The sequence below is a fragment of the Furipterus horrens genome, unplaced genomic scaffold (genome assembly GCF_987537825.1).
Source record: "Furipterus horrens unplaced genomic scaffold, mFurHor1.1.pri manual_scaffold_6, whole genome shotgun sequence".
NCBI classification, from domain to species: Eukaryota; Metazoa; Chordata; class Mammalia; order Chiroptera; family Furipteridae; genus Furipterus; species Furipterus horrens.
Window position 1 is genome coordinate 157,467,508 of NW_028327176.1, and position 288,358 is coordinate 157,755,865.

General features: G+C 37.5%; 1 protein-coding gene, 1 long non-coding RNA gene and 1 other non-coding gene across 3 annotated transcripts; all 3 read right to left on the reverse strand.

Moving 5' to 3' along the window:
• Positions 1 to 21,108: 21,108 nt before the first annotated feature.
• MAN1A1 (mannosidase alpha class 1A member 1) lies at positions 21,109 to 171,135 on the reverse strand. The gene is made up of 13 exons (XM_090279800.1): positions 170,891 to 171,135; positions 169,770 to 170,636; positions 129,958 to 130,054; positions 127,692 to 127,807; positions 118,168 to 118,248; positions 84,946 to 85,040; positions 45,701 to 45,824; positions 43,690 to 43,783; positions 36,605 to 36,720; positions 31,966 to 32,185; positions 31,078 to 31,250; positions 24,240 to 24,355; positions 21,109 to 23,863 (listed from the first exon to the last, which is right to left on the reverse strand). The coding sequence occupies exons 2-13, from the start codon at positions 170,388 to 170,390 to the stop codon at positions 23,737 to 23,739; spliced, it is 1,980 nt and encodes a 659-aa protein (XP_090135926.1). The 5' UTR covers positions 170,391 to 170,636; positions 170,891 to 171,135; the 3' UTR covers positions 21,109 to 23,736.
• Positions 101,415 to 101,542, reverse strand: LOC150007683 (small nucleolar RNA SNORA19). Its single transcript, XR_016512153.1, has one exon. It is a non-coding gene; the product is annotated as a small nucleolar RNA SNORA19 (small nucleolar RNA).
• Positions 143,979 to 145,864, reverse strand: LOC150007684 (uncharacterized). Its single transcript, XR_016511646.1, has 3 exons — positions 145,800 to 145,864; positions 145,560 to 145,707; positions 143,979 to 144,142 (listed from the first exon to the last, which is right to left on the reverse strand). It is a non-coding gene; the product is annotated as an uncharacterized LOC150007684 (long non-coding RNA).
• Positions 171,136 to 288,358: the final 117,223 nt, after the last annotated feature.

Below are 288,358 nucleotides of genomic sequence, written 5' to 3' on the forward strand. Positions count from 1 at the left end.
ATTTCTACTACTTTAGCCTTGTGACCATCTCCAAAATTGCATCATTATCTCAGCCAGGCTTACAATGGTCCCGCTCCCTCTAGGGTAGTCGGGGCAGTCTAGACATTTCACTGACACCCAACGCAGGGTTTTGAAACAGCCAAGATTGATGAGGTCCATTCAGAAGTATGCTCTTTAGGTGGAAAGGGTAAAAGGCAAGTGCATTTTTATGATAGCTTTCAGTCACCCTGAACACCTATTGACCTAACAAACCCCTTGAGTTTATGCCCCTTGTAACCTTCTGAAGAACACTCTGGACTATATGAACTCAAGGGCATGCAGATTCTAATGCAGGCTGCGGCAGTCGGTCACTTTTCTTCTTTCTGCCTAAAATATCTCATTAGAAGAGGAGATAAATATCCTTTAGCTCAGTATGTTGCTTCAGCACTGTGGCCTCCACTGTAGGAAGAAGGACAGCTTACCTTGCCAGTCCAGAGGTGGTCCTTTTCCAGCTAAGACCTATGGGGGCTACAGATTTCAAACAAGGCTGGAAAAAAATTGCCACAAGGCTAAAGACACAGAACTGGTACAGGTCACCAGCTCCACATGCACCAAGGTCATGCCCGTGTAAATCTCTGCAGCTGCTAGCCTGTGGGATAGAAGCTTAGTGTCCTGCATAAGAAGCCGCAGCTGAGAGGACAGGATGGTGCTCAAGCAGGTCATGCAACCCAGAAGAGGGTCAAGAGGCTTAGGATGCCAAAATTTACGATCCCCTGAGAGACAAAAGGAAATCCTTGAAAATCAGGGGGATTGCAGTCATAGGTTGCAAAGCTGCGTATCTCAGCTCTGAGATGAGCGCAGAGCCAAGGAGAGGGCGAGCAGAGGGGTTGAGGGAGGGTGCAGGTAACTGTTAACGCACCCAAGTTCATAGCCAACTAGTTCATTCTGCTACTCGGGCTCTTTTGTTTTGTTTTAGAACAAAAGAAACATTGGGTCAGGAGGTAAATGACAGGCAGGATTAAAGGAGACATTTATTAATCAACAGCATAAACCTTAAATTAGTGATACACACACTTAACTGCAGCCCAAACACTGTGGTTTAAAAACTATGACATGGCCAACAACCGTTGCCAATATATTTTTACAAGGCTGTTAAGTACTGCCAACACTCTCTGATGTTGAGCCAAATTACTCTGGAATATCATGGTACAGAGAACAACACCGTGGTTTTTGTGAAAGACTCAAGATACTAGGGGAACAATAATATAGCTCATGAATATGTTATGGGAGCCAGCCCTCAGGAATGAGGGTCTCACCTCCGTACCTTTGACAGCATATGGACACAGAGTTAGACCTAGTGGTACATTTTATTAGGAAGCAGGGAAGCCAAGACCTGGGTTTTTCTTTTAAAACCCCGAGAATATATCTCATAACTAGAGTTGGGAACTTCTCCTGGCTTAACCTTTGCCTCAGTGTGTGTTGCCATATAAAGTGCCAATGATCTTTTCTAGGAGCAGATCTCAGCAGTGGCTGGAGCCCAGCTTGCAGAAGCCGGGGGCAGGTCTTCTTGCTCTCATTACCGTCAAAGCAGGCCCAGCATCCATCAAATGCTCACTGCATCTGTGGCCAGGCCAGGCCTGCTGCCTGCCTTAACAGATGCCCTCCTGGCCAGGGCTGCTTCCCCCCACTCCTAGTGGCACTTCCTTCCTGCCTTACTGACGTTCCTCTGGATTTCTTGACAGTTAGGCAAATTGTATGATTACTAAGCTCTCAGTGTGTACTTCAGTATCAGGAGATGCACAGGCCTGGGAGTCTGACTAAGACTGAATTGGTAACTAAACCAGAGTGGAGCTGAAAGCCCGCTGAGGGGGGAGATGGATTCCTTACATCTGGCTTTTTCCAGAGGTTCTCTGCCGAGTTGGCTCTCCCTTGCTGTGTATCATGTGATTTCCCATGGCACTGGTGGAGATGGGCAGATGTGTGCTGGGAGAAGACACTGAGTTACTGCGGAACAGCAGCCACATGGACCATCAACAGAAGCCTCTAACACTTGCCATGGAACATGCCGTAACTATTTACTAAATGAAGAAATCAATGATTTCAACCACAGATAAACATCGAGAGAAAGAGGACATTTTTTTAATACTAGGAAGTGTGGGTAACTAGTTTTTTTTCCCCTGGCAGAAGTCAGCCTTCCCACCCCAACCTCGTCCACCCTTTGAAAGAAGGACAATATGGAATATGGACTAGGGATACATTTATCTCTGTTTCCTCCCCTGCAGCTTTCCTGCCATCAAAACTAAGCCGTGACGAGTAGGAAAGAAGGACAGCCATTGCCAGCTGGAGAAATGAGAGGAGAATGCTCTTTTCTTTGTGGGTGGATATAAAAATGAGATGAGAGGGGACAGGAAGTGGAGGGCAAGGGGGCAGCCCCCAGTGTGCTGGTGGCCTTCTGCTGCAGTTAGGTGAGGTGTGGCAACGGCTGGAGGGACATGCTCTGTCCCGTGCTGAGGGCGCCTGGAGCGCTCCTCACTGCCTTCCTCCCCTAACCCAGCTCAGCTCTCTGTCATGAAATGCTGCCTAGGTCACTGTGGTTGGCACCTGAAAATGCAAAATAAAAGAATAAAAATGAATGGCGCCCACAACAGTGCAGTCTGAGCTTGCCATCTGTGAGGTTTCGGAGAGATTTTGCTTCCGACCTCGTCTCCAGAGGCGGCTGACATTATTTTTACAAGCAGAGCTTCCCCTATCCTGGCAGCCTTTTCTGGCTGCCGGAAATAGAGCATTGCGGTCAGGAAGCTTCCCCAGAGGCCTGATCCCCTCAAGAAGAAGTTCTCTGCGGCTGCCCGCTCAGGGGCCCAGGCGGCGTTGGCTCCTCGTGACGCATTGAGCGTGTGACGCGCTGTCTGGAGCGAGCTGTGCAGCTGCCCTTTCATCAGCCGCTTCGGCATGAAACCTTCAATGACCCTGTATTTGCCAACGGCTGATTTCTTCACAGAGAATTCTAAACTTTTCTTCCTTGTTTTCAACACCATCCTTAGTCGGACCCCACCCACCCTGCTTATGCAACTTGTTTTGTCCTCATCCTCAACAACTCACCCTCAGTCTGTTTGCCCTGTTGGCTTGATACGTAAATTCCTCCTTTCATAGAATCTTCCAGGACTGCTGGCTCTCTCCCTTTCTAACCCCTGGTGCTTCGTATCTCGCGTTAATTATGCACTACCTCCCAAAGCTCAGTGTCAGCTCCGTCTCCCCCGACTTATTTAAAAATGCGTTGAGTTCAGAGTCACTGCCTAATTCTTCCCTCTAGAGCCCTGTCTTGGTAAATATAGACAAGGGCGGAGCTTTCTCTGGGGTCTTGGGTCTCCTACCTGGGACTGAGAGCTTTCAGCTGTGACCTGATATGGAACACAGACGCTTCTTGGAAGGGGAGGAGAAACAAGGCACCTGCTGGTTCATGACTAGGAAGAACACTTCCTGGAAGTCAAATACGTACAAGTTGGAACAGCTTCTGGATGACTACCAGCACTCCTTCATTCCTTTACTTCTCTTCTCCCTGCAAGAGAAGATTGGGGCTGAAAAAGAAACCACAGCCTGTGGGCCTGCTGGAAGGAGTTCACACCCCCTCACTATGTTGGCCTCCTCCCTGAGTGGGGAGGTCCTGTGCCAAGGAAAGAGGCATTGGCCATGAGAAATGGTGCTTCTGGAAGCCTGGCTGCAGCAGACACCCATCTAAGCACCTATGCCTCTGAGGTAGAAGGCAAGACTTCTTTCTCTTCATGTCAGCACTTCACTTCCTCTCATTGGCTGTAAGAGAAGTGGGGGAAGCCCCAGCCAGGGCAGGTGCATCTGGCTTCTCCTACCTCCAAGGTGTATGCAGAGGAACAGTCCTTTAGAGGCCCTGGTGCTAAGCATTCCTCTCCGGGAAAGCCCTGACCTGCTCTCTTCTCCTCCTCCACTGTGCCCTCCTCCTTTCCAAGAACCTGCTGGTCCGCACCCACTTCATTCCTTAAAGAAGTAAGTGGGGAACTCTTAAGTGTGCCCAGTAGCACATAACCGGGGGCCCACACGACACTGTGAACAGGACAAGATTCCTCCCCCCGGTTTAGGGTCTGGTCAACCCTGAGGGGTTAGGAGGGCAAGGGGGAACAAGGAAAGGGAAGGAAATGCCCTTGAGAACCAAAGTTCCTCCATCTTAGACTCTTTCCCTTCACCTTAGGTCTCTAAGTCATATAGTCTCCTCCTGCTGCCAGGGACTGGGGTGGCCATGAACTTGGACTGCTGGCTGGTGGAGGAGAGTAGAAGTGGAAGTTACTGGGAAAGTTCAGATTTGTTGGAAAAAATACTTTATTTTAAAATGTTTGTGCTCTGCTACTCTGTTGTAGGGCGCAGCTCCCATTTCCAAGCCCTCATTTTGGGCCTGTTTGTACCAGTGATGCCATCTGTGGCAGAAGAGGTGGAAGCAAAGTCCTCTGAGCTTTGCGGAGGCTCTACTTTGTGCTGTGCTAAGTCCTTCACACCTGTTATCATGTTCTCACAGCTGCTCACAGAGGCATTTTTATATATATCATACCCATGAAAAAATGATGGGTTGAGAGAAGGCGACTTGCCCCTGACAGTGGTGGCCATGCCCTGCTCCTGCCGCCCCCTCTCACACATGACCACACTCGATCCATGCCTGTGGCCTCACTGCTCCTCAGCCTTCCCCGCCCCATCCTCATGCCCCATAACCTCTATAGTTCTTTGCTCCAGCTAGTCCCTAGGCCTGGAACAATCTTCCCCTGGATAACCCAAATAATTCTTTGGCAAATTCTTCACATCCTCTATGTTTTTGCTCTGATCAGTTCTCAGTGAGGTCCACCCTGACCACTTGGTCCTCATACTATAACACGTACAGCAGGGCTCCTACCTCTGGGCCATGGACTGGTCCCAGTCCGGACTTATTAGGAACCAGGCTGCACAGCAGGAGGTGAGCTTGAATGTAATGTGCTAGAATCATCCCCAAACCATCCCCCTCCACCCTTGTCCATGGAAAAATTGTCTTCCACGAAACTGGTCCCTGGAGCGAAAAGGGTTGGGGTCCACTGATGCACAGTATGCACTGTCCTCAGCACTCCTGCTTGTCACACCCTGTTCCACATTTACATTTTCCTGTTGTTCTTATCTTCTAACATTTATGTAAATTCCCTATTTATGAAGTTTTTTCATCTTCTTCTGGAATGCATGCTGCCTAGGAAAAGAGTTTGGTCTGTTTGTCCACTGCTGTCTCCAAAGAACTTGGAATAGTGATTGACGTGTGGTAGGTCTTCATCAATAGCTAAGAAATCAATTTAATGAAAGGTGACCCTCCCCCAATGCAGCAAGAGGCAGAGCTGGATGTGAGCTCTGAAGCTGGTCGTCCTGCTCTCCCACCTCAGAACCCATGGCCTGTGCTGGTGGAGTGCACAGTATTGGATGCTCAGGAGACGCATCATACCACTCCCTTCCAGGAGAGATGCTAGTTATGTGTGTGAACACAAGGCCTTGCCTTATTTTTCCTGGGTGACAGGTTTGCTGGCATCCTGCATGCCGTAATGAGGTGGCACGTTTCTGGTCCCAGAGCACTAAGCTCTAGGGTCCTTGGGAATGTCCTGAATGAATCATCTCTGAAAACAACATAAGCTGTGAGGCCCATGCTGAGTGCTCAAGACATATGTTTGTGATCTCTCCAAGTCAGACACCTGTCAAATCCAGAATTGGCTCCTGGCCCTGCGTGAGGGATCTGCTCTCTAGGAAATGATGGAGGAAAACAGCTGGAGCTTGTAAGGCATAAGCTGGAGGTGCCAGAGCAGGACAGAGCCAGAGAGGTTGTGAAGAGAAGCCCGTGGAGCAGGGACACCAGACCTCACCTTGGTGGCTGCTCTCTGGGTGGAAATTCAGCTGAGCCCCTGAGGGTTGGGTTGCTACAGTGGTTTTGTCATTTTTGTATTTAATTAGGGTCTAAATAGAAACCCAAATTACTGTAACAAAACTGAATAAAGCGAGGGCAGAAATGGGCCAGCTGCGGTCCATAGGCTTTAAGGATGCAAGCATTTCACTGCCCTTTCCGTAATCAGCTCCCTCAGACTAAATCCTCTCCTGAACTCTTATTCACTGGAACATTTTTCTTGTTATGCTTGTGGTTCTGGTTTCTGTTTTGTTTCTCTTGTTTTTGTTCCTGTGATTAGCTGACCTTGTTTATGTTGGCATTAGGCCTATTTTCATCCTAATCTCAATAGCTTGGTAATAGAAAGTTACACAGCATGTGGATTCCAGGTGAAAGGAAAGAGTCATATTTATTCTCCTGTTTACTGGGCACTGTTTGTATTTCTAGGATAGCCCAAAATTAATGTTTTAATGAACACTCCAACTGCTCAGGAATACAATTCTGGGACATATTAACCCAGGCAGAGAGCAGCCACTGAGGCTGGCATTTGGTCAACAACAGCATTTCTTCCCCCCACAAAAGAGAGTAATGGGATTAATTTAGCATTTCCTAGCTTGTGGCATCTATTTTGACATAAATCTCTATACAGAGATTGATTGCATATATAACTGTAAAACAGAGTATTTGGGGAAATGTTATGCTGAGGAAAATCAGAACACAAGCACAAATCTGGTCTTGGCTGATGACAACAGGAAAGCCAATGCATGTTCTCGGGAACAGCGCTTAGAGGGGGTTGGGGGCTAGGTTGCAAAGGTGAAGGGATTAAGCAAAAACAACAACAACAACAACAAAAGACTAAATAAAAACTCCAGACCCCATAGACACAGACAACAATATGGTGATTACCAGAGGGAAAGGGGAGTGAGGGGAGGTAGGAGAGGGAATAGGGAGGATAAACGGTGACAGGAGGAGACTTGATTTGGGGAGGTTCACACACAATACAATATACAGACGGTGCATAATAGAATTGTATTTCTGACGCCTATGTGATTTTATTAACCAATATCATCCCAATTAATTCCATAAAAATTAAAAAAGAGAAAATGAACTTAATGAAAATTAATCACCTCTATATGCCTTCCCATTGCAAGAAGCTAGTATCTGCAGATAATCTCAGTACGTGGAATGAGTACGGCATTGTTTTAGTTAATCCTGGGTGACTTATTTTTGCTCTCAATGGGTATATATTTTTTTCACGAGTTGCTTTGTAATGGAAGGATGTCATAGGATTCAGATTGTCACTTTTTGATCACCTAACAAATAAATACAACAAATCTTTTAATCAGCACCCTGGTGACATGAGAAAATATACATGGCTTTCCAAAGTATATAGCTTACCAGGATGCATTTTGGCTTTGACCTCAGATTGCCTTGTCTAGCAGAAAATATACAGGGTCTCACACACAGTAGAAACTTCCTTTAACACATGTGCATCTCTTCCTTGGCATTCTAGTACAAGCTTCCAAATGAGTCCTGACTTGTGTGGCTCAGCTGGTTGGGTGTTGCCCTGCAAAAGGTCAATCTTGGTCAGGGCAAATGCCTGGGTTGCAGGTTTGGTCCCTAGTTGGGATACATGCAAGAGGCAAGTGATCAATATTTCCTTCTCACATCGATGTTTCTCTCTCTCGCTTTCTCCTTCCCTTACCCTCTCTAAAAATAAATAAATAAAATCTTTATTAAAAAAAAAGCTACCAAATGAATAAAAAGGAGGTTCATCTCTTCACCTTAGATTAACAAGAATCAAAAGGAAAAATGAGTGATTTCAGCAGAGATCTCCTAAATTTTGATAGCTCTGGGGTCAACGGAACTAACTACATTTGTTTACTGTAGTATCTCTCTAAAACAGCAGTTTCAATCTTCTTCTTCGTTTTCTTTTTTTTTTTTTTAGGTCAGAGATTCTCCTCCTCCCCCTTTGAGAATCTGATTAAAGTTTTAGATCCTCACCCCTGAAAAATGCACACACACTTGCAGATCCCATGCATGGACGCCTTGATCAACAATCGCTTACCTGACACCACACCAGGAATTTCTTGTGTTTATGTTCTTGAGTGTGCACTCTGGAAATGTGCCGAAAGTTGCTATTTACACTTAAATATGTGCACATAATACATACACATATTAATGACATTTCTCCATTAGAATGATTAAATGAAATAATATATGTGAAGATATAAAAAGTCAAGTATGGGAGTGTTGATATTATAATGAACTATTATTTGTATTGGCCATTTAAAAATACAGCACTAAAGTTGTTGGTTGATATTGGAGCAAATAATTTGTTCTGTGGAAACTGCTCTAACATGACCTTTCCATTCTCATAATCCAAAATACCTCTTTATTCTTGTTTCATTCTAATTCATTAAAAAAAAAATCACCATGTGCCTACACTCCAATTTTGTAGGATAGGTACTTTTGGTTGCATACTATATGTGAGGCTCTTTGCATTATGTAAAGCTAACAAAAAGACAAACAAACAAATAAAAAAGCCCACTTCTCTGCAGTACTCTGATGGGCTTGCATCTAACTGTAACTCCAACAAAGATCTTGCCAAAAGCAATTCATTTATGAGCTGAATTAGTCATTTTCTTAATTACATTTTAAGTAAGCCGATTACTTTTTTGTTTGACTGATTTCTTGTTATAAACTGATTCTAAACCATTAATGATCATTAATATACTGAATTCCATCTCATATTTCTTGCACCATATCTGGGAAATAACACCAGTCAACACTTCACCTGCTGCAATCACACTCATGTATGATTTGGGAAGTGGATAACCACTCAAGAATAATTTATGAGCTTGCTAATTCTTTTTTTCCCCTTGTGCCTTAAGTGGTAATATACAATTCTGATATAGAGAGCCCTTAGGAGTGTTGTCTAAATGAAATTCTTAAAGTTGGGCAGAAAATAACTTATGAAAGGGAAAACTTTGTGCCAGCATATGGTTTATAGATTGGGAGCGTTTTGCTTAACATTTGGGGAGGAGGAGTAGGAAAGGGAAGGAACTGGGAAATGGAGAAACAGACTTCTGTCTGAGACAAGAGTAGGGAGAGAAAAGACATTTATTTCCCATTTGGAAAAATAACATCTTAGTTCAGTAAAATCAAATTTGAACCAGTGCATTCATGCAAAATCTTCAGTAAAGAAAGACCTCTCAATATACACACATTTGCTGAATGCCTGAAAGAGGGAGTGTCATCTGTTGAGATGGATTGAAAATAAAATTCTGGAAAAAGAACAAAAATTTCATTCATGTTGTCTTGGTCCATTCAGGCTGCTATAACAGAATATCATAGACTGGGTGGCTGATGAATAACAGAAATTTATTCCTCAAAGTTCTGGGGATTGGGAAGTTTAAGATCAAGGTGCTGGCAGATTCAGTTTCTTGTGAAATCCCTCTTTTTGGTTCATAGTCTTTTTCCTGGGTGCTCATGTGGTAAGAGGGGTGAGGAAACTCTTTGGGGTCTCTTTCCTGAGGGCTCCACCCTCATGACATAATCACCTCCCTAAATCCCCACCTCCAAATACCATCATATTGGGGATTAGGTTTCAACATATGAATTTTTTGTGGGGGCACAAACATTTGGTGTATAGCACATACTCATCAGATGCTTATTTTATACTATGAGCTAGAGTCAAGTATTAGTAAGTATCATTATAATATTTCTTATAAAAAGAAAAATATAAGTTACATATTATTTTTCATCCAACCAATTTTGGATTTTACGGTTGCTCCAGTTTGTCCTCATACCTAAAATTTGATCCAACCAATCTCTTAATTGGATATTATGGTTGTTTCGATTTTTGCAAATAACACAGGGTAGCAACAACTAGCTGAAAATAAATTAGCAAAAATGAGAAAAACTCCACTCCCATTTCTGTAAAAACGACAAAAAAGATTAAATTCTGGACCCACAATGTATTGCAGAACAACCTTATTCCACAACAAAATTAACAAACGTCAACAGTCACTGGGGGTATCAACTTCTCATCAAATTAGAGTGCAGACAGGCTTATATTTGTCCAATCTGTAAAGTTAAATTGCTTTCGAGAGGTTGCTTTGGTCTAAATCATTAGTAGAGAGATAGAATGGTAACAAATAACCCAATATAATGTAGTAAGTATACCCACTTAAGCTTATCCAAGGTGCTAACATGGCAAAAAGGAGAAAGACAGGGAAAGGTTCAGAGGTGACATTTGAACTGGGCTGAGAACAGTAGGCTTTGCCATCTAAACCCAGTGAGGAGTACAAAACAAAATGATTAAAAATGCCTTTTCTTTAGTTAAAAAAAAATCACAGGGTTTTGTGCTGGTGAATAGTACTATTAAACAAATAGAGTCAGAATCTTAAAAAAAAAAAAAAAAGTATATGTTCTCTCCCTTGCATGATCATTTAGCTTTCATCATTTTTATGCTCTACTAAGCAGGATATAAAACTAGGCTGATGTATTTAGGCTGGCACATAAAGGCTTAGAAAGTGCTATTATCAGTCTTGTGAAAATTTGGGATTAAAATCAATTGTGATCCAAAGCAATTTGGCCAAAATTTAATCACTGACATCTAAAGAGGACCATTTTGATGGCCACGCCTTCCTCAGGTTTTATTTCAGACCTACCTGTCTTTCTGTTCTCTGACCGCAAGTGCTTCATGGACTCAAAGATTTCCTTCTCTCAAGCTTATTCTTTTACTGACAGCACTTGTCAAACTTTTTGAACTTTCATGGATGGGCAGATGCGGCTTCTCTCTAGCACACTAACTAGTGAGATAAGAAGGCTCAGAAATATGTCTGATATTTTTTACTGCATAGCTGAGAGATGACGCATACATCATTGCAATCAGGGCTCTCTGTCAGTTCAAGCAGCTGGTAGTCTTAAGGCTTATTTTTTCAATAAGAACATCTCAAGCTAATCAGAGGTCCTAAATGACGAATCTAGCTATTGTCACTTTTGCCAGTAACTTACCTGTTTTCTTTGGTAAATATATCCTAAACTCCTCAGCTTGGCCCTGCATCACAGGGAACTATGTTTCCCAGACTCCCTTGCTCTGTTTTTGGTAGTCTTGACCAATGGGAGGCATTTGTAGAAGACTGGAAAATAGGAAACAGAGAAGCCAGGGTATTTCTCCCATTGATTGTGCCTCTAGTTGTGTCTCAAGCAGTAGCTCCACCAGCTTCACGATTCTAGCTCTTGTCGACTATTTCTTCCTTCTTAATCCCAGTTTCTGGGAAGTCCTGCAGTGTAGATCTAGTTCATGCTCTGGGCATTCCTGGTCTCTGGTGACATTAACCCACCTGTGTCTTTCCAGCTCATGCCCCAGATAGTGGCACCCTGCTCTTCAGTAATTTCTGAATTTCCATGAGAATTCATCTTCCCCTTTGGCTTCTCAGCTCTCCTATCACCTAAGTAACTAAGTACCTGTGTTAAATTTCTTCTTTTGGAAACACAATGATTTCTGTTGTCATGGCTGATATACCACCTGTAATAATCACAAAGACAATGACCACAAAATAACACAAAATATTTTTTTTTTTCACAGTGTGATGCCTGTTTCTGAGGCTTCTATCTAGGAATCTTGGTATTTTAACCATCAGAAGCATGAATAAAGGAAGGTTTCCCGGACTTCCCTTTGAGATGTGGGGCACATTAGTAATTTAACTGAAGGTCCCAGAGAAGTTCCTATGTGTACAGGGGAGCAGCCAAATGACCTCTGCCCGGTGGAGTAGTAATTGGCACTTGGTCTTAGATTTCCATCTCAGGAGGAAAAATACAATCTCATTGCCAAGTGGATTTTTTTTTTTTTCTTCTGCTAGCTCTTAATAGAAATATCATGGGCAAAAAAGTAATGTAACATATATGCAGGGTGGACAAGGGATATGTACGTCTCAGTTTTCCCTTTATACTCTTTATTCTAAAATAGAATAAAACATTTATTTTAGAGAGTATTCATGAACCATTTTAAACAAAAACTCTTCTACAATTAATCAATAGATAAAGACTCTTGAGAAGTCTTTGCTCCTGCCTGAACATGCTGAAACTCCTGTTTAAAGAATGAGCTGTGTACATGAGCCAAGAATGCTTTTTGGTTTGGCAGTCTTTATCTGATCTTTGGGAGAGGTTAAAAGCCCAGATATACAATGAGGAAATTCTGAAACTTCTCCTTAATGTAATCATCATTGTGTGAAGGGGACCAGAAAGAAAAAAACAATCTATCCTACACTGTTTTTTAAGCTGCAAAATAAGTCTAAGCTCTTGTTAGCATTCACTATTGCATTTGTCTACCTTTTAATCATGAGTTTGACATACTATATAGTTTTTATCTAGTGTTCAAAGAAATCCTGCATATTGATTCATAATTGTGACAAACGTCACTTTCAAATTTTTCAGGGACTGATTCATTGCTCTGAGATCCTTTGTTTTTCTCCCTCTCTGTTGTGTGCTCATTTATATTAGCACCTCCCCTAGATATTAGAGACAAAAAGATAAAGTGGAGGAAAGAAGATAGGTGGAGGAGGGTGAAAATTCTCATCAGTCATTTTTGTCACCTGTTAGAGTGGTTAAAGAAAGACCCCTTGAGAAAAGTGAGCTGAACTTATTAGAAAGAATATAACAATATAATTAGTAATAGATTTGCTTTAGTCCTAGAATCCCTTGTCCTATTATTAAAGAGGATTGTAAAATGGCTGCGGTCACCATGAGTTTTTTCCTTAATGTCACTGAAAGTGTCCCTTAAGTCTTTTACTGACCAGAAGAAGCCAGCCTCTGGTGTGTGGGCATGCCAGTGAGCAGCCTTTACCTAGGATGGCTAATGGAAACAAACAAACCTCACCCCCAAACAAAAGCAGCCAAACCCCAATGGCACAGAGAGCACGTGACCTAATTTTACCAACAGCCTGGAGCCCAGAAGCAGTTTAAATGGAGGGATACAGCTTGGATCCCTGTGGTTTTCCCTGCGAAAACTGATACATTTTAAACATACTAAAAGATGAGAAAAGTGTCCTATTATTGGTGAGTCTGCTTTTGCAAGTACAGTGATGGCCATTTTCCAATGGAAGTGTATAATTAGGTATCTCACAGTTAAGGTAAGCACTGGATTATCCCCTAAAGATAAAATCTGTATTCAACTTTGCAGTTAAAGGTGCCACTGAGTTAGTAGGGCCTAGCAGGGATTTTGTTCTCTTGCAGGAAAACTTAAAGTAAAAACTGTGTTTATAGTTTTTGAACATGTTTGCTGATACATCGGATAAGGGTTAATATCCAAAATTTATAAAGAACTTATAAAACTCAACACCAAAAAACAATCTATTTAAAAACGGGCAAAGGATCTGAGTAGACACTTCTCCAAAGAGGACACACAGATGGCCAATAGACATATGCAAAGATGCTCAAACGTCACTAGTCATCAGAGAGATGCAAATTAAAACCACAATAAGGTATCATCTCACACCTGTCAAAATGGCTATTATCAATAAATGAACCAATAACAGTGCTGGCAAGGATGTGGAGAAAGGGGAACCCTAGTACATTGTTGGTGGTAATGCAGACTGGTGCAGCCACTGTGGAAAACAGTATAGAGGTACCTCAAAAAATTAAAAATGGAACTGCCTTTTGATCCAGCATTCCACTTCTGGGAATTTATCCAAAGAAACCCGAAACACTAATTTAAAGACTATTAAGCACCCCTATGTACATTGCAGCATTATTTGTAATAACCAAGTTTGGAAGCAGCCCAAGTGTCCATCAGTAAATGAATGGATAAAACAACCATGGAATATATCTTACACAATGGAATACTACATGGCCATAGAAAAACAAGAAAATTTTACCTTTGTGACAGCATGGATGGATCTGGAGAGCATTATGCTAAGTGAAATAAGAGAGTCAGCCAGTTAGAGAAAGACAAATATCATATGATTACTCATACATGGCATCTAATGAACAAACTGAACTAACAAGCAAAATATAGAGTCATAGATAGAGAGCAGGCTGACAGCTCTGGGGGCGGGGGTGTTACGGGGTAAGGGGATGGAGTGAAAAGGAAAAAGGACTCATGGACGTGGACAACAGTGTGGTGACTGTGAGTTGAGGCAGGGGGTATAAGGAGGATAAATGGTAGCAGAAAAAATACAATAAAAATGGATTAAGGAAAAAAATCTTGTATTTATATGAATAAACAAGTCATTGTAGCTTCCTTTTTAAATTTTATTTAGTTGTTTTTGTGTGTGTGTGTGTGTGTATTTGCCTTTTTCCTAGTCTTCAGCTCTCTGAAAACAAGAAGCAAGTCTAACTTGCTCCCTGCTGAATCCTTAGTTCCTAGGATAGTGTCTGGAACATTCTTGGTGCTTAGTAAATATTCGTGGAATGAATGAATGAATGAAAAGAAATAGTGACACTATAATGTAATGCATGTGAATAGGAGTTTGCATAAAGTCCTTAGGAGTTCCAGAAGCAAGAATCAATTGGGGGACCTGAGAAGAAGACAGGTAAATTGAGACTTAAAGAAGAAAGCGCTTCCCAAGAAGAGCAGGAAAAGGCCCGGAGGGGCCATTTCAGGCCAAGTGCAGAAGAGTGAATGGCAGCAAGAGGGTGACATTTCAGGGGAGGAAAGGAGGATCCTGAGTAGTTATGCAGAAGCTAATCTTACACTCCTGTGGGAGAAGGACCAGAAGAAAAGGAAGTGTTACTCTCACAGAATTTGTGTACCCAATGCTGTAGGTACTAAGGGTTTTTTAGGGGTGTGGGATGGGTAGGAGGGGATAGGGGAAGCAGACTCTCAATTAAAATAATCACTTTATGCATTTTTCTTTGGATGTGATTAGTCTCCAGTCACTACAAGTGATTTTCAAACATATAAACTGATTTTGAGAGCGATACTGGCTCTTTCAGAAATTATTTCCACAGTCCTTCCAAGTTCTAAAGTTACTCTAGAATACAAATCTAAAATTTACAAGTTCTTAATTTGCCATCATTGTCTTATTTTCACAGGATGATTTCAATGGATCAATGACACAATTGCTAATAGTGTTCTTACCAGTTGCAACAATCATGCAGATTGATCCTTGTCTTCTCTAAAGGCTAAAAGAAAACCTCTGAACTTCAGTTTAAAGAAAAAAAAACGTGAAAAGGTCTTCAATTGGTGCACAATACAGGTCTGAAGAAAGAGCTGAATATTTCTGTCTTGTCATGTCAGAAAGTAAGTACTAAACTCTGACCTTGGAAGATGAGCAATAACATGTGTTTGAAGCAGTCTGACTGAAGGACACCATCCAAAACCCCCCAGAGTGGTTGGAAGCAGCAAGCAAAGTAATAGTAAACGTGTTGTCATAGCAAAGCAAGCTGGCAGCTTCCCAATGCGGAGGAGAGGGGATTCTTGCACAGGATTAAGAGCTGGATAGAGGGGCTGGAATTTAGGGGTTGAAGGTATGATTCTGCCAAGTAGAGAGCTAAGAACTTTCACATACATTAGCAATTTTAATCCTCAGGAAGTAGATATTACTTGTCTCACTTTATAGATGAGGAAACTAAGGTTTTGATGTCTTGCAATTTGGGTGTGGTGGTCTATAGTCCATGGGTGTTGAATTCCAGGGCTGTGTACTGCTGTTTCCTGCTCCAGCCTAGTGGCTCTCCCTCTAATCACTCCTCTCATATTACAGACGGGGAAACTGAGATGTGAAGACTGGAGTGCTTGTTCCAAATCACACAGGAAGTTGATAATGGAGCTAAGTGTGGATCTCAGATGTCTTGATTTCTTGTGAAGTCTGTCTACCTTTGGTCCAGATTCATCTATACTTTCTACCCCTTATGTACTGCACCAGATAAAGAAAAGAAACTAGAGGGATTTAAATTATTATAATCTTGACGTTCAAAATTGTGTAATTTTGTAGCTCCTGGCTAAGACTATATAAGTCACAGTTATCAGTCTGGCAATAGCAAGCTAGAAGTGTGACTGGCAGTGAAATGTACCTAGGGTTTATTTAACCACTGAGGTTAAAGTGCCATATTGAATGGCAGAGTGGTGATGATATTTTGCACACAAAAGGGAGACCTAGTTTGTTCTCCTTCTGATATTTACTTGAATAAAGGTCACAACAAGCTAAGTGGTCACGTCCATGACATGGTGCCTGCTTTGAGAAGGTGATGTAGTCTCCCATCCTGATTCTAAGCTGTGTTTCTATTTTCCACAAAGAACTCTGATAGAGTTGGAAAGTCAAGAACAAAGTTCCCAAAGATTTTGTGAATTAGGGTCATTTATTTGTTTCCCCTGAATTCAAAACAAAATAAAACAAGACAGAAAATTCTCTAGTGCCGGTCATTTTGGAAAACATGATTTGAAAAGTAGTACATTTTAAGGCCTTGTTTGTAAAATTATGAATTAATATGGGTTCATAGCCTCAGGCCACAACATCCCAGTATGTGGAAAAGTTTGTTATAAATCTATGTATCTATTACTGCTTCCTAAGCTTTCATGGTAATTTGCATACACTGGGGAATTCAATGGATCTGTGACACAAATTTACGTTAATTTATTCAGTTAAGTAATGGCATGTTTTAAGAGGATTCAAAGCAATCATAATAATGGTTAGCCAACAAATCTTTGACAATTAGCATTGCAACAAATGCAAAACACAGGGGAGAAGGGATAGAAATTAAGGTGCTTTTCAGAGGTCACTTCCAAGAATATCTTACACATTTACAAGACACATGGCCAAACTAGGAATTCTTGTATTGTCTGTGCAAGTGATAATCATGTTAAAATTCAATAAGAACATACGGAACGATTTGAGAACTGACTTTAAAAGCAGCTATTGGGAGAAGAAAGCAAATGAGACAGTCACTGAATAAAAAAAAGTGGTGACTGGAGTTAATACTATTGAGGTTGTACAATAAGAATCAAATGTGAATCTGTTTTTAAATGATTTAGGTTATGTGGCTTATTGCTCAGAAATACTTTTGTAAAAAGATGAATCTATATGTCCTGAGATATCCAAATGATGTTTCAAGTTGTGCTTAACTTTGAAATACAAACATAAATACAGAAAAAAGGTGAGTAAGGGTCATGACTTACAAATTAATTCATTATTCCTTCTACTATACTGGGACTTCCACCTGCTTATAACTTAAAATTGTGCTCTCAATTTTAGTATTTCAGGATCCTACCACAATTGCGATTTGTTAAATTTCAGGTATACTCTGAAATTTGCATTTTAAGCAAGACTTACGAAAGGTTCTGATATAGGTGAACTGTAGCCCACACTTTGAGAAATATGGCCTTGGACCAATTTCCAAGGGTGAACTCTGAATTTGCACCTTCATTTTTGTAGTGGTTGGATATACCATGTGCTCTCATATATTGTTCTTTTTCATTAACATAAACCTTACCAAATCCCTGTGTGCGGCTGCATAGAGCCAGGATACAAAACTGTTCCCGACCTTGGGAAAATCCCATTTCCTCATATTTAAAGTAAGAGTTGGACTAAATGCTCTCTAGACTTCTATGTAGTTCTAATACTTTATATGCATATCTGATGCCTGGCAGATACTTCTTGAAGATTATGACTCATGTGTTGGCCAGTATGGAAGGAATAAGCTAGGAAAAACAGAAATCAGTCAAGATTGAATAAGATTCCTTTCTCCACTCTCACATTTCAGCCACAACCTAGGGAGATGGAATGGCAATTAGATATATGAATTGCATGCTTAAATTTAAAAAGATTTATCTTGTTTTCTTAAAATTTTAAGGAATTGTCTACATATATTGTCAGAAATTGGGTGTATCGATTGCCAAGCTGCCATCTCTGTGTGGACGGTTGATGATTATTATAAATAAAAGTTATGTTTAGAATACTTTTTAATAATTTGATCACCAACAGAGTAAACACAACCAACATCATTTGTGTTTCAAATAATTGAAATCAGAAGGTTCTCATTTGAGTAGCTCTATTTTAAATGAAAAACCAATTCTTTTGCTTGACGCTGTAGGCAGTTTAAAAAAAAAATGAGACAAGGACTGTGAGATTAAGTCAGGAAACAATAGTAGGCTCTTCAAATGGTAACACTGATAACTCTCTATATTGGAGAAATTACAGTATACATTTTTGTGGTGTGTATTTTACTTAGGGCCATACATGATGTGATTTTAAAAAATCTGTTTTTCAAGTTAATTTCAGCCACACACACAAATTTAATGTATTTTTAAAATACTTCAGCCAAGATGGAGGCCTAGACAGACAGGTTGCATCTCCCTCCACAACTAAGAAGGAATACAATTCCCTCAAAACTGGAGACAACCAGAAGCTCCAGAAAACTGAGCTGCATGGAAGTCCAGCAAACAAAGATATAAAGAAGAAATACTCATCCAGACAGGTAGGAGGGGTGGAGCCAGGGTGGAGAGGATGCAGTGTGGTGGCAGCAGTGGTAGTGGCAGAAGTGAGAGGCTGGTGGAAAGCGCAGTCACACGTTTTAAAAAGTAGGGAGGGACACCTGGGGAGCATTCCCAGCACCAGACCATACTTCACAGCTCACGGTCCCAGCACCAGGGAAAATCAAGCCTCATTACTTCTGACTGAGCAAACTAGTAGGGGTTGCATCAGAGCCAGAAACTGCTGGTCTCTCAACAGAGTCCGCTTGTTTAAAGGGCCCCCACAGTACTAGAATGTTTGCAGACCCACCCACTCTGGGAACAACGGTCAGGGCAACAGCTAGAGAGGTGCCAGTTCCATACGGAAGTTTGAGAAGTGCCTGGAAAAGGGGTGAGTGCTGAGCAAGTGGCATTGTTACCTCTCCGACCCCTCCCCAACATACAGCGCCACAACGTGGTGAAAAGGGTCACCCTCTACTGATGAATCAATCCCTAAGGCTCTGCCCCTTACAATGTAACAGGTGTGACAGCTCTACCTAAGACACAGAGGCAAACAAACACAGGATGCCTGTCAAGATGAGGAGACAGAGAACTATGGTCCAAAAGAGAGAACAGATCAAGGTTCCAGTGTGAGAACTAAGCAATGAAGAGACAGCCAACCTAACAAATGAGGAGATAGCCAACCTAACAGAAGGAAAATTCAAAATATTGGTGATAAAGATGCTTACAGGCTTGACAGATATGCTTAAGTATGGCAAACGCATAAGGGAAGAAGTGAAGGCTATGCTAAATGAAACGAAGGAAAAGCCACACAAAACCAATGGTGAAAGAAAGGAAACCGGGGTTCAAATCAATGATCTGGTATATAAGGAAGAAAAAAAAGAGTCAACCAGTACAGAATGAGGAAACAAGAATTGAAAAAAATGAGGAGAGGCTTAGGAACCTCTGGGACAACTTTAAGTGTCCCAACATCCAAACCATAGGGGTGCCAGAAGAAGAGGAACAGCAAGAAATTGAAAGTTTATGTGAAAAAATAATGAATGAAAACTTCTCAAATTTTGTGAAGGAAATAGACATACAGAGAGTCCCAAAAAAGCTAGACCCAAAAAGGACCACACCAAGACACATCATAATTAAAATGCCAAAGGTGAAAGATAAAGAGAGAATCTTAAAAGCAACAAGAGAAAAGCAGAGAGTTACCTACAAAGGGGTGCCTATAAGATTCACAGCTGATTTCTCAAAATAAACTTTGCAGGCAAGGGGCTGGCAAGAAGTATTCAAGGTGATGAAAAGCAAGGACTCACAACCAGGATTACTCTATCCAGCAAAGCTATCATTTAGGATGGAAGGGCAGATAAAGTACTTCCCAGACAAGGTGAAGCTAAAGGAGTTCATCATCACCAAGCCATTATTATATGAAATGTCAAAGGGATTTACTTAAGAAAAATATCAAATTTATGAACATTAAAATGACAACAAACTCACAACTATCAGCAACTGAATCTAAAAAATAAAAACAAAATCCAACTAAGCAAACCTGAATAGGAACAGAATCATAGGTATGGGGATCATTTGGAGGGTTATCAGCTGGGAGGGGGAAGAGGGAGAAATGGGGAAATGGTGCAGGGATTAAGAAGCAAAATTGGTTGGTATAAAGTAGACAGGGGAAAGTTAAGAATAATATAGGAAAGAGTGAAGCCAAAGAATTTATATGCACGACCCATGGACATAAACTATGTGGGGTGGGACTGCTGGAGGGAAGGGGGCTACTGGGTAGAGGGGAGCAAAGGGAAGAAAAATGGGACTAAAGTAACAACATAATCAATAAAATATACTTAAGAAAAAACTACTACAAGTAGCAATAAGAGAAATTGTCCTTTCTTATAATTATTTTAAATAATAGTATGTTATGTAATACTGGTACTTAATATTTTAAAAAATGTATAGCTTATTAAAAAACATTTGCAATAGCTGTAGCAAACCCTATGAATCTCATTCATTCACTCACCTGTTCACCAAACATTCACTGTGTGGTACCAAGTGCTAGATGCTGCTTTAACAACTGGAGATGAGGTGGGGGTACCAAATAAAGTAAGTTTTGTTCTCATGAGGCTTAAATTCTAAAGGGTTAGGAAGACAGTAAACAAATAAGGATATTAATATGTAATCTAACAAATGCTAAGCAGAAAACAGTAAGACTAAGAGGCAGAGGGTAACAGGAGATCTCGTATTGATCTGTCAAAACAGCAACTCTGGTAAGGTGCCAGTTGAGCAGACAGCCAAATGAAGTGAGGAATGAGTTTATAAAATCATTGAGGAAAGACAGTTCTGGGCTGTGAGAACAAGAACTGAAATGTCTAAAACATTCTAATAAATAGGACGTGAGTTTGAAAATCCTAGGCTTTTTAAAAAATATTGGAGGTTCTCCTGTAGCTTAAGTTCTCTCTTTTCTTCTAAGCCTCTTTGACTACTCTAATCCTGATGACCTGCTCCCTGAACAGAAGAATTTAACTTGTTATTTAACACAACTAAATGCTGCTCTGTTTTGTTTCGGTGGTCGGGTGAGTCTGTATCCAAGGATTATATGTTGAACATGCTGGATTCTTAATAAAGGTATTTGATTAACCAAAGGTTGTGTATGCAAAATTATTTGCACATTAAAATTTTTAATGGGAAATGTTCTTTGTTAGGAAACTCTGGGCGTGGTATGGAATCACTATTGTGATTTAATATTTTCATTTCTAACTGTACACAGTCATCCCTACATATACAAAAAATTACTTAAAAGGAGAAAAACATAACAAATAAGGAGATATATTAAAAGGCTTTATTCATAAGAGAAATTTTACAAATATAGTTTTTAAAAATTACGTGTCAATCTATTCTGTTTCCCATAACGTTAAAGATTTATATAAAGTTGGAAATGACAGAACGGATTTATGCACAAATCAAAAACAATCATTGTAAAGAATGGGTAATACAGATAAAGGAGTTATGACAACCACTGAGTCCTGTACATTGCCATACAACTTTTATGTGTAATATTAATTATTAATTGCACAAAGTATACCAAAAACATATAAAGAAACAGAAAATTAAGTGCTATTTTAATTATTCACCTTTTAGTGTGAAATTGCTGAAAGCGAATCGCATTGTCTACCTAAGGGCTTCAGTTGTTTAAAATAATTAACACAAAATATAACTCCAATTAAATTACATCAGCATAACATTAATCTCTTATCTTGTTTACCTTTTTGGTGTTTCAGACTTTTATTAAAAAAATTCAAGTTCTAGAACTGAAAAAACTTTATTCTTGTTATGGGCAGATCAACATGTAGTACTATCTTTCTGCCAACTTATATCAGGATACATCATAGTACAGCGTGTAAATAAACCTGATATTAAAATCCTATCTGCTGCAGAAATACATATCAGTTTTGTGCTCTTTCAAATCAAAGTTAAAAGCAAAGAAAATAAATGAACTTAAATTGTTAGTCCAAGGACATTTATGTAATAAATTATAATCTAAATACATATGGCCCAATCTTGCAATAATCTTGTATATTTTGCCTTTGAGTCCTAGGAAAAAAGAACTTTCACTATCCATTCATTTTATAAGGGGAACTGAAGATATGAATGGAAGATATTCTGGGTCTCAAAACACATTAGCATGGCAAAAATGATGTATTAAAGGATATTTCTCACTAATTTTATTAATTAATTTTTGACATTTTTTGTATACCAATGTACAATATTGAAAAAAGAACAGCTCACACATAGTGTTTCTTTCAGACAAGGGAAATCTTTTGAAATCCTTTTAAAAGCTGAAATAGCTAAAACAATTAAGTATATAGAGATCCAAGGAAGTAATTGCCTTAAAATATTCAGTTGAACCATATGAAATTGCTGAAATTGGATAGTTTTCAAACTATAAATGCAGCAATTTCATATGCTTCAGCTTAATCCATGGGGTTGCACTGATCTACCTGACCACTTGTAGGTTGAATATGCAGGTGGTTTAAGTCTTTGTACCTCAGAATATACATCATCATATTAGCCCTTTCATGGGGGATATATATATATATATATAATGATCCAATATGATAAGAAAACACAAGGTATCACCAAATCTATCAAATTTATTCTTGGGAAAACCACTCATATGTCAAAACAATGCTTAGAAGAGCCATGTAATTATTTTGATCTGCTATAGGATTGTGGGGGACAGGGAGCATCCCAATTCCTATATATTCCTTCTAACCTGGGATATCTATGTTGAATTTAACCAGACAAAATAGACTATATTCTTATTTGATCTAAAAGTTTATTAGATTTTCCTCAATTAATCATGAATAGATACAGTGGTAAAGCTTCTTTCAGAGTTAAATCCTGCTTTCATAAACTGAAATGAAATAATTTACTACATTCGAGGAAGGGACCTTTTCAAATCTGAAAAATCTGATCCACATGTAATACTTTCTTTACTTCAAGAAAAAAAAGTTGAAATGCAAATTAAAAACCATATGAAATATTCACACTCTCTTAAGAGAGACCCAATTCTTCATATATTCAGTAAAAAGCAAAAGCTAACACAAGAAGAGTGATACTATTTCCCTTTACAAAATATAATTCAGTAATAACAGTAAATCTGCAAAACTTGAAAGCTCACTTTACTGTGTGATGGTGAATGGAAGAAATTAACCACACATGATCCAGAAATGACACAGGACACTTAAAATAAAATTTGAGAACTAATTCACAAAATAGTAAACACTAATATAATTCACCAACAAAAATATATTGTGGTTCCAATGAAATGAGGTCAGTATGAGATGATCCTTTTGGGATGATGTTCTATTTTGAATTAAAATGTGAGTGAAGTATTTTAGAAGACATTCTATCAAATAATGATAGACCCGCATAAAAAGGCTGTCACAGTTATAAGATCTGTCTCTGGCGAATTGACAAACGATATTAACATAATATTGAAAAGAAAAAAGCTTTTTTAATATTTAATTTATATTTATGGCTTTTTGCAACATGGCAAAACATTACAGCTTAAAGCAGACATCATCTCCTCATAGAGGAGGATAAAGTTTTGCAGTCAAATCAAAATTGTAATTAAGAGGTCACTAGTATACCATTCTCTCCAGTTTAATAAAAATGATACCATACCTTCATGAACTCCAGAGATAATAGATTACATATAATAAAAAAATCTGTGACCTGATTGAATAATAAAGGATACGATAAGAAATTGGAGTCCATCTAAGCCTATGATAATAAACATAAAAAGACTGCAAAAACAATTTTAGAACTTAGAATAATCACAGTCCTATATAGTCATAAAAATTCATTGTGTGCCTGAATACCAGAAAAGGAACTATTAAGGTATGCAGTGACAGGAATGGAGCAGAGTAAAATGTAAAATGTCTTTTTATTTTTCATTGACTCCAACTTCTTTTTTATTTGTACGGAGTATAGGGAGAAGATGTGCCTCGGTATTGAAGATCCAATGTTCCAGTGGAAGTAGATCGTCATCAGAAAATATTAAGTATAAATATCTAGAGAGAGAAACATGAGTAGATTAGGCAGTAAAACCAGAAAGATACAGCAAAAACCACATCAATGTCTCCATTCATATTACAGAGAACCATGGACAATAGTCAAGTACAGAAAAACGCTGAGGAAATATACTTATTAATGCAGGGTGCAGAAGCTACTCTGCGCTTTGTTACTAGTGTATGGGAATGTTAAAGCAGACCCAAGTTATCAGACTTACATGATGACTGAAAACAAGCATGTGATTATTGCCACGCATGTAGAATGGCATTCGGAGGCAGTCATACTTGATAGTGTTTGAATGCGTTCATGATAATGACATCTACAAAGATCTGTCCACCTCCCTCAGCTGCATACTTTTAGAATTTTTTTACTTACTTTAGTGTCTCTGCTAAGAAGAAACTCTGCTGCACATCATCGTAACTGTCATGTTTGAGGTAAACATCCCTGAGGCCTGAATAGCCTCCGTTCACCCTGCAGTGATTTTCCAGGGCCTAAACATAAAGAGGGAAAAAATGGTCACAAGTCAGTCAACTGATTATCATTAATTTTTATTATTAGACTGTCAGATTCAGATAACATAAGGATTCAAATCGAATTGATAGATTTTACCAGTTTTAGGTGGAATGCAAATAAAGTATGAAAAGTTAAAGGATATATGAACAATAAATCTTCTCACCTAGCTGGAAACACTTCTACATTCAGTTTTGCAATAATTTTTGAGTCATTGTTACTACTTCCTCCTATAATTTAGAGCAGGGTTCATCAAACTATGGACCATAGGCTAAATCCTGCCTGCTGTTTATTTTGGTAAAGAAAGTGTTACTGAACCACAGCCATACTCATATGTTTCCATGTTGTCTGTGGCTGCTTCTTTGCTACAACAGCAGTTGAGTAGTTGTATATGACCCCCAAACCTAATTCTCTTTAGCCCTTAAAGGAAACATTTCCTGACCCCTGGTCTCAGAAGATTATTCATATCAAATGGGGTCAGAAACCACTGGCAAAGGAAGTGTGATGGACCAAAACCAGCTGGTACTATAATCAGAACATCTCATTGCTTAAAAATTGATTGTGGAGCACTAATTAGTGATATGGGTGACAGACATATAAGAAGAAAATGAAAGGCAGTGAGAAGAATGTGGCTGGTATCTATTTCTAAAATACATTTTCCTTTTCTTTAGCCTGGGATTGAAGAAGAGGGGATGAATCTACAGAGAAAGGACTCTACATTCCTGTAAATTGTCTGACTATAATGAGTATTTGAAAAAGAGATGGATTAGGTAGCACGGGAATACATTTTTAGGTGATAACCTAAAATACCTTGCCTTCTACACTGCTGCCAGTAAGTTGACTGGTTTTTGTATTTTGAAATTACCTTGGCTGCTTTGCTAGTTACCAGGCCTATTCATCTATGAAAAAGTTATTTCTTCCTCACCACATCCTATTAACCCTATTAACCATGTGGTCACATAAAAATTGTCACCTGAAATCTGGTTCTAATTTATATAATGTGGACCACAAAAATAAACTTTAAGACTACAAAACCTTATATTTCTAATGAAATAAAGAAAATATAGAAAACATTAACAAAATAGTTATTCTTAGGTTCTCATGCCATGTGAAATTTTTCGGTTTACTCTTATGAATCATAACCCTGCCCCTTTTTTATGTGCATAATTGTATTCTCCAACTTAGCCCAACTACCAAAAAGATGGAGAACAAAGACCTTGCCATATTAGTTGATAAAAACCTTTATTGGTTAGAAAAGAAGTTTTGGAGGAAAATATGTCTCTTAGTAAGCAGAGCCCAGCAAAGGGAGAAGGCAAATCCTGTGACAGGGACACAGCGCTGAGTGTTCAGCTTCCATCTGCAGATACTGATAATGGGGAAATTGATTTTGCACACTAGGGCTGGAGGGCAGAAGGAACAGAGCTCAGGGCCACAAGGTGAAGCATTTAATTACCTGGTTAAAGAAAATCTAACTGGCAGGCTACATGAATAAAGAAAATGTCTCACGATTTGGTACTATTTAAAAGCCCCCAAGGAAAATAATATCAACTTATAAAGAAAAAAGAGCTTTGATTATATTCTTAGTTGCAGACAATGAGCCAAGTGCAGGAGCGCCTACAGAAAGGAACTTCCAGGTCCAATTATTTTTCTCCTTCCTTCTTTTTTTGATCCAAGTTCATTTTGATAAAAAAAATCGAATACCAGATACATTGGAGTAGGTTGAAATTATTTGTGAAGAAAAAAAAAAGAGAGAAATTTAGAAGAAATAGGAAAGTTTATCATGATGGAACATAATAAAATCTTATTTCCAGACATTTTCTAAAAAATAATTTAACTACAAAACTTTTTCTTGGTTTTCTGCCCTCCTTCCCACAGAAATTTCTATAAGCTTCTTCTGTTATAGAAAAAGAGCTGCTTTGGGGGGTTCGCAATGCCTAAAGTTTTCCCTCCTTTCAGTTCATCCCATTTGTTCTTTTCCTCCCATAGTCCTAATGTGGTGAGCCATGGTTCAGAACACAATCTAGACTTGCTAACTTGGCCTCAGCGGTTTCTGGACCCAGGCAGTGTTCCTTTGGTCAATATGGGGTTGTTGTGACAATAAAACAAGATAAAGATGCAGTTGGCAGAATCCTGGGGTCTGTCAGAGGTGGAGAGAGGCCTAGTCTCTTTTGTTTTCTTCAGGCTTTTGGTAAATAAAAAAATAAAAGGAAAAATGCCGAAGATCAATTTTAAATTTTCAAAAAATGAAAAATCTTCATGTCAAGTCTAAATTTTAAGACTTTAGGTATGTAAAGCTAGGGATAAACAGCCCTCCTGGACCCCCATAATAGGTCCTTGTTTTAAAGAATCTCAACAGTGGAAGGATGTGTCTATATAGCAGAGTCTGATCAGAACATCATTTTACTACAATCTGTTCCTGGGACTTAGCCTCTGGGCATAGAGCTCACCTTGATTTTAGTAAATGCTTACATTGTTTATTATACGTCACTATATGTGACTGAGGTGTGCTAATAGCAAATAATGTTTACAGTGACTGGAGCTCTAAGTAAAACAGGAAAAACAAACCTGACTCCAAGTGGCTATACATTTTTAGGTGCGGGGAGAAAGGTAAAGGAATAGTGGGCAGCATTAGTTAAATCGTAAGTCAGAAAGCATCACTGTGGGAACAGAAAAACATTCTTTTATCTACCAGGTTAAACAGCTGATCCAGGGGCATTTCCAAAGCAGATCCCAGGGAACCATATCATGCTAAAGTTAACTGGTTGATTTTGGTCTGAGCACTAGGCAAAATGGACGTATCAAAGTCTGAAAACAGGGGTTAATCCTGGGGAGAAAGAAGCAGGAACTGGGAAGACAAATCATTCTCTGAGAGTCAGAATGTCCACATGGAAAGGTTAGATTCAGTGAATTAGTGAAAAATGTCTTTACAAATAAAGAAATGAACATCGCTACATAAGGCTTCTCCACAACTGTGGGCCAGTGAAGGAGATGAGACAGGACAGTAAGAAGCTAGGAAGATTCCTTGGCAAATGTAATAGGGAAACTGAGACATATAGCTGAACACACTAGCTGAGCAATTTACAGCCAAATACAAAAGGTCTCTTCTCTGGAGGTAACACCTAGGCCTCAGTTATATTTCAGCTCCAGGCCCAGAAAAGCAGCAAAACCAGGTGAACAAGCCAGGACCAAATGCATTGACTAATGCTCTCCTGCCCCGGCACTGACCAATCAGTAAAGACCACAACCCTAAAAGAACACACCTAGAAAACTGATGAGTGTTCTCCTGAAACCCTCCCCTGAGACCTCCCTTAAGATTCCCTTAGACAAGAAAGAGAAAAATTCTCAAGATAAAGAATCCACCCCGCCTGCTGCTCTCCCCAGAGCCCCAGCCATTCCTTTTCCCTTCTTCCCCCTTAGACCAGTGTCTCCTAAACTCTAAGGCAATGGGTAGCTGGCAGCTTGTCCCAGGCTAATCCCCTGAATCTGCCCCCAAGGGTCCCTTTTCTCTGACTTCACAGTGAGCTAAGGCAGCCCAGCCTAGGCTATCCTGCTGCTTCTAAACTAAGCCCTTCCTTGTTTCACTGCCCCCAGCTTTAATAAATGCATCATCATAGTCACCTGGACTCCTGCTGTGAAATCTTTCCTACATGAAGTCAAGAACCCACATGCTACTGGCTGTGGGTAGGCACACTCAGGGCTGGGCCCCCTGTCTGGTAACACAGACATTATATAATCTACACATAACTAATCTACATTTGTAGACATTATACATTTATACTTATCTGCATATATATGAATGTACATGTATAACTTATAGTATGAGTTTTATTAGAATATTAACTATACATGTTTAATTGGGAGGAATTTCATAAAGTTATTCATGACATTACTGAGAAAAAGCAAAAGAACTATTCAGGTAGATGTTTTTTTTTTATGTTAGATCAGTTCCCACGTGCTCAAACACCTGTGATTAATGGGGTGCTGGTAACCTGCAGAGTAGGTCTCTAGTGCTGTATGCTAGATTATATACCTTCATATCTTGTTTGACACTGTTAAGAAATGTAGTTAAGACACGGAAAGCAAGTTTATCAAGTATATAATTGAAAGAAGGCTGGGAAGGGAGTGCTTCCCAGGAGATGGGAAGATGGCTGACTAATCCCTTATAAACTCTAAGTATGGGTGAAAACAAGCAGGGAACAAAAGAGATGTCTCAACAGTAGTTAGTGAGGTAGTTAACATCATTTGACCATAATGTCAATGTAAGCCAGGGGCTTTGTTAAAAGAACAAGTTGGGCCATAGGCTGTAGGAAACAGTACTCAGAAGAGAGGTTCCTGAGTCACAGGCTCAGCCCTGAAAGAACACAGTTGGAAATCATGTCTTGAGAAGGTGGAGGGAAGGGATGAATGAGGGAAGAAACAGTCAGCAGAAGGCACTGTCTTCAGATAACTGAAAAGTACAAGAGAGAGTGGATTATTTTTTCAGTTGTCCTAGAGCACAGAATACCATAGATTCTGGTTTTAAAAAGAGTAACTTTCTAACACTTTCAGCCGTTAAAAACAACAACAATAACAACATGAATTATGTTATTAGTAACATATTCCTTTTTGCTACAAAGTCCTTCAATTGATGAGGAAAAGCTACCAGCAAAGATATGTAGAGTGTTTTCTTTGACTGGAATCTGGAGAGGGTGATTTTAAAGGTCCTATATGTTTCGTTTGGGTTCTCCTACCAACAGAGCATGAGACAGGGTTGGATGCAGGAAATTTGGGGGGAAGGAGATATTGGGAAGTGGGGAGCATCAAATGGGGAAGGAAAAAGGGCCAGTGAAGTATGTGGAGCAGGATGCAGCTGTGTGCAACAGAGGCTTCCTCCTCCTGAGGAACTGCATGGAACACACCGCAGAATTATTCTTCAGAGGAAGACTGGGAGAGCTATCTATCAACTCCAACATCTCATTGGCTGAGGGCTGCCCCTGAGCCCATGAACTCTCTCCCCCACTTCCTAGACCGTCGCCAACTTCCGGGGAAGAAGCTCTGAGTCACAGCAGCTGAGAAGCACGGGCCCTGGAGGTAATGCTGCCAGCACGTGAGGGCATTGCCCACTGTAGCGGCAGCACAAACACACGCCGAGGGGATGCCGTACAGTGAGAAAAGGTGTTGCCACACCTTCTGAGTCTCTGATTTTTGTGCTTCAGAAAAAGCAAGAGTCCCCAGCACTCCTCCCTTTCTACTATATCTCAGTTCTGGCAGAAGTTACCAGTGGAAAAAACAGGGGAATCCCTGTGTTGTGACAAAGTGAAACAATTTCACCTCCTAGTCTATATTAAATGTTGGCAACAGGTAAAATTCCTAACTCATCAAATCAACCTTATTGCTTCACAAACAAACTCCCCTGAAGAACCAAGCAAATCCAAAGCTTCCTGCCCATATGGCAACAGAGATTTACTTACTTCCCATTTTTGATCAATTCTGCCACACATTTTTCACATTTTAACATCTCTAAAATTGTCACGTCATAATTTAGTTGGTAGTGTTGCACTTTCTAAGTGGTACATAAAATAATGGTGTTTCTTATCGATTATGGTGTTTTAGATAGGATGAAATACATTATTCCTGCTATTTTTAATTTAAACTGATATTTGCAAGATGAATACTAGCCTTTATTCTTTTGCTGGCCTATTGAAAACCAAAATAATTCCCTATCACCAGAACTTTGATGAATTGTAATTTAAATATTTTTCTCAGAGAAAAATATTTAAATAAGTTGAAATTACCATTGACTAAACATAATTAGAAAACTTTGCAAAAAATAAAAAAAAGAGGCCTAAGAATCTCTATTGCTTACAATGACTGACGACTAGTGATAAGACACACTAAATGAATAGGGCAATAAGCTAGATTCATCAATGGCTTCCTAAAATACTAAATTTTACACAAAGGCAATATTCATCTTAGCTTTCCCGAGACACATTACTCCTGATGGACTGTTTTTAAAGACAGCTAACTTTTCTAACAAAGAGTGCTAAAATACAAGAGAGTATAATTAAAGTGTTTGCTTGTTTTTATCCCCTGAATTCCCTCCCACTCCTTTCAGAATCATAGCTCTTAAAATTAGACATTGTTTGGTGCCTATCCCGGAGGGTGCCTCCTCTGCCATCTGGCACACACTAGATTAGTTTAGAAAGATGACACCCCATTTTTGGCAGGAACAGATCCAAGAGGTGACAAAGAACGAAAGCAGCAGACTTAGAGAAACTCAGAGAAAACTTAGACTAGTGGAGGAATATTCTCGCACAAAGTAGTTCTTCTATGGGTTCTTTTAAAAAAACTAAGTAGCTAGTTTAAGTAAAAACATACACTGTATATCATTTCAAAGCCAAAAGCCTAAAAGAAAAAACACACAGTGATTTTTTAAAACAGACAATAGCCAGGGGTGACTCTCCCCAAGTTGCCTACAACCCTTTGAGGAATTAAGTGGCCACTTCATTTTATAACATGCCATTCTAGATATCTCCTTCAATATCAAAGTATTATATTAAGCAAAGCTGAAGTCAGAGATATAGGATGACTTAACTGAAGACACTCAGTCTTGAATGAAAAAAAAGTCTGGGCAAAGCTTTAAAAGTTATAGAAAAGTTGATAGACTGAACATTTTTTTCTGAGACATTTATCTAAAAGAAACATAAGCAACTTAAAATGTCACCTCTACAGCTTCCCAGGCCCATTTCCTGTACTTTGGATCGTGAGTCAGTCGCCACATATACATGTAAGTTTCAACAACCTCTGGCCGTAGGATGTAGTATTTTTCATTTTGCCTTGTAGCAATGGCTTCAACACCGCCATCGAATCTGAAGGCTTCTGGTCCCAGTTTCACATCTAAAGAATAAGCAATAGTTGACAAAGGTTATTGTCCTGGGCAATGCCTAATGCCTACAAGCTAATTGAAACTAAAAAGTACTTTACAACATTCAAGAATGATGCCAAATCATTTTAAGGAATAGTTATAAACATCAGATAGTAAATAATATTCAATATACTTTTAAGATTTAGTCATCTAAAAGAGCCCATTTGGGAAAATGGTAATGATTCTTTATTTTATTTCACCATTTAGTGAGCATCATCAAATACCTTATAAGCTAGCTAGAAAATCAGTGGTTGTGAATGTTAAGTCATTGCTTCATGAAAGGTTTTTTAATCTTTGTGCTTCAAACCCTATTTTTAAAGGAGGAGCCAGACTAAAAATCTATTTCATGGAGACACCGAGAAGATTAATAATAGTTTATACACAAATATACTAAGTTTTGTCTGCAGTGGGACAGAAACTCTTATCCAATGTTACTTAGCTAAAGTAAGGTAAATAAATTAGACTGGCTTAATGTGTTATGGCCTGGATTTCTGTTTCTTGGCAAACTAAGAGTAACTATTTTTGTGTAGAAAAGCCGTGTCTTTTAAAAGGAAAGTATAAATTCCTTTAAGATATTAATCATGATTTGGTACAGTGGATATTCTTTTGAGGGCAGCAACGACAAACTTCCTTACTGAATGAAATGGAAGGATGCAGCAGTAGACTAAATGAAGAACATGTACTCACACGTGCGATTATAAGATTCATGACAGGTACGGGCAATCTCAGCCCCCAGTTGCAGGTAGTGCTGGGTCAGGCCTACAGGAGCATCATCTGCCCCAAGTGCAAACATGCCTCCAGCAAAGCAGGTCAGGTGGCCCATCTTGTGTTCCAGGAGGCCCCCTTTCCACTCTGCAATGTACGTGAGTCCCCTACTAGACTTGCGGATCAAGTGAGTCTCGATTGCCTGAAAATAACATTTGTTTTCAGCATTTGTAATCTTTTTTTTTCAAGTTTACACTAAAAACACCCCAACATAAAAAAAAGAAAAGATAACATATCACTCACAATTTTAATTTCATGTTACAAATCCAATTCAACCTGAAATTTTATGCTATTGCTCTCTGTATTCTTCCTCTACTCTATGCCTTTACTAGTTTGGTGAGTTAAGAGTTAACATTGTTGGGTCAGTCTAGTTAGTTTTGCTTGGTTCCATCATGAAAGACTTCTAGTCCATACACCTAAAAAGCTGTCCCCTTCTCAAAGACAGGCCATTGCTGTAGTAATAGTTGGTTTAGAGCATTTCCATTTTCATAAATGGGAAAACAACACAAAGCACAGGCCCTACATGAATGAAGAACAGCATGGAATCCAGGCTGGTGGTGTTACCCTTTTCCTTTGAAGGCTTAACAAAACAGAGCAGGAAAAGGGCATGTTCTTTGAGTCAGAATGCTTGGCTTCAAATTCCAACTTTGATAAACTTTTTTCTATCTGTGAATTTTGTGAGTAATTTGTTTACTCTATCCCTAAATCTCAGTATTCTTATTCATAAAATGGGAATAGTAGTATCTGCTGAGAAAACTCTGCAACATTTTGTTAATGAAGTGGTCAGGATGTGACTAGCACTTGATAAAGGTCATTTATCACATCATTCATGTCACCATTATGGTAACACTAGAATCACGTCCTCCACTAATAATCCTATTACAAAGGACATTCTTATACAATGGATACATATTTTTTAAAGTATATTTTATTGATTATATTGTTACAATAGTTCCAATTTTTTCCCCTTTGCTCCCCTCTGCCCAGAACCCTCCCTCCCCCAGCAGCATATTTTTTAAAAACAATATAGATCTGTAAATTTGAGAGAAATAATAATGTTTACAAAAATTATTTATAAAATACCTTTTATTTCTGCCCCAGGACTGATATTCTTTTAAAGTAGATAGATAAAATAAAATAGGCCTTATTATTTTAAAAAGCAAAAATGAAGTATGTTTGGAATTACTAATTTTTATATGTATTGTCTATACCTATTACACTATTATCAAAAAAGAGGGGTTTTTAGGACATTTGGGAATAGTAGACACTTATGATAAAACTTGTGATAGAGAAGAATAGATTAAAATGAATACATAAGCAGACAAACTTTCTTTATCTTTATTAGAAGTAAACAAATGAAACCAAGATGGTAAGAAATAAATAAACACATTACTGTGCTCATTAACTATAGTTAAGCTAATTTTATTGATGATCTACTTATTACATTAATATTCCATTTTATTTAATGCAACTGAACATCTTAGCTATTTATACTTCTCATAGCAGAAATTGCAATGAAGACCTTCAAGCAGATACCTGTTCATCACCCAATAAATTATTCTTTCTACAGAGCAAGAGTAATAGCTTTTGAACAGGGATTAGAGAAACATTAGTAGCCTGGTTGGATCCTATATAAAGTACTATATTATTTTTGGCATAATTCTGACGAAGTAGCTACTTCTCAAAGTAACATAAAAAACAAAGTTCCAAGACTTTCAAAGCAACATTTATGAAAAATGTAAATAAATATAGAGAAAGAAAAAGTCTTTAATGGCTCTAAAAAAATATTGTGTCGAATTTACAGAGAACTGATTAGGAAAAAAGGTTATTATATATTTTGTGATTTTATTCTTGTATATTTGAAAAAAAATTAATTCGATGAAGCCTGTAGAATCCCAATCATCTAACATGTACATCAGTTGCCTGGGTACCATTCACTCCAATGGACCTCTGGCAGGGTGTGTGTCCATCACTGTGGATTCTTAGTGTGGTCTCCAGAGAAGGCCATGAGAGCCAACTAAAAGCTCAAGATATTTTATTATTAAAACAGCCAAAGAAAACATATCACTCTGGGATAAATACTTTCAAAAATCCACTTCAAGCTAAAACTGATGAACTATGTATCTCTAGTAACTCAACTGTCCAGAACAATGTAAAGGATCCTCTCCTTGATAATAATGATCCCTGTAAATATAACTAGACAAAAAACTTTGCTATGTAACACAGTTACTTCTCAAAATCAGAAGTTTAAGTGTTTAAGCTTTGCTTTCTAAGTTGAAAACACAGCCGATTGAAAATGTTTTTACTATTATGAGAAACAGGAAACACTTTGACTTCAATTGTTCTTAATGGATTTTCCTGTCAATGGTTTGCCTAAATACAGTATGTTTAAAGCTATGTGGGCACACCTCTCATAGTTCTAGAAACTGAGGGAAAACAATACTTCAAAGAATGTTTTAAAGTTGGTGTTCCTGGAACATCAGGCCTTAGAGGGTCAAGAGCAGAATAATTAAAATGTCTTGCAGTGTAGTAATTAAAAAATGATGTAATGGAAACTATACTGTACGGAGAAGAACTCCCTAGGTTAAAACCTAAACCTCATAGAAGTGAAGAAACATAAACTTGGAAAAGGCCATGTGGACCAAATCTTAGTAAACTTTTGATGTTCATTGTGTTCCTTAATAAAGGCTGTGTTAAATTAAGGCCTATGTTCTAACTAAGGTGTTTTGGTTCCTATATGTGAAATAGCAGAGTTATATCTGCTCTATTAGTGAAGCTCCCTGTTGACATTGAAAGGAAGCCAATGTTATATTTAACCTGGTCACCCAGAACAAAGAGAGTTGCATTTATATTTAAATAAATAAATCAGCCTCTGTCAAAATCAGCCAGACCTCTTCTAGCAAGATCAATTTTAAAACAATGGCTACATTACTGAAATACCAAATTCCCATTTATTTCTTTCTATAAATTATTCTTCTGAATTATAAAAAAAATTAAACAGTTAATAAAAAGGTCAATTTTCTGATGATTTAGCCATAATTTTATATTATTTGTGACACCTTGATAATAATTAATATTAAAACAAACAAACAAACAAACAAAAAACAAAGCAGAGAGTGGCTGCAGGGACTGGAGGGAAGGGGAAACAGGTAGTTGTTCAACAGTTTCTGCGTTGCAAAATGAAAATATAGTAGAGACCTTTTTGCAGCAATGTGAATATAGTTAACTTCTGAACTGTACACTTAAAAACAGTTAAGATGATAAATTTTGCTTTCAATTAAATGATTTTATTTTTTTAATGAAAGTGAAAAATAAAGAAAACAGAAGTAAAAAAAATATATAATATATAAACTACCTTTATCAATCATAGGTGTAACTGATTTTGTTACAAAATTTGTTGTGAAAAATTGGGTACAAGTTCAAGTATTTTATATAAATAATTTTCTTTTTTTATTTTATTTACTTTCAAATTTTATTTTCATTTTTGATTGAGGCTTAATTTATTCTTACACTGGCTACCTCCTATAGACTTTGCTAAATAGTTCCTAACTTATCTTGCTAACTTACTGTCCATAAAAAATATTTACATGTAGTATGGAAATTTTATTCACAAATAAACCCATAGTGGTGAGGAATAGAGCAGGGGTTGACACCAACGTTAGTTTGAATTTTGGTTTCACATTCAACCTCTCTGGAGTTCAGTTGTCTTAGCTATAATACAACTGTAATACAATCTGCAATATAAAGTGAATAATATCTAAACTACTGGGAAGAAACAAACTAATACTTTAGAGTACCTACCTAACACTACCTAGCACACAGTATGCAATTCAACAAGCATTTGTTCCCTCTCATTCATCCTTTATTTTATTTTAATTTTTGATTTAATCTTTATTGTATTTTTTTTCATTACCACTTACTCCCCTTGAATTCCGCCCTTAGCGATCACCACAATGTTGTCCATCTCCATGAATCCTTTTTCCTTTTTGTTCAGTCCCTCCTCCCCTCACCCTCCGAGCTCACTAGCTGTCAGTCCTCTACTTTAAAGGACCTTTGAAAACGATTAATAATTTTTTCTTAAATATTAGTTTGGTTAGTTCAGATTTTTATTTGAGAGTACTGTCCATATAGCTCTGGAGATAAGTTTACTTCAAATGGAGGTAGGCATTACGATTATCTATAATCTTGGGAAATTTAACTTAGTCAATTTTCAGAACATAAATTCAGGAGTTTTCCTTTTCCATAATTTTAATTGATTCTAAGAAGAGAACTCAATTCCACTGAAGAAGAATCCCTTTTCTTTTTCAGATATGTGAGCCTTTTTTTTTTTTTTTAGATATGTAAATCTTTGAGGTTTGAATCATGTAAAAAACTTAACTGCCCTCTCAGAACTAAATACATCAAGTATTATTATAGTTATATTAGTAGATACTTTACCTAACTAAAAATAATTTGTAACCCATTCAGGTAGTATTCCACTTTTTTTTTCATTAAAGCTTGATTAATATGTAAGTTACAAGTTAGAGTTGAGAGGCAAAGGTGATTTAACTATTGGGTTTACCTGAACAGCATCAAAATACATCTTCTTAGCTTCTAGATCTGTCTTGTCAGACATTAACCATGCCTTTAGCAAATATTCATAAAAGCTGTCTCCGAGTCCTCCAACTGATACATGATCTGCAAGAAAGGGAAATGCATTTTAGAGTGATTCAGCCTTTAATTCAAATAATGCAGCAAAATCACGTTAGCAAGCCAGGATGCAAAACCCCATGTCAACTGAGACTCAATGTTACATTTAAATTCCAACAAATCTCCTGTTTTCAGAAAGACATTCTAAAATGAGCAGATGTGCTGTTAACTAATGTGATATACTCTAAATAATTGCCAGGGTAGCTTTGTAAGCATGAAGATAAAAAACATATAATGCCCCCTAATTCCCCAAATCAGGTTCTCTAGTAAACATACCAAAATAAAACATTTCACAGTATATATTCAAATAAATTTTTAATTGCTTTAGCTCTCAGTAACATAAACCATGCCAAAGTTATGAGCATTAGCAAATCTTTTTAAAGAGTGGCTTGCAATATAAAAGAAGAAGCTCTTCAGCTTCTTGTGGTTTGTTATTATGACTATAATTATTAGAGGGGTTTTTTAGTATTCTCAATCTGAAGGGTTAAAATTCTTGGGTGGAGCAGTAAGAAAGAAGAATAGGGCAGAAGTTTTTCTTCCTCATATATCATTTCAACAATCTTTTTCTGCTGCCATTTATTATGCCAGGTCCACTACATACATTACCAACAACCTTACAACTTGTAAGGTAGGTATCCTCATTGAAAGTGAGAAAACTGCCTTGGCTGGCATGGCTCAGTTGGTTGGAGCCTTGTCCCATAACCCAGAGGTTGTGGGTTCGATTTCTGGCAAGGGCATGTGCCTAAGTTGTGGGTTTGATCCCTGCTCCAGGGTCGTGCAAACAAACAATACTTCTCTCTATCCTTTCCTCTCACTCTGGAACCAATTGAAAAAATGTCCTCGGGTAAGGATAAAAAAAAAAGAAAAAAATTTTGAAAAGTGAGAAAACTGACTACAGACTCTAAATGAGATTAAAACCTTGGTAATTGCCATCTGATTTGACCCACACAGATCTCACATTTGGATCTGCTTGAGTGAATACTTTTATTTTTCAAGCATGTTTACCTATGAAAACAGATGTAATCTATTTAAAATATCATTTCTAGAATTCATGGAGAACTTGAGCATTAATAAAGATGCACTTATTTTGGAAAACTGCATTGAGTGGTTACTCGGTAAAAACTGAACAATGCAAAATTCTTCTAAGTCAATCTTAGGACTACACCTATTCAAGCTAGAAGGGCTATATTTTTAAATGGTTAAATATGTGATTTTATCATTAAAGTTCAGAATTACATTGCAGTTTTAATTTTCATGTAAAATTAAGTGTTTTTACAATTGTAGAGCTTGTGCTTAAAATAGCAATTGTTTGAAGTGACCTTTATAGTTTCCTACATAAATCACCACAGAAACCTCTGACATTTAAAAATTAAATAGACTAAGATCTATCTCATCAATAATAAGCCCTGTTGTTATAAACATGATTGCGGGAGACAAATGCAAGGTATACATGGTAAAGCAAATCACTGTCCTGTTCCTGTCAAAATAACAAGGACTGAATGAAGTAATAGGAAATGATGGCCATGGTCCAGACAAATTCCTCAGAGTTAAAGCAATGAGAGTTGAAAAGTAACAGCCAGAAGCACTTCATTCTCTTCCTCTTTAGGTTATGAATCTATAATAAATGAAAGAAGCAAGTTTGGGCATTTGGTGATTTTTAAAAAGGGGGAAAGCATTACGTATTGATACATGTATTTTAATTAATTTTGGTAAGTAGTAGTTCATTTTTTTTCTTTTTTTAATTTCCTACCTATAAAATTTTCATATTTGGAAGGAATCGAAATAAAGGAACATAGAGGAGAAACAAGAGAAAGTCCTTTCAAGATTTCAGCATATCACTCACTAAGATTCTCCCGGGTCTGGATGGCTCTTAGAGTAGAATCCTGTGTAAATAAATATCTTAGTGGATGTAGAACAGAACATGACTGATTTTGGCAGCAGGAAAGGACCACTTATTTCTAGAAAGAACATATGTGCTATTTTCATTCCAAAATGCTCTAAAGGTAATGTGTACTATAGTCACTCAAATATTACGTTCTTTTCTAAAGGGGGTAATTTATAATTTCCTTCCCAATAGAAATAGGTCCCATAAAGGATTTCTGATACTTAAAAGGAGAAAAAACAAAACAAATAGCAAAAGAATCAAGACGAAAAGAATTTCATACTCAATATCTTCATTTTTTAATTTTGTAGACTTCATCTAAATCTAAACTTCTCTCCTCAAAGCAATCCCTCAGTGATGCTGGTGACCTATATGATAATTATTCTGTTTATTAATATGGAGCCTCGTATCTGGACTCAACAGCCACATTATCTTTTTATATTACCAGTGACCAGGACTAGATGCTGCCTCTTAGCCACAACTGAGGAGCAGGGGCAAAAAAGAATAAATAGAACCACTGTTGAAAGCAGAGGCAGAAAGACAGATTGGATACAAAGTGCATGAGTGTTCACAAATTTCAAGTAAGGAAATACCTACTAGATGCAAAATACCGTGTGTTGTTGGGTTAACAAAAACAACTAAGACAAAGTCACTGCCCTCAAAAGTTTTGGATCCCTAGGTTGATGGTTATATATGTAAATTGTTAGGAAAAAGACCTTGACAGGAACATAACCAAAATATTGGACCAGGGGAGGAACCAGGGAGTGAGCAGAGGAGGAGTGGGTGCCAACAAATTCCAAATCGGGTCTTAAAGAAGAAGGCCTCCCAGAAGAAATGGCAATTGAGTTGGGCCTTGGTCGAGTCAGAAGAATGGTAAGAGGGCTGACGAAACAGAAGAAGCCCAGATCTGCACATGGTCAAGTGGGCTTTGATTAAAGAATAAAAATATAAGTGTATCTTCCTTGTGGCTAGAATGCAGGATGGGGCTGGGAGAGGAGAGACCTGGGACTCATCAACACTGTTTGGTTTTCCATCAGGAAACTAAATGTCCCATAAGCAATGCAAATATAAAGGGCTCTTTGTACCAGGAAACATGGCCAAATACATAGTATATTTATGACTCAGAAGGTGAAGCCAGGATGCCCTAGTACAATCGACTCTTTTGTCCCTTTTCATAGTGACTCCTAAGTCCTAAATCACAGGAAGAAAACCATAAATCCTAGAGACTTTTTTAAAAGTTTTGAATCTTTCATGAGAAAGAACTCTAAAACCCATGTCCTTTCAGAAATTCATATCTAGTCATCTTGTCCTTAGAAAGCTACTCAAGTTCTGTTTTATCTCGAATACTCTAGTGGCCCTCAAACTTTTTATAGTCTTAGCAACCCTTTGTATGCTTTTAAAAATGAATTAAGTACCCCCCCCAAAACTTGCTTTTGTAATATTATCAATGTTTACCATACTGGAAATTAAAACAGAATTTAATGTATTTTTATCAATTTCTTCAAAACAACAATATACCCCTTATATAGATTTTTTTTCATAAAACTGTTACATTTCACAAAAGAAAAATAATTGGTGGGAAGAGTGACTCTGTTTTATATTTTTGTAAATCTCTTTAATATTTCCTATAGTAGAAAACAGCTGGATTTTCATATCTGCTGTACATTCAATCTATATTATATATCCTGTCCTAGCTGAAATAGATGAAGAAAATTCAGTCTCACATTTATACAATTGGAAGAGGGAAGAGTGTTTTAACAATCTTTTCAGATTATCATGGATATTTTTCTTTAATACTAAAACAAAACTCTGACAAGTGTATTTTTAAGGGTTAAAGTTTTTAAAAAGTTAACTGCAATGCAGAACTAGAAACCATATCAATACATTTTTGTGCTGTTGCATTAAAAGCCATTGGTCTATCTTGCACTTTGAATGGATCTTTTTCTCATACGTGATTTTGTAAAAGCAAGCATTGGTCATTCGGAAAATACTGCTCCCTGAATTATGCAGATCTTCCAAATGTTGACGCATTTTATTATATGATATAAAAAAACCCCAAATTTGTTAATAGCACCACCAATCTCATCAGAACAGTCTTTAGTGTTGGTTAAAGGCAATGGGCTCATTCATGGTGGCATATACAAATTTCCCAAAATTCAAATTTTCATTTAGAAGTTCAAATTTTATCATTGACACAGATACTGTCAGTTTTCCTTGAAGCAACAGGCTCATTTTAAAGAACACATCTACTGATTATCCAACTCGGAAAAACCATTTGTTTTCAGTTGTTCTTTCAGTGAATCTCGTGACCGTGAGGCAATAGTGACCAGTTCAGCTCACAGATCAGACAGTCGCACAAGTGCCTTTTGATGAGGCAACCCCTACTTTTTACTATGCAGAAGTGTTTTAGCGTACTTTCGATTTAACCACATGGGACATTACAAAGATGTGTATTCAATGGCTGAGATTTGCTAGAATCAGTAATTTATTTTTGCTTCATTAAGAACATTCATAAGCGAAACTGTCTTTTCTTTCCTTTCTTTTTTTGAACCTGCCGTGAAGATTTAGAATGTGAGACTTCCAGCCAAAATGGAAGCGTAGGTAGACATATTTCACCTCCTTGCACAGCCATAAAAAGGATCACAACTAACCTCAAAACAAAAAACAATGAGAACTTCAAGAAAATTTAACTATATGGAAGTCCAACAACTAAGGATTTAAAGAAGAAATATTCATCCAGACAGCCTGTGCCCAACTTGAGATTGGAAACCAGGCCTTTTTCTTGCTGTTTCTTTTTGCTTTCCCCTGCGCCTCGCCCCTCTTTTTACAGTGGGTCTCTCCATCTAGTTTCTGAATTCTTTTTGAATGACAGTCATATGAAAGCATGTTTGATTTAATCGGTGTTGAAATAGCCCTGGAATCCACCTATAAAACCAAGCACTTGGAAACACAGTAGTGGTGTTAACTAAATACAGCTATTGAGACCAGCCGTCTAACTTGTCTATACAAGAACAGTGGGTATGATTGTCACACTAGTTGACATTTTTAACAGAATCAAGGTACAAAGGTCTTAAAACCATGTGGAGGGATGAGGTGATTGTTGGAAAGTGGGGTATGTTACTTTGGACACCTCTCGTGAGAATATTCCTTGTATTGTGTTTATTGTACAAGTTGTCACCGCTGAGATTTAGTTGGAGATTTTTTCCACCATGAGGTTGGGCAGTGCATCGGACTCCCACCATCACACCCCACTGAATTATGGGCAGTCATTGTAGAAAAGACATCCTAGGGAGCCAGGATGGAGAGGCTTCAGAAAAAGGCTGGTCTGAATTCATGGTATAAAATTTCAGTATCATGGTAGTTTGCCAAGTTAATTTCCATTCATAAATGTGAGGTATTTAAAATAAGTTCTTGATCATTTTGCATGGAAAATCGATACTAATGTTAGCCTACAATTTGCAGATTTTGCTTTCTTTTTTTCCCCCATGGCTCTCTCCTGCCCCACGCACCTTCCCCCTCTCCCACAGTCAGTCCCCACCCAGTTGTCCGTGTACATAGTTTTTGCTTTCTTGAAGAAATAAGCTAGGCAGAAGTTCATGTTCAGGTTTTAAGTACTTTTAGAAAAATGAGAAGTGCCTTTTGGGAGATGGGTGACTTTCCAGTTTGTGAACTTGACACCTCTGCCACTTTAGTTTCTAGGCAGATTTCATGTGCCATCTCCCCCCCCCCCACCCCTGCCCCATTCTTTGCATTAATTATAAAATGATTAATGGCAGAGGTGGAATCTAAGTGTCTGTCCATTTTACTTTGCATGTGCAGCCTGTTGTTCCCATTCAGTGTTAGATGCATAACTGGACCTTGGATCAATAAATGTAAATAGAGCTTTTGATCTGTAATGCTTTTATACAAAGTTTTTATTTTGATAATAAAACATTTTGTTTCAAAAAAAAAAAAGATTTAGAATGTGATGATTAGTGCTACTTGGAGCCTCTGTCATGGTTTCACTGAGGCTTTAATAGTTTTACCCACCAACACTTTTGCAACGTAAGTGTACATGTCAACACAGTGGCAGAAAGTCTTAGTATTACTATAAAAACCGCGTTGACCTGGCGGGCCCCTTGAAAGGTCTCAGGGATGTCAAGTGACCTGTATATCACACTTCTGTGAAGTGGCAACTTTGATTATGGTTTAATATATCAATAGCTAGGTTGTCCCTTGCCATCACTAACACACAGATATAGATTTTAGCATTTTTCTACTAAATTATTATGTACTTCTAAAATAACAGTACATCTAAGAATATATGGTATTTAAATATAATGAAAACACTCAGATTAGGATAAAATTTGAAGCCATTATACCACACTTGGCACAGCGAGGCCTCTTACTTAGCATTCTTCACTTGCTCTCAGTTGCTGCTTAATCTATCACTGTTTTTCCAAATCAGCTTGAGAACATTTCTTTCAACTCCTTTGAATCATTATACCCCTGGTAAGACTCTGTAAGGATCTCAAGTGAGGGCTTCTGGCATAATACTTTCTCCTGCCCTGAAAGTAATTCTCCTGGCAAGAAACCTTTATCTGCTGGGCTTAAAATTAAGTAGAGAAAATACCCTGTTTGCTCTTTCAATTTCTCCACCCTTAAAGATTCAGGCTCCTCTCTCATCCTTTAGTCAAGCAGAAAAAAAATGTTATGAAGTAGAATGATATATCTACTCTGTCTGAAACCCTGATGATAGTCATTAAAACAAGGGAACAATTTTCCCTCCTATCCACACGACCAGCTAATATCCCCACACTGTCCTGACTAGATCCTCCCTTTCTGATTAATAGTTTTAAATGTGCTTATATGTCATCATGCTCACAGTTATGCATGAAAAATAAACACTCTAGTTTCCTGGTAACACTTACAGTCTGTCTGATGGCAGACACCTTTCTATTAAAGGAACCATGCGTTCTTTCCCCTTTTCTAACTATTCTCCCAATAGATTGTGCTTTATTATGCTTTTTTTCTTGGTGAGGAGAACAGTGCTGGGTACCATAAAGAGCTAAAACAATGCTAATCATGTTACTTACATTGACCCCACTGTCCACTACTGGGATTCAGATAGTTAGGATAAAGGCCTTGTGGTTTTTCCAGGTTGTTCAGTACTGTTCGGATATTCATTACCTACAACAGAAAATAAAATGTTGCTATTAAAAACCTCAAAAGCAATTTGGTGTCCTTCTTTTCTCTTTCTTGATTATAATTGTCCATGTTAGAAAAAAAAAGTTGTTCTAAATGATGCAGAATTAGAACAAAGATAGTTGCCACTAGCTTACAAAAACAAGAGGCAATAAGTGAACACAGTCACACTGATCTACCATATGTCAGATGCCGTATAAGAGGAACTGGGCATATTTTAGTAGATAAGCAAAGTCCATTCCAGTGGGAGGAGAGATGATAAAAAAAAGAAATGTAATATTTGCAATGTAAGTATTATAATGTGGTAACAAATGCAATGGAAAAAAAAAAACACAAGATGGTAATAGGACAGAAAGCGATGTGAAGCAATGAGGCTGTCCTGTTACTCAGGGTGGTCTGGGGAGGCCGATAGAAGAGTGTTTGAACAGAAATTTTAAGAAATGAAAGAGCAAGCCATGCAGAAAATTGGAGGAAGAGTCACTGGGACAGAGGGGGGAGCAAGTATAAAAGCTATCCAGAAGAGAGTGGGTCTGGAGGACAGGAAGCAAATGGCGAGAGATGCAGGCCATGCGAGTCTATTTTATTCTGAGTGTGATGGGAAGCCATTGAAGACTTGGATTTTTATTGGTGGGACTAGGGTACAAGAGAGGGAGTGGTAGGCAAGAGGCTACTGCCCAGTTCGGTGAGAGATGATGGATGCCTGCACCAGGGTGGCAGCAGAGCGACCAGCATAGAGCCCTTTGGACCTGAAGTTCCCCAGAAAGAGAGGACACAGGTGACCTCAAGAATTTTGGTTTGAGCCACTGGGTAAACTGAGGTGTCAGTTACCAAGACAGTGAAGACTGCAGTAGGAGCAGGTCTGGGGGTTGAGTTGGAGATATTTTAAGCGAGAGCTCAAAATAGAAGTCTGTTAGACTTCTTAGTGAGATGTTGCACAGGTACCTGGATATGGAGTCTGGAGCTCAGGGGACAGGTTGGGGCTGAAATGATCAGTTTGGAATCAACAGCATATAGGTAGCATGCAAACCCATGAATGACATAATGTAGGGAGTGAACATATCAGGCAGAAACCCAGGGTGGAGTTCTGGGGTTTTCTAACATTTAGAAGTTGGGATAATGAGGAGGCTCCCAGAGAGGAGACTGAGAAGCAGCACCAGGGAGGAAGGAGACAGCACCAGGGGTATGTCAGGTGTCTGCTGCCCAGTGCAGAGAATCTCAGGCAGAGGGAGGGGACCAAGCGCGGCAACTGCTGAGAGGACAAGGAAGACGAGGAGTGGGACTGATGAGTGGATCTGGCAACGTGGCGCTCACCGGTCACTGCGAGAGGTGTGGCTGGGAGTAAAGCCCAATGGAAAAGCATTGAAGAAAGTGGGAGACAAAAAGAGAGGGTAACAAACAGGGACAACTCTTCCAAGGGATTTCACTGTAAGGGGGAGTTAAGAAGTGGGGTGAAAGCTTAGGGCAGTGTGGTGCAGTGAGTATGAATTTATCCAAATATCTATATGTTTCTTGAAAATCAGAAATTGATTCAATAGCTACTTTGCATTTCTATAACACCTTGTGTTTAAAAAGTCTTTCACACACTTGGTTCATATGGTCCATACAACATTATGTATTTCTAGATATGGAAAAGATATTCAGAAAGGTAAAGTGACTTGCTAGAGGTGCACAGAATCCGCTGTGTAAGCCAGGCCCTTTTCCACTGCGCTAGAATGGCGCCACAGGAAGACTGTGAGCTTGCTTTGGTTACATGAAATGCTGCACATAACAAAACTTTTTAAAGCGCTGATTAAACTTGGTTGTTCTTTTCCACATCCAATATTATCAAATCTCTCGGCAGAGAATATTATTGCTCACAAGCAATGCTTTGCAATGCAAGGCGTAGTAGGGAAGGAATCTCACCTTTTCAGCAAAGATGGGGTTTCCTGATAAGTGGCTCAGGTGCATAAACTCCAAATGCAGAGTTCCAAATTCGGCCAAAATACTGCTGCCTCCTGAGGCCCAGGGCCAGTTCCTTCCAATCCCACTGAAGAAGAGAAGAGATTGAAGAGTTATTGGTCAGATTAATTCCATTATTTTTCGGCTCTAAATAGTAGAGGTGAAAGAGACAGCTTTTGAATAACGGTTCCTTAGCTAACAGTCCACTCTGGCTATTTAAAAACATCCAGCATTGTTGTCTTTGGCCAGCAATTTCAGGCTTTCACTTCTATTGCCAAGATGAAAATTAGTGTTGACTTAAGTCACAGAGAAGTGACTATGTGCTTGCTATTGATGAACAGATAAATATTTCAGAAGGTACAGGTGCCATATAGAGATGTGCACCATTCCAAGTAGAATATAAAACAAAATCAGAACAAAACATACCCACTATGCCCCAAATCCTACCCAAATAAAGCGTTTCAACATTTTAGTTAATTTCAACCTGAGATTCCATGGATTATAGACGTTCATACTATACACAATTTTTTTTTCTTGGATACTGGATAAATTTCAAAGATTCATTAGTAATATATTCATACCATATCCTTTCCAAACCTTCTATTTACTGAACTTCCTTTCTTATGTTTCCCTTCACAATATTTTACCTATCCTTTGTATATTTCCTGATACATATAATCCATGCTTAAAGACATCAGCAAAATTATGTAATTAAAATTTGAAAGGGGTCAAAGGCAGAAGCTTCAAAACTTATTGCCTCATTTATGGCTCTTCTTGGAGAAATGCTTTTTAAAAAGAGTTAGTCCTCAATACACACATGCATACACACACACAAATACACATAAAGAGGCTACTGAAACATGGTCATACTCTTGGGTACAGTTTATTTCTGGAAAGCCACTTAAAATGTCAAGACATATGTGATAATTCAAATAAAGAATAAAGTCAGTGATTTTCCTGACCAGTAAATTCCCTTGCAGAAATCTAAAAACCCACAATTTGGTTTTAGTTCAGATGTACATTTATTGTATGCCTACTATTTGCCAGGGACTTTGCATGACACTGGGTTACAGGATGGTTATGAAGAATAAATCATTCTTTTCTCAAAGACCTTATAGTGTAATGGGAGAGAAAGATCTAAGCATAAATAATTCCAGCTGAATGTGGTAAATGGCAAGAGAAATGTGTGAGCACCTAGAGCTGGGACATGGAATCCAGTGCGGTGGGGGTCACAGAAGGCTTCTTCAAGGAGGAGAGTCTTGAGTTGATTCTTGGAGGATAAATAAGAAGTCATGCGGGAAAATGTTGAGAGTGGGACTCTGGACATGGAGAGCACGCAGCAGAATTGGAGGCAGCTCCTGATACTCGTGAGTGGAGAGAAGGCTACAGGTTCCACTGAGGCCAATTCTGAGTCTTGTGGACTTCTCACTTTCCTCTCTTGCCAAGGGGATCCCATTTAAATACTGCTCTTGGTGTCCCCTTGGTTGGCTAACCCCTCTGTCTTTTCCCTATGGTACTTTCAGCTCTGGGTAAACCCTCCCAGTTCTACTGTTGCTTCGGCTGCAGGGCTGCCGAGGAAGGCTGAAGAAAAGGAAAACGGTGAGGCGACTGGTACCTGACATCTAAGCTGGCCTCACTCTTACTCCTGATTTCCTTGTAGAGAAAAGTCTAGATTTCATTCTAAAACAATGATTTATAGTAAATCTAATAAAAGGTAAGCAGAGGAGATCTGAAAATCACATATTCATTTATTTTAGAAATGCCTGATATTTATTTAAAGTTCTGAGAATATGAATCAGTTTTTATTTTCATGGCTGTCTTAGATAAAAAGAATATCCAATCATCTCAATAGGATGAACAGCTACTTTCAAATTTTATTGACACATAGCAAATGCATATAGTAATTGGTCATTAATTTGTTGTCATGCTATTATTTTTTATAGTCCAACTATTCCATCACTGACTAATGTCAATAAGCATATTAAGCAACATTATAGATTTCTATGTTCTAGAGAAACTATTAACCACAAAGCTACAATATACAGCAGTGGCAGGACAGGAGGGAGGGATGACTTCATCCTGGAGAGGGAAGAGAAGGGCATGCTGAGGAACCCAGCCCAGTTCCCAGATCTTCAGGGACTGGCTCTTTTCAGTTCAGGGTATTAAGGAGTACAGCGGTACACTCAGATGGGAAACTCAAGCACTGTATGTAGACTAAACTAAAGTTCAAATTACCTTTGTGTCTAGGCATTTGTTTCCTGCTATTAATGTGATAAGTAGAGAGAAAACCAGCAATATACTAAAGTTTTTCAATATGTTTTTACACAATGAATATTTAAAAGGGTTTTACAAATACGCTCTCTCCTTCTTTGCACACATTCATATCAAAAGGAAAACAGCATTATTTTCTATCACTTTAATTATACAGGGAGCAAGAACATTAAAAGCACTGGAAAAGAATATGGCATGCTAACAGAAAGAATGCTGAGTTTAGAATACATGGTATGTTTATATGAAAAGGTGGCTTTGGTTACCATTTTTTCAACCTACAGAATTAATCAGTAAAATTATAAGATTAATAGTTGCATTGGTCAAGGAAGGGTTTCAAGAAATCATCATTATATCTAGATACTAAATCAGGTCATTTGTCTTTTCTTAGGCAATGGTTTAAAGACTTGGAGGCCGGCTGGCAGGAGTGCATGGGGCACAAACTATGGGCCATCACAGCTAAAACGTGTGTGTGTCAGGGGAATGGCTGCCTATTGCACAGCACAAGTGCAATGAGTGAGAACTCACAGAATGAGTTCCAAGATCTTTTTTATCTTTAAATTCTATGAGTTTATTGAGGAATCTGTGTATTTGTAAGGCTCTAATATCTAAAATGATATATGTGAACAGCAGGTGTCTAACACCAAAATGGTGGAGTTCTGATAAAGGGAAAATTAATTCCAGAGAGTTCTGTTCTCCGGTCTGGGCATCAGGGTGCCCTGGGCATGTCATGAGGCGCTTAGGCTTTCTCGACTTCTGGCTCAAAATGAACCTCGCCTGAAGCAGGAGGGGATTTACAATGTCTTTAACTCAGATTGGCTACCACAGTATTTTAGAGGCAGATACGGTGTTCTTTATATATTTTATCTTATTTCACTAATGCTAATACATACTATTTAAACAATATTTTAAAGATAAAATAATACCTTGTATTCAGAACTATTCGTTCCACAAGGCAGGCATGAACTGAAAGAATGTTTAAATATCCCAATTTTGTTACAGTGACTGTATTTTAATCCAAAACCATGAATCAGTATATGCAAATGTATATAAAAAAAGGCAATTAACATGATTCGGGGAGCAGCCAAGTGCCTGTTTTTGTTCAAGGAATCCTGGAACATAACTTCAAACTTTTGTATCATTTTAATTTCATTTCTTTCTGTTTCCTCCAATCTCCAGGTTTTCCATTTTAAATTGAAGTATCATTTAATATATAGTAGACACTTGAACTGTGGGGTTTGACCTGCATGGGTCCACTTATATGCAAATATTTTTCAACAAACACTATACTGTAAATGTATTTTCTCTCCCTTATGATTTTCTTAATAATGTTTTCTTTTTTTAGCTTACTTTAATGTAAGAACGTAGTATATAATACATGAAACATACAAAATATGTGTTAATCAACTGTTTATGTTATCCATAAGGCTTCCAGTCAAAAGAGGGCTATTAGTAATTACAGCTTTAGGGAGTCAAGAGTTACGTGTAGACTTTCTAACGCATGGCGGGGGTTGGCATCCCTAACCTCTGCATTGTTTAAGGTGCAGGTATGTTTCAACTTTCAATTTAATTTAAATTTTCAAGTCTATAAAGGTAATAGTTCTTTGAAAGTAAAACATCAAAGCAAAAATAACTGATTTTGGCAATTGCAATTAGAATCATATCTTTAAAAATTTAAATCACTATGATTCTTTCAAAAATGTGGAATATTATTTTCTTCTTTAGAGACTTAATTTTAATGTAGTTTATTAGCAGTGGCAATTCTTCCTCATCCTACTGAACTCAAAACAAGAAGGTATAATTATTTACAGACCTCATAGCTCTGATAAGCAATAGACATTATATATTTTTCCTTTTCTCTCCTGGGAAGGGCTAATAGCACCAGAGAAAGGAATTATAGTAGTAATGACGCTATTCTACTCAGGGCTGAATCCCATGGGAAAGAAAGCTGCTAACTCTTCTCTAGAAGAGCTTGTAATGGATCAAGTAGCCAGAGAGGGTTGTTTTAAATTGATGGTATTTATCTTCAAAATAATCTTAAATTGAGGTACATAAAGTTATATGTTATAGTTACTGCCCACGTACAATTTGAATCATTAATTAATAGCATAATCAAATGCAACAAAAAATTTACAAAACTGAAACAATTCTAAAAAGTCAGATGATTATATACAAAAAGCAGTAAACAGCTATAAAGTCTTAATTAGTCATGACTTTCAAGTTTACTTTTCCTTGATGCTTGCCATTCTATGCAAAATGGGAAATGGGCCAATAAAATTTTTTCTTGGTGATTCTTGCCTGAATAATTTCTGATTAGCTGGTCAGAAAATAAACTCCCTTCAAGGTCATAGTCCAGAATATAGGTTACTACTTGGGGACAGTGGAGTCAACAAATTTTAGACAAAAAAATACCCCACCTTCTGTATATTATGGTAAAGCCTTATATATGCAAATGGAGAAGGCACACAGGGATATTTATATCAAAAGAGCAGATAATCCAATATTATTCCTTTTAGATTTTAGCACAAATTAGAAAATACTAATTAGAAAGTTTATGAATGGAAAGCTCATTGATTCTGAGATTAACTGATTTCATCTTCACTTGTTACAAATGCCTCCTTCCTGAAAAGGTTCACACAGTGCCATACATACTTTCAGGTTTACAGTCAGAGACCCCCCTAAGAGTTGAACCAATAGTTCCAGACGCTGGTATTCTACAAGTAGTCAGTATTCTACTGTACGTCATCCATAAAAAATTAGACTGGGGAGGACTACTTCCCAAAGTTTTTTTCCCACAGGAAAAAAATGCCTAGGAAAGGGCAGACATTCGATTACATTAATCCATAATCTATAGCTTACTGCTTCTGAACAGTGGATTAAATCTCCAAAGAATTTACCTACTTAAATTTTTTAACAAAGTGCCAAAATAATGTTTTAAAATTAGCCAGAGCTTGCTTCATATTATGTATAGTTATTTTACACAGAATTGAAATGGAATACTTATTATTTTAGTTTGTTCTAACCCTCAATACTGCTGTGCTGTATTTGACTAATGAGGATTGGAGGAGAGGCTAGGAGTTACAAAGACTTAGATGGTGAGAAGCCCTCTTTAATTTCACAAGTAATCTGCTCGTGAGATCCAAAGATGCCTTTAGGTGAGATCTCCTTGCCTACCACTATCAACAGACTGCAATAACTGAATGTAGTTTCTGCCTAGTTGTTAGGCAAACTGGGATAGCCTATTACTAGGTTTGGGGAAAGGCTAGCAGTACTGATGAGAAAGCATTTCTGTGCATTTAAGGTATGTGGGCATGCAAACATTTACTTTATTGAACTTACTAAATCATTCTACATGTTTTTAAAAAATATACAGTATATTTTTCATGAACATTTCCCATGCTAATCAATGTATATCATCATTGTTACTGAGTGCATAGTATCTGAGTGAATAAATTCTAATTTACTTAAACATACCCCTATTCATGGACATAGAGGCTCATTTATTTTTATTTTTTGCCACTCTAAACAATTTAGTGATATATCTAGCTCTTTTTTTAGAAAAGCACACTTCTATTCATAAAAATTGTCTACACAGATACCAGCTGGAAGATGCTAGTTTTAACTGTCTAAACTGATAATAAGGATAGATTTGGCAAAAATGTCCACTGTGCAGAAACTTATTTCTCTTTATAGTGTGGGCCAGTTATATTGCATTAGCCTCTAGAATTCTTGGGATATTGCAAATCCATCGTCTCTAGATCACTGCATCAAGTCTTCTAAAATTTGGGAACGGGGAGCTACAAAGAAGCATTTTTGTCCAGACACTTCTGAAAATATACCTCAAGATGCATAGTAGAGTCCATCTTCAGAAATGGTAACTGACTAATATTAATTTGCCAGATATCCCCTTCCTTTGGTTTCAGGTTTTATACACAATTGTTCATTATTGTAGGAGTTTAACACATATCCTCATTCTAAGACATTACTTAAGATTCAAGACTAAAGTAAAATTGGGATGTTTATTCATCTCTTTGTCTGCCATTCATTCTCTGGGGCTATGAATCATCTATGGATCAAGTTAAGTTAAATTAGTACAGACTCCAGGCTTTTAATTCTCCAAGTTCTGTTCTACAGTCTCTTTCAGGGACCAGAATGTACAGGATTGCTGTCTGCAACTAGAGTCTAAGATCTTTAGGGACAGACTTGTGTTTGATGCACCTGTGTGTGCACCTGTGTGTAAAACAGAGTCTAAGGCAGTGCCAAGGAAGAGAAGTGCTCAATACACATTTCACTTAATAAAATTAAAAAAAAATAATAAAAGGGTTGTGTCATTGGTTTCCACTTGTAATATATCTAGATAATTTAACCTTATATTAGTGTCACTATCTGGCTCTCTTATTCCCATTTTAAGAACAACATCCTTTCTAGGCTGATCATGTTGGCTACTATCACAAACTTGAAGTGGTCTGAAGTTGTGATTTCTAAGACTTAAGATATGATGCAGTGAGAAAAATAAAGACAGGATGATACATTTTGATGAAAGTTAACTTTTATTCAATTTAAAAGACTGTTTTTGTTCTAAATCTTTGTCCTTCCTATTTTTGTGATATCAGGCTTATATTTTTCATTTAAGATGAAATAATGATAGTAGGTAGTTTCTCTTTTTTTGGTGTCTTTCAACATTGGCAACTAAGGCTAGTTTCTCAATAACTGCGGAAATCTGACTTGGTCCATGGAAACTAAAACTCTGGCATCATTGATCTTAAGATGCAGCTGAAACTATTAAGCAATTACTAATGGAAAGAACAGCTCACTATCCACTTTGCCATAACTAAGATAAGTTTCTGGCAAAAATTGTGAGGTATAAAATAATAATGTTAAATTGTTTTGTTTAATAGGTTAAAAGATGAGCACTCTGTGGGTATCTTGCCAAACTCAACAAGTAAGAGTCAGTCAAACAATCATAATTTATTGAGTGCTTACTATGTGCCAGGTACTGTGCAATACAACCATCAAACACTACATGAAATCTGCTGAGTCTTTTTTAATGACCAAGATAGCCTGTTCTGAAATTTTGGCACTTTGGGGTATCAGTTGCAACTCGATTAAATTTTCATTCAGGCACCTGAGTAGAGGTAAAACAGTTTTCTTGAGAACAATGCCTGTTTTTCCTTTGGGCATTCCTTAGAAGTCTTCAGGGAAGAAATCAAGTGGGTCTAATTAACTTTTAATAAAAGAATGTGAACTTTGTCTGACTGGTATATGAAGGACATTGATATTCTATGACAGAGTTTAGCAGATCCTCACTGTAGGCTTTTTTCCAGACATTAAACTACTTGGGAGTAATTGGGAAAGATTCATTCTCTAATGCTTAATAAATCAGTTACCATTATATTTCAGAGTAGGCAATAAATTACTTCTAAGGTAAGATCAGTAAAATAAGTGCTAAATTAAGAAACCTGTAGTGGGATAATGTTGCTAAATGCTAAAAATGCTATTAAAATTCCTAAACAATAAATTAATAGCAACAAAGTTCAAGAAAATAGATGATGTCTAGGTAATCAGGGCCAATGCTTATTGTGTTGTTTAAAGCTGTATTATGTAAATTCAGATATTTCTCTTAACATCTAATGGAAATCTAACCAGTGAAAAGAAACTTAAGATAGTTAATTAAACCACCTTATAATTTAAAATGCTAGCTTTTCTTAGTTTCAAATTTTTACATAAGAAGTATCATGCAAATAAAAATGTGTGTATAGCTTTTGGTTAGAACAAACATATTCAGGATTACTCAGAACAGATGCTGGAGAATAAAGCCATAACGCTGCTTCTTTCTCATTTTCCTGCCTTCTGCCTACAACTTATGGTTTAGAGGCTCTGGAAAACTGTGTTATGAAACAGTGTGGCAACTAAAGTTTTGAAGACATGAAGATTAGAAAAATCATAACAAATGAATGAAGACAATGGAGAATAAAGAATACAGAGAAAGAATACATTATTCAGGAAAACAAAACAATAAAGATAGGCATCCTCAACAGAACATGAACTACTACAATGAAATCACTGTCTATTCTGTTCTGGCCCTCAGTGACAGCCTTACACAGAATATAGTCCATGTAGAGGGCAATCTGTGTATAGTTAGCTACATGCTGCCTTGTGACATCTTCTCTTTTAACTTTCTACATGCTTAAACTCATCTCCTTAACTGGAGATAAGACCTAAATGCAGATATACAATTCTGTTTATTTTCCCACCATCATCTCCTCAAATAGATATCTGCATAGTAGATTCTATAATTTAATAGTTGTTGTATTTATATATGGCAGAAATATATCCATTTCTAACATTACTATAGTGCTTCTTTAAAAAAATACAAGAAATACTCTAAGCAAGGTTTATTACTTACAGTTAAAATATTTTACATGTATTGATGTTTACCGTTAGCTTACATGTTTATATATTTTTAGTAATTAAGATTCTTTATATTATAGGAAAAATTCTGAAAAATGTAACTGAACTCCTAACAAGTTTTATGAAATAAAAATACTCAAAATAGGTAGTTTACATGGCCTCAACTTTTGGTAGCCTCCGAATGCTGATACTAACATTAGAAAGTTAGTTTCTAACTTGAATTTGAATGGTGTGAGTCCACTTATATATGGATTTTTTTCAAGAAATATTGTAAATGTCTTTTCTTTATAATTTTCTTAACATTTCCTTTTTTTCTAGCTTACTTTATTGTAAGAATATAGTATATAATATATAACATACAAAATATGTGTTAATCAACTGTTTATATTATCAGTAGGACTTCCAGTCAACAGTAGGCTATTAGTAGTTAAGTTTTTGGGAGTCAAAAATTACAAACAGATTTTCAACTGTGTGTGTGTGTGTGTGTGTGTGTGTGTAGGTGGGGGGGTAGGTGGCCCTAACACCACTGTTGTTCAAGGGTCAATTGTAGTACGTAAATGGTTGGTAGAACTTTGATAGAAAAACTACCTATCTCCCGGAGAGCTGATTAAGGGGCATATCACATAGGAACCTGTAGGCCAGAGAAAGCATTTGGATTTATTCTCTGTGCAATAGGAAGTCACTCAAGGGTTCTAAACAGAAGGTAATGAGATCTGATTTGCACATTTAAAAGTTCACTTGACACTGAGAGAAGAATTGATTATATGAGGGCAAGACTGGAAGTAAGCTAGCTAACAAGTGTCTGGGCAACAGACATGGTGGTCTGGACTGGGTACCAAGAATAGAGATAGACAGATGTGGAGGAATTCAGGCTATGTCTGGATGTACGAGCTGTCAGGAAGAACTGTATTTGGGGATTAGGGAAGACAGAAATTAAGGATAATTTCCAGTTTTTTTGGCTTTAGCAGCTGGGTGGGTACTGGTGCCAGTTAAGAAGATGGGAAAGACTGAGATAGGAATGGCCACGATAAAGAAAAGTATGAGTTCTGTTTTTAGATTTTGCTCTAATAACCATAATTAACAATTGCAAGGAAAAGACAAATTTGATCATTTTAATTTTCCTTTTTTTAGTTTCTTATAAAGATCAATTTATTAAATTCAAGGAAATTTTTTTTGCAATGGCCTTTCCAAATAATTTTTAAATTATGAAAACAACAGGCATAAGGCAAAAAAAAAAAAAAAATTGCAAACATACAAAGGATTATGGAATGGAAAGGAACTTCCTTATATTCCAGATCCCATTATAATTTCTCAGAGTAAAAACAATCAATAATTTACTGACATTGTTACAGAAACAGGGGAGTCCAAAAACAAACCCCAGAGTTTGCAGCTGGGAGATAGGGAAAAGGAAGCAGCTTTCAGGATGCCCTTGCATGCCTGGGGCTAGTGGCTGGAAACATTGTTGCACAAAGATCTGCTTTACTTCCAAGGCTCAGGAAGATCGGCGGGGTCTTGGACTGTGGGATGGTATGGAAGGAGCCTACAGAGCCTGCGTAAGGTTCTGTGAATGGTGAGAACTGTTTTGCAACATCCACTGCGTCAGAGGACGCAGTCAGGGATAGATAAGCAGCTGTGGACATTCTCTCTCTGGCTCTTAGGGGGCTGGCTCTCTCGGGCGATCTGGGGCTGGCTCTCTCTCTCTGGCCCTGGCTCTGGTGTGCTCCCTCCATGTAGCTTGGAGAAGGGGTCTCCAGGCTCCTTAAAGAAGAAGCTCTCGCCATGTGGTGTTGAAGAGGAGAGGAGATCCATGCAATTTACTGGAAGAAGGCAGTTTACAAGGAGGCTGAGAATCCAGGCGGTCCTGCATTGAGAGCTGGAGGGCACCACAGCACAGAAAGGACCTCCCCAGTCAGAATTGAATGATTGGCAGCTACTGGTAAAGCTGAACTGTGTCTAGGAAGTAGGGCAACGGTGTTTCTGACTTTCCTAAGACTGGCCAGGTCTGGGAGGGGGAGGCAGAACTATGTGCAAATAAACAATTCTTTTTCTTTTCACCAAACTCTGGTATTGAGAGTTATAATTCTGGCGGTGGGCAATCGGGCCCCTAACTAAATAGCCCGTGAATTCTGTTTCAATTAGAGCAACCCAGGGGTTCTGTTACAACATCTCTTTCAAAATTTCTTAGTGCATGATCACTAGACAAAAGTTAAAAAATACAAATGGAAGTATACTATTGTTATATACCATGTTTCATGAAAAAGTAAAGTATCTTGGTGCTCTACTTCATTACAGCTACCTAGTATGCCAGTGTGTCTCAAGCTTTGCTGTTATAAACCATCTTGCAAATTCTCGAGTAGAGTTCCAGGATAAAACACTGCAAATGGAATTTGCAGATCACACATATGTATTTATAATTTAATAAACATCCCCTCTACCCAATTACCTTCTAAAGAGTTTGGCCCCAATACATGCACTCCTTCTAAGTGTGTAAGAATGTTCTAGCTCCTAACTCTGGGCATTTATCAAGTTTTAAAAACTTGGTGAATCTGTTAGGTAAAGAACAAACAAAAACTCTTAATGCTATTTTAATTTGCATTTCTTTACATATGAGCTTCCAATATTCAATGCCAATACACATCTTCTGGGAAGTACATGTTTATGAACTGGTATTGTTGATATATTGGTATTACTTCCTCTCTCCCAGTTCTTTTATTTTTATACCTTTAAAAATTACACAAGTGATGCATACTCATTATTATAAGTGAAACAATATAAAGATGAATTGAGAAAAGCTAATACTGTATCCTCACCCCCTTGGAATTTCTGCCAACTGTCAATCCTAGAAAACAATGCTATCTACCCCCATACATACATAAACATATGGATATATATATTTAGGATTTGTTCTTTTCAATAAAATGGGATTATATATATATTACTTTGCAAAGAACCTGTCTCAGTAGCTTATCACAGACACCTTTCTAGAATAATCTTTTTTAACAACTGTATGATAATATTTCATAAAATGGATACTCACATTTTACTAAACCAATCCTTTATTGATATATGTTTTAATTTTTAAATATAACAATCATGCCATATTAACCACCCATATTTATACTAATGCTTTTAGCAAGAGCTTTTATACATTAAGAAAACTTATTTTTTATCCATCATGTGCTTTGCAATATTTCCCCCCAATTTGTGGCTTATCTTTCAATTTTAGTAATTTGTTTTTTGCTATACTGATTTTTATTTGGTAAAAATTTCCAATTTCCATTTTTTTTCATATATATATATATATATATATATATATATATATATATATATTCTACTTTCTAGCCCTATTTATAAAGTTTCTCCTCACCCAAGATTATGTTTTAAAAATCTTGCAAATATGGGCAAAAACTTCTTTCTTTTAAGTCATATTCAACAGTAAAAAAAAAAAAAAAATCACAGTATTAATGTATATAAATAAGTACACCCAGTCAAGATGGAGATATAGGTAGGCATGCTTCATCTCCTTGTACATCCATAAGAAGGATCACAGCTAACCTCAAAACAAAAAACACCCAGAACTGCCAGAAAATCAAACTGTATAGAAGTCCGACAACCAAGGATTTAAAAAAGCCATATTCATTCAGGCGGAGAGGATGCAGTGTGGTGGTGATGAAGTGGAAGCAGCGGGGAACAGGTGGAATGGGAGGTCCCACATTCATGTGGTGGATAAAAAATTGGGAGGGATACCTTGGGAGCAAGCGATCTTAGCCCCAGGCCAGATCGCACAGCTCAAGGTTCCAGCACTGGGAAAATAAAGCCTCATAACTTCTGGGTGTAAAAACCAGTGGGGGCTGGGTAGAAGAACCTGTCAGTGTTTCAGGAGAGTCCATTTAAAGGGCCCGAACAGTCACAGAAGGTATGCAAATCTATCCATTCTGGGAAGCAGCACCAGGGCAGCAGAGCAGATAAAAGGGCACCAGTCACATACGGGAAGGGGGTGAAGTGACTGGAAATGGGGCAAGCACTGAGCAATTCTTCAGCAGCCGGGCAGCAGCACTTTCCCTTCTCTGACCACTCCCCCAACCACATACAGAACCACAAAGTGGTGAAGCGGGTTGCCCCACCCTGGAAAATACCTAAGGCTCCACCTCATACTATTTTACAGGTGCCCTAAGACACAGAATCGAACAGCTCTACCTAATACACAGAAATAAACTCGGGAAGGCTGCGAAATCGAGGAGACAAAGAAATACGGCCCAAATGAAAGAACAGAACAAAACCCCAGAAAAAGAATGAAATGAAATGGAAACAGTCAACCTATCAGATGCAGAGTTTGAAACACTGGAGATAAGAATGCTCAGAGAACTCATTGAGTATGGCAGATGCATAAGGGAAGAAAGGAAGGCTACAGTAAGTGAAATAAAGAAAAATCCATAGGAAACTACAGTGAAGGGAAGGAAGCTGGGGTTCAAATCAATGATTTGGAACATAAGGAAGAAATATACATTTAACCAGAACAGAATGAAGTAACAAGAATTCAAAAACAACAAACGAACAAAAAATGAAGAGAGAAGACTCTAGGACATCTCCAAATGTACCAACAACTGAATCATAGGGATGCCAGGAGAAGAGAAAGAGCAACAAATTGAAAACTTATTTGAAAAAATAATGAAAGAAAACTTCCCTAATTTGGTGAAGGAAATAGACATGTAAGCCAGGAAGCACAGAGAGCCCCAAACAAGTTGGACACAAAGAGGACCACCCCAAGACACATCATAATTAAAATGCCAAAGGTTAAAGATATATAGAGAATCTTAAAAGCAGCAACAGAAGAGAGTTACCTACAAAGGAGTTCCCATAAGACTATCAGCTGATTTCTTAAAAGAAACCTTGCAGGCAAGAAGGGATTGGCAAGTATTCAAAATGATGAAAAGCAAGGGCCTACAAACAAGTTTACTCTATCCAGCAAAGCTCTCATTTAGAATGGAAGGGCAGATAAGGGGATTCCCATACAAGGTAAAGCTAAAGGAGTTCATCACCGCCAAGCCATTATTACATGAAATATTAAAGAGACACATTTAAGAAAAAGAAGAAGATCAAAACTATGAACAGTAAAATGACAACTAACTCATAAATATGAACAAATGAATCTAAAAAACAAAAAACAAAATCTAAGCAAACAACCAGAACAGGAACAAAATCATAGGTATGGAGGGTTACCAGCTGGGAAGGGGAAGGGGGAGACTGGGGGAAATGGTGCAGGGGCATGTTAAGAATAGCATAGGAAAGGGTGAAGCCAAAGAACTTACAGGCATGAGCCGTGCACATGCACTAAGGGGTGGGGGTGCTGAAGGAAATGGGGATACCAGGCAGAAGGGGGTCAAGGGGGAAAACTGGGACAACTGTTATAGCATAATCAATAAAACATACTTTTTAAAAAAGTATAAAATTTATGTTTTAAAGTACAAATATTTTTGTTTCTCATGACACTTAGCACTTTTTTATAAATTGTATTAGTCTCACCTGTTCAATAGCTTAGTTAATTATAGCTACCAAATATGTATTATAAAGTTAATTTCTCTTAGTATTTCTTTCTCTTTTCAATCTTAATGCAACATTTTACTGAATTCCTTCCTTTAGAGATTTAGTAGTTTCATTAATATTTCTCCATTAATAGAGGAGGAAAAATAAAAATGGAAAACATTTTATCTGGAGAATTTAGACAATGGAGAAGATAAAGGTAAATCAGCAAATAGGCCAGATCATTAAACTTATTTATGCATGTAGGGAATTTTCAGGTGTGACTTTGGGCAAGTCCCTTAAGCTCTCTAAAGCAGCAGTATCTTCATCTTTAATACAAAGTAATACCTGCGAAACCCACGTTATAGGATTTTGGCAGGATCAATTGGGATAATACACATGAAAGTGCTTTGAAACTATAAAGAGTTTTGTCCAGAAAAGTATTTTTATCTTTTGCATTAGCAACTGACATTTAGCTAACCAAAAGAAATCTGTTTTCAGGTTTTATCCTTCAATTTTAGAGATATCTACTCAAAAATAAATTCACCAAATGTTCACTTGGAGATAGAAATTGTAACACAAGTAATAATGAAACAAAGTAAGGTATTCCCAAGATTTAAAAATTTAACAGATTACGACTGTTAGCCAACTTTCTTAAATCAACTTAATTACTATACAACTACCAGATACATAGCACTTTAAGAAATCTTTCATGTCTTGTAAGTCTTCCAGAAAAATTAAGTTATGCTATATTTCCAGTGTTGAAACAGCTGCACGGACCAATGACATATTTTATGAGTTACTCAAAGGACGAAAATCCTGTCCAGTGACCCCTCACCATCACCCCGCGAAGGTAAGAAATCTTCGTCTGTCTTAGACAGATGCAGTCAACTCTTTCTGTTGGGTGGCTAAATAATCAAATATGAATCCTTAATGAATCATCACTTAAAAATCCATCTACTTACGAATATTCATATGCACAGGAAGTTAGTTAAGATTATCCTCTTAAATTATCCCTTGTCAGAAGAGGATTTTTATCACAACATTCATTTTCAGAATGATTTCCAAAAGCCGACCACAGAGATATTTCTTAGGCCCAAAGTACTTTACTTTAGACAATATGTAATGTTTGTATAGGACATTATAATTTTTAGCTGCTGGTCCAACTGAATGAACCAATGGGTTAAACCAATTGAAAGCATAAAGCTTAATTCTAAAGGGTAAATATTTGATAATTCAGGAATTTATTTTTACTTGGCAAGTTTGAAGAGACTTGGTCTAAAAGAATTTTTGAAATTAACCTAATTTTAAAATTTTATTAAAATCACCTTCATATAATGTCTTGTTTGCAAGTAAATGGTTTAAATTTTAATTTCATTGGAACTACCTGCAAATAAATGAAAAAGTGTAACTGATGTTAAAAATAATAGTCCTTCATAGACTTATTGGTAATCCACACTTTAAAAATAGCTGATGGCCCTGGCTGGTGTAGCTCAGTGGATTGAGTGCTGGCCTGAGAACCAAAGGATTGCTGGTTCAATTCCCAGTTCAGGGCATGTGCCTGGGTTGCAGGCCAGGTCCCCAGTTTGGGGCACACAAGAGGCAAACACACACTCATATTTCTCTCCCTTTCTCCTTCCTTTTCTGTCTCTCTAAAATAAATAAATACATAAAATCTTTAAAAAATAAAAATAGCTGATGGATACAGCCTTCAAATGAGGTCATGACAGGTAATTCAATTTATCTTCAGAACCACCATGTAGGTAGCATTCTCTTACTATTTACCAAACAAAACTGGGACCCAGCCAACTTACTCAGTGAAGTTACATGCTTGCCTATGATCTTCAATGCAGTGGTAGGGATGGGGCAGACTTCCACACCAGGACTGACTGTTTCAACAATGTGTGCTCTGCTCTTCACAAACTACAACATGTCATTTTTTATGTTTTTATATATGTTAGGGGTGAATTAGCCAACTACCTCCATCTGGGAGGGCAAAAGGAATTTATTAGCAGGGAAAATTTAAGATATTACCAATCAGTATTTATTTGTTTGAAACAAGATGGTATTTGGAAAGGAAAAAAATAATATATGCAAAACTAACTCATAATATACTTTTTTCTTTAAAACTCGCCAGTGCAAATATGCTGTAAGGAGACAAAAAAGAAATATAATGCTGATATAATAATGCAGCAAAGTTAAACAAGTTGTTTTTTAATGTCCCCAAAACAAATTCTAAATTTTCAGATCAACAACAGTTACTAGATACACAAGCCTGATGCTTTAAAAAAATCTGAAAAGTCTTTAGAACATGAAAAACTTATTTTTCTTTTTTTACGATCCAATTCTTCATGGTACCCTGAAATCATATTCTCTCTCTCATTATTTATTTTTATTAGATATAAAATGTTTCAAGATATCAAAAAGCATAAAAAAGTAAACAGTACATTTTATTTGCAATTCCTGCCCCATCCACTCTTTTCCTCTTTTTTCTCATCCACAGATAATCACTATTGTTTTTTGAATTGCATTCCAAAGATAATTTTTTGCATACATTAACAAAGATGAATAAATATCCACCCGTTTTTACATAAATAGTAGCTGACTAAACACTGTAAAGACATATCTTATTTCATTTCTAAAATATTCAGATACATCTTAAAAACTTAATTTTAATAAAAGTTTCAATTGCACAAAGTAAAACAGAATTTCAATAAACACTTAGATCTACCCATATACCCACCACCTAAATTTAACACTTTTTAATATTTATGTTTATATTAATGCCATATTGGCATCACCTATCTATATGCAAAAATATTAATATTATTTGGGGGAATTATTTCCAAGAAATTACAGCCATCAAGTCATTAAATATTCATAAAATCCCAGCACGGTCCCTCCACCCAGGCCCTGCTGCACTGAAGGGTATGTCCCATGTGCCCCTGTTGGGTTCATCTGCAGTGGCTGAGTATGGGCGAGCTGGGAGAGGCTGGCTGGTGCTTTTGTGGCTTTGTTCTCATTTCAGTAACAGTGACTGTCACGCCTAAGCTGCCTCCCTCACCTCTGTATTACCACCTCTGTCACTAAGATTAGCCACAGCATGCAATTGGGGTAAAGATAGTGTATTCAATAAATGGCATTGGGAAAATTGGACACATATGTGCAAAAAACTAAACTGGACCACTTTATTGCACCACATACAAAAATAAACTCAAAAAAGGTTTAAAGACTTCAATGTAAGACTTGAAACCACAAAAATCTTAGGTAAAAACATAGGCAGTGAAATCCTGAACATTTTTTGTAGCAATATTTTTTTCTGATATAACTTCTCAGACACAGGAAAAAAATAAAAATAAACAAATAGCACTATATCAATCTAAAAAGTTGTTGCACAGCAAAGGTAACCATCAACAAAATGAAAAGACAATCCACTGAATGGGAGAATATATTCACCCATACATCTGACTGGGGATTAATATCCAAAATTTATAAAGAACTAATACAATTCAACAATAAAAACAAACAATCCAATTTAAAAAATGGGCAAAAAACCTTAACAGACACTTAAGCATTCATCATTTCAACATTTTCCTATATGACCACAATATCACAAGGCACCAAACAAATATCATAAACAAAAATTTCCCTAAATCATCTAATGCCAAGTCCTTATTCAAATTTCACCAACTAACTGACCTCAAAATGTGAAGAACCATTATTTGTCACAGAGCTCTTTTGTTTTTTGCTGTTGTACTACTAGCATAAGAGAAATACAAGCTTAAAGTGTTTATTTTTTATTTTGGTTATTGTTTTATTAGTGCCTTTCATCTCTATCAAAAATACTGCCTAAATTTCATTTTGACAGTAGCACAGGAAACTTTCCTCACCACGACTAGCCTTCCACAGTTTGACACACATAAAACTGCCTAAAAATGCTCTCTGTATAAAATCACAGGTGACACTCTGAGTTAGGAATTGGGGAGGAAAAAGACCAGATGCCCTTGTGGGAGGGTTTTCCTTTTCCCTGCCCCAGAATCTCTCAATGTCCTTGTCAGTGTTCTAGCCAGCACCCTCATTTTATTATTCAAAAGGAAGGGAAATTAGGTGTCATGATGCTTGCACAACTCGGCAAATACACTAAAAACCACTGAATTGTACAAGCTAAATGGGTGAATTGCATGATATGTTAAGTATATCTCAATAAAGCAGTTTTTAAAAAGAGGAAAGGGAGAAAATAAATATAAAACATATTCTAAAATATCTTCTGTTTTCTAAAGTGGAATATAAAAATTTTCTATGTATTCTTAGTACTGAAATAAAAACCTAATAATTAAAGTAGAAAAAATGGGTTGGCTTCAGCTCAAGCGGTTACTTCATCATGGCAGTTACTGAAGTAGATAAACTAAAGCCCCTACTCATTCCAGTATTTTGTTTATTTGCTAATATAAGCACATATATGCAGACAGTTTATAAACAGGAAGAAATCAGAAATAATTTTTGCTTTATAAAAGCCAATCAAATAATTCTTTTAGCAAAAAAAAAAAAAAGCCTCATAATAAATGTAAATTTGTGACTTGAAGAGAAGAGAGTAATCCTGTAGGATTACTGACAATTGGCACTAACAACTGGTACAACTATTCTGCAGGGATGTTTAGCAAATATATCAAAACTGTTAATAATATCCACACTGACTAATATAATAATTTAATTTCCAGAAATTCACCCTAAAGAAACAATTATAATTTTATCCTCAAGTGTAAGATTATATCTTCAAATACATATCTTGTACTTTAGAGTACTATTTATACTAGTTGTAAGACTGAAAAGAGCTTGGCTATCTGACAATAAGAGAAAGATGAAAAATTATGGCCTATTTAGAGATCTAATACCGTCGGCAGCCATCCGTCTCGAGAGACGATGGTGTAGCTTCTTAAGAGTCTATCTGCATCGCCGAGAATGGCTGTGCAGTCCGACTCGGGAGTGACGTGGTATCTGTCTCCTCCCGTGTTGAATCGACATCTTGCGATGACGCTGGAGTGTCCTCTCCAGTAAAGCTGAAGCTACAGAGCCTGGGCAGGGTGATATGGAGGGTCTGCTGTTGCCCATGCAGCAGACCCCCACTCTCTTCGCAGCTGAAGGGTCCAAGGGAAAGACGGAGTCAATACAGCTTGGCTTCAGGTGCGCCGCAGGAGTTGCCGGTGATGACTACAACGTCAAACCGCCTTAGGGACTCCGGCTCCGGATATTCTGTCGGGGTTTACTCCCCTAGCCTTTCCCCTGAAGAGGTATGCCGCAAGGCAGCGGAGGTTTTTTGGAGTCAGAGTTTTCCTTCTCTGATGTGCCCTGACTGGAAGATCGAACCAGCGACACTTAGCTCGCAGGCCGACGCTCAATCCACTGAGCCACACCAGCCAGGGAGAGATCTAATAATATTCAGTCATTAAAGATCATGTAAGAAAATGTTTAATAACACAAAGAATTCTTTATAATATATAATATTTTTAAATGTGGGGACTGCTGTCTTTCAGTAACAATATGGAAATTGGTTGGCAAATACTCCTATAGGTAATGATTATAGAATCTGTATTGTGCGCGCACGTGTATAATTTTAAAAACTCAACAAATTGTTGCTTAAAGACACTAGAAAGTGATCAAAAGCAAGCATAAACTAAGTGTTAACCACCGACAGACAGCAACTGCAGTGAGTTAGAATTCAAGTTAGTGCCTTTTCTCCAGATCTCACAAAACTGCAGTCTTTACTTTCGACAGAGCTAACGGTTGGCAGAGCAGCTGAAAATCTAGGGGTGAGGGAAAATTCTGGAAACAAGTGAGCCATCCTGGGATGGGACCAAATATCTGAGTGTAATCTCTAACCCCAATCCCTGGAGAACCACTTAAGATGACATCAGTGGATTACCAGGAAAACAGCTCACAAAAACCAGAGGTGGGGACTGGCTGGAAGAAGGGGGAGGGGTTAGACAAGAACATGTATGCATGACCCATGGACATGAACAACGGTGTGGGGATTGACTGTGGGAGTGGGGACCAGCTGGGGGAAGGGGAGAAAAAGGGGGAACATTGGGACAACTGTAATTGCATGAAAAATTAAAAAAAAAAAAAAGAGGAACATTTATTTGCAAGACAGAACTGTACTAGATGAGATTTGAGAGTGCTGCTTTTTCTGAGTACTCCTGATTCCATGACTAACTCAGGAGACAGAAAGCTAAAGCCTTACTGATTTCATGTGTCAAAAGTACACAGTCCGGTGATGGCCTACCATAAACTTTGCCCAAATCCTGACTGAATGCTAAATTGCACAGGTATATGAAAGATCCCCAGGAGGTAGGTTAAAAATAACAACAGCTGGAAACTGAAAGAACTAGCAGAAATCTCAGCTGTTGTACACTGCCAGGGGAGACAGCATTTATGGTTTGAATCCAGGAGAGTTAGCTGCTTGCTAAACAACAAAATAATTCTCAGAAGCATGTAACATACATCAAGGATTCCAAAATAGATCCATAATAACTAGTTTTTAACCAAAAATTACTAAATATTCAAAGAAACAGGAAAATGTGACATGCTCAGGGAGAGACAGTTAACAAATCGACCCTGAGTGGGTTGAGATGCTGATTTAGAAGACTTCAAAGCAACTAGTTAAATACATTCAAAGAATTAAAGGAAAACTTGTCAAAATATGAACAGAAGAAAGAGTAAATTTGAGTATATCAATAAATCTGATATCTGAACAGAAAATAGATTAAATACAACTGAACAGAGATGTGTGGAGTAATATTTAGAGGTCAAACAGAAGTGTCACTGAAGTTCCAGAAGAAGAGAAGAGAGTGCAATGGAAAAGGACAAGAACTATATGATTTCACTGATATGCAGGATATAAAACAGAAAGCAACAAACAAACAAATAAACTCACAGACACTGAAAAGGTATGATGGTTTACTGGAGGGGAAGGGAGGTAGGAAGAGGAGGTGGAGGGAAAATGGTCAAATGTATATAGACTATAGGTGATGAGCACACAAGCAATAAACACATGATGTATATTATAGAATTGTATGCTTGAAACTTATATAATGTTATTAACCAATGTTACTGCAATACATTTAATTTAAAAACAAAAATATCTATCATTGTTATCTCTTTAAAAATGAAAACTGAGTGATACATAATGGGCTGTTTACACTGGATTCAAATTCTGTAACTAGAAAAAAGCTATACAATTTATTAAAATAATAAGCTTATAGAAGATTAATTTGTTCATTAAGATTATAAGAAAATTCATTACATAGAAATACACCTGTAGTATCTCATGATTCTACTTATTTATTTATTTTTTTTAAGGAAACCAAAATTTTTTAAACTATGTGAAAATACCAGTTGGACTAAAAAAGAAGACAAAAAATTGCCTGATTTTCTAGCTTTCAGTTTAACATATTCAACTGAAAGTTAATGTGGGATACTAAACTTTTCAGATATGGTTCAGAGAGACTCTTGCAATACAGCTTTGTGGTAATTATGTATTGCTTATTCACCAGCATATTTACTACTTAATAACTTAACTGAAGAAAGATTTGCCTTTAGTTCAAGAGCAAAGAATCTGATTAACTTCATTCTAACCCCACTGTTATTTCATGTTATTTACAATGAATCCAAAGTTTTGATCAGTAAGAATGATCATACTCTGAAAATAACATACTGAGGTACGGAGTTAGAGTTTTCTTTAAAATATATTGATAATCTTCAAATATCTTTTAATGGTTCTTTCAACATCTTTTAACTAAAAAACTTGACCCATCTAGACTTGCCTTTCAAACATGCATCATAGAATAAGCCATAAGCACACAAAAGATACTTGTAATTCAACAAAATAAGAGTTTTTGCAACTACACATTTAAAAATTTCTCTCACGAAATCAAATAGCTCAGACTCTTTTAGGAAACAAATTGTTAAAAACTAATTTCTTAGTCACAAGGTTATGAGAAATTGAGAATAAATCTGAAGAACTTTAGAAAACATGGAAATATTAAAATGTTTCTAAAAATGCAAATGGTTTACCTACCCATAGAAGAAAATTAATAGCTTTAGTTTGTGTCAGTCTTATACCTTTAAAAAATGACAAAATACAGAAATGCAAAGTGTGGGCCTTAATATTGGTCCATAGCAGAGTTTCACATATGTAACTTAGTGTAACTCTACTGGTCCCCGTGCTAGTTAACCTCCCAGTGTTCAACACTCTCCCCTGAGTGCAAATACATACGCCTGCTCCTTTTTGATTAAAAAGAAGCATAAACATAAGCAATGACACTAATTTTCTACAATGGATACTTTTTGAGATTAAGAGTTCATATTACTAAACACATGGTATTAATAGCTAAGGTAAATGAACAATAGTAACTTATTTCCAAATATATTTGGGGCAGTAATTTTATTGTAGTAAGTTTATTTACTAAGATGACTACTTTGAAGGACATAAAACAACATTCTTTGGAATCAGCAACTTATGAAAGTGTGTTTTGAAGACAAGAAATGCAGATCAGAAAATGGCAATAGTTGTTTTGGATTAAAGAGGTTCCAGGTAAAAGAAGTTTGGGAAGCAATGTTCTAATACAGCTCTATCCCAGAGATGAGCAGTGCACATTGCACTTTATCCAATTAATTGCTCTGAGAAGTTTACAGGAAGGAAAGCTCTTTAACCCAGTGTTCACATTTACCTACAGAGAGAGCCCTGTTTTCTTTTCATAGATCATTTATTAATTTTTCATAGACATATTCTGTGAAACACAGTTTGGGAAATAAAATCTATAAATTCTGCTATGTTGGCTTAAAAATATATATATATTTCACAAATGTGGGTGAGTTGGAAGGAAGTATTTTTGATTGAGAATCAAGAACACATGCTTACTGTCTATGAGGATAAGTGCTTTAAAATACTAGAGTAGAATGTTTCATCTTTCATGAATGTTGCTCTTGTTTTCTGAGGGCCACTTTCTCTGTCATGTTCTTAATTTATGTAATCCCTTCTTCTCTATTTAAATAAATATAAAATAAAACTGATAAAGATATGCATATACAAGATCTGTCTGAAAAAAGTCCAGCCATTGTTAACATAATGAGAACAGTTTGTGTAACATCCTGGCAGCCAAAGAGAGTGAACTGGAATGTGCATGTGTGAACAATGACTACTTCACTGTACTAGTCAGTGGGAACAGTAGATGCTCTTGAGTGAGCATGTGTATGGTGTGGCCATCACATTCAAAATGAGTCAGTAGAGCAATGAATCTGCATCAAACTTTGCATTAAGCTTGAATATTCCTCTGGGGAAAACTATTCAGATGATTCTAAAGGCGGCAGCTATGGACGACTGGTGATTAGCAGCTTCATCATGACAACATGCCTGCTCATCATGCATCACATCTTGTGCAGACTTTTTTGATGAAACATCAAACCCCCCAGGTGACTCAGCCCCCTACAGCCCAGATTTGGTGCTCTGCGACTTCTGGCTTTTCCTAAAACTAAAATCATCAATGAGATTCAGGAAAATACAATGGGGCAGCTGATAGCGATTGGGAGACCTGTGTGAGGTCCCAACGTGCCTACTTTGAAGAGGGCTGAGGTGTCATTGTCTTATGTATGATATTTCTTTTATCTTCTTCAATAAATGTCTCCATTTTGCATATTACATGGCCGGCCGGATACCTGCACTTGCTGAGTTTAGTTTTTTTATGATGGACTCATCCCTAGTTATAGCAATTTTGAACCTGATGTAATTTACATAATGCACTCTTCTCCAAATTAAATTAACAGGTTCCTTTTTTTCAGTCATTTTTGTCTGTGAAACAAGGGAATAGGATGAAAAAGACCAATTGGTAGTAGTAATGAATAATCACTAAAGAAGAAGATACAAGGAAGTGACATGATGAAATTTCCATTTTAGAAAACACGTTAACAGTGTAGAACTTTGGAAGGTGCCTCGGGAAACTGGCAGAAGGAAGATTAATTAGAGGTTATTGCAACCGCTGAATTAAGTGATGGTGGGGGCCTGAAGGGAACAGAGGGAAAAGAAATAGACAAACAGATTGAAGTGAAACATTATGAATGGAAAACCAGCAAAGGGCTGAGAAAACAAGGGGGTATGTTCAAGAGTACAGAGATAGCTTTAGCTACTTCCTCCTGGGGCAAAGAGAAGAGAATGAGAAGTGATTCAAGTACAAATTTAGAACTTAATAGTAGGTTACCAAGATTTTTTTTTTTTAATATTGAGAAGGTTCATAGAGAAAATCTTCACATCTCTACAGAGTGGGAAGGATGAAGTGTTGATGAGCAGGTTGTGCTCAAGATAGAGAAAGAGGACTGATGCCCTCAAGAGTCAAGACAAGGTGGGAGAGAGGACCAAAAGGCCTCCCTCACTGCACTGAGGGCCTGGCCAATGTAGTAAAGAAAGTATGAGTGGCTGTTCAGAAAAATGCATTCGTTCTTTCTAATTAGCTAAGACTTAGGTGAATAGTTTCAAATTTTGATCACATAAACACAAAGATGAGGAGAAAAGTACAGGTGGTGGGAGAGTCACTAAGATGGCAGGGAAGCAGAAAAACAGGTTCTAACAAGGTAAAGGTTTCTTTTTTCTAGAACAGAAGGTGAAGGGAAGATTTGTACAATTCTAGTTTTTATATCCAAATAAAAAAGATGACATGCACATAATTTCTCATTTTAGCTCTTTCGAGAGGTGATTCGATTTGCTTACATTTATTTTTATCCCTAAACAGTGAAAGTGAGCTTAACAAAAAGGTTGTTTGCATATGTCTAACCCTACAGTTACCAGTAAAAATTTTTCTGGGAGGTATGTGGAATTCAATCAGACCCATGGAAAATTTCTTTAATAATGTGGGGGTGCTTAATGATCAATATAGTAAAAATGCACAAATGCAGTGCTAGCCTATAGTGGCAGAACAATATTAGGGCAGTTTTCTCTTTCCTGTCTTTCTACCATGTATCAGAAAATTTGAAGGCATAAAATTATTTTTCGTTCCAATAGTTTCAAATTATTTTTTCTTTAATTTGAATTACAGAATTGGATATTTATGTTTGTGCCAGACCAGATTAAATCAAATTAATGAAACTTTAAATATATATATATATATGTGTGTGTGTGTGTGTGTGTGTGTGTGTGTGTATTTGGAACACCTTAGTGGACTACAGAGAATGGTAGATGCATAAGGCATCAATATATTAGCTTGTCTGGCTGCCTATAGCTTTTGCATTCATAATTCTTCTTGCTTCCTATATCCTACCCTTTACATACCTTTCCTTTAGTATCGACATGATAATAAACATATTTTGCAGCACTTTTTTAGTTTGAAGAGACCTAGACTTTACTGTCTTTGGAAAAAGTTTAAAAACAAATTTATAATTTTCATACATTATTCTATAGAGCTTAAATTTATAAATTCCAGATTTTGGAACTTCCTTTTCAGATAGTATGAAATCACCACTTTCTTGGTCACAGGCCTCAGAAATACAGATTAGCAAATTCTTTGAATTTATTAAAAATTTTGTATCTCAGAACCAAATATCTTATTCATTTTAAGCTATCATTCTTTCAGTATAGATCGCGACATCTTCAGTCATTATATTGCTTATCAAACCAATATTAAAGATTAATGTCTTCAAGCAGTTCTGACCTATTGCAGAGTAAAACCAATAACTCACCTAAGAAAAGCTCTTGATCTAATTAAAACCTTTTCAGGCACACTTCCACTTTAAAGTGGAGAAACTTAATGCAAATAAAAAAGAATGTGCCACTAGATTATTTAGAGTTATAATATTTAGATCTGGTTAAAACTAATTTAGAACTTCCATTGAAATCAATTTAAAAAGTATTCTCAAGAGTAATCTAAAAAGGATCAAAGTCCACATAATATAATGAGACAATATGCCCATTGTAAACTGCCAAATGATGAGACACTTGTCTGGGCTTGATAAAGGTAAGTGACATTTCGATAGGCATTGTTTGTGGCAGCAGCCTTTGAAGCAGAATGCCAGGCTCTTAATTAGAGTGCAGAAAGAAACTATCAAAGCTGCTATTTCTAAATTTTTTTTTAATCTAAATGTAAGAAAAAAGCTTTATTAAATTAAATATTCAGATATAAACTGCTCCCTTCCCTGGTGCGTATGTGAAAAGTTTCATATAAAAGATGCCCAGAGGTTCTTGTAGAGGTGACAACACAATGAGAGGTCAGCAGTGGGACCTTCACTGGCTGCACAGCTTTTAGAGCCTTCTGATGCAGTCACCTCTCAAGATCTGTGGGGGTTGGTTCCAGGACCCCCTCTTGAATACCAAAACCCAGAGATGCTCAAATCCCTTCTATCAAATGAGGCAGAATTTGCATATAACTGCTACACATTCTCCCATGTACTTCATATCATCTCTAGATTACTTATAATACCTAATGCAGTGTAAATGCTATATAAATACTTGTTACACTGAATTGTCTAGGGAATAATGACAAGAAAAAAAAAGTGTATACATGTTCAGTACATTAGCAACCACTGTAGGTCTAACTACATAGCACATGTCAGAAACAACAGAACATTTTATTTTGTGAATATTTTTGCTCTGAGTTGGTCAAATCCACGAATGAGGAACCCACAGAAATAAAGGGCCGACTATATTGGGGTTTATGAGGAATAGAATGTCATTGATGTGGTTAATTTTAAAATCCAAGACCCATATAGAGGTTAATTACAATACTTTGTAAAGAGATGGAGAGTGATAATGAAAATATTTCGTATTGAAAGGGACTTCCTGATTGTCTTGAGGCAAAGTATTTAATCAAGGGCTGACATTTTACAAGAAGAATGTGTCTCTGCCCTGGCCAGGTGGTTCAGTTGGTTAGAACATGGTCCCATACACCAAAAGGTTGTGGGTTCGATTCCTGTCCGGGCACATACCTAGGTTGTGGGTTTGATCCCTGGTCAGGGCATGTATGGGAGGCAACTGGTCGATGTTTCTCTCTCACATAGATGTTTCTCTCTCTCTCTCTCTCTCTCTCTCTCTCTCTTCCTTCCTCCCTCTCTAAAATCAATAAACATATCCTCAGGTGAGGATTAAAAAAAAAATGTGTCTCTATTTGCTGATGTTTTCTGGGACAAGTGGTTGTCAGGAGTATGCTACCTAACAGGTAATTTAAAAAGAAGGAAAACTAAAGAAGTAGGAAGAAAACACACTTAGTCTATCACTTGAAGATAAAGGTGACAGTTTAACATGAATTTAAAAATCTGAATTTTAAAGAAACTCTAAGGAAAATCATTTGAAATGGGATGTTTATGAAAATATCTGTGAAAGTGGTTTACCTTTAAAACTCATATTTGTCTCAAAGTTGAGAATGAAATTTTGTATTCTGCTTTAAAATCTTTCAAAGGAAGAGTTTTCTGTAAGTGCAAGACCAATGATATTATCAGGAAAGATTTACCTTTTCTAGCAGAATTACAGAAATATCATTTGGGTAATAAAAGAATGGAATTTAAAACAAACATTATGTTTTAAGAAGGTCAGTCAATACAACATTTCTCTCATCAATATACAGGAAATTTCCATCTTTTCCACTTGGACAGAGTTAAAACCAAATTTTGAAATAACACATAACTAGAATTTTGAATCACTCATTATATCACAAGCATTAAACTGAAATTTAAAAAATAATGAATCACATTGTTCTCACTAAAAATATAATTCGTCTTCTCTTAATAAAATATTTTATTTCCTCATCTATATCTTATCCATTTACAATTTTATTTTTTTGAGTGGTTTAAAATGAACATGACATTAAAACAGTGGTACATATATATATCTATATATGTATATATATAGATATATATATATAAAATTTGTAAATGAGAGTATATATTCTGGAGTAAGTGTTCAAAAAAATTTCACTGGTAAAAGAGCAAAAAAGTTTACAATCCAAAGGCTTATTCTTATGGTCCTGATATAACTGTAGGGTGCAAATTCCATTATGCAGCTACAGTAACTGCATGTGAATAAATGTCTGTAAGTGCTGCATTTATACAGTGTTAAATTAATTTTCCTATTGAATTCAAGGACTATAACTTTAAATACCTCATAATTAATAAAATTGTCACAATTTGAGTTCTATTTGCAGTCCTTATTTTAGGGTATTCCAATAATTTAAAAATAACCCCTCTTCAGCTGGGCAGTTTCATTGTGTTCTTCCCTTTGTTGTCCCAGATGATGACAATTACAATGAGGACTCTACGTTACCCTTGTTTGAGGAAGACTATGTGTTATAAACTGAACACATGAAAGGCGTGCTAGAATTACAGATTGTGTATACATATCACACACACACACACACACACACTCAGACACACACAAACACACACACACACACTCTCTCTCTCTCTCTCTTTTCACTTGAAAGTTCATTCTTCCTTGTTAAGGTCTAACTTAAGCAGATTGTGTGGATGCCTACCATGATTTCAGGATCTTGAAATTCCACAGTGATCTACTTTTCTAGGTATAAAGGACCCCCTATTTCTTGAATTTCTAGGTTTTGTCATGTAAAATTGATACTATTAATTCAACTTTAAAAAATGAGAAAACCAAGTCTTAGGAAAAACATATGAACACATTATTTTTATTTATTTATTTAGAGGGGAAGGAAGGAGAAAGAGAGGGAGAGAAACATCCATGTATGTTTGCCTCTCTTGCACCCAGGCACGTGCCCTGACTGGGAATACGAACCAGCAACCCTTTGGTTCGCAGGCCAGCACTCAATCCACTGAGCCACAGAAGCCAGGGCTGATTACATTATTTTTAATAGAGCTATTATATTTAGTAAAACGCGGGATTTTAAACACATAGGTGTATTTTGAAAATTATATAAATTTGCCACACTATTCTTAAAGTAGTCAATGCAGGACTTACATTCCTATTCTTTTTGCTGCCATTTTCTTAAACACAATTAGTAAAGTTACAGGAATTAGCACTGTCAGATATTAAAACCATATGGTAAATATGTAATTCATAATTCATTTGTTTTCCAAAGTCTATTTGCAGAGTGTCAGCTAGGTATAAAAAGGCACTATGCTGATAGTTCTTTGGGACACGACATTCCTTAGCTCTTGGAGGAGAACGGGCATCATCCCAACGGACAAGCACAGAAAAGGAGAGATGAGAAAACACAAGAATATGTAATACGTAGTTTTGTCCAGTGCATATAGAAGATTTCATAAGATCATGTGGTTTAAGGGCTTAGCAAGTAGCTGCAATAACCTTTGAAGGAATGTAATCACATTTCAAAAGAAAGAAACACACACAAAAAATTCAAGCTATTTGCACAATGTACTCACATATAACTATTAACAATGATATTCATCTTAAGATGACTTCTGTAACTTTTATTGTACTCCGAGGGGGTAGCATAGATTTATGCGTAAATTTTGGAAAACTGCTCACTGATAAAGCCATTACAGTAATTGCACTGGGTCTGTTTATTAATTTGTCACAATTAAGTCAATAAGAGCTTTACTAATGTCCTATTACTTGATTGGTTTTGAAAGTGATTATCTTAAGAACTCGACTTAATTGGAAGCCTCTCAATTTACAAGGTACATTAAACTCTCAGTAGCATCTTACAATTATTCAACATATGCAGGTCAATTACCAGTAATCACTGTTTTGTATAAATGTTCCATGAAAACTATAGCATGACATGACAAAGGGGGAAAGTGAGATTTAATTAATAATGCTAAACTCTTAATTGACATTTTCAGGATAAAAGGGCAATGTGAGTATTCACATCATCTTCCTGAAACTGAGTCTACTACTAAAAGTCAAATAAAGAAAAGCTAGCAACTCTCCACCTTACAGATGAAGATAATTTGTCATGATTACTAAATCACCTAATTATACTACTGTACCCATGCCCAGCTGCACATTAATTTTCAGATTAATAATTACAATTAATTCTTACTATTGCTCCATCACTTTTCCAGTAAATAAAAGAAACTATAATCAATTATTGTTCATCCTATTTTTCAAAACAGGTCAATTACAGCCACTGCTGCATAAAGGAAACATGGAGTGGGTTCATGTACCCACTGAGGCTGTGAGGCCTTTAAAAATTATTAGTTGTGGTATAAATATTTTATATTGACCTTCCAATTCCCACTCAAACATTCAATGCTGTTAGTTTAATATTTACAATGAGTAACAATTGTAAGGGCTGAGAAAGTGTCTTGACACTAAGCTGATTTTCAAATACCTATTCAAACAATGTCATAAATCTTTAAATTAAACTTTATTAATTAGATATTTCAAAGGTTTGTCACACTAACAACATGAGCCTGGCCTTGAGAATAATCACAGGAAAACGAACTGTTGTTTCATTAAAAACCTAGGTAAGCAAGTTCCTTGAAAAGATTATTCCACTGCTGACCTGGAAAGGCACTGTAAGAATTTTGTGTTCTGACTTGTCCCTAACCTAAGTTCTGTACACATAATACATTCCAAATCGCCAAGGCTGATTTGCCACCAATTGTGGGAAGAGTGTGAACAAAGCTGAATCTGTAAAACACTAGTTATGTGCTTTCGAAACACTTGAGATGAAAGCCACTTTGAGTTTGCAGCATTCAAATAACTATAATTGTCCTCAAGCAACATTTTCCTGGGGACGTTGTGGGGAAAGCAGTGGCCACAGTTAACAATCCAGGTCCGTGGGTTTTTATACCAAGGCTCTCTATCGACCAAAGACTGAAGTGAGGAAAGGCCCCTTATCAGACTTCCCACATACCTCAAGTCATTTTTAAGGGCTACAAGCAATCCTCTTGGGATAGATTGTCTCTAAATTGGCTACACATTACCTTTGATAAATTTCTGCACTTTGATTACTCATATGCTGCAATTTAGCCTTAAAATGCAGGACCTTATGGAAGTATAGAAAAAAACCTTTTTTTCAGGATCTAACATATGGCTGAGTAAAAGGTCAGCTGGTTTACTCCATTTGCATGTCCATTTTCTGCCACTGCCCCACCAGCAGCACAGGGGAAGTGGTCTGTGGCTGATGGGATTTGGGGAGAAAGAGGGAAGGGTGGAATGGAGACATAATGAGGACTTTTGGAGCCTGTGTTCAAAGACAAGTACGTGTGCTCCTTCATCCAGGGATTAAAAGCAGATACTGACAGCCCCATTTACCTGGTCATTGACTTCAATTATGACTGAATGAATGGGAAGAAAGGGAACAGTTCAGGCACCCTTAGGCCCTTCAAATTCCTACTGCCTCACCATGCATGATGAAGAAACAGCCAAGTATCCCCTGCTCAGAATTGTTTGTCCCTTAAGTCTCAATAGAGGAGGCCTGTACACAAGTCCCATTTAAATTAAGTGCCACCAGCCTTCTTGTCCACTTGCAATAAATAAATGTCTTTAGTTTGGTCAAGCTACTGCATTCCTGGCATGGACGCTGTGATCTGAAGCTTGGCGAGAGAATTAAATGATCCAGGAGAAGCTGAAGTTCCCTTCTCTTTGGGTGGGAGGATAGGGGCTGCTGCTTTTCTTTGGTCCTTTAATGCCCTCAGGTACAGGGACAGGTCACCAGCTACTTATAAGAAAGTCACTTTGCCTGCAGCCACAAGAACGGCTTTATCAAAATGGCTCTCCTTTTAAACAGTTATCCTAAAGTCCTTAATTAAAAATGCCTTTTTCCCTCCTGCTATGTTAAAATGGCACCAAGTGTGCTTTCTAGTCTTACCGGATGAAACAAGAATAATAATAAAGGTAAGGAAGCAAAGGATATTGTACACTCTTTTTGGGTAATCAGTAGCTGGAATTAGCTTATTTCTAGAAGACGCAATGTACTGCTCAGATTTAAGTGAAAATGTTGGGAAAAAGAGTGAGTGACTGATACAAACAACAACCCTCCCCCTTTCCATCCACGTTTGGAGTTGGCTGCCTCCCTAAGCAGGTGTGCGATTTAAGAATCCAAACAGCTCTGATGGCTGGCTCAGTCATTTCTTGTATTATTACAGTTCTCAAAGTGTAGGCCTTGGACCAGCACCCTTAGCCTCTCCTGTCGGCTGGGATCCGGTGTGAAGCACCCATCTGGAGCCCTGCCTCAAACCCCAGGCATCCAAATCTCCATGGGTGGGGTCCAGCAATATGTGTTTTAATAAGCCCCCCAGGCAATTTTCATATAGTCTATAGTTTGAGACCCACAGTTCTACTAAAGCTGGGCATTTTCAACCAATTTTATAATTTTCTGTATTTCAGTAAGTTGACAGTTGATGGGCAGGGAAAAGTTTTTAAAGTTAAGTGAGAGGAGATAGGAAGATATCCTCAGGACATAAATACTAGACATAAAGCAGTGATTCTCAACCGAGCTGAATATTAGAATGCCCTCCCCGAGAAGGCTTATAAAAATGCCAGGACCTTACTCTAAACCAATTGAAACAGATTGGGGGTAAGAAGGCAGCAATGATGTTTTTAAAAAATGCCCAGTTATCTAAAACACTGGGAAAGCAGAGCATCACTGACAGAAAGTAAGTGACCACAGCAGTCAGACCCTTGATGGAAGTAGCACAGCCCAGGAAGTAGGAAATAGAATGTGAAATGTTTATAGCAAAGATACATATCCCTTTCCATATTAAGTCCTAGCTAGCATGCGGGACTTGGGAAAAAAAACCCTTACATTTTATTGTCTTATACTCTTCTTAAATATTATGGTTAAATAGTTCTTATTTCTAGAGGGGGTAATTCAACAATAAATATAATTTTAGAGAGGAAATTGTTTTTACCTTATAGATTAATTTCAAAATAATTTTAAGAATAATAAATGTTTAAACATGAAGCCACAGCTATCCCACATGGACTACATGGAGACATTCTCTCCATATTTCCAGCTGTTTCTACAAACTTCATCTTCTTTCCTAACCTAAGAAAATGGGACTTTGGCTTGAGAATGGATTAGAAGCATTGAGTGGCTTAAAAACTGAAGATTACCACAAAAAGGCATCAGAACCAAGTTAGTTTTAGCCATGTTATTTTATCATATAAAATATTTTATAATGAAAATTTTATAATTTAGAACAAGATCATAAATTAATAATTCCAATTTCATTTACTTCATAGGACTTAGCAATGATTAATCTTCTACATATTTACTCATTAGGTTTCTACAAAAACCTTGAGATCACCAGGTTAGGTACTACTAAAGTTGTTACTTTAGTTTTACTTATAAGAAAACAAACTCATTTACGTGAATTATCCAAGGCCAAGAGCTACATTGACAATGTTAATAAATAGCAGTTTTAACTAGGGTTATAATATTCTAATGTCTAATATTAATAACCATGCATGTCAATATTAAAAACCTTAAAGTATGGTTATTACTGTTTCCAGAAGAGTTTAAGTGGCTGAATAAATTAAAATAGATAAAAGAGGGAAACCCAACGTAAAACATCCAGTCAGAAAAAATTTAAAAAATCAAACAGCTTAGTTTAAAATACTCGGTAAGACTGTAACTTCTTTTTTACTTTTCTAGCTTGTAGAGCTTTGAATGTAACAGATCTGTAACACATGGAATAAAGGATAAAACTGTGAGATGCAGCCCTGGTTTTCTGCTCGGGGTGTATCACTGCTGCAAACACTTTGTAGGGTAACTAAGGGCTATTTTGTCTGTTAGAATATTGGCAAATATTCTACATAACTTTGATCTGCTCACATTCAGAAAATTTGTTCCTTGCTATTTTTTACATTATCCTTATGATGTTAAGGTACAGAACCATATTCTGTAATTCTAAAACATAATACACTTCTTTCAAATCTGAAATCAGATACTTTAAAAAATGGTTAGCAAATTTAATGACTGAGAAATGCATATTTCGACTGTCAAGTAAAAACACAAGGAGATACATGGAAAATATTTTTAAATATTTAAACTAATTAGACTGTCTTTCAGAATTTGTGTCCATTAAAACTAACCAACTATAATTCAATATTTGAGCATTTTACAACACTGAAGTATTAAGAAACCTAATACAGGTGCTACCACCTTTTCTTATGATATGTATACTACATACTTCACACAAGATAATCTTTCACTATTAGAAAACATTAAGCTATGTAGTAGTCTTAATTAAGGCCCTATTTCAGTTAAAGTAAAACAATTTGCAATTTAATTATAATAATACAAACTGCACTGTAAATAATGATATAGCATGAGTTTGCACTGGATAATCAGAATAGTCAGTGAATAAAATTTTATATAGCAGGAAATAAAAACAGGTGAGAGAGTTGTGTCTCATTCATTGCTTTACTAATAAGAGTTAGAATGAAGATCGGTCATCTCCCAGAATATTCCTTGGTGTGTGTAATAAAAGCACACACTGTGGACAGTTCTGCTAACCTAATATAACCACCAGGAAAATGTCAGTTCAAAAAAATCCACAAAGAGAAAACAAGTGATAAAATAGTACATAGCTAAAACTAACTCATTTATCAAGAAAGACAGAATAATTATTAGGAATGCCCAGAAGGTATGCCCTATGATAGAAATGAATAATGAGAATAGTACCTATATTATTGAAAATTAAGAACACACTTTAGAAAACTCAAATCTAGTGGGTTTACTCTATCTAGGTTTGAATTATACATATATATGGAAATGATGAAATACTTGATTTGACAAACCACAGAGGTAATTTTTTTTCTTTGGATTGGAAGAAAAAATGCACTTGGCTTCTTGCTAATAGTAATAACAAGATCAGACATCAAATTTTGACATTTTCACATTAGAGAAATTGAGTTCTATCAAAATCTAATCTGTTAAAAAGGCAATGATTTTCTTTTAGTAGAGGTGTTATGAAAGTACGTTATGCACTTTACTTTACATTCTCACTGTTGTACTGGAGAAGAAAACGTGTTAGCCTAATCAGGTACTACGTACACTTCTTAGGTGTTTGTTCAAATTACCACTTGCTATTAAATCACAATTACGATTAATTTACAACTTAATACAGCAGCGTTTGAATTAAGAATTTATTACAGATATAGCAAAAGAGATAAGTATAAAATACTTTTTTTCTGAACGTATTTTTGGGACAGTTCCTAATGTATAATATGAGTAAATTATTTAGGTCCTCTGCTATTCTCCGTTTGCACAGATACTGAAATCCAATTTGGCTTATTGGTGTTTTGGCTCCAAATGCGTAAACTTCCCCAGTTCAAAGTACTCCTTGCTTTAAATTCAGTACAGTACCTTCTTATTATCTCTTCTTGGCATAGACTATCTTACATTTGTCAATTACATGAGTGAGTGAATAACATAAAAAATATATATATATATAGTGCTTTACCAAGCAGGCTGTAAATACCCCGAGGGAAAGCCCATGTCTGTTTTCTTTTTAAATAAAGTAAAAAGAAGAGAACAATTTCCCTAGGACCTAGCATAAAACCTTCATCAGAGCAGGGACAAGAAAAGGAACAGAAACCAATTATCTTTAGGTAATAACCTGAAGGCTAGAAAGATGTGAACAGATAATACCAAAAAGTTCACATTTTTGTTAGGGTGTTGGCAAAGAGTAGCATCCTTAACTGTTTCAAAATTCAGAGGGAAGAGCAGAACTATATTATAGATGGCATATTCTGTGCCTCTCTGATCCTAATTATTGCCAAGAGTTTCAAAGCCAGTCAACAGTGAATACATAGCTGTTTTAAAAAGCATCTTCAAGCACTTTTTCTTCTTTGGGCACTCCTTCTACAGACACTCTTATTGTGAGAAGATAATTAAGAAAATATGATTGTGCCAGACATATTTTTTTCCTCTCTTCTTTGAAACTTCTACTGGTGACAGCCTTCAAAACACTAGAGAAGAAGCTCCAGCTGTCCCTTATCCCCTGGCCCAACCTGTGAAAATACATGAAACAGCATGTATATCCAGGTTGACATTAACAGTATATCCTGAATTGTAATCGTTGAAGATAAATATGAGATGTTGTTTTCTTCCCCTAGAGGAAATTAAAAGTTTTGCCATCAGCTGTCATATAGTCGCTTAACTTCCTCTAGTTTAACTTGAAAACATCAGAGAATATATAAATGAAATGGCACATTATTTTTCACCATATACAATTTTCCTATAACCTTAGAAATTATACAATAACATCTATGTAAAATACTGTAAATGCAAAATAAGGCATTAAGAAAAAACCTGAATGTCCCAGTTAATGAATTTTCAAGAGCCACAGAATGAAAAATAAAAGAGGATTCAGTATTTGATAGTTTTTAGAAGTATTCCTTTATGTACCAAAAAATATCTCCATTGTACTCTAAGGACAGATTTAACTAAGGAAAAAGCCTCTTGGCTGTTAAAAATAAACACTAAGTAAAGTATGCTTTAAAATAATCCAATTTCTTTTCCTTATTTCAAGAGAGGCCTGAACTAATTAAATGATATTAGCACCATATCATAATTGACTGAATTTTTGCAAAGATGTAGGCCCACATGTCTATTAGTTTTAGTAGGTCTTTACATAATTTCATTGCTTTCCAGGAAGCAATAAGAGCTAGTTCCATGGAATCTTAGATGGTTAGAGTGATCATGCATTCCACTGTTTTAAACCTGGGGTCTTTAGGTCATAGGAGGGCTCCTATGGCATTATTAATTTTTGGAAACTAAAAATATGTGTACTCAGGAATATGCAGTTAATGAGGAGAGGGTCATGTTTCAGCATAATTTCAAAGTGGCTGGTGGACTTGAAAACTTTCACAAAACAGATTAAAGTAGCCTACCTTCTAGTTTACAAATAAGCCTGGAGAGTTGAAATAATTGCTCTAAAGACAAAACCTACACTACCTATAAAATACCTAGAACCAGGTCTCTTGATAATCAATTAGCTCGGTGTACTATTCTGCCCATATCATTTTTCTCAGAGTATAGGTAGGGAAAAATTATGTTAAATGTACATGGTGTTTTTGTAACCAGATCTTACTTCAGGTAACAGAAGTTTCTAGGTCAGAATACTGTCTATAAATACAAAGTCTGAGGATGGGGAAGGTGATAAAAAATGGTCTACATGAGTCAACAAACAAACAAACAAACTCAAATGCCATGCTGCCTCTAAGCTAAGCTCACGCCCACTCCCGCTGTAAGACCCTGCAGCAGCGCATGTTAGGGCTCTCAAGATCACAGAGAAAGCCTTAGGGCTCTTAACAGGAAAAGCAGATCCTGAGATACCATGTTATAAAATAGAAAACTACCTTGATTAACACGGACCAATTGTGTGGACTCTCCCCACCTCACTGCCTCAGCCCCACAGCCCCTGCTCTGACCAACCCCTTCCGCCCCTCCCCCCCACAATTACAGACAGGTACAAGATGATTCAAGGTATACATATATAACATACAAATCAAAGCAATGCATGACATTTAACTGATAATCCTGCCAAACCACTTGTACATCTTCTTGACATTTATAAAACAAGAAAGCTGTTTAATTTATGCCTATGCATCAATGTGTTATAAACATCAGAGCACATATTCTAGCTCTATCATTTATATACGGTATGATGTCAGGCAAATGACTTAATCTGTGACTCAAGTTCCTTATTATTAAAATGGAGATAACGGTATTGACATTTTTGGATTGCTATGAGGATTAAACGTGGTAATATGTATAAAGTGTCTACAGCAAAGCTTCATATTTTGATTTTATAAATAGCTATCATCATTATCATCATCACCAAGAGGCACATCGTCGGCAGCCGTCCATCTCGAGAGACGATGGTGTAGCTTCTTAAGAGTCTATCTGCATCGCCGAGAATGGCTGTGCAGTCCGACTCGGGAGTGACACGGTATCTGTCTCCTCCCGTGTTGAATCGACATCTTGCGATGACGCTGGAGTGTCCTCTCCAGTGAAGCTGAAGCTACAGAGCCTGGCCAGGGTGATATGGAGGGTCTGCTGTTGCCCATGCAGCAGACTCCCCCTCTCTTCGCAGCTGAAGGATCCAAGGGAAAGACGGAGTCAATACAGCTTGGCTTCAGGTGCGCTGCAGGAGTTGCCGGTGTTGACTACAACGTCAAACCGCCTTAGGGACTCCGGCTCCGGATTTTCTGTCGGGGTTTACTCCCTTAGCCTTTCCCCTGAAGAGGTATGCCGCAAGGCAGCGGAGGTTTTTTGGAGTCAGAGTTTTCCTTCTCTGATGTGCCCTGACTGGAAGATCGAACCAGCGACACTTAGCTCGCAGGCCGACGCTCAATCCACTGAGCCAAACCAGCCAGGGGGATATATACATATAATGGAATATTATTTAGACATATGAAGGAGTGCAGTTCTGACACATGCCAAGAGGCACATATACAATTAATTACTTATGGGGAAGAAAGAGTAAAGAAGGAAGCTTAAGATAAAGCTGTTTATTAACAGCATGCTCAAGTTATCCTGAAAATTCAAACTTCCCTGGGAGGATACCAGAAAGTCTTCAGCCCAGGTGTTTCTTGGGGCCACATTCCCATGGACTTGTCAGCCAGGGTTCTCCACCCAAATGGGACAAGGAAGTTGGTTGGACTGGTCATTGGAGCATTCCCCCTCCCTCTTGTAACTGTGGATGGGGCAGCCTCAGGGATGCCCCGTCTCACTGCATGGGAGATCTGATTAGTGGCATGTTCTACCCCTGAAATGCTTTCATGATAATGTTCAAGGTAATGGGATGCTCTTGGAATTTATGGAGACCATTTCACTGATGCAATGACACCATCATAGTGAAAACCTCTCAAATGATGTCTGGCTTGGATGACTCTGTTGGGGCCATGCTTTCCTGTGACAGGAACCCAGTTAAGGCCATGGAACTCTGCAAAATTAATAACTTTCAACACCAGGACAAATGCCAAGACTCCCTATGATGTAAGTGACTGACATCACACAAGTAATTATCCATCCAGTGTCTGTTTTAACTTAAAATATTTTGTCAAAAATGAAGAGGTTTACCTTTTTATATTCAGCAATGCCCAAGGTATTCCAGAGGGTGTATGAAATGCAGGTAGCAATTTTACCCCAAGTTCCACTGCTTTCTTTCGAAATATCTGAAAAGTTAAACAGTTAAGTAAGCTACGGTTGTAAGCAAAACAAAATGTACTATACTACCATCTCACATTTAGCACTTTTCTACTTTAAAATGTTCTATGTATATAAAAAAATTAAGTTTCTTAAATTAAAAGAATTCCCAAATTAATGGAATTACCTAGGAAAGCAGGATGCTCCAAGGGCCATGGTGCTCTGTGGTATTTATTCCAATTCTGTTTGCACATTAGAATCACATAGGGAATTTTAAATAATACTGACATCTGGGTTGCACTCCTAAGACCCTGATTTCTATGGTGTGGGGCTTCCAGATCAGAATATTTTAAAGCATCATGGGCAATGTCAGGTGATTCCAATGTACAAGCCAAGGGAAAATCACTGTTGTTGGCAGATAAGTCTTGGACTGAAAATCAGGAGATCTGGTTCTATTTTCTCTTCAGTTATTTACTAGTGCACAGTGAAAGGAGACCAGAGGGAAGGGGTTTTGGGGGCAGTAAAAGGGAAAATGGACCAAATATACAGTGACAGAAGATGATTTGACTTTAGGTGGTAGGCACCCAATGCAATATACAGATGGTGTATCACAGAAATGTACACTTGAAACCTATATAATTTTATCAACCAATATCACCCCAATAAATTTAATAAAATAATAAAATGAACAACCACAAAAAAAAGAAAAGAAAGAAGTTGTAAAAAGACTTTATTACATAAGGAATCGATATGTCCTCTTAGCCATTTACAATTTTAACTTCCTCTGGTGTTAAGTGTAGGTGATTTGAAAGATACAAAGTTATATTAGGTAGCAATTCTGCCCAGAATTTAGCAGAGAAGATAATATATGCACATCAATGCCTAGAACACAGATCAAGCAAGAGCTGGAGATAAAATGGCCCAGAAGGTCACAGCAGTTCAGTAAGGCTGTGTGGTGGGGACAGTACTTGGGCTAGGGGTTGTGTGCAGCACCTACCGGGGGCTAATGATGCTCGAGACAGGAGGGGGCAGTGGGAAATGCAGGGGGCATCCCCGAAGGCATCAGTCTAAACACAGGTGGAGGCAACTGGCACCTGCACAAGAAACGCAAGAGGCCAGCTTACCTGACCAAGAAAGGGGAATACTGCTGAGTAAGGGCTGGCATAACCAGACAGCACTGGCCTAAATCGTCGAGGGTCATAAAGGTATTCTGTTAAACTGGAGAAGTATTGAAAATTTTTGAGCAGCCAATTCACTTGAGGAAAACCATGCTTTAGGAAGATTAATTAGTTGACTTTCATCCACAGTTTCAGTCCAAAGAAAAGCACTGAGTTAATTTACTCATTGAAGGAAGGACTGCCACAGTTCTGGCAGCTACAGCTGTGGCAGCAGGCAGGAGCCTTGTCCCTTCTCCCTGCCACATTGTGTACCTGAGCATGGGAGCTGGACCTAACATTTTCCTCTTGACGCTTCCTCAAACAAGGGAGATGTGATAAAAGCTGGGGAAGCCATGAAAAGAACGGAGAATACAGCAAAGTCCTCTGCCAGCCAATGGGAAAGCATTCATTGAAGCATTGTCAAAGCAGTTGTGCGTGACTTCTCCAGAGGAAAGGGGTCCAGTCCATGACTCCTGCTCTAAGACCTGTGTCTCCCCACAGACAGATCAGGGTACTTGGGGTCCCACACTGAAGATAATCCAGTAATACCAATGTTGATGCTACTTCAGAAACCCTATTCTTTTGGAATCTTACTCTTATTCAGTAATGAAAGTTAAGAAAGTAGTGTGCTTTATTGTAAAAATCTGATTTACATTCTATTTTGATAAACTAATATTCCTGGAGTTCAGGCATTTGTAGTATATAGAAAGAGCTGAAAAAATAGAGGTACCATGTTTTATCCCACAAATTATTATAACTCTCTTAAAAGTGGACAATTTCCTGTTTCAACAACTACCAGTGTATGGATTGAGAGGAAGAAAAAAAGAAAAAAAAGGCCAAAAGGTATATTCTTCCCCCTCCCTTTCTCTGACTTTAACCTAGAAAATTCCAAGTTTTCTTCTCCTTTTAGGGATTATGGAATTATTGCTCAGCCGTCTCTTGAATTTTTAGTTTCAACTAAACTTTTTAAACTGTTAATTATAGTATTCTGTCACTTACCACAGGTATTATGTTCTAGACCCCCCACAATAGGTGAAAATCCGCAAAGTAGGAATCTTACATTTATTTTAGTATTTACATATATTTTAAGGCTTTATAAACCCTTCCCACACACTTATAAACCATTCCCAGTCCCTTATTAGCCTTTCCCACTCCCTTATTAACCTTTTCCACACTTTTATAAACACTACTTGTGATCTGAAACATATTCTACACTCTTAAACCTATGTAACTTTAACATACATATACAGTACCGCAAAATCCTGTGATAAAGCAAAAAATACGCGATAAATTAAATATAATATTTTAAAAAGTCCCGCGATACAGTGAGCTCGGGATAAGTGAACCGCGATATAGAGAGGGACTACTGTAACTCCTTTTTGAGAAACTTATATGAGATAAAAGTTAAACTATGTAGTTAAAACAGAACCCATGATACTATAATCATATGGCATGTGAGTTAAGGGCTCAGGCTTTAAAAACATTCTTCAAATTGGGTAAGGATAATCTTGGACAAATTGCTTAATCTTCTGTGCCAAAATTTCCTCATTTAAAAGTGGGTAGAGCAATAGCATTTACTATTTTAAAGGTCGCAGAAAGAAATGAATGCATTATTATATTTAAAGAATTTAGGGTACATAACAATCACTCTAAAAGGTTAGTTGTAATTTTTATGGTGATAATGATAATGGTATTTCCCCAAGAAGTTACCCTATTCAGCTGCTTCAAATTCTTTCTTATCTTGGCTTTTACCCAACTGCTGTTTTGGTACCTTCTACTCAGGTTCTGTGTGTGTGCTCTCCCCCATCACACATACTCTTAATCTTAAGCATTCACTCTCAAGAGCTAAGCCCTCAGTTCTCATCGCCTGTTTGCATTCCCACATTCCACTTCCCATTTTAGCTGTCATTCTGTACTATTACTTGTGTGCTCATATCTCAATCTGCATGTCTTGTTGTCTGGCTTCTGACACTTAACTTGTCCAAGATGAAATCAATCATTTAATGTCCCAGGCAAAATTCCGCAGTTCCGTCACTGACACTGACACTGAGTCCCTGGGGCTCGAGAGACCAGGCATTTTGACTTTAGATTTATCGCTTTTCAGTCATTAAGTATCAATGTTAATTTCTCTGAAATGCCTCATATATAGCTCATTCCTTTTCTGTGGTGGTGCATAGTCCGTATTGTTATCCCTGAGTACAATGAAATGGCATGATTAAAAAGAAGGTCCTCCATGCCAATATCCCACTTCCAGGAAATCATATGTAAGCCTGAATCAATTCTTAATGTTTGATTTGTTATCTTCTCCTGAGACATAAAACAGAAGTGTCCTGGAGGAGGAATCCAGATATTTAAAGAAAACATCTTTCGAGCTAACACAGTAAGTATGTAATAAAATTCCAAACGAGCTTGCAAAATTAATATTGTTAAAAGAATAAAGGAGAAATGTCACAAATCTTTCTAAGTGGCAGTTAAGTTTTAACACCTTGGATAATGTGCTGGAAAGCAAATGATCACAAGTACATTAAAGGGTACCGCAGTGCTCCTTCAGATGTGGCGGCAAGACGGAAGCAGTGCTGAACCTGGGCCAGCACTACAGCTTCGGTGAGAAGCCTGGCCCAGTCGCTGAACTTTTCTGGTTCTCAGTTTCCCCAGTAAAATGGGAGAGCAGGGCTCCTAATTTCTACTTTTGATTTGTCACTGATAAAACTAGTATTCAGAAGTCATAGAGCTAGTACTAAAATGAGACTAGCAGAAAAAACAAAATTATGGTCATGTTTTATGGAGATAAGTGTTATCCTGGCGCCTGATTCTTTACTCAGTCGTGGTTTCCAGGGTTTGTTGGTACTTATATTTGGTAGAAAGGATTTTATAAAGTTAAAATGGCAAGATAAAAAATGACAGTTAAGAAAACACAATTCATGCTAATAATAGATTTTTTTTAAAAAAAGACCATGAATAGAGTATTCATGCAATTCACACCAATCAGTTTGAGATGGGCAAACATCTTATGATTCAATGAGAATCTTCAAAAAAATCTGCATTATAGAGATTCTGATTTCATTCACAGTAAAAATAAAAACTAATATAATGTGCCAAAAGAACGGTGGTAAAATATAATGGAATAGCTTCTAAAATAATCTTTCAAGCATGTAACTCACAAATAGGTTTAGATAAAAACATTTATGATCCAAAGTGAAGAATTTCAAAATAACTACACCAAAACTATATCATTTCATTATATTTAAGTAGATCATCACAGTCTTTGATCACTGCTTTAGAAACTTCAGATTTTAGAATCCATCAAATAAAAACATTTGTCTTGTTACTTTATCCTTATAGATAGGATTAGACAAGGCTCTAAAACAAGATGTATGGCTCTCTTTGCTTTTCTAGTCTGCAGATCCCTGAAGAGCTTATGAGAATATTTACATTCCAGAGCGAAGAGTTAGGAAAGAAGAAATGAATAAGAACAGACAGCTCTGGAAAGAACCAGTTTCAGTTCAGGCATGCTACAGTTTGAAGTGCACAATCAACATCAAAGCCTTTCTTCAACTGCTTATGCTGAAAACTTCACTGTTCAAGATCAAATGCTAACTCCCCGTTAGTAAAAGCAGAATTTACCTAGTACTCATTTTTGCTACAAAAAGCATTCAGCACAAGATTTCATAGGTATGATAAATAAAATAACCCGTATATTGTTAGCTGAGTTGATTAACACACATAATATGGGCCAAATTTAATCATTCAACCAATAAATACTGAGCTACTCTGGCTTTTTAGTTGAGAGTGGAACCTCTAACGGTTTAAATATTCAAATAAAGACATGTAAAAATAGTTAATCCAGCAGAAATGTACAGCTGGAAGGGACATCAAAGGTTACATATTTCCATAATTTTGGTACATAGATGAGGAAACTGAAGTTCAGAGAGGCCCTCTTCTACTAGTTAAATACTTTGATGGGGGATGGTTTGATGGCAACTACAGCTAAGTGAATGCCAGATTCAGGCCTTCTCAAATACCTGTCATTCTTTTGACCCAGAGCGACTCTCTTTTGAGTCCCTTGTAAGGGTATGTGCACACATCTTTCCCTTACTGTCTGTTTCTAATCTTCGCACTTTCTCTCTAATTGATTAAAAACAAAACCTGAAGTTTTTAAAATTAAAATAATTACTGGTTATAGTGGTCAAATGGCATTATGAACTTTATTTGTTTTAAGTTTGTTTTAATCAGATGAATACTTTTGTCAATTGTTCTGTTTTTCTTCCCTGTGATTCAATACAATTCAGATTTTAGCCTTTAGGCAATTAGATGAAGAGAGTGTACTTTACTTTCCGGAAAAATTAAAGCACTAAGATCTCCCCAACTTGTTTATTCAAAATATAAAGGATAAGCATGCTAACCTGTCAGTAACCTTGAGTCATAACCAAGAAGAATCAATATAATTGTACCTTAGACTTGAGTTTCTAATTATAATAGTGCAAAATTTAAGAGCAAGAAAAAACTTCTTATAATTTAAAAATCTAGATGAAGGATGCACTACTGAATAGGCATTTTAGACTTAGCTAGTTTTTTAAAAGATATTTATTCTCATGAAAAAATTAACAGCAATTTGATTTTCAAAAAAATGTTTGCTTTTATACTATTCTCTAGTCAAAATGAATATATGTTGATAAATGAATACTGATATCGATTTTTTTCCCCTGAGGGCTCTGATTTCATTTCCAAGTTCCTCAATTGGGAAGATTTTATAAAGTTCAGAGAGCAAGATGAAACATGGGGAGAAATATTGGGGATATTTTCATGTTGTTGTTTAAGGTAGACATTACCAGTATCCGTGTGGGCAGCAAACAATGCTACCTGCTCCTGGAACTTTCCTGTGTTTTCCCTGAGCATAAACCAGAGTCAAGGTGGCCTGGTAATAGACATACTGAACAGGGAATTGGGTGGCCCAAGTTCTAGTTCAGGGCCTTCAACTCACTAGTTCAACAACCATGAAGATGGATCAATTCACTTCTCACTGGTTATGGAACTTTTTTGAGAGATTAGGGGCAAAAATACATAAGTGACAACACCAAGAATTTTATATTGACTGTCTGACATAGGAAATATCTTGAGAAATAATTAAAGTTTATTGTAGAAATAAATGATACAGAGGCGGAAGCTGAGAAACAAATATATAGAATAATAATAGAAAGTTTTATGTCCCTCTTCTAACATGCATTAAATATGAAAATTAAAAATGCACAGAAAAGGAAAGGAAAACCAAAGGCTATAGCTCCTGTGCTTAGTAATACCTAAAGATAATTCTCTTAGATGTTTTAACTCCTAAAGTACCAGCTCAAGAACAGTAAATAACAGCATAATAGTCCAAACTTATATAATACTTAAAGATGGGTTCTTAAGCTGCTCATTTTATCTCAATTTAGGTTTAATAAAAATAGGCAAGTTACCAACATGATGTTTTGAAAAATAACATTTAATATTAGGTAAGTATGCCAAATAGTTTCTTAACAAATATTTCACACCGAAAAGAAAACATCTTTAGGGTCCATAGACATATGAAAGAATGCTCAACACCACTGGCCATCAGAGATGTAAATTAAAACCACAATGAGATACCACCTCACACCAGTCAGAATGGCCATCATCAACAATCAACAAACAACAAGTGCTGGTGAGGATGCAGAGAAAAGGGAACCCTAGTGCACTGCTGGTGGGAATGCAGACTGGTGCAGCCACTGTGGAAAACAGTATGGAATTCCCTCAAAAAACTAAAAATGGAAGTGCCTTTTGATTCAGTGATCCCACTGCTGGGATTATACCCAAAGAATCCAGAAACACCAATTCAAAAGAACCTGTGCACCCCTATGTTCATAGCAGCGCTATTTACAATAGCCAAGTGTTGTTAACAGTCTAAGTGCTCATCAGTAAATGAGTGGATCAAAAAACTGTCATACATTTACATGATGGAATACTACGTAGCCAGAAGAAAGAAGGAACTCCTACCCTTCGTGACAGCATGGATAGAACTGGAGACTATTATACTAAGTGAAATAAACCAGGCGGTGGAAAACAAATACCATATGATCTCACCTATAAGAGGAATCTAATAAACAAAACAAATGAGCAAAATAGAATCAGAAGCATGGAAACAAGGAACAGACTGACAGTGACCAGAGGGGAGGGAGGAGGGGGAGAAGGGAGGGAAGAAAGAGAAGGGTCTAGTCAAGAAACATGTATAAAGGACCCATGGACACGGACAACAGGGTGGGGACTGACTGTGGAAGTGGGGGTGGGGTGAATGGGGTAGGGGAAAGCAACAGGGGAAAATCGGGTTAACTGTAATAGAACAACAACAAAATTTAAAAAAAATCTTTAAATAAACCATAATGTCTGCTAAAGAGATGGAAATTATGAAAGCATGTACCCTATCTGGATGGTATTTGTGAAATCTACCACATAGAGGTTGTTAACATGTGATATCATGGGTTAAAATAGGAACTCTTCTGTTTGTTATTCTGCTTGCAGGTAAACATCACAAATCATTTTAAATATGCAAAACCCAGGCTTGGAAACCTTTGTTCAGTAGAAAGATAAGAGAAAGAAAACAGCCTCATCTATGCAAATATACTGTGATTCCCTGGCATTTTTGTGTTATGAGGCATTCTATGCTAGTAAGTTTTTCCAGATACCAAATCTCACTGCTAAAGAGCATCAAAATATTTATAGTTTAACCTTTTTCTTGGCATCCATTTTAAAAAACATGTTTACCTGTTCTTTTGATTTAGTGAAATGTACAGGGATCCTGTCTTGGTGACTCAGCATCAGCATCGCATGCAGACACTGAGCTGGGGCTGGGAGATCTGGGGCCCAGTCATTAGCTGTCTGGGCTGTATTATCTTGAACATTCACTTAACCCCCTCTGTGCCTCAGTTTCTAGACAGATGAATAAGGAATCATTCTCCCAAACCACAAAATGATTAAAAGTGATTAAATGCACAAGTGCTTTTTAGAGAGCTATAACAATAGTTATCATCATCATTACTCTTTTCTATAAGACAGTAGTACCTTCAGGAATAACTGAAAGATGTTAGAATTTTTGTCCATACACTAAATGGTCCAAAAACTGCTGAGCTTTTATGTCTACATTCTACAGTCCTCCAGTTTCTTTTTGGGATTAGCGATCGGTTCATTACAATGAAGATTACTCACTGTAGAAGTGTATTTGCTTACCTAAGTCACTGAGTAATTTTGTACACAGGGCCTGAAAATAAGTCAAATGTCTCTCCTGAGTCTATCTTTTGGAAAGGAATAAATTTTTAGGAAACTGGCACTTTTTTGTGTCAGATAACTAAATCTGAACTATTAACTCTATAGGTATGAAAAGGCAATATATATTATTTAGCAGTCAGTAATGGTTGCAGATTTACAAAGTAAACTAAATACCCATGTCTACATAGGCTTTGCTTGCTTTTTTGGAAAAAAAATGCAAAATGTAAACTAATCTTTTTTCTTTATTCTATCTAAGTAAATGAAAATCTATCTGGCTGTGCATCAAATCCCATTAAGCTGGTGGCTTTTAATTTTTGCACAACCCTCCTTTATTACATATTATACACTGATACTTCTAAAAGTGCCTTTGGGCACAGAGTTCAAAATTTTATATGTGAGCTGATGGAGGATAATTTTAAATTATTAAATGGTGATGCTGCTGGACAGAAAATTTGGGAGCAGTACAATTGTTCTTATGTTTGTTCCCTCCTTGGAAAGTTGATTAACATCTCAGCATTAGTTTCTTCATCTACAAAGTGAAGAAATATGAGATCTGTCCAGAAAAAGTCCAGCCATTTTTAATATAACAAGAACATTTGCACAACATCTGTGTAACCTGGCAGCCAAGGAGAGTGGACTGGAATGCACACGTGTGAACAATGACGACTTCACCGTACTAGTTATGGGGGTGGTAGACACCATTGAGTAATCATGTGTACTGTGTGGCTGTCATATTCAAAATGACTGAGCGAGGAAAGCACTGAATCTGCATCAGATTTTGCATTAAGCTTGGACATTTCTCTGCAGAAACTAATCGGATGATTCAGAAGGCTGTAGCTATGGGCAACTGGTGACTGGCAGCTTCATCACAACAATGAGCCTGCTCATGCACCACATCTCATGCAGAGTTTTCAGGCATAACATCAAATAACCCAGTTGACTCAGTCCTCTCACTCTTTCAGCCCAGATTTGGTGCCCTATGACTTCTGTTTTTTCCCAATACTAAAATCACTTTTGAAAGGGAAGAGATTTCAGAATGTCAGTAAGATTCAGGAAAATACTATGGGGCAGCTGATGGCAGTTGGGAGAACTGTGTAAGGTCCCAAGGTGCCTGCTTTGAAGGGGACTAATGTATCATTGTTTCTAAGTACAATATTTCCTGTATTTTGTATCTTCTTCAATAAATGTCTCTATTTTTCATATTATATGGGTGGATACCTTCTGGACAGGCCTTGTATACCTTTGCACCTTACAATTTAGAGAAGTTCTTTTTTTAATTCTTTTTTCCACATCCAAATTAAAATAAAAAATGTTCTCATTACACAATGAATATATTCTCATTATAGAAAAATTATAACATTGTGACATAGACAAAAATTATAGAACACCATTAATCCTATACACCCAACACAACTATTAACATCTGAAGTGTCTATCCTTCTAAATGGTATTGATTGTATTTTTTTTTTAGCAAAATGGTATCATTCCACATATACTACGTTATCATGTTCTAAATTATAAATATATCCCAGCAAGTTAACCTACACTAAATACAGCATTCTGTCAGAGGTCAGTCAACATTTTCTGTAAAGGGTCAGACAGCATTTTAGATTTTGAAAACTACATACTCTTTATTTCTCATGTTTTAAAATTTTTTCTCTTATAAATCTTTAATTTGTAAAAACCATTCTTAACTCTGGTAGTACCAAAACAGGCCTCAGGCTGAATTTGGTCAGAATACTGTAGTTCGATTTTCCCTGTTTTATATCAATGGATACATATCTCTAACATCTTTTTGAAACCGCTATATAGTATTCCAGGATATGGATATGCCACAGTTTAGCCAGTCCCTTACTATTTGACTTAGGTTTCCATTATCTTGATATTACAAATAGCAGTAGAATGAACATCCCTGTACGTATTTATATACATGACTATTTCTTCAGGTTAAAAGTTTGAAAGTGGAATTTCTGGTCACAAGGCATTCATCTATTCATTCGCTCATTCACTAATTATAGCTGTAGGGTCAAAACAGCCATAGACAAAATGGGCATGTCTGTAGTTTGAAAACTCCTGGATTATATTAACTTGACTGAAAGCATCTTAAGTACTTTTAATTTAAATTAATAAGTTTAAAAATATTTCATGACAACACTATATTGGTTTTTAATAGGTCAGTTATATTCTTATAGTACCATAAATTATTCAATGAAACAGTGCCTGTATTAATAACAATCACCAGAATATAAAAATGTCACACAACTGAATATTTTTATATTAGAAGAGTTTTGAAAATATAAAATTCAAATAGTTTGAGAGTCACATTCTCTTTAAAATACAAACAATAATAACTAACAGAACACATAACTTATCTTGTTCATTGTGGCCACTCATGAACTATCTGAAGGCTTTTAAAACTATTACACACAGATACACACACTTCAATATACTTTAAACTTTCAAAATTACAAACTTTTAAAAGAAACCCCTTCTATAATTCTAACCTTCTAAAAATGTCAATTCATTTTTCAACAAATATTTATTGAGTGCCTCTGTACTTACTACACGCCAAGTTGCACAAGGCACTTGGAATTTGTAAGTAAACAAGACAACTGTGGTCAATGACTCATAATAACACTTCCTTTTGAAGTATAACAGTGGAGAAACATCCACAGAGTGGTACTTTATGATACACAGGGAAGCATTAAGTATTAACTTCCATTTCTCCTCCAAATATAAAACGAAGATGGACATTAAATATTGTTGTGAGTAGTGCACAAGACAATCAGGCAAATCCTTGACATCATGATGCCTGACCATGTAAAACTGGCAATAGTTTCAGAGATATATAGAAAGACAATTGTCTAGAACTGTAGAGAAAGTTATCATTTAGGTGTATTTGACTATTGTAAATTCAGCTTCAGACGGAGCTGTTAACTAATGCTACTGTGGTTATTAACCATTTTACAATATATAAGTGTATTAAATTGATTATGGCTGCGCTCCCTGAAGTGGGGAGAACCCTGAGATTGTGAAAGAGCCTGTCCCCTGGGAGGCGGGAGGGATCCCTGAGAGGGGCTGGGAAGTGCTGAAGGCAGCTGGGGTTGGAAACCAAATTGGGGCTTGATAGGCTTCTGTATTCCCCGGGGAAAAGTAAACAACTAATGCAGCAGCACAGCTCATGACACCGCTTGCACAGAGCCCGTGCAGGGCCAAAAAGGTCACACAGATATGTAACAAGGTGACACCCAGCCTCTGGCAGAAATGCAATGCCCCCTGCGGCTAGAAAACCCTCCTAACTCGCTTTCTGCTCATGGCGGCGGGAAGAGGGGCACAAACACGGTGTGGGCTGATGCTTATGGTGGACATTGGCCTGAATTGGCTGGGTAATTGAACACCCCCACAGTGCACAGGATTTGAGGGGAAAAGATTTAAAGTGAAGGGCTTGCAGATGCCCTTCTCATTTTGTGTTCCCCTTGTTTGCACAGTCAGGGGCCAGCTCAGGGAGGCTGAGTCTCATCAGCAGGACATGCGCCCTGCCAGTGGAGGGCCCACAAGATGATGGGCCCGGCTTGCAAATCTTGTGTTGCCCTGCTTGCATGGTCAGAAGCAGGCTCTTGGGGTACACACACCTTGTCAGCAGTGGGCTCAGCGGGACACTGCGGCCAGTGCCACACGGCATGCGTCCTGGGCTGTTCCCATTCTCTCAGGAAAGTTTGCTCGCCCCAGGGGTGCAAGTGGCTTAAATACCAGGGCTCAGTGAACTGAGTACTTAGCAAGACCAGCTGCAGTGATCTGACAGTGCTCCCTGGCCCCTGGAGGACCGGAGAGCTGCGGCAAGGCAATGGAGATGCTGGCCTCACAAGTGTGCGCACCAGAAAGAGATCCTGGAGCTGGAGAGATGGAGACTCATCCCTCTATCCATATAGCAGCTTTGGGCCAGAAAGTGGCAGATAAGAATGGGGGTGGGGGTGGGGTGTCCTTGGGCAAGGATTTGGATTTCAGTATTTTTGCGAATAAGAAAGGGGATTTCTGTATTTTGCTGAACAGAATAACTTGAAGTAGGGGGGCCCCTGGCTCCCCCAAATTGGACAACCTGCTAATAAAAACCTTTTCCTTCCCCACCAATTATTGTGTTATGCTTGTGTATGGTGGCAGGTGGCAGAATCCCAATTTTCCCTGTAATAAAATCACCATCAATGTACATCTTATAAGTCAATTATATGTCAATTAAAGCGAAAAAAAACAAAAAAAAAAAAAGTAAGGCTCAAAGTTCTGAGGTAAAGCACAGTGGGAGAAACATCGCAAAGATAAAAGGGAAGGGAAAACCTAAGCGCCCAAACTGGAGTCTACAGTCCAGTCTACAGGCCAGGCAGCGACCTCACAGAAACAAGGTGAAAAGAAATGGAGACAAGTTCTTCTAACATTAAACAAAAGGCAATGCACTGGGTAAAAACTGGAGACAAGGCTGAAAATTTCGTCTGTTAACAAAACAGAATGAGAGTGGAGTATTATCACTTTGTCCCTAATGTTAGTCACTCCAAGGCAGTACCATTGAAGACAAATAACAGAACCATGAGAAGAAGCAACTATCTTTTTTTAAGGGGCTGCGAAAGGGAAATAAAAAACAAAAATCCTGGCACAGTCCAACATGGATCTTGAACTTTGAGGAACTAAGATTTAAAAAAAATTCTTTAAAAATCTTCATTATGTATTAATGATAGAAATTTGTGTCTATGAGAGGGCTCTTCTATTTGCTTTATTTAACTGGAGTTTTCCTTAAAGTAAATGAAGCACCAAATAGCTTACACTGCATTTGATACAATCTTTGTTAGATTTTAGGAAGGAGTTCATAATGATTTCCCATAGAGGAAATGTTTCCCTCAATTCTTGATTTGGTAAATTAGGGTATGGTGATAACCAAATCTGGATGTCGATTTTCGTAGTTCATTTTTTTCAAGAAAGGAATCCTGTTGATTGCATGATACTAGGTCAGTGGTTCTCAAAGCGTGGTTCTTAGATAACCCGTGGCCTCAGCATCACCTGGGAACTTGTAAGAAATATAATTTATCAGGCCTCTATCCAAAATTACAGAATAAGAAACCTTGAGAGTGGGAACCATAAATCTGTTCTGATAAGCTTTCCTGGGGATTCTGATATGCTACAAAGTTTAAGAAGCACTGAATTTCTCAGAAGATGGATATAGGTAATTCAGTAAGAATGGGAAATAAATTGATTAAAAACAATACTTTAATCAAAAATACTTACACCACAGGTATTACACTGTTTCTGCAGTGAATCAAGCAAAAATCTTTAATAATCTTTAAGTTTAGCAAACAGTGCAAGGGGTATTAAGCCATGTGATGCTGAATTTGCAGTTTAACAGCCAACTCTCCATTTGCTTTTGCCTGATATTTAAGAGCAAATGGGACAGCCAATTCCTAAATGAATGGCAGTCATGACTATAATTTCAGTCTTATGTGCTTGCCACTGTGGTTTAGGAGCTTGTTTTACTGTTAAGTCATGTCTCTAAGTCACTTAATAGCGTTAGAATGGAAAGATATGGTCAAATTTATGAGGCCAAGAACGAACCTCCTGTGAGTACTTTATACCACACTGAGAATCTAATTATTGGTTCACAACACAGCATTTATTAGTTTTTTCTCCCTTTATACAGACTCTGTTGAAAATCAGCACACAATGGTATTTAGTTTTAAAGGGCCATTTATATGTAAAGTAGCTCTTGTATCTATTTGTGGTAGTTCACAGGTAAAATAATCCTTCCTGTTTTAGCATAGGACTAATCACAGAAGCCTTAAAATGTTTAAAAATAAAACAATTATTTTTCAACAGAGCTATGCCAATACTATACATTTGGAGTAATGTAATTGACAAACATTTGTAAAATGAAGTAAGGCTTATATGAATACTGGGAAGAAGACATACATAAGACAAGTTTCTTAAGATCAGGACTGAATCATACAATACGTGGCCCTTTGGTTGTCTAAAGCTTGTTCTCTTGTAGAATCATCAGAAAGGTCTCTGGGAAATAATATTTCCTAAGTCTTTGCATGCTAATCAGTTTGCCACTGTGTCCTTTACACTGGAAAGTTGATTTTGCTGGATATAAAATTCTTATTTCTCATTCTTGCTACAGCTGTCAGAATCCCCCTTGAGTTTGTTATTAAAATGAGAAATGGGTTTATAACGGAGAGCACTCCGCATTCAAGTTTTCGGTAAGGAAGGAGCTAAGACTGTGGCTATTCCAAGTAAAGGATCAGTGCACGTTCCCAGTTGTTCCCGTGTCTACAGCAGTTTAGTTGTCTTTGCAGAGCTCCCACACTTCTTAGCATCTCTCTTCCATGGTTTTTCTAGAGAATAAAGCTGTATAACTTTCCTACTTCTTTCCCATTCCCAGGTATTTACATGTCTGGACTACTTAAGTATTGTACAGCACGAAGCATAACTCTACATTTTACCAGAAGGTATCATTGTGTTTACACCCAAAAATGAGTTAATAAGTTTTGAGTTATGAGAAGAAAACTTCTCTCACTACGCTCTTCCTCCAATTTATAACGTCCTATGAACTTGAAAATCAGTGTATCACAGTTTGAGAACACTTGAGTTGGAAGATGTTTAAAATGCATTTATTTCATATCCCATTATTTTCAATTAATGAAAAAAATCCGAAAGTGATAAAATGATTTGCTCAAAGTAATGCAGTGAGTCAACAACCTACCAGGCTCTGAGAAACCAGGATTCCAGATTCTAAGAGCAATTTCTTTCCATCCTACAAGAGTTACTTAAAAAAAAAATTTTTATTGATTGATTTTTAAAGAGAGGGGAAGAAACGGAGAAAGAGAGGAAGGGAAACATCGATGTGCAAGAGAAACGCTGATCAGTTACCTCTCGTATGTGCCCCAACCAGGGGCAGAACCCTCATCCCAGGCATGTGTCCTGACTGGGAATTGAACTGGTAGCTTTTTGCTTTGTGGAACAATGCCCAACCATCTGAGCCACACCAGTCAGTGCCGTGAGAGTTAAGTTCATTAGGCTGATATATCTAATATAATGAATAGCTCAAGTAGCCCCATATTTACAAATGGTTCAAACGGCTCAAAATTTAACAATTTCCCTTAGAAATATAATTTTAAGTAATAAGAGCCTCAGATCATTACGCAAAAGTCTACTCCAATTGTAGGACCTCAGACAAGTAGTATTTTAGGGTGAAGAGAGAATAAAATGATAGAAGACATTGTTGGCCTTTTTATCACATCTACAGAGTCCTCCAAACATTTTTTAAATTGTATTTCAGTAATATAGAAATTTCTAATATCGGTGTACCAATAACCAAGCTCTTTATCAATTCATATCACGTAGTCATATAATCAAATTTGCTTTGGATTTTAGAAAATACAGTAAAATAGTACAGTTTCTAATTACCTTGGGTTTCCACCAAAAAGTGAATCTGTATTTGGATTTGAGAAGGCTCAAGAGTGTCTGGTAGACTGTATGCTTTCCTTTACATAGTCACCTCCTTTATCCCCAAGACAAGGCTTTCTTTTCCCTGGCTCGTTCCTGAACAGCTTTTCTCTTATTTTCTTCTTCCTCAAGCAAGAATGCATTGCTTTTGAAGTTTCTTAAGAGATATTTACTGCTGTAACAAGAGAAAAAAGGGTCTCTGCTATGTCTTCCCTAAGACCTTCTTTTAATTAAATCCTGTAGAGAAAGACAAAGTCACAGATCGTGCCAAGTGCCTCAGTATTCCCATATTTCCTTCTGTGTCAGTAATAAACATAAACTTTATTATTGGGTCTATACACTTATCACAAATAATTCTAGTCTTTTGCCTTTTAAATGGCTGATAATAGAAAATACAAAGAAATTTCCAATGCACGTATTTTTTTTAGAATAGGAAATAATCTACATACTAATTTGTATCACATTTTATTTTATTTTATTTATTTTTTTACTTGTCGGAAGGAGACTGGCAGCATTACTACCAAGTTATACTGTTAATTAACCTTCAACTATTTGTATAGCACATAAGAAATAACACTGCTCACACATACAAGAAAGCAGGTCAATGAAATGTGCACTGTATCACATTTTAGATTCATGTGTGTGTGTGTTCAACAAAAAATATTGTTAGTATTATTAGCCTTTGTCTTTTAAAGCTGCTCTTGATAATACAAACACTAAGTAGCTGGATTTGAGATTGTGCAAGGATTTATGAGCAATCTGTTTACTTAAGCTTTGTTTCAATTCCATTTCCATATAAAATGAGGACAATATTAACATCTAATAGGTGATGCTGTAAATAAACCACCCTCTGAAATGCCAATCTATAAGTTGACTATAAAGAAGGAAATTCAATTATTTCTGAGTAAAGGTCACTTTCTTTATGAAACAAAAGTCAGAAGGAGGCTATATTCTTGTAAGAAAAGTTTAAAAAATTCCAATCTGAATCCTGAGTAAGTCTGGGGGCAAAAGTTTGATAATGATTTTTTTTTCTATGTGTATTCCAATTTTCCTTTGACATTTTTCTGATCATACAATTCTTACTAGTTCACTATGAAAAGTCTGATAAGTATAGAAAAACAAAAAGGCAGGGGGAAAGATTATATACCAACCAGAGGCAAATAAAATTTATATTTAGGAATAGTTTCCTATGTAATTATTCTGTTTTCCATAGCTGAAATTATATTATAAATGAAGTTTTGTACCTTCCTTTATTTATTATATCAATATTTGTCCATGCCATTATATAAATGCAGAAGTATAAGTTTTAATGGCTGCACAATATGCCATCATGTGATCATTCTGTAATCTGCTTCACCACCATTCTCTAATTACTGGATATTTGGGATGTCTCCTTTTATTTACTGAGCCTATAAAATACATCCATTAGCTGCTTTAGGCATAATATGATTAATTTTGAATTATTTGCTTTGAACAGATTCCCTAGTATAGAATAACTGGAGCTGAAAAAAAATGCCTTTATTAAGGATCTTATGTACATAGTACTTAATAGCTTTTCAGAGCAATATTTGAATAAATTTTTTCCTTACTCTCACCAAACTGGGCATTAACATGGTTTTTAGTCTTTGCTAATTTGATAGGGAGAAAAGAGGAGAGAGAGGAGTCAAAGTGTTGGTATTTTACTTTGAGTATTTATGAAGAGAGTAAATGATTGTTCTGCATGTCTGGAGATGGGGGAAAAAGCACCAAACTAAGTAAAACTAGTGGGATGTGCAATACCAGGCAGCGGTGAAATGAGTTTGGCAATATTCGAAAAGTATGGGAACTGCCCATTTATCTGAGGACTAATTAAACTCCATTATTTGAGGTGGCATCTTTTAAATTCCACAATGGGATGGACCCCTATGAAAAACTCATGACAGAATGCTGGGTCACTGGCTCTTACCTTAGTTTACCCTTCGGGGCCCTGGTTTTGAATCTTGTCTTTTGACAGCAGTTAATATGATTGAAAGAAAACATAATATAAATTGTTGGTTCACTGCAAATCTTAAAAACTATGATAAGTAGATATTTAATCATTTTTAATGTTACTTTTATGATATATGACACTATATCTGAGCTTTCGTTCTTCTCTTTGTCTAAATAAATAAAATGTAAAAAGCAAATTGGCAACTGGATTCCAAATTTTTGTTCAGAGTCAGGAGAAATTTATTAAAGTGCTGTCAACATATGGTAGATTTATAAGCTATTTCTAAATCTTTTTGTGGAATTCTCTAATTACATAAAAGCATTCCAATTGCATTGGTAAACCTTCACAATTTATGTCTGTTAATACAGCCAAATAATTTTAGTTTCATTCAAAGTAACAGCGTGATATCATTTTCCTTCATATTTCTTTATTAGAATATATGGTTCAAAATTGAAAATACAATTCTTTTTTTCTAAATTGTGAATATCTATATCACTCAGTGCTCTCAATTACCATTGTCTCCAATATGCCTTATTTACAAAGAAGTTGAATGTATACCTTAATCAATGAAGTGTTACACCAAGATGTAGATATAAATTTTATCAACATTTTGAATTGTACCCAACATTAATTCAGAAAAAAAGGAATTAGTTCAAAATCACATATATGTATACATATATTTACACATGCACACACACACACACAATTACAAGGTTTTTGCCACATGTACTCACTGGAAAATGAGAAGCATTTTATTCCATTGATGAAGAACACAAGGGAATGAGGGAAGAAAAATTGCAGAAGAAGAAAAATGATAATGCTTACAACATAAAGAATTATTTGGAAAAATTCAAGGACCACTTTGAAAAAAGGACATAAATGCAATAAATAAATAATTTCAAATACAACTTGAATAAATATCTGTTACAAACTCACAAGTGTTATAAAGATGTTGGTTTAGTTTTCATACCTTATATATTTTTTGTTGCTCAGAAGTGGAAGATTTCATGGGTTATAGAAGATTGTTGCTAGTTCACTATGAGAGGTTTAGATATTGAACTAATGAATAAGTGAAAAAGAAATATTGTGATCCTAGTCCTGGTAACTTTCGTTTTGGGAATAACATGTGGGCAGGATCATGCAGCAGGCAGAGCAGGGGCTAATCCTAGTTTGGTTGCTTCCTATGTGCTTCAGGAATCAGCTGCCCAGAGTTTCAGTGTATCTACAACAGGGAGGCTACACAACTTCCCCAGTATTGATACTGTATACTTGACGTAAAATAAAGCCTCAGAAAAACGGTCTGATTACCACTATTATCTTCACCACTGCTTTCCTCCTCCGCCTCCTCTTCTACATCCCCAAGGAAAGAGAGAAATCTACTCGGAACACTCAGGTTGCTATATTTACAATGTGAATTTCTCCAAATCTTTAATGGCGTCATTCAGATCCTGGCTCCCATTTGGTTTAAGGTAGTCCAACTCAACTCTCTATCTGTCCCTCCATCACTCTTTATCACATGAGTGTGTTTTATTTTTTTCACAATACTTTACTATCTGAATATAACATGTGAACTTAACATTTTACCTCATTAGCATGTGCATTTGTCTAATCCATTGCTGAATCCTCCAGAGACAAGAACACAGTCTAGCACATAATACATGCTCAAAATAATCATAGATGACACATGTTTGCTGAATAAAGGTGTAAACCATAAGCAACTAAATATGTTAATAATTGATGACAGAGCTTTAAGATCCACTATAACTAATTCTTCAAAGTTAAACTCTGGGTTAGTATTGCGTTGGCCAAAAGTCTGGTTAGTTTTCTCAGTAAAATAAAACACATATTTTTCATTTTCATCAATAACATTATTGATTTGGATATTCTGAGTATGCTCGCTATCTCCCACTATTGGCTTCCGGTGGGTAGAGGCCGGGATCCTGCTAAACATCTTCCAATGCATAAGACAGCCCCACAGAAAAGAACTATTTGGCCAAAATGTCAAGAGTACTAAGAAACTTCGCAAACCACTTTTGACATGTTCAATTAGTCACAGCACCTTCTCCAAATGCTGCACAAATCTTTTTCTGCATTTCAGTTGCATTTTTACCTTCCTTGAAATGATAAAGCACAATGCACTGAAAATGTTGCATATTTTCTTTCATCTTCAATATTAAAATGGCTGCATAAAAATTCACCAATTTTGGTAAGTTTTTAAAAAAATGTATGCTGATATGACAGCTATCACGATACAACCTAACAAAATTGTTTTGAATGAAGTTGAAGACAACTAAGTGCTACTAGAGCCATCCTATGGAATAAGCTAAGTGAACTTTTTTGGCTAACCCAACATAATTGTAAGAGTAGTCATAAAGCATTATATTACATTAAATAGTCATAAAGATAAGACAGCAGAAACACACAAATGCTATAGGTATCTGATGTAACAGTTAAGCCTAAATTAAATATCATAGTAAGTGTATTTTCTACCTGACTAGAGGTAACTTTGTGAGAGAGGACTACAGTAAGAAGCCACTATTTAATAAGTATAATACCAAGTTACATGTAAGAATTGAAACACAGCAGTCAGCAGTGATTTATAAATTAGAGCAGCTGTTGCTAGTATATCAAAAACTTTAAAAATCTGTTAAAATAAGATTAAACAAGTAAATATATTAAACAAAAAGGACTTTGTCACCTTTGTGTTCTATCTCTTCTGCTTATCTGGTCTAACCCTAACCTTCTACCTAAAGGCAAAACAAGTGTTTAGAATAAAGAGCTGAAAAAAATCCTTGTGTTCTATGCCTATACCATTAAAGCTCTTCAACTCCCTCATTTTTCAGGACCCTAGAATTAATCACTATTTGTACTGCTTCTGAAGAATTGGATATTTCAAATTAAAATAAAGATCAGTTATTAAGTTAAAAACAAACATCACCCTCAAGGCTTGGGTTCATGATATCATCAACGTAAAAGCATTTTCAGCTAAATTAGAAAATGAACTGTTTGCTTTCTAATGCAGAATTAATGGTGACATAATTCAGACATATTAGCAGATCTTGCTTGGAGAAACACTTCATAATGCTGCACAAATGAGTTTAGTTACTAGAATGGTTTACCTTAAAATGTGTCAATGAACTATTTTCTGAAATGTTTTAAAGAAAAACAACTTAAAAAATATATGTAGTATAGATCTACATTATAAAAAGGTAACAAAAAAATTATAAATTAAATCTTTAGGACTTACTTTACAAGGCACCTGCTACACACTGAATATTTGGGCCCCCCTCGCCCCAAATTAATGTTAATTCATAATCCTCAAAGTGATATATTTGGAGGTAGGGCCTTGGGAGGTGATTAGGCCATGAGATGGGGCCCTCATAAATGGGATTAGGGCCCTTAAAAAGAGACCCCAGAGAGCTCCCTCACCCCTTCCATCATGAGAGGACACATCAAGAAGCCAGCCAACTGTTACCTAGAAAGTGGGCTCTCACCAGACACTGAATCTTCTGGCACCTTGAACCTGGACTTTTCAGACTCTAGAACACTGAGAAATAAGTGTTTGTTGTGTATAATCCATCCAATCTATGGTAGTTTGTTATAGCAGCTTAAATGGTCTAAGATAGTACCTAATTCCTAAACCATAAAAATTTTAACCAAGAAAATTTGTATAAATCAAATGAGCTACAACAAGTTAAGATTTAATTTTTAAAGGAAATCTAAAACAAATTCATATAATTATGCTCAAATTTACTACATTTATTGTACATAAATTTCACCTAGTTATAATTTAAAATATACAGCTCTGCACAGGTATATTAGTTGCATTAAATCCAACTAATTACCTAATATGCATTTTGTTTACATTTCTAATGCCAACTCTAATCATCTGAACTAATGCCTTAAGGCTCTAGAGTTGTGAATGTTTGTTCAACAATGTTATATTTAAATTTCATACAGCAGAAATATATTTCTCTCTTTTTGTTTAAGAAGCAATCTTTGTTCAATATGTATTTTCACACAAACTGGTAATATTATATAAACAATGCTTATATCTTAGCAATTTAAAAATAAGTTTACTGATGTTCACTATTTTTTTTAAAGACCAATTTTTACATTATACTTTTTTGAATTAAAATGTGTTTTGTAGCCATGCCAATTGACTCTGGTAATCCTTCCTTAACTACTCGGTCTCATGGTACTATCCTGAATTATGAAATCACTCAAAACTGCCCCATTTTAAGATGTCTTATTCATACATCCCACTATAGTCTTAACTTCTTGTCACCTGCTAAATTACTGCTACTGCTCCTACAGTATTCTATTTCAGCTAGGCTTCAGACAATTTGACTAGTGCATTTTCTAACCATCCCTCACTGGCTTTTTTTTAAACTGTCTTATACTCATTTTGAATTCATGGTCCATAATTTCAATAGAATTTTTGCTAATACCTTAAAATCCATGCCTTTCTTTGTCTGTCATACCTGGCTAGCAAAAGCCAACTAAAACCAACCAAGTATTAATGTTGTCAATATGCTTGCATCTGAACTGCTGAGTCCTGCTAGAGAAAAAAACATCATATACCAGGAAGGACTGATGTCACCAACCTAGACACTGTCCATAAGCTTGGCGATGTTTCTTAGTCAACCCTCTCTAGAATGACGATTTTAAGTTATGCACACTCATTTTAAATGTTTGTCCTCTCACTGAGTCTCAGCAGATATCCTTGTCTTCTACCTCTTCATACAGTTAACAGACGCCATGAAGTGGTAATTGTGTAATACTTTTGCAACCAAATTTATGAAGTAACTGATGTGCGTGCCCATCTTTACCTCCACTCTCTCATACTGCAATGGAGGAAAGGCCTCTCCCTAATGCCATCTGACCTCTGAATCCCACCCTCCCCCTCCTTAAAGACCTCCCTTCAGTCAAGCACAACATGGATTCTGTGCTATTACTCTACCACAAGTACTCTCAGTAAAGTCATCTGTGACCTTCATATTGCTATAGCCCCAAGACACTTTTCAGTCCTTACACAACTTGTCCTACAGCAGCCTTTGACATAGCTAAGTACTTACTCATTTTTCAGAATACTATTTTCCCGTCGCTTCTATGATAATCACATTCTACTGATTTTCTTCCTACTTCTGGGACCACCACTTCTAATCTCTTTTTCTAGCGCTTTCTTCTCACAAATGCTCAAAGGTTAAATCCTCTTCTGAGTCTATATATGCTCAAGGCAACTTCATTCCCTTCAATTATCATTTAGTTGTTGAGGACTTCTGAGTTCAGGCCTATGGCATGTATCTCTCTTATGATCCCTAATGTTTAGCTGCTACTTTGATAGCCTGAGCCAGAACGTCCAAGTTTGAAGCCCAGCTCTGCCACTTTGCATGTTCTTAGCTTAACTCTGCGCTGCTGTTTCTTCCTCTATAAAATGAGAATAAAAACAGTATCTATGCCTACTTTATAGGGTTGTTGTGATATCAAATGAATTAATATTTTTTCTTTATTTCTGCAGCATCAAGTGCAGTACCTCAAAGCAGGCATTCAATAAGCATCTGCTGATTCACTAAATGCATGAACTTACCAGATGGTAAATGACCACAATTCTGAGGAATTTTCTACTAGCCCTATGAAATTTTAAATTCCTTGCTATAGATACCTCATGGTGCCCTTCTAAAGGACCCCACAATATGAAAGAAAATACATAGGAATATTCCTGGAAAAATACAACTTCTGTTTAAAACACCCACACAAATCTATAAATCCACATCAGTATGACTCTGGCAACAGAAATGATTTGAAGTGTTGGTTTTAACAGACATTGATAATTATGAAATGATTCGACATTAATCTAAATACAAGCATATTACCTCGTCTCTTTCATTAGGCTTTTGTAAAATGAGAGGCGACTGCCCTAAGAACACTTAAGTCAAAAAGAGAAAGTGGCTAAAGGAAAAGGACCAGTTCCTCAATGTCCGGTCAGCATAGGAGGGTGTGGTCAAAGAGCAACGATTAGCCCCTGCACCAGGCCACCGCAGGGATGTGACACGCATCCCTTCTTTATAGGGCATTTTATGTCCTGCTCATCAACTTTTTACTGTCTGGCTTTTGGAAAGTTAGGGGAGAAGCTCAGAGTAGAAGATATTTCTTTGAGAAGCAGAACTTTGTAGACAAGTGCCTTTAACTTGAAAAGTTAGTGAAGATGTGCATTCCTATCTGAAAGCATGACTCTACTTATTTCCTTGGTTGTAAAGGCTGGAAGCTTTTTCTGAGTTGCTGTTGACTGATTCCAGTTGGGGACCTTGTACATTCCTCTGTTCTTACAAATTCCTGTCTCCTGCTATTCCTGGCAGTTGAGAAGGCTATATAGTTTTAAGAGGCCACTCTGTGGCAGTCATTAACACTGTTCATTAACTTTTGCTACTGGGCATATGGTGCTAACACCAGCCCTTTAAGTTACAGTAGCCATGTGACTTGGTTATGGCCAATGAGATGTGAGCTTTCTGATAGATGCATTAAAACCAGAGTGTGATTTTCCAGATTCTCTTTTTCCACGTCCCTTCGCCTAATCCTCTAAGTGCTGCCTTGGAAAAATGACCCGGATGGCAGCTGCTCCATCAGTCTGGGGTCTGGAGGTAGAATGATGAGAAAAAGAGTTGTGAGTAAACCATATAGTGGGGTGTGCAGGACATATAGTGTGCAGAGCATATTGTCTTCAAAGACCATTTTGAGGTTACCACTTCATCATAACCTAGATGTTGTCTTATGGATACGAATCTGTACTTCAGGTAAGATACTATGCTAAACTAAACGAGTTACAAATATTTGATTAAGAAACAAGTTATTTTTTGACTTTCCCTTTCCTTTAGGCACCAACCACTCTTATTTGGTCTACCATGTTGATCAATCAGATGAGAAGCTAGACCAACTTCTTCCATTTATATATTAGAATGAATAACTTTGGGAGCTGGAACTAATGGCCAACTGTAGAACAGCTTTCATGAATTCCTGAGACAAAGTTCTTATGTTTGATAAAATGTGCTTTTGAAAACAATTAAAATATAGAATAAAGATTTATAACATAGAGAGACATATATAGCAAACCTGAGTTTAGGAGTAGGTATGATATCTGTAATTCACTCTGGGACAAAAAATGTTAATAATTTAATTTGACTTTAATATATATTATTTTAGAATCAATTCCATATGGTCTAGATCCTTTTAAAAGTACAATTTAAACTTCTAATCATAATCAAATATTCAATATGAGACAGTTGTAACTCATTAATCATGGTAATTTAATTACAAGCATAAACAAAATTACCATTCTCTAATATCATGCTTTACTAAATTAAAATTTTTAAATGAAGATATTAGCTATTCATTATATCATATTTTTTTCTTTCATAAAACTCAACAATGGATGCTAAATAGTAAATTAATAAAGTCTGTATAAGGATCAAAACCTTTAAGAAACCATAAGGATAAACACATTAGTCCACAATAACATAAGGAAACAACCAATACCACTTAACATATATAGTCAAAATTGCTTTTTCTAGGAAATTAACATAAATGTGTCAATAAGTAGTTAAGAAAGTTCCAGCTAGACAGCTTCCTCAAATCAGAGCAAACATAGGCTATTGAATCCCTTTAACAATTACCTTTTCTAATTTCTTCTTAGGTTTAAAATGTCAGAAAACGTTCTAACTAATGGTCAATTCTATTTAAAACGTCTACAATAAATGACCTATAATATTTAGTAATGATTGTAATTTAGATATAGTCTCTAGCTCACTGGTTTTCATAACTTTCTCTTGTCACCTTATTACATTCTCTCCCTCCCAGCAATCTACCTTAAGCCTTCAGGGCCAGTTGTTTCTTTATGCTATCAATGTATAGACTTATAAAGTTATTAGAAGAATTTTCTGTTGGAGTTCACAGAAAATGTAATAGAGGGTTAGCCAACAAACGCTAAATATTTTTTTTAGGGCAACGCATACAGTGCTAAACAAAGGGATATAAAAACAGCAGAAACTTAATCCTTATTTTTGAGTTCTACAAATTCTACTGGGAAAAAGGGGCTGAGGAAGTAAGAAGACTCACAGATCCATAAACAAGTAAGTGTATTAGCAGCATGTGCAGAAACAGCAGGAAGTTCCTGACTCCCTCAGGTAGGCATAGTGAAAGATGGCTTGAGCAGGCAGGCAGGGCCTCATAGAGGTGCTATATCTGGGTTGGGAGGAGGTGGACGGAACAGGGTGAATGCCACCTGTAGGTAGAGGGACAGTGTGTATAAAAAGCACACCGATGTGCTTAGGGAATTTTGTAGGGGGAAAGCCCACTGTAGTTAAGAGAGAAAGGTGTGTTAAGGAGAGCAATGAAGGAAACCAGAAACAGCAAGCTGAGATCAGATTTACAAAGGCTATTTAGTTCAAATCAAAAATTGACTTTTAAGGCCATAAAGACCAGTGGAGGTTTAGAGAAGGGCTGTGAGACATGATATCGTTTTATTTAGTGTTAAAGTGGAGAACTAACTGAAGAGGTTAAGATGCTGAAAATATAAAGGTCAGTTCAGATAGACATTTCAAAGTTTGTTTTTTGCTTGTTTATTGTCCTGCCATACCAAAAATAAAACTACTAAAATCACACAAAAATGTATTTTCTTACAGGTCTGTTCAAGTTTCCCAGTGTCTGTTCAAGTTTATGAGAGTTACATTTCCTCACTAACAGATAAGCTCCACAGGGCAGGAGTTGAGGGGATTTTGTTCTTGGGTATATCTCAAGGCAAAGAACAGTGTCCAGCACATGGCGGGAATGCAACCAACATCTACTGAAGAGCGACGTGACTTCTCCCAGGTTGTGACTATGTCTGTGGACACATCTGCATCACTGCACTATCTGACTACGACCATTTCAGCACACCTCCATGCCTGAATTGTTGCAGTGCATACACACACATCTGTGAGTCTTCTTACTGAGAGAGCCACTCAGACTTGCCTTATCAAATGCTTCCTTTGCATACTATAGTGATTTTCAACCTTTTTCATCTCATAGCACATATACTAATTACATCAATTATGCAGCACAACAAGAAACATGTTTTTGCTGATCTGACAAAAAATAGGTATAATTTTGATTCATTCACACTAGATGGCTATTGTTGTGTTGGCTGTTGTCATTTTTAATTTGACAATCTTAAGGGAAAAGAGGCCAGTGCCCCTGACTAAACAGTCAGGTACTGCATGTTTTAAAAATTCTTGTGGCACACCAGTGTGCTGCAGCCTACCAGTTGAAAATCGCTGGCTTAATAAATTAATAATATGGTTCTTCCTGTTGTCAAGTTCTTTTCCAGAAAATTATTCTCAGTAAGAATGTTAATGATGAGGAAGAAGAAAAAGCTTTGTAGTATGTCCAGATATTTTCTCATTTTACAATCTATTTATGCCCTTATTTTTATTTTCCATTCTTCTAGTTATTTTTATATAATTAATAAAATATAGACTTAGTTAATCATATAGTAATTTTTTCATGATGCAGATATTCAGAACCATGTATTCCTCTAAGCACAACTTTGGCTGTTTTCTGAAAAATTTAAAGTGATGCTTATACGTTAACTGTTTGTTAAGTAGTCTATTTTAATATTATACAGGGGTGGACAAAAGTAGGTTCACAGTGGTGAGTATGCAAAACTTAATTAATAAAGCTACTGTAATAATCATAACCTGCATATCTTTTTTCCATAAAAAGAACTGTAAACCTACTTTTTCCTACCTCTATATGTTCATTCCCTTATCTAGTTGTTATTTAGGAAATTATATTAAAATTTTCAGTGGGATTTCACCACTTAAAATATACATATTAAATATTTCCCATGATACATTTTGGTGGCATTGTATATGTATTTTTCTGATAAATTCTCATTGTCTATAGCATATAATAAATATTGGTCAAGAATTTAATTACCTAATTTTTTCTATTTCATTGTGCCATTATTTCAAACCTCCATTTTAATCGAATTGTTCAAATCTGTTATTTTTTTACATGATTTTATTTATTTATTTTTAGAAAGAGGGAAAAGGAGGGAGAAAGGGAGAAAAAACATCTATGTGCAAGAGAAACATTCATTGGTTGCCTCTCCTATGCCCCCAACCAGAGACTGGTCAGCAACCCAAGTATGTGCCCTGACTGGAAATTGGACCAACTACCTTTCGCTCTGTGGAATGATGCCCAGCCCACCAAGCCATGTGCTCAGGGTTGTTATTTCTTCACTGTAAACATTTACTATATTATATTTTGATCTTGGAGTATTGTTATCTTTTTCTTTTCAATTTCTGACATTTTTTTCCCACTTATGCCCTTTGTTTATATCTCTGCTTTCTGTATTCAAATCTTTTTTAGAGATTGTAATTAAACTCCCTTTCCTATATCTGAGAACACAGGATAAATGAGGCCAATTTTTACAATTTTAGGTAGGATTTGGGGAAGGGGTGCTAATGTATTTCTAGTTGATCCAACTAAATTGTTGGATTTTCCTAGCTTATATCATGTAGCTCTATGTTTTGTGAAAATTTAGTATGTAATATTACATGTCAGTTTTTATGTTATCAAATTTTAGTGTTCACAAAAATAGTAAAACTAAATTACTATTACTTCTCTCTCCTTTGCTTTGGTCGTGAGGAAATCTGAAGACAAGTATGGACCATAAGCCTAGTTGCTCTTACCAGCTGTTTGTTAATTTTATCTTTGACTTTAATATTCTCTGACTTTATTCTTTTATATAGTTCTAAGTATATTGTGCATTTTCTGTAAGTCACTTTAAGTTCTTTGCAGAATGAGGCAGGAGATGGATGGTTTTCTAAGAGGTTTATAAACACTTTTATGATCATCGTTACAAAACTCTACAACATCAATGTCCAGGCCCCTAAATACCCCAAATGTCTGAATTCTATTACAAGAAAACAATAGATCTTTCCAGCACTGAACTCATTCTCAATCTTATTTCTCTCTTTCCCACTCCACGACTCCACAATCCCAGCCTCTCCTTACATGTCTTCCCCTTGATGTTCTTAAACTCAGTGGTACCAGCTGCTTCTCTTTCTCAGTAAGTCCTTTGGCAGTCTTTGGTGCTGGTGTGTGGAACAGATTTCTTTTGGTGAACTTGGGGAAAAATTCCTTTTGCTGCTTTCCAAATGAAGACTATCTTGGCAGAGTAAACTGACCTAATGTAAGAATCCATTATGCATGATTCCCTAGTCTAGGTCAGATGTTCTCATTACCTTTTCTCATTGAAAGCTAGTTCTTCAGTCTTTAGTTTCCAGGAGATGGCCTATTGTTCTTCTAGTTCACATACTCAAAACATACTACTCAAAATGTTTCCTTTGAGGGTTAAATACCTTGTTAGGTCTAAATGTTCCATTTTAATTTACAGAATAAAGTAGTTTTTCAAAAACTTCAGGAAAAGTTTATGCAGCATTTCATGAAGTTAGCAATTTCCACAAGTCTCTCTATTTCTGCTGACAAACTTATTTTTCAGAGTAGACTTGCATCTTGTTTTCCTTTGTTTTAGGTTTTGGCTCCCATTTATTTTCCCCACCCTTCCAATAGGGCATCAATTTGCTGTTCAGGTGCTGTTCATACTTCCTTGCCCTTGGCCTTCACAGGATATTGACCTGAAACCCTTTGGAAGACTGCATTTATCATATTCTCCTCTCTTCCATTCCGCAAGGTCCCCAAGGGACCATATGTAAACGAAACTGCCAATTGACTGCTTTCTTCTAGGACTTTGTTTTTTGACAAGGGTATAAAAAAATAGTGCATGCTTACTGATTCTAGGATGTCGCAGAGAGATCGTCAAGACAGAAGGATTGTCAAGACAGAGAGATCGTCAAGACAGAGAGATCCTCTGTGGCAACTTGAGACTGTTAGCTTCAACCTGTTCTTCAGCCTTCTCTCATATTGAGCTAGGGCATTACTATGTCCTGCTGAATTTTTCTTCTGCTCTATATAGTCATGGGTTTCTGCTATAAAAGAATAATGTGGAATATTCATACATGCTATTTTCTACATGTATCATCTTCTCTTGCAATGTCTTATTCTGCATTTGCCAATTTTCGATATCATTTTTGCTTTGGTTACTCTTATTGTTTTCCAAAATTTGTTCTAAACAATATTTATAACTCAGTGTTAGAAGATGTTACATTTAAAAAGAGGGGGATTGTAGCTAAGTAAGTATGAAAAACACAGATATTAATAAAATTTAATTCATTTATTTTTCTCTGCATTCTAAATTTCTAAGAAGGAACACAGGATGTAGCTTTTTCAGATTTATCTTTAGTATGTATACAGGCAGATTTATCCTGTCATATCTAAAGAAACTAGTGGTCTGTAAACATATTTTGGATAAAGATATTCCACATGCTGCTATTTACTGTCTCCAATGAGGACTTAAATTCCCTTGAGCTAATAGAGCAATGCTATTTCTTTTATTTATCTTTAATACTGATCATTTCTATTATAATATTCACCTTATCTCTATCCTGTTTGTAGTGCTTGTGGTTGTGTGCAGCTCATATAGACTAGAAATTTTGTGGCTTGACTTTTTTCCCCAGTGGTATTACAAGACATTTTTATTGAGCTAGGGCGTTTCCGAATATGTCCTAGAAATTGATGTTTACTATAGGTATTTAATGTTTCTATTGTTCTTTTGATAGGCTTAGAGTTTCATTGGTATTCTTGATTGTTGTTCAGTGTTTCTAGTTGTAATTTTCCTGAAACATATAATACAAATCAGTGGTACTTCCTCTTCTATTTTTGCAACAGTATAAATTTAAGATTTTTGAGCTTCTATCGATGGGGGCCTATATACTTCTGATGATGATTTATAAGATGTTCTTAAAATACTCCTGAGTCTCAATGATGAAATTAGAATGTTAAATTATGGTAATTTAGTAGCTCTTCTATGAGATAATTTAGGAAGATAGATTTTCTTAGATTATCATAGTAAATACCTTGATCTTCATAAAAGTGTGTGGTATAGAACTTATAATTTGGACATGTTGGTGTTCTTTTCATTAAATAAATGCTCAATTTTTTTCTTTTGTTATGGAAACAAACCTCAAGCACAGACTTGGAGTAAAATAATTTTTTCTAATCACATTCCTGATAGCTAATTGCCCTGGGTGCATTGGTCAGTGAGAGGCAGTTGTCAGTGATGAGGTAAGTGGGAGGAAGAAGCAGAAGGGATGTTGTAACAGTCTAGAACTAGTCACTTTTCACCTGGCAGTCCCACTTTAGAAAATAAATATTTATTGACTGATTGTAGCTATATCGTTCAAAATACAAGACTACTGAAAACAACCCAACTGTTAAATGTTTAGGGAAAAGTTAGGCAAAAACTATATTAAGAAGATGAATTTTTATGTACTAAAATTAAAATGTATGCCATAGAAATAAAAAAGGATATATAAAAGAAAATATCTTATATGATTTTTAATAATAAAACTAAGGCATAGAAAATCTAGATATAATAAAAAAACATTTCCACAGGGATAAGAACAGAGCAAATACACATACATACACACACACACAAACACACACACACAAGTTTTCAATGGAGGTATTTTTTTAAGTTTTGTTTACTAAGGTTACCTAAGTACTGTGCAGAATTTTAAAAATACCCTTCCAAGGTCTTAGGCAAGTGATTTTATCTATAGGCAAACTGTGGGTATTATATTTATATAAGTATGTAAATACTTATATGTCAATAATAAGCATACATATAGAAACAAATACATGTGCATAAACTTAAAACATTGTTACGTGAAAAGTATCCTAATTAAGCATGATGCATATGTAGAAGAATTACATATACGTGTTTCTCTTTGTATGCTTGATTACCTATTTGAGCCCAGGTATAGAAGGATGCATGCAGTCTTTAGCTCTTAGAAATTGTCTCCTTCCAATGAGGTGATGAAGAAAGTTAAAACCAAGGTCATCCTAAGTCTGCCATGTGGAAAACAATGAGAACACCCAGGCATCAGATACTCAAAGACAAATATTCTAAAAGCAGAAATTTGTTAACTAAAATAACATCAGTTAATTTTAAGTATGACATTTTAAAAGCATGGATTCCCTGGCTTAATGCTTAGAACACTCTAAACCGAACTGAACAAATGAAATTATTTGGGATTGGAAGAAGAGAAGAAGTATAATGTACCGGAGGGTCTCTACCCTGGCTGAGAAGGTAACAAAGTCTAACAGACTTTAAGAAGTAAATAGCACAGATAAACAGGAATTCAGAAGAAAAGCTCTGTGGCAGAATAAAATCTAACGAGAGAAAATGTTGAGATTGCATGGCTGTTTCATTGTGGCTAAGAAAGTACCTGAGAGACAGGACAATGTTACGGCAGCTTTTCTCGTTGAACATTTATTGCTTTGCTTAATCTGTTTGAAGGAGCATAGATACACATGAAATACTACACGAGGTGAGATCCACTCTTCTGCTAGTTAGAATGCTGAGGCTAACACAAATCTGATTCATATGCAATTGAAATACAGGGCTGGTTTTCCGTGATGTCAGCTTTTAACACTGTCAACATTACAGGTGAGGTCCAATGCAACAACTCTCAGTGGACACTTAGGGTACTCATAAAGTTGTCCAAAACCTTTTAAGAAAATCTGTGCTTTTCATGAGAGTGATACAAACATCTGTTTTTAAATAAAATGCAACTACATTAAAAATTCCTGCTTTGCTCTGCGCTGCAGATGATGAATTAAGCCTCACCCCAGGAAGAACTCCAAAGCACTTTACACAGGATACTGGCTGGAAGAACTCCTCTCTGGAAGGCTGAGTACCTCACTAAGCCCTTCAATTCCTTAAATGCTGTAATTTTTATATCTTACTTGCTAAGCTTTCTTCATTTTAAACAGTTTTTTTTATTAATCGAATATTATACTACTGTTAAAATAATTTTTAAAGGAACAAATTCATCCACAAGCCTGCTATATCCCACTATACCTAACATAATGGAGCCAGGCTTTTTTAAAGGCACTGTTTACATTTTCTGACAACATGCTCTGCCAAACATTGCCACTGTGCTCATTTAATTAGTACCTATTATATGACATTCAGTGTATGCTAGAGGCCCATCAAAATATGAATATTCAGTGGATACCCCTAAAGGTATACCACAAAAGCATATTTTACCCTAAAAATGAAACTTTAAGATACTTTGTAAGTCACATCTTTTTGTCACTTTTCATTACCTCTTCTCCAGACAGATAGTAGGCTGAGAGTAGTCCGCCAACGAAGCGTATATTAACTTCAAATACAGAAACTTCAGCATTCTGTGGAGAAAAAGTAAAGGAAGTTTATACATAAATGATAGTACACAACTGAGAAAAAGAACATTGTGATAAAGTGCACTAAATCTTAACATTTTGTTTAAATCATATATGCTTACCCAGAGATTTACATACAAAAGGGAAAAATTCTGTCAAAGTATATAAAGTAATTTTTACTCTTAAAATCACAATATAAAAATATTTGTAAGTTATTTCCTCCCCTCTAATCAATGACAGATATAATGCTCAGTATTCTCTATCTGTGCACATGTGTTAGCACCAGGGCATTCTGTTTTTCTAGTTTGTGTCCTCCTTTCATTCATTTGCTTTTTCTTCCTGAAAGGCCATTCAGACTCATACTTCGGCTGGTAGTTGAACACTATTCTAGCATCCTTCTCATATCATGTTCAAGTAGCAGAGCTAGAATGTAAATCAGATTTTAAGTTGGGGGATTTGGTCCTATGCTGATTCCCAACGTTTCACCGGCAGCCTGGAATGGTCACATCTCTCTGAGAAGAAATTTTATTTTTCCATGAAGGAGATGACAACCATAATACATGATGTACTTTGCTGAAATAGCTCTTATTTATATCAATATCATAACGATTATTTACAATATGCCATATCTTATGCTAATCTCTTTACATGGACTACGTCTTTTAATCCTCACACCAACCCTATAAAATAATTGCTATCCTATGTCCATTTGGCAAATGGAGAACCTGAGATTTATAATGTTTACTGTGACTTTTTAAGGTTAGACAAGTAGTGGAATGAGCATTTGAACTTGAGTACTCAATTCTTGGTTCAGGGCTCTGTTACCTTAACTCTAGTATCACTTCGCATGATAATGTACTAAGTCTCTTTATTACTGATCAGTGTGGCAATAATTGGTAACTACTGTCAATACTTTTATTGTTTTATGACATATGACTATTAAGTGCATTTTTATGCATTCTGTTACTAAATAATTTAGTACAGCTAACTTGTAATAAATGTAAGGTACATTTCAAGCTGGTTTGGCTCAGTGGATTGAGCGTCGGCCTGCGAGCTAAGTGTCGCTGGTTCGATCTTCCAGTCAGGGCACATCAGAGAAGGAAAACTCTGACTCCAAAAAACCTCCGCTGCCTTGCGGCACACCTCTTCAAGGGAAAGGCTAAGGGAGTAAACCCCGACAGAAAATCCGGAGCCGGAGTCCCTAAGGCGGTTTGACGTTGTAGTCAACACCGGCAACTCCTGCGGCGCACCTGAAGCCAAGCTGTATTGACTCCATCTTTCCCTTGGATCCTTCAGCTGCGAAGAGAGGGGGGTCTGCTGCATGGGCAACAGCAGACCCTCCATATCACCCTGGCCAGGCTCTGTAGCTTCAGCTTCACTGGAGAGGACACTCCAGCGTCATCGCAAGATGTCGATTCAACACGGGAGGAGACAGATACTGTGTCACTCCCGAGTCGGACTGCACAGCCATTCTCGGCGGTGCAGATAGACTCTTAAGAAGCTACACCATCGTCTCTCGAGACGGACGGCTGCCGACGATGACATTTCAAGCATGAGTTAGCTTCTTTTCATGTTCTTTGGGACTATTCAGTGATTGTTCACTTCTGCCTAACATCAAATCATTTCCTGATAATCATGGGGGAGAATAGTAAAATTATAATTTGGAGTAAATATCCTGCAGATAAACTTAGTCAAAACCATCCAGATTTTTAAAAATTTAACAAACATTTATTAACCAAGGTTTACATGCCAGGTACTCTCCTAGGTTTTAGGGACATGGCAATAAAGACTGACAAGTTCCTCTAACTCATGGAGTCTACATTGTAGTGGGAGAAAACAGTTACAGGGAAAAAAAGATGCATTTTCATTTAATTCTCACATGATCTCTCAAAAAAGATATAAGGACCTAACAATTACAGCTAAGTAACTGCTTAAGTTAATTTTTTTCAAAACATTTCCTGCAAAAAGATTATGAAAACTATTTAGGAGTAAGAATTACTGGGCCAGAGTTAGGCAAAAATCTCATAAAATACTCTTTGGTGAGTGTTATATAATTTGTAACATGCATCTAATATAATTTTATTAAAAGCACTCTATATAGGTGTGATTTATCTGTGAGGTATATCACTCTCAATGAGTTTTTATGTTAATATTCATAAAAGTTTTCTTATTCCACAAAATTACTGATAAGAAAAAGGAAAGGGAATCCATTGATTTATTTTGGATCACACAGCTGTATTTCTTATGTTTAAGGATAACAATGTGTAATAATAAAAATCTAATGAATCTAAACCCTCAAATTGTATCACTCTCAATTTGTACTTGTGTTTTTCAGTTTTTAACCCTGAGAATATTCCTCCACATTTCTGCCAGCTGAAACATGTTAAGGTGATTTTATATTCTTACTTTGGCTATGGATTCATTAGACATGTATTCTCTCTTCCTCCTGTAATTTTTTTAGATAATCAGCACTTTTATATAGACATCTGATAAGAATTATTGCAAGGTAGAGAACTGAGCCATTTCAAACACCACCAGAAATATGTATTGAGCTACTATATATCAATCACTATTGGGTACAGTTGTTCAACTAGTTATTGATCCAGCCATATACTTTATAACCTAAAATCTATTTATCCTGCTCTAGCTATAAGATATTGAGAGATGACCTTGCAAAGTGCCATGTTCAAGGTCAGGTGATTTGCATTTTGAATTTCATGGATCTAATAATTTCCAAGAAGGAAATCTAGTTATTAGTGAATCCACACTACTTCCCAGTGATTGCTCTGTCCTTGTCTTTAAAAATCTGGCTCAGGAATGTCACTTCACCACGAGCAGCACTCAACAGTCGTCGTATCTTCTTTCTCTTGAAAACTAGAATTACATTTAAATTCTCAATATATAATTTATTTTCTTTTTTTTTAAGTGAAATCTAAATTATTCAGAAACCTTAATTTGAGAGCTCTTTCAACTTTCTGGACTATAATACATTTTAGGTCAAAAGACTGAAATTTAGACACATTAAAAAATCCTTAGATAAAAAGGACTAAGATGACAATTCGCCCACTGTAACAAATTGGTTGGCTATACTGGGGGCAGTAGACTATAAAAACACTACCCTAGAGTCAGAAAGACTTGGGACTGAAGGCTGGTTGGGAGCTAGCTGAATGTGAGATCCCAGGCAAGTCATTTATTCTCTATGAGTCTTGCTTTTCTCATTTGTAAAAGGAACAATGCATTTCTTACAAGGCACTATCTATCAGTCTGTGACTGTAAAGCACTATGCACAATGCCTGGCACAGGTAAAGCACACCATGGAGAGCTGCTGCCATTACCACTGTACAGAGAAGCTCAGCCTACATTACCTTCCAGAGAGGTTACTGGAAGTCAGAAACACTAGAATCATAATATTCTAAATTCTAAAATGCAAACTGATCCATCTCTGACCCTCAGCAGAGTCATTATTTCTCAATGGCTAAAAACCCTCTTTGGAAATCTAGAATCATGTTCCAACTTCCTTTTGGGCTTGATATAATTTATACGACACCTGGATTTTAAAAAGTGAATTTCTACAATATGAGGGTTTTAGGCTATTATTATAAACTTTTGGTTCCAATTTCCATTAAAATAAACTTATTAAATGTAAATGAATATAGTCTTCCTGTTAATATTCGTGCAGTGTCTTTTTTAAGATGTTCTGAAATTTTTCTGGTGACTTACCCTAATGACAGAACTAGGGCCGGGGCAGAGAGGGCAGCATGTAAGTAAGAGGGGAAACCCAAAACAGCCTGTAACACTAAAATCTTGTGTGATTTATCCTAATAATAAATGTGAATTTTGCAGTCTGCTTCACCCATGTTTGCTTTCTAGGAAGATGCCCGGTGTATTCTATGGCTTCTAGTACATGGTCGTATGTGATTTGCGGTTTGAGATGTAGATCCAGACTACCATTTAAATTGCATGCATCTGTTAGTTAATATCAGCATTGATGAGCAAGTAGAAGTCATAAAGTTTTGACTAAAGGCACATTCACAAAAATATCTGGGTTGGAAAAATGACTCCTTCATTTTGACTTCCTTCTATCAATAGCCCTTGAATCAAACAACACACTTAACTAGATTCATATAGAAATGTAATAAAATATATGGCAGGACTAAGTTTATACCTGAAATCAAGAGTTAAGTCATAAAAATCACAGTAAATTAGGTCTTAGTACTAATCTCTCAAATCATCTTAGACGGACAATTTCCACCTTAAGTGCTTATCCCTCTCCCTCTGATTTGCTATACATATATGTAAAGTTAATAAACTGTTAAATATTTCTAAAAGGGGAGAAAGAGTTTAAGTCAATAAATCATTTTGTATATACTCCTCCCCCAATCTTTAACATTATTCTCCATTTCTCTACTAAGAAAGGCTTTCTTCAGATCAACACATCATGAGTTCATGGGCATGAAGACCCTAATCCTGTCTGGGCAAGAGGGATAGTGAATATTTCAAAATATGTTTCAAAACAAGTGCATGAAAGACCAACTTTCTCCCTATAGGCATATTAGCTTTTAAACAACTCAGAAACTTATTAAGCTGTATTTATTTTTTATTTATTGAATTTTGAGAAAGAGAGAGATTTCTTGTTCCACTTATGTATGCATTCATTGGTTGATTGTTTTATGTGCCCTGATCAGGGATCAAACCCGCAACCTTGAAATGACAGGATGACACTGTAACTAACTGAGCTACCCAGCTAGGGTCTAGGTTGTATTTTTTTATATCCAGTTTATTCACCAAAGTTATCTATAAAACAATTTATTTTAATAGATCTCAGTGAATAATATAACAGATTTGGCCATTAGACTACCAAATTTAGGTTTTGGAACTATCCAGCCAGTTTCCTTTTGATTGAGGAACTACAGATGTAAAAGCTTCCTCTAAAGGACAGATATATTGCTTATTTGCATCTTCAAGCCTTATGACAATTATTTAGAATCAAACTTGTACCAGAATTATCTTTAGTTGTTGTCCTATGATTCTATATAGCTTGACAGATCCAACTGATCACATTAAATTGAAAATAGCCTTCTTGGAAAAGAACTCTTATTTTAAAAAATATTCTACTCTGAGTGTTTGATACTAATTCTTAGAGACTTTTTAAAGGTTACCCCCACCCCACCCCATACACACACAAGTAATAATTTTCAGAGACTACTCATTTGCTAGCTATTCTTCCAAACTCCGTTAGCTTTCTACTAAATAACTATAAGCCTGGGTTTCTCAGCCTGTTCCCACATGTGAGATACAAGCAGGCTGCCCCACTACAAACCAATGCAATAATAATGTTTAATACTGACTACGATCTGATGTTAACTCTGCGTAATAACAACTGTCCCATTACAATCCAGTGCAGTAACTGTGCTTAATAATAACTGTCCACTACTAACATACGTTATAACTATGCTCTATTTTACTGAGAAACATGTTGAAAACAACATGAACCTTTTCAAAGACACTGAATAAAGGCAGGTAGCTGCCTACAAGCCTTGCCTATGTTTAGGCTTAGTATACACCTTTATTTATCAATGGTACTTCAAAGTGTGTTTTATTAACATTTTGAGGATTACAAATAATTATAAAACTCATTTGAACAGATTAGATTGCAATATTAAACAGAGACACTTAGTGTAACATATGTCCTAGCAGCTTTTAGTTTCATATTTAAGAAACAGAATAAATCTCTTCAGATGTACCAAGTGTAAGTTCTCTGAGCCTCAGAGATAGGCAAATAACCACCTTTTCTATGTTAACAGGTTGATTTTACCAGACAGTTCAGAAGGGCCCTCAAGTAGCAGTCTGATTTACCACTAATAACTGTCAGAGAGAGCTGCTTGGATTCAAGAGGATGGTAAACTTGGTTATGTGCCTCCCCATTGGGATAGAGCTCTAAGGGAGACCTATTACTCCTTTCTTAAAAAAATTGCTCTATTACAGTTGTCCTAATCCCGCCCCCCCCCCCCATTGCTCTCCTCTACCCCTACCACTCTGCCACCATCCCACCGCTGCCTGAACAGTCAATGCCCACCCACCCTGTTGTCCATGTCCATGGATCCTTTATACATGCTCCTGGACTAGACCCTTCCCCTTGTTTCCCCTGTTACCCTGCCCCGCTTTGGTCACTGTCAGTCTGTTGCTTGTTTCCATGCCTCTGGTTGTTTTGCTCATTTGTTTTATTCATTATGTTCCTGTTATAGGTGAGATCATATGGTATTTGTCTTTCACCACCTGGCTGATTTCACTTAGCATAATATTCTCCAGTTCCATCCATGTTGTCGCAAAAGGTAGGAGTTCCTTCTTTCTGCTGCATATTATTCCACTGCGTAAATGTACCACAGTTTTTTGATCCACTCATTTACTGATGGGCACTTAAGCTGTTTCCATCACTTGGCTATTGTAAACAATGCTCTATGAACATAGGGGTGCATAGGTTCTTTTTTTTTTTTAAGTGTCTTGGAGTTTTTAATATATATATATATATGTATATATTTTTTAACAAGATTACTTTATTTAATTTTAATTTAATTTTATTTATCTGTTTTAAGAGAGAGGGGAAAGGAGAAAGAGAGGGAGAGAAACATCAATGTGCGGTTGCCTCTCACGTGCCCCCAACTGGGGACCTGGCGTGCAACCTAGTCATGTGCCCTGACTGGGAATCGAACCAGTGACACTTGGTTTGCAGGCCAACGCTCAATCCACTGAGCCACAGCAGCCAGGGTCCATAAGTTCTTTTGAATTGGTATTTCAGGATTCTTGGGGTATTCTTTAATGCTGTATACCCTGGACCTAAGCCAAGTACTCATTCAGGCATTTGAGAAAATCCAAAGTCACTTCTTGAGGTCAATTTATAACCTTCAGATAGGGAACCCTACAACTTATTTTCCTGTAATATAGGGTGGCATTCAGACTAGATAAGAAAACAGCCTAGAACTTTAAAACATAGAATCACTTCTGCCAATATCTCTCTTATCTAAAACATATCACGTTCTTTACAATCAAAGACACAGTCCAGGTGCCTGCCAAAAATTATAGTCTCAGTGTGTTGCTAGTTAGTGTCTAGAGCAAGCTAATCATCTTCCTTTGTCATTCTCAACACCTGGCCTCTTATACAGAGATATCACTTAAACTCAATGTAGAACAAAGCTTTTTAAGGATAATTTTAATATAGCTTTGACTTTTACTAAGAGTTGATATAAGAAATTGTTATCTAAAGAAAATTCCTATATGGCCTATAAAATTCATAGTTTTCAATATTTCTCATGTAAGGATCTAGCTAATCAATACTTCCTTAAAGTGATAGTGAAGACAGGAAGCTCAGTACCGAATTTAGAAAAGTCCAAATATGAAACTCTTGATCACTTGTCCTTATGTTAATGAAGATAGGAGTCACCACAAATCCATTCTGAAAGTAGGTTAGGTAAAAACAAGTAGATTAACTGCACTTGAACTCCAGATCAATTTAACCATATAAAAATATGAAACAATACAGCCACTCTTGTCTCTGTCAGCTCATCTTCCAGTTGAGTCTGTCAGGAAGCAGGACAAGATAGCTTGGCTGCTCATTAATTTAATTAATATATATTGAATACCTGTGTAACAATGTACTTAATGAGTTCAGTGATACTAAGATTACATACCTGACCTTGGAAGATTCAAATTCTATACACCTACGTATTTCTCAAATCTTTGCACTTCCTCTCCAATAAAAACGGAGTCATTGAGTTAGGCAGACCTTACTCAAACCACAGCTCTTGCTGCATGATTCTGGGCAGATTAAGCAAATCCTCTTCATCTATAAAAACAGGGAAAATATTTCCCCCCTGTATGGTTATCACAAAGACTAAATAAGATAGCCCATGAAAACAATTACCTAATATGTCTCAGTACTTTTTAAGTAGTGGTTTCCTCTTTTCTTTTTTGCCTTTTGAAGAAAACCAGCCATAACTTTGAAGAAAACCAGCCATAGCCTGGTACATGGACTACTTTTTCTCTTAGACTATATGCTCCAAGAGGGTAAGTATCTGATTCTTAAAAAATATTTAGTAAATAATTAATACATGAATTAATAAATAAGGAATAACCAAGGATGTTTTAGATTATTTGTCTTAGAATTATTTTTTAATTAAAGCCAGGAAATTCATCCACAGGAGTGTATCCTTCGTTTTCTGCCCATACCCAGTATTCAGATACTTGAACTGAATACAAAGCTCCACCTGTGAAGCTCTTGCTCCTTCCAAATCAAAGTTATCAGGAAGTATTAGAAGTGTCCACTATCTTTAATTCTGAACCCTTCCCTTGGTGTACATGGGCATTGAGGTATTTGTTAAGAGTAATAGTACACATACAACATTAAAAAAAAAAAGCATTTAAAATATATACTGACAAAATTTTATAGGTGAGCATATAGTCAACAAAGTTGGAAGCCTTATTTAAGGGAAGTGGTGCAGCTGCTGGTAGATGCATGTCAGGAGTTTGGCTAAGTTACCCCATGGTATTACTGCCTCCGCATCAATTCTCCGCGGCCATGTGGCCTGTGGGCACCTTCAACTGAAATCAGTCCCTCATGCCAGAACATGCCTGGTGGGGTTACAAGAAAATGGAAGTTCCTTATATGACTCCCCAGATACGCCTTGTGATTAGACACCCCCCGCCCCCACCCAGGGCTTTCCCCTTCTGAACCCTTAGAAAAGACCAGTAGAACTTATAAAAACCCCACTATTCTTTATTTGAATTGACTAATATGGAATTAGCCTGGAAACTCCAAAGCACTCTACCCACCCTAATAAAGGAATGTCCGCCAGGTCCAGCCTTTTAGTCTGTCTGTACCCTGCCTTGACCTTCCTGTGTGGCCCCCTGGGGATAGGCCCTGGACTACCTTAGGACTTGTGAGTAATAAACTGTATTTTAATTTCTCTTGTGGTCTTTTGTTAAACTGCAGCTCCCCATCTGGCGCCCTGTGCTCCCCTTCGCAAATGTAATTTAACAAAGTCACAACAGTGCACCTTGGCTTAGTGCAAAAGTCTGAGCGTTAAAGCCACACAGCTGTGTTACATTCACAGCTCAGACTGGGAACTAGCTGTGTGGTCTGGTTAAAGCTCTGAGGCTCAGATTTCAAATCTGTAAAGGTGTGAAAATAATACCTGACTCATAGGGTTATTGTGGGACTTGAATAAGACTATTTGGCCTGTGTAGGTCTCGATAAACATTAATTTCTTTTTTCTTACCTTTAAATTGCAAAAAAACCGAAGACATGTATTTGTGTAGTAAAGGAACACAACTTAAGAGTATAGTATGATACTACTTAAAAGTTGCATAATTTGTTTCTGCTAGGGTACAAGTCAATAATCTGCCCATGTTAAATTAGATTTAAAAATTGAATTGGAAATTTCTGTTTAACTTACCACATTAAAATCTAGATTTTCTTCAACCCATGATTTTGCCTCTTCAAATTCGTCTTTCATTTCCATAATAAAAAGTGTATCCAGAGCATCTACTATTGTTGCTCCTTTAATACTACCTGAAAATACCAAAAAATTTTAATTCAATAAATTACTTTTGACAGATACATACATGTAAATTGACCATACCTTAGAAAGAGAGATGGTAATACTCAATTTATTAGTAAACAGTAATACTGAACACAATCTAAAATTCTCTCAGTGAAGGAAAACTTAAAAACTGTACCAAAGCTGAACTAAAAATTATCACAGGTTATAGATGGATACCCTAATCTTTAAAGATTTTTCTGAGTTGTAGAAAATAAATCTCTTAGAAATTTCATTCGTGATTGCATTCTCTAGCAAGAAAATAGACCTAAAAATAAGAGCAACAAACAAATGAATTTTAATGTAATTATATCAAAGTGTACCTGTGTAAAACTGTTTAAATAGCATTAGTCTTTGAAATTATTTAGTGATAAGCTCAAAGAAACTATTACTCCAAAATGGAATTTGGCTCCCTCTTAAAGCCCTGACTGATCCTAACCTCCCCTTCCACCCACCCGGCCACTCCTGACTCTTGATTTATTTCCTCTCAACTCCCTTGACTTTACATTGCTCTTGAACTTTCTGTCTTCTATAATAATTATTTATATGCATCTCTTTTAGTCTGTAAACTTCCTTAGAATAGAGAAGTCACATCTTGTTCACCTCCAAATTCCATAGTAAGAAACTTAGTAGGTTTTCATTTTTCAGTAATAAATTTAAACACCATCAGTATGACATAGAACCAAATAATCTGTTTGATTATGGCAACTTTACACATAACTGATTTCTTAATGGTACAAGAAAATTTCATAGAGATAAAAGAAAAAATATGACATTTAAAAAGTTACAGTAAACAATGAAAAAATAAAAGCTTCTGAGTCTGCATAAAGTTTCCAAGTTTCTCTCTTCAATTCCTATTGCTCATCACTCATATTAAATGGTGACTGTGTTCTTAAAATACTACTTCAGAAACATCTATAATCCCTTTAACTGCAACTACTCCAGGTTCAGGTTCCCTTCATTTCTAAAATGTGTGACTGTGATAGACCAACCAGCCTTTGTTCCACTCTTCCCAGCTCTCCCTACCTGTTCTTACAAAGAATGCCCTTCCCTCTACCTGAGATCCCACTGGTTCCTCAGAACTTCATACAACTATCTACTGAACCACCTAATGCTGTGATAATTCCGTATTTACACACAAATTTTCTGCAGTGCATCATGAACTCTGCAGACTTGTATTGTACTGGTTAACACCAGTGCTGGCAGCAGAGCCAAACACATGGAAAATCCTAAATGAATGGAAAAGCACGCTGCAGTGACTGGGAGCAATCGGAGCTTAGCCACACCTGGGTAGAAGACCCAGCTCAGCCAGCTAGTAGGTGGCTAACACTTGGCACACAGTGTCAGCTGTTACTGTTCTTTGTTATATGACTGGATACTATTTAACACTTTCAGTTAAAGTATAGAAAGTAATGTTTTCTAGAGTGAATTTGGAAGTGTCAGAATAAGACTCCATTCCCTCCACCTTGTTACTTACAGACAAAACAGTGGGATTAAAAAGGAATCCAGTGCAGGGGAAAGAACACTGGGTAGCCCTGTGACCCAAGGAATCCAACCAACCTTTCTGTTAATATCCACAGTACCAATCACAGAGGGCCAAAGTGGATAAATGGAAGTTCACATAACTAACCTAATCCACCCTCACTTTCTCATCCATGGTGGAAACAGGAGAAACTTAGAGCCAAAGCTGAGAGTCACCGAGATACAGTGAAGATCACCATGGCTGCCTTGGCCAGCTTGTTGATAAAGACACAGCTGTTACCTGATGGGAAGCAGTTAATGTAGCTGACAAAATCCTCCTCTGTTGGGTATCACGTGTATCATGCTAGGATCTAGAAATCATGATGCTGCACCCATATCCATTAGATTAGGATCTCTGGAAGTGTGCCCCAGGTATCAGTATTTTTTAAGGTACGCGGGTGGGTCTAATATGCACCAGTGCTCTGTCTGAAGGACACACTATGCACAGTCCTTGCAGATAACTCCTTCAGGTGTGCAGGTTTCATAGCAACATGGTCTGGAGGGTCTCACACACGTCTCCACCACCCACAAGTTCAGTCAATTAAAGAGAAGTTACTGTCACTTGTATTGTGACAGGTGACACAAAGTATATTCTACTCACCAAACAAACTGCTTGAATGGCCTTCTTTTGATACAGGTTTCAGTTCATTTAATCCCCAGGCATAGCGTTTATAATTATTCCAGGCATGTTTCATCATCTGAGAAAAGAAATGAATGGGATTATAATTTGAATTTAGATGTTTTTGCTATAAAATAGATAATACATTCAAGACCTAAAGGTTAAAATATTAAACCTCATCACTTAGTTAAAAAGATGATTGATTAAAATGGTAACAATGGTATGAATAACATAGAACACGTACATATACACATTGCCCCTTTATGTTTCTTTTTTGAGTCCATTTAATCCTATTTAAGATAACACATCATTTTCAAAAGTCAGTTTTCAGCAAGAGAAGTTTAGCTTACCCCTAAAAGGATGGACCATTGTTACATTTATCTATTTCATGCTCATGACAGATTAAATCTGCAAAGACTCTATATTTAAAATTCATGCTTTTGTAAAGGTTCTCTGTACTTTCATCCTCATGGTATATCACAAACATCCAAGACATATATCCAAGGTTATTGCTTTAAACACTTTGATTTATCTGGACCAAGTCTATCGAGAGAAGTATTTTTAAATATCTGCAGGAAATTCAAAAAATGAAACTTTGTGGTTATATTTAGATTTTGGAAAATTTCAGCTTATTTTAATGTAATCAATCTTTAATAGTACACATATGTGTGCATACCTATTTAACTGAAGACTGATCCTGTATATCCCCAACCTAGACTCCTTATACCAGGAATGTTTTAAAGTCCAAACCTCTCTGTCACCAGTTAGTTGCATAATTTTTTCTTTTATTATTTTTAACAAAATTAATTTGTCTACCTATAATGAAAACCAAATTAATTTCTCCTGGCTGATAGACAAAGTCTTGATCTACTGTGCAAGACATTAACTCTAATAGAAAGTGAATAATTTTTAAGAGGAGAAATTGTTCTAAAAGTCTGCCAAAATAGTTGTATTAACTTGTATAATAGTCGTATAAATTTACAGAATATATATAATTATGTTTGTATACATTTTTTTAAAAGGGGACTCCCCACCTATATAGAACTTACTCATGCCACTATTCCTAATCCATTCACAATAGTAATTAAAATGTAGACATAACCTAAAAATCTTCAAATTAGGCTATTTTAAAATATCTTAAAAGCATCACATAAAGTTATAAATACTATATAAGGGCTATTTATCACTAAAAATCTTCAATAAAAGCAATACAATTTTATGAAAAAAAAAAAAAAAAAGCCTGTAGATGTCCCTTAATATACTAAGTCTTTTTTTAACCAATATGCATATTATCTTCCTACTTCACCATAATTGCTACTAATAATGGCTACCAGAATTTGTATCGCTTATGTTCACTGCAGCATTATTTACGATAGCCAAGACATGGAAACAATGTAGATGTCCACTGACAAATGATTGCATAAAAACGCTGTGATGTATATATATACAATAAAATACTACTCAGCCATAAAAAGATTAAATATTGCCATATGTAACAACATGGGTGGATCTTGAGGGTATTAGGCCAACTGAAAAAAGTCAGACAGAAGAGAATAAAAACATCTGATTTTATTCATGTGGGATATAAAACAAAAAGTACCAAACAAACAAAACAAAGAAAAACAAACTCATAGATACAAACAACAGAATGATGGTTACCAGAGGGGTAGGGTGGGGGAGGGCAAAGTGGGTAAAGGGGGTCAAATGTGTGGTAATGGAAGGAAGCTAGACTTCGGGTGGTAAGCACGCAGATGTTGAACTGTAATGTTGTATACCTAAAACTTATATAAGGCTATTAATCAATGTTACCACAATAAATTTAATTAAAAAAAAAACCCTGTATTATCTGCTGGGAACTCTGATAAATGCTCTGTATTCAATCTTGTACTCAATTCTCATCACAGCCCTGTGTTGCATTAGCAGTTTAGTAGATGAAGAAACGTGGCTTAGAAGTTAAAATGCAAACAACTTTACCCAAAATCATAATAATTCTCTACGGCTGAAGAGCCAGGGTTCATCCCAGTTTGGCCTGACCCCCAAGTCCATGCCATTGCCCAACACAACGCATCATCCCCTTTCAATGAGTAAGCACCAGAATCTTCCTTTAATGAATTAAGACTGTTGATCTTCCAACAATCAATAAAATGCATGATAGTGTTTTTAAGATTTTCTCCTTATAAATTAGTTTTATTGAAAAGTGTAATAGATTTGAGGGTAAAATAACCTGATTTATAATCCCAATCATACCACTGACTGGTCACAACCATGGATGAGTCATAGTTTTTGTGAGAATCTTTTTATTTGAAAAACTGAGATCATAATTTCTCACAGGGTGTGTATATAAGAACTACATGAACACTGCCGTTGTGACTGAACCTAGCACACTGCTTGGTGCATGGTGGGTAATCACATGTTGATTGAATTTTTACTCTCTCCTGAAACCAGTTAAACTCCCATCACAGAAACAAGAAACCAATGAGTCTCTGAAAAAAACTAGGTATATTAAATCCACAAAAACACCTTGAGGTGACATCTGAGTTTAATCTGGTTTTCCTATTAAATGTATTGCATTTGGTAAATTTCCCATTCCTGTAAATTTCCAAAAATACTTTATAAATCCAAGCGCTTTTGGAATACATCTGACCCAAGTCTCAATAGAAGCCAGTGTCGTATACTATTAATGATGCCAAAAGAGCATAAAGCTCCCACGCGGAAGACTGTTGCTCTGTCAAAAATTATTATTTATAAAATGTACCATATCACAGAGCCTATTTGAGTAACCTTTGTAGTATGTATTAACTTTTCTTATCTTCTTTTTCCCCAGGGGAAAATCTGACACTAATTGCTTAGCTTTTTACATTTCTAAAGCTTCTATGACATGTTTCTCAAAATGGGTTCCTCATCTTATGGGATTTCTATGAGTTAAAGAAAAAGAAAACAAGATGGTCAAAATGCCCTGAATGGAGCATTAAAAGTGGTTTCTCCAGGAATCTAATTTCAGTGATTGGTGACCTCTGAACATGGTTTGCCATGTTAAAGCCCAACCTAAGACACAGGGTGTGTGCATGGGTGCACAGAATAACAGTGAGATTGAATTTACAAGCCATATATAAAATCAACTTTGTAACTCAGGTTCATGACTTGTACTGATATCTGAAAACATCAAAATGCTACTAGCTTTTAATTTCACAGTATTAAGCTGCTAACCGGCTAAGGGACCAAGGGAATGCAGGCATTTAATCTCTCCAGACTCAGCGTGTTTGTGAGCTGATAGGACAAGAAGGTCACTTCTAAAATGCAACTACCAACTCAGAAGTCCATGAATAGGATTAATCCCTTCTCTTCACAGCTTCCTTAATTTTGGTTTGTAGTCTTTCATCAATTTAATTAGGGTTGTACAGCTTGACATCCTAAGAAGAAGGATTAAAATAGGCCTAACCTAGATGTTGATTGGGACTTCAAATGCAATACTGAAACCCCTGTGAAGGAAAATAAATTGAAAGCAAGCCAAAATTTTATTTTTTTGCTGAATATTTATATTTGCATTGGTGAAAGGTACAGCTCAGCACGGTATGAGTGGGAATAAGAGAAAATGAAAAAAATTTCATAATAGCAATCCATTATTTTTACCCAGAGAAGTTCAAAGGCATAAAATATTTAAAACAGCATTATTTCTCCTTGACTCTGTGATTATAGAAGATTCTTTGATTAGCATTTTCTTATTTTGCATCAGGACTGAGTAATTACATAACGTCATTTATTGAGGGTGAGCTACACTATAAATAATATAATGCTAAAAAACTAGAAGGGAAGTGTACATTATTCTATCATGCTTATAATCTGATAGCTAATGTATGGAAGCTTAACATTCTTCTTACATACTCATACATGTTTATCTATATCAGAGAACAGGAGAAAACTAATTAAATGTTGTGCTGTTGTACCTAACAGTTTGTTTTCAATACTATGGCCTGACCTAATAAAGGTCATGAGAAACCATGAATAAAGAAAAATATGCTTAAATTTTTCTAGGCATGTGTTAATTTCCTAAATTACTTTTTTGTTGCTAGAAACTACGCTTAGCAAACATTTTTACTGGCTGATGCTTTGATCATATGACCTTAAGTTATTCATGACAGCCACGTTAACCGTTTTTGCCAGGCAGGTTGCCATATGACCCAGCAATTCCACTTCTGGGTATTTATCCAAAAAATATGAAAACATTAGTTCAAAGAGATATATGCACCCACATGTTCATTGCAGCACTATTTACACAAGCCAAGATATTGAAACAACCTAAGTGTCCCCTGATAGATGAATGGATAGAGGATGTGATATATATATAAAATTGAGTAGTACACAGCAATAAAAAAAAATCTTGCCACTTGCTACAACATAGATGGGTTTTGAGAGTATTATGCTAAGTGAAATAAGTCAAATAGAGAAAGAAAAATATGGTATGGTTTCACTTATATATGGAATCTAAAAAAACAAGACAAATGAACTAATAAAAAAAAGAAACACAGATTCACAGAAACAGAGACCACAGAGGTGGTTGCCAGAAGGAATGAGTGAAAAAGGTGAAGGGGCATATAGTCATAATATTGTGATACGTTTCCATGGTGACAAATGATCACTAGAATCAGTAGGATGATCACATTGGTATGAAAATGTTGAATCGCTTTATTTTACACCTGAAACTAATACAATATTGTGTAACAACTATACTTAAATTTTTAAAATCTAGGTTAAAAAAAAGAAATTTCAACTTCAAGAAAAAGCCTCGTAGCTTTCACTGTTCCCTTAAAAAAAAGGCTACAAATTCAAGTCCTATTTACAGCCCCTTCCTGCCAGCTTACACAAAATTTCCACAGTTTACACAGTGTGACCTGGGTCCCTGGCCACAGCTGACTGATTCAGAGCCTGGTGCCTGACCCAAAGGCAGACACCTGAGAGCTGGCTACGAGCACTGCAGGTGTGGTGCTCAGGTGTGATGCTCTCTCCAATGGCCAGACCAACCTAATCATCCACCCTCCCTATTCACAGAGAATCCAGAGGCTACAGCGATGCAGAAGCAGAGAAATATGAAATACACAAAGAGAGAAAACCATAACAAGGAGCTATGAGGCAACTGAAATCATGAGGAGAAACCATGAGAGAAAAGTCAAGGATTGAAAAGTAAGAGGAGACTGGGAGGCAGCCACAGGGAATTATGTTAGGTCTGCAGAGCCGCTGTGGAACTACAAACAATGTTGTTAAATTCTGAAGGTTGATAAATTATCTTAACTCTACTCCATGAAACATGGCTCTTTGCCTGCTGAGACTCTTCACTTTCTTCCCCGTGCGTCCTTAGGGAAAATCTTCTCACTTAATGAGGAGGAATGAATAAGTGCAGGTCACAGCACAGGCAGCTGACAAAATGGGTTCATATCTGAGCTCTGCCATCCCTGACCCTAAGTGGGGCAATTAATCTCTCTGAGCCCACTATCTGCACATCTAAAGTGTAAATAAATAAAAATACCATTCTTATTGATTATGATGATTAAATAAAATAATGCATGTAAAGAGTTTAATATATCACATGACACATAGTAAGTGCTTGATAAATTATAGGCATTATAATTATTTTATTAAAAACTCAAACATGTCTCTGATCTTTGCAATGTGAAAGAGCTTCATACTTTTTCCTAGTAACATATACTATAAATAAGAGGGGCTAATCTACACAAAATCAGGCAAACCTATACAGGACACAAAAACTTGTAAATATATACAACTAGTTGGCATCCAAAGATGGAGGAGGAAAGAATGAAGACCCATTATATAATACAAAGGGTCTTCTCCAGATGTAAGGCAATATGTGTCAACTTTGGTTCTGAAGGTTCATGAATCTTGATTGTGCCAGGTATGCTTGTGTAGCGGGTCTGCCTGAAGGATTTTAGGGCTGATGTAGGGGGAAAAAAAGGTATGCCCTTGAGGGTAAGTAATACACAGCTAGCTTTATTGTGTGGTGCTTTCACAGGGTTGCATGAGAGGGAAAGTCTCTCATAGCATGAGACTGCCCAGAAGATTAAGGAGTGGGGGCCAGCGTCACGAAGGGGAAAGACAAGAAAACTCCCAGAGACATGGGGTTCCAATGTGTAAGTGATGTCACTCAGAGGCATGGTGGAGACTCTGGGTCAGAGGACTCCAAAGTGCAGCAGAAGCTTGGGATCTTATATTCACAAGGCCCTATCTTATCAATGGCCAACCTATGCTGGGTCAAGTTCCATGGGGTATATAAAGCAGACAAGCTCAAAAAGGCAGAAAATCTGCTTGTTCGGGCTATTTTAAAAATAATTGGATGTGTAAAAATTTGAATTTGGTGTCAGCTAGATTTGGAGCTAAAAAGTGAAATGAGCAACCTAGGGGCCAAAGGCCACCTTTGGCTCATTTATGTAACTGCTTGTCATTTGACACTAAAGGGAAGGTCTGCAGTTTAGTGACACTCACATTCCCACTGTGAAGGACAGTGTCAGGTTCAGGGATTCTAGGGTGGTAGGTCAATCTACCTTACTGATTGTTAAAGTGGAAATTGATGGCCTTCTCTCTTAAAATTATACTCACAGTTAATGCTTTGAAAAACACTTATTTTAAAAGCCTGAGAATCATATCCATCAAACTTTGCCTGAAATTTCTTGATTGTCACATAAAGTAACTACTAGAACTTTCAGATGAAATTTCAACACAAAACATTTTTAGAATCATTGTATCATCATTTTTTTAAATTAAATTATTTGGTAGAACTTGCAAATAGAGAAAGGAAAGAAGATCAAAAGTAACGAGGGAATCAGGCCATAGCTTACCCACTTATCTGCTTGGAAAGGATTTTTAGCTCTGTGAACATTAGACAACAATTGAGCCACCACTTCTCATCTGATGCTATCCCACTACCTACATTTCCCTGTGGGAATGAGGACTGAGAGAACCAGCAGGAACACTGGGCCAGGCACAGACCTGGTGCTGAGGATGGCTGTCACAGGTGCTGAGACCTGTCACAGGTCTAATATTTCAAACCCTTAGTTTCCTCATCTTTAAAAAACAATAATCAATGCTAAAAAACATATCACTCTGGTACATGATGCTAATAGTGGGGTTGGATGAGGATGTTTTGGGGCAGAGATATATGGGAACTTTATATTTTCCACTCAATTTTGCTGTGATACTAAAACTGATCTAAAAAATAAAGTCTGAATAAAGAAAAGAATAACATTAACTTCCTCCCAGCATGGTCTGGAAAGCACAGCTGATAATGCGCCCAGCTGGTAGAAAACAGCCAATGAGTGCTCCTGGCCTTCATCCACATCGACTCCTCACTGTCCTGCCAGGTCACAGGAGTTAAACAGAGACAAGGAAGGACAGCCAGAAAGAGGACATGTAACTACACTCTGCGTGGTCAGGGCAATACAGGGAAAAGTAAATGAACAAAATAGGAAAGAGGTCAATGTCACAGAAAGTGACAATGCATTCGCAGGCCCGAAGTCTATCAGAATTACAGCATTTAGCACCCTCTTACTTAGACGTCAAGATGCGACCTAAGACAGTCCTACCACAGCTTTTCACTGAGCAAGGCCTGAGTCCACTGACCTTCTGTCTGTTATCTCCCAGGACAGAGAAAACCACTCCCAGCTATGAAAGTTTCTGATAACAAATTAAAACACTCATTCATGTGCCTTCATCAATTTCTCTCTTTCAAACGCTGAAATATATTGGTTCTCTCTCCCAAGGCAGCTAAGGTGTTCTATTTCCAAGATGCTTTTTCCCCATGTTGCAATGACAACGACTACTTGCTGAATTCCAAATGGTGGCAGGACACGAATTATAAATGAGAATAGAGTAGGATGCCAGATTTAGGAAATAAAAAGATTGCATGGGACATACTTACACTAAAAAAAGTATGTCTGTTTATCTGACATGCAAATTTAACAGAAAGTCCTGCATTTCATCAGGCAACCCTAGGACAGAGGGATAGAACACATTCAATCTCTGCCTCTGCAACCAGGACCAGCTCCCTGGCTTGTGCCCTGCTTTGACTTGGGCTCAAAAGAGAAGGTGAAAAACTCAAGAACCAGACAGAATTGAAGTGACCAGGTCTAGAGCAACTGGAAATGACAAGGAATTTGGCAAAATAAAAGTGAAGGCCCTGCCTAATGAAATTTTAAAAATACTATGAAAAAAATTACAAGCTTGTTTTCAAGGTTATGAACCATGTTTCCCAGGGGTCTAGACAAAGAAAATACTACGCTAGCTAAGGATAAAAAATACATTTGTGAGTCACACAGAGCCCACAGACCAGCGGTCTGTGCTGCAACCCCTGGTTTACAGGCACGTGGGGAGACCTGACTGCTCTGCATTTAGGCCTGTGGCCACGTTGCCTCCCTCCAGCTGGCTTCCACAGCTTGGCCAGCAGCGCCCCGCTCACTCCTGGTGCAGGCTGCCCTCAGCGCCTGCTCTTGGGCTGCCCTGGCCCCGCCATCGGTGCTGTCTCTCTGCCAGAAATGAGTGAGGTCCTGCACACTTGAGATATATACAGCATTATGCATACACTTCTCAGTAATTCTCTTTTTTTCTGGATGAGTGGTAGTTTCACATTTTAGAAAGCATTTGGAATTCTAAATACTCTGTTCTGCAAATGCAACCATAGGCGCTGTAAAGGGGAACGTGACTGAACTGTCAAACACCTACTACAAGGCACTGTGAGAGGAACTTGAAACAACTTATCACACATTTAATCCTTGCACCACGCTTCTGTGGTATCATAAACCCATTTTACCGATGAGGAAGCTGAGGCCCAGCGCAGTGCAGAGGAAGAGCAAGGCTGTGAACTCTTCCTGATTCTTTCCCACTTCATCTCTTAAGAGAGCCCTGACTTTTTTGCTGCCTGCAAACCTTGAAGACAGTCAGCTGCAGCCTCTGAGCTCCATGCACAGACGGCAGCCCCATCTGGGGTCTAAGAAGAAAGGCTGGGCCTGGCACCAAAATGGCACACACTGAATTGGGCTTGTGAGCTGGCTCAAGAACCTCGCAGCACCTCCTTTCCTTGCCTGATCCCACCCTTCAACTTCACAGCCTTCTTCACCTTCCACCTCAACTCTGTCCCTAACTCCTCTCCTCCTGGCCCATGACGCCTCTGTTCTACTCCAGCCCTGCCTGTCACTGGATTTACGGAGAACTGTGAATCCCTCTCCTTCACGACAAGCTTCCGATTGCACCAACATCTGCTCTACCCAGCTGTGATATTTCCTGAGCTTTATCACCACTGCCAGGGATAATGTTGGCCAGTTTTTCTCCACTACTCGACTTCTTTCTTGTCTCTGTGTGTGCAATGGTTTGTTACCAAGTACTTGAGGTTGCCTCTTAACCAGTGAGCAGACAGAAGTGAGTGTGTGTGTGTGTGTTGTGTGTGTGTGTGTGTGTTCTTCAGATTCAGAAATCCTGAATTCTCCCACATACAATTTTAGTATTCTTTTTTTTCAAAGAGCAGGAGATATTTAAAGGTGGAATAATTATTTAATGCCATTGTATGAACCCTACTGGGCCACTACACATTAATTCCCCAGCGAATTAAGAGTGGTTAGCAGGAGCAATCTCTTTGGAAAAAGTGTCAGAATGCCCGATAAAGTCAGTTTTTAAAAATGAGAATTCTAGTTAACTGCTACTTGTAGAGGACATATTGTCCTATTTCTAAGAAGTATCTCATTTTCCTAAGAAAAAGCCAGTTTTTCTAGGTCTAGCTCAGGGAATTGGATCATATGCTACTTAATGGTTTTCTTGCTTTGTGACCAAATTCTGACATTATTTTAGAAAACTTCTGTGCTGTTACCAAATGCAGGAAGGTACAGTGCATTTGGAAAGAAGCACTATTGCTGAGAACATTTTCTTTAAACAGACAAGTGTTGCATTAACTGAGGGTCTATTACTTACAGTTATTTCCTCATCAAAAGTATCTGTCTTGTGGGTTCGTGACTAGGGTCTCTCTATACAGAAGTTGTCACTAGAGTACAAAAGTTCAACCTTGGAGTTTTTGATTTGTTTATTTGGTTGATTTTTAATTGACCTAAAACTGTATTCATCATTTTACCCCTGCTGAGATCTCTGTGGTCAATGGAGGCCTGAAAGTGGTCCCTTGCAGGCCAGATGCCAGCTATTCTTTCTTGAATAGCCCCCAGGCAAAAACTCAGTAGGGCTTTTCTAAACCTGGGATATGTCAGCAGCTACAGATCTTTCCTAGCATCAAGAGAAAATGGTATCCCCGGCCAGGGTACATGAGTCTCCCTTCATTCTGAAAAGAATTTCTTAAAAATTATCCCATAGACAACAAAATACTATCCTCATGGAGTGTCTCATCTCAAAAGATTTTCTTTTTTAGTTTTACTATTTGTAATTAAAAGGTTAAGTCCAAACATCTTTTCACCCATGCATATTGTTTTACAGCTTCAAGTTTTCACTACATTTATCTTTTTTGATTAGTGACAAAATGATTTTTTTTAGAACTGTAATGTGCCCTCTTTAAGGAACTTGTTTATAGCAAGTTCATAAAGACTAATTACTTTTATTTGTTCTTTAATATTCTCCTTTTAAACTTCACAAATACCATAAAATTAGAACTAATGGTAAGTGAAAAAGAATTAGTTTGAGCTTTATAAAAATAAGCAAAAGCCAGCAGAGGATTTACCTTTTTAAATTCTTCTCTCTCTCTTTCTCTCTCTCTCTCTCTCTCTCTCTCTCTCTCAGCAAACCAACTAGCTCTAGAGAGTCAAGTCCTATGTCCTATTTTGCTTCAGTTATCAAGAGCGTCTGTTGCAGGGCATAAGAGTTTCTTTCTTTCTTTTTTTTCTTTTCTGTGTATGTTCTTTAAATAGACTTAATTTTTGGACAGTTTTAGGTTCACAGCAAAACAGATTTTCGTACAAAGTAGAAAGATTTCCCACCTACCCACGGCTGGAACGCAGTACTACCTCTTCCACCATCAATGTCATGTAACACAAGTACATTTGTTACACCAATGAGCCTCCATTGACACCTCATTATCACCCAAAGTCCAAAGTTTATACTAGGATTCACTTTTGTTGTTTTACATACTAGTTGTGATAAATGTATAATGGCTTGTGTCCACCATTATAATATCATACAGAATAATTTCACTGCCCTGAAAATCCTCTGTTTCACTTATTGATCCCCCACCCTCTCCTGACAACCACTGATCTTTTTACTTACTGTCTCCACAGTTTTGCCTTGTCCAGAATGTCATATAGTTGAAATCATAAAGTATGTTGCCCTTTCAGATTGGCTCTTGCACTTAGTTAATATAAATTTATGGCTCTTCCATTCTAAATTTTCATGGCTTGATAGTCGTCTTATTTTTTTAGACTAAATAATATTCCATTGTCTGGATGAACAACAGTTGATTTATTCATTCACCTTCTGAAACATATCTTGGTGCCTTCCAAGTTTTGCCAATGACAAATAAAACTGTTATGAATCAGAGAGTTGCAGTGCACAAGTGCTTCCTTTACCAGAAATTACTATCCTCTTAACTAAAGAATTATGCCTCATAATTTTATGTTATTACTATGTGAAGGCAGAACTCATTAAAAATACATTAGTTATAAAATGTCACATAGGGAAAAGTTTTTTAAACTTCTGAAAGTAACCCTTTTGTATACTGCACATAACAGATTTAGACATTATTTGGGCATAGGAAAAATGAAAAATTTATATAGAAAGGTGGCATTTTAAAAATTACTCATGAAATGTATCATTTATATGTACTGAATACCAAAAATGTTTGATCCTAAGTATAATCTTGGAGTAGCAACTAGTGATTCTAAAAGAATTAAAATCCACAATTGGCGTGTCACAAAAAGGTAGTTAATTATCATTCTTAAAAATTGGAAAAGCCAGTATGTACTGAACACTTTGGTGTCAGGAAATATGTAAAACAGTTACATATTCATTCAGTTCATCAACAACCGCTGCAAAGAACGTAGTTTCCCCAGTGAGATTCCCTTGCACAGATAAAGAAATCAGAAGGATATGTAATTTTCTTAGGGTCCAACTTCTACCATATGAGTGGAGGCTGGCTCTGAATTCCAGCTGACACTGAAGCCTATGATATACTGTCTTCTACACTATTCTGAGCTTAAGCATGCAACCCATGCAGTCTGGGAAACTTGACTTCCAAATAAGCTTCCAAATAGACTGTTAACCCCTGTGTCATTGATATACCTCCTTGTATGTTTCCTATTACCTACTTAATTATTTGGGGGAAATTTAACTTTTAAGTGAGACTTTGGGAAACGTAACATGCAAACTACCTTCCAGTCATTTTTTTTTGAAAACCTTGCTGATACAGAAGGAAAATATTAAATATATTGGTAGATTAAGGGACTGAAATGAAAATGAGAATATCTTTCGCTTCTAGTGCCCTGTGGGATAAAGATATCTTATGTAGACTGAAAAAGAATTTCTCCTTACATGAAGCTTAACATCTAAATTTCCTTACTTTGAAAGATATTTGTTACTCTCTATTCGGGCTTCTTTTAGTGTTAGCTCATAACCTTTATTGCTGGTTTTATAGATGATATTTTATCACCAACAGAACATATTAATAATTTTGTTTTATGGCCATTGAAAAAAACATATTGATCAATATAAATTTACATTTCAATAATACTGTAAATTGTCCCTAAATTAGCAACATCAGATTTCTTGCTAAACACCTGAAAAAAAAAATACAGATATATTGGTTATTTTTCAGTGCTCTTTCTACGATAGTTTCATATAGACTTCTATATTACTAAGGAGAAAAATGATTACCTATACTATATGTGGTAGCATTTTTAAGGCAAGCATTAATATCTAATATGCTTGTATCATTACCATCCTATAAACTAATATTTTCTATGGACCTAAGCTCATCTGAGATGTTCTGGAAGTGATGGCGAATACTTCCTGGGTCTGAAAATGCATTACTCTGACCATGCTGTTAGAGCTGTAAAATATGTTAAAGCCTGAATTATTTTTCAAATGGCAGAAAAAGATAATCATCATTCATTCTACTGTTGCTGGTTGGCAAGTGCCCAGCATTAAATATATGTGAAATTCAGTGACCTGTTAAAGTAGACTGCATTACTCAGTATTAGCTTTGAGTACAATGAGTTCCAATTTTGTTCAGCTATTTTACAGCTTAAAAACCAGGCAAAGACTTCAATAAACTTAAGAATAAAAAAAAAAGATGCCCCATTTATCAGCAGAGGTCAAATTATTTTACTATTCAAAAAAGTCTACACAAAGGTGCAAAACAATAATAAAAATGGGAAGAAATGAATATATAATCTACCTATGGCAAATGCTATAGATTGATACATCCCATACTCAAATCTTCTTTTCCCTTGCTTGCCCCTGAAACAGAAGCTGTAAAAGCCAAAGGTGTGCTTCGCAAGTCTGTCTATAGTTAGAACTGGCTATCTGGCAAAGTCCAGGCCAATGTGCCTTTTGCCAAGGCTGGCCAGCCGCCCTGCTTTTCCTCTTCTTCCCACATTGAAGGAAGGAGCGATGCAGGCAGCTATGCTGTCACAGTGGCTGTTCCACTGCTATAAATGACTGCAAACCCGGGAGAACTTCAGAGGCATCGCCCTGATGAAGGGTATGGTGACAGACTGCCCCCAGTTATGTTTTAAGGTCAAACTAAGGTTATTGTGTTTCTTAACTTATTGACTACCAACCACTAATGTATTAAACCTCTGAGTAGCTATCTTTCAGTTTGTTTTTTAATGAGTCATCAGATCAAAATTGGACTGATAGCATACTCTCAATTTGGGGAAATAGAAAGCTTTTCTCCTTATTATTTCATTGCAGAATGTTGTTTGGTAGCTCAACCTACTCTAAAGGTTTGATCAGAACAGTTGTATAATAATACATAGTATGCTTTATCAATGAATTTATGATAGCCGAGTCCTCTGTTTAAGCTTTAAATGACTGATATATTGCAGGGGTTGAAGGGAAGGGCCCAAAAGATTAAAAAAAGAAGATACATGTAGTCAGGTCTCCTCAATTCACCATTAAACAATGACTTCATGGAATAATGAGTTGTTTTCCTCCACTTTGCTTGAAAAAGGTAGAACATCTGTTCAAAATGGAATAAATTATTCAAGTAAATATGATTATCAAAGAAGATTGTTATACTTTAATTAATATTAAATCTTAAATATTAATTAAGGACTCTTCTGTAACATAATTTATCCACCATGCTGGTAATAATTGATATCGCAATACTTTCATCTCAATTCTTGTTAACTATATCAATTAGGCTAAGCTATCTGAAAAAGGGTCTGATTGATACATGTACCCCTATGTTCACTGCAGCATTATTTACAGTAGTCAAACTATGAAAACAAACCAAGTGTCCATCAATAGATGAGGGATAAAAAAGCTATGGTACATATATACAATGGAATATTAGTCAGCCATAAAGCAACAACAAAATCTTACCATTTGTGATAGCATGGGTGGATGTAGAGAGTATTATGTTAACTGAAATAAGTCAGTCAGAGAAAGACATATACCATATGATTTCACTTATGTGGACTCTAAAGAACAATATAAACAAACAAAACAAATAGATTTACAGATACAAAGAACAAACTGATAGTTGTCAGAAGAGTGGGGGGTTAGGGAACTGAGTGAAAAAGGGAAGAAATTGAGAAGTACAGAATGGTAGTTACAAAACAGTCATGGGGATGTAAAGTACAGCACAGAAAATATAGTCAGTAATATTGTAATAATAATGTATGATGCCTTTTGGGTACTGGAAATATTAGGGAGCATGTTGTAAAATACATAATTGTATAACCATCATGCTGTATAACTAAAACTAATACAAAATAATATTAAATGTAAATTATAATTGAAAAAAATTAAAATAAAAAAGTAAAAAAGGCTCTGGTTAAAAATTATAGCTAGTGTTTTTACTAAATACTGTTCTTTTGGTTAGTAAAATTAACAAAGCTAGTTAAAATGTTTAATTTTTATCTACTTCTTTAGAGCATTATAGCTGAGTTAAAATTTTTCTCAAATGTAAAAATTCTCTCCAACTAATATGTATATATACTTACATGTGAGACAATAAAGATTTTTTCACCTTTATTTTAACTACACCAAATCTTATTTAAAATAGGCAAGTATACTTGTGATCTTCAACTATTACTCTCCATATAAACTGACTCTCTTATATTATTTTCTTCTCACTGTTTGAACAATACTGGAATTCCAGTATTCTATTTGGCCATTGTTCCAAATAGAGAAGTATGACCTTCTACCATTGACAGAAAACACCTTCCCAGCACTGAATATAAAATACTGTTCTTGGCTTAGGACTCACTAACTTGATTTAAAATATCCTTGTTTAAAATGCTTCTCTGAGCCAGAAAAATATTTCTCCTTTTCACAGGGAGCTCTGTCAGGATTTATGAGAGATCTGTCCATTCTTCCTGCTTTCTTGGCCCCATCTTAGAAGGATACCCTCTCAGCAGCTAAATGCTCACCTTTAAACTTGACTGTCAAAGGTCTGAGGTCCTGAAATTTAATAGATCAAATACATGACCTGAAAATGTTTACGCTGAGCAATGGCGAGGATTTGCAGTAGCCTCAGCCCTCCATCACCCTGGCTGACTCCTGTAGAACATGCTGTCACTGAAGGAAGTAGACCAAATCGTTGTCAGCCAGGCAGAGAGCAAATCCCAGAACAGATTCAGTTGGACCCCAATTCCCAACTCCATTGCCACCTGTTCCTCTTTGCCAGGCTGAACTGTTCATTCCTTTCACAAACATCTGCACACTTATGGCTCCATGGCCAATACCACATTCGCTTCCTATCCACAGGGGGCTAAAGTGTGCATAGCTGTTGTCTATGTGATAAGTCTTATCAGCGTTACCAAGTGCTGTAATTCTGCTTCCACTGTGCTTTTTCACCTCAACCGACTTGGACTTCTGGGTACTGAGCCCTGCTCACCTTGGATCCAAGACTATTATATGTCATCCTGGTATTCTCTGAAACCCAGACTTATACCTCAACACTATTCTCAGAACTACTTGGTAGTCACCTCTTGTAAAATAACTGCTTCCCTAGCATAAACGCTATCTAGCCTTTGGGCTCTTGTAGCCAGTTGTTTGAAGCCATCACAATAAAATGTCATTATACACACTGACAGGTGTATTACACTTCCACAAGGCAAGAAGCACAGTCCTGTGATGTTTGCCACTGAACTAATGTTATTTACAAAATATCTTTCTATATAATAATACAAATAAACGCTGGTCACTGTAATTCAAGACCCCCCCCCCCTCAAATTAACTAATTGATGGAGAAACTTAAGCATTTCCCCATATTTCACTGGTAAAGTTGTTTTCTAAAATGTCTTCAGCACAAGGTTCTAAATTATGAAGGAGCAAAAAATTTGGGTAATAGTAATTCAAAATAGAAGGAAAGCCTTAACTAGTTTTCAACGATGTAGCTTGACTTTTGATATGGTGCTCAAGGATGTAACCAAACCACCTTATAGGCAGATAAGGTTCTCCATTCAAACAGCCCAAGGTCACAGGAAAGGAGCTGGACTTTGTCCAAACCCTTGAGAGATGCCAATTATACTTAAGGCTAATCCTTCTTAATCATGAAGTTTGTGGAAAAGTCATTATCACTGTTACACCGCTTCTAAACAGTGTCATAAAAGGAAACTTGAGAAGCTTTACATTAAAAAATGCAATCCTGTTGTAAACTGTTTTCCCCAGTTTCTAGCCCTGATGACAAGGTATGGCAGATAGGGTTTGTATGGAAAACATTTTGTTTGTTCCTTTTAAATAAAGGGCCTGGATGTTTCTCTTTGTGCCTGAAGATTCAAAGTTGTAACATAATGACTCAGAAAGAACAAAGTGGATGTCACCCTCACCCCAATTAATACTTCCCTTTTGGTGATATTTATGTAAGCCAAGAATTTGTTAAGTGCAATAAAAAAGACCTATTTCCATTATAATATGATCACAATCATATATTTCACCAATATTTAGTAACTATACCATGCAATCAATTATTAATTATTTTTAAGCATCTAATTGGTACCCTGCATGCCAGAGTACTGTAGGCTGTTGGTTTGTGCTCCCTGGTTCTCAGTCTCTCCAGGTTGATGAGAGAAGAAAGTATGGGAATGCACCCAGAGTCTTTCCCTCCCAGGATGTCAGCCCTAGCAGCCTCTGTGCCCAGTGGTAATCCAGGTGTTGATGACTAACTGACCAAATCATCAAAGGAACAAATTCTAAAAAAATGAGAATGATATAGAGAGCCTGGGATAGTGTGAGAAAGACAATTCAAATAGCTAAATTGAGAGGGAGGTAACAGAGGTAAGTGGTAGAGAGAAAGAAGTAGTTAAAGAATATTCTAAATATTAGATATGTGTAAGAATGGGATGGGAGGGAGTGAAGACAGCAAACACACAAGCCTTATACAATAGTCAGAAATAATAATGACACAGGTGAAAACTTGTCAGGCCTTTCCAAGCCATGCACTATAATGTAGGTACATTTTAAATAGGTAACTGTAATGGGCAATTATATTGACTATTAAAGTGTTTCAACATATGTAGTAATAGCAAGTTCCCAAACCCAAGTAATTTTTTTCCTAGGCTCTCCAGAAGAAAGCTCACTGGATTAAGAAAATTAGAAATTCCGCTCAATTTTTCATAAGAACAGAGTATTTCTAAAACCTAATTTTGTATTCTAGAGGTTAAGCATACACTTGTGAAATCTATGTTACCTATAAAAATAGACACAGAGTAAAGGTTTTTCCTTTTCAACACTGGAAAATGTTATTTCTTTTTATTTGCTTATAGAACTCAGAGCCCCATGGCTATCAGGCATGAATATTCTCAGTGTTAAAAGTCACTAATGAAACATGAGTATCTTATTTCCAAATAAGTTATTACCGAAACCATAAAAAGCCATTGTTTTAAAGCAGGGTTTCTCAACCCTGTTACTACTAACATTTTGGGTGGTTAATTCTTTGTTGTAGGGGACTGTCGTGTAGGACATTTAGCAGTATCCCTGGCTACTACCCACCAGATACTGTAGCACACACTCCTGTATGTGACAGCCAGTGTCTCCAGACATTGCTAAATGTCTCCTGGGGGACAACATAGACTCAGTTGAAAACCACTGGTTAAAACGAACTGTGCAATTAGAATAATAATCCTAATATTTATAGAGCACTATGCAATAGGCACAATTCGATTTGATCCCCAATAAAAACTCCAAAGTAAGGCTTACGGTAACCCCCACTTTACAGATGAGGAAACTGTGGTACAGAGAGGCTAAGTAACTTGCCCACTGGACACTTAAGTAGCTGAGGAAAGTCAAACCCAAGGAGTATGGCTCCAGAGTTTGGGCTCCTAACTTTGACACTATACCTGCTATGAGATGGGGAGAATAAACACAAATCAGAACTATTTTTTATTCAAGATTTTTAGTAGTTTTATAATATTGGGTACCTTATATATACCCCTATTGAGTTCAAAATACTCATTTGCAAATGAGGAACAATAATGAGATTAAAATAAGATACTTTATCAAAGGCATTCAGTAAGGCCTCAACAGAAGCTCTGAGAATGCAGAATAGAATATTCTTATTTATCCATACTCTTCACATATTAATACATCTTTGGTTTCTCTTTCCCATTTACCTGCATTTAGTAATTACAGTTGGTTATACAAAGGAACGACCATAAAACCTGGCCTCTTTTGGTTTGGGTTACCTCTACCAGTTATCCGTGACATGAAATACATCCTATGTAACATTTCTGGCCTTATCACAAACCACAGCAACTGGCTGTTGAGTAGCTCTTGCTTGTGAAGGACTGCACCTGGCTTCACATACTGCATCATGCACATAGTACCCACATGGTAAGTAGAAATCCCTACCCCACCCCTACCCATGCCAAAGATGTCGACTCCCCAATCCCTGCACCTGTGAATATGTTATTTTACATGGCAAAATGAGAGTTTGCAGGTATAATGAAAATGTAATGAAAGTTGCATGAGGATAATTAAAGTGACCTAAAAATACAGAGATATTCCTGGATTATCCAGGTGGACTCAATCTAGTCACTTTAGCTCTAAAAAGCGAGCCAGTTCTTTATCTGGAGGCAGAAGAGGTGAAGCAGAAGGGGGAGTCACAGCGCTTCATGTGGTGTCGCCAGTGTGAGAATGGAGGGGCAATGTGAAGGGTGTGCAGGCAGCCTTGAGCAGCTGAGAGGCTCCTGGCTCACAGGCAGAAAGGAAATGGGACCTCAGCCCTACAGCTGCAAGGAACTAAATTTTGCCAACAACCTGAATTAACCTCTAAGTGGATTCTCCTCCAGAACCTCCAGGTAAGAACCCAGGCCTGCTGACACCTTGATTTTGGCTTTATGAGACCCAGTACAGAGAAGCCAAATAAGCCCACTTAGACTCTGACCTACAGAACTGTGAGACATTAATCTGTATTGTTTTATGCTGTCTTCATAATAATTTGTTAGAGCAGCGACAGAAAACTAACACAGCACACAACCTCCTTGAGATGAGGAATAACAACAGTAACTCATTCACTGCTATGTTGTGAATTACCAAGTGGCATATGGAGTTTAGAAATCTGGTCTTTCAACCCCCAGACTATTTCCCTAAATAATTAACATCTGCATCAGAGTGGAAGTAAAGGTTTTGCATCCATACACTCAGTGGCACCTAACAGCCATTGAAAGGTAGGCATTACTATCCCCTTTTATAGATGAATGCTCACAGGCACTGTGTACTTACACAGGGCTGAACTGTTAATAAGTGACAAACCATGAGCTCTTTCATCTCTTTGCCTTTGAATACGCTGCCTTTAACAGTAAAAATGTAATAAATATATGATAGAGGATTAATCAAAGCAAGACATAAAAAGCACAGAGAGACAAATTTTTTCTGCTGAAGGAAAAGAGAAACTGGTAAGAATTTGTTGAACCGATGAGATTTTAAGTTGGGTCTTGATGGACAGGTAGGATTTCAAAAGAGAATGTTAAGACCTGCTGTTTTGTAAATTGGAAGTAGAATTCTGGTGTGTGTTTTAATTGGTTACCATTAACATTGAAAGTGTTTGGACTTCATCACATTATGAAGCGGCAATACTGTAGGCTGTTAAATAGTAAACATCTCAGGGGAGGTACCTTTGGTTCTGGTACTCGTATCTTGCAGGCATGTTTGTATCAGAGTTAATAGAACAATCTGAAAATGCTAATGCTGGTAAATTGTAGTTTCAAGAAGGCAGAAGTTTCTAATAGTGACTATAGAGCAGAACCCCAGACAATCTGCTTCTAACAAGTAGTCCTACAACAAAGAAACTTCCAATAAGATAAACGCAGGTGGGTGCAGCAGAGGTAGTGGGAGGCCATTGTGCAGGCAGGAGGCTCTGTGCCGTGACTACACTGCTACTAAAAATCAGTACCCCTTCCCTTGGCCATAGCTGGTTAGACACCTAACTGCAGCTGGGTCAGAATTTCCATTTTGGGAATTTGGAATTGAATTTCTAAGATGCTTTTTAGAACCTTTATTAGTAGTTAAACTCATTGGCCATGTAAACTAGAGGACTGATTCAGAAGAAGCTTGTTTGCAGAGGAGAAAATAAAGCAGGTATATCTACAGACAAAAGATTAAGTAGCTCAAGGTAAAAAACTGGAGGAATAACAGTCCTGGTTCCAGGTGCCTTCCAGATTTGTGAAGTCTTTCTGTACTTCTTGACCTGGATCCATGAGATGCACCTTCTTATCTTTATAATAAATATTCCTCCCCGATTTCTTTAGACGAAACTAAGTGGATTTACATTCTCAGAAACCAATGATACTTGTATCAGGTTTTCAAAAAAAAAAAAACAGAAAAGCACTTAGGACCATGTGTCTTCTCTATGTTCCAAATTTAGGAAAACCCCAAGACTAGGACAATTTACTTATTTGCCTTCTCCAAATATGTCAGTGGTTGAATCCTGCTAAAGAAAAATCAAACAAATGAGCAGATGGAACTATCCTAAACCCATGGCTGCCAGCCCTAAGCGTGTGCTCAGCAGTGTCCAGCAAGCCATCAGTTTCTCTACTCAGTCTTCTGGTTGTCCCTGTCATCTTGCAGCTACCACCCCACCTCTCCAGTCACATCCACTATCGCCTTCTGCAAAGAGCTGTCTCTGTACTTCCTCACCTCCACTGCAAGTGTGGCTTCTCCCAGAATAAGCCATTAAATATGCTCCAGTAGGGGGCCACTTTCTACCTTCTTATTACCAAATCCAAAGGCCAGTTCTCCTTCCTTTGCCTTTCAGCAGCCCGTGATTGCTGACACTCACTCCTTAAAATATTAAGCCTCCAAAAACGCCCCAGGGTGCCACACTCTGCTAGTTTACTCCCTGTGCTTCTGATGGCTCCTGCTCTGTTGTCTCTTATTCTGCACCATCCTTTAAATGTTGATGTTGCTCAGGCCTTAGGCTCTGACTCTTCTAATAGGACAGTGTATCCCTGAGAGAGCTTATTTGTTTCCATGGTTTGATGGTCTTAAGACCAGTACCTTTACTCTAGGCCTCTCTTTGCCCTGCTTAATGTATTATTTCCAACAGCCTACAAGAGGTGCTCTCCTCTTGGACATCTTTCTTATCTAATGCAAAACACCCTGAACTAAACCCATGACACCTCTCCACTCCTCTCTTTCATCTGGGTACCCACCTTCGCCCAGCCCCTTGCGCAAACCAAGAACCCAAGCACCGTTTTTAACTCCATTTCGTCCTTCCCATGCCATGTAAGTACTCATAGGCTCACCACCAAAGGTCTAGTTTCCATTCATTACTGCATACAGTATTTGACTCCCTTTACCCGTTTTATTCCCCTGACTCTTCCACCCCTCCCGTAACCATCATTCTGTTGTGCCTATCTACAAGTCTGTTTTTGTTTTGTTTTGTTTTTTACTCTTTTGTTTTATACTCCACAATTTGCAACAACATGAATGGATCTTTAGGGTATCATGCTAAATGAAATAAGTCAGAGAGAAAAGGACACAAACCCTGTGAGTTCACACTGGCCTTTCACTCTTAAACTCTTTGGATTCCAGAGTGGCAGTTATTACATCTGTCTTGCTTACTCTTATCTCTCCAGTGTCACAGGATGGTACTTCTAAATATTTCTGGAAGGGGTATTGTTGGAAATGTTTCTTAACTTAATTTACTTAAGAAAAAAATAATACTAAGATCATTAAAAAAAACACTTGGATATAAATGATTACTGTATTTCCCCATTTGCATATACTTTAGAGTTACACTATCTGGTATATCATTGCTTACGACCAGTTCCATATGCTTTTGTTGCCACTTCTATATAAAGCATGAGTGTCAAGTCAGTAACAGTGTATTACTTTCATTCACAGAATCTTTTTTGGTAATATATCTCATTATGAATTTAAAATTCATGTTTCATTTGTGATAATATAGTCATCCTTTATGAAATCTCACTTAAAAATTAAATAACTGCAAGACTATCTCCTCTAAGATTTAAAAGTTATATTGGCCCCAAGAATAAGGGGAGAAAAGGAAGTAAATTTATTTTCTTTCAGACTATCTTCTTTCTCTTCATTTTGATTTACACAGCTTTCCAGAACTCCCAATTACTTTCATTAATGCTTAAAGCATTATTTTAGATAATTATACACACACATTGAGCATGTATATATTATATATATATATGTTTCATTAAGGTGTATATACATATATTAATACACAATAATAAATATGTGCTTAATGTTGCATGCAATACAATATTCCCTCACTTATCATGGGTATTATGTTCTAGATGCACCCGCGATAGGTGAAAATCCGCAAAGTAGGAACCTTACATTTATTTTAGTACTTATATATATTTTAAGGCTTTATAAACCCTTCCCACACACTTATAAACCATTCCCAGTCCCTTATTAACCTTTTCCACTCCCTATTAATCTTTTCCACACTTTTATAAACACTACTTATGTTCTTAAACATATTCTACACTCTTAAACCTACGTAACTTTAACGCCATACATATACAGTACTGCAAAATCCCGCAAAATAGCGGAAAATCCGCGATAAATACATAAATATAATATTTTTTAAAATCCCGCGATACAGTGAGGCCGCGATAAATAAACCGTGATATAGAGAGGGACTACTGTACTATTCTTAAGAGAAGCTTTTCCAAACAAAATGATCATGGGTTTTACTTTCAGAATTGTTATAAACAAACACCCCAGCGCATTGTTTGCCACAAGCTGAGATGGAAATAGTGTCAACCTTCAGGCCCCTGCTTCCCTCCTATTTCTCAGGCAAAGGAGAGACTCAGACAGCAGTCTCATTCTTTATAAAGGTAGGGATGAGTCTCAAGAGTGCTAAGGCAGGCGCTTGGTGGGGACTGAAGAGTGTCCACCAGGAGCGAGGGCAGTTGGAGGAAGTGTGACGGAGCCAGACGGACCCACTGTCAAACACCAGTGGAGGTTCCCAGAGTCTCTATACCCTTGGGGCAACGTGCTTCAGCCTTCTGGCCTCAATCTCCTGTGTAAAAATGGGGGGAATCAATGCTAATTTCACAGTGCTCTTCTGAAAATTAAATGAGATTATATATATATAAAGTAGTTAGCATAGTGCCTCACAAGAAGTAAACATGCAACAAATGATATGCTTTACTTATTTTCACACTTTCACCACTCTAGAATTAAAACTGTAGATAAAGGAGAAAAAAATCTATGCTAAGATGAGATTGTAAACATCCAGTTCTTGGTTGCTTTAATTATATTTAGATCAAGCTTAAGAAGACTATTCTCAGAACAAGAAGAATAACATGCATTACATTGGGAGAAAGAAGGGAGCGTATTTTGGAGTATAAATGACATGCTGTAATTTTTATTAAACGTGTGGTCTTAACTGACCACCTCTATTTAACTTAAGAAAAAATTATCAGGGCATAAACCAAATATAACTGCACACCAATAGCTGAAGTTTAAGAGTCAACTAAGAGATAAAAATCTTATTTTAAATAAAGCAAATTCTGTTCTAAAAAATATCTAACTTGGAATCTTGTTATATAATGATGGAAAATTCTGGGGTGCATTATATACAACTTATGCCCACTAATGGGTTCTGTGCCTCTGGGGTTTATGAAAACAGAATAATCCAGAGTGAAGTACAGAGGCAGTGATCTCACCTAGGGGTGCAGGAAGAATCTTCCCTTCCTGTCAGTTTGGTTTACCACCTTCAGATCAGCTCCTGAAAGTGCTACCTACAAAAATCTCCCAGTGTTATGGGAAACCCTGGCAACACTACAGTGATGCATGAGATTTCAAATCAATCAAAGGCATTCCCTTCCTGAGGTAGCTTTTGAGCAATTCCACTGAGAACCAAAGGCCTCCAAATACACTAACCAATCATGTAACCAGACAGCTTTCCCCCTCAGGAATTCTAAAATGTAGCAGCGAGTGTCCAGCGGTCCGGGAAAAGGTGATCTGTCAGTGCCAATGTCTAAGAATTCACCTCTCAAGGTTCCAGGAAGCGAGAGAGCGGCTCAGTCCCTGCTAACCAGAGTCACTTCTTGATTACTAAGTAATCTGACATGTTCGTTCCCACATCTGCTACTCTTCTGCTCTCTACGTTTGTGTCACTGGCGTACCTCTCTCTGGCAGAAAACATGACCAAATGAAAGATGAACAGATAAGGGTAAAAAAAAAAGGGTGACAGAAAAAGATCACTAAATTAAGCTAAGAAAACCTGATGACCTGTGGCATATATGATTATAAAATCCTAACCCTCACGTACCACGTTCAAGTCCAAGTAGAGGATTTAGGTCAAAACTTTTACTAGTCAAGAGTACATGCATCTATAGTAGTTTTCCTAATGAGGAATCTAAAACTGGTTAACTCAGACCTAATAATAGAGTTTGTCAAACCTTTTCTTAGTCCCTAAAGAAACCTCAATTCCTAAATTCTTGTGTCTTTACCTTATAAAAACCTAGAGTGTAATTCTCTAGATCACAGGTGGGTGGAGAACTACAACCACAGAAGCAAATACACGACTTACAGGCATATTCCAATGTATTAAAGAAGCATTAAGGAAGAACTAGTTAAACAGAATCTAACTTTTCCCTACTTCTCCACCTAGTGCAACTGTTTTTAAATCTGCATTTCAGTTTATCTTGGAATATATATCTTAGAATAAGACTCTTTCCTATTTATAAAATTACAGTTGTCTATTTGTTTTCAATCAATCTTAGAAACATTTGACAAGGCATGGGAAATGCAAATAACCTTTGATTTTTATTTTTCCTATTTTCTTTACCATCAGTGGAAAGCAGATTTAAAATTCTGATATGAAAACAATAGATGGGATGGGGGCTAAAGAAGACTAAAAGATACTTGTAGCCAGGGAAGACTATGTCTCCATATTAATCAGTTTTTATTAAATAAATCCTACTTTGAATTCTAACATGAAATAACTTAAAAGTTAAAAATAACACCACAGATCAAAAGCTTTCTATTATTTTAGGATGAATCATAAAAATGTCGTCATTTCTTATGTTAAGACTAAATTCAGCCAAAATGTTCTTCAGAAAGTCTTTAAGAATATAATGTTCCAGTAAAAGTAAACTTTTAGAGCATTAGTTGCTGTTCTGCTTCCAAATCTAATCCTCTAGGCATAAACTACAAAGTTAATAAAAAGCAGATTAAAACCAACCAAGGACAAATTATTAACTGTTTTCCATTTCACTCTTCAATTCTTGTTCTAAATGCATTAGGAATCTCTGCTCCCAACAGTAGTTGAAGCTGCAGCAGCTCTAATATTCAATGGATCTTATCACAAAGGGTGTAGACAGTTCTTAAATGAAAGCACCATATGCCTAATTATTGAGCTAAATTTATACCTGTAGCTATCTATGAATGAAATGTTCTTGGCTCACAAAATATTTCCTTCTATGCCCTTAAGGTATTTCTCCAGATTTCATTCTTCTCTGTTTCTTTCCTTTCTACCAGAGGGGGGAAAAAAACTTGAGTATTTGAGTGATAGCAGGCCAGCCGGGAAGCCATATGTAACTGGGCACTGATGAATGGACACCCTTTCCCTGGTTTTCCTAAGGATGACCATCATGTCTATGAGATAACAATTGAAATAAGGCAAAAAAAAAAAAAAAAAGACTTACTTTCCTGCCACAGGAAGTAGGAATTTTGGCAACAACAACTACAGAAGGTGGTAACAGCAATACAAACTGTTGGTTAACACAGCAATACTGCAGCCAAAACTTCTTTTCTTTCCTGGAAATGACTTCTTGAATCCATTTACTTATGAAACCCCCTTTTCTTAAGAAAAGTCCAAGCTATTGTTTGAATCAATCCTTAGTTGCTAATGCTTTCTATTGAATATGCTACATGCCAGGCATTGTGCTGACAGTCACATACATTTTCTACTTTAATTCTTACAACAACTCTGCAAAAGAGGATTATTAGCTCCGTTTTGCAGATGTGGAAAGGGAGGTTCAAAGGTGTTTCTGGTCGGCCACATTGCCTCACAGTCTGACTAGAATTTTGGTGATATATTTAAATTGTTTTTCATTTTGGTTATATTTAAGAGAAACTGCCTTCCACTTTTAAATTCTGGGCCATGAACTTATGAGACAGGAAAAGGTGTCTCCACACTTTGGGGGTCTGCTTGGAAGATAATACATGCCCATGAAGTTAGCAACACATGGGCCAAAGACAAAGAAATAAATCCTGCGGAAATTTGGAGAAAAGCAAGATCAGTAAAGGCTGGAATGTGATAGAAAGCTTCATAAAGGTCATGGATTTTGAGCAAGTGAGAAGAACACTCCATTTGAGAGGAATCAAGTCAATGAGGCAGAGCCATAAATTAGGTGTGTTTTGGAGACCGTAACTATGCAAGTTAGCTAGAGCAGAGTCTGTCCTAATTGAAGAGAAATGACTCCAGAAGCAGACGGAGACAGACTTGTTAGAAGACTACGAATGTCAGCCTAAGCAGTTGGGACTTTGTTTCGGAGCAATGTTTTTCAAACTCTAGTCACTGGACCAGCGGCATCAGTATCACCTAGGAACATGTTAAAAATGCAAATTCTGCGGCCCACCTGACCTACTGAATCAGAAAGTTTGGGGGCAGAGCCCAACAATCTGTTAACATGCTCTCCAGGTGAGCCTTTGAATAGTTTCTCCATAGGAAATGAAGGCCCACTAAAACCTCTGAGTTGGGCAACAAGAGAGAAATGACGTTTTAAGAAGATTAATCTAATAGCGATCAACAGAATGAATTCGAAAGGGAACATTTGCAAATTCATAAAATCCATAGAGCCTGTACCATGCAAATGTTTCTTAGAAATAGCACTTGTCAGGAGATAACAATATTAAATTAGGAAACAGAAGACCAAGGTTCTTTCTCAAAGTATACCTTATTACAGAGAAACTTTTTATTAAATTCTAATTTCTTTTGCGGAAAGTTCACTAACCCATGATTCTTCCTTTCAGTATGGTACTGTTAGCACTACTTATAACACCATTGTCCCTCAACTTTTGTTGCTATGATAAGAAAAAAACCTTTGAGTGTATTATATATAAAATTGAAATGTAAGAAAAAGAAAGTTCTTATTAAATATTGTCCACAACTCTAGGTAATAATGGACAGAAATGAACGAGGACTTTACTTAAATTAAAATCATACACAGTAGCCCTCCTTATCTACAGTGGATACATTCCAAGACCCCTATGCCAGTGAGTGCCTGAAATTGAAAATATTATCAAACCCCATATACACTATGTTTTTTCCTATACTAATGTATCTAAAGTTTAATTTATAAATCACAGTAAGATTACCTAATAATAAAATAGAACAATTATTTACAATACACTATAATAAAAGTGTACCAGCACTGCTGTACAGGAAAAGTCAAGCTAGTAACCAGGATGGCTACTACATGCCAAATGGGTGGAAAGCATATGAGGGGAGACCCAAAAAATGGAATTTATAAAAAAACTGTGTATTTATTCTTAAACATATTTAAACTTCAGTCACCTTCAAAGTGCTCTCCATTTAATGTTAGGCACCTATTGAGATGTTTTTCCCCTGCACAAAACAGTTTTTGAACTCTTTTTTGATGCCTTTTAGTGCTTCTGCCGTTTTTTTTGTATCACCTCTTCCACAATGGCAAAACGTTTCCCATTAAGGACTTTTTTTTCATCTGGGGATACAAAACAAAAGTTCCTTGGGGCAAAATAAGGTGAATAAGGAGAGTGAGGCATGGGGGTCATGCCGTTTTTGGTCAAAAACTCTGAATACTCAGCAGCATGGTGTGGGCAGGTGCGCTCATAAATCACCCACTGTGAAGTATAAAAACTCAGGTCATCCCTCAAAATACAATGGCTTGTAGGACATGAGGATAGGTAAAAGGGGCTCTAAAGATGAGTGGATACCACTTTTGAATTACGTGATTATATAAAGGTGGGGATTGTCACACTTAACCTGAGTAATTACTCTTAGTATGTTTGTTTTAAAAACCATATTCACTCAACAAGTATTTACCAGGTCATACTATGGACAAGGCCCAGGGCTAGCTGACCTGATAGGTGAACAAGGGGAAAGCTCCTTTTCCAGCTCAACATGGTAGCCCTGAACAGATTCATGGCTATGAAGAGCCAATGTCACAGAAATTCTGTACTCTTGGAGTGAGAGAAAACAGAAGTATGTACTTCCAACCAATGCTACAATTTTATCTTATTACTCCTAGAACACTTAATTAATCATCATTTTTATTCACCCTAACTGCTAGAGCAGGTTTCAACAGTAGTTAATAAATCTTCATTTTTTAATGCTCTTTATATTGTCCCCTCCACTTTTTTTTTTAAAGCTACTGAGTTCATCATACACTCTACGCTAAGTAACCTTTGGGAGGATTAAGTAATGAACACTAACCAAAATATGCCTAATATGGGTGAATGCACACAAAGCATTAGCACATGCCAATTACAAAATATACTTTTTAAAACTACATAAAATTCCTTTTACATTTATTAAGAATGCCTTATAAAATTGCTGACTCAGGCTAATAACTCCTGAAAATGCAATATGAACTGTTTGAGGCATTTATAACTAAGAGATGAAAATCTGTAGTTGCCATGCTACACTGCTAGCTGATTACAAAAATACATGTCTTAGAGAACAGCATCCTAAATACTGCAAAATTACTATTTTCTCAAACCATAATTTATAAAAATAATATAGTACATTTATGTCAATCATTATTTACCATGTTAATGTAGTCTCAAAGCCAAATTTAAAGAGTTCTGATGTGTGGCAGACTTTTATGAACTAACCAAGGTCAGACTATAAATGCATTTTGAAATGTGCAGTTCTTCACTCTCTTAAAAAAGCAGGACTAAAAACAAATTATTAGGAGGAATTAGCAAAAAATCAAATCAAGTAAAATAAAAATTAAGCCCAAACTTCATAAGCAAATCATGCTTTTCTTTTATTCTAAAATAAAATACTTACATAAAAAGCACATTTACCCTATTTAAAAAAGAAAAACTAAAGGCCTCTAACCTATTTACAAAAGATTAGTCTGCCCCTTCAAACATAAAGATGTACAGAGTTATTGCTATGAAGTCTTATGAATGATTTCCTTTTGGCTAATTTTCTTCCTTAAGAATTTAGCTTTGGAAGACTTGCCATTTTCTGGTATCACTAAAATCACTTCTGAGATTCTATCTGGACTATTTTTGATCTTCAACTATAACCTTAAAATAATACAAAACTATCCTGATGAATTCTAAAAAGAGAATGATCCCTCCCCTCCTCTCCAAATCTCCGGAGATGCCACACCTTCCTCAAATATCTGATGCAAAACCAACTATAAGTTAACAATGAAGCTAAGACAATGGAAGCTTAGCCTTCATTAAAAGAGCTATTCCAAGGTGTTTTTAGTGGTTGTCCCTTATTCTGTGGTTCCAGTTACCCTAAGTCAATTGCAGTTCAAAACTTACTAAATGGAAAGTTCCTGAAATAAACAATTCATATTTTTAAATTGTGTGCTCTTCTGAGTAGTGTGATAAAATGATAATATGTCTCACCTGCTCTGACCCTGGTGTGAATCACATCCATTTGTCCAGGGTATGGAGGCTGTACACGCTCTGGAACCCCTTAGACTAACTGTTACAGTACTGCAGTGCTTGTGTTCAAGTAACCCTTATTTTATTTAAAAATGGCCCCAAAGCACAAGAGTAGTTACGCTGGCAATTCAGCTATGCCAAAGAGAAACATACAGATACAGTGTTTTTTTAAGTTAAAAGGTATATATGTCTAGGAAAAAACCATAGTTTAAGTTTGGTACTATTCATGGTTTTAGGCATTCACTGGGGGGGTCTTGAAAGTACCTCCATGAATAAGAAGCAACTACTACGCTTCTATCAATAAAGGCTAGTTTTTATCCCAGGTATCAACCCAGGCAAGAAGCAAATTTTGTTAAGTTTTTTAAAAAATGAAATGCTCTCTATTGCTTTTCACGTCTTCACTTCTTTTGAGACCAGCCATGTTAGAACCAGCTTCTCTGATAACCACGCCCAATAGGCCTCCAAGCTCTGCCTTCTTCCCAGTCCTGCTCCCTTAAAAACTTACTTGTTCTATACAACTCACAATAAGGAAATGCAGCTAGTCAACCAAAATAGGAGAAAACGTTCCTCAGAGGCAAATTACATATGCAAAATACGGTTTCATCACCTATGAAATTAATAAAGATTCAATAGACTACATTCATTATATTATAGGTGGAAGTATAAATTGTTTTGGGAAAGTAATTCCTCAAAATGTACTATGATCCTTTGATCCATTCACTTCCCTTTTAGAAATTTAAAAGGAAGTCCTACTTATGTGGGTGGTGGCAATGAAAAATGAGGTGGAAACTTAATGGACAAACATGTTGTCTCAGCATTTTTTAATAAAAACACAAAACTGAAAATAATTAATTATTCAGGTCCAAGGGAATGGTTAAAAAACTAGGATGCCCCCCCCCCCCATATAGTATACAATTGTACAATGACATTTTAGAAGAAAATGAAAAAAACCTGTATATATAGTGTGGTCACAACTGTAGAAAGAAATAACCTATATGCTGGGGTGGGTGTAGTGTTGCCACTACTTGTGAATGAGTTGATAGAACTATGAAGGATTTTTTTCTTTTTTCTACTCTTGTGTACTTTTAAAATACTCTTTCCTAAGCAAGCATTAGTTTATAATGAAATAACACGATGAAAGATGCCTACTTCTTCTACAAACATATTCTCACCTCTGCTAAGACAGATCTCAAAGTATGACAATTTTTGCTGGGCAATTTCAGTGATACACTTGCAACAGCAGCCTTTAAGAATCAATACTTCAATGGAACGGAGGCCCTGATGGTAAAATTTTGGGGAGCTGGGAATGAGATATTGAAATTGGGCACGCACTCCTCTTCTGCCTTCATCATTCCACAGGGCTGTTCTTTTGCCTTACACCCTGATAAACAGGGAGGAAACGCCCCTTTTCACGTTCAGTAGTCCAGCACATGATCTTACTGAAGAGGAACGAGGGCCCACCAGTCACATCCCAAACCTCAGCTCAGGAAAACTGGACAGGACTACCGCCAGTGTGGGCTATGAGCCCTGGCCTTCTACCTTTTGACTCTCTAGTCCCTGAGGAATCAAGGGTTCCCGACAGGACTTTGAAAAGACCATTCAATGACAAGGATTTGGCAGATATGGAGATTTCAGCTCATGGTCTCTGTGTACACCAATTATTGCCCCGCCATTTCTCATATATGACTGGCCCAGGTGTCTCAACAGCGATTTAGGGTGTAGCGTGCTGTGTTATTACACCACCCCTTGAAGGACTTGGTGCCCTTCAGCAGGTTTTTGGCCCCTCACTTCCAGGCCTCTTCTCACACTAAGATCTGGAGGCAGGGTAATCTAATGGGAGACCCACAGATAAATACATGGAAAACTGCAAGTTTGAAAGTTCATATTATAATGTGGCCTGAATGTCACTGTAACATAAGGATGTAGTGCAAGAGTGATCAGAAAGTGGTGGAGAAAAACAGGGACTGGGCCTTTGATAAGCTTAAGAGCCAGGGAGACAAATGAACTGACAAAAAAGGAAGTGAGGGAGGCATTATAGTTACAAAGGACACCTACTAGTGTTCTTAATTTTATTATCTCTGCTCTGAATTATCTACAGGACTTCTGGGCTCTAAAGCACCTAAAGCAACTGCCAGAGGATCCTGACAGAAAAGAGGACTGCCACTTTTAAATACTCTTAAACCTTAATCTCATTAGGTTTTCTTTGAAGCACCTAAGGATCACAGAAGTCTTTATTAGGACTCAGTGGGGGTGGGGCAGAGCAGCTGCATTCTTCAGAGCAAAGGAATTAGTATTGCTTTCTCAGGTAATACCTTGCCCAGCAAAGATGTTTCATCTCTCCTTAGGATGGTCTCAATGGAGCTTCTGTTGCCAGCCTACCACTCAGGGCTGAGCAGGAGGTGGAGTCAGGCCATTAGAGTGGAGACACCATAGATTTAGCAAGGCCTGGGCACTAGGAGGCAGGTCCCACCTTCATCTCCAGGATCTCACAGCTCATGGGCTCTGTTTCTCATATATAAAGTAAGTACTGGTCTTCAGTCTCTGAGATCCTTCTGGGCCTGAAATCCTAATAAATCCAAATTCAAAGCCCCCCCCCCGCTCCCCCCCCCCAAAAAAGGCCAAAATATTTGAGTTATAAAGTACAATTGATTTATATGACTTTTGACTATCAGGTGACAGACTGAGTGTGAGTATAGAACTGATCATAATCATATAAATTTTTGCCAAGTCTAAAATAATTTTCTTCTCACTTCTTAAAAACATTTCTCCAAAAATGAAACAGGTTAAAATGCACTTTACTCAATCTTTCTCTCTATTCTGGGGACCAATTTCCAAGCTTAAGGAGGTAACTCAAGAACTGTGATTGCTCTGAAAAGATGGCATTCAGTACAAGCACATTAGGCTGTGAGAAAGAGACAAATTAATTCTTTGCATACATTCTAAAGTATAGAAGTTGAAGAAGTATGTAATGTTAAAAACACAAAGATTTTTAGAATTTGTCAGTAGTCTGAGAAAATCAGAGTTGACAGTATCACGATAAAATTATGGCTGTTTGGAAAGGACATCTTGCTCCCTTTAAGCATCAAACTTATTTGAAGTGTTTTTGGTAACTTTTTGAAACTTCATTACCCACATCCGTGATTTATTAAACAGTACACGAAACAATGTAATCTTGGTTTGATGGCTTTAGGTAGTGACTAATCACAGTAACAAAAGCAAGTAGCATTTAATATATACTCACAGCATGCCTGATACCATTCTAGGTGCTTTGTGTGGGGAGTAATTTAACACTTCTGATCCAACAAAACAGGTACTATGATTATCCCCCCTTTTACAAATGACAAAATTGAAGCTCTGAAAGATTTTAAAAGCTGCCTCAAGGTCACAAACTTTGTAAATGAAGGAGGCCAAATTCAGACCCAGGGCATGGGACTTCAGAACCAGCCCTTCTTACCAACCTATTGCTACAAATGGATGGAGCTGGGGAAGGTAAGGGCATCCAGAAAATCTCCAGAACTTATTTGGGTGAAGAACCTATTTGGGTGAAGAGAGAACAGTGTGCTCCTAGAATGAACAGTCTACAGATTGGTGTAATTTTTAAATGTATGGCTACTTTTTAAAAAATATGGTCCTTCAGGTTAACTATCAATTCCTCTGTTACACATAGTGCAGTGCCAAGAGTATGTACAAAGGTGTGGTACACACACACATACACACACAATGGAAAGTTACTCGTGAATAAAAAAAGAATGAAATCTTGCTGTCTGAGACAACATGAATAGACTTAGGGGTATTACCTTAAGTGAAATAAATCAGAGAGGGACAAATACTGAATGAGTTCACTTACATGTAGAATGCAAAAAACAAAACAAATGAACAAAAACAAAACAGCAACAACTCATAGCTACAGAGAACAACCTGATTGTTGCCAGATGGAAGGAGAGGTGAGGAGATGGATGAAAAAGATAGAAGTACAAACTACCAGTTTTAGAAAAGGTCATGGGGATGTGATGTACAGCATAGAGAATACAGCCAATAATATCGTAATACTTGTGCATAGTGACAGATAGGTACTAGACTTACCATGGGGATTACTTCGTTAGGTTTTTAAATGTCTAATCACTATGCTGTACAACTAAAAGTAATATATGTTGTATGTCAACTATAATAAATTAAAAATAAAAGAGCATATACATTAACATGTCCTTTTATATAGTTTGAAAGAGTCTCCACATCGTCACAGCCTTCTTCTCTAGGCAACCTCTCCTTTCTTCTTTTCTCCCACCTTTTTTCCTCACCTCTCATTGTAAAGAATGCCCAACTGGATGATTACAGATGCCTCTGCTTCCTGCACAGATTTTTGTAAAAAAAAAAGTCTATCAAATTTCCTCGGGAACCTTTAGGAAGACAAAATCTTCTAAGTCCTACCACTAGTAAGATTTTTTTAAAAATTACTATAGGTAATATACCTTAACTAATACGAGGACAAGTTTACAATTCTGAAAGATTATATTTTATGTTATTTATACTTACTCTATATTAGGGTCTGCAAATAATTAATATGGACAATCAATGTATGCACTCTGTTGGCATTTTATTTAGGAGGTAAGCTATGACAGGACAGTGAGCAACACTCACCAAGGATAGGGCTTCCATTCTCAACTCAACTCTACCACTAACTGTGTGGCAACATGATTTCCAGAACAATCTTTGGGCCTCAGTGGTCCCCCTACTGTACAATGAACAAGCTGAACTATCTCTAAGGTCTCATCCAAATATAATACTTTATGACTCAAAGCATATATTTACTTTCAAAAATCAGTTACAATTTTTTGTGGCATATTGTTGGTAACAAAAATTAATTTTCAGAGTTTGTGTAAAGGACCTTTAAATAGATTTAGGAATACTGTGTTGGGGGGATGGGGTTAGAGGTAGTTCAATCACATACTTAACACTAAACAAGGCACTAGGCTAGTGACGCTGAGGAAAAAGTCAAGACATAACTTTCCCTGAAGAAAGGATCTCATCCTTAAGCTATTAAAACACTGGTTTCTCCTTCATCATTTTTGTGTACTTACAGGAAAAGCATTTCATAGTATCTACGGAGCTCATAGAATGGCTGCTTCTATTTTGACCAATCATAGCTCACCTTTGAAAAATATACATTTTTATGGTTTTGTAGGTTATAAAGAACTTAAAAGGCTGCAGATTCTCTACTGGGCTATCGGGTATAAGCTGGATCCAGGGCAGTTTTGTCTGCCTGTGTACAGGCATACCTCATTTTACTGCATTTTGCTTTATTATGCTTCACAGATGTTACTTTTTAAAAAAGAAAACAACTGAAGACAAGACCTTTCACCAGAAAAAAAGACTACAACTCACTGTACTGTGATACTCATTTTATTGCCGTGGTCTGGAACCTAACCAGTGACACCTTTAAGGTATGCATGTATATTTAGTCCCCCTCATTCACACAGACCTGTAGGTATTCCTCCCCTTGGACCTTGAGACACATGCTTCAAACTCTCTTAAAGAATTTGTACTACCATAAACTATATAATAATTTAAGGAAAATATGTAAGTTCTCCACTTAATTCTCACAAATTCAGATCTCATACAAAGACACTTATTATGCATATGAAATAGTAGGATAAATTTCTCAAAATGGTTTAGTTTATTAGCTCACTTAAGAAATACAGGTGCATTAACTCAAAAATGCATTGTTTTAACCTCTTTTCGCATCCTGAACTAGGTTCTAAGTCCTAAATATAGCTTATTTATATGAATCTTGTTACCTGATAAGAGGAAGACAGGATACTCCTCTCAGAAAACTATCCGTAGTTTACAGAAAAGTAAGCTGAACATAATTGATTACCCATTAACAATCTTGCTTTCTTATATTAATGTTCGATAGTAAGCATCTACTCCAGCACTTACACTGTTGAAATCTGAATTTATTCATCTATGTGTAGTTAAAGAGAGACACTTAACAAACACTACATGATGCACCTGTTCTGGGAAAAGTCCTAGGAATGGGGAAATCTTGCATTCACCCGTATTCAATGTGTGTGTTTCACAGCAGGGTGAGCAAAACAGACAAGGTAACAACCCAAGGGTATATAGTAAGCTCCTTCAGTGCCAGGTCTTCAAATTGTGGCTTGTATTATTTTCCAAAAATTATTTTCCACACCAGAACTACCCATATATAAAAATAAACTGGAAAGTTAAATTTCAAAATAAAAGTGTATTATTTTAATCTGCCAAGGTAGATTATTTCTATGTCTGATCTTTAATAAAAGGGTTAATTGTCAAGTTAGTATAAATTATAGACTCAAAAACATCAAAAATGTATTTTAACTATCAGCCATCAATATGAAAATTTTCTTTAAACTTATGATTATATCAATATGTCCGTAATAAGAAAACTAAAGCTTGTTTTGAGAAACCCAAATAGGCCAGCAGTGACCCCAGAGTTGCTAGGTCCTAAAGCCTTACCTGATAGACCCCAAGCTGGCTAATCATCCCTCAAACCTCACCACATTTAGGTTGGTGGGGAATTAAAAAAAGCAAGCTTCCTAATTTAAAAAAAGTTGGGGTAGAAGGGGAAATTGACTATTAAAAAAAAAAATTCCATGGTGCTATTTGAACTTTTGTTATTCATTATTCTAACACTGCTTTTAAAGCTAAGAACAACTTGAGTACAATTTTTTAAAGATCGAACTAATGAAAATATGTTATATATATAACATGTTTTATATATGATAAATTTTAGGGAAATTCCAGAGTTAATTTATTCACAAAGTTACCATGGAGGGGTGTCTTAATTTCAATTTAAGTTTTACATCAAGATTTAACATCCAGCAAATAAGTATTGGAAAGCAGTACTTTTTGTGAAGTGGACTAGGTAGCCTCTATTTGAAATTACAGACTGTCTCCTCTAGGCACAAATTTGTTAAAAATTTACCACAGTAGCAGTAATACAAACTGTATTAGCAATATAAAAATATTGCTATCTTTAAAAAAACAATTTATAAAATAAAAGTTTGGCTCAGAAATTATAGTCTAAGCTCTCAAAATATTAGACATGCCTATATCTTTTAATTTTACTATAACACTATTAGTACATTCATGTATGATAGAGAACCCAAAAATATAATGAGAACTATAAAATATAGGTTTGATAAAGAGAAAAACAAGACAAAGATCCATAAAGATCTATTGGTCCATGACAAGGAATCCATGGTGGGGCCTGAAACTGAATCTAAATGTGTAAAATTAAAGTCCCTCTTTTCTCTTTAAAACTGAACATTTTCAGCCCAGTTTTAGAATAGCATGAGTTACTTTTCTTTCTTTTGGTTTATAAAGGAACACATCTGCCTGAACTAATCTAATGAAAAACCATAACCCATTTCTTCCCTTTAGACTCTGACTAAATGCTGAAGCTAATTATGCTGTTTTTTTTTTTTTTTTTTTGAGTTCTCAGAACATCAAATTTAAAGAACATCTTCAGTTCCACCACTTTATGCCAGACTGGACAATTTCAAAACATCTTCTAGGTGCTACAATATTAACACCACATGGACACAGACCACTATATAAATTTCCTTTACATGGTTAATTGAGACCTTTTGATTTAGAGACATAGATAACATGGATCTAATAGGAACAGATATGCATACAGTTAATATGCTGTCCTGAATGGACTGCTATTGTCCCATTGCTTTTGCTCTAAATGCACTTTTAATTACTATTGGTCAGTACCAATAGCTTTTTAACATCCATGCATCTTTAGTATCTAAAGTAATTTCTCTGGACAGTAACTGGCAGCTCATAGGAATTTAGCAGCATGAGACATGTGAATCACACTGCTTCAAACTTAAGGGAAATATAAGCAGATAGAGATTTGGAGTTAATTTACCTAGGGGTTTGGAGGGAATATTTTTAAGGAGGCTGGGATGAAGACAGTAGGGAGATGGTTGGTGAGAAGTAGTTTTTTCCACCTTCCTGGTTTGGAAGCCCTGACAGAATTTGATGGGAAAGGGAACCTGCTAGACAGTTGTCAGGGGGAGTAAAATTCATTCCTCCAAGTTTAGAAGGCTTTTCTACCCCAGGAAGGAACTCAAAGCAGAAAGGCTGATGGGCTATGGAAGGAAGCTATGTGCACAGAGGGGATGAAGGCAAGTGTCAACTGAAAGGGACCCAAATCCACTTGAACTTGCTCAGTTACGGCTTACCAAAATTCATCTGGTCTTATAATAAAGTCACAAATCCTATGACAATCAAGCTGCCTCCATTCTGCAGCCACTGAAGCTAAATATCTCTTCATCACCTCAAAATTCAGTTTACTGTCTGAAAATGGGGGAATCAGGAAGCTTATTCTCCTGATTATCTAACCAAAAGTCGAAACACAATGTTTATTTTCAGAGACTCTGGAATTTAAAAAAAATGACAAAAATATTACTTCCATTCACAATGTAGTTTAGCAATCTGAATCAAGATTTGAGATGAAATGTTTTTAATATGGTTCCTACAGCCCTTGGACTGTGTAAAAATTCAGGCTGGTATAATTTTACATAGGAGAGTAGCTGTGGAAAGAGGAATGTCCACATGCCTGGTGACAGGTAACCAGGAGGAGGTCAGGTTTTAAGTCCTGACTCAGTCAATAAGAGGTTCCAGGGCTCTGGGCTGTTCGACGTTCCTCTTTAAAACGATAGTGTAAAATTATTTAAAGGTCCTCTTTAGCTTTAAGCCAGTCATGATCTAACCACATGTTACCAGTTCCACACAAAAATAACGAGAAAGGAATTATGAAAGACTTATCAAAGTGCATGTTTGTCCTAGATTAAGTCTGTCATCACTGTGCTGCTGTGGAGGCAAACCTGTTGCATCACATGAAATACTTCTTTTCTGACTACACTGGAAATGCCAGAGGCAGTAGGTTTGGCTTTTTCAATTTTAAAAAACTAAACAAGAGTGTGCCCCTATGATAGTAAGTTCTCAAGTTTTACCTTTACGTATAGTCTGTAAGTACACGCAGGATGCCACCTGGCAGAATGGGGCCACAGACTGAACGCTGGGGTGTGCTGGCTTGCTGTCAGAACCTTTTCTTAAGGCTTGATTGATGTTTAGCTTTCACATGCAAGCTTCATTTCAAAGCCACGTCCAAGTCTTATTGTGGCTGTTTGGGACCTTCACCGTCGCTGTTCTCAGGGACAATTAACCGTATCAGCCAGTGAAAGAACAGGTTTGCACACCACCTGCCCATGTATTTAACACCGATCTCGTGTGGCTTGCACTCACCTGAGCATACAAGTTAAAAGCAACGGGATTCCATCTCAGATGGTAACTGGCCACATCTATTATGATACTAAAAAAAGGAAAACGAAAGGGTCTTTGACACTATACCTGGTGCAGGTGGTAAACCTCCATGTGCCCCTTACACCATAATGTTACAGAATTAAGAGTTTCAAAGGTTTGCTGTTTCTCCCTTAAAAAACACAGCGAGTGGGGAGGGATTTCTAGCACGGTGCACTCACCTCTTTGATCTTTGCCCTCTTCTCGCCGATGGCAGCGTCGGCCGGCTCCCCGCCAACCGCCCCGATGGGGGGCACGAAATCCACCGGGGGCAGCCTCCTTAACACGTCCTTGTCACGCAGCTGGTCCTGGGCTACCTTCTCCTTCTCTAGCAGGATGTCTCTTTGGATCTCCTCGGGCAGCTTCTGCAGGGTCTCCTTGGCTTCCCTGAGAGCCCGCTCGTGGTTTTCGCGGATCCTGGCCAAGTTGTCCTCTAGGGCGGCCGCGGGGTCCCCGGGCGCGCCCTCCTCGCCGCGTCGGGCTGGCCCTTCTGCGGCGGAGTCCTCAGCGCGCCCCCCGGGCCCGGGCTTGTGGTCAGCGCCGGACTGCAGGGCGGGGCTGGAGTGGAACAGGACCCCACTGAGCAGCTTGGAGGAGTCGGGCAGGAAGAAGATCGCCCCGAAGCAGAGCGTGATGAAGGCGCTGAACACCAGCAGCAGCACGAACTTCTCCGTCAGGCGGAAGGCGGAGGGGCCTGACCCCTTCCTGCTGCCGCCGCCGCCGCCGAGCCCCCAGCCCAGGCCGCCGCCCAGGCTGCCGCCCGCGGGGCTGCTGAAGAGAGGCAACAGGCCCCCAACCGGCATCGCTCCCGCCGTCGCGGCCGCCGGGCTGCCCGCTGTCCAGTGGCCCTGCGCCCCGCCGCTCAGCAGCCAAACTTCGCCGCCGCCCGGCGTCAGCGGCTGCGGGGCTGGGTCCTGCGCATCCAGGCCGCCCAAACCCCTCGGCTGGTCTGTAGGTATCCCTTGGGCAAACAACTCCCCTCTGGGTCTTCTTCCTGAGGTGCCTCTGCTGGCAAACAAGCAAGCGCGACAGACAGCTGGCTGCAGCCTCTGCGGGGAGAGAAACAGTAAAATGTAATCACGATGATGGCGATAAAAGTTTCCAGCGGGTCTCCGCCCTCCGACCGAGGGGCGAGCCTCCAGGACAGCTCCCCCTGCTCGGAGTTAGGAGTCCGACTCCGGGCACTGTCCTCGAGTCCACTCTTTGGACTTGGGGTGAAGTTTTCGGGTCTCAGGGGGCGGGGTGTCCCGCGCACACCTGGGGCAGGGCAGTGTGCGGGCACCTCCTGGGGAGAGTAGCGCACCTGGGGGCAGGAGGAGAACAGCGTGGGTGGGGGACCCGTCAACTTCGCCCTCTCCCCATCTCGGACTGGGACTAGTTGCCTCTGCTTCCCAGGCGGCGGCTGAGCTTGCAGCCTGACAGCGCTGCAGCGCCGCAGCCCCGCAGCACCGGTCCCCGCTCGGATAGGTGAGCGCGCCGACCCGCGGGCGAACGGGAGGGAGCAGGAAAACACGATGCCCTCTGCCGTTGCCCCGAGAGCACTAACACCACTGCCGGTCTCCTGGCGGTCGGAAACGGGGGCGGTGACGCGACCGGAGAGTGATGGCGCGGCCAGGCCAATCACGCGCCGCTCAGGGTCCCTCGGGGGCAGGGCCGAGGCGGGGTGGGGGCCACGCAGGGCGGGGAGTTTACGGGAAGCGCAGCCTCCAGGCGGCCCGGCAGGGGGTGGGGAGGTCGCTGGTCCCAGAGGCGCTAGGCGGGTTGCTGTGGCGGTGGTGGGGAGGGAGGTCAGACTTGCAGCAGAGGCCCAGGGCGCACGGCGGCGGGAGGGGCTCGAGGTCGAGGAGTTTGTCTTGCGCTGGCATCGGGCCCCGACTTCGGGGTGGTGGTGGTTCTCCAGTTGTCGAGGAGGTTCCTGGGCTGACGCGGGACCTCCCTGTCGCCCCACGGACCTGTGCTGGGCCATGTGCTGTTCTCCCTGAGTGGGTTCCGTGAAGGGCAGGGTCTCCAAGAGAATCACCCAGACACTAGGTCGTAAGGCTTTTTGCCCGAGGCAGGGATTCCATCGATGCCCCGTAGCAGTTAAACCAAAAGTCCCTAGGTGAGGAGCTGTGATCTGGGGGCTTTTCAGCAGCCCGGTCTAACATCATTAGAGACCGAGGGTTTTGTGGTGGCTTAGTATTCTTCACATGCATCCTCTCCCCCTTTAAAAAAAATTGTGTGCCTCCCCCACCCACTCCCACTTTCAAATTCATTTACCTCATAGAAGTTGTCACATTTTCCATTTAAAGAAGACAGTTTTATGTTGCCAGAGCTTCAAGTAATAAATTCGAACACTGTGTTGATAAGTCTTGGATTTGACTACTTCCATGGAAGTAAGGACTTGGTCCAAAAGAGATTGTTTTCAAGGCAGTATTTTCCAAAATGTATCCGTAATTCTCCTGTTGCTCTGCAAATAAAGAGCTATCGGAGAGGAAAAAGTTGACTGACTTCCTATTTCTGGAAACGTGATTTTAGCTCTGTTTCTGCGTGTTGTCTAAAGGAAACAGCTGACACCTTTCAGGAAAGTGCCCAGCATACAGTTGTTTTCAGGTGTTAGACTGTATGAGAAAATATGAAAGTAAATTAATTTAACTATTCATTTTAACCGTCATTATTTGTATATTTGTTATGTGTGAAATGAGTCATACATCCAAAGTTTCTGTTGGTGGAAAATTATTGTTTGATATAACCAACGTTATGGCTTGATTATTTTGATAACTGCTATGAAATTCTATGCCCAGAAGAGTGCAGCATATCCAAGCAGGGTAATAAAGTTTAGAAGGATTGAAAAAGAAAACAATGATTTTTTAAAAAATGATGGAATGAATCATTTGTGTCTCAAACTTGTGGATAGGTTGAGAAGTTTGAATCACTGTGATATAATATTGTCTTCAACAACACCTTCAAAATTGAGTTACCCCTTGAATAGATAGATAACAGATAGTGATTAGGGTTAATTACTCTAAAAATCAATCTCTTTCAGAATAATTTATTATTTTAAGAATGGAATTATTTCTTATAGCCAACAAATATTTAGGAACTTTGATTTAAAATTAATATTACTAAGTACTCCAGGAAAGCAATAAAATCTACTTTAAAAAAGACTATTTATTTTTAGGGAAGGGAAGGGAGAAAGAAAAAGAGGGAGAGAAACATCAATGTGTGTTTTCCTCTTACACTCCTATCCCAGGCATGTGCTCTGACTGGGAATCGAACCCATGACCCTTTGGTTCTCAGGCTGGCGCTCAATCCACTGAGCCATACCACCCAGGGCAAGATCTATTTTTAAGTGCATGTTAAAAGGTGATGAAATTATAAAATTAATTTTATTTCTGGCAGTCTTTAATTATGATACCAAACCAGTCTGAATATTTAAACCACCACCTATAGTGAAAACATTCAAAATTTAACATATGGACTTACAGATGATTTTTTTTCTTAAAAACTTTAAATTTGATTTCAGTGTATTGTGTTTAAGTAGTTAAAAGTGCTGTGTTTATATCTGTTGACCTCTATGAAGCTTATTTTAAGATTGCTTTTTTAAAACCTGTATTTCTTATAAAACAGAGACTTATTATGAGTAAAGCTTGGCTTTAATACTTTGTCAAACAAGAAATTAACATTGGTGGTTGATTAGGGGATATGTATTAAAGGGTGCCAGTCTATATTAGGTAGGATGAGAAATATGTGGGAGCGCTTGTATTTGGGCTAGAGCAAGTTAAAAAAAATTACAGAAGGTATTTAAAGAGACATACCAACTAAATTAATCACAAAAAATCTTTAAAAATAACCATGCAAAGCCCTGTGTATTCATAGAAGAGGGGAGTATAGAATAGTCAATAAATAAAAATGTGCGCTTTGAAGCAAAATCTGACACTTTGCCCTGATTTCAATACCATAAGCACTTCACATTCTACAGTGGGAAGAATGGTACTTTGTATCCTGAGACAAAGCAAAAATAAAACTAATTCTGGTCCTCAAATAATACACCTTGACTATTATCTGTAAATCCAGACTTCCCTACCATACGTACTTGAAGGTCTGTCATGATTTTTTGAATTCGATGATTGTGATAAAGTTGCTGTTTTCTCATTATGAATAGTCAGTCTAATGTAAACTTAGCAACCTTAGTAATTTTGTATGGTTTTTCTGTTTAAATATTTGCTGTATTTTCTTATTTTATCAGCCAGTCCTGAAGTATGACTCCCTTGTACATTTGGCAAGATTGTTTGCCAACTTAATTCTTACTTTTTCCTTTTCCGATCCTTTTCATCTCTGTATCTTTCCTTGACAATTTGTAAATTTTTTTTTTTTTTAGTTTCAAGATAAAGTCTTTAGAATTAAGCAATTTTTTAAAACCTAGTTTAGTTTAGATGTATCCCCCCAAAGTATAAAGAAAATCCCCAATTTATTTGACGCTTGGATTTCTTTGTTTTTAAAATTACATTTAACAAAGGGTAGATTTAACTTTTACATTAACATGCCTAAAATTAAATATAATAATAATTACAAAGAGGGTTACAGAAGGAAAAGTGAGAATATTTTTATAAAAACTGGTGAATGATAGTTTTAGAAACTTTTAAGTTCTCATAATTAAAGTGTGAAATTATTTCTTAGTAGGAAGATTTTAGAAGGTACTAGGTGGAAGTTTATAAAAGAATACATTTGAGAATTTTTATTTTGTGATTTAAAAATAAAAAGTAATCTAATAGAAGCAATGAATTTAGCACATATATGTTAATAATTAACAACTGAAATCCTCTACCAAGTTAGATTTTGGTTAAAATTTTTCTACAGCCAATTTTCTAATTGTCTTCAAGTTCCAGGTAGGTTCGTATTTTTATTAAAAAACAAAACAAAACAAAATGTAATATGCAAAAAAGAGTTCATTTTGAACATTAATCTTGACATTTCAGTACTTCAATGGGCAACTCTGAATTTTATATATATTTATTAAGATGGGAATTAACAAAAGTTTTAAAATAAACTATAATATTTATGATCATATGAGGGGCTATGGTCATATTTCTGGTTCTTTCCTCCCCACGCTCCCAATTTAATTTGAATCTGCCAAAGTAACATTATTTTTTTAGCTCTCCAATCACTTGTGTGTGCACGTTTGTGTGTTGCTATGGGGGCAGCAGGGGTGAGTAAGAGGCCAAATTAATGAGGCCTCTCTATCCTTGTATGCTCCTGTTGAAATATCTGTTTTTATTTTGAACACTCATTTCATAAATATTGGCAATCCCCAACATAAAACCAGTGTGTCCCACAAAGTACTTGTACATTGGCTCTTTGGACCTTTCGGAGTGTTTCTCTCCATAGAAACAAAGTTGTAAGTGGTGCTTTGGGTTGGTTGTCTGTTCTACTAAGATCTAAAACCCTAGGGAAAAATAAAATGTTGGGAAAAGTACTGTTGTAATGCTACTAATCAAAGTAGCATCAAATTAGAAAGTATTTTATTTATTTCAAATGTTGGAGCCTGAGGACTAACAGATTTGTTTGGAAGAAGAGGAGATATAATGATTGTTTCAGAGAGATTCTAAAACAACTTTCAAGGTCAGAAAGATTTTTGGAACTTCTTGGGTATAGTTTCCCCTCACTAAGTATAGCTTTCTTTTGGTTTCAGAGATATCATGAGTCTTACCCTTATGATGTTTTTGTTTTGTTTTGTTTTTATTTGATTAAAAAAGGGACTGAAAGCAATAAGCACAGAGAGAGGTTTTCCTGAGGTAACTGGGCAAGGGTTTGAATGGGAGTAATTTATTGGAGAGGACGTGCATGTCCTTGGCTGTGTGACCATGGGTCATGAGTCGCCTATCTTCTGTATCTCTCATTCTACAACTGTAACATTGCTGTGGCTCTCAGATTAAAGGCTACAACTAATGTGTCTGGTACAATAGGCATTCAAGAAATTTAATTCAATTTCTCCTCTCGTCTGGAAAAGGAATTAATGTCAGAAGTCTTGAAATAACAGTTTCTCTGGGGTTCTTATAAAGAAGAACCAGAAAAGGATGGCAGGGAAAAAATTGGATTAGGTATTCTTCATATGGTTGTCACTTTTCAACTTCTGTTCTCTATTTAAATAATATGTGCTGGAATAAGGATTGGGGGCAACAGCCTCAGCTTTGAGAGGGAAAGAGCCCTACAATATTTCCCTACTTTTTATATAAACTGTACCAAAAGCTTACCAACTAACCTAAAGCCTTGAGAAAATGTGAATGATGGCAAATTTTCAAAGTGAAAAGAAGGATATTATTGCTCAGTGCTTGAAGGATCAGGAAACCAAGGATTAGGGACAGAAAGGCTGGGCAGAGATTGCCAACAATAATCTTTCAGAGCCCTGTGTATAAAATATTTGAATTTTAGGACTTGAGGAGGGTATACCATTTCAACTGGGTGGAAACTAAAAGAAAATCTTTCTATGGCCAAAGACAGATGCAAAATTTTTCTTTAGTTTTTGATTCACTAGGTACATTTTTAAAAAGTTTTTTTAAAAAATATTTTTCTCACCATTCTCTGTCCCATAAAAGATCATATGTTTTTCCAGAAAAACCAAAAAAGCTCAGGAAAAGAAAAATTATGATACATTATTCTACCCAATTGAAAGTTTTTTATGAAATAAAGTGAAATGAAACCACATGTGCTTGTTCCTATTTTGGAGAAACTATCTGCAACTATGACACGACAGCACTTGGCTTCCCGATTTCATTGCAAAATAAATGTGCTGTTTGCACTACATGTGCAGTCTTTCATGTTGTCCTTCAGGGCAGAACTTTGTTTTAGCTCCGGGGCTCTGTACATGGATAGGAATTCACTTGTGATTCTCTGTCCACTGAACTTGTTTTTCAAGTTTAGGCAGAGCATTCTCTTGCAATATATAGATTCATTTAGGAGCTAAGGTAAAAGCAGATCTGTGTTGCAGTTAGTACCTGAATGAATATCTACTGAATGTGTGACTGGTAGTCTATTTTCCTCGGGGGGGTGGGGTGGGGGTGGGATAGGTGGTATAATTAATACAGGTTTTCACTATGAGAATGAAAGGGACATACTGCAATTAACATAGGAAAGAGAAGGGAAGAATTCCAAACCATTGACCCATATATGTATTAGAATTAATGGTCTGGAACTGTCAGGGTCTCATGTAGGATTTCTATAAATAACTGGGCTTAAAACGTGTTGAGTTCGAAATACTTAATCTGGCTCTTAGATTATAAACAGTTTTGAACATCCACTGAGATTATTCGGTACTCCAATTTCTCTGAAATATTAAATGGCCTTACTGCATTCTACTATTTTGATAATATTGTATGTTGAACAGTTACCAATAGGAAATGAAACTATCAGGTGCCTAACAGTGCCATTCATTTTACATTTTTAATATTAAAATCCACATATATCTCTATCAAAAAATTAATTTCAATAATTTTAAAAGTAACCATTATAAACAATTTAGTTTACTTAAGTAATTCTAGAGCTAATTTCTTTTATCCATAGGGTAGAATAAATTATTATAAGAAGAAAGTTAGGAAATGTAAACTTGTGAAACTTTTCAATTAACTAATAGGCTATATGTAAATGTACCACTAAGTACATTTTATAAAGTGCATGAAGGTTCATCATTTATGTCTCCTCGAAAAAAAGTTTTACATTAGCATAACCTGCTGTTGATGTAAAACAGTACAGTTGCTTTGGAAAAGACTCTGGCAGTTTTTTAAAAGGATAAATATAGAGTGACCATATGACCCAATAATTACAGTCCTAGGTTTATACCCAAGAGAAATGAAAATATTTGTACATATAAAGATCTGTATATGACTATTCATAACAGCATTATTCATAATACATAAGAGAATTATTTATAACAGCCTAAGGAGAAAACAACTGATAAAATGCCCATCGACTGGTAAAATGTGATATAACCATACAATGAAATATGATTCAGAAAAAAAAAAAGGAACAAAGTACTGACACAAACTACTACATACAACATTACATACAACAGGGGTGAATCTTGATGATACTGTGTTCACTTGAAGATTCCAGTCACACAAAACCACATATGATATGGTTCCATTCATAGAAATGTGTCAAATAGCTAGATCTATAGGGATATAAGGTATATTAGTGACTGTTTTAGACTCAGGTTCTAGGGGAATGAAGGGTCACCACTAAAGGTTACAAGGTTTCTTTTGGGGGGTGATGAAATGTTTCAAATTGATTGTGGTGATTGTTGCATGGCTCTGTGAATATACTAAAAGCTATTGAATTGTACACTCTAAATGGGTGATTTTTATAGTATGTGAATTATATTTAAATAAAGCTATTGCAGAAAGAACTGGTTTATAAGAATCTTTCTCAGGAACAAAAAGATACCTTATGCAAACAAGATAAAAATAACAAGATGAGGTTGACATTGCACTAAATGGTATTATTAAACATTTAAATCCAAAAAGTATTAAGTAGAGAGTATAAAGTCAAGAAACATTTTCAAGTCCACAGAGGAAAATGCTACAATTTCTCAGCTTGAGAAACGTATTTTTATTGAGTAGTCAGATCAAGGGAATATTTTACAGTTATGAATCATTTCTACACTCTACACTCTATACTCTTTCCTATTAAGTAATACACTCTTTCCTAGTAAGTAAAACATAGACAAGTAATATCATTCATATTTTTTGATATGTGGAAAATTACTATTAAATTAACTGTACCTCACAGCCTAGAGTGACCAAAATGTTTCCAAAACTTAACTTGCTCAGGGTAGGAATCTTAAACTAAGCAAAAAAGATGCAGGGACAGAAGAGCTGAATTAGGAAACAGAAGACCTATATATTTTTTAATTTGTTAATTTGAGAGAGAGAAAGGGAGGGAGGGAGGGAGAAAAAGAGGGGGAAGGAGAGAGGGAAACATTGACTTGTTCCACTTAGCATTCATTGATTGATTCTTGTATTTGTCCTGACCAGGGATCAAACCTACAACTTTGGAGCCTAGGGATGATTCTCTGATCAACTGAGCTACCCCGCCAGGGCCAAAAGACATATTTCAAAAACTAGCTCTGATTTCTGAGGATTATTTAAACACAGCCTCACTTTCTTCTTTTGTAAAATAATGGGGACTCCTAATTGGAAGGATTATTGTGAAAATCAAATTAGATATTATATGTATATCAGGAAATGATCTGCAACCATAAAGTATTATAACAACTACTAATAATTGATAATATTAATCAACATAATAATATTAGCTAATAATAATTATTATTAAGCATTTGGAGAAACTAGCATCAACATTTCAATACAATTATCACTGAGAAAACTAAAGGGATAGTTTTCTTTATTTCTTTCTCTTTTTTATTTATTTCTATTGTTCTATCTGTTTTTCATCTATCTTCAGAAACTTTAACTTAAAAAGTTGAAATATTTGGAAAAATTTACTACTATTTTACTTTTTAAAGAAATCATGAATATTTACTAAAATAAATCAAACTTATAGCAGAACCTATATCCAATTCCTATATGTTCAGTTCATCCTACCAAAATAGAGACCATTATCCCACATATCTTCAATAACTAATCAAAACAAGGACATCCTGAGACAATTTTTACATTTCTGCTTTCATACAGTATGCATGTCCCCATTAAGCTTATGTTTTCCCCTTTTTGACTTTTACTTTTTACACTGTTGTAGTTTTATAATCTTATTACAAATGTAACGCATATTTATTACAGAAAACTTAGGAGGTATGGACCAAAAAAAAGAAGAAAAAATGAGACTTCTAGTCAGGATGGCAGCATAGGTAAACACGGCTCACCCCCTTGCACAACCTCCTCAAAATTAAAACTAAAATACAGAACATCCATCACTCAGAACCATCAGAAATTGAGTTGAATAAAAGTCTGACAAATATGGAATGAAAGAAAACACATCTATCAGACTAGTATGAGGGTCAGAGACATGGAATGGTCTGGTCCCACACCCACATGCAGTGGATAAAAATTCAGGAGTTATGTCTCAGGGGCAAGGAGTCCCAGCCCCATACCATGCGCACCAGCTCAGGGTTCCAGTGCCAGGGAGATAAGTCCCCATAACTTCTGGCTGCAAAAACCAGTGGGGATTGAGTTGGTGGAAGAAAGTTCTGGAGTTCCAAGCAGTTCCTCTTAGAGAACCTACACATAGACTTAATCAGACTTACTCACTCTGAGCTCCAGCACTAGGGTAGCAGCTTTGAATGGCACCAGTGCTACACAGGGGGAAACTGAAGTGTCTGACATCAAGGCAAGCAGAGGTCATTGTCACTTTTCTAAACCCTCCCCCTACAGAGCCACAGAACTGGCAGATGAGTGCCATATTTGAGACTCCATCAACCTGGTTAACACTGTTTGCCCAGAGACTCTGACCCACCTAACTTATGGGCCCACCATAATGGCTGGTCTTGGTTCATCCTGCACAACTTCCTAAATCCTCTCAAACAAGCAACAGCCAGCCTCAGTAAACCTCTAGTCCCTATACCTCTTGCTAAGGGGCTGCAGGCCTGGCACTAGCAGCATCCAGCCTAGATTCACATCTTCACTTCTCCTGGGACTCTCTAAGCCCAACACTAGTAGCAGCCATCTCAGGTTGCTTTATGGCTCAGGTAGGGTGGCCCTGGGAAAAACACAAGTGTAGGCTGACCTTGGCCTGAACCACGTGGGAAACCTCAGAGCCTGCACACCCAGTGGCTAGCTACAGACCATGTTGGAGTACCACCACCCTGCTCCTGCACAGCTGACCCTCCATGGAGGGTGGAGATTGGTGGTCAGTGGTCACAGCCAGTCTTTGCAGCTGACTGGCCTGGGTAAATCTTTCCCATTGATCTGGCAAAAGCAACCAAGTGTCAACTATAAAAGGAGGGTGTACTCAGCCCACACAAAGGGCATATCTTGAATATCTAGCTTTGGTGATAGGTGAGGTTGTGTCACTGGATCCTACAGGACACACCTACGACATTAGGCCACACTACCAAGAAGGGAGTCATAGCATCTCTACCTAATACACAGAAACAAAGAAACACAATGAGGAGACAAGGAAACATGGCCCAAATAAAGGAACAGATCAAAACTCCAGAAAAAGAACTAAACAAATGGAGATAAGCAATCTATCAGAGGCAGAGCTCAAAACACTGGTTAAATGGGTGCTCAGGGAACTTAGTGAGGATCCCAACAGCATAAAAAAGATTCAGCAGAAATGAAGGATACCTTAATTAAAATAAATTAACAATTTACAGGGAAACAACAGTAGAGTAGATGAAGCTGAGGATCAAATCAATGATTTGGAACATAAGGAAGCAAAAACCAACCAATCAGAACAAGAAGAAAAAAGAACCCAAGAAAGTGAAGGTAGTGTAAGCAGCCTCTGGGACAACTTCAAGCATCATAGGGGCACCAGAAGGAAAAGAGAAAGAGCAAGAAACTGGAAATCGATTTTAAAAACTAATGAAAGAAAATTTCCTTATTTTGGTGAAGGAAATAGACATGCAAGTCGAGGAAGCACAGAAAGTCCAAAACAAGATGGATGTAAAGAGGCCCACTCCAAGACACATCATCATTAAAATGCTAAAGGTTAAGGATGAAGAGAGAATCTTAAAAGCTGCAAGAGAAAAGTAGTTACCTACAGGGGAGCCCCCATAAGACTGTCAACTGATTTCTCAAAGAAATTTTGCAGGCTAGAAAGGATTGGCAAAAGATATTCAAAGTCATGAAAAGTAAGGACATATAACCTAGATTGGTCTACCCAGCAAAGCTATCATTTAGAACCAGGGGCAGATAAAGAGCCTCCCAGGCAAGAAAAACCTAGAGATGTTCATCATCACCAAACCATGATTATATGAAATGTTAGAGGGACTTATTGAAGAAAAAGAAGATCAAAACTATGAACAATAAAATGTCAAAAATACATATCTATCAAGAATTGAATATAAAAAACAAACCAAGCCAACAAGAAGAACAGAGACAGAATCATGGATAAGGAGAGCATTTTGATAGTTGCCAGATGGGAGGTGGATATAAGGGAATGGATGAAAAGCTCAGGGGATTAAGAACTACAGATAGGTAGTTATAGAATAGCCATGGTGATGTAAAACACAATATAGGAAGTGGAGTAGCCAAAAAACCCTATGCATGACCCATGGACATGAACAATGGTGTGGGGATTGCTTGAGGGAGTGGGAGGTGTTGTGTAGAGGGGGGGAAAGGTAGAGAATTTGGGAAAACTGTAATAGTATAATCAATAAGATATAATTTGAATAAAGAAAAAAACCAAAACTCTTACAACAATAATGCATTCGTACATATCTTGCAAAGCATCATAGTTGTACTTCAAATGTTTTTCAATGTGTTCAAATAAACATTGTTTCTTGTTTTATTCGCTTCTCCCCTGTGTCACCATTAATAACTTTATTGTGATAACTAATATTTATTTTTAAAATAACCTTGAAGATAAATGAGGATGTGTAATGCTTTTGTTAAACCTCTAAACCTTCTCACTTTTGAACATGGTAACAAATAGGGATGAAAGGGATTTTATCATTGATTTTCTCTTTCTTTTTAAAAATTGTGTTGTTTATGCTATTCCAGTTGTCTCACTCTTTTTCCCCTATGCTTTCCTCCACCCAGCCCACCCCCACTTCTATAATCAACTCCTTCACCTTTGTCCACATCCATGGGTTCTTCATATATGCTCTTTGACTAATCTTTTCACTTTCTTTCAATCAGTCCCCACCTCCCTGCTCTATACTTATAGCTGTCAGTCTGTTCCATGATTCTATTCCTCTGGTTATATTTTGCTCATTTGTTTATTTATTTTGTTCAATAGATTCCTCTTCTAAGTGAGATCATATGGTATTTGTCTTTCACCCACTGGCTTATCTCACTTAGTGAAATAGTCTCCAGTTCCATCCCTGCTGTCACAAAGGGTAGGAGTTCCTTCTTTCCTTCTGCTGTGTAGTATTCCATTGGGTAGATGTGTCACAGTTTTTTTTTTTTTAATGTGTTTTATTGATTATAATATTACATTTGTCCCAATTTCCCTTCCCTCTGCTCCCCTCCACCTTGTGGTCCCCCTCCCTCCAGTTGTCCCCACCTTTTAGACCATGTCCATTAGTTGTGCATATAGTTCTTCTCAACCTCTCTCTGTCTATTCCATTCCCTCCTACCATGATCCTTAATTCCTATATCATCTCCCTCCCTCTCCCCATTCCCCCTCCCTGTTGACCTCCCCCCAATATGTTCCCTGTACCTATAGTTCTTTTTCCACTCTCGTTGCCTGTTTAGTTCGCCTTTGTTTCAATTCCCTAGCTTCTGTTGTTTCTTGTGATGCAGTTTTCATTTTAGATTTCATAGTTTTGATCCTCCTTTTTCTAAACCAGTCCCTTTAACATCTCATATAACAGTGGTTTGGATCTAATGAACTCTTTCAGTTTTATTTTGTCCTGGAAACACTTTCTCTGCCCTTCTATTCTGAATGACAATTTTGCTGGATAGAGTATTCGTGGTTGTAGGTTTTGGATTTTCATTACTTTGAATATTTCTTGCCAGTCCCTTCTTGTCTGCAGGGTCTCCCTTGAGAAGTCAGCTGATAGTCTAATTGGGACCCCTTTGTACATGATTCTTTTCTTCTCTCTTGCTGCTTTTAAGATTCTCTCTTTATCTTTAATTTTTGACATTTTGATTATAATGTGTCTTGGAGTGGTTCTCCCTGGGTCCAGTTTTTTTGGAATTCTCTGTGCTTCCTGGACCTGTAAGTCTATTTCCTTCCCCAAGTTTGGGAAGTTCTCCTTTATTATATTTTCACTCAATTTTTCAAGTTCTAGTTTGTCTTCTTCATTCTCTGGCAAGCCAATGATTCTAATGTTGGGCCTTTTATAGCTGTCCCAGAGGTTTCTGATCCTCTCATCGTTGCTTCCCGTTCCTTCTCTATATTCTGGTTTGTTGAAATGAACTCTGGATTTTTTTCCCTCACAATCTGTCTCGTATGTGGTTTTGTTCCTTTCGTTATGAGTGTTTTTCGCTTCTTTCTCATCTTTTTCCAGATCTTTTGTGAATTCTGTAAGCCACCTGATAACAATGGCCCTGAACTGAGCCTCTGACAGGTTTCTTATTTGTTCATCTGTCAGATTCCTCATCTGTTGCCTGGTGAGTTGTGCCACCGGGATTTCTATAGTTGTCTGCCGCATTTTGACAGATGCGTTTTGTTTTCTTGGGCCGGCTGTAGGGGGCAGTGCCTGTGTACTCATCATGACCCAGCGACCGGCAGCAATCCGCAACCTTTCTCGCTGCGCTGTGGTGCTTTGTCGTCACAACCCAGCGACCGGCGCCTGTCCTCGACCTATTTCGCAGCCCTGTGGCGCTTTCTTTGGGGGCGGGGGTCCAAGATGGATTCACACAGTTATTCCGCTAGGAGACCGGGATCCGTCCTCCCGCCCCCCTGGGTCTCACTGTTCAAGGCGATGTGGTGGCTACTTTCCCCAGCGTTGGGGTCGTGAGCTGCCGGGGTTCGACTGCAGCCGGGATTGTCCTCCCTGCTGCTGTCCCTGGTGCGACCGCAAACAGCACCGCCCCCTTTTGCTCGTCCTACCTGCCCAAAGGGCGCCGCTGGTTTATAACTTCATACGTTGGGCTTCCATGTAGCTTTATTTTCTGGAATTTCTAGTTATCTTTTGTTTTGAAGTAGTTGTATTCCTCTCTAGTTGTAGAGGGAGACCGAGCGTGTCCGTCTAAGCCTCCATCTTGGCCGGAAGTCCCTGTATCACAGTTTTTTAATCCACTCATCTACTGATGGCACTTAAGCTGTTTCTAAATCTTGGTTACTGTAAATAGCGCTGTTATGAACATAGGGGTGCATAAATTCTTTTGAATTGGTGTTTTGGGATTCTTCAGGTATATTCCCAGCAGTGGAATTACTGGGTCAAAATGCAGTTCCACTTTAGTTTTCTGAGGAAATTCCATACTGTTTCCCACAGTGGCTGCACCAGTCTGCATTCCCACCAACAGTGCACTAGGGTTCCCTTTTCTCCACATCCTCGCCAGCACTCGTTGTTTGTTGATTTATTAAATATAGCCATTTTGGCAGGTGTAAGGTGATATCTCATTGTGGTTTGAATTTGCATCTCTCTGATGGCTAGTGATGTTGAGCATTTTTTCACATGTCTATGGGCCATCTGTATATTCTGATTTCCTATTTTTAATCACTACAGTTTTCTCTTCATGCTAACCACTTATTTCTTTACTTTCACTTGATCCTAAATCATTAAACTGTGGTAACTGTTTCTTTTACTACAGAAGCATATTTTTATAAAAATGTGGGAAAATAAAAAAACATTAAAAAAGAACCCAGCTCTTCCCACCACACAGAAATAATCACACTTAATATACTTTTATATCTTCCTTGTCATTAAAAAAATATACATGAAGACAAAAAAGTTTAAACCCATAAATCTAAAGCATCTAAATAAACAAGAGCGATTTCTTTTTCAAAAAATAAAAATTTGACATGGATAGAGAATTATGTGAACTAGTCAAAGAGGACTTTTCTTAGCAAGAGTTCTTCTTTTTTTACATGCTTATTAGAGTCAAATTATACAATCCTATGTGGTTGACTAAAAGATGTAGCTACTCTTCAATTTTGATTATGGTGTGGAAGTTTTTAGTTCAGTTTAAAATGTTTGGTTGTTTTGTTTTGCCTTACCCCTGATATGCTATATGCAGTTAGAAGAAGCTGGCTCATTAGTTTTTATTTGTTTATTTATTTATTTATTTAAAACCCAACAACTAGTGTTAAGGAAAACAGGTCTTTTTTATTTTTATTTTTTTAATAATTTGTTTGTTTATTTTATTTTTTAGAGAGAGGGGAAAGGAGAAAGAAAAGGAGAGAAACATCACTGTGTGGTTGGTTGCCTCTCACTCTTGCCCCCAACTGGGGACCTGACGTGCAACCTAGTCATGTGCCCTGACTGGGAATCGAACCAGCGACACTTGGCTTGTAGGCCGATGCTCAATCCACTGAGCCACAGCAGCCACGAGCTCATTAGTTTTTAACTATCTCTCAAAATAGAATTTGTTGCTGTTAATTTCTCCCTTCAGTGCTACTGGTCTTTTCAAAAGATAAAGGTTTAATTTTGAGCACGGCTCTACAACAGCCTTACATGACCTTTTATTCACCAGTCTTTAACAACAGAGTCCTTTGTCATTTCATAAGTTCCTCACTGTTTATGTATTACCTGTAGCAAAATAAGGGACTTTGAAATCAGAAATACAATGGTAAATTTGCATCAGTTTTGAGATCTAGTTTATAAAAAACTGAACATGATGGAAACAATGTATTGAAATTAGGATATAAAGTAAATGAAACCCATATTATTTTCTATTTAATCTCATTCCCTTCATTTAGTACATGAAGAAGTGATGATGTTAACTGCTTTTGAAATAATTGTGTGTGTGTGTGTATCTCAAAGATGTTTTGGCCAAAACTTAATTTCTAGCTCCTAAAATTATCTCAGTATTCTCCTTTAAAAAGAAAGAATTTTTTTCACCAGCCCTCCACCCTCAAACTGCATAGATTCTGGGGTTCATAATTTCAATAAATGTTTTGCCAATATACTAAGCCCTTTGTCCCTATGTCTTCTTGTCGCACCTCTCTGGCAAAACCTCAGTTTTGGGAAAATACAACCATCTACTTTTTTAGTGTCTGTACTCGGGCAACAAGGTCTTGTTAGAAAAAGTACAGTAAGACAGATTGATTCTACCAGGACTCATATCCAACCTCAAATGAACCTTGTCTCTGCACAGCAAGCCTCCTGTGTCTATTTGGTCAATTTTCTTTTCCACTCTACACAAAAATTTTTGTCCTCCAATACTTTCTCTAGCCCAGTAATTCTCAACCAGGGGCAATCTTGCTCTCCTCCTCCCACACCCAGCCCCTAGGGCACATTTGATAATGTCTGAAGACAGATTTGGTAGTAACACAGAGCTGGGAGGTGGGGTGGGGAGGAAGGATTGCAACTGACATCTAGTAGGTAAAGGCCAGGAATGCGGTTCAACATCCTACAAAGCACAGGACAATACCACACAAAATAGAATTATCTGGTCTAATAGGTCAATAATGATAAGATTGAGAAACCTGACTCTAGCACCTTTGTGCTTGGCAGATGCCTTTCTTTCTTTATAGAGAAAATAGCAGCCACTACAAACACAAAATACATATTTCTGCACAGAGTCCCCCATCTTATAGCAACAGAGGGGCTATACCCTTCTCCTGGCTGAGGTTAACCTCACTACCTGTGCTTTAGACTTCAAAGCCTCTCACTTTCTCCATAAAATTATACTTTTTATTATTCATTTTCTCTGTATTTTTAATCTTACCTTCTAGGTTCTTTCTTTTGGTTTTCAACACAATAATATTTCTTCAATTAAAAGATCCCCCCCGCCCCCCCCCCCCCCCCCCCCCGCCAAAACTCTCTCCTTACCCTCCAGGTATTACCTGTACTCTCTTTACAGTCATATTTTTCCAAATAAGACATGAGCTGTCTGCAATTCCTCACCTCCCACTCATTGTTTAACCTACTCTAGTCTGGCTTCTGGTCTCCTCACTCCATTAAAACAGCTCTAAAGGAGGTTGCCCATGCCCTCCACATCATAAATTCTGGAGATAATTTTAAACCTTCATTTAACTTCACCTTTCAGTAGCATTCAATAATTCTATTACTTATTGCTTTCTACAACCAGTCTTCCCTTGATTTCTGAGACACAATAGTCTCTTGGTTTTAAACACATCTAATCGATTCTTTTTTTTTTCTGGATTATTCATCCTTTTCTTGACCTTTAAATGTAGGCATTTCCTCAAGGTTCAGTGCTGGGACCTCACTTCTTCTTGACGTTTACTTTTTTCCTAACTAATGTCATTCAGATTCATTGTTTCATATATATTAAATGTATATATTAAATGTATGTATTAAATGCTTATATGTGTGTGTATATATATGGTATTTTTAAATTAATATTTCTGGTCCAGACCTCTCAGAGTTTTAGTTCTATATATCAACTTACCTGATTTTCTTCTTCTTTTCCTTCTCCTTCTCTTTCTCCTTCTTCCTCTTCCTCTTCCTCTTCTTTTTCTTCTTCTTCTTCTTCTTCTTCCTCTTTAGGTCTCAAGACATGTCAATTTTAATACATCTCCAACTGACATCTGCCTCATTTCTTAGACCCTCCTCATTCCAGAATTCCCCTTTTAATTTGGGGGGACTCCCCAATCTTGGTGAGAGGAAATTCCCAACCTTCTGCTATTAAATCCTGGTCCTCATTGTCCCTGACATCAAGGCATCCAGTTCATAACACAGGATCAAGGGTTTTCCACTTGCTTCTTTACCTCTTTAGTAACTTATTTAAAGGCAAAGATATGTTCAGCATTCATTCCAAGGTTAGATGGCAGTAATGGTATTATGCTGCGGTTGTTTTGATGTTCTGGCCAGATTGTTGCTCCTAAAAGATGCTTATGGTCCTCTGTGGTTCTAAGACCTGCTGAATGACCTCAGTTCTTATCTACTATCCAAGCCTGCTCAGTCAGAAAAGTAGAGTTTGCTTCTGGGGACAGGGGTGCTTATTTGGAAGGGTCTTTCTTACGCCCTCATCCAAATTCTTTTGGTACATGCTTTATAAACTCTTATTTTCATGTCAGAACTGACTAGATTGACAACAAAACATGGCAACCCAGAAAGAATTCATGTTGGAAATGAGAAAAGTCTGGTTTTGGCTTTCATTTTGCTAGAGCTGAAAGGCTCTGTTAGCCCAATCATTGAAAATTCTTAGGTTTTAGTTCATTTAGGTATTTAAATTTAACAATCTCTTCAAGATTTCTAATGTGATCAAATGCATTTTTATCCATGGTCACTGAACTGGTTGAATCCTTCACTGTTGGTGGCAACATAGTCCCTGAGATCTTTTGGGCACTTGAGTTCAGGTAACCAAAGATAATAATTTAATTACCTTTTTGGTTGTTGTATGCCATGAACTTTTAGATTATTCTTCTATAATGTTAAGGAGGGACTTATTAGAAGGGTAGTGTTCATGAAATAAATATATGACTGCTATTCCTTGAAATGAAGTGGTTATGCTTATAGAGGGAACTAGAATTATTTGCATACTTGTACCCAGAGTTAGAACCCAGAAAGCCCCAGGGCATCAATTATAAAAGTAAAACCTGGGAGGAGAAGGCTAAGATGTCAATAGATTATAGGACTATACCAATGTACATCATTAGTCGTCGTCGTCGTCGGCAGCCGTCCGTCTCGAGAGACGATGGTGTAGCTTCTTAAGAGTCTATCTGCACCGCCGAGAATGGCTGTGCAGTCCGACTCGGGAGTGACATGGTATCTGTCTCCTCCCGTGTTGAATCGACATCTTGTGATGACGCTGAAGCTACAGAGCCTGGGCAGGGTAATATGGAGGGTCTGCTGTTGACCATGCAGCAGACCCCCCCTCTCTTCGCAGCTGAAGGGTCCAAGGGAAAGACGGAGTCGATACAGCTTGGGTTCAGGTGCGCCGCAGGAGTTGCCGGTGTTGACTACAACGTCAAACCGCCTTAGGGACTCCGGCTCCGGATTTTCTGTCGGGATTTACTCCCTTAGCCTTTCCCCTGAAGAGGTATGCCGCAAGGCAGCGGAGGTTTTTTGGAGTCAGAGTTTTCCTTCTCTGATGTGACCTGACTGGAAGATCGAACCAGCGACACTTAGCTCGCAGGCCGACGCTCAATCCACTGAGCTAAACCAGCCAGGGCAATCATTAGTAGAGAATCTATATAAACAATCTATATAAACATAGAATTTTAGGATATATGACCAAAGATGGAGAAATGTAATTTTAGATTAGATGAGTATATTAATATAGGTTTATATCAGAGATTCCTAATGCCATGTGATGGTAAGAAGCTGGGCTGGTTAACACTAACCTAGACTTACAAATGAACTTGAGATGTCAGAAATGTTCTAGAATAATAATGTAGAGAAATAATGTAGAATAATGTAGAGAAAATATTGGGAAATTGGTGTGACCGGTTTTGACCAACCATTCCATAAATGTATTCCTCCAGCTGGTTCAGGAGATATTCCATTCACTCAGATTTTAAGACATACATTGTGATTGAAGCTCTGGAATATTACAAAAGGGGTGTAATGGTTGTTGTCTGGATGCTGTGGGAAACACTGAAACAGAAATGAGTTTCCTGATTTCAGTATGAATAGTGAGCCCCTAAGGTGGTAGAAGGCGGGTAGATCAGATCACTCACCACTGGAAGAATGGTGAGCCTGGCTACTATAATGGTAGCAGGGTATGGAACAGGCTGATTATAGGAATCTTTGCCAGTGACTAATGGATCATGGAATCCTTGAGTTTGAAATAGAAAAACAGTCCATTAATGTCATTTTATTAGTCTAGCCCAAAACTACAGGTCTGGTGAGGAGTTTTCTCCACACTCTCTACTAGGGTGTAATACATGTGGCTTGTTAGTGGTGGTAAAGTCTAAAATTTATCCTGTAGGCTACAGAATATATACCACAATGAAACCAGAGGATGGAGGGGCATTACCTGGAGTTTGTGGACTTTAGACAACACAGAGTAACTGATGAGATTTGGGATTGTCTTTATTTGTGGTACAAGGAATGTATACGTGATTAAGGAGGAACAATTTTGGTGGGGGGGCTATAATTTTGGAAAGAAAGGTAGTGAATGTTGGTGTGCCAGAAGTGTGGACTGTGGTGTACATTTTAAAATTTTATTTCTGTCTACCATTTAACTATATTCCTATTTGGGGCATTCCTCAGTGAATATTGTCTTGGAAAGCAGAAGTGCCCCACCTCCTACATTGATATTGAAGGTGTCAGTTCTTTTCTTTCCCTGCTCTTTAAAGACAAGGTTTGGGCATATGGCCAAACCAAATAGACACTGCTACCTTGGACTGTGCATTTGAATATGGAGCACATAAATGATGATAGGATGAGGATTCATCTTCGGTAGCACAGTGGCATAATTCCTGTAGAGTCAGAGGTGTTTGACTGATAGTTTGTTCCAAAAGACTTTGCATGCTCCCTCTTCTTGGGTGTGCAGACCCGCTGTGATTTCTGCTTGGTTTCCAGGCCTTGTTTCAGCATAGCTCTTTGGTTTGGTGAGATCTTGATAACGTTTCTCCTCCATATTTTTGCACTAGCTAGAGTTCATTTGTATTACTTGCACGTGTTGTTTGTATCCTAATAGAAACAGAATTTAAATGCTAATGCTCTTTTCTTCATAATCCTCGTCCTCTTCTAATATCTCCCATCTCAGTGAATGGCACCAATATTTATTGACTTGAACAAGCCAAAAGCCCAGGGTACATCCTTGACAATCCCTCGCTCTCAATCCCACATCTCATCCATCACTAAATTCTATTGATTTTCTTTCCCTCCTAAATATCCCTTGACTCTGTCCACTTCTCTCTAGCTCTACCAACATTAACATTAACACCCTAATCCAAGTCATCATCATATCTCACCTGGACTATAACAACCTTTTTGGTCTATCTGTACATTTTTTTCTCTTCTAATCTGTTCTTTTCTAAGTGTAAAATTTGGTCCTGTTATATATAGCCCAGTTATATCCTCTCTCTTTTAGTCACCTGGAAAATTGCCTACTGCTTCCTACCTCCTGGCCTCTGCATATGCTGTTCCCTTTCTCTGAAACTCTCTTCTTCCCCTATTACCATTCTCAGGGTTAACTCCTACTCATCCTTCACATCTTCTGTCATATATCTTTTCTTCATGATTGCTCTCTGATCCTGTCTGCTGAGTCTGCTATAACAAAATGCCACAGACTGAGTGGGTTAAATACAGACATTTATTTCTTGTAGTTCTGGAGCCTGGGAAACGCAAGATCAAGATGCCAGCTGATTGGTTTCTTGGTGAGAGCTCTCTTCCTGGCTTTCAGACAGCTAACTTTTTATTGCATAGACAGGGAATGGGGGAGGAGGGTAGCTATCTTCCTCTTTTTATAAGACCACCCTGCCCATGTAATCTCATTTAATCTGAGTTACCGCCTAAAAACCCTATATCAAAATAGTTACATTGAGGGTTAGGACTTCAACAGACAAATTCATACAAACACAATTTATTCTGCCTCTGGTTCTCCAAAATCCATAATGCATGCAAAACATATTTATTTCATCCCAACAGCCCCAAAGTCTTAACTCACTTCAGCATCAGCTCTAAAGTCTAAAGTCTGATGTCTCATAAAAATATCATTTAAAGCAGATATGGGTGAAACTGGAGGCATAATTCCTCTCTGGCTGTGAACCTGTGAAACCGATGCACCATGAAAATGTCTATCCTCTGCCTGTCCCATCATTATATTTTGGATGCACATAGTTTGTCTGGGTGGACTAGTGTTTGAGAATTTGCATTTTTAACTTTGAGAGTCACTACTAAAGGCTATGAACGTGCTTCTTAAACTTTAAGGTAAACATGAATCCCTGCTCATCTTGTTGACTGTGGATTCTGATTCTGTAGGTCCAGGTGAGGTTGGGGAGTTTGTGATTCAAACAAACTCTCAGGTGAGTAGAAAACTGATTCCAAGTCAGTTGCACCTGTATTGTCTGGTAGCTTGTTAGAAACGCAAAATTTCCATCTGACCTCGATCCTTCCAAATCTGAATCCACATTTGGCAATGCATTTTAACATGATTCCTATTGATTACTATTTGGGAAGCACTGTTCTAGTTGTTTTGAATCATCAGGAAATTTAGGGTAACAGCCATGGAGGATATTATACATTCAAGTAGCAGAAAACTTATGGATAGAGAATTTGTTCATGAGAGATCATCTTTACGTGGACAGTCCATTCACTTAATACTTTTATAGTTTATAAGCCACTTCAAAAAATATATTACATTTTTTATCTTGGCAGAAAAATTGTCATATATGTAGAACAAGTATTCCTATGTCCATTTTATAGCTGAGAAACTAAAAATTCATATAGATAAATAACTTATTTAAGGCCACACAGCTAACACATGACAGATCTTCAATTTGAACCAGGTCCAGTGTTGTTGTTGTTGTTTCATTAAATTGCACTTCCAGATTCTTTTAATATATATATTTTTTTAAAAAGCTGGTTTGGAAATTGTATTAACTGAGAAGGAATTGGTTTTTCCAATCAAATTGTTTCGTGTGATTTGTCAGACTGCCCCTTCTAATATTCAAAAAAATAGCCTTCACCCTGACTATCATCACTATACTCTCTCTAAGATGTTCTTTTCTCTATATTTTACTTTTTGACATTTGGAACATGGCTGAAGGTCAAGAAATAAAGGGACCTCTGTGCAGCCAAGAGGGAAATAAAAAGATCAAAATGCTAAAGCTTGTGAAATTTACCCAGAGGTAAATAGCCTCTTAGGTAGAAAAGCTCCTGACCCCTTCTCCCAGGGTTGGAATGGTCTGGAAATAATCCTAGAAGTATGGAAATTTTTGTCAGTCTTCCTCCCCCACTGAAAGCTAAAGCTTATAAAAAACAGCATTTGGAAGAAAAGGAATTCTGGTCATAGAGAGATACAATGAAGTAAAAAAAAAAAAATTGACCTTTTGTAATAGAAAAGAGACAGTAGTCAAAGAAGAGGAATAACGAGGATGGAGGAGGGAGGAGGGAAGGAGAGGTGAGGAAGAGGAGAGGGAGGGGAGGAGGAGGAGGAAAGAGAACACAGAAGGCTCAGTAATCCACAATCCTATTCACCGGAGTAGATCATGCAGTTATCATTGCTCTACACTAGAGTGAAATTTCATTTTAAAATAAAGATCATTGTACATCATCTAAGAAAAGGTTAAGTTATATTTAGAGTACTTTATTTAAGAAAGCAATAAAATATGCAATACAATTCAAGAAGATTTCCATAAAGAGGTTTAAGTGAGCAAATCTTCAATGTTTCAGAGTGACACATCCTCTAAGGATTCCTGATGGATGAGATTTATTATCTTTCTTTTGTCTCCCTTTCTATTGTAGTGGTTTAGAGTACGGGAAAGACGCTTGCATTTCACTTACCTAAATTCAACTGTATGTATACAGGCCAAAAAAAAAGAAAAGAAAAGAAAAAGGAAAGAAAATATTATGCAGCCATTCCACTCAGCGAGCACATATGTTGGCATGAGCTTGGGATGGAAGAGAGGTCTTTGCTGTCACTTTAGTCTCAGTCACTCTTAGGGCTCTCACAGTGCCAGCATCTTTCTTTGTGATTATAGTATTTGAAGGCACTTATTATTATAATTTTTTGAGCCCCATTACTAAGTAAATATTTTATCTGTTGAACTGAGAAAACATTAAACTCTTCAAATGCTGGAGTAAAAAAGAAAAGAAGTGTATTATACTTACTGTGCTGGTTTCCAGTGTTTAGTGTCAAAAAACAAAAAACAAACCAAGAAAAAGCCCCCAAACCCTAATCTAGACTTAGTAAGGAGAGACTTTATTTGAAAGGATTCTGCAAGGTGGGAGAAGGGCAAGCAATTCAAGAGTGAGGCCAACAAGTTCATTTTTCTTTTATGGAGGGGAAGAAACAAGGCTGGGAAGAACTGGGTGGGGAGCAGGGGGATGAGAGAGTGGCACAATCTGATAGGAGTTCAGAGAAGGTTTGACCCAGAGACCAGGCTCTTCCAGGAGGGCCGCGTGCTGGCTCAGGCTGAGGATGACCAAGTTCAGGAACCTGGGGCAAGGAGGGGAGCTTAACCAAAACTTGGGTGAGAAGTGTTTTGTCCACATTAATCAGTGGGGATGAGCAGTTCAGCTAATTATTTTTGTAGCAAATAATGGGAATTTGGAGGGTCTGTTTCTGTTCTCATCCAAGGGAACTAGGGTGGCATCCCTAATTCTTATCTAAGTCATACAGGAAGGGGTTGTTCTTCACAGTGAGTCATTCCTGGAGCACAAAAGGGTAAAGGGGCTTCTTAACTTGGCTGTTTTCCAGGAACTCAGAGCACAATTAATTCATTGTTGTCAATAGCATATAAATATTACTGCATATACTGAATGTCAAGAGGTAATTTAAGAAGTTTCCAACAGTAATTTAAACTCTATACCACAATTGGTTGGCAACTGCAGAATCTAACTATTGCTTAAGATGACTTTACTATGGTTATTATAAGCACCTATGTAAGTTGGAAATTGCAGTCCCTAGTATTTCAAAATCTTTGAAGGAATGAAATCTTATATATCTAGATAAAGTATAAAGTCATGTCATTTCCTCAAAGAAGCTTCTCTTAACTCAGATTAATTTTAGTTTAGGGGCTGTTACTTGCTTTTCTTTCTCCTTCTTAATACTCATCACATTTGTTCATGTGCTTAATACTTCTCTTTCATAATAGGTTGCATGTTCAATGGGGAAAGGGACTTTGCCTGTGTTGTTGACCACTATGTTCCAGCATCTTGTCTATAATAGATGCTCAATACACACTTGTTGGATAAATGAAAGATGTTCCTATTATTCTCTCACTGTAAACTGAGGAAATCATAAAATTATTCTTGTTTCTAAAAACGTTGCTCTACCCTATGTCTTCCATTGTCTATGGTGTGACCAGCCATTCCTTATACTTTGGGTTTGTAAAATGTGAAAAGAGTGTTTTCAAAATCATTTGATAATATTCTGCCTAAGAGAGGTAAGTCTATGTGCATGTAATACCATTACTTATTAGTCAACAATACCAGATACTTCTTAATGCTTAGTGTATATTAAATGCATTATATAAATTATTTTTTAATCTTGAGAATAATCTTATTATTAAACTCTGGATTAAATAAGGATGGTTTTATACAGTTTATATATAAAGATTAAAGTAGTGAAAATATTAACTTTTGTTCTAATCATGAATGTTCCTGGAACATAGATAAAAACTGAACTCCAATGTAAAGTTGGTATCTTTATTTCTTGCCATTATTCTGCACAAGACTCTGAAATATATAAATTATGAAAACATAGTGTGGTAAAAACAATTTCTGAAAGGTAATTCTTGCTTATAGAGCTCTACCCAAATTCACTACCATAGTAGTTTCTTCTTTGCCTATAAGTATAGATGTTTTTGTGGATGAGAAAATATAAAATATATTATAAAACTGTTTACATTAGATAGAATTTATATAGCATAAATTCACCTCTAAGCTATAGAAAATGATGACTAAAAACGGCATAATCCAAAACTATTAAGTACACATTAGAGACTAACAAGGTAATTCAAAGTAAGATCCCTTTATCCTAGCAGGGACCAGAATACAGAAGAGATGTGTGGAGATGCTGTGTGCAGACCTTGGTGCTGTGCTCTCTGGCTGGGTCCAATAGTCCAGGCTTCTGGTCATCCCTTAATTCCTAGTAGGTTGAATGGATAAAATAATTGAACAAGCCACTCAGAGATGGACTAGGTGACCAGATTCTATTCACTTCCACATCCTTTGGTCTCTAAAATCTGTTTGAACTGGTTGGGTTTTGATGGTGGGGGTAATGATGGGGAGGCAGCTTCTTACATCTTCAAAGGAAGTTTGGCACTTGATCCTTCTCTCCCTTTCTAATGCGTTTGCATATTTAATAAATGTGGGAGTTTGGGGAAAATGAAGGACAATTAAGAAGAAAAAAGCCTTTTTTTGCCCTTTGTTCTTTATCCTCTATTGCCCTGAAGTGGAACTTTAATTACAGCTTTGAAATTAAAAGCTAGTTTATTTAGGCTAATAGAAAAGAAACTGCAAATCCAAGATTGCCAAACTTGCGTATTATTCTTGAATTCTTTTCATAATCCAGGCTACTCTGGATCTTCTTTTTCAGAATTTGTTTGATATACAATAATAATGGTTATCAGAATTAACTCTGGTAATTATGAAAAGGTGATTTTCCTTCTAAGCCATTTCTGTGTGCCAGCCACCACTGTTCTGGGCACTGGAGACACATGGGTGAACAAAACAAAGTTCTTGTCTCCATGGAGCTTAATTCTAATGATGAAGACAAGAGATAATCAATAAAAACATAACAATTTCAAGTAACAATAAATACTCTAAAAAAATAAAGCATGAGAAATGAAGTGTGTATGTGTGTGTTCTGATAAGGTGATGTTGGAGGAGAGATTTCCATGATATAAGAGAGGAGGACATGTGATCATTTGGGAATGAGCTGTCCAGGCAAAGTACAAAAGCTTTAAGGTGAGTGTGTAAATGGCAGAAAGTGTGACAGTGAGAGGAGAAATTAAGTCAGAAAAGTAGCCTGGAACCAGGTCATGTAGACTCTAGCAGGTCATGAGTTAAGATTTCGGTGTGATGGGAATCCATTGAAGAGTTTTCTGTGTAAGAGTGACATGACCAGTTTTACATTTGTAAAGAAAGTCTTTCTCAGGGTAAAAAAAGAAGAAAATTTAAAAAAAGAAACAGATCAGATAGAAATCTGGACCTACATAGAGGAATTAAGAGTACTAGAAATGAACACTATGTGGCTACATATAAAGTATTTTATTTTCTTTATATATAAATATCTTGAAAAGATAATTATTTATTTACAGAAAAGATAACAGTAATATGTTGTGGAATTTATAACATATATAGAAGCAAAATAATAGCACAAAGACAGGGAGAGTGAACATGAAAACACTGATATGGTAATTACACTATTTGTAAAGTGGCAACATGTTACTGAAGGTAAATTGATAATTTAAAGATGCATACTTTAAAACACAAACAACCACTAAAGTAACAAAACAAAGTATCAACAATTTTCTAATGTTGATTGAAATTTTTAAGACCATGTTATATGACCAAAATAAAATTAAGCTACAAAATTCTAATAAAAAGATTACCTGTCAAAAAAGAATATGTAGCTAGGGAAGTAAAGAATGTATTTCTAGATAACTTATATATCAGGAAAAATCAGAGGAAAATTAGAAAATATATAAAATTGAATGATAACAGAAACACTGTCTAACAAACCTTATGAAAAGTAGCTAAGGCATTATTAGAGGAAAATACATAGCCTTAAATGCTTTTATTAGAAAGGCTGAAAGTAACTGAGTTGTGCAATCATCTTAAGATGACATTAGAGAAGGAAGAACTAACTAAACCTCAGTAAAGTACAAAGAAATACATAATAAAAATGAGAGCAGAAATTAGTGAAATAACAAACAGAATTAAACAGAAAGGATCAACAAAGATAAAAATTCAAACTTTTTTAGATTAATAAAATTAATAAACTTTTGGCAAACATAATCAGAAACAATGGAAAAAAGACAAATAATATTGGAACTGAAAGAGGACATAACTTCAGAGTTTGCAGATATTAAAAGGTTAAGAGGCTATTATGAACAACTTTATTCCAACATATCAAAAACTTAAAAGAAATGAACACATTCATATACAAAAATGTCATCTAACAAAGTGACTCAAGTGGATATAGAAAACCTGAATATCCTGTGCCCATTAAAACTGGGGTTGGTTCACTATGGTGCATGGGCTAAATCTGGTCTGTGGTCAGTTTTGCACAGCCTGCAAGCTAAGAATTGTTTTTACATTTTTAAAGGCTGTAAAAATAAATAAATAAACAAGAAGAACATGTGATGGAGACTGTACATGGCCCATAAAGTCTAAAATGTTTATTATCTAGCCCTTTGCAGAAAAAGGTTGCTGACTCTTGCATTAAAGTAATTGAACCACTATTTTGAAATCTCTCAAATGAAATTCCAGACTTATATAATACTGAAGATGATTTCTACCAAACATTTGAAGAACATTTCAATATTACACAAATTATTCTAGACTGTAGAGAAAGAACATTACCCAACTCATTCTAGAAATTGGTATAACCTTGATAGCAAAGTGTAACAAAGAAAGAGAACAGTCACAGGACATTTTCACTTATGTACACAGATGGAAAAACCTTAGAAATAATATTAGTAAATAAAATCAGCAATGTGTAAAATGTATTTTATACATACACACATTACCCCCCCCTCCCCCCATATATCAGAGAAAGCACATCTTGAACCCTTTCCCTTGGCTGGGTCAAGAGAGCCCATGTGCACTAGAGTAAGACTGCTTTTCTCAAGTCTAAGGTTGAAGAGGACAGCCCAGGTCCCCATCACTCTCTCTTCTAAAGTTATAGCTTCACATCACTCACTATCTCCCTAGAGCTCATCAGAAGCTGATGATTACAATTTCATTATGCCTGCTCTCACCTTCTATGCTAGTTTCACAGGAAACCCATTATTCTCAGGTCATGCTCCTCTCTAGTCCTTTCACCCAATACATCTGAATGTTCTGCTCTTCTCCTGTCTCACCTCTCCTCAACGTCTAAACTTTCCACCAGGCCTTCTGGAAGTAACATTCAATCATTAGCAAAACTTTTATTCTCAACCTTTTTGTCAGAATGCTTTCTTCACTTTCTCACCTTAGTGAAAACCTGGCTCTCTGCAGAAGACATTGTATCCCAGCCAGCCGTTAGTGGTGGTGGTTTTTTCCTTTCAATATATTTTCCTGCTCCCAGAAATGGGCCTTGAAACATATTGCTGGTGTTCTGAGTCATTCTTCCTTTCTCCTCCTTCCCTGCCCCCCTTTCTCCCAGCCAAACACCATCAAAGCTTCGAATTTCAAATGACGAGCCTATTCAATCCCTTCTTTTTGCAGTCATTTCCTCAGACCTGGGGCTTTACCCTTGATCCTTAAAATTTTGACTCCTGACTTTCTTTTACTTTCTCCAACCTCATTCTTATCTTAGTTGTGGGAGATTTTAATACTCACGTAAGTAATTCCTTTAAGAGCTCACTTCTTCAGTTTCTAGAACTCTCTTTTAATGATAATGTTCTTTATTCTACCTTAGCCACTCACTCTGTATAGCATGCACTAGACCTGTTCAATATCACTGTTAAAACTACCCAGATTCTCAGTTTCCAGCATCTCCATTTCTTATCACAATTTATCTCTTGACAGCTCTCTTCCTAGAGTACTCTTATAAGAGTATCTATGCAATGTCTAGAATAATGCCTGGCAAATTGAGAGTAAAGTGTGTACTTGTGAAATGAATGAATAACCATTTGCCTTTATCCCAGGAATGAAAAGTTTGTCTAAAAATATTAATTCAATTTACAACATTTACAGACTAGAGGAGAAAAGCTATGTGATAATTTCTATAGGTATAGAAAAAGAATGTGATAAAATCAACACCCATTTATAATTTGATAAAACCAAAACCTTCTCTTAGCATACGAGCAATAGAAAGGAGTTTTCTCAATCTCATAAATAATGCCAGTTTAAAAAAAAAAAAACACAACTAAATAGAAAAAACATTATAATTAACAGTAAAATCTTAAATGTTTTCCTTTTGATATTGGGGATAAATATGCCCTCTGTCTTGACTTCTATTCATTATAACTATGGAGGACCTAAATGGTAAAAAAATCAAGAAAAAAACTGCAGTATTACAACAAAGAAACCAAACTGTCATTCTCAAAAGAATTAATTGCAAAGGAAATCCAAAAGAACCTACTAAAAATGTATTAGACTTAATGCATTTATTTAACAAGTTTCTAGATCTAAACATCAGTATATTGTATAAATATTAACTGAAGTTCTATACAACAAGAAAAATATTTGGAGGGTGAAATTTTTAAAATGATGTCAGCAACAATATAATCATCATCCATTATAGAGGAATAAATATAATTGTATATGGTCATCACTACCATAGAGAAAATTATAAAACTTTAATTAACATTATAAGGAAGACCTAAATAAATAAGAGACATATCATATTCATGAATTAGAAAACTTAATATTTTAAAGATGTCAGTTCTTCCCTAATTGATCTGTGGATTCAATGACAGTTCAACAAAGTTCTGAGTAAGGTTTCTGTTTGGAGTTGGGAGAAGTTGTTGCAAATGTGAAAAGCTGACTCTAAATTTTATGTAAAGGCTAAGAATGGCCAATGGAAACTTAGATATGAAGACCATGAAGGGTATTTTTTTCTTTAATATCCAGATTATATTATGAAGCTGTAGTTATGAATCCAGTGAAGTATTGGTTCAGTGACAAATATTATAACTGGTATAGAACAAAAGACCTAGAAATAAACTAGGCATACAAGGACATCTGATTTTTGATATAGGTTTTATTAAATGTAAGGAGGAGAAGAATTATCTTTTCAATAAACTGTATGAAAATAATTATCAGTGTAGAAAAAAATGAAATTGGAATCTTATTATCCAACACAAAAATCAGTTCTAGGTGCAGTATAGATTTAAATGTGAGAGGCAACATTTTAAACTTTTGAAAGAATAAATTTGAGAATATCTTTATAAACCAGGGTTGGGAAGAATTTCTAAAGAAGATGTAAAAGCACAAAACTAATGGAAAATACTGAAAATAATAAAAGACAACTAAAGAACTGGGAAAAGTTCAACAAAGAAATTTGAGGGGAATGCAATTCAGTCCATCACAGTCCCTGAGGAAAACCAAGTTGCCTGCGTGGCTGGAGTGGAGTGAGGGTGAAGAGAGCATTAAGAGATGAGGTCAGAGAGATGCGGGCCAGATGGTTTAGGGCTAATAAGTCATTGCAAGGACTTTGGATTTACCTGTGGAAGTAATGAGGAGTGGAGGATTGACATGATCTGAATTATATTTTAACAGTAAAAATTTAGTTGCTAAGTAGACTGTGGGAGAAAGAGATGAAAATAGCGTGACCAGCTCAGAAGCTATTACAATAATAGGGCTGGGAGGCAGTGATGGCATGGATCGGGGGGAGAACGGTGTTGGTGGTGATTAATGGTCAGATTCTGGGTGTCTATTAGAGCCTGAGTCACCAGGATTTGCTGAAGTATGGTATGGGGGTGTATAAGAAAGAAAAAGATATAAAAAACGACTCCAAATTTTGTGGCAAAGCAATTAGAAAGATGGCATTGCCGTTAACTAAAATGGAAAGAATATCGTCGTCGTCGGCAGCCATCCGTCTCGAGAGACGATGGTGTAGCTTCTTAAGAGTCTATCTGCACCGCCGAGAATGGTTGTGCAGTCCGACTCAGGAGTGACACGGTATCTGTCTCCTCCCGTGTTGAATCGACATCTTGCGATGACGCTGGAGTGTCCTCTCCAGTGAAGCTGAAGCTACAGAGCCTGGGCAGGGTGATATGGAGGGTCTGCTGTTGCCCATGCAGCAGACCCCCCCTCTCTTCGCAGCTGAAGGGTCCAAGGGAAAGACGGAGTCAATACAGCTTGGCTTCAGGTGCGCCGCAGGAGTTGCCGGTGTTGACTACAACGTCGAACCGCCTTAGGGACTCCGGCTCCGGATTTTCTGTCGGGGTTTACTCCCTTAGCCTTTCCCCTGAAGAGGTATGCCGCAAGGCAGCGGAGGTTTTTTGGAGTCAGAGTTTTCCTCTCTGGGAAAGAATATAGTGAAAAGGATTTCGGGGGGAAATTGGGAGTCGACTCCCACTGTTGGGACTCACTCCTAATCTCCTTTTCTGCCAGGTGGAGCTCCTGTGGCAGTCTCGGAGGCCGAACAGCCTGGAGGGACCATCTCCTCAGTACTCAGAAATATTAAACAGGAAACCAAGGAGATTGGAATGGTGTCTGGTGTCTTATGTCATGGGGATCTGCAAATCTTGTGAGTATTTGAAAACCAACTATAACACGATGAGCTATAAGAGGAGAGAGCCCCTACAGATACGCTTCTGATAAACTTATTTCTCAGACTATCTAAAGAAAAGAATAGATATGAAAGCTATGTAGATTTATTCACTGTATACTTTAATATGTTAGTTTTACTCTACATTCTTACTGCTCTTATAAAACTGCATGTGTTTTTTATCAGTAGTAAACCTGGTCCCTAGAATATGAAAACAAATTGGAAATTTCCTCTTTCATAGGAAAAATAAAAATGAAGACCTATATTTCTGGAATGATTATTTTAGTGTAATTAAGTTCAGATTGGAAAATTGTAGATATATATGAAAGGTTTTAAATTTAAATAAACATAAAAAGATTTCATTATGTTGCACAAAACATTTAGTAAACCCACTTTCTTTGCTTTGTCTAGTTTACCTTCCCTGAAAATTGGGTAAAATTTTAGTTGAGCCAGCTGGTTGTTTAGCAAACTTGCTAAAGACTTGACTGGCAGCTTGAGTTTTTCTGACTTATTTTATTTGTTCTTCTTTAAGACATGAGACAAGACCTGCCACCTTTCCCCTGTAGAGAGGACAAATACAATAGAAAGAGGACAGTTTTTCATGTAAACTACTTGCACAATAAGATTTCTGAAACACATCAACAAAACACCAAGTCTGAGCCATGTTTTTGTTGGGGATGCATAATTTGAAGCTGGGCTGGGGATAAAACCTCCTGCTTCTGAAGCCAGGTTTGAAGAAGATTATTCTTTTAAGCTAAACTTCCAGTGGTGACCCTTGTTCCTGGGTCCATAAAGAGATGGGACAAAAGCCTTTTCCATGCTCAAGGCCATCTCAAGTTGTAAGGTCATCAATTACAAATGAAAAAATAGGATGACTATATTGGAGAGAAGAATTGACTTCGGTGTATTCTCCGATGCTCCCCTTCCGATCTACTGTGTGGCCTTGGCTAGGCCATTCCTGGGCCTTTGTGCAGAATTGGGATAACGTGTAAAAGAGGAGAGCAGAAGTGACGTAGATTTGTCTGATTTAAATTGGAAAGAACATACAGTTTCTTCAGGATGAAAAAAAAAAAAGATTCAGGAAAGGAAGAAAGGAAGGAAGAGAGAAGAGAGATTCAATAAGGGCTGATTTTGAAGGAAATATTCTGGGGATTTCCAGAATAGAGATGAAGAGGAGAGCTTTTCATGCTATAGGAAAGAAACATTGAGAGAAAAAATGGGGTGAGGGCCGATTTGAAGTTTTGCTGTACATTATAAATGTAATGACTCAGGACTCTTTGAGAGACTATAGTAAAGGTTTTAATTCTCCTCTGTTTTTGATGAATCTTTTGAATGGGATACTTTCAGGAGGTGGGGTAAAAAATGCCCTAACTTTTGTGCAGCTATAATCACTATTCCTGCCCTGAGTGTGTTTGAGACACCCACCTTCAAGGGAATTGATAAATGTACCTGTTTGCTCTGATTATCCCCAGTAGGGAAAAGGTAGGAGAGAGAGGGAGCCTTTTCTTCCTCTCTTTTTCTGCACTGTGAGCTCTGTCTTTATCATGTTCTTGATTCCTGAATATAGCATACAGGCATACGTATTATGTTTTTTCTTAATTAACATGACTAATGAGATGTTTCTTTTATTTTTTAAATTTTTTATTGAATGTATTAGGTGGCATTGGTTAATAAAATTTTATAGGTTTCAGATGTACAATTCTATAATACTCCATCTGTTTATTGTATTAAGTGTGTTCACCACCCAAAGTCAATTCTTCTTGTCAGAGAAATAGATTCCACTCTGAAGAGGAGGCACATTTTAAGAGGCAGGAAGTGAGAAATGCTTGGGAATGAGAAGCCTATTCGGACTCCTGCCTTATGTCTTTCCCCTCTTTTGACTCTGAGGTTAGTGGGAATAAAGGTTAAACATAGAAAGATGATGATGTATGAGAGGCTGGCCTTTCCTCTCCTTGGGAGTTTTCTGCACCTCTCCACTTGCCCTGGGTCCATCCCTTTGCTCACATTGTCTGTCACTTGTCCTTATTCATTGCCTTCCCATTCCTACACAGTCTCATTACTTTTTTTTTTCTTCATATTTCCTGTACCTGAAGCTCACATGCACTTTATTTTTATTTTTATTTTTTTTTGCTTCCTGATATTCATCAAGATCAATATGCATCAAGATTTGGTGTGTGCCATTAGAAAATGGAGAGAACAGAGAGGCTGATTCCAAATACTACCTCTTCAGTTTCTACTTTCAGCACATCTGGGGACCCACATGTCCTGCTTCTCACTGAGCTAAGAGCTTATACATTCAAAGAGACAGGACTGGGTGCTATAAGTACCTGCCCAACTATTGCTCATTATGAGACATCTTATTGCAGGCAATGTCTTTTGATTTGTCCAAGAGCTGATAGGACAATGGATTGATCTGAAAGTACCATCCATAGGCCATCAGTGACCTTGAGTGGGCCTGGCAAGAGAACTCTGCCCAGAAGGAATGTTCTTCTGGCTTGTGTCTGGCTAGCCAATGCAGTGTCTCTTTCTGAGAATTTAAAGGTAGGTTACCAGGGTAGGTAGAAGTGGTTTGGAACACACTTGCATCCACAAAAGAGGAAAAATAAGTCACAAGGTAGGGGAGGCTAAACAGGAAAAGAGAGAAAGTCATAAATCAGAGGGAAAAAAGCTGTAGAAGCACAGACAGAGAGGGAAGCTGGTAGAAGCACTGGAAATACTAGAGGACAGAGCAGGGGCACTCGCTTTTAGGTGGTCAGCTTCTTCGCCATCTTGGAGACCTGGCACTGTGGCTGTTGAAATTGAAGCAACCAGAATAGACATCTCCTTCCCTTGAAATTTGAAAAAACCTAATTCATACATTATTTACTTTAACCTCAATAATTTTCAAAAATCTTTATTATTGCCATTTTATTAATGAAGAGACAGAAGTTCAGAAAAATTACATGAACACGGTCTTGTGAAAACCCCAAATACACTTGCTTTTAATGGAATACTTCTAATGAATAATTTGGTAATGTCAGGTTTTTGAAGCCTATTTTCAAGTAGAATAACATGAGATTTTTCTACTGTAATTCCCTTTTCTGTCCACATTTCAATATAATGTTAATGCTTTATTCTCTCCTATCTGCCACACTCTCTTTTTGTCTCATTAACTTGTATTATATACAGGCTGTTTCAACCATGTACTGTTTGATGTCAATATTTTAAAGACTTGCCTCAATTAACCCAAGTCAGGATATTTTATTTTAACACAACTTGCAGAATGAAATAATCTGGAAATTATCAATCAGGACTATACCTGGTTTGAATTAATTAACAGTGTAACTTGTGACCTAGAAAACTTAATTCCCCTATTAGGACCTAAGAGCATGATACAGTCTGTAGAGCCCATTTGTTTTAATTTGTCCACTTATAATTCTTGAGGTTTTTTTTTTTGAACTCAGAACATTAGAAAAAAAAAATTACTTGAGAATTCATTGCAATGTGTATAACAAAAAATGCCTTATTTATACTATTACCTCCTCAAGGTAGGACATATCTTTATCTATCTATCTAGCTGTCTATCTATCTATCTATCTATCTATCTATCTATCTATCTATCTATCTATCTGTCATCTATCTATCCAACAGCTATCAGCTATTCATCTATCTATCTTCCTATTCTTAGGACTCAAGGTCAATTCTGAGTTCTGCCAGGGCCCTCTTTGTATTTCTCTGATTCTCACTCCTCACCATTGATATACAATTTTAGTTTTCCTAATGGTTTTTCCTTCATGTTTGGTTTAGTATGATGGCTTGCCAACTTGCCTCAATAAATTCTCTACTGCCAGTGCTACTATGTTTTGTTTAGAGCACTTGGGCTCTGTGTTGCATTCCCTGTGCTGGGCTTGCTTTCTCTCATGCTCATTTTGTGCTGAGTTATGTATCCTAAGTACACACATTTTTTTGTAGCCTCCTGAACTCAGAAAGCATGGCTGAGGCCCCCTTGGCTCAATTGCCAGACGCCACCATTTTAGCTCAGACTCTTGCTGTGTTCTAATGTGACCTTTGTGTCCATTAATTCACATGGACTCTCTTCTTGCCTTGGAGAGAGGGCTGTTATCCTGTGCCTGAGTCTGAATGGGGAGAAAATGCCTCCAGGCAGAATGCCTCAGGAAAGACAGTCCTTGAGGAAATACAGACATCCTGGTTCACAGTCATTTTCTGCCTTCTGTCCCTTTCCATATGTGGCTTAGAGGATTTAAAACCACCTGGGGCTCATGCCAGGACTATAGAGATTTTTGTTCTTCAAATCTTTTCTCTTTACACTTTACAGTGGCCTCATGGATAAGATAGAACTGCAGAAGAGCTATCAAAGAGGAAAATGAAAATAAACAGATTTGTGCCTGATGGAGCTATTGACATTTGGCTCTTTTTTGAATTTTTCCAAAAACAGAATTTAAAAAGGCATTGTTCCATTCTAAAAGAAGGTCCTCAGGCACCAGTTCTCCAGGATTTCTGAGAAAGGGAAGCTAACTCGGGCTGTCTCTTGGTTGGATTCATGTCTGTTTTTGGCCCAATGTGGGTAGGTTCTATTTGAGTCTCTTAAGGGTTCTGGAGACATTTAAGGCTGCCTGGCTTCAACTTTACTTGGAACAATGTTTCTAAATGCCCCAGCAGGGCTGGTTTCATAGGCATGTAGCCTACGTTGTCATATAGGAGCCCACATTTAGAAGGGCCTCACTGTCAGTTTAACACTGCTGTTGCCATGTTGAAATTATTATTTTGAAACAAGAGGCCCACATTTTCATTTTGCACGGGGCTCCCACAGGTTATTAGCTAATCCTGCTCCCCAGATAGTTTGCCTCAGAATCACCTGGTGTGTGCATGTAAATCAGATTCCTACTGTATCAGACACTCTAAGACTGACTCCTGAATCAGCATTTTAACAAATATCCAATTAGTTCTTTCACAAAGTTTGCAAAGTGAGAAAACCACTGGCATAGAAATGCAAGATATCGTATTCTTGGGCAGTTTTGCTTGTTAAAAGATTTAAAATAGAATTCTTGGCTGTTATTTCAAGCAGGGGGAAACATAACTAAAAATGTTTTATGTAAAATATACTAGGTGGTTTTGTGTTATCACCAAGTTAAATATTTGAGAATATGCCTAAAAAATATTAATTTAAGAATTCTCATGTTCTTTGTACATTTTGGCATTATTTATTATTTTATTTATATTAGTCTTCCATTAGGTCAGAGTAATGCATCTCCTATCTATTAATTAATCAGACATGCTAAAAGGGAGTAGTATTGTTCTAAAAATAGTTCCAATTTCCTCTAGTTCCCTCAACACCCTGACAAATCAGAGAAGATGGAGTCTTCAGACATCTTGTAGGTTTTTGAGAAGTGCTAGTTGGCAGTCTTGTAGGTGAATACATATATTTAGTTTTTATTCCAAACTAATTCAAAGACAGGAAATGGCATCAGCCTCCCAGACGACTTCATCAACAGATATCAACCTGGATCTGGAAGCAAGGCCCTGGGTCAAGGGCGACTGGGGATCAAGGGTATCTTCTCATGAATCTTTTTTGGGAGCTATGGACATGAAGATAATTAGTATCAGTTTCGCTAAGATTGTAGCATTAAATATTTAATCTAGGCTAAATCACCATTGAGCCATTAGAAGCAAACAGCATGGCATTGCAGTGTACAGAACACAATTTTAACCAGCCCTCTAGTGAAGACAAAGTCTACCTGACACCAGAAAGCCCTAGACTCATCTAATTGCAGCACTGTTTGATGTCTAGGCATGAAATCTCATTCTTTCTAACATTTTCTAACACGTAATAATATTAAACGCTTGATGGTCAATGGATGTTTTGACTGATTTTCTATGTATTTTAAAAATAAAATTTATGTGTTTTTTTCTTCTTAAGAAAATAAAAAATAATCATGGTAGAAAATTTTGGAAATGATGTTATGTATTGTTAGAAAAATATTTTGATGACTTTTGAAATTTCATTTTACTGAATCTATTCTACTTCATACTTAGAACTATTTATAGTATACAGGATGGGGCAAAAGTAGGTTTATAGTTGTTTGTATGGGAAATAACACAATAATTAATAAATAATAATACAAAGATAAACTGTGTTTTGCATCCCCACAACTGTAAACATGCTTTCACGCACCCTGTATTGCTGTTATCTTGGATTCAAACATATGAATAAGAGTTTTGGGAAGTTAATTAGCAATACTATTAATTCAAACATTTACTGTTTTTCTCTCATTGTGTGTGTTTAGATTTAAAATTAAAGTCTTTTGGGATGGAGTTTATTATTAATATTTTTTTAATAAACTTTTTTTAACCTGAACTTTCTACTAATTTTTGATAAGTTCTTTAGAAAAGAATGAGAAAATATATATGCATAAGTCAGATCTTAAAGATAAACAGCATAAATGATTTCCTGGGAGCCTCTTCTCATCTTTCCGTGTTTGCCTCTTGATTCATCTGCCTCCAAGCTCTGGGTGGTGGCAGCCTTTCAGTCCTGCTGCCCGTAATCAGCCCTGTAATGCAAGTGTCATCTGAATCTTTCCCAGAATGGCATTCAGGCATCTGCTGTGCCAGGATTAAAGGCCAGAGAAACAAACTGAACTGTACTAATTGCCTTGACTGCTAAAGCGAGTCAAACAACTGGGCTAGGGCCTTAAAAGAGTCAAACAAACACAACCTCACAAATATCTGGGATGTTCTTTTTATTTTTGATGTTCTTGCCCAGTTAAATAGTGAACATGGTTTGTTTGTGTATAGTTATTCATTGTTTTGTTTGGGCCTTTTCTCTATAAAATATCTGTCTGCTTGTTAAAGAATAAATGCAGACCCTGGTCAGGAAGTTCAGAAGGTCAGAGAATTTTCCTGATATACTGTGTTTGTGGGGTTGATGATACTCCAAGGTTCTGGGTTCAATCCCCAGTCAGGGAACATACAAGAAGCAACCAATGAATGCATAAATAAGTCAAACAACAAATAAATCTCTCTCTCTTTCTCTCTAAAATAAATAAAAATTAAGAAAATAATAAATGCAATGTTCTGTGTTTTATAAACAGATTTTATGTAGTTTATAATTATTTGGTTGAAAAAGATAAACACTAGCAGGATTTCAAAGAGATATTTGTGTATCCAGGTTCATAGTGGTATTATTTATAATAGCCAAGAGGTGGAAAGTAACTAAATGTCCATGAAGGGATGAATGAATAAAGAAAATGTGGTATATGCATGCAATCAAATGTTTTAAGCCTTAAGAAAGAAAAAAGTCATTTCACGTATTACAACATGGATGAACCTTGAGGACATTATTCTAAGTGAAATAAGCCAGTCACAAAAAGACAGATAATGTCTGATTCCATTGACATGAGATAACTAGCCAAACTCAAAGAAAGAGAGTAGATCGGTGATTGCCAGGCATTTGGGGTAGGGGGAGGAATGGGGAATTGTTTATAGGTACAGAATTTTAGTTTTACAAAATGAAAAAGTTCTACAGATCTGTTGCACAATTTGAATGTACTTAACACTGCTGAACTATACACTTAATGGTAAATTTTTAATGTTTATTATTCTTACCACAATTAAACATAACAAATTTAGAAAGTAAACACTGTACGATGGCTGATTAGCTTAATTAGTTAGAGCAGACAATGAGGTTTAACACTAATCTTAAACTTAATTTTAATCCAAAACTGAACATTAATTGTCTTTCTTTGAGCCAGTTAACTTTTCCTTTCTTCTAAGTTCTGATACTACCTGAATTACCTTGGCCAGGTGTTTTCTGAATGTTTGCCCAATGTTTGATGACATTGCTACTGGGCAGAGCATTTAAATGGTTTGTCTTTACAAGAGCTTTATAAACATAAAGGATAGAACATGTGCTAAATTCTTTACAATCAGTGTGATATAATGGTCCCAAAGCACAACTCTTTGATCTTCTTAAGTTTAAAGGTTGAGAAGAGAAAGAACAAATAAACTCCCTTTTTCATTTTTGCTTTCAAATTTTTTAAATGGTTGTTTCATTACATTTATAGTAATAAAATCTAGGTAGTAGAAAGGGAATTTTAATTGAAATTAACTATTCTGTTTAAACTGTGCATTAGTATTTAATAAGTAAAACTCATCAACAGGTTGCCCATCTTATAATTATAAATTTATTTTCTGTTATCAGACACTGCACTATAATCAGGAGATTATATATGTAGGTTTGCTGTTCACCAATTTAGTACAATTCTTGTAAACACTAGAAAGAGGCACTGGGTTAAGTGTTTAAAAGTTTTTACCAATGACTAATTCTTGACTGTTGTAAAGTGAAAATGGTTTAAAATCAAGCTAATGTAGTCCAGTTACAGAAGTGCTTTGGAGGGATAGTACCAAAGTCAAGATTATAGATCTAATGGCACTCTTTACTTGGCACAGCTAAATTATTTTGTACCAGTATTACTCTAATTGCCTGATCTTTTTTCATTCTTAGTAGCCATTTGTCCTTTATAGGAAAGAAACAGATTATAGAAAGCAAATTTATTACTTTGAGAAATGTCCAGCTCAATCTTTGTAGGGATATAAATGTATAGTTCATTTCATTTACGTTCTCAATGAATTATTAAGAGACTCCCACCAAAAGTTTTTGCTCAGATTTAGAACATTATTTTTGGCTTAGGACTGTGTCCGCACAGGAATTAAACTATTAACCATATATGAAATTCAGGTTTTTTTTCCTCCCCTTAAAATCTCACTCATGTAGCATATTTCAATTACCACAGTTACATAACACCAATCTGTAACCTAAGCTAAACTATTGCTGTGTCTAAATCATTGTGTCATTTATTTTTACTCTTCCCTTTCAGATAATTAAAAATGCAATTAAAGTGGAATTAAAACAAAGTGACAGGATAAGGAAAAAAATTACAAGTGAAAGTTTATTATAACATAGTTTTTTTGTTAAGGATTTAGGTACACTGTGGCTACATTGTATTTTCTTCATGTAAAAACTAAATTTATACAGTTTTTCTATTAAAATATTCTTAGGCCTGTCTCACACCACTGGTATTAGAAAGGAATTCCATCATCTTGGGAAAAAAAATAGGATGTATGATAAATGTAAACATGAGGCAAATATATTGGGACAATAATTTTTTATGGTTGTTACAACAGTGTTTCAATTTGCCTAATAGAAAGCATATTGCTGATTGTGTGGAATATTCTTACAGTGCTTGTGCCACTTATTGGCAGGGAACAAGGATTCAAATGAAATTAAGAAACAAAGTTAGGGGAGTAAAAATATAGTTTTTAACTCTTTCATTTTGACAGAAGTTTTTAATGGTGAAATTATTATTATTTTTCTATTAAGTTATTTACCAATAAGCGAACAAGCACATCTATAAATATATTAAGCTTTTTCAGACCTTTAAAATTCTTCCTGAGGTCTCTGGGTTTCCCCATAGCTTTCAGTGGATGATTTTATCTCCTAAACCACAGAAAATCTGTCAGGCACCAACTTCCTCAACTTCCTATTTTGTTCTCCTCCCCCTTCTGCTGAGATAGCTCCTTCCAGACCAGAATGTAAGTTACTCCCTCCTACTGTCAGAAATTTAATCTTCATTTGTTCCGTTGATCACATTCCTCTTTGTGTAGTTGAGTATCTTGTACTGATGATTCTTCCCTTGCTCCTGTATCTTTGTCCTGTCAGGATTTCCTCCTCAGCACATGAACCCACTGAAGTCTCTATCAAGCAAAGCAAAGGAAAAACAAGCACATTCACAAACCCACACCCCCACAAACCCCGCCATGGACTCTCCAGTATCCTTTATCTACTGTCATTTTTTTCTAACTCATTTATAGCTGAAATTCTTCCCAGAAACTTGATGTCTTCACCTCTTAAGATCTCATCTTTGTTGCCAAATTCACTGCAATCCACTCTCATCATTCAACTAAAATTTCTCTTTCTGAACCATCAGGGGCCTGCTGGCTAAATGCAACACTTCTTCATCTTTTTCCTACTATATCTCTCCTCAATGTTCAGTATTATTATCCAGTTTGTCAATGAAATATTCTCACTCTTATTATACCAATCTTGCATGGCTTTCAATGATATGTGATTGACATCCTTCTTCCTCTACCTCTCCTTAGGTATTCCTTAGTAGTCTGTGCTCAGACCTTTCACTTCTTAATTGACACACTTTCTATGAAAGGCCTTTTTCCTTTTCTGGCTTCAATTATGACCTGCATGCTGATGAACCTCAGACCCACATTACATTCCCAGATTTCTCTCCTGGACTTTTGCCCTTGACTGTGTCACAAGAACCTCAAAGGAACTTGGTCAAACTGGAATGTCTGCTGAATCTGATTTTCTTCTGTGCGTTGTTTTCTTCAGTAAACGAGCAGATATCCAGTTATCCAAGATAAACTCATACACAATCTAAGTTTCAACTTTTTCCTTCTTATCATGTCTAATTAGTGGCAGAGTTTTCTCAACTTGACTTCCTTGGTATCTTCTGAATCCTTTCCCTTTGTCACTGGTTGGATTTTGACCATTGTTATCCCTAGATAACAGCCACCATACTCTTTGTAAGTCCGGCCCTGATGTAATAAAACCCATTCTTCACCTTAAAATACAGTACATTTTAAACAAACAAGTCAGATCATGCCATTCTCAGTTTAATACCTTTCATAGTTCTTTCATGTCTTCAGAAATAAAGAAGAATTTTATTTGGCCCCTTTCTGACTCTCCAAACTCTTTTCTTGATATACTCTGCCATTTATTTCTTGCTGTCTTCACCCCCTTAGTTTGGAAAGAGCCAAGTCTTCATCTGCCTATGTATATTTGAAAATCCTATTACTGCTGTTTGGTACATCTTTCCTGTTCCTTTTGTACCAATGTATCCTTCAGAAATCAGCTCCTCAAAGAAACTTCTCAGTAGTTCAATTGTCTGCCTTGTGAGTACATTTGAAAGCCTGTGCTTAGCCGATAGAACCTTTTCATTTATATTGAAATTATTTTCCTCTTCAAACTCCTAGAGGTCAAGGGACCTTTATCTCTGATTTCTCAGTGTCTGAAAACATAAAAACTGATATAGAGTTGGTGCTCAATAAGTAGAAAAGGAATGAGTAAAGATGAAAAGAAAATTAGCTCTTTTCTTAGAGCCATAAAAAAAAAAAACCTCTGAGGTTCTGTTCTATCTTGAACTGAGGTTTGAGAGGGCCACTCAATTTCATTATCTAGAAAATAGAATCAATTGTGATGATGATTTCTAGTTCTCTTTCTGATAGGTTTTGACAGTAGAATTTCCTAGTATAGAATTTTTAGGTCCAGGATATACTTTAGAAGTTAGGGCTGTGTCTACTAGCCAGACATATTTCAACTATGTATATGTGTATCAATACTATAAAAGACAAGATGCAAGATCCTCAGATAATTACATATGAAGCAATTTTGCTTATTAAAGTATTTTCAGTTGTGTAATGTGCATAAAAGTTGATTTACTGTAATGTATCTTTTTCTAAGATATTCTTTTAGTGAAATTAGCATTTCCCAGGCTTTATTTAACCTGCAATGTTACGACACAATGTAACCTGTATATGCTCTCCATTAACAAAGAACAAAATAAGCATGCTTGTAACTATATAGTTTCAAAATCCAAAAAATGAACATACTCTTTTATTATTATATGTTTTCTAAAATTCTTTACTAAATTTATCGAGCACAAACAAGTTTCCATTGCCATTTTAATGTTGTCTCTGCCTTGTAAAATGTAGTGCTTGAAAAGTAAACCAATTCAGTAACCCAAATGTTTTGTCTACTTAATCTAAGATAATGGGTTTGATTTTTGCCTCTATTACCTGGATTTGTGAGTAAATCAGTCAGTAATTTTGATCTATATTATTAGAGGCCTAAAAATATATTGCTGGGTGCTACAGTTGTATGCATTCATATATCTGTTCTTTAGACATTATTAGAACTCTGTGGAATGGCAAAAAATTCTTATAAATCAAAATACATTTGAAAAACAGATAAAATGATATTTTTAATGATGCTTTAATCCCCAAAGTCAAAAGTGAACAAGTAACAAAAATATAAACAACCAAACATGTACAAATCCTTCTAAAATCCACAACCCAAATATTTCTCTTGCTTCTGAGAATTTAAATCTGTAAGCTTGTCTTACCTGATCATGCAGCCTCATATCAGTTTCCTTTCACAAAGAATATTGTGTGTGTGTGTGTGTGTGTGTGTGTGTATAGTATGGAAAATAATACAATAAGTAATAATATAAGAATAAACTCCTTGTTTCATGTACTCATAACTTTAAACTTAATTTTGCCACACCCTATATATATGTACACAAACAGGTCTTATCAATCAATGAAGAGCCCTGCTCTCACTCTCCCGTGTCCTCTCACCTCTGTTTTTCCTCTTACCTCAGCTGAACTTTCAAGATTCATCTTCTGTAAGCCAGTTTGGGGAGACATCCTCTCGTTATTTGGATGTAATACTCTGTTAGAAAGTTGCCAAAGTACGAGTGCCTTGTGACCCAATGTTTAAAAGAGATTTTAGGGCAATCAGCACTTAAATCCCTGGAGATGAGACTAGAAACAATTCATCTTGCCTGTTGTCTCTTTTATGAGTTATGTATCAATAAATTCTTGAACAAGAAGTTGGGCTCTTCGGTTAGTGTTTGAGGTAAAACCAGACTTACTCTTGAAAATCCTTTAAATTATCCATACAAAATTGCTTACATGGTTTTTGAGGGTACAATTCTCTACAGCAATTATCTGAGAACCACTGAGGTAGACTAAAGGAAGGAACATATGAGGAGGGACCCCTAAAAAACCTCGGAATTATCTTCTGGAAGATGGGCCCCTTGTAGTATAGGCCCCCTCCACTAGGTGAGTGTTCTAGGAACCCACCTGTATCAGTGCACCAGCTGATGTTGTGAAAAGCTGCATTTGGCTTCAGTGAATTTTTTTTTGAAGACTCTTTTAACACATTTGCACATTTCATGATGGGTGATTTACAATCACATTTGCCCCTACCACACTGTTTTCAGCGGTTTTTAACCAAAAACAGCATGAGCCCCGGTGCCCCACCATCCCTATTCACCAGATCTCTCCCTGAGCAACTTTTTTGTTTGTTTGTTTGTTTTCCCAGGTGAAAAAAGTCCTCAAAGGGAAATATTTTAACAACGTGGAAGAGATGAAACAAAAAATAGCAGAAGCACTAAAAGGCCTCAAAATCGATGAGTTCAAAAACTGTTTTGAGTAGGGGAAATAATGTCTCATTAGGTGTATTGTGTCAAATGGAGAGTACTTTAAAATTGAATGAAGTTTAAACATGTAAGAATAAATATACAATTTTTAAATAAGTAAAAGCTGGTTTTTTTGCCCCCTCCCCCCTTCATATAGTAAACACTCAAAACATGTTTGCTGGGTTCAAGGCTAAATCTTGCTTGGTCACATTAACACATACACTGTTCTTTGAAAGCGGGCCACCTGTTTCCTGTTTTTCTTAGTTGCTTTTCCTCGTGGACGGCTGTCATTTTTATGGGCTTTGGTTTCATTACCCTAAAGTGGAGTCTCAGCTTCCCAAGGGTTAAGACCTGAAGTCAGCCCATCAGATGTGTGCACACACACATGCGTGTGTGAGGAGGTTCTGTGGGACTCTCAGCCCCATCCCCACTCCCCTGTACGTTTCTCTTCCAGCCTGACTCCCTCCATTACCCTCACTCTTGCTCCAGGCTCTAAAACTCCTCTTTCTTGGGTAGCAAAGTCTCCTACGTTCTTAGCTTTTTTTTCTCTGACTCCTTCCTCTGGTTCTTTTCCTTGCCTGAAGCTAGCTAGATGCTCTCAACCAGGATTTTATTTTTATTTGATTTGTGTGTTTGTTTCATGTTTCATGTTCTTCAAGGCCAGACTTGGGTCAGTGTCCTTGCTTCTCACACTGCTGTTGGAGCACTATTTCTTCTCACTAAGGCTCCATTCCTCTGAGCCTAATCCTTTTCTTCTCACCTAACAATATCAGTTAACATTTACTGAACACTTCTACTGAGCCAGGCAGTATGCTCGTCGCTCTGCACAGATTATTTCACTGAACACACACAATAACTCCGTAGGGTAGAAACTATCATTATTATATCATTATGAGCTTTATAGAGGCCAAGAAACTTATTCACATCTGTATACATAGATATAAGTGCCTAACTCATTGTATTATTGTGAGGTATAAACATATATGAAGTGCTCAGTAAATACCATGGCAGTGTTTGCTGATATTTTTGTTGTCCAGGGAGGCTCTGTGTGATGTGAAGAAGCTAGGGTTCAAACCCTGGTGGTCTGACTCTAGAACATATTCCTAATCACTGTGCATGGCCAGGTGACATTCTACTGACCACTTTTCTTTCAGTAATAATATCTGGGCTCATTGCTTTTGAAGCCAATTCTGCCTCAGTTCCCCTAAGCTTTCTATTAGTGCATGGAGTGGCTCATTCTCCACCTATATTTATGGAACTCCTTCTTTTTCCTTCTTCACATTCCCTCAGCCATTCACTGCCACAGCTTATCCTGCATCCTTCACTACCTCGGGAGTCACTAACTAACTCTCAGCTCAGTCTTTCACCACAGCCTACTGCCGCTTTGGTAGTACATCCTTACTGAGACACCTATCCCATAATTACCATCACCACTTAATTATCTACCAACTATCGTCCACTTGTCTTTTTTCCCAGCTTAGATTTTAGGGTTCAAATCATAATCATGTCTTTGTATAGAATCTCAATTCCCTTATTCACATCTCTGCCTCTCACACACACTTGGAGAACTTTAATACTGCTTGACCTTCTTTGTACTTACATCTGAACAATTGTGTGTGGTTCGAGAAAAACCAGTAACCAGGCTGCTTGATTTTTTCATTAGATAAATTAATCATCATATTTAAGTACCTTAAGTTGGCAATCGACACTGTATGACAGTTTAGTGTTTCCCTAACAAACTTAACCCCTCTCAAGATAATTATTTTACACTTTCTCCCCTCACTTTCCATTTTGCACACTTTATCTTAGCACTCACTCTCACTGTTGACCTTGTTTCTCACTTTGTTAAGAAAATAGAGGCAATGAGATAGGAACCCCTTCAGCTTCTCATTGTCAGACCCATAAAACCAGCCCCAAATCAGTCCCTTCCTTTTTTCTCTTCTTGTTAATACAGAGGGAGTATCCCTTTTCTTGTCAAAGACCAGCCTCCGCACAGGTTCTGGATCTGATTCATTACTGGTTTTGTTAGAACGTTCCTTCTTCTCTTTTCTGCAAGTGTAACTCTCCCTCTCAGCAATGTTCCAGGAAGGAACTCCCCTGCAGTTCCTTATATCCTTTCCATTTTGAGGAAACTTCATTGTCAAATGAACCATTATCTGCAATCTCTGTCTCTATTTCCTTACCCCTCCTCCTACTTGGCATCTATATCACTTCTCCAACGAAACTGTTTTTGTTAAGTCACCAGTGAACTCCATGCAGACAAACCCAATGGGTGCTATCTTATCAGTTGATTCACTCGCAAGACAGCTCCCTTTTTCATTCAGATTCATCTCTTTGGAAAGACCTTCTCTGATGACTCTAGCAGTAATAGTCCTTCCCTTCCCCCATAATGGTGCCATTACATCACTCTCCTTTATTTTCCTCATATCACTTATCTTAATTTATCTTGTGCATTTATTTGTTCATTTGTTGACTGTGCCTCCTGCAGCCACTTAGAACAGTGCCTGGCACATCACGGAAGCTCAATAAGTATTTGTTGAGTGACAGACACAATACTATACTTAGAATCCGCTCTCCCCTCCAACAACGAAGCTTTTGTTAAGTGGATGAAGTTTGTCAGCCTGGCTCTCTCTCGTATTAGTATAGCTGTCTAGTCCCTCCATCAAGGAGACTTCCTGGTGGGCTGCCCTCATTCTCGGACAGGTCTGGGCCTCCTATAGGACCAGCCTTATTTTCAGTTTACGTTTCCCATCTTTCTGCCCCTCCTTTTCTTCCCACTCATCCATACCATTCTGGTCACACACTTCTAGTCTTTTCTTTTTCTAGATGAACCTCAGTTTCAAAATCTCCTTCTTAAGTGCTAAGTATAGGTAGCTGTGTCGGTGGTGATTGGTGGCATCTCTGAGCCATTTTGGGAATGTCACAGTCTTTCACTTGCTCCATAAGTCTGGAAAATTTCCCCGTTTGGGGCCAGGTGGCTAAGTTCCAGATCTTGTCTCCAGTTTTCTGAAGTCTTAAGTATCTGGGTCACAGTTATTTGCAGACTCGACTTTTGTCATCTAGCCACTAAACTATTGTGGTCATCTAGTGAAGCAGACTGATAATGAAAAGTAGAATAAGTGTTCCCACATGAATCTCAACCTTTCTGTTTTTCTAGGGTGGATTTGGCCATTCTGACAGGACAGATTAGCGACATGGCTAAAAAAGAATATCCCATTTTTAAAAATCACCACTATCAGTCAGAATGTTATCCTTCATTCTCCTATTATTAAACAAACATGAAAACAAAGCCCACAAAGGTATTATTGGGAAACATTTTGAATTCTAATTTTCTTATGTGTTCTCTTTGGGTGGTCATAAATGTTTTTTAACCATGATTTTATAGTAATACAAATATTGCCATATTCACATAGACATAACATCTATTTGAGAACTAAACTCAGCATGTGTGTGTGTTAGAAACCCAATACTCCAAAAGACCAGGATGGGTAATCAAGTGCCAGTGGCTATGAAATTTCAGCCTCTACTCTGCCCATGCCCAATAGAGACATGGTGATCATTTAATTAACCATCCAAAGTTGGGTACTATCAATAAGTACGCTAGGATAACATGAGTAAACTGGGGCTGTCCTGAGAAAATGTGAACATATAAGTCATTCCAACCATAAGTTCTTCTGATAACTATGGACCAGTGCAGTCTCCTGCAGGCCAAACAGAGGCTCTATCCCCTGCAGCTGGAACTCATCAGTGCCCTTGGCCCTCAGGCTTAATGGTGTATAGAAGGCATCATTAGTCAAAAAGTAGGGACTTATTTGTTACAAGGGCATTTTGCTAATCTCACAAGTTTGTGATAACACAGACCATATCCTTTATGATATTTTCCACCCCACCTCTCACAAAATAAAGCAAGCCCTCAATAAATTACTTTAAGAAGGAACTAAGATAGAAGCTTGAGTGAACTAACTTCCCTGTCCCAGCTCAACCATGGTTTAATTCAACCAGTCTACTATGGCAAGTAAAATCAAGTCCTTTATAGAGAGAATCTTGTTTGCAATGTAGTTTCTAGAAGAAAAATATAAATGTGTGTGTATGTGTATATGTGTGTGTGTGTGTATTAGGCATGAGGGTGTGACTGGAAAAATAGAATAGAAAAGAATTGAGATTGGAATTAGAGCTAAAATTTTCTTCTCTCTCCTTTAAACTGTAAACATAGTTTTCTTACTGATGACCAAACCCCCTGATAAGGAACACATTGTTCCCCATATTTCTGCACTGGCTGTACTGAAATTCGAAGTTTTAATAACCTTGGTACCTGCCACTCACGTCTTAACTCATGGTGTGAGCCTCCTGCCTTCCAATACTCCTATGCAGTGGCTACCATTAAGGTTACTGATGATGTTCCTGTGGACAGTGATCTTCATCCCTGGCTCTCAGCCTCATCACTAGTCACTTACCCTGGGTGACCTCCTTTAAACCAATGTCCTTTATTTACCACTTATGTATTGATGGTTTGCAAATCTGTACTCAAAGTCCTGACTTCTTTCTCAACCCCCATATCCATGTAACCCAATTGCTGATAAGATAGCTCTACCTGGATATCTTACTGCACTTCAAATTCAACATGTCCCAAATCAAATTCATTATCTTGGCCTAAGATTCTGATTTTACTCTAGTATTCTGTATTTCAGAAACTGGCACCACTATTCAGGTAATCTCCCAACCCAGAAGCCTGAGTACCCTCTGAATTCTGTTCTTTTTTTCTGTATCTACCTTCAATTTGTCTTGTTAATCCTATTTCCTAAATACCTTTGCATCCCTCTATTGCCCTCGGTTCTCATTGTCACTGCCTTCCCATGCCCTTTCTCCTTGGTATTGCTTCAATAGCTTCTGAACTGTCCTCTGCCTCCAGTCTTACTCATTCTCATTCTCCACACTGTTGCCACAGTGATCTTTCTAGAAGGCAACTCTTATGATGTCATGCCCCTGCTTTTAAAATCCTTGAATGAGCTCCCATATTCTTCAGAATAAAGATCAGGCATTTTTGTTTAATGCAGAATGCCCTTCATGGCTGGTCTCCTGACCATGCTATGAAAGAAGTGCCTCATTCCCTTCCACCCTTCCCATTTATGGCACCCTCCTTTCTCCCATCCTCAACTATATGCAAGTTCTCTCTCCACATGCTGTTCTCTCTACCTGGAACACCTTTCCTCCCCTTCCCCTGTCAAGCTCCAGCTTGAGAATTGTATCAGGGGTCATGTTCTATAGAAATCTCTCCTGATCTCATCCTCCCCCATTATCAACCAATCTAATTTTTTATGCTGTGATTGCAATCTTGTAACAGAACCTCTGGGCTGCTCTGATTGAAACAGAACCCACAGGCTGTTTAGGTAGGGGCCAGATTGCCCACCGCCAGAATTATAACTCTCAGTACTAGAGTTTAGTGAAAAGAAAAAGAACTGTTTATTTAACAGTTAAATAGATTTAGATTATTTGCGGATTTCTGCTGTTGAATCTTATGTTCTTTAAAATACCCACAAACACATAGCTCTACCTCCCCCTACCAAACCAGGCCAGCCTTAGAAAAGTCAGAAACACCACTTTCCTACTTCCCAGGCACAGTTCAGCTTTACTAGTAGCTGCCAATCACTCAAATCTGATTGGGGAGGTCCTTTCCATGCTGTGGTGCCCACCAGCTCTCAATGCAGAACCGCCTGGATTCTCAGCCTCCTTGTAAACTGCCTTCTTCCTGCAAACCGCATGGATCTCCTCTCCTTCTCAAAACTGCATGGCGAGAGCCTCTTAAAGCAGCCTGGAGAGCCCTCTCAAAACCGCACGGAGAATTCAGCTTCTTTAATCTGAATGGAGAAGGCCCCTTCACCAAGCCGCATGGAGGGGGTGCAAGGGAGAGAGTGAGCGAGAGCGAGCGAGAGAGAGAGAGAGAGAGAGAGAGAGAGCGAGAGAGCGAGAGACTGAGCTAAAATGTCCACAGCTGCTTATATATCCCTGACTGCGCCCTCTGACGCAGTGGGTGTTGCAACCCGTTCTGACCATTCACAGAACCCTATGCAGGCTCTGTAGGCTCCTTCTGTACCATCCCACAGTTCAAGACTCCTCCCATCTTCTTGGGCCTTGGAAGTATCAAAGCCATTTTGCATAACAAAGACACTAGCAACTAGCCCCAGGCATGCAAAGGCATCCTGAAAGCTGCTTCCTTTTCCCCATCTCCCAGCCACAAACTCTGGGGTTTGCTTTTGGACTCCCCTGTTTCTGTAACAATCTCACTAAAACACAGGCCTGAATGGATGGCCATGCCAACTCTGCACTGAGATGGCTCAAAAGATCTAAAGACCTTTGGGTGGGGTGTAGAATTTTTTATAGGAAGCCCCTCTACATACATTTACAAAAACAATTGAATCATCAATGTTTGGAAACTCTATACTGTGGAAGGTGGTAGATATAATATATCCTGGAATACTTTCAAAGGAGGAGTTGCCAGTTACCTGACAGTCATAGAGAGTTTTTAGTAGTTTGCTCAAGAAACACCTTGTTTACTAAAAGAACTTCCCCCTAAAACTGCGAAGGTGTTAAGTAACTACAGGAACAATTTGTTAGATGGAATTATTAAATATAACTAATTGAAGCAGGGAATAGCTGCCAAAATAACAATTTTACCTTCAGAATTATTGATCGTAATCTATTCTTTCTATTGCCCTGGCTGGTTTAGCTCAGTGGATGGAGCGTCGGCCTGCGAGCTAAGTGTCGCTGGTTCGATCTTCCAGTCAGGGTACATCAGAGAAGGAAAACTCTGACACCAAAAAACCTCCGCTGCCTTGCGGCATACCTCTTCAGGGGAAAGGCTAAGGGAGTAAACCCCGACAGAAAATCCGGAGCCGGAGTCCCTAAGGCAGTTTGATGTTGTAGTCAACACCGGAAACTCCTGCGGCGCACCTGAAGCCAAGCTGTATCGACTCCGTCTTTCCCTTGGATCCTTCAGCTGCGAAGAGAGGGGGGGTCTGCTGCATGGGCAACAGCAGACCCTCCGTATTACCCTGCCCAGGCTCTGTAGCTTCAGCTTCACGGGAGAGGACACTCCAGCGTCATCGCAAGATGTCGATTCAACACGGGAGGAGACAGATACCGTGTCACTCCTGAGTCGGACTGCACAGCCATTCTCGGAGGTGCAGATAGACTCTTAAGAAGCTACACCATCGTCTCTCGAGACGAACGGCTGCCGACGAATCTATTCTTTCTAACAATCATCAGACAGCTAAACCAACTGTCTATTTCTGCTGTTAGTTAGTGACTATAAAACCATGTCATCAATGTATAAGAGCGATATTTCCCTTTCTTTCTATAGCTAGAGAATGTGCTTTCAAATCTCCCTAAAGTTTTTTTAAAATTTCATTCTAATACAATTTCCAAATAGTTTAAATTATGGTTTGATTTTTTTAGGGAGATTTCTACAGATCGCAAGTCCGGTGGTTGGGTTAAAGATAAGGTTTTGTGTAAGATCTACCAGCTTGGGGACATAGACTTAACCTATCATTGCTCCTGGTCTGCAGTTAAAGGCCAAGGGCAGTCAACAACCTTTTATTTCATACCAAAACATCTGCTTGTGTGACTGATACTGAGTTACGCTTTTCTCTTGACAAACGTCTTCACAAGATTATAAGAGAAAGAATGCTAAATATTATAAACTCTACTCATGCTCTGTGAGCCTAAAAATTAGAATTGAATATTAGAGTTATATGGAGTGTCTATCAACAAATGTGGCTATAGTTCTGCATTAGTAAAGAATTGCTTATTTTTACAAATGAGATAAATAATATATCATAGTCAGCCAGACAATATCACCCTTAGACTTAATAAAGACCAATCTGCAAGTTGTCGGAAGTTGGAAACCATCAGTGAAAATGAATAAATCTAAATATTAAATATTAATAATAGAACAGAAAAAATGTCTCCATGGTGCAGGGTGGGAATCTAGATTTCTGCAATCTTTATCAGATCCACACCAGAGATAAATTTGTCCCTAAGTACACCTAAATGTTTCATGTTTAATTAAAATAATAAATGCCAAAAAGTTACCAAAGATTATTTAATTATAAAAATTATTATCAAAGAACACTTAATAGAACATTTAATAGAACATGTTGGTGAAAAAGCTTAACAAAAGCATATGTAGTATGATCTTAAATTTAAAAAAAATGCACACTGAAGAGGTATTCACAAAGATCATTTATTTGTTTGTTTATTTTGAAGAGTTAAAGTATGGGTAAATGACCAAAACTATTTGACCATGTTTCAAACTTCATCTGCAGAGGTATGGTAAGCAGATGCAGGCAAACCTGTGCTGTAGATCACCAAGGATGGGTGCATAAATGAACCTTCTGAGAATCTTCTCTAGTGTGCAATATCAATTTCTGGTTTGGGCTGTTTTTAAAGTGGAGTTTTCTACATGAGTTGACACAGCTAATCCTAGAAGAATGGCACGGGGTGACAGGCTCCCTCTGCCACACTGACCCTGGCAGAGCGTGGTACTCTGTGGATAATCGGGCTGCACAGAGCAGTTTTCAACTGTACTGCAATTGTTTATCTGAATTCTCCACTGTCCAGTTATGCTCATGATTTCTCAATAACTACATGCCCAGAGAAGCACAGGGCTCTGGCTGTCACAGGGAAGCCCCCAGGCAGAAACGTGTGCCACTTCTGCGGAACAAAGGGCACTAGGATTGGTTTGGGGAGATGAAGTGATTTTGCTGTCATAGCATATGTGGGCATGTAGGGGGAAGGGTGGCCACCCCTGAAGTTGCTGTGGGCATGGGTGTACATGCACCAGTGCGTCTGTGTGTTTGTGCTTGTGGGTGAGCTCATGGGGATAAAGAAGGTGCAGGTGGTTTGGTCTGTAGGATCAGAGGGCTTGAGCAGAGGGGGTGACATGGCTCACCATGGTCCTGTTTAAAAAGGGATAGAAAAAGGCAGACGCTTTTGTTTCTGATGGTGGGGGCAGATGTTGGGCTTATCTGAGTCTCTTTGTGCTTCCAGAAATCAGGCAGCACAGGGAGCAGAACTGGCTCAGGGCGGAGTCCTGATAGTACTGAGTGAAGGACTGAGGCAGTGTGCGTGTGTGTGAGTGTGTGTCCAGCTTCTACTGTAAGAATCCCTTGCTAAGAAGCCTGAAGTAGGATATCTACTAGAAAGTATAGTTCAATATCCTTTTTAGATAAGCATGAGAAGAAAAACCTGTGAAGAAGACATCAGCTGGCAGAGAGCTCCTTTCCTCTGCTGATCCATCAGACCTGGTTGAAAGCGATCTCCACAGTTCAGTATTTATGGCACTTTGGGCTGCAGCTTTGAAGCTTTGCCTCATCTCAGCTATTCATAGTGGAACTGGTTTTTATAAGGAAAAAATTATTCTTGAGGTCAGTACTTTCCTTTTTGTTCTCTAAGATTTCTTGAAAAGACTCAAGAAGGTTAAACAGCTGCTACATGACCAAACAGTGAAAGGAACAATACTGTTTAGAGTAAATAAAGGAGACTTTATGAAAGCACTGTGATGCATGTACAGTGGTTTCTGCATGAACCAAATTGTATGCTTTCAAAACATAATTGATATTCTTATGTGGGATGATGGCTTGGTTCCCGTGAGTGCACTGAATGGACTAGTGCCAGCCTGTAAGAGATAATGATTAAATCAAAAGAAATGACACCAGCAGAGGAGTACAAATAATCCATATTAAAATACCAGCACAAACTTGAGTTTGGAAATTATTTATAACCTTGAAATTCAAAAGGAATTGCCAGGGTGCCCACATGAGCACATACAGATGATTTATCTCAGCATCTAATGAAAACTTGGCTTTTCACTGGTTTAGGAAAATGGTAACACTTAGGTGGAATTGTATATCTCTGTTAGGAAGATTATGATGATTTTCCTGGTCTTGAAAATAGTGTGAATAAACAGTATGAATAAAAAAAGAGCAACTCATAAATGGAGGCCCCCTTTTTTTCCTTTCACTTTTTCTTAGCATATATTTTTTAAAAGTAACTATTTTAGAATGGAAAAAGGATACAATTTATTGATAGACTTTGTCACAGAAGAATCTTTCTTTTTGAGTTTACGGTCCCTTTGGGAAGAAATGCAAAACTCTTTTAGCTCTTAAAAAGCATTGGAGTGTGATGGTAGAGCCTGAATAAAGTCCTGTTTTTAGTTAGGGAGGGTGTTCCATATGTCCCTGGCATACCACGGGAAGAAAAAAATGTACAAATACTTCTATGACATTGGGCTGTCTTTCTCTAAATGTTTTTATTCTACTGTCAGTGGTATGAAGGAAAAAAAGAACACCCCTGTAACTCATCAAAATCACATTTCTCTGTTTCATTTCAAGTACAAGTTTTGTTCCAGAGACATAGTTAAAGTGGAGAATAGGACAAAATATGTTTTATGTTCCCATTCATCTTTAAAATAGCCTCACGACGCTGTTAACTTGAGACCGGACAATTACTTGGCACATAACCCATGCAGACACCAACCTTGACAGAATTTAAAGGGAATGCATCTCCAAGGGTGAGGTGCTCTTGAACAATTTACCAGAAGCATTAGGTACAAGTGCACTCTTTTTCTACACCCCATGCATGCCAACGTTCTTGCCTGCCCATTTTTTATGCATTGTAAATGGTTTTGTTTGTTTCCTGTTTCCTGTTTTAGGTTCACCTTATCCCTTCCTCATGACTCACATCAGTTAAGCAGCTATGGGCATATGCCACATATGTGTCATTCAGGTACTCTCAGAGCATTTTTCTTATTTTTTTAAGAAGGTGCATATTTGACACTAACAATGACCTACATAATTCTTCAAATGTCATAAACCCTATAGAAAAAGAACCTTTACTTAGCTCACTTTTCTGCTCTTGGCAAACAAAGCACATTCTCTGAGCATGAATTACTGATATAAAGAACAGCATTTATTTCAGCCCAAAGCTGGGCCTTACCATATGCCCAAGTAGTAGCTGTCGTGAATCCTTAAGGGACCTGATAGAAACATCTTTCTCAACACACACACACACACACACACTTTAAGTGCTTATGTTATTATGTCAGCATGTAAAGAACTGGGAGTATGAGCCTGAAAATTTCCTAACAAGCAAGATAACCTTTAGTCCCCTCCCCCAACCTCCTAAGAGAGCACACCTGGATCACATGCCCTTTTCCTGTAGCATTGTGTCAGGGGACACTTTGAAGGCTCAGTCTCCTTAACTCATTGTCTTGGCCTTGTCTATTCTCATTCTTTTAGATAGACTTTCAGCTTCAGATTCTTTTTTTTTTCTATCTGCGCTTGGTCATGGTGCTTTAGAGCTCCCCTTGCTTTCCAGCATGTCTACATGTGTATTGTGATTTATAGAAAGAAATATATATTTGGTCTTCATCCCCATTCCCATCACATATCTCCTAAAACTCTTGGAATTTTCTAAGTGTAGAAAGTGATCCAGGTGCATTTTGTTATGTTAATGAAGTGTCTTTCAGAAGGCCCTTAGGTAGCCTTAGAATAGAAGCTGGTTGCCAGTGGAACCAATCATGTTGATTAGAGGGTTGGAACTTCCAGTACCTCCCTCTAGCCCCCCAGGAAGGGGAGAGGGACTGGAGATTGAATTCCATCACCAATAGCCCATGATTTAATTATGTCTCCATAAAGAAGCCTCCAGAAAAAGCTCAAAATACCAGGTTCAGAGAGCTTGCGGGCTGGTGAATGAGTGGAGATGCAAGGGGAGCGATGCACTGGGAGAATTGTTGGGGGTTCTGTGCCCTTTCTCCATGCTTTGCCCTATGGGTCTCTTCCTCTGGCTGTTTCTGAGTTATATCACAAGGGGACAGTTTTTAATATAATTCCTGTTGAGTTTGATTTTTCAGCAGTTTTAGACTTAAATAGGCATGCTGATTTCAAAATTGCAGTTAGTTTTCTTCTATCATGTCAAGTTTTTTCTCTACAGCTTATCTTAATGTGACCACTTTAGGCTGGATCAAGCCTGGATCAAAGGAAGCACTAGTGCTCTCCTATTGGCTGACAGCAAACCTCCCTTGAGTGGGGGGGGATGCGGGACAACTCTGGAGACCAGCGGCAGGTTCATACTTGTCTAGACTATTCAGTTACACATGAGACAGTGTGGTGAGAGGTTGTTTGCTGCTCTATATAGTGAATCATATTCTGAAGCGTAGTCCATGTTCTTTTCTGTATACAAGGAGTTATCAGAATTTATTTATTTACATACGTACTTCCTTTTCTTCAGATCATGTCTGCCTCTACTATTTCTTGTTGTAAGGGCCTAAACAACCCTGATTTGTTTTGTTCTGTCTGTGACAGTTTCACCATTTCCAAAGGACAAACATCAGCTCATTTGTAAGGCAAGCCTATTTTGCATATTTTAAAGTATGATCAATATAAGTCTTGGGCTCCTTACAAGGTGTGCAAGCAGTATGTCAAGAGTTTATGGATGTGGACGAAGGGAACACGGGATAAATTGCCATTTGGTATACCTATGGTTTGGCGAGAGCCCAGAGATTGTTCAAGTGACTGTTACTTTTATATAGTGAAAACGTCAAGATATAACAAGAAAAATAAATGTAAAATAGAGTATCCCAGTCTATCATCAGCTATACACCCAGTGCCTCATTCAGCTGAAATCCCAATGCCAGTTTTTATTGAACTACCCGCTTTTGAAAAATAGGAGTATGGTGAAGAACTAAGTGACAGCAACGATGAAGATTTTGAAATTGAAGATGACTCAGTTCGTAAGGGATTTGATCAGCATAATTTGGCACAAGATTTGGGACTATCCAAAAAAGCTTCAGAACTCCTAGTATCAAGACTGCATGAAAAAAACTTACTTGAAAAAGGAGCAAAGGCATCCTACTTTCGATCAAGAGAAAGTGCATTTCTGCAGTACTTTTGAAGTGATGGTGGCTTTGTGTATTGCCATAACATACATGGTTTAATGGAGGAATTTGGAATTCCTATCTATAATGCAACTGAATGGTGACTGTTCATCAATAGCTCAAAGCGGAGCTTGAAATGTGTCCTCCTCCACAATGGCACTTTATTTGGTCCCAGTTGGCCATTCAGTTTTTTTTTTTTTTTTTTGTGAAGAATATGAAGTCATAAAGAGAGTCATTGCTCTGTTGCAATATCACAAGCACAACTGGATCATCTTGTGTTGACCTTCAAATGGTCTGCTTCCTTCTTGGTTAGCAACGCAGATACACCAAATATCTTTGTTTTCTGTGTTTGTGGGACAGCAGCACTCATTGGGTGGAGTCGAATTGGCCTCCAAGATCTGACCTCAAACGTGTTGATCCAAACATTCTACATGAGCCACTTGTTGACAGAAAGAACATTATATTCCCACCTCTGCACATAAAACTGGGCCTCATGAAGCAACTTGTTAAAGCTTTGCCAACTGAAGGAGACTGTTTCAAGTGTCTCATTTTGGCATTTCCTAGTCTGTCACTTGAAAAGATAAAATACCTTAATATGTTTGTTTGGTAGCAGAACTTTACTACTTGTACACAATGTTACATACAGTAACAATATATAGCCTTTATATGAATAAAATAAATAAACAGTATATTCAGGTACTTTTAAAAAATTTTCCTTTGTATGTATATTTTCTATGGTTCTGGGGACAAAGGAAGGGTATCCTGTACCTTAAAAAGTTGATGTGATAGAGAGAAACTAGGTCATTTTTCGATTCAGATGCCAAAAGTTAGTCAAAAACAAGTATCAGTTCTAACTGAACAAAAATTATGTTCTTAGTGTATTCTTTTATAATAAATTGGTACTCTGGTAATAAGTAAAATATTTCTCTAAGTTCTATGAGGCAACTAATCAAATTTGAGGCAATTAATCAAACCGAAGGGGGGCGATTGTTGGAACCCCTCCCTGATCCATATTTGTTAGGTCAGAAGCACAGGCAACCAGCTAGACTTGCATTTGACATCTGAAGGGAAGGCCATCTTGTAGGAGTGAGCCTTTAACATCTGGAGTCTGATGCTGTCTGCAGGTAGTGTCCAAATTGAGTTTAATTGTAGGACTCTCAGCTAGTATCCAAGAATTGCTTGGTGGTGTGACAAAGCCCACCACATACTGGAATTGGTGTCAGAATCAATACCATATCTAACATGATTGCTCTCCTTCGATCATATGTCCTGCATTCATGGATAACCTTCACCTTTGCTTAGCATCAGGGTTTATTTGTATTTGCTCCTCACTCAGTAGCATGCTAATTGCCTACTCCCATAACCAGCCCCAGCCCCAGGGGTTACCAATAAGGGAAAGGTAGTTGGTAGAGAAAATAAAATGTTTTTACTCTTCTCTCCTTTGTTCCAATTGTGGCCATGAGTGTCTGTGTGCTAAGTGTAGAATTCTGGCATTTTGTGGGTACCTGGAAAGAAAGAAATTTAGAGAGAGGAGGTTTCTTACTCATTTACTTAGGATCCATTTTAAGTTATCTTTCCTTTCACTCTATAAAGTGGAACATTTCAAAATGATTTCCATGCATTTAGCTTTTGTTATCACCCACTCAAATGCAGCCTCTGTGGCTTGTGTGTCTCAGTGACAATTTGAGAATGATTGAACCAAGGTGCAGTTCCCCATTTTCTGCCTTTCATGATCTTTCCTGTGCTTGGCTTTCTCAACATCAAGGACATGGCTACCAGATTATCATCCCCAAAGCAAGCCAACATCAGGAGGGAACCTCAGAAAAGATTGTCCATCCATGGGAAATGAGTTCTTGAGCACTCACCCTTTGCCATACCTTCTGGTGGTTTACTCAGTGACTACCTTCTGTGCTTGGCTGAGGGGCAGAGGAGGATGGAGGTCAGGATGAGGCAAACCAGCACAGAAGGTGTTCAACGTTCCTACAAAAGTGAGGTTCAAAGAGTCACAACATTTGAAAGTTACAGAGTTGAATGTTTGTATTCTATTGCTGTAAAGATTATCAAATGAAAACATCTTGCTCTGCAGTGGCAGTGTTATGATAAACAGAAATCTTTTTAACCCCTTGGGCAGACTTCCACATAAGTGATGAAAGTGGGGTTATTACTCTGATAGGAATTGTAGCTTGGAATCGGAGAATTGTTAAATGATTATACAGTTCAAATAAGTATGAAATAATTCATTTTTGTAACACACAAATTTTTAAAAAGCTACTGTAATTCGTCGTCGGCAGCCGTCCATCTCGAGAGACGATGGTGTAGCTTCTTAAGAGTCTATCTGCACCGCCGAGAATGGTTGTGCAGTCCGACTTGGGAGTGACACGGTATCTGTCTCCCCCCGTGTTGAATCAACATCTTGCGATGACGCTGGAGTGTCCTCTCCAGTGAAACTGAAGCTACAGAGCCTGGGCAGGGTGATATGGAGGGTCTGCTGTTGCCCATGCAGCAGACCCCCCCTCTCTTCGCAGCTGAAGGGTCCAAGGGAAAGACGGAGTCAATACAGCTTGGCTTCAGGTGCGCCGCAGGAGTTGCCGGTGTTAACTACAACGTCAAACCGCCTTAGGGACTCCGGCTCCGGATTTTCTGTCGGGGTTTACTCCCTTAGCCTTTCCCCTGAAGAGGTATGCCGCAAGGCAGCGGAGGTTTTTTGGAGTCAGAGTTTTCCTTCTCTGATGTGACCTGACTGGAAGATCGAACCAGCGACACTTAGCTCGCAGGCCGACGCTCAATCCACTGAGCCAAACCAGCCAGGGCAGCTACTGTAATTAATGCTTTTCTAAAGGCTACCACTAATAACAATTTTAAGCCCACGTGAACACATATTTAATAGGATTATCTGAGGTTTCAGATTAGTTTTGTTTAGGAAAAATCTTTCAAAAAGTAATTGTCTGAAGTGTGTAGTTGATTTATACTTATATAAAACATAGGTTCGGTATTTTTACCATAGTATCTTTGCTGGAAACATCTTTGTCACAAGTATTTGTGCCGTAAATATTTTCACCACATAACTATTTGGCTGTAAGGCAATTTTGTTGGAAAAAAAAAGATAAAACAACTGGTTGACAGTTGGATTTCTTTTGTTTGATTGGTTTCTCTATTCACAAAGTTCTCAGTTGCTTTCATTTTTAAATTATACATAAATCTTAGCTAGCCTTCATAATGGTCTATAGAATAACAAGTAGATGTGATGGTAGCCTTAGACTAGTTAGTGTTTCTTCCAGAGGAGGACGATTTGCCGCAGAGTTGGTTTCTTATTTTGATACATGCTACATTAGGAGGGGAAAGAGAAGCCAAGGAGCCCCTTTGCAGGTACAGAGTTGAACACCCATTTCCTGTGGAAGGAAAACAAGTGCTTAGGTATAATCCACAACACATGATCTGTTATTTGTGCAGTATTGCCATGAATCTACACACATTAAAAAAAAAGTCTTTTAAATTGTTAATTTTTTCATGTTTTATTTTGTCCCTTTTAATGTCCCCCTTTTTTGTCATAATCATATCTTTTTATGGAAAAATTGTCTTGTGGCCAGTTAGAGGGCAAAAATGCTTGTGGCAAAGATGTCTTTAACAAAGATGCTACAGGAAAAGTACCTAGAACCCTTTCCCTTATCTCTTGATGTAGGAGTTGTTCAGCAGTATTGAAACTGTAAGAGGACTATTAATTGATGTAACTCTGACAGAGGATAGACCCTAGCCAAATAGTTGATTCAACACTGCAAGATAATCTCCACTTTGGCTTTGGCCCTTTAAATCAGTTCTAATTGCTGTGTACTAAAACTATGCTGGTTTATTTTTTTAAAAGTTGAAAATACTGGTATTTGATTGGTTTACTATTAATTTCTTGAGCACTTACTATATGCCATTGTATGTACCAGGCCCCAGGGATGGAGCAGTGAACAAACAGATGAGATGCAGCATTCATGAACCTATAAAACAACACAACTAGATGAAGCGAGCCTGGATCAAACAAATCCTACTGGGTTGCTCAAGCTATTTTTGTACTTTTTTTTTTTTTAATGAACTCTTGGCTGCATAGTTAAATGTTGGCTTCCACCATCTGGGAAGCATCTCATATTTTATGTTTTGTACACTCCCCTGCAGGCATTTGGGGTCTTTACTTACCTCATCACCTCTAATTTTGCTTTCCCCTTGATTTCTGCCTTTCCCATTGCTTCAGGCTAGAACTTAATGCTGGTGACCTTGGCCCTGAGATAGCTGCGCATTTTCACCTCCCATGCCCTGGCAGCTAGAGAGACCAAGAAGTGTCTGTGGTCTCCTTGGTGGTGTCGCCTGCACAGTGATGGCTTTTGTGATCAGTCTGCTTGGGAGTACTGTGGATCTGTTTCTACTTCTATGATCTCAAGTGGGAATTAGATGGAAACATTTTGGTAGGCCGTTGCTGAAAACCCATCATGACAGATTTTCAAATATGAGACAACGAGGACAATAAATTGGAAGAAGAACATCCAATAATACTTGATTTGCCCTCCTGACAGTTTGATTTCTTAGAAGTGAAAAGGGGAACTGCTTCTCTGGACCTAATTCTGATGAATAAGGGAAGATTAATTGCTGAAGTGGAAGTGACTACACTATAATATATGTCATAGCCAGGGGAAGAAACCTGACTTCTAGGGAGAGGTAGATTTTTCAAAAACCATAATCCCCAACCCTGAGATTCTAGAAGGGACCAAAAAGGCATAAGTGGCTATCAAGAAAGGAGAAGAAGAAGAAGAAAAAAAAAAATCTGGCAGTTCTATAAGAAATAGTTCTTAGTCTTATAATGGATAAGTTAAGTTGCCTAAAGAAATAGGGTGGTCTCAGGGGTGAGTGCATATTTTGAAAGAATGTTCTCTAGGCACAACAACTTGCAGAATACTGATTCCATTCTTGGAATCTGAAGTGACTGTAGGTAAGGGGCAGTTGTTTTATCACAGCCTTGTCTTTCCTTCTCACCTTTGTTGCATTTCCCTTGTTTGTTTTCTAATCTTTTCTCTGGCTTTTAACCTCCTTTTGCCTATAAAATCACCTATGTGTTTAAATATCTCTCATTCCTATAATTTCTTCTTGGAGTTTCTCTTAGATTTTAACCTACACTTACATAGGTTCTCCTTCTCCCTCAAGGTCCTGGTGTATTCCTAATCCTATACTCTCACGTCCCTGCTCTGCCCCCCCCACGCCCCTCCCCCCGCTATAATGACCAAGGAGCTTCCACAAAAAGACTACCTCCAGTTAGAATGGGGAGTAAAAAATGCAAAATATTTAACCTCCACCGCCTCCAGTCCCAGTTTTTTTTTTTCCCCACACTAGTAGCAGAATGAAAATCAGGAGATAAATTCAAGAGTGCATTCATTCATTTAACAAAGTACACAGGGATTAGAGGCCCTTTAAGTAGCATCTCAAGTGTTTGTTTACAGATCATTAAATACTTAACTTTGTAAGAAACTAAAAGCTGAAATGTTCCAAACCACTGCTGATTAAATACCAATCTGGAATTAAGATAAGGTAATTCTAAAATTAAAATGACAACAAATTTGAAATGTTCATATTATCAGATAAGAAGCTAAAATACTTGACTGCCTGGTTCAACAGGCGACACCTGGCCAGCCCAGGGCTTGCCTTTCCTGGTTACTGAGATCTTATGCTCAAAATCTGTGTCCTTCTGATGCCTGTGCTGCTTGTACTACTTGGACCTCCTCAGGGTAGAGGACACCTGCTCTATTCTCAGCCTGGCTCCCTACCTACCCCCTTTCATCTCTTCACCTTGCTCTTCTTTGGCCAGGATACAAAAGATTGAAGGCTGGGCTCATTGCCAACAATGATTATTCCTAAAGTGGCTAAAAATGTGGAATATAATCAGCAAGTCTAAATGTTGTCATGATAAAAATGCTAAAGATGATAGAAAAGTACACTGGAAATTATATTTTTGAACTAAAGAATTAGGAAGGGGTAAAGACTTGATGAAGTAGGGATGGGTGGTGTAATGCTAAATGCCCAAGAGAATAAAACTCCTCAACTTTGATTTCATATCTCTTTTTTCTATCAATGAGAATGATCTTCAAACTAAAAACGGAAGAACAAGTATAGTTAAAAATGTACAGAAACCCCAGGTAAGCAGTAGTGAGAAAACACTTAACTGCTGAAAGGTATCCAAGTCTCTGGGTAAACCAAATTGTAGCAGAATTAAAGTGCTCACTGGTTGATTTTGAAACTATTCTTCGTAATTTTGGAGGATTTATAAAGAGAAGTATCCATAATCTGGAATGGGTAAGTATTCTAATTATTAATAAGGGGAAAAAGTGCATTTCAGGCACTAAAGACTGGTGAATTTAAAGTGAAGCTTCAGAAGTGATCTCTCCAACTAATAGTGTGTATTTAGAAAGTAATTAATTTCCTTTTTCCTATGAGCATTTTAAATTTCTTTTTTATGAAAGTCACTAGATACTGTGACAATTCACTTTGTTGATTTATGCATTCAGTAAATACATACATCATTAAGTGTTTAACTGGCTCTGAGGCCAGTGAATCAGAGTCAAACCTCAAGAGCTCCCAGTCTATCTGGGAACATAAAGAATTGAGAAGGAGGAAGAGATCTGGAGAAGCATAGTGAGTTTGGTCTTTGGGTTGTGTTGACTTTGAGGGGCCATGGATCTTCTGAGTTGGGATATCTAGCTGTCATTTGGAGATGTTTGGAGTTCCAGAGAGCTCTTGGCTGGGAAGGTGGGTAGGTGGTAGGTAAAGCTGCTGTCATGGGTGAGAAGAAACAAAGGTCAATCATGGAGAGCAGTGAGGGGAGGATCCAGGTAAAGAGACTGAGACAGAATTAGCAGGAAGGCAGGAGCAGCATCATGAAAAGTAGCTATGACAAACCAAGTGAGAATGTCATAAGCAAAGGAGGCAGAGATTAGAAAAATGAGACCTAAAGAGTCCACTGAATTTGATCATTATTGATCTTAGCAAGGCCAGTGTAGTGGTGTTGAGGATAGAAGCCAACTGTGGCAACCGAAGGATTTATGAGATGTAAGACTGTGGAGACCAGAGAACTGAGATTTTTATGTGCTTGGCTGTGAAGGTTGAAGTGCGATATGGGGTAGAGGAACGGACTTTTGTTTTTATATAATGATAGAGATATAGGATTTTTCTAATAGTTTAAGCAAATACATAGTGCTTCCATTTACTGAATAGTTAGACATTGTGCTTAGTTAACATTTTACCTATATTATCTTAAATACGACAATAAATAAGGTAATCCTCATTACCACGAACAGAGGTGGGTACTATCATTCCCAGTTTATAGATTAAAATACTGAAGCTTAGGGATACTCAGCTATGTGATGTCAATACACATATAGGAAGGGAAACAGCAGGGATCTGAACTCAAATTTCCCTGGCTGTTGTGCTCTGCTTAGCATGCATGAGACTCACCTGGAGGGGTGATTAAAATATAGATTGCTGGGCTTTATCTAGCCCCCTAATTTTTGATTCACTAGATCTGGTGGAGGGCCTTAGAATGTGGGTGTCTAACCAGTTCCCAGGTAGTGCTGATGCTATTGGTCCAAGAGCAACATGTTAGAATCACTGAAATTTGTTAGAAATGCAAATGCTTAGTCTCCAGCAATCTGTGATTACACAAGCCTTCCAGGAGTTTCTGAGACATGCTAAAGGTTTGAGAATCACTATGCAAGGCTAAGGAAGAAGCTGGTGAAAAGGAGAAGGTGGAAACAGAGAGGAAAAATAATGCATTGAAAGGCCTAGGGGAGATTAGAGGTGCTGCAATTCATGGCCCAGGTGGAGGCAGGACCTTGGCAGAAAGAGTGACATAACTTGGAGGGGAGAGGAGGCGGGGGAGGAGGTGAGCATATGTGCAGAGGTAGTTGACTGTGTGACAGGGGAGTGGAGAGTGGGAAATTGAGGGCAGGGCTATGACTTTCAGTGTTTTGCTGGAAGGTGAAGAAATGGGGCTTACTAAGAGTGTCTGAAGTGGCTTTGAAGCTGGCTATCTCCTAGAGGAAGTTCTTAGGGATGTGCCACAGGGCTCTGTCAATCTTTTAATAAATCAGCAGCAAAGCATGGAAGGCACACCCTTCAAATCTGAAGCTGACATGAAGCTGGGAGCAACAACTAATTACCCGGATGACAGTGTCAAGATTCAAAAAGATACTGACAGGCTGGACTGATGGACCAAAAGGAAACAAGATGAAATGTAATAGGTAATAAATAGAACCTCCTGCACTTAAGTTTAAAAACGTATCAACCTCAGCAGCAGAGGGGAAATGTCCAGAACCTTAGGCCAATACAATGTCCCAGGCAGCTCAGTTTTGTACTGTTCTCGTGGCTGTATGGCTCACCTCTTAACTTCTGGTTCCATAGCTAAATTGTTGACTTGTTTCTTATGCCAAATTCTTTCCTTGTAACCCATCTCTGGTGACATGGCTGTCTCTGGTTTGGTCTTTGTGCCTGTGTTCTTGCCTTGGCTTTTCTGCTTTTAAGTTTCTCTGAAATTGGGGTCTGGGTGCACACTGGCCTGAACTCCAGGATTCTAGGATCTGATGCCTGACATTCCTGAGACCCAGTCCTTTTTCCTGAGTCTTGATGTGCTTCCTGTTTGTCATGGCTTATGACTGTTGTTTATCAGACGTGCCTGCAATCCTATTCTTGGTTGACAGTATTTCTGATGTCATTTGCTTGCCTGATACCACTTCTTACAAGTTTCTGCTGCTGGTTGCACCCCAAAACCCACAGGAAATAAGTAACTGTCGAGATCTTTTATGAAGTTTCATTTTGAAGGACTGAGAGATTTCATTTTAATTTTTATACATAATAGTGTACAAAAACAAAATTCTGCACTCACATCACACAGTAAAATGTATGACATACTTCCATATACTTTTTTTTTTTTTTCATTTAAGTTTGGCCATAATCCTGTAGATTAGAAGATACTGTAATCTTCATTTTACAGCTGAGGAAACTGAAGTTCAGAATGGTGAAAGAAATGGCTTAAAGCCATATAGCTTCCAATAGGTAGACCTGGGAAAAAGACCCAGGCCTTCTGTTGCCGGCTACCCCTCACAGCTGCACCTGTTAATAAACTTGTAATGAAAACTTGGGTTTTCTTCCAAGCATTAGCTTTTTAAAAAATTCATATATTGTGATATTGTAAGTAGATAATGGCTCCAGTGTATTAAGAGAAAAAATGGCAAGGATTTGAGAAGAAAATATTAAGTGCAACGTATCAGTTTTTTTCATTATTGAACCCATTAGCAACTGCATCACCACTTAAGCTCTCTAAGTAATTTAAAGAGATAATTGTTAGTTCAGTGTTGAGGCATCATTACCATTTCTACCTGGGCTTCCTTGGTGTCTGAGCTCTCGTTAGTTCATGCTTGAATTTTTCTAACAGTCATTGGCTGGTGCATCTGGTTCCATTCTCTTTCCAGATTTAGTTCATCCTGAACCATACTGTGAGGTGGATCTTTCTGAAATGTTGTTTTTCTTATTGCCACACAGCTAATCAAATATATTTATTGGTTTCCTCTTGCCTAAAACATCAAGTTTAAACTACTTGTGTGGCTTTCAGCATCTTTTCTAATCTGTCCACATTCTACCTGGCAAACCTATTCCTCAGAACAGACCAGTCTCCTCTCTCTATTCTATCCATGCTGCCTACTCCTCATGCTCTCTGAACTCTCCACATCCAATTCACCTCTTCACACATTTTTAGTATCTACCATAGGCAGTGATCTGTGCTCAGCTTTGCATACTTCAGTGAATAATGGAATGCTGTTTGATTTAGCTAGATAAAGCATTTGCTATCCAAACAAGTAACCATAGAGGAAAGCAAAGTTCTTAAGCATAAGCTGAGAAAGTTTCCTTGGAAAGAGCACATATTGGGAGAGTAAAACTAACTTGAATAAAAAAAAATATGACAAAGAACAGGGTATTGTTTGAAAATGTTATAGAGATCATGGAGTCTCTTAATTTTAGGAGGGGACATCAAAGGTCAATTATTTTAAATGAGAAATATAGTATGGTAGAAAGAACGTGGAATTTTGTGTCAAAATCTCATCTCATCTCACCAATTTAACTTGGGTCAATTATTGGCCTTCTCCAAGCCCCATTTCCTTGTCTCTGTATAAGATTCTTACCGATATATATGATAGTTGAGAGGATTAATGAGTGGAGTAAATTACATAAGTGTGTATAATAATTACCACAGAGCATGGGCTTAATAAAGGGAGCTATTATTATATACATGTTAGTTTGAGGTGAGGTTATATGTAGTGCTTGTCTGGGAACTCACATCCTGCACCCTAATCCTGTCCTCTTCTTTAAGAAATACCTGTCCTAAATAAACAACCCAGAAATCTATGCATAAGGCCAATGTTCAGGCCTTCCTTGGGGAGTCCTAAATCCTTCCTCTAAGACATTAAGGTGACCAGAGAAAGAGGCACTTGCCTTAATATGGGCAAATCCTTCACCTCCTAAAGATATGGTCTATTTTATATCCATCATGCCTGTCCTTGGGCCAGCATCATGTGTAATAGCAGGGTGAGCATCTAGCTCCCACAAAGTGCACTGACATTAACTTTTTCCCATAGATTCAAGTTGTATAATATTTCTCTGAATTCAAGAAAGAAAGAAACCAAGGCTTCTTGGGGACAAACTTTAGAAAGCAGGACTTCTAAAGGTCTCTATTTATTTTGGGAGTCTTTGACCTATAGGGTAAACATAATTTCAGGCAACAGGTGTGTGAAAAAAAAGTTAAAACAAATGTTGGGCCCTTTTTCTTTAAGATAGGAGGAAAAAGAAAATTTTAAATTACTTCATTTCTTTAAAAAAAAAAATAGAATGTATGATTTTATCTAACACATAAAAACAATTTAAAAAGTATATCCTAGCCTTTTGAGGAAGAATGAAAGGAAGGAAAGAAGAAAAATTGAAGGGAAAAGAGGGAGAGAGAAAGGATGCGAACGAGATGATTTTCTACCTGGGGAGATGTGTGGAAAGGGGGAGACATGATTAAAGAGGGAGGAGGAAGTGATCTGTGGGAGAAAAAAGGGGAAGGAAAGACCAGAATGTTCTTCTGTTTATTTCATCTTCTGGCTTCACTCCAGCCTCAGAGTGTTACTTGCCTGCATGTAGGCTCTTGTTCAGAACACACTTCTAGATGTGTACAGAAACTGTTTCAGCCCTTTGCTTTCCCAGTGCACAGGCCCTGAGGACACTGTCACCTCTTCTTGGCTCTTCTTCCCTTGCTGTCTTGTACCATCCACTTCCTAGACAATCCAGCCCAACTCCTGGCCTAGTGCCCAGAGAGAGCCCTCTAACACCAAGAGACAGACTCAAGGCATGGCAGCCAGAGGAGAAAGGCGCTAGTTGGGTGTCAGGACCACTGTGCACCCTGAGATAAGAAGACCATTGGATTTGATAAACTTTCTTTAGGGATATTAGGAGATGTCCAGTTAATGCTTAATTTTAGGAAATTTGCGGTAGAGCCGTTGAATGGGCTTGATTTGGTTGTGGTCAAGGGAGGGGTTTCTTAGCCTAATAAACAACAGAGATAGTCTGACTGCTTTATACATGAGCAAAATTAGGTCAGAGGCTGACAAGTAAAGTCCTGGCCAAGCCAAGGAAAGAACCAGGTCTGCATTTCCAGTTCAGTGCAATCTCTTCTATCTCATGCTGCCACCTTGTAGGGGTGAAAGCTGTGTCTTATAATATATTCTCTATAGCATATTTTCTATTTTTTCTTATAGTATATTTTAGTGTGTATGTGTGTGTATATTGGGAGGGGATGGCAGGAGTGAAAAAAAAAAGCACATGACATACATACAAAAAAACATATTTTAACAATGTTATAAAGAGGCATCTAAGCCCCAGATATAGTTGCCCATGCAGTGTAGATGCTCAGAAGATTATTAGTATTTCTTGATTCAGCTTCTCTACCCCAAAATCCTGAGGGAACTGCAAGATCCTTTTTAACTCTAGGAATCTATATTCTACAACTTCAGTCATATTTCCTTCATGCAAGACTGTGGTTTCTTGAGAATGATCTCCTTTAAAGCAATATTTATATTACATCTTAAAAATGTACCACTGGCATTTTAAAGTCCAAAGACAGTTGTAGTCTTGCTGGACCTACCCGTTATATCAACAATGATCACATTCATAATGTAGAAATCATGCTGCACACATGCTTGTTAAAATAATATTCTTGATATGATTGCAGTTTAATTAGCAACATTCTGAATCATATGTTCCTCTGCATTGCACTTAATTTTAAGTTTTTTGATAGTGGTTAAGTGTTCTATCACATGTTATGTTTTATATCTTAGTTATTCTTAACAAACTGTGGTTATACTGGTGTCTTGCAAATGGAATACACAATATTTCAGCTTTCTTCTAACACCAGTTCTAACAAAATCATCAGTTAACTTACTTATGCTTGTAATTAGCACACTTCACATTTTTTTCTTTTAGAACAGAATTATGTTAGTATCTCTAATAGATTTAAAAAGAGTTCCAGTTTAATCTGCTAAAGGCTGTCAAAATTACTTAGAGAAGAAGCTGATTATGTTTCTTCTGCAGACAAACAAGACACCAGGAATGCTAGAGACACAGAAATAGGCTGTGACTACATGACTGCAAATGTTTAAATGAAAATTACATATTAAGCTAATTTCTGATTACCTACATGCTTGCCTGCTTTTGTATAGTATGACATGTAATAGTTTTAAAATGTTAAAAAAACAAACAACAATCCCCAAACTCCCTTCTATTCTGTAGACTGTGAACATCATGAGAACAAGGACTAAATCGTTAATATTTATCAGTGTGACTTCAAAACATTACTTAACATTACTTAACCTTTTTGTGTCTCAGTTTCCTCATCTGTACAATTAGAATAACAGTGTGTACTTCAGAATTGTTGGCGAAGACTAAATGATATAAATTCATAAAGGAAATAGAATGCTGGCACTTGGCATAGGCTTATTATTGGCATACCTGCTGCTATGCCAAATGACAAGAACACAGGAGGTGCTTAATAAATGTTTTTAAATAAGTGTAGATTGTGCCAGACATAGATGGACACACATACAGAGACCCCCCCCCCCAGAAGATCGCTTACATACACATTTACAAATGTACAGTGTTTCTTTATTCTAACACAGAAGATTTATTTTTTCCTATCTACCATCTGGTTTTTAGACCCTAGGAGGATAGAGGCAGAATCAGGAACATTTTACAAATTAACCTTGTAATCTCTTAACCACTCTCAGGGCAAAATAGTCAAAGGGGTAAAGTTACTGGTTGCCCTCCCATCTGCTGGATCTGTGCCCCTCTAAGTCATTCAGTGTTCCTCTAAGGATCATCACTAGAGTGGTAGAGAGCTGGAATTGAAATAAAAATTGCTAGCATTTATTGAGTATACATAATGTGCCAGGCACTATATTGTTTTACCTGTTTTATCTCATTTAACCTTCACACCAAAAACAAAGGGAACTGCTATTACATTGGTCACTTTATAGAAAAGACAGAAATGCAGGGCACCTAACTGACTTGCCCAAGAATGTATAATTAAAAATAGCAATGAATGGTGTCAACCCTCTCTGAGCCACTGAACAGTTTACTGGATATTCCAAATATGGATAGAAGCCCATGACCTTGCACTCAGGAAAGTTAGAATCTCATCTAACTTTTCTCCTTCGGTTTAGGAGTCAGGAGCATGTTATTATATACTAAGGATTAGCTGTGAATACAGTAATGATTATTGTCCCCATTTCACTCAGTGCAGCTAAATGCTTTTGCTCTTGAGATAGAAAATGAGATGAATAAATCCCCAAGGGAGTATTGAATTCAAATACCTTAATTGTGTGTGTGTGTGTGTGTGTGTGTGTGTGTGTGTGTGTGTGTGATTAAAATGCATTCTTATCACAGAAGACAGAGTACCTGAAGTTCAGAGAAATAAAGCAAAACTAGTTTTCTGGTGCTTATGTACAGAAAGAATGTGTTTTACACCATATTCTTAATGATTTAAATTCATTAAAATGTGTTGATATCTACTTTATAACACATCAGATAATCAGTTTGGATAAATGTTGTATATGCACTTGAAAATAAAATGTGTAGTTATATTGGTACATGTTCCACTTACGCCATTTAGGAGTGTCAGAGAAAGAAATGTGATAACAGCCGCAGATGTTGGAGTGATGTGACTGCTGAAATGGGACCACAAGCCAAGGAATGCAGGCAGCCTCTCAAAGCTGCAAAAGGCAAGGAACTGCTTCTCCCCTAGAGCCTCAGAGGAAACACAGCCCTGCTAACACCTCAGTTTGCACCATAAGATTCATTTCAGACTTCTTGTCTCCAGAACAGTAAGATAATAAATTTGTGTTGTTTTCATCCACATTTCTGGTAGTTCGCAACAGCAGCAATAGCAAACTAATACCCTTAATATGTCTTTGTGCATCCTTTTACTTTTAGGCTTTGTGCATCCTTATATCTAAGTTAAGTTTCTTGTAAGAAACAGAGTTGTTTGTTTGTTTTTAAAATATATCTGACAATCTTTTTCTTTGAATTGGAGTTTTTAGATCCTTTTCATTTACTATAGTTAATGTGTACTTAACTTTTTAACTATCATATAGCCATATGTTTTTTATTTATCCCATCTGTTTTGCTCCCCTTCTTTCATTTCTTGCTTTTCATAGGATCTATCCAGTATTTGTTTTATAATTCCACTGTTGTCCTCTGTCGGCTAATTTCAATTCCTAGACCACACTGCTAATTTTTATATTATACCCAGCCTTTCTAGCCATTCTCATCAGAAGCACTCATCTGCCAAATGCTATTTTTTCTTAACAAATTTTAGGATTATTTTTCACAATTTTTCTGTTATGGTAGCATTGTAATTAAGCTTGAAGTCAATAATACAAAGATTTTAAAAAATCCCTAATGTTTGGAAAGAATTCATGGTTCAAAAAGGAAATAACAATGGCAATTAAAAGATGTTTAATTGAACCATGCTAAAAATATGACATTTAAAACTTGTGATCACCTGATATATGACAGTACTGACATAGCAGTGAAGAAAGAAAAAGGATGGTTGTTTCAATAAATGGAATGGCTCAATGAGATCTCCATGTGGAAGAATGAAGCTGACACTTATCTCGTGTCACACACTAACCTAAATCCAGCTGGACTGCATATCTCAGTGTAACAGGTAAAACAATAAAGCTCACAGAAGATAACAGAGGTGAATATATTTATGATTTTAGAGTAGGCATATAATTCTTTAAAAGAACACAAAAAGTGCTAGCCATAAAAAGGAATATTGAAATTCATTAAAATAAATAGCTCCTCAGAAAACACAGTTAAGAGAATGAAAGGTGGACTTCCGGCCAAGATGGAGGCTTAGACGAACATGCTAGGTCTCCCTCTACAACTAGAGAGGAATACAACTACTTCAAAACAAAGGATAACTAGAAATTCCAGAAAATAAAACTACACGGAAGCCCAACATATGAAGTTATAAACCAGCAGTGCCATTTGGGCAGGTAAGAGTTAAAGAGGGCAAAGCTGTTTGCGGAGCGGCGGGGCGGCGAAAAATCCCGGCGGCAGTCAAGCCCCTGGCAGTGAGCGACCCCAGCGCTGGGTAGAGCGGCCACCGCATCGCCCTGAACAGTGAGGCCCAGGGGGGCGGGAGGACGGATCCCGGTCTCCTAGCTGAATAACTGTGTGAATCCATCTTGGACCCCCGCCCCCAAAGAAAGAAAGCACCACAGGGCTGCGAAATAGCTCGCAGACAGGCGCCGGTCGCTGACTTGTGACGCGTACACAGGCACTGCCCCCGACAGCCGGCCCAAGAAAACAAAACGCATCTGTCAAAATGTGGCAGACAACTATAGAAATACCGGTGGCACAGCTCACCAGGCATCAGATAGAGAACCTGACAGATGAACAGATAAGAAACCTGTCAGAGGCTCAGTTCTGGGCCATTGTTATCAGGTGGCTTACAGAATTCACAAAAGAGCAGGAAAAAGATAAGAAAGAAGCGAAAAACTTTCATAACGAAAGGAACAAAACCGCATACGAGACAGATGGTGAGGAAAAAAAATCCAGAGTTCATTTCAACAAACTGGAATATGGAGAAGGAACAAGCAGTCAACCAATGCAGCGAGAGGAAATGGGAAGCAACAATCAGAGGATCAGAAACCTCTGGGACAGCTATAAAAGGCCCAACATAAGAATCATTGGTTTGCCAGAGAGTGAGGAAGATGAACTAGAACTTGAAAAATTGAGTGAAAATATAATAAAGGAGAACTTCCCAGACTTGGGGAAGGGAATAGACCTGCAGGTCCAGGAAGCAAGGAGAGTTCCCAAGAGACTGGACCCAGGGAGAACCACTCCAAGACACATTATAATCAAAATGTCAAAAATTAAAGATAAAGAGAGAATCTTAAAAGCAGCAAGAGAGAAGAAAAGAATTATGTACAAAGGGGTCCCAATTAGACTATCAGCTGACTTCTCAAGGGAAACCCTACAGGCAAGAAGGGACTGGCAAGAAATATTCAAAGTAATGAAAATCCAAAACCTACAACCACGAATACTCTATCCAGCGAAATTGTCATTCAGAATAGAAGGACAGAGAAAGTGTTTCCAGGACAAAATAAAACTGAAAGAGTTCATTAGATCCAAACCACTGTTATATGAGATGTTAAAGGGACTGGTTTAAAAAACAGAAGCTAGGGAGATGAAACAAAGGCAAACTAAATAGGCAACGAGAGTGGAAAAGGAACTGTGGGTACGGGAAGCATATTGGGGGGAGGTCAACAGGGAGGGGGAATGGGGAAAGGGAGGGAGATGATATAGGAATTGGGGATCAAGGTAGGAGGGAATGGAATAGACGGAGAGAGGTTGGGAGGAACTGTATGCACAACTAATGGACATAATCTAAAAGGGGGGGACAACTGGAGGGAGGGGGGCCACCGGGTGGAGGGGAGCAGAGGGAAGGGAAATTGGCACAAATGTAATATTTTAATCAATAAAACACATTAAATCTGAAAAAAAAAAAGAGAATGAAAGGTAAGCCATATATTTGATGAAGAGCTCATATCCTTAGAAAAAGAACTCATAGATTGAAAAAAAATGATTTGGAAGCCCAATTAAAAATGTGCATAGACTTAGCATGCTTTTGAAAAAAGAGGATATCCAAAAGGCAATCAACAATGGACAAATAAAATGTAAAGTATTAGTAAAATGTAATAGTATATAGTGTTGAGAATATAGACATTACTGCTACATACAACAATATAGTTGAATTTCATAAGCATCATGTTGCCTGAAAGGAACCAGACAAAATAAAGCGTAAACTACACGAGGCCATTATGTAAAGTTCAAAAACAGGCCAAAATTATCAATAGTAATTGATGTCAGAGTAGTGGTTTGCTTTGGGGAGCACAAAGCAGAATTCTGAGGAGCTGGTAAAATTCCATTTCTTGACCTGAGTGATAGTTACACATATGTGTTTACTTTGTGAAAACTGAGCTGGACACATGATTTGTCACCTTTTTCTGTGAATATGCTATAATAAGGAGACACTTAAAAAGTAAAATGAAGTGATATAATGCCCAAATGCAAAGCTGAACTTAGATTAGATCCTGACAATATGTTTTGGGAATGATATGAGAAATTTGAATATTGTCTAGACATTACAAGATATTAAAATATTTATTAGTTTTTTGAGGTATAATGGTATATTCTCTAAGGAGAACATTTTAATTTCTATTAGAGGTAAGCTGAAATTATTATGAATAAAATGTCATGATATTGGTAAGGTACTTTCAAATGGTTCAGTAAAACAAATTATGCATATACACATATATGCTTACATATGTGTATACACACAGATAAAGCAAATATAGTAAAATGTCCAAAGATATTAACAATTGTCGAATTTAGGCAGTAGGAATACATATGATCAATGTAACAACTTTTCTGTATTTCAAGAATTGAGGAAAAGTCCTAATGCATTAGTCAGTGTTGGGCTGCAGGGGGCTTGTGGGCATGGAGTCCTGTACAGTGACTATACCCAGACAGAATGATGTGTCATGTTGTTCTGTGTCCTCCCAAACCTGCCAGCTTTACATTACCTGAGTCAAGAGGCAAGGTCCAGGCCAGCCACAGCCTCACTCAGCCACGTGGTTACTTATGCCACCAGATGTCAGGTGGCTCTTGGGGACTTCTTCACTACCTCTCCCTCTTTCTTTCCTTTTCTTCTTGAGTGTGGCTTTCCTTGTCGTTGGTCCCTTCTCATGATCCCAGGTAGTTCAACTTTATTGTTTTGGAACCAGGAAAGGAGAAACAAAGAAATAAACAAATTTATTACCCCGAGACACTGGAGGAGACTGTAATTGAGCAAAATGAAAACATTTCCTCTGTAGTCTGCACCACAGCAAAAGCTGAGCTCCACACCACATGCAAAACACTGTGGGTAAATATTTTCACATTGCCTTGTTAAAGTAAAGAGGAAAGCCATCCAGATGGACTCGATCTGAAGAATGTAAAGTGTGAATGGTCAGATACTCTTTCTGCAACGGAAAGAAAATCCCTTTTACTTATAAAGGGAAGGATGCGGATCACATGGGCTGGGGAGACAGATCCTAGCAGGCAGCCTCTGGAAAGTTAATGGAGTACCACAAGGTGTAAGTAGATGAAACCCTGGCCACCTATAAAAGGAGGGAAGAATTCAGTACTGACATTCTGTATGAACTGTCATGGCTAGAGGTCCCTTCAGCGAGTATGAGATTGCTTATTAATCCTAACTTCCCTATGTACACTATTGAGAAGCACCAATAAAAACAATTTTCCAATAAAAACATTTTGGTGTTTGTCCCTCACTCAGTTTAAAAAATTTCAAGGTGGATTTTGGAACCAGAATGCCTAGGTTGGAAATTCAGACTCCGCTCCTTTTTTATTAATGGTGTGACCTTGGGCAAGTCATGTGCCCACCTGTCTCTCCATTTCCTTATTTATAAAATGAGGATGTTGTTAGTGTGTTCTTCATATCTGGCTTTTAGTGTTACATTGGTTAATATATGTAAAATGCAGCCTGGCACAGACTAAGTGCAATCACTTGTAAACTATGATGATAGTGATGGTGATGATGATGAGGAAGAAGAAGAGGAAGAGGAGGAAGAGCAGCAGGAGGAGAAGGCTTTCATAGGCATTATCTTCCCATCAACAAATTTTTCTTACCTATTTCTTCTTCTGAAACCATCATTTTAGCCTCTAACCACAAATCTAGGAGCCACTGTTCATTTCCTATTTTTTTCTAAAATTTCTTGAATGCAATCAATTAATTAACAAATTCCATTGACTTGACCATTTTATGTTTATCACATTTCTTACCTCATTTCATTATGAAGGCCTTCACTCTAAGTTTGCTTCTTACCTGAATAATCAGCAATGGTCTTACTGTCTCTCTCGATCCCTCCACCCCAGTAGGTCTTCATAATGATATTAGCTTGGGCGATGTCATAACACACTCCAGGCCTTTCAGGGGCTGCCTGTTGCCTGTCAACAGAGCATAAAGTTCTTACTTCAGCATTTGGAAACTTGGGAAATTCTGACCCACATTGCTAGACTTAGTTCCTTTTATTTATCTATATGCACTAAATGCTCTATTTAAACTTGATTTTTCGCAGTTACCTGAACTATTCTCAGTTTCAGATCGTGCTACTTTCAGCAATATGGTCCCAGGCAATTAACAAGAGTGTCAGTTTCCTCTTCTGTAAAATGCAAATACAGTGGTCCCTCTCTATATCGCAGTTCACTTATTGAGGGCTCACTGTACCGTGGGATTTAAAAAATATATTATATTTAATTATTTATCTCAGATTTTTCACTATATCATGGGATTTTGCAGTACTGTATATGTATGTTGTTAAAGTTATATAGGTTTAAGAGTGTAGAATATGTTTAAGAACATAAGTAGTGTTTATAAAAGTGTGGAAAAGGTTAATAAGGGAGTGGGAACGGTTAATAAGGGACTGGGAACAGTTTATAAGTGTGTGGGAAGGGTTTATAAAGCCTTAAAATATATATAAATACTAAAATAAATGTAAGGTTTCTACTTCGCCGATTTTCACCTATCGTGGGGCGGGGGAGTTGTCTAGAACGTAATACCCACGATGGGTGAGGGAATACTGTAATAGACTCTAATTTGGATTGGGGTGAAGATTATAGGAGTTAACTCACATAAAAGACTAAACACAGTGCCTAACATAAAGTGAGTACTCAGTAAACGCCAGTCATGATGATGATGAATACTAGTGTTTACGCTGTTCTTTTATATCACCTTTCTTTACCCCTCTTTCCTTTGACAAAACACTTGCCATCCTTCAAGTCCTAAGTCTTTTCTCAAACCCTGTCTAAGTCTTTTCTTATTCTTTCCACCCAGTTATGAAGAACCCTCATGTGCTCCTCTTTCTTTTGGAACTTATATTCCTCTGCATCCTATCATTATTTTTGTACTTTATAAACCTTTTTCTATTGCCATCCTCACTCAAAAACTAAAACAAAAATTCCCAAAGAGACAGCCCCCTGAAGGTAAAGTTTGCTGCTTTACTTAACTTTGTGGCCCCTGCAATATCCAGCATGATCACATGGAAGATCCTCAGATGCTCCTTTAATTAATAATTGGAGTTTAATTGATAAATTAATTATTCAGCTTAATTAAGTTCAGTTTGCTGGATTACCTGCCATAACTCCCAGAAATCCTACATTTTGAGATGACAGCCATAGAATTAGGTGTTAACAACTTCCTATGGCCCCTAGATCCCATAAGGGACTACTTAGTAGGAAAGCCTCATCATAGGAGACCCATAAAATTGTGGTATCTAAAATTCTTTGGAAAAAGTTTCATATTTTATATTTCCCTGAGTAATCAACATGAGAAACCAGAACTTTGTTGATACTCCTTTACACATACTGGAAGTGATGGAATGATTGCACTATAACTTTTTCAGTGTTTGAGCTGTCAAGTTCTTAGTCTGATCCTATATTTTCCCTTTTTCCCAGCAAGGAACTTGGCTCAAGTTTACTTTTTTTCCCTCTTTTATTCTTCTGCATCCATTTGCTTTACAGTTGGGTGTGTGATGGAGGTGAAAATGCTGGTTCACAACCTCAGAAGTTCCCCAGGTGAAATCTGAACCTAGTCCCTGGTACACAGAGGGCAAGGAGAACCCAAAGAAAGCATACCACTCCTGCTTGGTAGGTGGCATTTCTAACAAGCTAGGAAACTTACATACAAGGCTGAAGTCTTGAACACTGAAAGGTAAGTAGGTCTCCATACCCGCTGGCCAGAATCTTAAAAGGAGTCAAATGGCCACACCTGCTGGCCAGAACGCCACCCCTTGTGAGTGGCTCTTACAATCTTATATACCTCTTTTCTGCAATGTGCCATGATTGGTCAGCAAGGAGTTTCGGTAGCATGGAGGACACTCATGTGGCAGTTATCTGACTGCCTTCAAGGTGGACACCAGAGCAACTATTCAGGCACCTGTCAGAGGAAACAGGTTAAGATAATGATGCCCCAAACAAGTAACATGTTTTCCACTAATAGCCCCATGACCCACACCACTGATTTATTAGACTGGGGGTGGGGGTTGAGCTATGAGGGGCGGAGTGTTGGAGGTGGTCTGCAAGAGGACCTGACTGCTGCTTAACCTGTGAGCTGGATTCAGGCTGTCCGAGGCTCTTCACCCCCTCCCGCCCTTAGAATGTACTTTCTGTCCAGCATTCCCACTAGGGAGCTGTTTTCCAGAATACAGCCTTGACAGAGTAATGTTTTGTTGAGACCATCTGGACAGTAAACGCGACTGAGCCCAGTTAATGCCTCTGTATAAATTTTCAAGATTCTGCTGGGGATATGGGGTTCTGCTCGTCTTGTAGCTCCCAAGGCAAACCTCGTGTGTGAGTTCCCTTGCTTGTTAGAAATGCCACCTTCCAATCTGGAGTGATTTACTTTTCTTCAGTCTGTCCCTGCCCTTTGTGTGTGGGACCAGTTTGAGAACCAACAGGAAAGTGTAAGGAATGAAGTGGATTCCTTCTCACGGGAAAAGTCTCTAAACTACATTCTCTTAACTGCTGCTCCCTTCTGAACAGCCACTTGCACCCTGAAAGGTTTGAGCTGCAGAAAGCTGCCGATTCCAGGCTTCAGATGAAAAGCCACGGCTGCTCCTAAGCCAAAGCAGAAATTGTTGCTGTAGGTGAGTCGTTAAGCTCAGACACTAGGTTCCCTGGAGCATCCTGAGGAAAACCAGACCACTTAGGTAAGGTTTTGAAAAACCAAAAGGTAAGATAATGGAGCACATGTTCGTTTTCAAACGTAGTTTTTAATGACATTCTTTTATATTGGATTGGCCAAAAAGTTCATTTAGATTTTTTTTTGTATGACCCTCTAGTAGCACTTAGTTGTCTTTAACTTCGCTTGGATCAATTTTGTTAGATTATATTGTGACAGCTGTGATATCAGTGTGCATTAAAAAAAAACTTATCAAAATTGGTGAATTTTTGTGCAACCATTTTAATATTGAGGATGGAAGAAAATATGCAACATTTTTGGTGTCTATGCTTTATTATTTCAAGAAAGGTGAAAATGCATCTGAAATGCGAAGAAAGATCTGTGCAGTGTATGGAGAAGGTGCTGTGACTGATTGAATGTGTCAAAAGTGGTTTGCGAAGGTCCTTGGTATTATTGATATTTTGGCCAAATAATTCTTTGCTGTGAGGCTGTGTTATGCATTGGAAGATACTTAGCAGCACCCTAACTTCTACCCACCAGAAGTCCATAGCAGTAAATAGCTAACATACTCAAAATATCCAAGTCAATAAAGTTATTGGTGAAAATGAAAAACGTGTCTTTTATTTTATGGGATGAAACTAACAGACTTTTTGGCCAACCCAATGGATTGTTTATCTAATAATCCACGCCCCATAATCTGGTAAGTGAGGACAAATCTGGTTCAGCCTAAGGAGGTCATTCATCACAGATTCAGGGACTGGTGGTTAGAAAGTCTTCACGTTAGGACCGAGAGATTGCTTATACAGTGTCCACTGCAAAAAGGCCAGATCACAGCACCCCTAACCTGGATCTGCTATACACCCATGATTGAAAGTCTCTGACTTACACAGGTAATGGAATCTCTTTAAAGTTATCTTTCTAACGTATTTTCTTTCTAGACAGCCAAATGCCAGGCTGCTAACAGATGAATAGTTTGTACTTTAAAAGTTTACTGTTTCAGTTAGGACATTCTTGATGGCATTTTATATTCCCTTTGCAGTGCAGCCAGCTGATTCATGCTGTATTCTGAAGGTTATGAGTCTCCATGTGATGTTAAGAACTATATGACTGAACCATTAAAGCGGGAGTGTATAAAATGCAGTGTTGCTCAGTGCAAGTATATGAACCAGAAGTATTTCATTTTATGCCATGGTTCTAACTATATTTGTAGCTTTGGAGCACTGGTAGTTCTTCCAGTTTGTTTCACTTTTGGAGTTATAGCTGTCTCCTCTGTTGAAAAACATAGAGCAAGGTTGTTACCAGATGAGCTCTTTATATTTATTGTATGTGTTTTCAGCTCAGCTTACAGATGTCATTATTTAGTGAATTATTACTATATGTAAGATTTTTTACTAGATGCTTAGAGGGCTACCAAGATGATTCAGGTATAGTTCCTATTCTTTGGAAACTTATGAGTACATTTAGAACTGAAATGCATGATAGAATGTGTTAGAAATCATTAGAAAAGTACAAAGGATTAGGAGGATTTAAAAAAGGAGGGAAAATATATTTGGGAGATCTGGAAAAACTGCATAAACATTATCTTTTGAGATGTGCATTGAAAAACGGGCAAGAATTGAACAGAGGAGAGCTTGTTTGGGGTAAAGGAGATTCAGGAAAAGGGAAAGTCATTGATTTGCCGTACAAACTGGGGCAGTGTGGAGGGCCATTGAAGGACAGTGGGTAGTCAGGGGGCTCCCACTGAAGTCAGGGGGCTGTGCCCTCCTAAGACTCCTGCTCTTTTCTCTGTTACATTGTTGGTAGAGAGTGACTACCCAACCAAAGACTATATTTCACAGATTCTCTTGGAATAGAGACAGAGTGATAGGTTATTTCCAGGTCTCATGTGCCAGTTAAATATTGATTCTGGAGGTGACATTGAAAGTCTTCAAGCATCTGTCAGCTTGGATTCTGAATGACTGAGTGGAACACAATGCTCTGTACTTTCTGTTTCCTATCCCCAGTGAGAACACTCATGTATGTCGGTGAATAAGGAAAAAAACCTCCAATGTGCTTATCCACTGTGATGAGTTTTCTTAAGGATGCTGAGTTTACCTTAACTAATGTGGTAGCTAAGAGCGAAGGGTAGTCCTGGCCCATGCTTAAAAAAAAAAAAATTAAGTATATTTTATTGATTATGCTGTTACAGTTGTTCCAATTTCTTTTCCCTTTGCTCCCCTCTATCCAGTGCTCCCCCTCCCTCCAGCAATCCCACCACCCTTAGTTCATGTCCATGGGTCGTGCATATAAGTTCTTTGGCTTTGCCCTTTCCTGTAGTGTTCTTAATATCCCTGTTTATTTTGCACCCACCTACTAGGCTTCTTAATTCCTACACCATTTCCCTCCTTCTCCTCCCTTCCCCCTCCCAGCTGACACCCCTTTATGTGCTCCCCATACCTATGGTTCTGTTCCCACTCTTGATTGTCTGCTTACTTTGTCTTTATTTTTTAGATTCTGTTGTTGATAGTTGTGAGTTTGTTGTCATTTTAATGTTCATAAATTTTGATCTTCTTTTTCCTAATAAGTCCCTTTAATATTTCATGTAATAAGGGCTTGGTGGTGATGAACTCCTTTAGCTTTACCTAGTCTGGGAAGCACTTTATCTGCCCTTCCATTCTAAATGATAGCTTTGCTGGACAGAATAGTCCTGTTTGTAGGCTCACGATTTTGAGAGACAGCATAACACAGTGGGAACAGCTCCAGGTTAGCAAAGAGGAATTTATTTATTTGTTTATTTATTCATTCATTCATTCATTTTGTATTTACTGAGACTTATATAGCTTGTCAAGTCTTGAGCTAAATGCTGGGAATGCTATGATTAAAAATGCCTACTTCATGGCCTTATTGGGGCTTACAGTGGAGTGTAGTTGAATTAAAAATGAAACAAAACAGTCCGTATTGATCCACTGATATGCCTTGACCAGAAATGTCAGCATCACTCAGATTTTGTAAGAAACACAGAATCTCAGGCCCCACTCCCAAATAAACTGGATCATAATGGACATTTTAACAAGATTCTCAGGTGATTTGGATGTACATTGCAAAGCACTGCTTAAAGGAGTGCGTTAGTAGGGACAGTCACAGGCAATGGGAACCCAAAGGAAGGACAAATTAGTCCAGTCTTAAATGAGATTTTTCCAAAGGCTTCTTTGATTAGATTATGGCTAAGCTGACTTCTGAGCAGCATATTTTAGTCAGAAGAGTTGTGTCAGTTTGGGTAAGCTACTTACTTTCAGCTTTGGTTTCCTTCTCTGCAAAAATAGGGATGCTATTCCAGGTTTCCTTCTCTGCAAAAATAGGGATACTATTCCCAGATTGTTTTGAGGTTCAAATGAGCAGTATGTAAAAGTACTTTGAATACTCTAAGCTGAATACAAGTGGAAAACTTTCACTCTTTCAGCTGTGGTTACAATATAGGAAAAAATGTGTTTTTTTGTATAATAATGCATTTTAAACAGTGTTTAGTAAGAAAAAATTATCCTGTACAGATTCTTTGTTTTGATTACAAGAACTGAAAGAGTATTTCTTTCTCCAACTTACTGCATAAGTATATAACATTTGAAAAACAGGTCTGATATATTCATCAAATAAGATGTACTTTGAGGTCGAAAAGTGCATTTTCCTGGGGTTTGTGAGGTCTGAACTTCAACCATTTTGCCCTGTATAGAGTTTATCCAACACAAACATAATGGGAAGGAACTTTCTACTCACTAAACCAAACATCAATTCCTTGGCAAAAACAGAAAAGTCGAACAGTTTATTTAGAATTAATAGGACTGCAGAAGTCCTATACTTTATAATGGAAAACAAACAAAGAACAATACTTAATTAATGATATTGGCAATCTAGTAATACATTTCTCACACATAACTTCTTCAGCACCAAGTATTGTTAGTTTTTATTAGGTTTCAGAAAGGCTGTAGTTGTGTATGATCTAGTCACACATAGTGACCTGTTCTTTTATGTATCTGCCTTTTTGCATTTATCTATTTATTTATTTACCCACTTCCTATTCCTAGCATTTGGCACAGTGCCCCACACATAGTAGATGCTAAATAAATACTTGTTGAATGAATGTGAGGGTGAGTGAGTATGATTCTGGAAGTATCGAAGAGGAATAAGACAGACACCAACCACATGTATAGATTCTGAGGTACATGAGATGTGAGAGAAGAAATAGATACCCATGAGAAGACCATAGGGGATATGGAGTTCTTGGAGGGCTATGTTTCAGTTAGGGTAGGAGCTGATATTGATGTCAGACCCAGTAGTCTTGCACCTCAAGTTCAAGGGCAGTTTGTATCCCAGAGGTTGCCCAAGAAGAATAAGACATGGTTCCTGGCTTTAGTTAACTTGCTTCAACTAGGAAACTGTACATAACATGCCCCAGGACACCTAGAAAACATTTAGATCTGAGTTTTAGCATTGGGCTGTCGGTCCTAGTCTCTAAAACCAGTCTAGCAGGATCTAAAGTTTTGAGCTCATTACCCTTTGAACATAATCACTGCCCCTCAGTCCTTCCTCCTCTCATGACTGGTATCTGATCGAACAAGCTAAAATTTCATGCCATGAAGAAGGAGTTAAACTGTGACTCTCATTGCAACAAGGATTTCGAGAAGACAGATCAGAGTAGCAGGGAAGAGCAGGGATGGGGATAATGCATGAGACTGACTCAGCCAGTTCTTAAAAGATGGGTAAGGTTATTTCTAGACACTGGGAACAGCACGAGCAAAGATACAATATTAGGGATGAGCATAATATAAACATTATCATATAATACTTTTTGTATGATAAAATTATTTTTATTTTTTCTAGTCCATCTTTTAAAATTAAGTTTATTGAAGTATAATTTACATTCAATAAAACTTACCCTTTTGAGTGTACAGTTCAAGAATTTTGTCAGTATATATAGTCATGTACCCAATATCACAATCAAAATACAGAACAGCATTTTCCAATAGAAATATAATGTAAACTACATATAGAAATTTAAATTTCTAGTATCCACATTAAAAAGTAAGAAGAAAAAGGTGAAATTAATTTTGATAATATAGTTTATTTAACTAAACATATGAAAATATGAAGTTTATCCAGAAAGTATCCATCCATGTAATATGAAAAATAGATACATTTATTGAAGATACAAGAAACATTGTACACAGGATGATAATGCCTCAACCCCCTTCAAAGTAGGCACCTGTGACCTCACACTGTTCTCCCAATTGCCATCAGCTACTCTGTTGTATTTTTCTGAATCTCATTGACAGTCTGAAAGCTCTTCCCTTTCAAAGGTGATTTTAGTTTTGGGAAAAGCCTGAAGTCATGGGGCACAAAATCTGGGCTGTAGGGGGACTGAATCACCTGGTCGATTTGATGTTTTGCCAAAGCACTCTGCATGAGATGTGATACATGGGTTGGTGGGTTACTCTGATGAAGCTGCCAATCACCAGTTGCCCATAGCTGCGGCCTTCTGAGTCATCCAAATAGTTTCTGTAAAGGAATGCTCAAGCTTAATGCAAAATTTGATGCAGATTTGTTGCTCTACATGCTCAGTCATTTGAATGTGATGGCCACACAGTACACATGCTCATTCAAGGGTGTCTACTACCCCCACTGACTAGTACAGTAAAGTCATCATTGTTCACGCATGCACACTCCTGTGCACTCTCCTTCGCTGCCAGGTTACACTGATCTCGCCCAAACCATTCTCGTTATATTAACAATGGTTTGACTTTTTCTGGACAGACCTACTATATCATTTCAACATGTAATCAATATAAAAGTTATGAGATATTTTACATTATTTTTTCACACAAAGTCTTTGAAATCTGATATATCTTTCATACAGCATATCTCAATAAAGACTAGTCACATTTTAAGGGCTTAATAGCCACATGTGTTTAGCAGCTACTGTAATTGATGGTGCAGATATAGAATATTCACCTCATTCCAAACATTCTCTTCTGTTCCTTTGCAGTCAATCTCTTTTCCCCAAACCTGGGCCCTGACAACTACTGATCTGTTTTCTGTCCCTATATGCATTAATCAGGGTTTTCCAGAGAAACAGAACTAAAGGGATGTATGTATGGCTCTCTCTCTCTCTCTACCTCTGTATATTTCAGCCTTTCTATTTCTATCTCTGTCATCTCTGTCTCTCTTAATCTATCTAGAGGGATTTATTTTAAGGAACTACCTCCCATGAGTGTGAGAATGGCAAGTCTGAAATCTATAGGGCAAGCTTGTAGACTGGAGACCAAAAGAAGAGCTGACGTTGCAGCTCATGGCTGACAGTAGTCTAAAGACAGAACTATTCTTTTGGGGGAACTTGAGTCTTCTCTTTTAAGGCCTTAACTGATTGGATCAGGCTTACCCCCATTATGGAGAATGATTTGCTTTATTCAAAGTTTACTGATTTAAATATTAATGACATCTAAAAAATATCTTCACACAATATAATTCAGCAATTCCACTTCTGAGTATATATCCAAAATAACTGAAAGCAGGATCTCAAAGAAATATTTGTGTAGCCATGTTAACAGCACCATTATTCATAACGGCCAAAAGGTGGAAGCAACCCAAGTTGCTGTGTCCATCCACAGATGAATACATCAATAAAATGTGGTATATACATACAACAGCATATCATTCAGCTTTAGAAAGAAAACTGTGACACGTGCTACAACATGGATGAAGCTTGGGGGGTATTAGGATAAATAAAATAAGCCAGTCACAAGATGACAAATTCTGTATGATTCCACTTATATAAGGTACTTAGAGTACTCAAATTCATAGAGGCAGTAAGCAAAAGTGTGGTTGTCAGGCACAGGGGGATGGGTAAAATGGGAAGTTATCATTTAATGGGTATAGAATTTCAATTTTTTAAGATGAAGAGAGTTCTAAAGATGGGTTGCACAACAATATGAATGTACTTAACACTACTGAACACATATACACTTAAAAGTGGTTCAAATAATACGTTCTGTTTGTATATTTTATCACAATTTAAAAAATACCTTCACAGTAATATCTAGATAGGTATTTGATCAAAACCCAGGTACCGTGGCCTGGCCAAGCTGCCACATAAAATTAACCATCACACTATAGTTTTCCCTTTTCTAGAATATTAGATGAATGGAATTATGTGCTGTGTAGCCTTCTGTGACTTGCTTATTCACTTAGCATAATGCTTTTGTGATATATCCATATTGTTGGATGTATCAGGAGTTTGCTCTTCCATTGCATGGATATACTACAATTTTCTTATCCAAATATCAGTTGATGAACATTTGGGTAGTTTCCAGGTTTTGGTTACTATTATTTAGGCCGCTGTGAACAGTTTATGTACAGTACTTTGTTCCTATTATATTCTGAGCAAACATTTAAAACATTGCATCATACAAAATGCTTGTGTCTGCAGGTAACAGAAAGTAGCTGCTTTAAGTCAACATAAAATATAAATTTGTTTTATCTCATTAAAAAAATTCAAAAGAAGAATGGTTTGTAGGGCGATTAATTCAGCTGATAAACATCATCAAAGACCTGGACTCCTCTCTGTTCAGGCTTGCATTTTGTTGTTTTTGTCCTCAATCTAGCTTCATGCCTGCTCACAAGATAGCTGCATCACACCCAGACAGAACCATGTCCAGAGACAGAAGATGGAACTGTCTTTTCCATCATGTTTTTTTCTGAAGGTCAAAGACTCTTGCCCAGCAGTCTCCCAATAGACTGTATCTCACTTTTCAGTGGTTTGAATTGCATCAAATGCCCAGAATTTCATCAAAGGATTAAAGCAACTGATGGTAAGAACAGTGAGACCCTCTTAATTAGCTTAGAGCATTCTGAACTCACTCCCTTGGAATGAGGCTTGGACAATTTTCCCTAAAGGACATGACTGTGTAGAGGAGAGGGTACACCTGAGTGAAGTCAGGGTTTGCCAGGAGTGAGAGTAAACAGGTGTTGGGTAGACAGGGCCCACTGTGGTATCACGTCTGTCCCATGCCAGTTTCACATTGGTTCTAATGTTTCTAACTTATGACTCGTTCCTGAAATACTTTCACATCCATTATTCTATATTTACTAAAAGGTAAACAACAACAAAATGGAGCTCCAATCCCATCCTTACAATAGATAACAGAAAATTATACTTGTTTTACCTTTAAAACTAAATTATTTCAATCATTTACTCAACAATAATCTGCTGGACTCCTATTCTGTGGAAGGCTTTGCAAGGCAAATGAGGGTAAAATTAAGATTCCTGCTCTTATCATGTCACAGCCCAGTTTAGAAGACAAATTAAATGCGATAAGTTAAATAAGCACAGAAGATATAGACAATAGTTCTACATAGCTGTGCAGAGCTGGCACAGGCGGGACGGTGATTAATGGTTAAGTGACAGCAAGTGCCATGGCATTTCAGAGGACAAGGTACCTACAGGTGGAGCAGGCTGACAGAACTTTCCAGAAGATGATGTGTTGTAGATGGATCTTGACGGGTAGAATTTGCAGAGGGAGACAGGGGCAAGGGAGGGCTCCCAGCTGCAGTATCAGAAACTATTCCACAGAGTGATGGAACAGCATACTATCTGCTTGTATCCAGCATGTAAAGCAGACTGTTCAAATATTTTTTTTCATTCATTCATTAGAAAAAAATATTTCATTGCTAATTTTGTTCCAGGCCTTGTTCTCAGCAGAGAGGATACTGCAGGAAACCAAACTGACAAACATTCCTGTCCTCAGAGTGGCTGTATTCTAGTAGAGGAAGATGGACAGCCACATAATAAAGAAAATATATCTTATGTCAAACAGTACAGAGAAAAATTAGGAAAGGGGAGAGGTAGTGTGATGAAGGAGGAGTATCATGATTCTGGGAATGAGTCTAGACCTGGAGGTTCAAACCAGTTTCTCTGACATATGTGCACAGAGATACAGGGCGCAGTGAGACTGGCCCCAGAGGTGCCAAGGCATATGGTGGTGGCAAGGCTGTGCGTGTGTCAGGAGAGAAAAAGGGGAGGACTTGCCAGGAACATGCAGGGACTGAGGCCCTCTCCTTATTCCTGCCAATGGTGAGGGGAGCAGAGGAAGGCTCAGACTTACTCAGAGCTTGTGGAACTTCTACCATCGAGTGGGGGGAGTTGGGAGGGATAGCTTTATTCTTTACCAATAGTATGAGTTCAGGTTGGAAAAATAAGTTCGAGCAGTAGGTTGGAGCCAGGTTGCAGAAGGCCTTAAAAAGCAGGGTAAGGACCCGTGGCTGCTGTGGCTCAGTGGATTGAGCGTTGGCCTGCAAACCAGCTGTAGCTGGTTCGATTCCCAGTCAGGGCACATGACTAGGTTGCACGTCAGGTCCCCAGTTGGGGGTGCGAGTGAGAGACAACCACGCAGTGGTGTTTCTCTCCCTCTCTTTCTCCGTTCCCCTCTCTCTAAAAATAAGTAAATAAAACAAACAAATAAATATTTTTAAAAAATAATTAAAAATAAAGTGACACATTCCAATTAGAAAAAAAGCAGGATAAGATCAGATGTGGTCTTACTGAAGAAAGAAATGGATGAAATTTTGCTTGCTTGGATGTTTGTTTTTCAATGTGATAAAAGCAATATATAGAATGGATTCTCTTAAGTACCACTCAAGTCAAGTATCTCTGAAATTTTTTGAAGTTCCCGATGTGCTCCAAAATAGAAGAACATCTAAAAGAAAGATTAGCAAAAAGTATGGTCTATTTAAAATATCATATGATCTCATGTACTACAGGAAACTAATGAACAAAACCAACAAATGAGCAAAATGAAACCAGAGACATGTAAACAGGGAACAGACTGACAGTGACCAGAGGGGAAGTGGGGAGAGGGAAAAGGGGGTTACGAAGGGGAAGGGTTTAGTCAAGGAACTAATATGAATGATCCATGGGCATGTACAACCAATTGGGGATGGACTGTGGGAGAAGAGGGAGGTGCATGGAGCAGGGGAGAGCAAAGGGGGAAAAAGGGACAACTGTAATAGAAAAACATAAAAATAATAAACAAATAAAAATAAAACAGAAAAGAAAAGTGTTGAAATGTAATAATGTTTTATCAGACAATAATACAATGCAATATAATTGTGCTTCTCATTAGATATTACGAGATTTATGAAAAACTTGTTTAGCTCAAAGTACACTAGTAGGTTTGGTCATGGGACAGTTATTTAAAGTTATGTGACAAGTAACTTTTCTCAATCCTGTCAGTTTATCATTCCATCTGTGTGTGTAACCTCATTTGGGCATAATAACCCTCCACTTGGACTAAACAACTTTTGCCAATTTCCCATTTGCTCATTGTTGGGCTTTTTGTCATTCCGTGGCCTTTGCTGTCAGTGTCTTTTTTGACTTTTATTTGTTTAATGATTTTTGACCAACCCCATTACTGCTGTGACCCTCATATTTTGTCTGTATCCTGGTTTCTTGGTTTTGGCTCCATGCCTGGATCCCTTGACCTGCTGCCATTCACAGTCTGGCAAGACAGATGGCCATGGGCTAATGGCAAGGGCAGTCCATCAGAGCCTTGGCACTGCAGTCATTTAAGACGCATGACAGGCAGTGGAGAGAAAAACATGAGTAGGTAGCATGATGCTTTCTATGGCTCCAGTACAGTGCCAAGTTTTGGTTGAACTGTCGGTTGTTTACCTAAATGAATTACTGTAAATGAGAACTTGGATAAACAGACTTTCCCTTTAGGTCATGTTGCAAATTGTTTTAATTCAGTGCCCACTTGTTATAGGATAGATCTGCACAAAGCTATGTTGGACACTGAAGGGATACAGAGATGACATGGCACTGTTACTGTCCTCAAGGAGTTTACAGTCCAAGTAAGGAGATGCTTTTATAAACAGAAAATTATAATATAAATTAAGATGGGAAAGTCCCATGGCAGAAATCCAAACCAAGCTGCAGAAAGTGTAAGGACAAAGCCATGAACTTGATCAGGTGATGTGTTTGCTGATGCACTTAGGTTATAGTCCTATTTGTGGTATGTGTACTTCTGGGTCTTGAGTACCACACAAACAACAATCAGTTCCTTCTAACTGTTTTTAAATAATTTATCAGACTCATGATTTCAAGAGAGAAAGAAGCATTTACATGCAATTGCCATAATAAAATATTTACCTATTCCATTTATGAAATTCAAAAGAGGGTCATACTTATAAAAGAGGAGGTGAGAGTAAAAAGGTCAAAGATGAAATGATTCATTATGGTAAAACCATGCCATATGTTAATCAACTATTTTAATGTTCAAGGTCAAACAGTATGTAGATTAGTTTGATTATTTCATTATTATAGACCCACTGTATCAAGTTTATTATTCATGTAACCACTTTAGGGTGCAACTTCTCACCTGAAAACAACAACAACAAAAAACACTCCCCAAAATACTTTGAAATTACTGTAAAAATTTTTTCTAAGTGGGGAAATATATTATATCAATTACTTTAAATGCTCCTATTAATATTCCTAATATTTATCTAAAAATAACTGTATTGTACATATAAAACTCATGAAGACAGGCATATGCATGTATATAGAAAAAAACATATCATCCTGCTTCATATTGTTAGCTTCAATATGTATACAAATTAAGGTGTGCAGGACATAGAACTCCATTTTTCTAAAAATGTAATTTCCATTTCAACCTCCTATTTTTCTGGGAAATTGAATCTTCTCAATCTGGGAGTTTTTCCCATATCCCCCAGGGTCATGAATAAAGTGTGGAGGGGGTCTTCTCTCTGTCATGATATTGGAAGGTGGCTTGTCTAGTACTCAATGCCATTTGTCCATTCATAGAGATGTCTGAAAAGATGTCTCATTTCTGTCCTGAATTATCCTAAGTAAAAAGCTCAATTTCTTAAATTACCTCTATGCATTAAATAAAACCCAATTTATGTCTTAAATTATCTCCATGCAGTAAATAATTTGTTATTTTATTGCAGTTCATCCTTTAGTTATCTTAGTAAGTATTTATCCAAGTGGTCTGTATGTGGGTAATATCTCCATGAAACAAAATGAAACTGAGGTAAATACAATCTACATTTCAACTTATTTTTCATTTTACCTAATGGAGAGAATTTAAATCCTCTTTGGAAGTAGGTATGGATATAAATTTAAAAAATAGCCATATGACTGATGAATTTTTAGATTTAATTATTTATAATCTTATTTTCTCCAAAAAGGATTTCAGGAAGCTAACAAATGAATATAGCAATATATCATGATAAACTAAATAGATAAATCGATAAGTTATGGAAAATTGCAGAACTGGATTGCAAATTTAATTCTGATGTTTAAAATTTTTTTTTAAATATTGATTTTTAAGATACAGAGAGATATCAATTTGTTGTTCCTCTTATTTAAGCATTCGTTGGTTGTTTCTTATATGTGTCCTGACCAGGGATTGAACCCACAACTTCAGTGTATTGGAACAATGCTCTAACCCACTGAGCTATCTAGCCAGGACTAATTATGAGTTTTTAGTGGCTAAAGCAAAGAGGAGATTGCAGTCTATTGAAGGATTCGTGTATCATCACAACACTATTCTGAGCTGGCACAGCTTCCCCAACACTGGCACCTTAGAGTGGGAGCTTCTATAAATCTTCATACATGGAACTTTATGATGTTGTGGGCAGTGTCCTCAATGCCATCCCTAAAACCAATCTGATATGATTATGCAAATGGAGTTCAGAAAGGTGATTTCAAAAGGCACCAAAGCAATGTTGTTCAAGTACTGAGTTCTATGATGGTATAGTTTCAACCAGAAACAGTATTTGAAACACCCAAAGGAATGCAAGTGAAGTTGGCATTTAGTTTAACTAAATACTTCCATCCGTGATTGAATGAAAGCTGGGACATACATACAGCTAAAGTATACCCAAGCATAATTTTGGTGTTTAGGGACCCCTCTCCCTCATTAGTTGGAACCCAGTTGTTGATACACTTAGTTCAGCATGAAATACATTTACTGTGTGACCTTTGAATTCAGAGCAGAGCAGTTTTAGAGCTCAGGACAAGCAGAATGAAAAGCAATCTCTTCAACTATGTGATTCGTGACATCGTTTTAAGGCAGTACTATATTCAGCAGGTGCCATCTGGTCCCTGCCTATTTTTATTAGTTATTTTTGTAGCCAGGTGCTGAGCTCCCTTGTTTCTGAGTTTCTGAAAGGGAACTGTAAACATGCAAATGTCACATATGTTAAAAGAAATACATTTAAAAATAGTTATTATTTGCTTCCTGTAAGTTTTGGTGGCCCAAGACAAAGGCCCAGGTGCTCTTGTACACTGTAGTCATATCTTAAGGTAAATTCATTAGGGTTCTGGGAATGTCTCCCATTCAGATCCAATCTCTTGTATCCCAGACACACTGGTCCTTCAGAAACAGGAGAAATAGTCTTTGCTGTCATAATAATCCTTGTGAAATGCCAACATTTGTTTACTTGTCTGATTCTGCATCACTTTGTAAGCTCCCTTAGAGCAGGAAGTATTTATTTGACTTTGATAGTTTTAAATATTTTAATTTTAAAATATTTTAGAGGTTTTTGTAAATACAAGAGAATGTAGAAAACAGTTCTTTGCCATATATTGAATAATCAGCATTAACAAAGGGTTATGTTCTGTAATAATTTTTTCCACTCTTTTGTTGGCATGGCAGAGTGGTGAAGTATAGTTTATATTCAGTAATGTGCCTAGATCTTCAGTGTGTGGAATTTTGACAATTATATTGTATACCTGTTTAACAACCACTCCAAACAAGATATACAACAGTCCCATGAGTCCAAAAAGTTCCCTTAAGTCACTTTTCCATACATGCCCCCACTCAAGAGGCAACCTTTCTGATGTTCTTTCTGATTTTCTTTCACCACAGATTAGCTTTGTCTGCTTTTGTACTTCATATAAATTAAAACACGTGCTGTACATTCCTTTGTGTCCAACTTCTTTCACTCAGCACGATGTTTTCTAAAGTGATCTGTGTTGGTACCTATTACAGTTATTTGTTTCTTTTTATTGATGAATAGTATGTTGTTGCATTTGTTCATCCTTCCGGTTGATGTGACATTTAGATGGTTTCCATTTAAGGCTACTGTGAAAATTCTTGTACAAATCTTCCAGTATATGTTTTTATCTCTCTCTCTCTTTTTTTTTTTTTGGAGGGGGTAATTATTTAGGAGTGGCATTGCTGAGTCAGAAGGTAGGTGTATGTGAAGAGTGCCAAATTACTTTCCAAAGCGACTATAGCATTTTACACTCCCACCAGCATGTGCAGGAGTTCTGGTTGATTCACATCCTCCTTGACATTAGGTATTGTCAATCTTTTGTTTTAGTCATTCTAGAGGTTTTATTTTACATTTTCCTGATGACTAAAGATGTTGAACACTTTTTCATGTGCTTATTGGACACATGGATATCTTCTCATCTGAAGTTTCTATTCAAGATTTTTGTTACTTTTTTTTTTTTTCTGTTTGTCTTTTTATTCCTGGGTTGTAAGAGTTCTTTCTACTCTGTATGTAATCCCTTGTCAGTTATGCATTGGAAATACTTTCCCCCATCTGTGACTTCCCTTTTAATTTTTTTACCTGTCCCAGTTTATAAAGATACTTTTCAATATTTTCTTTTAGAAGACTTAAATTTTAGTTTCTACTTTTAGGCCTGTAATTCTTCTTAAATAAATTTTTGTGTATAGTTTCAGAGAGGCGGTCAGGGTTTTTGTGTTTTCTCTCTCTCATGGATATCTAGTTACCAGAAAACCATTTGTTGAGATTTTCTTTTTCCATTAGAGTTGCCTTGGTGTCTTTGTTGAAAATCAATTGAATGTTTTAACTGTAGTCTATTTCCGAATTCTCCATTCTGTTACATCGATTTACTTGTCTGTCATTAGGCCAGTACCACCGTGTCTTGATTACTGTAGCTTTTGATTAAGTCTTGAGGTTACCTAGTTTAGGTCCTCCAGTTTTTTCTTTTTTGGCTATTGAGGAACATTGTATTTCCAGGTAAATTTTCGAATTGGCTTGCAAGGGTCTATAAGAGTATGCTGGGATTATGATTAGGATTGCATTGAAGCTATAAATTAATTTAGGGAGAATTGACACCTTAACAATATTGATTCTTCCAATCTAATATCATATCTTTTTTTTTACTTAGATCTTTAACAATTTTTACAATATTGTCTTGTCAGTGTAGATATTTCTGATACTATTGTAAATAAAAGCATTTAAATTTTGCTATTCAATTGTTTGCTGCCAATGTATAGAAATACAATGGAATTTTTTATTTTGACCTTGTGTCTTGTGACTTGTCTAAATTCACTTACTGATTCTAGTTGCTTTGTGAATTTCTCAGGATTTTCTACCAGATAATAATTTCATCTGAAAATGCCAATTTTATAAGTCCCCCTCTGAATCCATGCTTTTGTTTCTTTTACTTGCTTTATTGCACAAAAGGTAATATTTTGCTATATTTTCTTCAGGTCTTTTTTAATTTTTTGTCTACTTAGCCCCTTTTGACCTTCCTTGTTCCCATGTCCATGTTACCTTTATGTGCTCTTGTTCTAGCTCTAAAATTCTCTTCATTTTTAAGCTATTCATATCCTCATTTTTCTTTGTGGGTTAGTCATATTCTCATTTACAATCAATTAGCATTTTCAAGTATTCGAGCTGACAAAGCTCAATGAGGCGCCTTTTAATCTGTGACTATAGGAGAAAATTAAAGTACACATTATTTAGAAGGGCTAAACCTCATAGTCAGGAAATAACAAAATTCTAATTGGGTAGTGAATTTTAAAACAGCAAATTTAGTGCAGAATTACCTGAATACGTGAATTACAAATAAATTCAGAAGTTACTATTTAGTACTCAGATGTGTCAGGCTATTTCTAAGGGCACCTTGACATCACCTAATTGTAGAGATTTAAAAGTTCTATAAATTGTAAGTAATTGAGATAATGGTTTCATTTGGTTCATTTAAAACACTAAATTATATAAAATTTTTGTTCCTTGCATCAGATGCTTTCTTATATCACAATTATAAAGAATACCTCTCCATTTTCACTGAAAAATTATAAAATATGATTTTGCATACAACATATAATCATAATTATACATTAAAATTCTTAATTGATTTAATTAATCAATTCATTTATAAGGTGATATATTTTCTAAATTAACTTAGATTTATTATAGAAACAGGATCATTAACTGATAAATTGAAATTGTTTTACCAATATTTAGCTAATGAAACAAATCTCTTTGATGGAAGGAAATACTGATAAAATGCTGAAAATGCATTAATTTTATGACTTTATATATCTATCTACTTATCTATTACAATTTATATTTAAAATAAAATTAATACTACTATAAACATACCAAGACTCAATCTTTTGATACAACTAATTTTATTTCTTAAAGATTAATAGGTGACAATGAAAAATTTGTGATAAGACAAAAATACATTCTACACCTTAATATCTAGTATTGAGGCTTAGTTTTTAATGTATATTGATGATCATAACCTACATGTAAAGCATATAACTTATAGGACAAAAGTTTTCATCATTGATGTCATATTAGAATCATCCATGGTACTACTAAATATCTTGATGTACTACCCTGTGAGACTCAGACCACTTGCTCATATTGGCTTCTCCTCATTCTTATCACTGTCATCCTTATCATTGTATTACTGTGCTATTGCTGCATAACAAATTACCACCAACTTAACGTTTAAAATAACACCCATTTCTTAGACACAGTTCTGTAGATCAAAGTCTAGGTATATTTGATGGCGTTCTCTGCTCAAGTTTCACAGACCAAGATCGGTGTTGTCTGGGCTGGGCTCTTTTCTGGAGGCTCTGGGGAAAAAGATATGCTTCCAGGTTCATTCTCATTGTTAGCAGAATTTAGTTCTTTATGGTCATAGGACTGAGGCCCTGAGCTCTTGCTTCCTACTGGAAGGGGGCTGATCTCACCTCCTAGAGGCTGCTCTAAGGTCTTTTTCATGTGGCTCCCTCCTTTCCTCAAGTCAGAAACGGAGAGCTTTTTATGTACCGAGTCCTCCCTGTGCTTCCGCTCTCACTTCCTCTTCTATGACTGGCTGGAGAAAACTTCCTGTTTTTAGAGGGCTCATCTGGATAATCACTGTTTTAAGGTCAACCAAAAATACACTTAAATATACCTGCAAATCCCATATGCTATATAATGTAGCACCATCATGGGACACTAGGAAGAAGAGATCATGGGGCCCACTTAGAATTCTCCCTACCTCACCTGCCAAACTCCAGACCACATCTCTACCCACTGGCCACTTAAGTAATATTTTCACCCATTCTATCACACTTCTATTGTAATGGGGGGCTCAGAATTGTGCAGAGACAGTTGGTACAGGTTTACCTTCAGGTTCCTTAACTCTATGCTAAAGAAACACAGCTCCAGACCTCATTGTCATCATCAGAAATACTATACATTTGAAATCTGAAATGTGTGTTTTATTCTTGGACAACAACATTCTCCTAATGCCTTTGTTATAACCCATGTTGATGTTACCAGGAGATGTAGCATGAGGGGAAGGGGAAGGAGCTAGCAAAGGGCAGGGTCAGGGATGTGAAGACTGACTTTGTAGGAGGGCTGGAGGGTTTAGATGAGCAGAGAAGTAGTAGGTCATTCACAGTGTACAAGGAGGCAAGACCAGGCATTGATACCTAAGAGTTCTGACTTCATGATGGGTGTTAAAGTTTTTGGTTCTCATGATACTGAAACCTGCGAGGTAGTCATGTTTTGGCACAAGGGTCAGTCTGTATTGAGGTTGGATCCCAAACCAGTAGGTGACAGTACCTAAGGTCCATGTTGGATAAGAGGACTGCCAGAGATAATGTTAGCACTGTAGGCAGTCATCTGGCATCAAGGCAGAGCTCTAATCACAGTTACAAACCTGTTAGAAACCAGGAATTGGGCATAGGACCAGGCAATTGTGGAGGGATTTGGGGGAAAGCTATGGCTGAGCTGAATATGGAGGCTGGGTTGTAGGTAGCAAGATTATTTTAGATCCCATGGACTGGAGAGCTGATGTTTCTAACAACCTTTTGGGCTTGTAGGCCGGGTCCAGGGACTGACTGTGTCAGGCTAGGAGTCATAGAGTCTAAGCTTCTAATTCCTACTACTGGATGAGGCTCAGAAGGCAGGACCAACGTCTTCTGGCTTTCCCAGTCTCACTGAGCTTCTCACTCTGCAGTCTCTTGCCTAGTCCTTTCCTCACGTAGGATTTAGGAGGACGGTCTTGTCTTCTAGGTGGTCCCACAGGGAATCCATGCAGTGTGAGGTCCGGGGGGTTTTCCATCCCATGGTTTCACAAGTTAGAGGTCAGTGAGAGGGTGACAAGTCAGGTCCTGGATGGACAGTGCTGACATCAAAACAGAAAGTGAATCCAAACCTAGGTGCCTGTTGGGAAGGGAGAGCAGAGCAACAGGAGCAGGAACACAGGGTGAAAGGAAGGGGCTCAAAATCTAGGAAAGTTAGGGCAGCAGTGCAATGGGAGACAGACTGGGTGAAACGCAGACCTGAAGCTCAGTTCCTTCCTTCCTTTCTCTCCCCCTTCCTCTTTCTGCCCCTCTCCCTCCCTCTCTCTCCCCTTCTTTCTCTTTTCCTTTCCTTTCCTTTCCTTTCCTTTCCTTTCCTTTCCTTTCCTTTCCTTTCCTTTCCTTTCCTTTTCTTTTTCCTTTCTTCCTCCCTCCCTCCCTCCCTTCTTCCTTCCTTCTTTCCATCCTTCTTTTTGAAAATATTCTAAGCACATTTTAACATGAGCCAGCCAGAGTGGGTGGACATATCTTTCAATTTTACTCTAGTCTACATTACATTCGAATGTAACGTTTACATCACTGTCCTCTAGAATTAGAACAGGTTTTTTTGGGGGGGGGGTGGTACTTAAGGCTAGCATTGATTTAAATTAAAAAAGAAACAATAAATTAGAGCGGAAAAGATCTTGTTCACAGCTAGTGCGGAAACATTATCCTAGCCTTGTATGATTAGGATTTTATCTGTATCTTACTGAAAAGTGATTGGCAGCTAAACAGTAGGCCCAAAGTGCAATTACTGTGGGTGTTATTTGTATGTTGCTTTGTGAATTTATAGTTGAGTTAACCACTGTAAATATACATGGTTTATTTCATTGCAAGGGTGAAATTCCTTTCAGCCCAGCCTGTTCTTGTTCTTACAGAGCTCCAAAGTAAAGGCTCCTCACTCAGCACTGTTGCAGAGAATTGCTTGAGCAGCATGTGCTCAATTGATTGTCTCAGTGGCTCTGCTGATTTCTAGATGAGCACACCCCTTTCTTTAAAGATGACACTCTGGTGATGGCTCTGAACACTCACAAGGATGCTCTATGCCCTTAAGAACATAGCAATGACGTATGGTTACATCATGGTAATGTCCCTTCACACATCCCGCAGGACACACAATGTTCTAATAAGGGTACTAGAGGGTTTGCAGAGCTGGTCAATGGATGTTTATTGAGGGCTTTACTGTTTCCTCTGAGCAAGAATGTGGGAAAACAACAGAGACCCACATATGGCTTGAAGCAAGCAAGCAGCATCAGAGCCCTGCTCCTGCTGGAGGTTTAGTACAGTCATGGCTTAATCTTGCTCACCTGGCCTGAGCAGGTGGGTTGGTGCCAGCACACAAGTCTCCTTCCTGCTTGGCACTCAGCAGTGCTGTCAGAAACATGCCTGTATCATCAATTCCCTAATCATTCCCGAGGGGCTGATGCATTTCTGTAAAAGCCCGATTTACATGGTGTGACTACAAATTAAAAAGACAGATTTTGTTCTGGTTTTGCTGAAATCATTCTGTAGAGACAATGTTTGAAACAAAATTTATCAAATGGTCTGTAGTCTACTTACTCCTAGATATTAATCTTTGCCGACAGTGCTGGGAGGCTCTCTCCCTGGTGAAAAATTCCATTCTTGTGAACTTAGTCCATTCATGTGGAGTCAACCTTATAAGACCATTATTATTGCCTTCTCTTTTTTGAGGGAAAAGAACAAAAAAAGAATAGGCATTGGCAGCCGATTGTTTGGCCCGGTTCATAGAAGGAGAGACAAATGATCTTTTCTTTAAAAATATACAAAGCTCTTCTAAAATAGGACTTCATATTACAGGTTGCGGTTATTAACTTAGGAGGTAATGGGGTCTCTACTTTCTCATGATAAAAGCTTCCCATGTTAACACCACCAACTGGATAATGTCTTGGCACAATGTGCAGAATTTTCTTTGTTATGTAATTAGTGAAAGGCAACTTTCCCTCATGTGTTCCAATTTTGAGGCAAAGTAACTCCATGAGTTCTAAGACTGAGAGCTTGTTTTCTCCTAAGAAATAGTGAGCAAAGCAGTAAAACAGATACTATTTTTAGATTTCGTGTTAATAGCCTGCTTTATTATATGTCACACATACAGTATTCTGAAAATTTTCTTAAAATGTAAACATGAATAAATACTATAATTCTTTACCACCAACCTTAGTATTTCTGGAGAAATGTGTGGTAAATAAAATAGGTTTGGCAGAAAGCTCTTCTGCCTTCATTCTCAATCTTCTTGGCTGTGCACTCACTTCCTATGAATCTATAACATCATCTAAACTGTCCCCTGTTGAAGCAGGAAGATGAGAAAAATGGATGTGACCAAGGAGCTCATACTTCTGGAGATTCTCAAAGCTTCCTGTGCTGGGGGAGGGAAGTGAGTACTGAGGACAGGAAATAAGTCTCTAGCATGGAAAGGGACTGTCAAACCCTTTCCCCTGGCGATCTCAGTCCCTCTGGAGAGTGTGATCTCCCACCACCTCGTGATGCAGATTCTTTCCATCTTCCCTGGATTTGTGGTGTTTCCACATGACCACTTAAGGGACGTTTATTGACTGGTAGGGCCTAGGGATAGTGGCAGATTATTTCCAACCAAAGTGCTCCCCTTGGATTTGTGATGAGAGGGAGAACTGAGGGGCTGTAAGATTTCCATAACAACTGGAATTTCTAAGTACTAAAAGAAGTGTTTTTTAGTTTTTAAAATGTTTACATTTATACTGCAAACCAGGATACACTTATGGAAATATTGATGTGCAAACTTAAAAAAGTATAAAATATAGTTCCGAATGCCTTTTGTGTAGAACATTAGATCTGTGAGATCCAGAAATTGTAGAATAATAAACTCCTATTTTCACTTTTAAAATACGGAAGGCCTATTTCACTCTCTTTGTTATACAGAGTGAATGGGAGGATAAAACATTGAGAATATTATGATGTGTTGTGTTTCTGACTTAAGCTACTGTTTAGAATGCTGATTGTCATTCATATTTTATGTATAGGAAACAATGAGTTTTATAAAATTACTTAGTTTATGAGAGGATTAAGCAGGTTTTGTTTCTATAGTCATAACATGTTCAAATGCATTTGCATCAAATGGGAGATATAATTTCTCTTTGTAATTGAAATTTAAATCTCAGCATAAATATGGCGCTTAGAAAACCATTTTATGGGCCTTTCTTTTATCAAGATTCTGCACACAACGAAGGTTACACAGCTGGAGACAGTTTAGAGACAATTAAGACTTATTGGCTTTTCAGCTGGTGATAAAAGCAGGGTGCTGAGACTCTTGGCATCTTGAAACTGTTACCCAGGTGAATTTCCTTTACAACAGTATGCTTTTCAGTATTCTTAAAAAATTATTTAGCATCGGAGACTCAAGGGGATGATCTCTTGGAATTTAAGCCCACGATCAATGCAAAGTATATATTTGTCTTTAACAGGATTCATACAGGGTGAACCTGGCCATATTTTCAACACTATTACTTCTTTTCTTGAGGAAAATATTGAAGAATGTTAGTTTTTTTTTTCTTTTCTTTTTTTTTACTACCTTCTGTCTCCTATTTCTAACCCCTCTGAAATGGAACCCCACTTCCTATAGATTTTAATACCTATCTCCTTCTCTTCTCCACTGCAGACCATCAAAGAGGCTCCCTGATACAACCACCCTGATAAAAAAATGACTTATATTTATTCCCAGAATACTGTTGATAGGGACAAGGATTTTATGGATGACTTTTACTAAGGAAGAACTTGCAGAATCCATCGATATATTTTTCATCGAAGGGATCTTTCTGCTTGCTCACAAATCAAATCACATAAGGAATACTTACCTAATGAATAAACTTGTCTATATTTTCACAACACCCATGAGGACGTAATCTTTTATAGTTAAACACTTTAAGTTGACAACTGGCTTGATCACGTTTTAGCCAGACCACAAGGGGCCACAACATTCTGGTGTAAACAGATAATGTAAAGCATCAAAGATCTGAATTCCTTTAGTAATGTAACTAGTAGGAACTGTGACTTGACTCATTCTCATTAATGTAAGGCTATTATACAGATAAGGATGAATCTATGTTACAGACATTTGATTTCCAAACTGATTTGTACCCTTATTTGACTTAAATCTCTCTATATTTAAATGTGACAAAATTAATTTCTTGATAAATAGTTAAAAGCAAGTTGAATAGTAAATTAATTTAATGTATCCTATTACACTAGTATTTTGTGTGTATTAACTTTGGGGGAAACATAATGAACTTGTCTTTGATTTTTTGTTTCACACATGGACCAGAGGTGGTGTCACAAATGCTTCCATCCTTGTACTTTGCCTCTGCTTGACATGGTTTTGTTCTCTTTGACAGACATGCAGAGGTAAAAGGTAATGAAATTATTAATTTCTCACTTGACATTTTGAACATTTCAATGCTAAGTTAGGTAAAAGTGTCATAATCCATTTCTATTATATCTACCTACAGAGCTTCAAAGGACTCCTACCAATAGTTTTTTAAGTCAGAAGATTGTAACATGCAACCACCAAGTGAAATTAACTTTAGTAACAGTATTTGACCTTTCTGTAAATACTCAATTTTGTCAAATACTTTTCTTCATGATGATAGTTTGAAAAAAAAATTCATAGTCTTACATTGCTTATGTTAACTGGAAAGATATTATTTTAGTAATAGCTCCACACTAGTCTCTCACATATTGAGCAAATGCTACTCCCTGGGGCTATAATAACCACCAAGCAATAGTGGGTACAAGGAAATGCCAGTCTGCTTTATTGAAATGATATAGGGTGAGAGACAATTGCTTCTTACAAAGGCACCACTGATTAATTGACCTCAGAGAGTTTTGGCTCAGTCATAATAACCTGGCTATTACTGCAGCAATGAAGAGCACTGGGCACGGCAGGGTGGGAAGGGAACAGAACATTCAGATTATGGTGACCCTTGTAGTTTAGCCTAACAGAAATATGATGCTTGCTGCATTTACAAATTTTCTCCTGGCTACATCAAAAATAGACACAGGAGAATTAATTTTTATAATGAATTTTATTTATATCTAAAGTATTATCATTTCAACATGTGGTGCTAGCCCCATGTCCAGTACGCAATGTCTACATGTAGCTAATGGTTATAACGTTGGCCAGCACAGCTCTAGGGACTTTGAATATAAATGGGAATCAATGGGAAGAAAGTGGCTTATTTGAACAGACTGGTGTGGTGGAGTCTTGAGACAAGTATTAAAGCAACTTCAGTTTGTGAGGGTCATTTACTAGTGACAGGGACAATTCATGCTAACCTCACTGAGATTTAATTTCCTTACGCACAAAATAAAAATAGTAAACTCTCTCTACCATAGTACCATGTATAGGTAAGCATATGAAAGCATTAAAAAAATATCTGTAAAAAGCTAAGTAATGAAAGGTACTGTTTTGGGGCTAAAATTGTTCGAGACGAAAGTTATTCTTTGAAGAACCTTGACTGAGGGTGTCATGATGGATCCCATACTGTTTTGTTGCATGGGGCTACTTTCTGCCTCTAGTTCCTGACTCAGGTTTTCCTTTAAACTTCTAGATCAATTCCCATTCCTCCTTTAACATATTTAGTTTAATTATTATTTTTTGAAAAATTATTGTCTAGTTGGTACAACTGTTAGACCGAGTGCCTTATATACATCATCTCATTTAATCCTACAGGCAACTCTACAGGTTTTGCTTTGTTTTCTGGAGGAAGGTGATTTATAAAGAGATAAGGTAACTTGTACAACATCCCATGGGTAGTAACCTGCCATTTGAGTCAGGCCACCTGAATCCAGAGTCCAGTTACTTGTGCATGAGACAGTGCTGCTGCTCATCTTATTTGCTGATGTTGTGTGTTTCTAAGTGTATTGTATGTATATTTTTACTAACCTGTTTATTATGATCTTTCAACATCTTAAAAGAAATGATTCTTTAGGCTGGGGAGTAACTGCCCCTTCTGGGGCCGGCCAATTCTTAGATAACAAGGACTCAGAAGGAGCATGCTTTTGATAATGTAAGCTAACAGATTTAGAGCCTACCCTTCTCTACCAGGCCTATACACCCCAGGAAGCAATATTCCTCTGTCTTAATCATCCCAGGGCCAGTTACGAGGCAACTAGAGAACACCCCTGTAGCTTAGAGTGCACTGAAGTTATTCAAACCAACCAGTCCCGTGCTATTTACCCCATCCTGCCTTGTCTTTCCTGAAGGAACACCAGTGAAGATCATGATGTAAGCATTCCCCTTGCTCCTCCTATCTTTTGCCACCTGACCAAAACCTGCTACTTCCCCTGTGACTCTGTGTGGCATGCAATGACCCCCATCTCTAGTACATGTGAGTGTCATAAACTTTGTTTTTTTGTTACTCTCTTGTGCCCTGTCTTGTGGCTGTACTTGACTGCCATTATCTAAACACAACCATTAACCACAATAGGCTGGCCATAACAGTATTCAAGTGATGATAAACTTTTGAATGAAATTTTATAGTTTTACAACTGTAGGATAACTATAGGGGGACAATAGGAAACTAAGAATGATGAAAATATAAAAATGACTGGAGATTTCCATAATTAAAAATTTTTTTATTATGCTATTACAGCTGTCCCGATTTTTGCCCCTTTGCCCTCCTCCACTCAGTAACCCCAATCCCTCCAGCCATACCCCCCTTAGTTTATCTCCATGGGTCATGCATTTAAGTTCCTTGACTTCTCCATTTCCTATACTATTCTTAACTTTCCCCTGTCTATTTTGTACCTACCAGTTATGCTTCTTGATCCCTGTACCATTTCTCCCCATTCTACTCCTTCTTTCTCCAAGGTGATAACCCTCCAAGTGATCCCCATAACTATGATTCTGTTCCTGTTCTGGTTGTTTGTTTGTTTTTAGATTCAGTTGTTGTTAGTCATGAATTTGTTGTCTTTTTAATGTTCATAGTTTTGATCTTCTTTTTCTTAAATAAGGGCCTTTAACATTTCATGTAATCATGACTTGGTGATGATGAACTCCTTTAGCTTTACTTTGTCTGGGAAGCACTTTATCTGCCCTTCCATTCTAAATGATAGCTTTGCTGGGTAGAATAATCTAGGTTGTAGGTCCTTGCTTTTCATCACTTGGAATTCTTCTTGCCAGTTCTTTCTTGGAGAAATCAGCTGACATTCTTATAGGAATTCCTTTGTAGTTAACTCTCTTCTTTTCTCTTGCTGCTTTTAAGATTCTCTATATTTAACCTTTGGCATTTTAATTATGATGTGTCTTGGTGTGATCCTCTTTGGGTCCAACTTGTTTGAGACTCTGTGCTTCCTAGACGTATGTGTCTATTTCTTTCACCAAATCAGGGAAGTTTTCTTTCATTATTTTTTCAAATAAGTTTTTAACTTCTTGCTCATCTTCTTCTTCTGGTACCCCTATGATTCAAATGTTGGTACATTTGGCGATGTTCCAGAGGCACCTTATACTATCTTTGCTTTTTTGAATTCTTTTCTCTTCTTCCTATTCTGGTTGAATGCTTATTTCTTCTTTATATTTCAAATTGTTGATATGAACACCAGCTTTATTCTCTCCACTGTTGATTCCCTGTAAATTTTTCTTTATTTTATTTAATGTAACCTTTATTTCTTCTGGGGTCTTTTTTATTTTGTTGCCATATACCAATGAGCTCTTTGAGCATCCTTATTACCAGTGTTTTGAACTCTGTACCTGATATGATGGTTATGTTCATTTCATTTTTTTCCCCTGAGGTTTTGTTCTGTTCTTTCATTTGGGCCATGTTTCTTTGTCTCCTCATTTTGAGAGCTTCCCTGTGTTTGTTTCTGTGTATTAGATAGAGCTCTTTGACCCCCCTTAGTAGTATGGCCTATTGTAGAAAAAGCACCTGTAAACTGTGTGGGGCTGAGCCTTAGGTAATCGCCAGGTCAGGGCAACCTGCTTCACTGCTTTGTGGCTCCATGTGGGTGTGTGTGTGAGTGGGGTGAAGGGACAATGCCACTGCCTGGCTTCTGGAGTTTTGATTGGCACTTGCCCTATGTGACAGCTGCCCTTCCAACTGTTGCCCTGGTGCTGAACCCCAAAGTAGTTGAGTCTGCTTATGTTTTGAATCTGTGTGGGCCCTTTAAGTAGAGCCTCCTTAAAATCCGGCAGTTTCTTCTGCTATTTCAACTCCCACTGGTTTTTACAGTCAGAAGTTATAGGGATTTATCTTCCTGGTGCTTGAACCCTGGGCTGTGTGGTCTAGCCTGGGGCTGGGATCTCTGGATCCCAAGGTATCCCTGTCAATTTTTATCCACCACATATGAATGTGGGACCACTCATTCCCCTGCTGCCACCACCTCTCTGTGCCACACTGTGTCTCCTCTCCTCTCTGCCTGACTCCACATCTCCACCCCTCCTACTCATCTGGATGAATGTGGCTTCTTTTGTCGCACTTCCATATAGCTCAATTTTCTGATGATGATGGGTGTTATTTGTTCTGAGGTCTAGTTGTAGTTCTTTCTGTGGTTGCATGAAGAGGAGAAGTGTGTTTACCTACACCTCCATCTTGACCAGAATGGTTCCCACAAGTTTAATGAAGACAACCCTATGGGGAAAGAAGGAAAATACTATGACATTTGAATGGAAAGGGCTTTTGAAACTTTTCCTTAGGGACTGATAAAGTTATAGTAGTAAAAGTTCAGATCTTAGAACTGTGGTGAAATGAGGTTGGTTCTTGAAACGTTCTTGGAAAAAAATCTAATTTGGAAAAAGAATATGCATGTGGATGATAGATGTGAATTTAACACAGGAAAAGTACAAAGTTTTATTTTCTTGTTTTGTCTCAATAGTGTCTATATCCTGGAAATGAATAAACAAGATTTTTTTTAGCACATACTCTTTCTTTAGGGTACTATTGAGCATAGAGATATGACAGAGATATCATAGGCACATGATTTCTTACTGGGGAACTAAAGCATACTGCATGAAAAATCAGATAATGCAAAGAGATGGCATATGATTACTGGCTATCCAGGGGTCAAGCAATACTTCCTACTGGGGTCAGAATGAAGTGAGGGCACTGAGCTGGGAGTGCAAGGATAAGATCTCCACCAAGAGCTCAGGAGGATGAAGGCCAGGGGAATGGCGAAGGAGTTGTTGACTTAATGAGGAAAAGAGAAGGTAGCTCAGATACTTAAGAAGGTATGCAGTTGATGTTCAGGTAATCATTGAAGCATAGTGGGGAGGTGGGAGGAGAGATAACTAATCTGTATTCACTTAAACCTTCATAATTCAGATGACTCCCAAATGCCTCCAAAATGCAGAAGTTTAGAGACCAATGGCCAGACAACAAGACTCATTGAGATGAAACTTTGATTTATCCTGATCTAAAAATTACTCTATAAGAAAGTGTATATTTTAGTTAGATTCAAGAGTAACCTAATTAATTATAAGGAGGATGAAGCTGGATGACCAAGAAGTTCAAGATACAGTACAGCTCAGTTTTCAATCACATGCCTTCTTGTACGGTTCTGAAGGGAAATCTGGAGGATTTTGGAGTCATGTTGGGGCATGATGAAGTCTTACTGGGCTTGGGGCCTTACTAGTCTTCAAGCCTGCATGGCTATAGTGATTTTACTGACTTGGAGGATGTAATTCCCATTGCTGTCCTTGCCAGGTACCTCTCCAATCGCTGTTTTCTGGTTTCTTCCCCATTGATGTGTTAGTTTTAGTGTATACACCTGTCACAAATTGAAGGCTCGGTAAAATATAAGAATTGATTGAGACTGCACATTGTAGATGGGCAAACTTTATTTCACAGGCCCAAGGGGATAATTTACTTGTCATCTCCTCCCTCTCTCTTAAAATAGAGAGCCTCCAACAAATGGTATATAAAGGAAAACAGAGCAAACAGAAGAAGGAAACTTTGCAATTTATTAACTCAAGCATGAAAATACAGAAAATAAGCAGGGATCAACTAACTAGGAAAAGTAAGTCTGAACCTATTTGCATTAAAAAATGGTGTTGCACTAATCTAATGAGCTTTTGGGCAAATGAGGCATGAAACAGTGCCAAAATATAAAGTCAGTAAAATATCCAAATTACTCTTTAATGTCATATGTTTTATCTTATTGAGAGCTGGTAAAGAAAGATTATCCCTAAATCTGCATTACTAAGAAAATAAGTGAAATTTTTTACAAATAATTTATTTTTCTGATAAGTTGTTAATAATGGCAGGTCAAAAACAACTGAAATTCCATAAAAATAAATATGTATACTTAGTTCATAGGAAGGCTTTCACAAAACAATGCATTTTTACTTGTCATTCATTCCCTAGGAAGTTAAGATAATGCTAAAGGAGATAAAACATTATAGTATATATGCACTGTTGCCCTGGCTGGTTTAGCTCAGTGGATTGAGCGTCGGCCTGCGAGCTAAGTGTCGCTGGTTCGATCTTCCAGTCAGGGTACATCAGAGAAGGAAAACTCTGACTCCAAAAAACCTCCGCTGCCTTGCGGCATACCTCTTCTGGGGAAAGGCTAAGGGAGTAAACCCCGACAGAAAATCCGGAGCCGGAGTCCCTAAGGCGGTTTGACGTTGTAGTCAACACTGGCAACTCCTGCGGCGCACCTGAAGCCAAGCTGTATTGACTCCGTCTTTCCCTTGGACCCTTCAGCTGCGAAGAGAGGGGGGGGTCTGCTGCATGGGCAACAGCAGACCCTCCATATCACCCTGCCCAGGCTCTGTAGCTTCAGCTCCACTGGAGAGGACACTCCAGCGTCATCGCAAGATGTCGATTCAACACGGGAGGAGACAGATGCCGTGTCACTCCCGAGTCGGACTGCACAGCCATTCTCGGCGGTGCAGATAGACACTTGAGAAGCTACACCATCGTCTCTCGAGACGGACGGCTGCCGACCTACGACCTACGACCTATATGCACTGTGGGTGCTAGCATAAAATTACTAAGGATTACAATTTAATCCCTTTTAGAGAAAAGAAAATGATATATTAGACATATTCATAAGATTTATTTAGGAAAGAATAAAGATAAGATCTTTACTCTAGAGTTTATTCTAGAATTATTTCATTACATTCTGGATATGCTTGAATACAGTCTTTCCTGTATTTGATTAAAGCTGAGTGGGATTAGTAAAAAGGTTTGGGTTATGTTTTCAGTAGTGAAAAGCAGAAATGATTTATTCTAGAAATGCTGATTTTATTATAGTGCTGTCAAGTTATTAAAATATTGCCAAATTATGTACAGTTTAGTAAAGGATGGCAGCTCATGAATTTTTTAAGTTCTTATTTATACAGTTATTTGAATCTATTTATGTACCATTTGTAATTATGTCTAATGATTAGCACTACTGGCTATTTTGTTACAAACCCTTTCCAAAGGAAAATTAATCTTTCATCCCTCACATCATCAGAGCCAACTTGTCATTTTAAGGCACCTTAAGTGCCTTCTAGTGGATTTAACTTTGTATTTATTCTGCCAAGACGAGGCAGGGCTAACTTCACAATTTTTATCTCAACTAGTTATCGTCCAGTGCGTATTGACAGTTCATTTAGTTTCAAATGATTCTAAACGATTCTCCACACTTGGGTAGATGTGCTTATCTGTGAATGAGCAGGTTTCTTATGTGCATTTGTTTCTGTCACCTTGTGCTGATTTTAATGCCCTTGGTGCTCTAGAATCATACACAGTGCGAGGACATGAGAAAAAGGAGCTGGCCTGGCAAGAAGCAGAGAATGTCTTCTTTCCGTGACTCTTTACTCAAACTGGATTTCTGGCCTGACCGGAATGAGAAGTTGCTCATTTGATCTTCAGTCCCCACCCAGCTGGTGGCTGCAGCAGAAATCCCATCATCACTCACAATTCTCCGATTCTCCCTTAACCCCTGCTATGCTAATGTAGCCAGCAATCATCTGGTCTTTTGTATTCATGCTCCTGTCTTTACCCTTATTTTGGGACGAATCTGGGACCCTCATCCTCCCTGGCCTGCCTTGGGTGGCCTTGGGCCTTGCTCTCTCATCTGATACAGCTAGTTGCCTCTTCCCTGTAAGAGATGTATTCTTTTCTTCTCTTCCAGGAGTGAAGCTACCGCCACTATGGCTCACTCACTCCATCCGCCTACTTGGGCTTAGAAGGGTCTGGTAAAAATTGGAGAAAAAATTTTCAACTGATCATTAGCCTTAAGTTACAATACTATTAGCATACCAAAAATGTACTTGAATAGAAAAAAAATTGCCCGAATCTCTCTAAAATCTCCATGAGACTTTATGGTACTGGAACATAGAATTTGATCTGCCATTGAGTCTCCATGACAAGAAAGTGGGCAAAACTACTGAAATCTTCTATACAGTATGCTTCCTTAGTGGTTTTATTTATTTATTAATAATTAACTAATTAATTAATTAATTTTCAGAGAAAGAGAGGGGGAGGGAGGGAGAGAAACATTGATGAATGTACAAGAATCAAACGGGCGACCTTTCAGTTCACAGGCTGGTGCTCAATTCACTGAGCCACACCAGCCAAGGTCCCTTGGTAGTTTTAAATGCTTACTAGTGTTAAGGGAAAAGTGCTTTGGGGTTTGTTAAATGTAGGAAGAACAAAGCAAATCTTTTCTTAGGCAAATAAGTTTGTTTGTTTAACTGTTATACAAATAAGCAGATTTACTTACTGATACTGTTTGTAACTGTTAATAAGCATTATGAATCTCCAGAAGGAAGCCTTCATTAGGCAGTATCTCCTGAGCCAGCAGGAATATGCATCTCTTCTCAGAACACAGGCTGTGAAAGGCTGCTCTACCCAGTGGCCTATGGACAAGTTCATAATTCTCTCTACTGGGTGGTAAAATTTAAGCTCCACCTTTTCAAGATGTTGAATAGCTAAATTATAAATGTCAGATCAAATATCCATGAGAGTATAATCAATACCAGACACATTATTTATCAAGGTTTCCCTTGTTATAATTCAGACTTTTCTCTTCTGCTCATATAAAAGCCTCTCCCAAATTAATGATGCCATAAATCATTAGAGAAAAAGTACATTCTGTCTAGATTGTTCTAATGTGGCACATTTTTCCAGTCTTTTAGAGAGAGACAGAGATTGGGGGCCCCAATTAGACATTTTATCAGTTATGCCACTGCCCCTTGCCATTGTGAATACTGCTCCCTCAGTTTTTAATGTTATAAATAGTGTTTTCACATTGGCAAAGACTCAGTGTAAAAAAACCTGGGAGAAAAAGGGAGGGGAGTTACTGGCTCATATAAATTGAGCAAAGCAGGGAAGGGCAGGGACACAGTGGAACCAGGCCCTAGATGGAGCAAGGGCTCAGCCAGCTGCCTCTGATCTCTTTTGTGTGCTTGTTGGCTGTGTTCATTTTCTGCACTCCGTTTTGTCCACGTGGCCTTGACATAGCTGCCAACAGCTTATTGCCTGACATTTTCCTCCCTTCAACACCAGAGAGCTACAGACTATTTATTTACTTCTAATTTAAACAATCATGAAGAAGGAAGAGGGTGACTGGCCCATGTTGGGGCACTTGCCACCTGGACTGGTCCCTGTAGCCCCCAAAGCAGGGCCATTTAAAGAGATGGTAGTTCCCTCTTGGAGCTTCCCATGGCAGAGTGGGGGAGGGTGCAGTTCTCATCAGATGCAAGGATGGTGAGCAATCCCTTGACTATAAAAGGTCTCCCTCAAATGCCTCCCTTCCCCTTTACTAACTCCTCATTCCCAGGTGTCAGATCTCATCTCAGGGGCCCTAGAAGCCCCCCCACAGTCCCATGTATTTTGAGGGCTTGGGAGGATTCAGTGAGTGAAGACAAAGGAAAGCACATGGGAAGGATGAGCCGAACAAGCTGTGTTTACTTCACTCACATACTTAAGGTCAGTTATATTTTGGGGGCCTCCTCTATGGTATTGGTGTGTGCAAAACACAAACCTCTGTCCTTTAACTTTGCTACTTGCAAGGGAAATCTGTTTACCACGGGTGATTTGTGTCTGTCTGGAGTGATTTTTTAAATATCTTGCCATCCACTGATTCTGATAATTATCTTTGTTCCTGATGTCCCTGCACTTGTGACATTTAAGCTCAGTTCCAAATTAGTCTCGTCTCTCCCTTATCTTCTGGAGGAATGAAGAGAAGGGGGAGGAGAGGAGAGATGAAGCTTTATGTCTTTCCTTCTTTGTGAACACAGCCAATTGTGGATCTCCTGTAATTCTATTGAAGTTCCACTATATTTGTTAGCCTTCCTTGCTCTCTGTGGGTGGGCTAGTCTTATATAACAGATTAACAAGTGGCGTCATACATTCCATTTGATAAACATATACACGAACAAGACATTTAATTTTTTATTTCTACTAATGCTATAGCATGACATATCAGTAAGTATTTCAGAAAATTTCAGCGCATTAGAGATATGTTGACGTTTAGAAATCGCCCGAATCAACACTGTGTTTCTTAAAGAGGAGGAAATAGATGCCAGGCTGGTGACACACAGGAGTTATTGAGGTAGTAGGCATCTTAGCTTTCTCTAGGCCAGGTGCTTTTCTAGTTTATAGTGATGCTTCTTACATCTTAAATCAACTGGGTAATTAGAGAATGTACATTTCACTACTTTATTTAGATGAATCAGCACAGATCAGTGAGTTCTAAACGTATGGTAGTAAAGGTAGATAAGAGCATTAGAAGAAGAAGTAGCCACAGGGTTTTATCTCTTGAAATTACTTGATTATAAGTGCGGTGTTAAGTGCCTCCTTTGCTTCCTCCCTTCCTCTCTTCTCTTGCTCCCAGTGTTTGCTAGCCTAATGATCATTTTAGGGGTCAGCATGCATTTTGGTATCTGGTTGCCTGAAATTAAAGATATGTCCCCAAGAAATTACTTTTGTTTTCAAGAAGAGTATTGTTTAATTTAAGAAGAACCAGTAAATTCACATAGCAAGATTGTTAATAATGGATGAAAATCACAGAAGCTTGACCTGGAAACTTCTCTCATTATTCATTTCAAAGCTGTAATGGATTTTTGAAAGAACAGAGCTTATGTTTGCTTAGGTTTTTGCAGAAACTTTTATAGATTGTAAAGCACTTGCATAGATATGCAGTCGTATTTGATTAGGGTTATCAGATTTAGGGAAAAAATAGAATACCCAGCTAAATTTGAATTCTAGATACACAATAATTTTTTTTTTAGTTTAAGTTTGTTCTAAATATTGCATTAGACATATTTATACAAAAATTTATTTTTTGTTTTTCTTGAATTTAAACTTTATGTCCTGTGTTTTATTTGGCAACTCTATATTTGAACCTCTGATAATTCTGTTAAGTTGGTAGGACAGTGTCTCTATTATACAGATGGGAACCTTTAATTTGAGTGGCCTCTTATGTGTCAGGTCCTGGGCTAACTTATAGATCCTGCCTTTAAAGATACAACAGTCAAGTCATCAGGAAAGTTCAGCGTGATGTGTTTAATAATAAAATAAATCAACAGAGTAATACAGAGTCCTATAAAAAGGGCTCCCAACCCAATGTTGGCAAATTAGAATGATGACATTTAGTCAAATCCTGAATGTGGAGTAAGAATTAGGTCCAGAGAGGTTTGGTAAGGAAGAAAGAGGAGAAAAGTTATTCTGGTATCATTTAAGAAACTGCACATTTTTTTGCTACGACTGGCTGGAGGATATACTTTGAGTTGCAAAGTAGTGATAGGTGAGGCTTGGGAGGTGAACAAGTCAACACATGAACTGATGTGCATAATGCAATTTGTTTGTATTCTTTGGGGCAGCAGTTACCCTTCAAGGTGAGATGAAATGATCCATTTGAACTTTAGTATAATCATCATGTTGTAGGTAGGAAAGTGAATTGGAAGGGGCAAGACTTAAGGGAAAACATTCATTCATTCATTCAACAAGTTTTTACTGAGTGCTAACTCTGCAACAATTTAGGTGACAAATGAAGGTGTTAAGAACTAAGATAATAGTCTTCAGGATGGGGTGGGGGAGTAGATCTTTGGAGAGATATTAAGAAGGAAAATCAACAGAAATGGATTATTAATGGCTTGATGTGTGAGGGAGAGAAATTGGTGAAGCCGCTGGAAACTGGATGGATAAGTAAAATCATTTGTTGATGTAGGAAATAATGTTACACAAGAAGAAGAAAATACTTTCCCATTTCGGATATATGAATTCAGTTTGATGTGCCTGTAGAACTTCCTAGTAGACTTATTAAGGGGGGCAGTTTATGTAAGCATCAATCCTGGGAGATAGATCTGGGTTGAAAGTTCTTCATGACCTATGAATCATGAGCTTATGAGAGCTGCTTGTTGAAGTTGTTGGTGAGAATGAGATCACCCAGCGAGTGTTTGGTGTCAAAAGAGTGGTTGCCAGATAGTCTCCAGAGAAAATCAACATTTAAGAAGAAAAATGGGCAGAGACAGCCAACAGTACAACAGCAGCTGCAAAGGAAACTAAGCGAGAGTGTCTGAAACAGTAGAGCAAAAACCCAGGAAGAAGGCTCTTTCAAAGGTGTAGAGGTCCAGCTTGTCAAACATTGAGGACAGATAGCCCTGACTCAGTTGGTTGGGCATCATCCTGTGCAGCGAAAGGTCACCAGTTTGATTCCAAGTTGCGGGTTCGGTCCCTGGATGGGGCTTTTATGAGAGGCAATTGATTGATGTTTTTCTCTCACATTGATGTTTCGTTCTTTCTCCCTCTCTTCCCCTCTCTCTGAAAAATAAATAAATGAGTAAAATCTTTTTTAAAAATTGAGGACAGATACAGTGAGATGAGAACTAAAAAAAAAAAAAAAAAAGTGTTCCATTTTCAGCCATACAGCAAAGTTCTTGATCTCGATTTAATGAGGACTGGCTCAAAAATATGAGGTGAAGTGTACCAGAGGCAGGGCCCACCTGTAAATAGAGTTGTGAGGTGTTTAAGAAGGTCAGAATAAGCCACAATTCTTGCCTAACTCTATTCCTTGGAGGATTAATAGAGTGAGGAACTTACTTAGAAAAAAATCTGGAAATATTACATAGGTTAGCTTATTTAATATTCTGAGGTCTGAAACAATGAAACCTGCCTAATTTTGCTTATCCTAGTGTTCAGCATATATATTATTTTTTCATGTAATAGCAATTAATGCTGTGGAACAGTTTAGAAAATTCTTGGCTAGCAGAAATAAGGCAATGGATGAAAAAGTCAAGGTTCTCTTAAGAAATACACAATGTACTGACACATCCTTTTAGCTATAGTTGTTTTGACAAACAACTTTTTACAAATTGTACAAATTAACCAATAAAGAGTTTCATTCACTCCCAATGAAAAAAATTTTTTTTAAAGTTTAAAGGAAGGGTGTTATTTTTAATCACAAATGGTTAAAACAATCTTATGAATTATATACAAAGAAAATTAAAATCAACTGTAATCTTACTACTTAGATATACTTATTAATACATTTCACATTTGTGTGATTAAAAAAATAAAAACGGGAACACATTATTTATTTTGTTTGCTGATCTAGATTCTTTCCATGCACTGTGTGCCAGAAGACCCTTAGAGACCCCAGCATTGGTAGTAGAGGATTTCTTGGCCATAAGTCATGTGACAATTTCCCCTTATTCTGGAGAGTTTTGATGGATAAACTCATTCACTTGTTTCTAGAGCTTGGGCTTTATTATTTTATTTAACACATTACAACTAGGATGAATTGAGAGCATAAAATAGTCTGCAAAATTCTAATCTCTTATTCTCTGTTCAGGAAAAGTATGCATGCTTGCAATTGTGTAACATTTGGTTTAGAGAATAGCAGTGACCTGGTCATCCATGGAGTCTGACCATTATGGTAAGTGTGCTCCATGTATTAAAATTATTGATAAAAAACAAAGAATCCTCCCAAAACAGGAGTGAGAAATAAGCATGGAAATATGTGATCTGAATCTTGATCTCACGGTAATATACGTATTTAAAAACAAAACCTGGCAAAGAAGAGGTCAAAAATACAAGGGTATCTTTTTAAGTCTTTACATGGAAATCAATACCATCATGTAAAATTTCTAGAAGATCCATTTTAGAACAATTTTTAGCTTATTTAATCAATTCTTTGTTATTCGACATTTAGGAATAACAATTGTTCAGTGTTATAAAGGTTCAACCTCCAATTCCTTTTACACAACATACCTTCAAACACATACATTCAAATGCACATGTACATACATTAATAATCTTTCACATGGTTTTTATATTTTCTCCTTTGTTGGAGGTTTCAGAAGTAGAAATGCTTGGGTCAAGGAGAATATACACATAAAATGTAAAATTACATAATGGCAAATGGCTTTCTTGAAAAATCTAATAGCAGTGGGTGTTATTAAGTGTTTTAATATTTGCCAATATAAAGTCAAATTTATTTAATTTTTATTTCTTTTATTACTAATGAATTTGAACATCTCATCACATGTCATTGGACTATACTTTTTCATTTACTTCTTTTAGGATTACTTTTACATACTCTTTGACTATCTTTAATGCTGCATTTGCATTTTTCTTATTGATTTTAAAGCTCTTGTATTAGAAGTATTAATCTTCTGTTCATTATATATGTTACAATTATTTTTACTATTTTTAAATTTTCTTGTAACCTTGTTAACAATGGTGTTCACTGGGGCAGTCAAATCTAGCCACTTTTTCTTGGTGATTTTTTGGCTTAGATATTTTAAATATTTTAAAATATTTTGACATACCAAGTTTATAGTTAGAAAAATATTTACCTAAGTTTCCTTCCAGGTTTTTTTCCCTCATGATTTTGAGCATCGATTATTGTTTGGAACAGAGACAGTCAGCCCATCCTTCAGCTTTACCCAACTCACCCAGCCTTGTCAGGTGAAGCCAAGTTGGCAGATGGATAAAGTTTGGAGGCATTAGTTTGTCCTAACACATTATTAAAACAAAACAAAAAACCCCAACATTTTTATATCTCTTGTTTGTCATTTTGGTGCAGCTAAGTCAAAATATCCATGTTTTAAAAAATAGGTCAAGTCAGCTGTCAAAATGTATGCAGGATGGATGATGGGGCATGGGGGTGGGGAGAAGATAGCTTTTTCCTAA

Excerpts from the sequence above, each read along its gene's own strand:
- MAN1A1 (XM_090279800.1), bottom strand. The coding sequence starts at position 170,390 with ATGCCGGTTGGGGGCCTGTTGCCTCTCTTCAGCAGCCCCGCGGGCGGC. Across the intron at positions 32,186-36,604 it reads TGTATTTTGATGCTGTTCAG|GCAATCGAGACTCACTTGAT; the intron begins GTAAACCCAATA and ends TGTTATTTTCAG. Across the intron at positions 31,251-31,965 it reads TGAATCTTATAATCGCACGT|ATGTGAAACTGGGACCAGAA; the intron begins GTGAGTACATGT and ends CTTATTCTTTAG.